The following is a 288358-nucleotide window of genomic DNA, read 5'->3' on the forward strand; positions in this document are numbered from 1 at the left end:
TCTCTGTTTCATCTTCCTCCCTCTCCCTGCTACTCACATATGTGTACATGCTTTCTGTTTTCCTGTCTTCTCTTCAAACTAGTTACATCACCATTTTGATTAGGCCGATATTGCATATATACTTTAGTATGATTATTTAAATGCTGTTGGTAGCTGGGTCATGTAATGTACTCTGATGATTTTTCCTTTCTTGTACAGCTCTTTGTGTTCCCTGGAGTTAATAATTGTCTGCCTATCTGTTTGTCTGTCTCTCTATCTATCATCTGTCTATCTATGTCTTCCATGGTGCTTATCACTAATTTATTCCTAAATTCTCTCCCAGGTGTATAACTCTGGTCTCAGTGTGGTCAGATTCAATTGGGTGTTTAGCTAAATTTATCTTCTTCAAGAAGTCTCTCCTAGGGAGTTCTTGGTGGTCCAGTGGTTAGGACTCAGTACTCTCCATGCCGGGGCCCTGGGTTCTATCCCTGGTTGGGAAACTAAGATCCCACAAGCCGTGTGGCGTGGCCAAAGAAAAAAAAAACAGAAGTCTGTCCTAGAGTCCTTCGATCTGCTCCAGGCTATCCTGTTTGGTTTCTAGGCCAGCAGCACTGCTGCTGTCTGGGGATCTCCCTGCCTCATCATCCCAGGCGTCAAGTGTCTCCTGCTCTTAAAATAACTCTCTCTCACTCCAGGAGCCTTTCCAGTGGGTGTCCTTTGCTTCTACGTGCCATTGCAGTGCCCTCTCAAAGAATCGTCTATTCTGTCTAGGCCTCTTAAAGCATGGAAGGTGAGAAATGAGAGATAATTCTCAGTCTAGGCACAGAGTAGGAACTCAATTGGCTGAAGTCCACGTAGAAGCAAAAGAAAAAGAAGAAAGAAGAAAAAAGAAAAGGGCTTTTAATTAATCATTCATTGCTTCCTGGAGAAGAAAGAATTCTCAGAACTTACTGAAACGACATTTCCGACTTTTTCTTCATTACATACTGCATGCTTCTTGTTGAAAATTTGGAAAATGAGGAAAAGTGTCAAGAGCACACATCTCTTTTTGCAGAGATTCAGCTATTAATATTTTTGTTTATTCCTGTTCTTTTTCATGCGTATATATGTTTTTAATCAAAATTGGGATTATGTTATAAGAAATTCCAAATTTAAAAAAAGGGCTCTTTAAATGAGATGCGATGAGGTGGGGAGGTAGGTTTGCTGGCTGCACAACTCCAGGGGGCACTGTTCACGTTCTGTTCTGCAGCAGGCCTGGGTCAAGGGATAAGATGCTCCAGGCACAGCTTGAGAAACTATGATAAATAGCATGTGTCTTGTTATGTCATTTTTAAACACCAACCCCCATTATGCTGTTATAAGCAGAACTGCTCACTTCCAAATTGATAAAACTGGATTCTCCACTGCTTTTGGTAAGAAACTATATCAGTTATACTAACAGATACTTTTTAACAATGTGACAACTTTCCAAGTTCATTGTCCACTAAAAACAAAACAAAAACTTGGCTGCACTATTTCCAAACAAAAATGTGAGAAAAAAATAAGTAAAGTAAGGAACCAATTAGCTAAGAAAGCCACCAAAAATTTGGAGCAAAAAGCTCTCTCCAAATGACCATGAATTAAAGCTTTCTTCGTAATAAAAATCCTCAGAAAGAAAAATGTGCAGTTTTGTTCTATTCAGCATTGACCTTGGCAGTTGTTCCCAGCTCTTAAAAGGCTTCAAACTCCTCTATAACTTTCACATATGAAGACAGCACCTTGGTTGATGATGGTTAAGAAACCATCTGGCAGAGCCACACTGACAAGGAATGGTCTGTTCTGGGAAAGAAGAGGAAGCTCTGTTCTTGGCTAAGGGCCAGTCCTCAGATACCATGATGATAAATGGAAAGCTTGTCAGTAAGCTTTGCCCGTGCCTTACATTTTTAAGCTGTTTGGTAATTAGCTCCAAATTAGGAAATTAACTGGCAATCAGAGAATTAGAGCAGGAAAACCCATTACAGTTCTTCTAACTCTTTGAAAGAAAAGGTTATAGAGCAGGATTAGAATAACTGGTTTGGGAAAGGGAGGATCAGAAGAATTGAGTCCTGGGTGGAAACATGCTAGAGACTATTGTCTGGCTTGTGGGTGTAGGAGCCTTAAAAGGCACCTACCCCACTTAGAACCTTTGTGTTGTTTTTAATGATCTCTGCTCCCTAAATAGCCCCACTGCTCCCTAAACACCAGTGGGATAGCTCAGTGGTGACACCCCATAGGTCCAAGAATAGAAACAACACAGTTTAGTTAACTAAGAAAAAAAATGTCACTTACTATCTCGCTTAGATGCTGAAGAATATTCTGCCTTTCTCCAGCTTTCCTGTATTTCCTTAGGACATCTCTTCTGTTATGTTAACTTGTCAACATACCTCACGTCATTTTCACATATGCCATCTCCCTGAACAACTTCCAGGTGCTGTGTGGCAGGAACCATGCCCTTGTATTTACTCCCCTACAGCGCCTAGCAGAATGTCTTGTACATAGTAGGTGTTCACTTAATGCTAATTGGATACATTCAAGGAAGCAGGCCAAGGGACTGTACAACTGTAGCTCAAGCCACACCTAAGAGTGTCCCATCTCTAGGACAAAGGATAGCTAACCTGCTATTCCTTTTTTTTTTTTTTTTACTTGGAGTATAGTTGATTTACAATGTTGTGTTAGTTTCAGGTGTACAGCAAAGTAAATCAGTTATACATATATCCACTCTTTTTTTTTTTTTCGGTACGCGGGCCTCTCACTGTTGTGGCCTGTCCCGTTGAGCACAGGCTCCGGACGCACAGGCTCAGCGGCCATGGCTCATGGGCCCAGCCGCTCTGCGGCATGTGGGATCTTCCCGGACTGGGGCACGGACCCGTGTCCCCTGCATCGGCAGGCGGACTCTCAACCACTGCGCCACCAGGGAAGCCCCACTCTTTTTTTTTTTAAGATTCTTTTCCTATATAGGCCATCATAGAGTATTGAGTAGAGTTCCTGTGCTATACAGCAGGTTCTTATTAGTTATCTATTTTATATCTATGTAGTAGTGTGTATATGTCAGTCCCAGTCTCCCAATTTATGCCTCCCCCTGCCTATCACCTGGTAACCATAAGTTTGTTTTCTACATCCATGACTCTACTTCTGTTTTGTAAATAAGTTCATTTTGTACCACCCCTTTTTTTTAAGATTCCACATATAAGCAATATCATATTTGTCTTTCAGTGTCTTTCTTCACTTAGTATGACAATCTCTAGGTCCAACCATGTTGCTGCAAATGGCATTATTTTGTTCTTTTTATGTCTGAGTAATATTCCATTGTGCATATGTACAACATCTTTATCCATTCCTCTGTTGATGGACATTTAGGTTGCTTCCATGTCCTGGCTATTGTAAATAGTGCTGCAATGAACACTGGGGTGCATTTATCTTTTTGAATTATCGTTTTCTTCGGGTATATGCCTAGGAGTGGGATTGCTGGGTCATATGGTAATTCTATTTTTAGTTTTTTAAGGAACCTCCATACTGTTCTCCATAGTGGCTGTACCAGTTTACATTCCCACCAACAGTGTAGGAGGGTTCCTTTTCTCCACACCCTCTCCGGCATTTATTGTTTGTAGATTTTTTGATGATGCCTATTCTAAGCGGTGTGAGGTGACACCTCACTGTAGTTTTGATTTTCATTTCTCTAATAATTAGTGATGTTGAGCATCTTTTCATGTGCTTTTTGGAATCTCGGGCCATTCTGAAATAAGTGGTCATCCTCCTAAGTATCATTGATTTCAGCTGGCATTCTCAGTGAAGATGTAGGTGTTTTATTTATCTCTGGAAATTTCCTTTGAAAGAACATTCAAGTTTCCTCATGGATAAAGTTGTTTAAAAACATCAGGCCAGGGACTTCCCTGGCGGTCCAGTGGTTAAGATTCTGCCTTTCCAATGTAGGGAATGCGGGTTCGATCCCTGGAACTAAGATCCCACATGCCGTGCGGTAAGGCCAAAAAAGGAAAAAAAAAAAAAAAAAAAAAAATCAGGCCAGAATGCATCATGTACTTAAAATGGTGATTTTTTTTTCCTGTTTCATTTTCACTGTAGTTGAAGCCATCACTGATTAATGTTGTTTTGAATACGGTTTTCCACAAGTCTTTATTTTGAATGAATGTTGCAATATAAATAGAGACTTACTATTGTAAAGTTTTTAGAGAGGAATGTTCTTATCAAGCATTTAGGGCTAAGCTTATCCTAGATCTGAAATCCTCACTTTCCAACCAAGTCCCCTTTCAAATCGGGCATTTCTGAAAGCCGGTTTGAATTTATATTAATTGATCCTGACAGCTTCAGCTGACTTTGAGTTTTGAGGTTCCAAGTTAATCTACTAGATCATATTTACAGACAACTTGGGGACCCCTTGTTAAACAGTGTGGAAATTTTAAATGGTTTCTGTGAAAAGGCTGTCAAAAAAGGGAAACTTGTTAATGAAAAGGAGAATGATATAGTCTGAGGGTCTCCTTACTGTAGAGCAAGGAAAGGGACAGGAACTGGAATAAAATGAGGTCACAACTGGCCATGAACAGCTGTGGTGGCGTAGCTATTGAGGCCAGGCTGAGCTGTTTACCACCAGATTTTGATACAAAGGGACACTGCCAGAAAGTGTCCTTTGAAAGTATGTGGAAGAGTTACAAGAAATAAATCTGCATTCATGGAAGTGGCAACCTTTGGAGTCATGTTGAGTCACACAGAAGAGGAGGGACTCTCTCTTGCAAAAGATAAATGGTTTTCAACCAACTGTATTTGGTCTTTAGAAAATTATGAGCCTATTTGCTTTGCAGAAGTGTCAAAGTTTCCAAAAAAGCTTTCTTTTACTGGGTGGGCTACCTACTAATCAAGGCCATACTGCTTGGAATTTAAAAGATGATGAAATTTAAAAGTTGCACTCAGGACTCTATTTAAATGCAATGATAATTACTGGTTTGTCCAATGTGGTGGTGTTTCCTGTATGAGTCTTTTCTCCAGTTGTTACCTGTGGCATTTTCTGAGATGGGCTGGCCTCTTAGATAGCCCAGTGGCTGGACACAGGACACAGGAGTTTCAGTTTGGGGCTTCAGCCAGACTCCCTGGGGTCAGGGCATCTCTTTTCTTCCCTTTTTCTGCCTCCCTCTTCCTTTGTCCTTCTTCTGCACCTGGCTCAGCTCCTTACCAGAAGGCTGGCTCCAGCCCAGTACCTGACTGATTCCATAGAAGAGACTCTGAAAAGTTACCAGTCAGTTGACTTTCTATTCTCTAGACTCCCTCTTGCTCTCCCTCAACCCTTGATCATCACAGGGATGGCAGCTGGAGGAAAGGGAGAAGTGAGGAGGACCTGATACCATTTTCTAGTTGCTTAGGGTGTCTTAAGCTTAAACACAATTAGAAATTTTATCTGAAACTAAAAGTATCCTAAGTAGATCCCAGCTGTGTGACTTGAGGCACTCTTGTGCCCTTTCTGAATGTTTTCTTCCTTCCTCAAAGCCCTCAGCACAGGTTCCAACCACTGGGTAGCGGTTGGATAGGATACTGATTATCTTTTCCATTTCACCAAGGAACTCCAAGATCAAAAACAAGACTATACCTGAAAGAGCATTAAAAAGAAAATCACATTGCTATGCAAACACAAAGAAGTGTTTAATCAGAATTCCCTCGTTTCCTTTCTATCATCCAGGCATTGCACTTCAAGTTGAGATGCTCACTAGGGCCTCCTAACTCCTCTCCTTGGGCCCAAGCCTTCTCTTCCCAGGTAGTCCATCTTTCAGACCATTAAATCAATATTCCTCAATCACCATTTTGAGTCCACAGAGATTTACTGAGTGCCAACTGTATGCCAGGCTCTGGGAATACAAAAGTGGATAGGATACCACTTGCATCAAAATATTCTTTTGCTTAAAAACTTTCATGGATTTCCCATTTCCTGCTTTATGTCTAGTTCCACCTTCTCATCCAAACATTTCCCACCTCTCCTAAGCCTTCCAGTCTTGCCAGCCTCCAAAGCTCTGTGTGCCAGGGCCTGGAATACCCTCTTTTCTCTCCTCTGAGTCTGTTCAAACTCTACTCAAGCCTCCCATCCTGGGGTTGGGTATCACTCCAGTGAATCTTCTTCTTTCATTCTGACTCCCAGTGAGGCAGCCCTGCTTGAGGAAGAGGCTCAGATGTCAAGCGACTTGCCCAGAGTTACCTGCTAGCAAGTGATGGATTAGGGACTAGATGTCACCCTCTAACCTCTCCTCAGAGGACAGCCCCCCTTCTCTTGTACATTCTGCAGGTGGCCTCCTGGCCCATCCACACAGCCTGGCCCTTCACTAGGCTACCCCTGTCCTCCTCCTCTTGAGTACTGATGGGCCCTGGAAGGTGGGGTTCCATCTTTACCTTTCATTTTACCCTGTGACCAGGGCTGGTCTCACCTTAGGGCAAAAGAGGAGGCACTCAACAGAGGCTTCAAAAATAATTCTTAGCCAAGATATAGAAGCAACCCAAGTGTCCATCAACAGACGAATGGATAAAGGAGATATGGGGTGTGTGTGTGTGTGTGTGTGTGTGTATATACACACAATGGAACATTACTCATCCATAAAATAGAATGAAATTCTGCCATTTGCAGCAATGTGGATGGACCTACAGAATATTATGTTTAGTGAAATAAGGCAGAGAGAAAGACAAATACTGTATGATATCACTTATATGTGGAATCTAAAAAATAATGCAAACGAATGTATATAGCAAAATAGAAACAGACTCATGAAAACAAACTAGCGGTTACCAGAGGGGAGGGGAAAATTAAAGGTGTGGGATTAAGAGATACAAACTACTATGTAAAAAACAGATAAGCAACAAGATTATACTATATAGCACAGGGACTTATAGCCATTATCTTGTAATAACTTTTTTTTTTTTTTTTTTTTTTTTTTGCGGTACGCGGGCCTCTCACTGTTGTGGCCTCTCTCATTGCGGAGCACAGGCTCCGGACGCGCAGGCTCAGCGGCCATGGCTCACGGGCCCAGCCGCTCCACGGCATGTGGGATTTTCCTGGACCGGGGCACGAACCCGTGTCCCCTGCGTCGGCAGGCGGACTCTCAACCACTGCGCCACCAGGGACGCCCTTGTAATAACTTTTAATGGGGTATAATCTGTAAAAATACTGAATCACTATGCTGTACACCTGAAACTAATATAAGATTGTAAATCAGCTATACTGTACTTCAATTTTTTAAAAAGGCAAAAAAAAAAAAATTCTTTAGTTCTAATCACAAGAGAAAGCCAAGCCCAAAAGCTCAATGAAGCAACGTGGAAACACGACCCCAAGTCGCCTCAGCCTCCCGCCGCCCCCCCCCCCCACAGCGTCCCCCGCCCAATCACCCCACCACCCAGAAAAGACAAGGTCCTAGAGGGGGAGGGTGGTTTCAGACCTGCCAAAGGCCCCAGCCGTCTGCTTCCAGGGGCATCTAAACGTAACTCCCACACCTGCCCCCACCCCGCCCCACTTCTGCTGCAGGGAGCACCCTCTCCCCCTACTTGGGGGCTGGAGACTCCGAAGGAAGACGAGGAGAGAAGAGAATGGAGAATCAGACACCAGACAAACTTTGGGGGATCCAGGGCGGGGAGGAGTGCGGAGAGAAGCGGGGACGAAGCAGTGGGTGGGGTGGGGCAAGGGCGGGAGAGCCTCTGCGGAGTGGCCACGCCCTCCCCGCCCCTCCACTCGCGTCGCTCGGGGCCCTCCCTCTCCTCCCCCTCCTCCTCCGGCTTCTCCTCCCCGGGTGGACGGCGGCGGCCAGAGTCGGAGCCCCAGCCGCGCTGCCCGTGAGTGACCGCCCCCAGGGGACAGACGGGGAGGCATGGGGAGCCCCTTCTCCGGGGTGGGTTACCCCCGGTTTGCTGGGAAAGTTTGAGAAGGGGGGCCGCAGCCGACGTCGCGGGAGGCGGGCATCTCCCGGGCAGGCTGGGTGCCCCGCGCCGTGCCCCTTCTCCCCCTCGCCACCCTCGCAGCCCCCAGAGGGCAGCGTCCGCACGGGGTGAGCCCCACCTGGCTTCTCATCTACACCCCAGCTCTGGGGCTGTTGCTGTGACCTGGGTCCCGCTCTCAAGAGAAAGAAAACTCAAGCAGGAAAGAAAAGAATCTAGACTCAGCTCCAAGGGGCGGTGGGGGGCGGGGACTCGTTCCAACCCGTGTGGCCCTGGCCTCCCGGCCCAGGGTCACGAGCCCCGGTCCTCCATCCCTCCCCTGGGAGGCTCAGCATCCCCCCACCCCCAGGACTCTCACTTTCCTTGTGTTTTCCTGGCTCCTGTTACTCATGCTGCTACCTTCTCCACCGCCGTCCCCCACCCCCACCTTTCTCCGGGAGACTCCTGCCCCACTGGCTGATATCTCCAGCCTGGTGCCCCCTCCAGCCCTAGAAGACGATGACCCAGGCCAGGGAACCATAGCCACAGGGGTCTTCACACTTGTCCAAATATTTCCTGCAGGAAGGACTTTAACTAGGAGTTGATGTTCGATCCCCTGGCCGCACAAATCATGCCTTGTGTGTCCAAGGGGAAATGAAAATATATTCCTCCTTGGGATTTTACTATTTCTGTTGGACATCTATTTTTTTTTAACCTCTCTGACTGTGCTTTCTTCCAATAATAATGATACGTCATTTAATTAGCCTTTCTAATTCTGAAAGAAACAGGAAAAAATAATAAAGAAAAAATAGAGGAAAAGAGTACTTGCTAAAAATACTGTGCAGAACCTGATCTTTGGAAAGTAAAGACTTCATTCCATACTTAATTGTTTTAGTGGGAGATGAGAGTTCACTTTAGCTTATTTTCGGACTACCCCAAACAGATTATTACAGCCTCCCCCAGGCTAGAAGTTTTCATTTGCCTGACATAAACCGCAGTGTTTGTTGGCATTCCCCAGCCTGGCTACTCACCCTGCATTTCTCTTCCCTCCTACTAGCCCTCCTCTCCATCCTCCTCCCAATGCCCCGACTCCCACTTTCTCATAAACAGGAGTTGTGAAAACAAGGCAATGGAAGAGGCAAAGCTGAGCAGGATCGCAAAGAAAAAAACAGCCTCACTTATTTTAATCCTGAGGCTTTTGCTTCAACTTGACTCCATTTGGGTAGAGGAATGTTTAGTTCACTTGTGTGGTTTTTATGTCTGTTCTCATTAGGGTTGAATCAGTGTTTCCATGACAGGCTTAGTTCTCTGGGTGTTGAGAAGGAGCTTGTTAATTCTCAGATGGGTCTGGTCAAGCCTGGAATCTGGAGGTTTTTGGATTTTTTCTTTTAAGGGGTTGATATCTGGGTTGATATTACAAACTTCTGCCCACTCACTCAGACTGGAGCAGCCGGGGGCAGCCTGAACTGGGGTTTGCTTCCACGTGACCAAGGAAGAAAAAGCTTTCCTAAGGAGTGAGCTGTATGAACAGGATTGTGGGGGAGTGTTGAACTTTTATTGTTTTTAGGGAGAATGCCCTTCTCAAGAACTTAAGCCATTCCTATTTCTATATAAACAATAAATGTGGTTGTAACATGTGTCTTAGATCAGCTTCAGAACAACCCGTCAAAACAGGTCAAGGTGTTGAACTATTCAGAAATAAAGATTTTTTAAAAAATGAATTTCATTGGAAAGAAACTTCTTTATTTTAAAAAGGATGTAATTCATTTTCCTCTGCTGATTGAGTGTGGTAGTTCCCCATTAGTATGAATTAGTAAGGTTTTACTGTGGTTTCAAAATGTCATTGGTAAGAAAGTGTTGTGACTTCCATTGAAAAAGAAAGCCCTTAAAAATTTTGAACTTGTTTGGCCCTGCCTGGTGCTTAGAAAAACAATGCACTCAGATAAAAATCTTCAGTCTCTTCCTCTTCCTGAGAATTTTTAAGTGTATTTAATGTCCCAGAAGTCAGCCTCATACTATTTGCAAAGAAATTGCCTTTCTGCCATGTTCAGCTTTTGTACCACCTCATGGAATCTTGTTAAACTGGGTGGTTTGCCATCATGCACGAGGGTTTGCTGTGCAGCCCCAAATGGCTGCTCTGGATTCTGGGGATGTAATGAAGGCTGGCTGATGGAGCAGGTGGTCTGAATGGTGAGATGAAGGCTGCATCCCCAGTTAGCCAGTAGAAAGCAGCCAACTATCATCTGACGGGTCAGATGAGTTGGAAACAGACGAACAGTGGAACCTGCAGAGGAGAAAGGAGGGAAGGGGTTATTTTTACTTCTTACTTACTTTAAGAAGTAAAATAACCTAAAGGAATATGATGTGGCCTTTTAAAATCATGTTGTACAAGGATACCAAATTATATAGACATGCTTAGGGTATTTTGTTAAAATTTAAAAGCAGGTTATGAAATAGAAAGCATTGTATCTCACTCTTTGAAAATACACCCCCAAAATACTGGAATTGTATGCATGAAAATGGATGGTGGGATTACAGGTACTTTTGATTTTCTTTGTGCTTGCCTGTATTTCTCAACCTTTTTACAATAGTAATAGCTAACATTTATTGAGTATAAAGCACATACACATAGTATTTCATTTTAAAACTCTTTGAGGTAAGTACTAGTATTATTCTCATGATAGAAGATTCAGAAACTAGAATCAGAGGGTTGCATAGCCACTATGTGCTAGAATCAAATCTTGAAATCAGGTCAGTGGCCAAAGTCTATTCATATCAATCACTGCTGTCTGCCATCTCCATGCACATGTATTATTATTATTTTTTTAATAAATTTTATTTATTTATTTATTTATTTATGGCTGTGTTGGGTCTTGGTTGCTGTGCGCGGGCTTTCTCTAGTTGCGGCGAGCGGGGGCTACTCTTTGTTGTGGTGCGTGGGTTTCTCATTGCGGTGGCTTCTCTTGTTGGGAGCACGGGCTCTAGGTGCGTGGGCTTCAGTAGTTGTGGCATGTGGGCTCAGTAGTTGTGGCTCATGGGCTCTAGAGCATAGGCTCAATAGTTGTGGCACACGGGCTTAGTTGCTCCGCGGCATGTGCGATCTCCCCAGACCAGGGCTTGAACCCGTGGCCCCTGCATTCGCAGGCAGATTCTTAACCACTGTGCCACCATGGAAGTCCAACATGTATTATTATTGTTATTTTAATTATAAGAAAAAATAGAAAAGGAAGGGAAAGTAATTTGTGGTTCAGTAAGAACTGATATTTTGATTAATTGTAAAATACCTCTATCTCCCATCTCTTCCATCTCCCACTGTCACTTCTCTTTGGGAGTCCTTGGGAATTGCTCCAGACTTAGCCAGAGGTAGCTCACCTTCCCTTGGGAGCCAGCTATACCCATGAGAAATAATCCAGAATTCCTCAGACGCTTCCTGGACAGCCTGGAATTCCAGGAACCCCATGGGATTCTGGAACAGTCCTGGTAAAAGGCAGGATTTTTAAAGATCAGCAAATTATGTCTTCAGAGCCCTACCAGTACGGGTGTTCATTTTTCTTGGCATTGTCAGGGGACTGAGATGAGTAGGAAGGCCCAGGGAAAGCTGCCAGCCTCCTATTTATCTTATCTACATGTTATATGGAATGCCAGGTAGGTAGGTCAAGAATTTACCATAGAACAGGAAAGGAAGAGAAAAGTGTATTGCTTCTCGATGTTTATTACTGTGAAAACACAATAATAAACTATTTTTTGGAAGCCTGGCTATGTGGGTGATCCCACGCATTGGCAAGATGAACCAGAGAAGGAGATACTCTGGGGAAGAAGCCCACATCCTGTACCACCATGTGTCCTCACAGGCAACCAGGCCCCTAGAGGTCACCTTATCCATCCTCTTGCTGGAATATACCTAAAGATGGGCTTTTCTAAAACACTTGGTCATTCAAATAACACACCTTAAGTAGGAGGCTTTATCTCTTTTATTCTTCAAGGAAAAGTTTTCTGAAAGGCTGATGCTTCTAAATCACCTTCTTGTTGAAAAAAAATTGTAAGAGTCAAGGATCTCTTTCCCAAATTATCACACTTGGAACAAAATCCCAGATCTTGTATCTGTTTGACCATATGAGAAATGTCTTTGTGGTCTCAGTGCCAGGAATAGTTCTTGTGAACAACTTGTCTGTTTTGTCTTGTGGGTGCTGTGAATCCTTTAATTGATGTTTCCCATTTCCTATTTGGCCAAAAGGAAGACAGGGCCAGCTTAGTGGCCTAATTCTAGCATATGCATAGGACTTTATGGCCTGTACTTTGAGTTGAGTTTTTTTGTTTTTTTTTCGGGTACGCGGGCCTCTCACTGATGTGGCCTCTCCCATTGCGGAGCACAGGCTCCGGATGCGCAGGCTCAGCGGCCATGGCTCACGAGCCCAGCCGCTCCGCAGCATGTGGGATCTTCCCGGACCGGGGCACGAACCCGTGTCCTCTGCATCGGCAGGCGGACTCTTAACCACTGCACCACCAGGGAAGCCCTATGGCCTGTACTTTGAATAACTAATAACATTATTATATACCTTCTATTTCCTCTGTATACTTGGTTCCACCTTTCTCACCTACTTTACCTTGTTTTGTTGTATTTATCCAATGCATTGTGGAGGCTGCTACTTCTGATACCCCACTCCTTCCTTCTGAGTTCATGTCAATAGAAATTTAGAAGTTCTTTCATAGAAGGAAGGCCTTTGGTAAACTTTAAAAAATTTATATTGCTGAAAATGTCTTTATTTTGCTCTTACAAATGAGAGTTTGACTGAGTGTGGAATGCTGGACTCATAATTATTTTTCTTCAGTATTTGGAACATATTACATAATTGTCTTCTTTCGTCTATTGCTACTCCTAAGAATACCAAGTAACCTTGGGCAAGTTTCCTAATTTCTCTTAGTCTCCTTGTCTGTAAAATAGATAATAGTATCCACTTTAAGGATAATGTATGCAGAATGTTAGAATAGTGCCTGCCATATAAGGAAGCACACAATAATTGTTAGCTATTACAATTACTTTTATATTTTTTCAGAATTTCTTGGCTTTCTTGGATTTTACTAGTTCATATAAATGTTAGTTTGTCTAGTTACACACAGGCAAAAAATCATGTTTGTATTTTTATTGATTTCATTCAATTTATATTCTAGAGAGCTGACACTTTTACAATATCAGGTCTTCCCATCTTTTCCTTTTATTCAGGTGAAAGATGACTGGTGATTTCCCCCATAACTGTTTTACACAGCTCTTGCTATATTTTCTTGTATAGGTTTTGTTGATATTATAAATATCTTTTTTTCTTATTATAATTTCAAATTGGTTATTTACTGGCCCATAGAAACGTTCCTGATTTTTGAATTTTGATCTTGTATCAAGCACCCCAGTTGACTTCTCTTATTAGTTCTAAGAGTCTGTATGTAGATATTCTTGAATTCGCTAGGTAGACAATCACAAAATAATATTTGTCTTTTCTTTTTAATTCCTTATGACCATATCTTTTTCTTATCTTATTGCACTGGGTAGACCCTCAGTACAGTATTTAATAGTAACAGTGATGGCAAACATCCTTGTCTCTGTACTGTTTTTAACAAGTGCTCTTAAAATTTCTCCATTAATCGTGAAGTTTGCTTAAGGTTTCAGTAGATATTCTTTATTAAATTAAGGATGTTCCCTCTATTAATATTTTTTAATAACTTAAACATTTTATCATGACTGAGTATTGATGTAATGCCTTAATGTTTTTATGTAAATGATATGAGGTGATATAATTTTCTTTCTTAATATTATAAAGTGATAATATGAGTATATGTAATTACTTTGAGACATACTCACATATATATATGCACACATATACAGATATGTTCTTTTATTCTATGGAATATCATTTGCTAGTATTTTGTTTAGGATTTTTGCAAATGTTCATAAGTGAAACAATTGGTCTATAAGTTTCTTTTTTTAAAAAATATTGTTCTTATATTGTTTGGTATCAAGTTTATATTAGTTCCATGAAATAAGTTGGGAAACTTTTTCTCTTTCATATATATTTTTCTTAAGCAGTTTGTGAGAGATAAAGACTAAGTTTGGTAAAATTCATTGTAAAATCCTCTGTACTGCTTAGTCAGGGTATGTGTGTCAAGTTTTTGACAATTCAATTTCATAAATGATTATTGATAAATTTGATCTATTTCTTTTTGATCCAGTTTTAATAATTTGTTTGTTTAGATGATCCATTTCATGTGTTCTCAAATTTATTAGCATAAATTTATTCATAGTTTTCTTTTATGGTTTTTATAAATATTGACTATGTTTTAAGATATGTTCCCTTTTTAGTTCTTAATATTGTTTTTCTGTTGTTGTTTTAATTAATTTATTTTAGTTATTTTATTTTTGGCTGTGTTGGTTCTTCGTTGCTGTGCGCGGGCTTTCTCTAGTTGAGGTGAGTGGGGGCTACTCTTTGTTGCGGTGCGTGGGTTTCTCATTGCAGTGGCTTCTCTTGTTGCTGAGCATGGGCTGTAGGTGCACAACCTTCAGTAGTTGCAGCATGCGGGCTCAGTAGTGGTGGTGCACAGGCTTAGTTGCTCAGCGGCATGTGGGATCTTCCTGGACCAGGGCTCGAACCCGTGTCCCCTGCATTGGCAGGAGGATTCTTAACCATTGTGCCACCAGGGAAGCCCCTTAATATTGTTTATTTGTGCCATCTCTTTTTAAAAATTAATATAGAAGTCTACTTAATTAGTCTTTTGATAGAACCAGCTTCTTTCTTATCTATACTTTTTGCTCTTCATTTCTTTTTTTTCCTCTTATTTTATTATTTTTTCTTTCCATTTCTAGCTACTTGAGTTAACTTCTAGCTCATTTATTTTTTGTTTTTCAATAAATGCAGTTTAGAGAATTCACTGGCGGGCCAATGGTTAGCACTTGGCACTTTCACTGCCATGGCCTGGGTTCAATCCCTGGTCAGGGAACTAAGATCCCGCAAGATGTGTGGCACGGCCAAAAAAATAAATGCATTTCAAAGCTATAAAGTTAGCTCTACATATTGCTTTAGCCACATCATACAAGTTTTGATATGTGTACTTTCATAACCACTTGGCTCTAGACTTTTTTTCTCTATAATAACTTTTTTTTAAATTGGGGTATAGTTGTTTTGCAATGTTGTGTTAGTTTCTACTGTACAGTGAAGTGGAGTTCCCTGTGCTGTGCAGCAGGTTCTCATTAGTTATCTATTTTATACATATTAGCATATATGTCAATCCCATTTTCATATTTCTTTTATTTTCTTTTTAACCCATGGATTTAATTTTCCATTTTCAACTTAAAAAAAACCTTTTTCTTAACTTTGTTTAAATTATTGTTGATTTCTAATTTAGTTGCATTATGAAAAGACAGCATGGTTTGTATAATAGCAATCCTCTGTGTCCGATTACATAAACAATTTTTCCAAATATTTCATGTGTGGTTTAAAAGAAAAATATATTCCCTGCTTGGTGGCTGCAGCATTCTATATCAATCTAACAGGTGAAACTTATTAACTGTGTTTTTCAAGTTTCTCATGTTCTTCCTGATTTTCTTTTGCCTGCTTTCTGAGTTCTCTTCAGTTTCTTGAGAAAGGAATGTTAAAATCTTCCACTCTGTGAATTTGTCAATTTCTCCTTGTAATCCATCAATGTTTACGCAAGTTCATGATTGTTATTTCTCTGGGGTGAATTTATTATGTTATGTACTGTCCTCTGTTACTTCTGTTGATGCTTTTGGCATAAATTCTATTTTGCCTGATATTAATGTTGCTGTACCTGCTTCCTCTTGGTTATTATTTTTTGTATGTCTTTTTATATCCTTTTATATTAACTTCTCTCTATAATTTTGCCTTAATTGTTAATCTTAGGAACAGTTTTTATGTGTAGCTTCATTTTCATTTTTATTATAACCTGAAAATCTGTCTTTTTAATAATTGAGTTTAAACTTTTACATTCTTTGTAATTTATATGCATTTGACCTCTTTCTGCCATCTTAAGTTTTTGTTTTTCCTATTTAATATTTTTTGTTTGCTTCTTTTATACTTCTTTGCATAGTTTTCTTTGGATTGATCAAGTTTTACATATTCCTACTTCTGTCAACTGTTTTGAAAGACAAAATTCTATTTGTATTACCTTTTAGTATGCTTAAATTTTTTTTTTTTTTTTTTGCGGTACACGGCCCTCTCACTGTTGTGGCCTCTCCCATTGTGGAGCACAGGCTCCGGACGCACAGGCTCCGTGGCCATGGCTCACGGGCCCAGCTGCTCCGCAGCATGTGGGATCTTCCCAGACCGGGGCACGAACCCGTGTCCGCTGCACTGGCAGGCGGACTCTCAACCACTGCGCCACCAGGGAAGCCCCGAGTATTCTTAAATTGTTAACATGTGCATCCATTTAATCTAAAGTTAATTTCTCTTTCCTGTCAATAATACAGTGGCCTTAGATGGCTTTAAATCTAATCTGCCCCTCTTCCCATCTTCCTGGTTACTGTGGTCTAGTGGTTTAATCCCACATTGTGTATAGTCCTCTCCCCACCCCTGCAATTAGTCATCGTTGTTATTTCCACTTTTTTTTCTTTTTTACAGTCAAAATTTATTTAACTTTACCAATTTCTTATCTCAACATTGCCTCTTGCATACCATTCTATACTTCTGTGTTCATTTTCTTCGTACTGGTAATTTTTTTACTGAAGGTCTAGAGTTGTAATACTCCAATCTTGTGGGTAATTTTGTTTTTGTTTTGAAAGTGTCTTTATTCATGTCCCACTTGAGAGATAATTTATCAAGGTATAGAATTCTAAGTCGATATTTTCCCCTCAGTGTTTTGTAAATTATTACTTCACTGTCTTTTCATCTCAGTTGTTCCTTATGGGAAATCTCTTTTCGGTCTGCCATTCTTTTGCAGGTAATTTATTTTCTCTCTTGGAGACTTTCAGTCTGATCTTTTTGTCTTTCATGTTGTGCCTTTTCATTATAATGTGTCCAGGGATAGTCTGTTTTTATATATCCTACTTGGAATTCAGTGTTCTCGTTAATCTGAAGACTCATCTCTGTTTTCATATCTAAAGGTTTCTCAGTTGTTTTCTCCACAAATCTATTTTAAAGTAATTATTAAGCACTTATTGTGTATCTGGAATGCTTCCAGGTGCTAGAGACATAGAAATGAGCATAAGAGATAAAAGCCCCTACCCTGATATTGAGTCCCTCATACTCTGTGTTCTCTCCTTTTGAAATACCCATTAGGCAAATGTTGAACCTTCTCATTTTATCTTCTATGTCTTCTTCGTCTGAGATTTCTCTTTCATACTACAATTGACGCTTGAACAATGCGCGAGTTAGGAGTGATGACCCTCTGTGCAACTGAAAATCTGTGTATAACTTATAGTTGGCCCTTCATATATGCAGTTCTTTTGTATCTGCAGTTCCTCCAAGTCCGTGGTTCCACATCTCCCAGATTCAACCAACTGAGGACCGTGTAGTACTGTAGTATTTACTGTTGAAAAAAATCTGCGTATAAGTGGACCCTCATGGTTCAAACCCATATTGTTCAAGGGTCAACTATATATATCTCTTTATCTCTCAGCTATATTCTGAGTGATGTTTTTAGTTCTATTTTCCAGTTTATTAATTTTTTTCAACTGCATTTGGTCTACTGTTCAACCCATCCATTGTTGTTTTTTTTGTTTGTTTTTTTTTTTAGTACTTGGGCCTCTCACTGTTGTGGCCTCTCCCGTTGCGGAGCACAGGCTCTAGATGCACAGGCTCAGTGGCCATGGCTCACGGGCCCAGCTGCTCCGCGGCATGTGGGATCTTCCAGGACCGGGGCATGAACCCATGTCCCCTGCATTGGCAGGCGGCCTCTCAACCACTGTGCCACCAGGGAAGCCCAATTGTTTTTTTTTTTAATTTACTGTCTATGTATTTTTATTTCTAGAATTTCTGTTTGGTACTTGATATCTAACTGTTCTTTTTCTTTTTTTAATATTATCTTTGCCTTTTAATTTCTAGTCCTTTTTATGTCTCAGTATTTTAAACATATTGTAGTTTTAGATTATTTGTTATTTCTGCTTTTGAATTTTTTAATTACGATTCATTTTCTCTTGTGTCTTGTGTCTTCATTAGGAGTTGTGTTCCATAGAAATCCTATCTACCTCAGGTTTGCTAGCATAGCACTATAAAGTGATTTCACATTTGCTCCTGCTGATCCTCTCTGGGTTTTACCCATTCCAAATTAGCCTTTTTGTTAATGTCTTGGCATATAGGCCCTGTATAACCTGAAAGTATGCATTTAAACCTTGTTCCTGCATTGTAATGTAAGCCTGGATTTCGATTTTTTTTAGGTCACTCATTTTCTACTCTTTGCTCAAGCAGATGACAAGCTTTCTTACAGTTTCCTCAGATTGGCAAGTGATGTTCCTCTAGAACTCTTTCACTTATGAAGTAGGGCTTTATGACCTCCAGCTTTATGTAATTGCTTCACTGACAGCTCCTGGCATCAGGTGGCCATTACTGGACTCCCCTCACTGCATGCATGTCATTAAAGTCTCAGCCCCCAGCCATTTAGGCCTCTAACTGGTCTGGATGGTTCCATGAGGCCCTTAGCTTCAGCTTCCACTGACTGATCTGCTTTGACTTCCCTCCTTATTTCTGGTATCTGGAGATTTCTGTTTTAACTATGTTTTGTGTGGTAATATTTGTTGTTATAGTTTTGTTCAGTGTTTTGAAGTGTTTGGATTGGAAGGGGTAATTTCTTATGTCAACTCAACCTGTCATATTGACTGAAGTTTTTAACTACTGATTTTAAAGTTTCTACGTAAAGTAGAATACAAGTAAGTAAATGCATCTACATTAGCCCCTGGATGTGAAATCCGCTGCTACTGAATGAATACAGCGGAGAAGAGGCCCTAACAGTACAGTGTGCTAACGCCAGCATCACGGGGGACTCTGCACTGTGGTATGGTGTCTCGCTCAACATCTGGCCACATGTTCTTAGTCCAGAAGAGATCTGGATTTCCTAAACACCGTTCCAGTCCCCAAATGCTGTCCTTTGCATTCTTTATAGTAGATTAAAACCTTCTCACAATCAACCAGCATCCTAACTCATACCGATGTTGAGAAGAAAAGCCTTTATGGAGAGGTTCCTGTTCCCTTTGGTCATGGAGACGATGTTCTCTCTCCCCTGGCATGTGTGTTTACTTGTGTCTCTAACAGTGCAGAGAGGTTTACATTGAACAATTGATTCTTTACTTGTGGCTGATAGCATCTCTGGGAATGTTGATTGAGATCAGCAGAGCCTGTTTATAATGTTTAAAGAAATCTATATAGACATATCTTTCCCATACCCTCCCAACAAATTCTATTATTTTAAGGAAACCAAACCAGCAGTCATCTTTGGCCTTCTTCTCTGACCCTCACATCTATGTGATAATGGAAAAGAAATGGACTTAGGAGTCAAGCAGATCTGGGGTTGAATCCAAGCTTTGCCACTAACTTAGATGTGTGGCTCACTGTGTTCAGGCTGCTATAACAAAATACCGCAGACCAGGTGGCTTATTAACAATAGAGATTTATTTCTCACAGTTCTAGAGACTGGAAGTCCAAGATCAGGGTGCTGGCATGGTTCTGGTGAGAACCCTCTTCCAGGTTGCAGATCGCCAACTTCTGTCTGTGTGATTGCATGGTAGAAGGGGTGAGCTAGCTCTCTGAGGCTTCATTTATAAGAATCCCCATCATAAGGGCTCCACTTTCATGACCTAATCACCTCCCAAAGGCCCCACCTCCTAATACCATCACCTTGGAGGTTAGGATTTTGACACATGAATTTTGGGGAGACACAAACATTCAGACCATAGCAGTGGCTTTGGGCAAGTTACTTAACATCTCTGGGGCCAAGTTTCCTTTTCCATAAAACAATGATAATAAAACCTACCTCAGAAGGTTGTTCTGAAGATTAAGTGAGATAACAGGGAATAACATGGGCCACGTGCTTGGCATATGTTAATGCTCACAAATGTTAGTTTCCTCCCATCATCTCCCTTCCCCTGCATTGGTTCTTCTGAACCAGGATTGTGCTTCAGAAATTCTAATCAGAGAGACCTCTGGGGAGAGGCCATGGGTACGTCTCCCAATATATTATGTTTTCTCGGTAATCAGTTTAGATTTCTCTTGGATGAATTGCCACCATTTTAATTTTGCATCTGTACCACTTCTTCATAGCCCTCCCAGCCTACAGATCAACCTTTCTATAGAATAACTATGTTATTACTTAAGAATCATGCCTCTCTTAACCAGAAATCTCTTTGCTTTATTTGTTGGTGCTTCTGTTCTTTAAGGAGTTAAAAACCTTTCATTTCATTTTTGAATATAACCTTTTAAATGCAAAGACCTCAGAGAGCGTACGTAAATAACAGAACTACTTCTGGGACTAGGTTTTCCCAAGAGAGATCATGAAGGCCCTGAGTGATTGAGGGGTAGGTGGGGTTAGGGAATTGACAAAGAAGAGGCAGCCATAGTGGATAGAAGAACTGAAGGTATTTCTTAAGGATTTCACAAGACGTAAAATCTGCCTATTTTACAACAATCATTTATCCAGGCCTGTGGAATCTGTACTTGGCCCAGAGCTTTTTTATGTGCCTTATCAGAAATAATAATAATGATAGTTATGACTGTTCTTAAGTAGAGGAAAAGGACATGATGAAAACAGAACATAATTGGAATTATGGATATGCTTCCATATAAATGTCTGTGGCTCAGAGCACAAAAATAACTTTTCTTGCAGAGCTAAGCCAAGAGTTTCATGGAAGCGGCATTGAGAATCTAATTTAAAACAGCCGTGGCCCAGAAATTCAGAGTTGGGGCTGACACATTGGCCTCTGTTCATCCCTTTGAATGTTTTTTGGTTATTTTTCCCCCTAGCTCATGATAACTCATATTCAGACCAATTTGGAGGCCCTAGAAAATGGTAATTGATACCATCAACCTTGCTTTTGTTGGCCTCAGTTTACCATTAATACAAACATAGAGAAATGTTTTAATCTCAGATCTTTACAACTGAGAACCCCGCCCCACTCCTCCCCCTGTGCAGCTCCAGGCCTGTTGCTAGCTTGTGGCTTGAAGCAGAACCTTGTAAACTTTGTGAAAGTCCCTGGTGTCGCTGCTAGTCGTGGCTGCAGTGGAAGGTGCCTAGTTGAGGTCATTCTAGGTAGCACACGGGTGGTCAGGTGTTCCTGATTCTCAGAAAAATTATCGCGGGGGAGGGTGGGGAATAGCAGTCAGGCTTTCCTAGGAACTGGGTGATAATCTGAGAATCTTCCAATTCCAAGAAGGCTCAGACCTGCCTAGATGAACATTTTTCCCTCATAAGGAAGGAAATTATTTTAGGGTTTCCACCTCATCCTCCCTTCTTTCGTCTTTGCCTCTAAACTCCCAGTGAGAATGGCCCTATACCGCACCTGATAGGGTACCCGGCTTGAGACAGCCCCCTGCTTGTCGAGATGTGCCTCATCCCCACCCACACGTCCCCCTCTCCAGCCAGATGCTCCTACTTAGCCACTCACACGTGCCCATCCGCATGCACACATAGGCTCTCACCAGCTGAGAAAGGGGACGCCTTTCCCAGATCCTCACAAGGGCACTGTGTGGGCCCCACAACTGCATCGTGCCTACAGAGACCCGCAGAACCTCACCACCTGAGACAGGTGCTGGCTCTTTCATTGGTTCCTAGTCTGTCTGTGCTCTTCATCCTCTGTTCCTGTGGAGAACTGGTTCCTTTAATCCCATCCCTCCTGGAACTTTCCTGTTTGTCCTATTTCTGACTTGTTACCTTGCTCCGACCTGACTTATTCATGCTTCTGGGACCCGACCTTACTTTGTTTAGGGCTTGTCCATCCCCATCCCCTTTTGGTAGATGTGGCTCATGCAAGCAGCCATCACTTATGGAGCAGCTGCTCTCTTTGAGGCTCCTGCACCACGACTGGTGGTGATGCTAAGGCCAACATCACTTTTCTGGTGCCACCACGTCACTGAGGAGAATGATGAAGGTGATGTGGTTCTGCACAGTTTTGCGGAAATTGCCCCAGGCCACGAGAGATGTATGGGAAAACAATCTCTTCTCTCTTCTAATATTTCAGCCTTTAAAACTACATGTGTGTAGGCAGGTTGAACCACCAGGTTCCTGCCAGAGCTTCCTGTCTGGTTTCCCTGCCTCTGGCCTCACCCCTTCCACTCCATCCTCCGCCGTCAGAACTTTCTAAAATTCTTATCTGATCCTGTTTATTCTTTCTCTAAATTCTTTCACTGAATCCTATTGCCTTTAGGATAAAATCAAACTCCTCAGCATGCTACGGCAGGGCTTCTGCACCTTACTCACCTATCTGCCTCTTTTGCTGCGTCACCGGCACGAACTCCTGGCCGCAGCCACGCCCATCTACCTGCAGCAACAGCTTCTCTGCCGCCTCCCTGGGTTTACACACACACTCGCCTCTCTCCACTCCGTTCTGCCTGATCAACTTATATCATCCTTCAAGATTCATCTCAGAAGCCCACTCTTCCTGAGGCCTCTTCAAACCACCAGAACCAGCAGCTTTATTCCTATCAAAATTATGGACATTACCACCATCTCTGGCACCAATCTTAATGAAGCATCTGGCTTAATTAAGTACTGCAATACCCTGCATTGGGCTTAATTGCATTAACATAACGTTTGAGAATTGTCCCTGCTAGACAGAGACTGCCCTGGGGTAAAAGACTGACTTTTTCACTTGCACCAGTGCACAGCATAGTGTTAAGGGTGCTCAGTTATCATATTGTTGAGTGAATGTGAGCATGCATGAAAGAATTAACTAATTCACATACACACCACTGTGTGTGCACACACACAGCAGGATGTAGATCCGTATGGAAACTTACTTCAGCTCTTACTGGGATATTTACAAAGCACATAGTAGGTGCTCAGTGAATATCTGTTGAATCAAAGAAAGAATGAATGCACGTACACACAGACTACGGAAAATTTACTCCAAAATGTACCCTGAACTGCAGTGTAGCCTCGCTTCCTCTCAACTGCAGTAGAGAGAATGTGGGACTGGAAAACCAGAGATTAGAGTTCATGTTCATCTTCTTGACTACGTTAGCTGTGTGCATCACTTTACCTAGTTGGACCTCTGTTTCCTCATCTGTCAAATGAAATGTTAGAAAAGATATTTAATGCTTATTGAACATTCTAGATTCAGTATTTATCAGAAGGCTTAAAATCAAATGACCAGCTGCTTTCCATTAAGTGGCATGAATTTGGGACATATTTTTTGACCTCATCGTGGAGCACGTTCATGAGAAGCCCTGGGAACCGGGCAGAGCAGCAAAACCGAGACCACGAGATGGACGAGAGTTTGCCCAAACTATGGCAGAAGGCCAAGACCTAGTTATAAAGCAAACAGAGCTAGGGGTTGTGGCTGGGATGGGACGCCCTGAGCAAGGCAGGGGCAGCCGTCAGCGTCTGATGGCAGTCTGAGGTCAGAGCTGGCTGGAGATAACCAGGAAAGAAGCACTGACAGGGAATGGATAGCGTGCTTTCAGGGGTGTGCTGAAAATGTGCCCCTCACTGGAGAGTCAGGAAAACCCAGTATAAGTCAAGACCAGCTGTCTTAAGTTGTCTGAAGAATGAGTAGGTGAAAAAGTGTTTAGACTTAGTCTGTGTCCCTGCCAGAGCATGGATGGAAGCCAGGAGGAGGTTCATTTGGGGTTAATAGGAGGGAGAAAAGTTTAATTCTGTCCAAGTGGTAATGAGATGAACTCACTTATAAAGTAATAAACTCACTGCAAGAGTTTCCACAGCAGCTGCATAATTCCTCAGCCGAGATGTGGTATTAAAGATTCCCCGTTGGGCTTCCCTGGTGGCGCAGTGGTTGAAAGTCCGCCTGCCGATGCAGGGGACGCGGGTTCGTGCCCCGGTCTGGGAAGATCCCACATGCCGCGGAGCGGCTGGGCCCGTGAGCCATGGCCGCTGAGCCTGCGCGTCCGGAGCCTGTGCTCCGCAACGGGAGAGGCCACAACAGTGAGAGGCCCGCATACCGCACACACAAAAAAAGATTGCCTGTTTGTGAAGATTGGACTGGAGGATGTTTAAAGTTTTTCTTTTTCTGATTCTAAGAGAGGCTTTGCTTCTCATGTCTTCCCCAAATCTTGTTTAGGGAAACACTCTGGATTTCATAGCCCTTCCTTTTGTGATGTGATCTCAGCACGCCCCACTGTGATCAGCTTGTGACCAGCCTTTTCTGGGAACTCTTTGGTGTTTGAATGTCCCCTTTAAAGTGGAGCACCCTGGATGGGACCTCCTGGGTCAGGACGTGGCTTGGCCAGGGCCTCTCCAGGGACATTCCACAATTCTGACGGGTAGTGGACCTCTTAATTTCTCATCTACCTTCTCGCTCTGTGCTGAGCTGTAAGAGTGAACAGCAGTGAGCCTCGGCTTCTGGTGTGTCCTGCGCCACCTCAGGTGATGCACAGACTTCATTTCCTCCCACCTCAGAGGTGGATTTCAGATGTCTCTGTGGTAAATCTGCTCATCTGGACACTGACTCTTAGGCTTGGGGGAAACTTTCTGTACTGGGATCTTCCATGGCATTCCATTCCTACCTTCTCAAGAGCCTCACATTTCACCCCAAATGCTTTCTCTCTTTGGTGTTTGTTTCTTTTCCCCTTTCTTCTTTCTTCTTCATTTCTTCTTTCCCACAGAGTACTATGACATTTCTACTTGCGCAATGTTTTTCTTTCAAATTCTTTGCCTTCCTTGTATCCTGGTGAATAAGAATGTGGGTGGCTTGTCAGCTCCATTGTGCATATGAAGAAAAATGCCCAGACAAGTTAAGTGATGTGCTTAATTTACTGGCAGAGCCAAAGAGGCTGGAACCGGGTTTCCTGACTTCCGTCCCAGCAGTGTCCTGTCCCAGAGATCACACTGATTTGCTAATAGCACTGCAGTCACAAAGAGCATCAAGTATTTCTCTGTGTGTGTGCTCACTGTACCAAAAGAATTTACCCAGGGGCCAATCCCAGGCTTTAGAGACTCAGTCTGTGAGCTCCCTGAAATAAACTAACAAGAATGACAAGAGGTAAAGAACTTATGGAGTGCTTCATATTTTTCAAAGAAGCTTTCAGTTCTGTCACCTTAGGTGATGCTCCCCAAAGCCCCTTGAGGTGGAAGACCCCAGGTGAGCCTCATTTTGCAGGCCAAGGTCACAGGTAGAGTCCAGGCGTGAGCTGTGGGGAGGAGCCCCTGAGCAGACACCCTGGCTCCTGGTCCACAAATCTTCCATGTGTTTGTGCTTCTGGAAAATCAGGGAAAGGGGATGAGTTGTTTCCATCTGGCGCCAAAGGCAGTGGAGACCCTGGGGGCAACCTAGGGTTCTGGGTTTGGCAGTTGGCCCAAGAAATGGCCTCATGCTATGTTTGGAGGTGGGATCTGGGCCAGGGGGCTAGGGCAGGGGCAGGGGGTCAGGCCGTGGCCCTGGTGGTCAGGCCAACTCCATCCAAGTGGGTTGGGAGAATATAAGGCCAGGTGGGAGGAAGCGTGCAGGTTGGGGTGTCGGTAGTTAAGATGTGGAGAAAGGCGTGGCTTTCTAGGATCTGGTAGATATGCTAGCTGGGGGTGCCAGAGTGTGAAGAGCGACTCGCTTGCACCAAATGTGAGTCTTGTTGCAATCTTGTGTTATTCGGCCATTTATTCAGCAGTATCAGCAAGCACCTACTGAACATAAGTAAATCTCTTACATAGTTATGGCTTTTCTTATGAAGACCTCATATATGTGTGCGTTTGTATCTGTATCTGTATTTATAGCTATCTACATATCTCTCTAGATCTCACATATACTTATTCTTATTAATGCACATAAACAAACCATGGGGATACACAGTATTTTCCTCCATTCATGGATTAGGAAACTAAGGCCCAAACAGGGTAATTGGTTTGTCCAAATTCCTATAGTTACTTAGAAACTGAACCAAGTCCCAAATCCATGTTTTCTGAGTTCTTTTACTGGTACTTATAACTGCTTTCCACGTGGTAAGCAGTTCCTAACCTTCAAGGTGTAAGTATGCTTTGAAGAGAAATAGAGAAAAACACCTTCGTGGTTATTACCCGGGGTTTCACTTTATCTTTAGAGGCTGGAAAACCTAAATGCAGAGTTGAAATGCAATCTGAGCCCTTTTTATTAAACCCTCAAATGGGCATTTGTAGAGGTGGCATTCACTCTTTAAGTCAACCAGGTACAAGTCCTCTTTGATTTGGAGTTAATGTCTGTGCTCTGGCGCATCCTGACCTGTGTCGGGCTCCCTAGTTGAATGGCCAGATGGAGCAGTGCAGCAGGAAGAACGGACTGGTTTCCTTGGTGAAGTGGTTATGGGTGAGAGGGCTAGGGTCATCGTGCCACCAATCTGGGTCCTCCTGCAGTGAAGGAAGTTCCCTATCCCAAAGCTCCCAGGGCTGGAATATGCAACTCGGCTCACAGCTCAGGTCTCCTTCCCTACCCCCATGGCCTGCTCCATGACCATGGGCTGAGCCCCTCTAAGCCCTGCGCCTGCCCCTGTAAAGGGCACATGAAGTTCTACTGCCCTGAGCCCTGGGATTTGGGCCCAACAAGCTGAGCACAGCTGACTCCAGATGGTGAAGCCCCTGCTAAGGCTGCCTAGGTCAGGTGGGTGCTTCACTGGAGACTGAGCTTCCTGGGAGGCCTGGGCCTGGCCATGACTTTTCTTTCCCCTGTCAGAATGTTCTTCTGCCCCACCTCCCCACCCCTTTTCCTTTCCAGCCAGAAGCAGCTGTTCTCCTGTGCTTTCACTGGCACAGTTCTTGCCCTACAGGTAGCCTATAAGAAACTCTGGGATGAGTCAGAACCTGGCTTCAGCATCAGGTACATTCTTCACTCATTCACCGCACATTTATTGGACCTACCAGTCTGTGCCAGGGCAAGGCACCCAGCCCTGAATAAGACCTGCCAGTCTCTGCCCTGGGGTTGCTCCAGCCTAGAATGGAGACCCCAGGAGATACCCAGCCCGCTGTGACAAGTGCTATTGCGAAGTCCTGGCCAGTCACCTACTCTGGGAGGTTAGTGTCCTGGTGCTCTGTGTTTCTGTCACACTCTCCGGACCCTGACATCTACCTTGGGAGCCTTGCTCTGCTACTCTAGAGCCACCTTGTCCTTGCTCCAGTTGTCTATAGCTGCAGAAAATCACTTCAAAGCGTAGAGGTTTTCATCGATGGATGAATGGATAAACAGAATTTGGTATACACATGCAGTGGAATATTTTTCAGCCCGAAAAAGGAAGGAAGTTCTGGCACATGCTTCAACATGGATAAACCTTGAAGGCATAATGCTAAGTGAAATAAGCCTTTTGTGACAAGAGGACAAATGTATGATTCCACTTATATGAGGTACTTAGAGTCATCAGATCTATAGAAGCAGAAAGTAGAATGGTGGTTGCCAGGGGCTGGGGTGGGGGGCATGGGAAGTTAGTGTTTAATGGGTACAGAGTTTCAGTTTGGGAAGATGAAAACATTCTGGACGTGGATGGTGGTTGCACAACAATGTCAGTGTACTTAGTGTCACAGAACTGTACACTTAGAAGTGGTTAAAAGGGTAAATTTTATGTTTATGTATATTTTACCACAAAAAAATGTAGAGGCTTAAAACCACAATTTCGTATTCTCTCTCCTGGTTTGTGGGTTCCCTGGGCTCAGCTGGGTGGTTTTTGGTTAGGGTCTGTCATGTTGTTGTGGTCAGATGGTGATGGGGGCTGGAATCACTGAAAGCCCAGGGGGCTGGATGTCCAAGATGGCGCCTCAGTGTGGCTCCTCCATGGCCTGGGCTTCTTATGTGGTGGCTCAGGGCTCCAACAAGCAGGAAATGGCAGCTTCTGGGTCAGCTCAGGCCCAGAGTTGTCACAATGTCACTTCTGCCATGTTGTATTGGTTAGAGGAGCAAAAGGCCCACCCAGGTTCAAGGGGAGGGGAAAGAGAGCCCCCTCTCAGTGGGGGAGGGGCAAGGTGACCTTTCAGAAGGGCATTAGATGGGCGATATTGCTGTGGCCATCTTTGGAAAACTTGCAGCCTGGGCATGGTTGCAGGAGTCCTAAGGTATTTAGCTAGGAAGGGGTCTTCAGGGAGGCACATACTTCTCTGCAGACTCCTTTTTAGGAGAATTCATCTTCATAAATTGTTAGAGTTTGAAGGGCCCTTGAAACCACTTGCTAGCAGGGACTTGTTTTAAATTACAGAGCAGAGGGAAGCAAAGCTGGAACCAAACCTCCCAAACACTGGCCTCCTGGCTCCCAGGCTGGGCAAGCAGCTGTGGGGACTGTTAGCAGTAATACAAAGACCTGGTGGAGAGGTGGGTGTGGCGGGAGAGCAGAGCCCTGGGTGGTGTCCACTGGAGACCCAACGTCTTAGAGTCTGGGTGAGCCCCTTGCTGTGCTGGCTGGTTCTCGCAGGAGCACATGGGCCTCGCTGGGCAGGGCTGTGCAGATGGATCTGGGGCGCTTTGTGAGGACGCTGGAAGTTACTCATTTACATCAAGACTCTGAGTCAGGATGAAGGATGTCACGCTGCTATAGGCTCAAATGCCCAGGTTGAGACTTAGAGACCCTTAAGTTTAAATATAAGCCAACACCCGTGGCTGAGAGTGTCATATGGCAATTCCATTCATTCATATCCACTTACACATTTCTGATCAGACTTTGCTCTACGTGCAAAATGCTTTGTAAAGCCTTTAATGGCCTTCAAAATGTGATAAAGTTAACAAATATTTTGCACGCACTCCCTTTGGACTTAGAGACACAAGTATTAGTTTTGTGTGTGATATCTGCATTTGAAACTAAGAGCCCAAGTAAATGTTGATCTATACTTGGTTTGTAAATAGGACCTTACTAAATGATTTTTAAAAATCTTTCCCTATTCTTGGAATTGCTCAAGTTTTGCATATTTGTACACACGTACATTCATGGAATTCCCGACAGTGGTGAGAATGGAAACAAACATGCCGTGCCCTCTGTACGCCAGTGCTTCCTGCCTCTGTATTCCCACTGATGTGGACATTGCCAGGTGAGCTTGGTGGTCAGCAGTAGCCTCGGACTAGCCATGGGTAAACCAAAATGCATTTGATTTGGAGAACGCAAACAGCCCTGATCACCTCTGAGGTCATCTCCGTGGCTTGTGGCCCAGTTTGGGCAGCCAGAGAGGAGACCTGCCAAAGCGACGTGCAGGGTGTGTGTGACTGGATTTTGTATCTGCGTAGTGGAGTGAATGCAATCAGCCGGGAGAAATTCCCTTATGCTGGTGTCAACTGGCATATGATGCAAATGTACAGACACATGATCACTGTTGCCTGATCTGCTGCCCCTTGTCTCTGCCCAAGCAGATGCCCCCTCCCCAGGAAGCCTCTTGCCCTTGAGCCAGGACTTTCCTCTCCAAATGTCCCAGTGCACATTAGTGCAGGAGAGCGGGCACATTCTGCCTGTCATTTGTGGATTTCTCTGGTCTTTCCTTCCAGGTTTTAAGTACCTTAGTGTTGTTGAACACAAGTTCATGTGCCCAACACACAGTGAAGCCAAACAAACCAAAACATTGGAGTTTGGAGGGGAGAAAGGTTTATTGCAAGGGCCATACAAGGAGAACGGGGCGGCTCATGCTCAGAAGACCTGAACTCCCCGATGGGTTTCAGGGAAACTCTTTTTTTTTTTTTTTTTTTTTTTTTTTTTTTTTGCGGTACGCGGGCCTCTCACTGTTGTGGCCTCTCCCGTTACGGAGCACAGGCTCCGGACGCGCAGGCTCAGCGGCCATGGCTCATGGGCCCAGCTGCTCCGCGGCATATGGGATCTTCCCGGACCGGGGCACGAACCCGTGTCCCCTGCATCGGCAGGCGGACTCTCAACCACTGCGCCACCAGGGAAGCCCAGGGAAACATTTTTAAAGGCGAGGTGAGGGAAGGGAGTCACAGGGTGTGTGATCAGCTCCTGCACAGTTCTCTCTTTGGTTGTTGGTGAAGTAACAGGACAGTGTCATAGGGGTTAACATTATCAATCCTCAAGCTCTAGTAGGTCTGGGGACCATGTGCTCATGGTCATTAAGTAGTTAACTTCTTCCATTTGGTGGGGGTTTTAGCAACTGTAAAACAACTCAGGAAATGTGCATTAGATACAGTTATCTAGGTACTTCAGGGAGGAACTAGAGATTCTGTGACTGCCGTATGACTGACTTACTGTTTTAAATTGTTACCAGTTCTTCTGGCCCAACTGCTACTTTTGTCACTACCTGTTCACATCCTTTCAATCATTAATTCTTTTTTTTTTTTTTTTTTTTTTGCTGTATGCGGGCCTCTCACTGCTGTGGCCTCTCCCGTTGCGGAGCACAGGCTCCGGACACACAGGCTCCGCGGCCATGGCTCGCGGGCCCAGCCGCTCCGCGGCATGTGGGATCTTCCGGGATCGGGGCACGAACCCGTGTCCCCTGCATCGGCAGGCGGACTCTCAACCACTGCGCCACCAGGGAAGCCCCAATCATTAATTCTTGAACCAGGCTTCTGTGACCCTGAGGAGGCCTGGGAGACTACAGCTTTTCTACAAACAAGAGGCAGGCAGAGGACATGGCAGGAGGGGTCAGTTGCAGGAAGGCCCCATAGGTTACATTAGGAGCAGGAATCCATAGTAATAACAGCCTCTACTTATGATCTCCCCCACACACCTACCATTTTTTTTTTTTTTTTTTTTTTTTTTTTTGCGGTATGCGGGCCTCTTACTGTTGTGGCCTCTCCCGTTACGGAGCACAGGCTCCGGATGCGCAGGCTCAGCGGCCATGGCTCACGGGCCCAGCCGCTCCGCGGCATATGGGATCCTCCCGGACCGGGGCACGAACCCGTATCCCCTGCATCGGCAGGCAGACTCTCAACCACTGCGCCACCAGGGAGGCCCACACCTACCATTTTATAGATGCACATACTGAGTTTGTTCTGGCCGCCATAACAGGACACTACACTACACACTGGGTGGCTTCAACAACAGAAGTGTATTTCTTACAGTTCTGGAGGCTGGAAGTCCAAGATCAAGGTGTCGGCAGGTTGGGTTTCCTCTGAGGCCTTTCTCCTTGGCTTGTGGACAGCTGCCTTCTCTCTGTGTCCTCATATGGCTTTTTCTTTGTGTGTTCGAATCCCTGATGTCTGTGTGTCCTGATCACTTCCTGTAAGGACACCATTCAGATTGCCTCAGGGCTTACCCCAATGGCCTCACTTTAACTTAATTACCTCTGTAAAAACCGTGTCTCCAAATACAGTCACATTGGGAGGTACTGGGGGTTAGGAATGACTTTGCGGGGGGATATAGTTCAGCCCCGAACAAATCCTAAAAGTTAACTATTATCATCCCTGTTTCAAGCCTGGGGAAACTGAGGCTCAGGGAATTAAAGTAACGTGCCCCAGGTCACACCGGTAGTCAGTGGCAGGACTGGGATTCACAGTCTAAACCCTTCGTTCCCCCCCACCCAGGACCCAGCACTCAGAAGACAGAGTAACTTATTCACTGAATGAATGAGCAGGGTGTGTGGGACAAGAATTTGTACCAGAATGTTTGGCAGACATTCCCCAAAGTCCAGCATCCAAGGGTCGAGATCCTGCATCTCTTTTGGCATATGATGGTCCTTAACTTCTCATACGTGCTATTCCAATCTGAACGTGGTGTGATTAGTGTGTGGGGAGGAATCACGTTTTAAAGTGTTAAATAGCCTTTCTGGGCCATTTAGCTACTGCCTCCTCTCAAAACACTAAAAGCAATTACATGGTAATTAAGAAAAATTACTTGACCAATTTTCATAGCAAAGTGGTTGACTTTGGTTTTCCCCCCACTAAATACTGAAGTCCAGAGAGAGACTCTCTTTATAGTTCTTTAAACTACCAGGACTTTCTGCTTATCTTCAGGAGGTCCCGTGGGCCTGGGGGGTGGGGGGAGAGAAGAAGGAGGAGATTTGCATATTTAAGGTGTGTGATCTGAGCCAACCCCCCTGCAGCTACAGCTAACTATATCCCACGTCTTTTTCATGGTTTCCTTTGAGAACTCAGAATCCAAATCCAGGAGCTGCCCTCTAGTAACCACAGGGCCCCCCACCCAGCCCTGCCCTGGGGGCCCCTATGGAGATAATGCCCTCGCTCCTGAGCAGCCCACGGGATATATATACCAGAAGGCAGTCCTGAAAGCGGGCCTTATTTGCGCAGGCCCTTGCCTGCACGGCTGTCCCTGGCCCCGGGTGGGCTGGATTTTTCAGAGAGTGGGAGGCCCTGGGGCCCTTTTGTGCTCCAGTGACCGGAGGTAGGTAAGGTGTGAAGAGGCGGGCAGTTATAAGGCTGCCAGAAATCAGTCCACCCAGGAAACAACACAGCCCCAGAGCTGCAGAAACCCAGGAACTGGAGGGGCGGGGCAGGGGAGGTGGCCAAGATATAGCCCAGACTCTGCCCATGGACCCCCAGGACCCGTGCTCCCTTTGCTTCCAGACTGGCCTCACTCCCACCCCTGTCACCGTTGACCTAATCACCAAACCTGAAGGTCGTCTGTCTGTCTCTATTTTCCTGCCCCTTGCAGCTCTTCAAGGTCCCATGAGGACACGCTTTCTGCCTTTTGGGTCCCTGCACCTCCTACTTTTACCTTGGCCTCTTGAGCGTGTCTTCCTTTCTCCTTTTCTTTTCCTCCTCCTGTAAAGCCACCCAGTCCTCAGCTTTGGGCACCCTGTGGCCTCTCCCTTTCTCTCCTGCGTTCAACTCTCACTTACCCAAAAAAGACCCCCAATTCTACATGTACTGCCGCCTGTTTTCTTTCCACGTACCATCCCGTGTTTCAAGCTCCTTGCTGGGTGTTTCCACTTGGATGTACTTCAGAATTGACTGACGTGTGTAAACGCGGCTCCTCTTCCTGCCTCTCCTATGTATCTACTTTTCTAAGTGCCAGACTTCCCCTTTCCCGTGTTTTCTAGATCCCATTTGGTGTCCGAGTCCTGTCAAGTCTTCTTTTAAAATATTCCCTTATTGCCCTTTCTCCTATTCTTTTTTATTTATTTATTTTTGAGTTAGATCTATATTTATCAAACTGGAGGGATATCCATAATATATTATTAAGCAGATATTTTAAAAAGCAAGCATCTGCCCTGGTCCAGGAAGATCCCACATGCCGCGGAGCGGCTAGGCCCGTGAGCCATGGCCGCTGAACCTGCGCGTCTGGAGCCTGTGCTCCGCAACGGGAGAGGCCACAACAGTGAGAGGCCTGCATACCACAAAAAAAAAAAAAAAAAGGAGGCATCATGTATAGTATGATCCTAAAGCAAAACTTCCATATGTGTACATATATTTGTATTTATATGAACATGGAAACAGTGTGGGAAAATGCATACCGTGCTTTTAAAAGAATTACCGTAGTGGGATGAAAATAAACAGAAAAGGATTAACTTTTCTTTATGCATTTTTGGATTGTTTTATTTGTTGAAATGAAACAAATGTATAACTTCTATTTATATTTTTTCTTTTCCATTATAGTTTATTACAAGGTATTGAAAGTAGTTCCCTGTGCTATACAGTACAACCTTGTTGTTTATCTATTTTACAATAGTAGCTTGTATCTGCTAATCCCATACTCCGAATTTATCCCTTTCCCTCCCCCCTTTCCCCTTTGGTAAACGTAAGTTTGTTTGCTATGTCTGTACATCTGTTTCTGTTTTGTAAATAAGTTCATTTGTATCATTTTTTTAGATTCCACATATAAAGTGATAACATTGGATATTTGTCTGACTTACTTCACTTAATATGATAATCCCTAGGTCCATCCATGTTGCCGCAAATGGCATTATTTCACTCTTTTTTATGGCTGAGTAGTATTCCATTGTGTATGTATACCACATCTTCTTTATCCATTCATCTGTTGATGGACACTTAGGTTGCTTCCATGTCTTGGCTATTGTGAATCTCTCTCTCCTATTCTGATTCCTGCTCTGGTAGACCGTGTGATGTAGTGGAAAGAGCAGGAGATTTGCAGACCGACACAGGGTTCAATTCTGACCATTTTCTGGTTGTGCAACTTCAGGCAAATCGCCAAATTGAAGCTTCCTATTCACTGTCCACAAAGTAGACACATGCAGAGGGGTGGACACCCGCTCACCACACTCAGCTCACTGACGTCAATATAGGGCAGGATTTCTCAGCCTTGGCACTACGGATACGTTGGGCTGGATAATTCTTTGCTGTGGGGCCATCCTGTGCAATATAGGATCCGTTCAGCAGCATCTACTCACTAGATGACGGTAGCACCTGCCCACCGCTCGTTGTAATGACCAAAAATGTCTCCAGGCTCTGCCACACGTGCGCTGGGAAATTAAATCTCTTGAGACCAAGAGTGATGCTGAGTCTTGGGTTGTGGGTCCCAGGTTTTCAGGTTTTAAGCTTACAGCCACCAGCCACATGTAGGAAGGGAACCAGCAAGGATAATATTGGAAGGCACGGATAGGTTTTGCTGTGGTTTAATATTTTACCAATGGTATTTCCTGTCACAGAGCTGAACTAAATGCCACATGTGTTTGTGATGAAATATTATGGGCTGCAGAACGTATGTTTTAATAATACATGCAGTACACGCAGTGGACACCTCTCCTACGACTTAGGTTGAGAGTGTGCTCTGCAAGGGTTTTCCCTCCACTTAGGGTTTTGTGTTATCTGTTTCAAACTTTCAGTTTCCCCTTTAGAGGGAAAAATTCTAGAGGAATATTTTAAACACTTTCATAGCAAACCTTTAAGAAAATTCTTCATGGATGCATTTTGCACACTGGGCTATCCCTGACTTTGGCTTTGTTTCGGGGATATCTCAATATATCCCGGAATGCAAAGAGGGTATTACAGACTCCCAACCACACAAAATGAGAGGGGGGTTGTTTTTTTCAAATGCAGCTGCAGCCTGGTTCCACTATTGCAGTTGAGGAGTCAGGCATTGGGGAGAGTCAGAGAATTCCTTCTTTGGGGGGCAGTCAATGAAACCACACAGAAACTGACATGAAGACATTCTTTCTCTAGATTATGCAGCGTTGCTGTAGAGCAATAAAGTCACAGGCATAAAGGACTAAATTCAGCCCTCTTTAGAGGCGAGGGCGTTGCTCAGGGTCCAGATGTGTTCATGGAGCTTGAGTAGGAGTCAGCCCGACAGTGACAGTTTGGGCGGGGCTGAGAGCTAGAAGCTGCTGTTAGGTGTCGGTGGCGCTTCCCTGAGCTCTGCTGGATACCTCTTCAGCATCAGTCCTCCCCCAGCACCTGGCAGAGACAGAGAAGCAAGAGCCTAGAGATCATCCTAGAGGGTGGGGGCCTCCACAGGTGACTCACTGAAGTGGGGAAAGAGTCTACAGCTGCAGACCACCTGGAATGCTGATTTAACAACCAAATGCCTCTAATCTGATTTTGTTGGACGATCTACGGGGAAAGGTAGAACTTCATATCTACACTTTATTTGCATGGTTTCTCCAGAGAAGCAAAGGAAAACTGCCAAGAACAGCAGAAGTAGACCCTGGAGAATAGAGGCGGGAGGGGGATGGTATGGGAGGAAGGACGGATGCAGGGAGTTATGCACTTAGACAGTGTACAAAGATGGTCACCAGAAGAGAGGGTGGACCTAAATGTATGTGTTGGGCAGCAAGTCTGAATAATTGTTCATCACTAAGGGTGGGATGGCCAGTTGATGCAGTCGAAAAGGGATGGGAGGTAGGGCAGGCTGAGATGTGAAAGCTACTCTCAGAATTGACCCAAATTGCTCCTGAGTTGTTGTTCTTGAGAACAGCTGTCTCAGAGTTTGTCTTACCCACAGCCTGATGTCCCAAGGCAGACGCTTGGTCTGGGCTTTGTGGAGAAACAGGCTCTTCTCAGGTGAGAACAGCATCCTTCAGTTTAGAGAGTTCCTGGCTCCGGGAAGTGGTGGCTCCTGCCCTGGAGCTTTCCCCTTAGTGAAAGGTGGCATGGTGACACCGGCAGGTCCTGGGATCTGTCGGTACCTCTGGGGTGGTGGATGCTGTCAGTCATGGACTTTGGGATCAGACGGACCAGGTCATAGTCCAGGTCTGCCTCTTACTGGCTGGGTGACTTTAGGCAAGTAGATAAACCTCTCTGAGCCTTATTTTCCTTTTCTAAAAAAATGATAATAATATATAATTTTATATTATATCATATTATTATATCAACCCCACATAGGGTTGTAAGGATTAAAGGCGATTATGCACGTACAGTCCTCAGCAGACTGTGAGCACCTAGTGCTTGATAAATGTTTGTTGTTGTGTTAGGTTAACACAACAACAAACTCTAAATTCAATGATTCCTTGAACTGGGGAGGGCAGTATAGAGCTTTACTTTATGGAAAACTGAAAAGACCGTTTAAAATTATTCAATCAAAAATTTATTGAGGTGCATATTTATGTCAGACATTTGCAGGCAATGTGGAAAATGCCCTAACGGATGAGACATGACCCCTCCTTCTGACTCTCAAAGAATATATGAATATTTCCTACAATAACTTGAAAACTTGTATCCAAAAATTCTTTTTGATGAGGTCATATTTCCATACCAGTGCTCCTTATTCATAAGGCTTATTGTAAATAATTTGCAATATTATTAATAATATTTAAGGTCTTTCTATTGGTGAAAGGTTTACTTTTTAAAATAATTTGAATAAATTTATGACCATCTCCATAATACTTTTATAAGAATTCCAGTATGATTTATTTTTATTTTTTTAATTGAAGTGTAGTTGATTTACAATATTGTGGTAGTTTCAGGTGTATAGCAAAGTAATTCGTTTATACATATAAATGTATATATCTATATATATTTTGTCGATTCTTTCCCATTATGGTTTATTACAAAATATTGAATATAGTTCCCTGTGCTATTCAGCAAATCCGTGTTGTTTATCTATTTTATATGTGTTAGTGTCCATCTGTTAATCCCATACTCCCAATTTATCCTTCCCCCACCCCTCCCCTTTGGTAACCATAAGTTTGTTTTCTATGTCTGTGAGTCTGTTTCTGTTTTGCAAATAAGTTCATTTGTACTACTTTCTTAGATATGTGGTATCATATAATATTTGTCTTTCTCCTGGTATGATTTCTTCCGTGGAAGAAGGGGGTCAGGTGCAGGAATTGTGTGTAAGTACAGCCTTTCTCACGTTTGTCGTGACCTGGGGCCCTCCTTTGCTGACCCAACACTTAGAATGGTGGTGGTAATTAATTATTTTAGGGTTTCCCTAAATATTTTGAGAGGTTGTTAAATGCTTCTGAATGCCACTGTCACAGGTGTTGAGGTAAAAGGTTGAAAAACCACTGTCTGCCTACAACCTTGTTATTCCTAGTGTAAGCATGTGCACTGACTTTTAATTTGTTCTTAAGTTTACTGGACCCTGATGCCTCTTTGAAAATAGGCAGCTGAAAAGAATGTCTAACAGTCTTAAGGGAAAGCAAACATGCTCCCCTAGAAACCTTCAAACCTCAGAGATTGACTTCTAGAAATTTCCACCATAATACATTTTACTTTTCTCTCTGTGCCTCATTTGGAGTCTTGGTGTCTTGCCCTGTCTGTGAAGTTTGTCTGGAATTGTCTTCTAGGAGTTTCAGGATAATCCAGATTGACTGAAAACAGACCTCTGAAAGGATTAGGGTATGTAAGATAAGATAGAATCCACAGCTGAGGAGAAAGCCAGGGAGTAGAACCAGGGGAATCTTTGCTTCAGAGGAAGGCAGCTGGGGACATGGTCCCAGGAGTCCTGGGTTCCCAGCTCTCCACTAACCGGATCCTGACTTTGGAGATGGCATTCCATTGCTCTCGTCACCTCTGGATTGTTGTAAAGTTTAAATGACATGTTGCCTTGAAAGGGCTCTGGAATGGTAGAATTCAGGGCCCTCTGGGAGGCATAGATTGAAATCCTATTCCATTTGCAATGCAGAAAAAAAAAATACTGAGGTTAAATAGGTGTTATTTCTTGAATACTTTTGGATTCCAATGTCCTGAAGTAGATGGCGTGACGTTGCAGATGATTAAAAGAAGACACATTCTAGGGCCTCCCTGGTGGCGCAGTGGTTGAGAGTCCGCCTGCCGATGCAGGGGATACGGGTTCGTGCCCCGGTCTGGGAGGATCCCATATGCCGCGGAGCGGCTGGGCCCGTGAGCCATGGCCGCTGGGCCTGCGCATCTGGAGCCTGTGCTCCGCAACGGGGGAGGCCACAACAGTGAGAGGCCCGCATACCGCAAAAAAAAAAAAAAAAAAAAAAAGAAGACACATTCTAGATCCCTTGACTCTGAGCTTTCTCATCCCTCCCTGAGACCCAGTGGGCCTTGGACAGACCAATGCTCTGGAGAGGATGTGGCCCCCCCTTTCCCTGCTTGGGGTGGGTATGGGTCAGGAGGGAAGGAAAGTGCTGGTTGGAATTGATTCTAGTTGTTGACTTCGGGAGAACTGCTTGGGGTTGGGGGTGCTTTGAGACTAAAATAGAAAGATGAGGTCATATAGAGAGGGAAGGGGCAAAAGAGGTAAGAGAGAAATGGAAATACGTGTATAAAGGATTGATAAGGGCACAAGAGGGGTACAGAAGAGGAGAAAGAGGAGCACAGTGGGAAGCAAACCTGTCCCTGACCACAGAACGCTGGAGTCTTAGCCGCTCACCTCAGAGCAACATCTAAGTGCTGCCTTTTCAACAAGGACAAAGGTTTGGGTTCCTGTTGGGCACAATTCTGTTTGGTTGGATTAAACTTATGTTATATTTGCTGAGTGCCTCCCTGTGGAAGAGTCTTACACAGGGCAAAGGGTGTGCTTTGCATAGATTTTGCCTTCAAGGTAGATTTTTTTGCAAGGTGTGCTTTTAAAAGGTTCAAGGGTCACTTAAAAAGTAGTGAGATTGATTTCTTTATTTGGCTTATGGAAGTCACTTTTTTTCTCATAATAAGCAAAAACTCTGAAGAAACCAGTATCACTTCCAAATTTTGAAGCTCCCAATGGAAAATGGATGAAGTGAAATGTTTGGTGTAGATCAGAACAGAATTCAGTCTGAAGCTGAATTATTTCTTCTCTTGGTCTTCTCTTTTTCTTTCCTTTTTATAAACCCAACTAAAGCAAATATTTACACAATCTCTCACCCTATACGAAGAATTATTTTGGCTGAATTCCTTCTGAAGATGGTGGGATGGGATGGATCAAGAAATATTGTTGCTGATCTCCTGCCTCTGAGCCTCCTGGCTGTGTCCCATGGAAACACTGCTCTTCCTGCTTCAAAGGGAAAGTGCTTTATGGCAACTCTAAACCAAGGGCAGTGACAGTGAAATGCCCTCCAGAGAGAGCCAGCTGGCCTGGGCTGCTGCTCCACTGTGTGTTTTTGTGCCCTCAGGAATGTGTGGATTTAGCAAATGACAACACTGAGCGTGCCCAGTCCCCAGTGGAGCCCCAGGCCCTCTCTTTCTTTGTGTTGGCTCTTTTCCAAACTTGAATGACAGCACTGGTTGAGCCTTCATTATCCACAAGGGGAGGTGAGCAAGCGGGTCAGAGGGAGAAAAACATGCCTTTCTCATGGGCTTTATTCCAACAGATTTTGAATTTTCACATCAGTAGATCTTACGGAGTTTTACTTTCTGTCAGTTAGGTTAAAAATCCCAGTGGTAGGGGTTCCCTGGTGGCGCAGTGGTTGAGAATCCGCCTGCTGATGCAGGGGACACGGGTTCGTGCCCCGGTCCGGGAAGATCCCACATGCCGCGGAGCGGCTAGTCCCGTGAGCCATGGACGCTGCGCGTCCGGAGCCTGTGCTCAGCAACGGGAGAGGCCACAACAGTGAGAGGCCCGCGTACCGCAAAAAAAAAAAAAAAAAAAAAAAAAAAATCCCAGTGGTAACACAATTTCTGCTTTGGAAAAAAAAGTCAGTTGGATGTCAACCACAATAGAATTATTTTAGAGTTGGAAATGACCTCAGAGATTATTCTACTCTAATCAGTGAATGTCTGGAGGGGCTTAGCACACAGCTTGTAAGTGGCAGAACAGTGACCAGCATTCGGGTACCCAGCCCCTAGGTCAGTGCTGGGGCCTGTACAGCTCATTGCCTCTGATATCATTAGAATACTTCCAATAATATACGTTGTACTACATCAGGATGAAGTGACCTGTGTTCAAAATCTGGTTCTTTCCTAGCCTAGGTATATACCCAAGAGAAATGATCACACTGAGACTTCTGCACAAATGCTCATAGAAGGATTATTCATAATGGCCAAAAAATAGAAGCAAACCAAATGTCCCTCAACTGATGAGTGGGTAAACAAAATGTGAGATATTCTCACGATGAAATATTACTCAGCCACAAAGAGGAATGCAGTTCTGATACGTGCCTCAACATGGATGAACTTTGAAGACATCATGCTAAGTGAAGGAAGCCAGGCACAAAAGGCCATATGTTTTAGATTCTATTTAAATGAAATGCCCAGACTAAGCAAATTCATAGGAAAAGAAAGGAGATTGTCAGGGCCTGGGGGAGGAGGAAAATCGGAAGTGACTGCTAATAGGTACAAAGTTTATTTTTAAATTGTTAAGAATGTTCTGGAATTAGATAGTAGTGATGGTTGCACAACTCTGAATATCACTGAATGAAACATTGGTGAATTTTTCAATTTATTTATTTATTTATTTATTTATTTAGGCTGCACTGGGTCTTAGTTGCAGCACTGGGGATCTTCATTGTGGCATGCAGGATCTTTAGTTGCGGCATGTGAACTCTTAGTTGCGGCATGCATGCAGGATCTAGCTCCCTGACCAGGGATTGAACCCGAGCCCCCTGCATTGGGAGCGTGGAGTCTTACCCATTGGACCACCAGGGAAGTCCCTATATATGTGAATTGTATATCAATAAACCTATTATAAAAAAAAATCCTAGTTCTGCCTCTTACCAGTTGGGTGACTTTAGGTAATGACTCTAAATCCAAGTCATCTCAGCCATAAACTGGGAATAATGATATATACCTCCCAGGGTTGTTTTGATAAGTGAGATCATGAATTTGAAAATGCTTCTAAACTGTAAACCTTTGGGGCTGTCAATGGGTTATAAGTTCATTATAAATTGGGTTTTTATCTTCTCCTCCTGTATTTTCTATAGCACTAACAAGGTCTAACTACATAAAAGTCATTCAAATAAAGACTTTTTGAATTGATTCAAAAGCACTGCAATTAAAAAAAAATTTAAAAATTGGGGTATAGTTGTTTTACAATGTTGTGTTAGTTTCTACTGTACAGCGAAGTGGAGTTCCCTGTGCTGTACAGCGAAGTGGAGTTCCCTGTGCTATACAGCAGGCTTTCATTAGTTATCTATTTTATACATATTGGTGTATATATATCAATCCCAGTCTCCCAATTCATCCCACTGCTCCTTCCCTCCTTTGTGTCCCTACATTAGTCCTCTACATCTGTCTGTCTATTTCTGCCTTGCAAACCGGTTCATCTGTACCATTTTTCTAGATTCCACATATATGCGTTAATATACGATATTTGTTTTTCTCTTTCTGACTTGTTTCACTCTGTATGACAGTCTCTAGGTCCATCCACGTCTCTACAAATGACCCAATTTCGTTCTGTTTTATGTCTGAGTAATATTCCATTGTATATATGTACCACATCTTCTTTATCCATTCATCTGTTGATGGGCATTTAGGTTGCTTCCATGACCTGGCTATTGTGAACAGTGCTGCAATGAACATTGGGGTGCAAGTGTCTTTTTTGAATTATGGTTTTCTCTGGGTATATGCCCAGTAGTGGGGTTGCTGGGTCATATGGTAATTGTATTTTTAGATTTTTAAGGAACCTCCGTACTGTTCTCCATAGTGGCTGTATCAATTTACATTCCCACCAACAGTGCAAGAGGGTTCCCTTTTCTCCACACCCTCTCCAGCATTTGTTTTTTGTAGATTTTCTGATGATGCCCATTCTAACCAGTGTGAGGTGACACCTCATTGTAGTTTTGATTTGCATTTCTCTAATGATTAGTGATGTTGAGCAGCTTTTCATGTGCTTCTTGGCTGTCTGTATGTCTTCATTGGAGAAATGTCTATTTAGGTCTTCTGCCCATTTTTTGATTGCGTTGTTTTTGTAATATTGAGTTGCATGAGCTCTTTATATATTTTGTAGAGTAATCCTTTGTCCATTGATTCGTTTGCAAATATTTTCTCCCATTCTGAGGGTTGTCTTTTTGTCTTGTTTATAGTTTCCTTTGCTGTGCAAAAGCTTTGAAGTTTCATTAGGTCCCTTTTTTTTTTTCCCATTGCTCTAGGAGGTGGGTCAAAAAAGATCTTGCTGTGATTTATGTCAAAGAGTGTTCTTCCTATGTTTCCCTCTAAGAGTTTTATAGTGTCCGGTCTTACATTTAGGTCTCTAATCCATTTTGAGTTTTTTTTGTTTTTTTAAAAATTTTTTTGCGGTACGCGGGCTTCTCACTGTTGTGGCCTCTCCTGTTGCAGAGCACAGGCTCCGGACGCACAGGCTCAGCGGCCATGGCTCACGGGCCCAGCCGTTCCGCGGCATATGGGATCCTCCCAGACCGGGGCATGAACCCGTGTCCCCTGCCTCAGCAGGCGGACTCTCAACCACTGCGCCACCAGGGAAGCCCTGAGTTTATTTTTATATATGGTGTTCGGGAGTGTTCTAATTTCATTTTTTCTCATGTAGCTGTCCAGTTTTCCCAGCACCACTTATTGAAGAGACTGTCTTTTCTTCATTGTATATCCTTGCCTCCTTTGTGATAGATTAGTTGACCATAGGTGTGTGGATTCATCTCTGGGCTTTCTATCCTGTTCCATTGATCTATATTTCTGTTTTTGTGCCAGTACCATATTGTCTTGATTACTGTAGCTTTGTAGTATAGTGTGAAGTAAGGCAGTCTGATTCTTCCAGCTCCATTTTTTTCCCTCAAGATTGCTTTGGCTATTTGAGGTCTTTTGTGTTTCCATACAAATTGGGCAATTTTTTGTTCTAGTTCTTTAAAAAATGCAATTGGTAATTTGATAGGGATTGCATTGAATCTGTAGATTGCTTTGGGTAGTGTAGTCATTTTCACAATATTGATTCTTCCAATCCAAGAACATGGATTGTTGCTATCTCTCCATCTGTTGGTATCATCTTTAATTTCTTTCATCAGTGTCTTATAGTTTTCTGCATACAGGTCTTTTGTCTCTCTAGGTAGGTTTATTCCTAGGTATTTTATTCTTTTTGTTGCAATGGTAAATGAGAGTGTTTCCTTAATTTCTCTTTCAGATTTTTCATCATTAGTGTATAGGAATGCAAGGGCTTTCTGTGCATTAATTTTGTATCCTGCAACTTTACCAAATTCATTGATTAGCTCTAGTAGTTTTCTGGTAGCATCTTTAGGATTCTCTATGTATAGTATCATGTCATCTGCAAACAGTGACAGCTTTACTTCTTCTTTTCCGATTTGGATTCTTTTTATTTCTTTTTCTTCTCTGATTGCTGTGGCTAAAACTTCCAAATGGTTTCTGTTTTTCACCACTGAGAACGATGTTGGCTGTGGGTTTGTCATATATGGCCTTTATTATGTTGAGGTAAGTTCCCTTTAGGCCTACTTTCTGGAGGGTTTTTATCATAAATGGGTGTTGAACTTCGTCGAAAGCTTTTTCTGCATCTATTGAGATGATCATATGGTTTTTCTCCTTCAGTTTGTTAATATGGTGTATCACATTGATTGATTTGCATATATTGAAGAATCCTTGCATTCCTGGGATAAACCCCACTTGATCATGGTGTATGATCCTTTTAATGTGCTGTTGGATACTGTTTGCTAGTATTTTGTTGAGGATGTTTGCATCTATGTTCATCAGTGATATTGGCCTGTAGTTTTCTTTGTTTGTGACATCTTTGTCTGGTTTTGGTATCAGGGTGATGGTGGCCTTGTAGAATGGCTTTGGGAGTGTTCCTCCCTCTGCTATATTTTGGAAGACTTTGAGAAGGATAGGTGTTAGCTCTTCTCTAAATGTTTGGTAGAATTCGCCTGTGAAGCCATTTGGTCCTGGGCTTTTGTTTGTTGGCAGATTTTTAATCACAGTCTCAATTTCAGTTCTTGTGATTGGTCTGTTTATATTTTCTATTTCTTTCTCGTTCAGTCTTGGAAGATTGTGCTTTTCTAAGAATTTGCCCATTTCTTCCAGGTTATCCATTTTATTGACATATAGTTGCTTGTAGTAATCTCTCACGATCCTTTATATTTCTGCAGTGTAAGTTGTTACTTCTGTTTTCATTTCTAATTCTATTGATTTGGGTCTTCTCCCTTTCTTTCTTGATGAGTCTGGCTAAAGGTTTATCGATTTTATCTTCTCAAAGAACCAGCTTTTAGTTTTATTGATCTTTGCTATTGTTTCCTTCAATTCTTTTTCCTTTATTTCTGATCTTATCTTTATGATTTCTTTCCTTCTGCTAACTTTTGGATTGTTTTGTTCTTCTTTCTCTAATTGCTTTAGGTGTAAGGTTAGGTTGTTTATTTGAGTTGTTTTTTGTTTCTTGAGGTAGGATTGTATTGCTCTAAACTTCCCTCTTAGAACTGCTTTTTCCTCATCCCATAGGTTTTGGGTTGTCTTGTTTTCATTGCCATTTGTTTCTAGGTATTTTTTGATTTCCTCTTTGATTTCTTCAGTGATCTCTTGGTTATTTAGTAGTGTATTGTTTAGCCTCTATGTGTTTTTGTGTGTTTTTTTGTGGTATGCGGGCCTCTTACTGTTGGGGCCTCTCCTGTTGTGGAGCACAGGCTCTGGACACACAGGCTCAGCGGCCATGGCTCACGGGCCCAGCCGCTCCGCGGCACTTGGGATCTTCCCAGACTGGGGCACGAACCCGTGTCCCCTGGCAGGCGGACTCTCAACCACTGTGCCACCAGGGAAGCCCCATGTGTTTGTATTTTTAACAGATTTTTCTTGTAATTGATATCTAGTCTCATAGCATTGTGGTCGGAAAGGATACTTGATACGATTTCAGTTTTCTTAAATTTACCAGGGCTTGATTTGTGACCCAGGATATGATCTATCCTGAAGAATGTTCCATGAGCAGTTGAGAAGAAACTGTATTCTGTTGTTTTTGGATGGAAGGTCCTATTAATATCAATTAAGTCCATCTTGTATAATGTATCATTTAAAGCTTGTGTTTTCTTATTTATTTTCATTTTGGATGATCTGTCCATTGGTGAAAGTGGGGTGTTAAAGTCCCCTACTATGATTGTGTTACTGTCGATTTCCCCTTTTATGGCTGTTAGCATTTGCTTTATATATTGAGGTGCTCCTATGTTGGGTGCATAAATATTTACAATTGTTATATCTTCTTCTTGGATCGATCCCTTGATCATTATGTAGTGTCCTTCTTTGTCCCTTATAATAGTCTTTATTTTAAATTCAATTTTTTTGATATGAGAATTGCTACTCCATCTTTCTTTTGATTTCCATTTGCATGGACTATCTTTTTCCATCCCCTCACTTTCAGTCTGTATGTGTCCCTAGGCCTCAAGTGGGTCTCTTGTGGACAGCATATATACGGGTCTTGTTTTTGTATCCATTCAGCCAGTCTATATCTTTTGGTGGGAGCATTTAATCCATTTACATTTAAGGTAATTATTGATATGTATGTTCCTATTACCATTTTCTTAACTGTTTTGGGTTTGTTATTGTAAGTCTTTTGCTTCTCTTGTGTTTTCTGCCTAGAGAAGTTCCTTTAGCATTTGTTGTAAAGATGGCTTGGTGGTGCTGAATTCTCTTAGCTTTTGCTTGTCTCTAAAGGTTTTAATTTCTCCATCAAATCTGAATGAGATCCTTGCTGGGTAGAGTGATCTTGGTTGTAGCTTTTCCCCTTTCATCACTTTATGTCCTGCCACTCCTTTCTGGCTTGCAGAGTTTCTGCTGAAAGATCTGCTGTTAACCTTATGGAGATTTCCTTGTATGTTATTTGTTGCTTTTCCCTTGCTGCTTTTATTTTTTCTTTGTATTTAATTTTTCGTAGTTTGAGTAATATGTGTCTTGGCATGTTTCTCCATGGATTTATCCTGTATGGGACTCTCTGCGCTTCCTGGACTTGATTGACTATCTCCTTCCCCATATTAGGGAAGTTTTCAACTATAATCTCTTGAAATATTTTCTCAGTCCCTTTCTTTTTCTCTTCTTCTTCTGGGACCTCTATAATTGGCATGTTGTTGCATTTAATGTTGTTCCAGAGGTCACTGACCCTGTTCTCAATTCTTTTCTTTCTTTTTTCTTTATTCTGCTCTGTGGTAGTTATTTCCACTATATTATCTTCCCTGTCACTTATCCGTTCTTCTGCCTCAGTCATTCTGCTATTGATTCCTTCTAGAGAATTTTTAATTTCATTTATTGTGTTGTTCATCGTTGTTTGTTTGCTTTTTAATTCTTCTAGTTCCTTGTTAAACGTTTCTCGTATTTTCTCCATTCTATTTCCAAGATCTTGGATCATCTTTACTATCATTATTCTGAATTCTTTTTCAGGTAGACTGCCTATTTCCTCTTCATTTGTTTGGTCTGGTGGGTTTTTACCTTGCTCCTTCATCTGCTGTGTGTTTCTCTGTCTTCTCATTTTTCTTAACTTACTGTGTTTGGGGTCTCCTTTTTGCAGGCCGCCAGTTTGTAGTTCCCGTTGTTTTTGGTGTCTGCCCCCAGTGCCTAAGGTTTGGTTGAATGGGTTGTGGAGGCTTCCTGATGGGGGGGACTGGTACCTGTGTTCTGGGGGATGAGGCTGGATCTTGTCTTCCTGGTAGGCAGGACCACATCCGGTGGTGTGTTTTGGGGTGTCTGTGACCTTATTATGATTTTAGGCAGTCTCTCTTCTAATGGGTGGGATTGTGTTCCTGTCTTGCTAGTTGTTTGGCATAGGGTGTCCAGCATTGTAGCTTGCTGGTTGTTGAGTGGAGCTGGGTCTTAACGTTGAGATGGAGATCTCTGGGAGAGCTTTTGCTGTTTCATATTATGTGGAGCCGGGAGGTCTCTGGTGGACCAATGTCCTGAACTCGGCTCTCCTACCTCTGAGGCACAGTCCTCACACATGGCTGGAGCCCCAAGACCCTATCAGCCACACGGCTCAGAAGAAAAGAGAGAAAATAAGAAAGGAAGAGAGAAAAAAATAATAAATAAAATAAAGTTATTAAAATAAAAAATAAAAGAATTATTAAAAATTAAAAAATTAAAATATAATAAAAAGTAAAAAAGAAGAGAGCAGCCAAACCAAAAAACAAGTCCGCCAATGATAACAAGCACTAAAAACTATACAAAAAAAACAAAAACAAACAAAGAAAATGGACAGACAGAACCCTAGGACAAATGGTAAAAGCGAAGCTATACAGACAAAATCACACAAAGAAGCATACACATACACACTCACAAAAAAGAAAAAGGAAAAAAATATATCTATTTATAAAAAAAAGGGAGAGAGCAACCAAATCAATAAACGAATCTACCAATGATAATAACTCTAAATACTAAACTACAATAAACATAAAACCAGAAACAAATTAGATGCAGATAGCAAATTCCAAGTCTACAGTTGCTCCCGAAGTTCACTGCCTCAATTTTGGGATGATTCGTTGTCTATTCAGGTATTCCACAGATGCAGGGTACATCAAGTTGATTGTGGAGATTTAATCTGCTGCTCCTGCTGCTGCTGGGGAAAATTTCCCTTTCTCTTCTTTGTTCACACAGCTCCTGGGGTTCAGCTTTGGATTTGGCCCTGCCTCTGCATTTGGGTCGCCTGAGGGCATCTGTTCTTCCCTCAGACAGGATGGAGTTAAAATAGCAGCTGATTAGGGAGCTCTGGCTCACTCAGGCTGGGGGGAGGGAGGGGTAGAGAATGCGGAGCGAGCCTTTGGTGGCAGAAGCCTGCGTGACATTGCAATAGCCTGAGATGCGCTGTGTGTTCTCTTAGGGAAGTTGTCCCTGGATCACAGGCCCCTGGCAGTGGTGGGCTGCACAGGTTCCCGGGAGGGGAGGAGTGGATAGTGACCTGTGCTTGCACACAGGCTTCTTGGTGGCTGCAGCAGCAGCCTTAGCGTTTCATGCCCATCTCTGGTGTCCGCACTGGTAGCTGGCTTGCACCCATCTCTAAAGCTTGTTAAGGTGGTGCTCTGAATCCCCTCTCCTCGCACACCCCAAAAACAATGGTCTCTTGCCTCTTACGCAGTTCCATAGTTTTTCCCAGACTCCCTCCTGGCTAGCTGTGGCACACCAGCCCCCTTCAGGCTGTGTTCATGCAGCCAACCCCAGTTCTCTCCCTGGGATCTGACCTCCGAAGCCAGAGCCTCAGCTCCCAGCCCCCACCTGCCCCTGCAAGTGAGCAGACAAGCCTGTCAGACTGGTGAGTGCTGGTTGGCATGGATCCTCTGTGCAGGAATCTCTCTGCTTTGCCCTCTGCACCCCTGTTGCTGCGCTCTCCTCTGTGGCTCTGAAGCTTCCTCCCCCACCCCCCTGTCTCCACTAGTGAAAGAGCTTCCTAGTGTGTGGAAACTTTTCCTCCTTCACAGCTCCCTCCCAGAGGTGCAGGTCCTGTCCCTATTCTTTTGTCTCAGTTTTTCCTTTTTTCTTTTGCCCTACCCAGGTACGTGGGGAGTTTCTTGCCTTTTGGGAAGTCTGAGGTCTTCTGCCAGTGTTCAGTAGGTGTTCTATAGGAGTTCTTCCACATGTAGATGTATTTCTGATGTATTTGTGGGGAAGAAGGTGATCTCCACGTCTTACTCCTCCACCATCTTGAAGGCCTCCCGACAAAAGTTTTCTCTGCATCTACTGAGATGATCATATGGTTTTTATTCTTCAGTTTGTTAATATGGTGTATCACATTGATTGATTTGCATATATTGAAGAATCCTTGCATCCCTGGGATAAATCCCACTTGATCATGGTGTATGATCCTTTTAATGTGTTGTTGGGTTCTGTTTGCTAGTATTTTGTTGAGGATTTTTGCATCTATATTCATCAGTGACATTGGTCTGTAATTTTCTTTTTTTGTAGAATTGGTCTGTAATTTTCCTTTTTTTTGGTAGTATCTTTGGTTTTGGTTTCAGGGTGATGGTGACCCTTTTCTTTTTCTTTTTTTGTAGAATTGGTCTGTAATTTTCCTTTTTTTTGGTAGCATCTTTGGTTTTGGTTTCAGGGTGATGGTGACCTCATAGAATGAGTTTGGGAGTGTTCCTTCCTTTGCAATTTTTTGGAAGAGTTTGAGAAGGATGGGTGTTTGCTCTTCTCTAAATGTTTGATAAAATTCACCTGTGAAGCCATCCGGTCATGGACTTTTGTTTGTTGGAAGATTTTTAATCACAGTTTCAATTTCATTACTTGTGATTGGTCTGTTCATATTTTCTATTTCTTCCTGGTTCAGTCTTGGAAGGTTATACCTTTCTAAGAATTTGTCCATTTCTTCCAGGTTGCCCATTTGATTGGCATATAGTTGCTTGTAGTAGTCTCTAAGGCTGCTTTGTATTTCTGCGGTGTCTGTTGTAACTTCTCCTTTTTCATTTCTCATTTTATTGATTTGAGTCCTCTCCCTCTTTTTCTTGATGAGGCCGGCTAAAGGTTTATCAACTTTGTTTATCTACTCAAAGAACCTGCTTTTAGTTTTATTGATCTTTGCTACTGTTTTCTTTGTTTCTATTTCATTTATTTCTGCTCTGATCTTGATGATTTCTTTCCTTCTACTAACTTTGGGTTTTGTTCTTCTTTCTCTACTTCCTTTAGGTGTAAGTTGAGATTGTTTATTTGGGATTTTTCTTGTGTCTCAAGGTAGGATTTATTGCTATAAACTTCCCTCTTAGAACTGCTTTTGCTGCATCCCATAGGTTTTGGATCATTGTGTTTTCGTTGCCCTTTGTCTCTAGGTATTTTTTGATTTCCTCTTTGATTTCTTCAGTGATCTCTTGGTTATTTAGTAACGTATTGTTTAGCCTCCATGTGTTTGTGTTTTTTTACGTTTTTTTCCCTGTAATTGATTTCTAATCTCATAGCATTGTGGTTGGAAAAGATGCTTGATATGATTTCAATTTTCTTAAATTTACCGAGGCTTGATTTGTGACCCAAGATGTGATCTATCCTGAAGAATGTTCCTTGTGCACTTGAGAAGAAAGTGTAATCTACTGTTTTCAGATGGAATGTCCTATAAATATCAATTAAATCTATCTGGTTTATTGTATCTTTTTTTTTTTTTTTTTTTTTTTTTTTCCTTCCTTTTGCGGCACGCGGGCCTCTCACTGCTGTGGCCTCTCCCGTCGCGGAGCACAGGCTCCGGATGCGCAGGCCCAGCGGCCATGGCTCACGGGCCCAGCCGCTCCGCGGCATATGGGATCCTCCCAGACCGGGGCACGAACCCGTATCCCCTGCATCGGCAGGCGGACTCCCAACCACTGCGCCACCAGGGAGGCCCATGGTTTATTGTATCTTTTAAATCAATTAAGTATCAATTAAATCTGTCTAGTCTATTGTGTTTCCTTATTAATTTTCTGTCTGGATGGTCTGTCCATTGGTGTAAGTGAGGTGTTAAAGTCCCCCACTATTATTATAAAAGATTTCCTCTTTTATAGCTGTTAGCATTTGCCTCATGTATTGAGGTGCTCCTATGTTTGGTACACATATATTTATTTATTTATTTATTTATTTTATTTATTTTATTTTTTGCTGTACGTAGGCCTCTCACTGTTGTGGCCTCTCCTGTTGTGGAGCACAGGCTCTGGATGCGCAGGCCCAGCGGCCATGGCTCATGGGCCTAGCCGCTCCACGGCATGTGGGATCTTCCCAGACCGGGGCACGAACCTGTGTCCCCTGCATCGGCAGGCGGACTCTCAACCACTGCGCCACCAGGGAAGCCCCATGTACACATATATTTATAATTGTTATATCTTCTTCTTGGATTGATCCCTTGATCATTATGTAGTGTCCTTCCTTGTCTCTTGTAACATTCTTTATTTTAAAGTCTATTTCATCCGACATGAATATTGCTATTCCATCTTTCGATTTTCATTTGCATGGAAAATCTTTTTACATCCCCTCACTTTCAGTCTGTATGTGTCTCTAGGTTTGAAGTGAGCCTCTTGTAGACAGCATATATATGGGTCTTGTTTTTGTATCCCTTCAGCAAGGCTGTGTCTTTTGGTTGGAGCATTTAATCCATTCACATTTACAGTAATTATTGATATGTATGTTCCTATTACCATTGTCTTAATTGTTTTGGATTTGTTTTTGTAGGTCCTTTTCTTCTCTTGTGTTTCCCACTTAGAGAAGTTCCTTTAGCATTTGTTGTAAAATTGGTTTGGTGGTGCTGAATTCTCTTAGCTTTTGCTTGTCTGTAAAACTTTTGATTTCTCCATCAAGTCTGAATGAGATCATTTCTGGGTAGAGTAATCTTAGTTGTAAGTTCTTCCCTTTCATCACTTTAAATATATCGTGCCACTCCATTCTGGCTTGTAGAGTTTCTGCTGAGAAATCAGCTGTTAACCTTTTGGGAGTTACCTTTTATGTTATTTGTCATTTTTCCCATGTTGCTTTTAATAATTTTTCTTTGTCTTTAATTTTTGTCACTTTGATTACTATGTGTCTCAGCATGTTTCTCCTTGAGTTTATCCTGCCTGGGATTGTCTGCGCTTCCTGGACTTGGGTGACTATTTCCTTTCTCATGTTAGGGAAGTTTTTGACTCTAATCTCTTCAGATATTTTCTTGGGCCCTTTCTCTCTCTCTTCTCCTTCTGGGACCCCTATAATGTGAATGTTGGTGCATTTACTGTTGTCCCAGAGGTCTCTTAGGCTGTCTTTATTTCTTTTCATTGTTTTTTCTTTATTCTGTTCCATGTCAGTGAATTCCACCATTCTGTCTTCCAGGTCACTTATCCATTCTTCTGCCTCAGTTATTTTGCTACTGATTGCTTCTAGTGTATTTTTCATTTCAGTTATTGTATTGTTCATCTCTGTTTGTTTGTTCTTTAATTCTTCTAGGTGTTTGTTCTTTAATTCTTCTAGGTCTTTGTTAAACATTTCTTGCATCTTCTTGATCTTTGCCTCCATTCTTTTTCTGAGGTCCTGGATCATCTTCACTATCATTATTCTGAATTCTTTTTCTGGAGGGTTGCCTATCTCCACTTCATTTAATTGCTTTTCTCGGGTTTTATCTTGTTCCTTCATTTGGTACATAGCCCTCTGCCTTTTCATTTTGTCTGTCTTTCTGTGATTGTGGTTCTTGTTCCACAGGCTGCAGTATTCTGTTGTCTCCCCTCTCTGTCTTAAGATATTTTCTAATTTCCTTTTTGGTTTCTTCTTTGACCCATTGGTTGTTGAAGAGTGTAGTGCTTAATTTCCACATGCTTGTGAATTTTTCAGTTTTTTTCTGCTCTTGATTTTCAGTTTCATTCTATTGTGGTTGAAAAAGATACTTGATATGATTTCAGTCTTCTTAAATTTTTGAGCCTTTTTTTTTTTTGCGGTATGCAGGCCTCTCACTTTTGTGGCCTCTCCCGTTGCGGAGCACAGGCTCCGGACGCACAGGCTCAGTGACCATGGCTCACGGGCCCAGCTGCTCCGCAGCATGTGGGATGTTCCCGGACCAGGGCACGAACCCGTGTCCCCTGCATCGGCAGGCAGACTCTCAACCACTGTGCCACCAGGGAAGCCCTTGAGACTTTTTTTTGTAAACTAACATGCGATCTATCCTGAAGAATGTTATGCATGTGCTTGAGAAGAATGTATTCTGATGCTGTTGTGTGGAATATTTTGTATATGTCTGGTAGGTTCATTTGATCTATACTGTTGTTCAAGTCCTCTCTTTCCTTATTGATCTTCTATCTGGATGTCCTATCCATTATTGAAATTGGGGTGTTGAAATCTCCTACTACTATTGTGTTGGTATCTTTTTCTCCCTTCAGTTTTTTAATGTTTGCTTCATATATTTGGGTGCTCTGATACTCATAATTGTTATATCTTCCTGGTGAGTTGACCCTTTTTTCATTATATAATGCCCTTTTTTGTCTCTTGTGACAGTTTTTGACTTAAAGTCTATTTTGTCCTGTATTATCATAGCTACCCCTCCTCTCTTTTGGTTTCTATTTGTATAGAATATCTTTTTCCATCTTTTCACTTTCAGTCTATGTGTATCCTTAAGTCTAAAATGGGTCTCTTATAAACAGCGTACAGTTAGATCTTGTTTTTTTAAATCCATTCAGCCATCAAAAGTGTTACAGTTTTTAAGCATTTCTTTAAACTCAGTTAATTTATAAATCTGGATACTTTTAAATCCAAGTGTTTCTCAGAACAAATGACCTCTAGTAACTTGAATTTTTCCCCCTCATTTTATATTCTTATTTTCTCTTTCTCCTTTAACAGAGACAACATATCTGATTCATTGGCAAGACCACAATCTGATCCCAAAGATGTGCTCCACAAACCCAGGCAATTGGGTCACATTTGATGATGACCCTGCTTTTCAGTCTTCTCAAAAGTCAAAGAATTTCCCTCTGGAGAATCAAGGCATTTGTAGGCCAAATGGACTTAAACTGAACCTTTCTGGTACTAAGGAATTTCCCAGTGGATATTCCTCCACCAGCAGTACCCCTCTCTCCTCTCCCATCATAGACTTTTATTTCAGTCCAGGACCTCCAAGTAACTCTCCTCTTTCTACACCTACCAAAGACTTCCCAGGTTTTCCTGGCATCCCCAAAGCAGGGACTCATGTGCTTTATCCTATTCCAGAATCATCTTCAAACAGTCCATTTATACCTGGAGCAGGTTCTTCCTTATTGCCTACTAAACCAACCTGTTTATCCCATGCTTCCTTACTCAGTGACCACTCATGTATACATCCAGCTCCCAAAGTGGGTCTTCCAGATGAAATGAGCCCTCACCAGGCTGACAGCCTAGGGTTCCAAAGTGATACTCCCCAGTTTCAGTGTTTTCAGGAGGACTGTGCCTTTTCAAGTCCATTTTGGAAAGATGAAGGCAGTGCTTCCCAGCTCACCTTTGACCCTCCAGGAAGCAGGAAGATGGTCCCATCAAGAGACAAAGAGATGCCTATTGATCAAAAAGGCTTAAATCAATGTTCACTCAACTACATCTGTGAGAAACTTGAACATCTCCAATCAGCTGAGAACCAAGACTCATTTGGAAATTTGTCTACGCAATATCTGTATGCTGAAGGTGCTGCCTCTTCCTTTGTCCCCCACATGCTCTTCAGGAGTCAGCCAAAAGCCGGATGGTCTTTCATGTTGAGAATTCCTGAGAAGAAGAACATGATGTCTTCCCGTCAGTGGGGGCCAATTTTTCTAAAAGTCTTACCTGGAGGAATTTTGCAAATGTATTATGAGAAGGGGTTAGAAAAACCATTTAAAGAGTTACAGCTCAATCCATATTGCAGGCTTTCTGAACCCAAAGTTGAGAACTTTAGTGTGACAGGAAAAATCCATACTGTGAAGATTGAACATGTGTCTTACACAGAAAAAAGGAAATACCATTCTAAGACAGAAGTAGTTCACGAACCAGATATAGAACAAATGCTGAAGTTGGGATCCACAGAGTACCAGGACTTCCTTGACTTTCTGACCAGTGTGGAGGAGGAGCTGATAAAGCTGCCAGCTGTTTCAAAACCAAAGAAGAACTATGAGGAACAAGAAATTTTCCTTGAAATTGTGGACAACTTTTGGGGTAAAATCACTAAAGAAGAAGGCAAATTGGTTGAAAGTGCTGTGATAACTCAAATCTGTTGCCTCTGCTTTGTGAATGGGAACACAGAATGCTTTTTAACTTTGAATGACCTTGAGCTGCAGAAGCGAAATGAATGCTATTTTGAAAAAGACCCAGAAAAGAAGGGGATTGATATTCTTGACTATCATTTTCATAAGTGTGTGAAAGCACAAGAATTTGAGCAATCAAGAATCATTAAGTTTGTACCTCTGGATGCCTGCCGGTTTGAGCTGATGCGTTTCAAGACTTTGTATAGCGGGGAAGATCTTCCCTTTTCCCTGAAGTCTGTAGTGGTTGTCCAGGGGGCATATGTGGAGCTTCAGGCCTTTGTCAACATGGCCCCGTTGGTCCAGAGACCATCCTTGAGGTCCTGTGACAACATAATGATACACTTTCCTGTTCCATCGCAGTGGATCAAGGCCCTCTGGACCATGAACCTCCAGAGGCAGAAGTCCCTGAAAGCCAAAATGAACCGCCGGGCATGTCTGGGGAGTTTACATGAACCTGAATCTGAACCTGTCATACAGGTCACTGTGGGGTCAGCAAAATATGAGAGTGCCTACCGGGCCGTTGTATGGAAGATAGACCGGCTTCCTGATAAAAATTCAAGTAAATATTCAACACTCCAAGCTGATTTTCACGTGAAATCACTTAAATGTTTTCACCCTCCTCCTTGGGTTGAAACCAGGCTGAGGCAGATGGGGTAACGTCAGTCAGCTGAGGCCATGCTTACATCGCTGGGTGGGAGATGGAGCATTTAGTCAAACAGCTGGTTTATTTTGTCCCCTTATGCCTATTTCTACCAGATAAGTTTAGCCTAAAATTTTTTTAAGATATCATAAGAAATACCATCCGAGGCTAGGATTTTATTATGGATGGTGGTACCGAGGGAAAATTTCTAGTTGGACCTCTTGACATCAACCATCAGCCTCAGATATTAAAATTATTGTTCATATAGCTTAGATTCCCTAACTGACCTTTTAAGATCTGTCATCCTTGAATATACCTGAACTTTTTTGTATTCTCAGCCAGTACCACTTCCTCCTGAGGTTTTGTTCCCTGCTTCTTGAAATAAGACTACCTTTCATTTTTACCCAAGTTAATTTCTTTTGCTGAACTGACCAATTTGACCATCTTGACAAGTTGTTTTAATTTTAATTAAGCATTAAAATTCAGTTACTTTTTTTTTTATTTTGTAAAGCAAACAATGAATCTAGAAGCTTAGAACTTTGAAGAGACAGCCCTAGCACTGCATTTATTTTAAAGTAGTAAGTTAGTAGTGGGTGTAACATAATAAAGCAAAAAAGCAAAATTTGAAATTAGGGCTGCTGCCTGTTTTAGTTCAGTTATTTCTGGCAGAACACTGGGCTATGGAGCTAAGTTGGGGGCAGATTTGGGGCATCTGAGTTGATGCATTCATCATTTAGGCAAACCTTTATTGAGCACTTACTGTATTCCAAGTGCCACATCAGGTGCTGGGGCTAAAGAGAAGATTGATCCCTGTTTCCAAATAACTCACAGCTGGTCTAATCCTTCAGGGGAATTTAATTACATCCTAGGGCCCTCCACGCTGTGGACTGCAGAGGAAGCATTTTTGTTCAGGGTGGGCCTACAGCAGTGTTTCTCAAAACTGGCCATCAGAATAGCCTGAGAGCTTTTAAATAACCTTGATGGTTAAGCTCTCCTCTATGCCAATTAAATCAGAATCTCTGGGGGAGGGCCCCAGGCACCCATATGTTTTGAGAGCTCCCCAGGTGAACCTAATGTATGACCCAGGTTGAGGGAAACTGCTCTGCCGGTCTCGTGATGTTTTGGGGCCGGAAGAGCTAGCCCCAGACTACAGTGGACCTAAGGGGCAGCATGCCACCTTGTCTGTGCCCTGCAGTTTTCTGGCTTAACATCTGTCGACTGATTGTATCTTGAGCTACAGACAGGGCCCAGCAGGTGAGAGACACAGCTGGCAGCTGAGGAGCCCTAGGCCCCTGTGCTGAAGGGAAGCCCCCATTCAGTAGCCTTTCCTGACACTCCCTGCTTTTCTCCATTCGTGTCAAATTCCCCTCCACAGTGTCCTCCTGACTCACGGTAGTTGGTGGTTACCTTCTAGTTCCAAGGAACAGCCAGGAGAGCCCAGGCCCAGGGCAGGGAGAGGCAGTGATAGGATAGCGTGGTCACAGGTGTGGCCTCTAACGGCACCTCTTGGTCAACTCCAGCATGATGGGAATATCTTCCAGGATATCATCCACAGCGGTAATGCTTCCTGCCTTCTTTTTTTTTTTTTTTTTTAATTAATTAATTAATTAATTTATGGCTGTGTTGGGTCCCCGTTGCTGCACACGGGCTTTCCCTAGTTGTGGCTCACGGGCTCTAGAGCGCAGGCTCAGTAGTTGTGGCGCACGGGCTTAGTTGCTCCGCGGCATGTGGGATCCTCCTGGACCAGGGCCTGAACCCATCCGTGTCCCCTGCATTGGCAGGCGGATTCCCAACCACTGCACCACCAGGGAATTCCCAACTTCCTGCCTTCTTGATAACGTTGCTGGAGGAGCAAGTTCAAACCATTCTCAGATTATCTTCCCCCCAGGGAAACAGGTTTTGAGTGTGTGGTTCCAAGGGATCTATTCTCAAAGTTATTTGTGCTACTTTTAGGTGAGAGATGTTATAAAAATCAGAATATCATCGCCTTTTATTTTGCTGAACACAAAGGGAAAGGGAGAGGCAGGCTGGAACGTGAACTGTAACCTCCTTGGTCCACAGATGTCCTCTGAGGTTTGGGGGATAACCTGACTCCTGTTGTTCTCCTTTGGTCCTAGGGACGGTCACTGGGCCCAGAACAAAAGGTCAGGTGCACCTTTTGCATGGATTTGCAGCAAAGCTTATGCCTCTGAGAGAGGAGCACAGAGGGCTCAGCCTGCTGGCTTGTCCAGCTCGAGTCAGAGGGCCAGGGGGACAGGTTCGCAATGGGCCCGCTCCAGCTGCTCTGCCTTGGAGCAGGCACTCCAGCTAGACCCTCTGGGGCAACCACGCTTTTTTTTTTTCAAACTGAGAACCCGTACCAATCATTCTTTTCTAATTTTGGAAGGAGAACAACATACAAAGCTTCTTGTGAAAATGATCCTGTTCATAACAGTGCATTTTCTCAGAATTAATGGTAGAGTTAATTGATCCAGTCCACAAGAATTTAGTAAGAGGGCTCACTCATTCACACGTCCATTCCACAAACACCCACTGAATTTCCTCTAGGTACAGGCTCTGTGCTGGGTGCTTGGGGGATACAGATGCAAACATGATCCCTGCTGTCTGGAAACATAAGTCTAGCAGGCGAGGCAGATGCGGAAGCAACTATCCAAATGAGCTGTGGAAATCTGCTCTCTTCTCTTCTGGAACATGTACAGACGTTATCTAATAGGGATCCCAGAGAAAGGAGTCATCAACTGCAGGGGGCAGTGGGGAAGGCTCTGCTGGAGAGGCGATGCTTCAGCTTGGCCTGTGAGAACCAGTGGGACTCCATCAAGGATAGAAACAGCAGAAACACAGGCATGTCAATGGGGGATCTTACCTGATTTATGGGACCGAGGGGATAGCTGGAGAAGAAACCAGCCTGCCAAGAGGGTCGTGAGCCATGCTGTGGGGTGTGGAGTTTGTCAGCAGGGCCTCAGGAATGTTTTCAGGCATGACTGTGACAGAATCCTACCTTGTTTTAGAAAGTCAGGCGTATGTTGCAGAGGAAAGATTCAGGAGTAGATTATAGTACAGGGAGGCTGGTAGGAGGGGAGAGAGGCTGAGCAAGGTGGAGGGCCGTGGGAGCGCTGAGACAGGTGAGCGGTGGGTGAGCGAATTCAGAAGAGGTGACCCCGAGACAGTGACAGATGGTCTGTGGGCCTGGGGGAAAGGGAGCGGCTGGGAGGAGGTCCTGGTGGGCGATGGTGCCATTAGCTGAGATAGCCTCTCCTCTCTCCTTTTAAAATCTGTTTCCCAGCCCTGGCTGCATGTTAGAGTCCTTAAAATCATTAGAGCTTTAATATTTAAAATACCCATATTTAGGCCTCATCCCTACCAATCAGACTCCCAGGGTGAGGCCCAGCTATTGGTGCTTGTAAGAGGCTCTCCCATGCAGCTGGCCTCGTGCCTCTCCTGGGAGACCTGTCATGGCCTCCTAGGCATCAATCCTCCCTGCTTTGTGTACCCCTGTGTCTTCTAGAGCCCTTTTATTGCCCTCCCATCCATATTTACCACAGCTGAGCTCACTGAGAACAATTCGAAGAGTGTGAATTCCCAGAGAGGCTGGCTGGACTTGGCCTTGGCCTTTGGGAATTCTTGTGGAAGACTGTCATAGCACCAGGCTCACACAGACTGTGAGCATTCCAGACAATTACATGGTGAGAATTCACTGACCAAATTCTTTGGGATCAAAGCTGCTTTGTTCAAATCAGGTCTGTGCGGAGCCTGGGGGAGGGGGCAGGGGGCAGCTCTGAGCCAGGCTGGGGCCCAGACACTTCTGGGATCACGTGGCCCTGTCGCTGAAGCTTCTCCACGATAGGGCTGGGGGGAGGATAATGCAAAGAGTAAGAGGCTGCCTTGCATTTTGCTTCTTGAGAAGAAGCATAGAAAGAGTAAGGTTGGGGCAGAGAGGAAATCTTTATCCTAAGGCAGTGCTTCTCAAACTTCTGTGTGCATATGAATCACCTTGTTAAAATGTGGACTCTGAATCAGCAGGTGGGGCTCCCCCATACTGTGTCACCCACACGTGCTCCGGTGATGCCAGCACGGCTGGCCACGGACCTCACGTAGAGGAGCAAGGACTTAGAGTATCTCAATGTTTCTATATGATTTTAAAATCACTTGGGTATTTAGAGAACAGAGGATTTTAAAAGAGGGTCTTTAAAACGTTACCCTTTCAAGCTAGTTTCTGAAAAACCTGTTAGAAAAAATTTTTTTTAAAAGGAAATGAAAAAAATATATGAAGTATACGTACTAATTAAAAAAATTTTATGCCCCTTTCCTGGGGATTTTTGAGATCGGAATTGAATTTTCCTATTGGTGAAATAACTTATATGTGATTTCAGGGGAGGTGGGAAGGGATGCTGGCTCCTTAAATGTCTCTTCTACCAGCACATCAATGCTTAATATTCCTTTAACAGTGGGTGAGCCTTTCGTTTTACAACAAAGGTTGGCCCCAGATAGTTCATTCAGGCTAAGGTGTGAATGACAACAGAGGACAGTTTCTTGTGCACAGATTTTGCTGGGGGTGGGACAGAGGAGGAGGGTGGGGAGGAGGAGGAAGAGAAGGTGGTGGAAAAGGAGGGGGAGGGAGAGAGAGGAAAAGGGAGGAAGGAGAGGGAGAAGAGAATGAGGTCATTTGAAAACACCGATTAGCCATAGAGGGTACATATGGGAGCGTAGAATTAGAAAGAGAAGTGAGCATGGTGGAGGGTCAATTAACAAATGTATCTATCTCCACTTTCCCAGTTTTACCAATTTTTAAATATGACTCGCCTTTACTTTTTTCTTTGCTTTCTCTTCAGCACATTGGTTGTTCTCTCCTCCTCCACTACTTGTGTCATCCTTCTACCATTCATTCCCTCCAGCTCTCACCAATTCAGTTTCAGATGTGAAATATTTTGGTTCAAGAGGGACCTGGTATCTACTAGACCTAAATAGATTTCGTGATTTGCATTCCTGGTCCTTAGAAAGTGATGAGGGACTAATTACCGAAGCCCGAGAGTGCCCCCTGGTGGTCAGTACTGAGATAAAGAACATGATTTTCCTCTATCTTTTATTCATTCACTAGTAAATTCCACAAATATCGTTTGAGCCCCAAATGTGCCAGGCTTGTGCTAAGGACGGACATGATACTTCTCTTCATGGATATCAAAATCCAAAGGGAGTGTGAGTTATTAAACATTGTAGAGTATTTAGAGTTTTAAAAGCCAGGAAAAATATGCCAGAAAACTTGAAAGGAAAAACGTTCTCCTTTTACCAGTTTTTTAAAAAAGTGGGTAGAAAGGTTTTGTTTCTAAACCTATTTTTGGAGTACTAGGTCTTCAGCTTGGGTGATTTTTATTGCAAAAGTTCCAAAAGAGTTTTTCTTTAAAATATGAATATCAATATTCACATCTAATATCAATTAGATCATCTCCAATATAATTTTCAGCTCTAAAAGTGTAGAATTCATGGTGCTTTCATTAGCAAAATTATGGTAATTAAATAACAATACTGAATTTATAATAGAATAGCACTGTGCACTTCTATCTATACCACTATAGTATACCACGTCCCTAGAGCTCTTATGTGTGCCAACTAGCTTGTTTAATCCTCACAGCAATCCCATAAGGTTCGTGTTGTTATCTTTATCATCACCCCCATTTTCAAATGGGGAAACTGAGGCCCACAGAGATCAAATAACTTGCCAAGGGTCATCCACCTTTTTTTTTTTTTATGCGGTACGCGGGCCTCTCACTGTTGTGGCCTCTCCCGGTGCGGAGCACAGGCTCCAGACACGCAGGTTCAGCGGCCATGGCTCACGGGCCCAGCCGCTCCTCAGCATGGGGGATCTTCCCAGACAGGGGCACGAACCCGTGTCCCCTGCATTGGCAGGCAGACTCTCAACCACTGCGCCACCAGGGAAGCCTCATCCACTGTTTAAGTAGCAGAGCTGGGATCTGACCCTGGGCCATCTGAGTCCAGTGTTTATGTGCTTAACCACTATGCCATAAAGGACTGAAGACTGCCTGAATTAAGTTTAAATAAACATGTATTCTGCAGACAGAAGGCCAGAAAGGCTAATGGATTGTGGAATCTCCCCTGGCTTTGTGTGTGTGTGTGAATAAAGTTATCACTTGCCTGCAGTGATCTGGGTAGCTTAGAGCATCTCTGAGGTCGCTGTTGTCCTCCCCTACAAGTGAGAGGAAATGCTAATGAGCATCTGTTGGTTAATTGATGGATGACTTCTCAAGGCCTTTTACAGCCTTAGAATTCTATTAGTCTCTCTACAAGAAACAGGTTGTAAGGCATGAAAGGCAATTTATCTTTCTGTACTGTTCTAGGGTGTGATGGCTTAGGAATGAATATGATTTGAACCTAATACATTTTTAGAGCGTGTCAAATTCAGAACCAGGCAGATCCATCTCCTGACCCTAAACATGGTCCTAAAGTAAATGGCTTGAGGAAATTGGATCCCAAAGATTACAGGTGGGGAATTTTGAAGTGTGTCCATATTTCATTGGAGATCAAAGAAGCCCAACTAAAAGAATTGTGGGCTGACTCACATGATAACTTCTTTTTGAAAGGACTATTTTATCTTGAAGATTATGAGTTTGGAGGAACTAAGGTGATTGGCAGTGGAAAGAATCAGCACGTGTGAAATTCCTTAAAAATTTATTGACTTAAATAACTTTGTGTTACACATAATAATAAAAAAAAAACCCTTTACACTTTGTGCGAAAAAAAAAAGAATTAAGTGAAATCCTTTAAACTCTTGTTTTTGTGCCTAAAACTATATTCTGATGGAAATGTTCTTGTGCCATGTCAGTGGTATAGTAATTTAATCTGGCTTTTGAAATTATTGTCATCTCATACATTTAATTTAAGTAAAGATAGCTGCATGGGATATGTAGATGCTGTGGACTAAGGCAACAGAATCATGGAACATTTATAGAGTTACTATAGTGATTACACTGAAAATATTTTTTACTCCGTTGTAACACACACACAGTACCTGACCCCTCTTAAAGCTTTTGTGTATATCTGATATCCCTAGGTCTGGCACAGAGCCTGGCTTGGCATAGAGTAGATGCTCAATATATGGCAAAGTAAAGTGAAAACAGATATTGTATTGAAACACTGAAAGTCAGCATGCCCATATTTACACAGTACATTAGTTCCAGTCAAAGCTTTAAGGAGGGTGAGTGGGAATTAGTGTACTAAAAAATAATCCATTCTACTAAAAAAAGAATTCTTGGCCTAGAATATTTTCTGAAATGTAAAAAAATTCATTAAGTTTAACTTTAAAAAAATCATCTTTATAATGTGACCTAATTTAGGCTGAAATTTACCTTTGCATTATCTATCAATAAATAGAGTGGTAAGAAAATGAATAAATTAAGAATTACTATAAGATCTTATTCAGTCTACTTAAGAGAAAGTTTTCTTTCTTTACAGATCTTATGCACATTATAGCCAAATAATGATGCTTAACATAAATATTACTCACCTTTTAATTTAAAAAACTTAGCATACTTTTATTATTCTGAATTAGAATCACCCAATAGAAGGCACTCACATATGAACTTGATATAATTCTAAATTTTTCTGATCGCTCTATTGTTGGTCATTGTTTTATTTGAATAATTAAATGAAATATTAAACTTTCTTTTTAAAAAAAGAAGCAGCATACTTCTCATTGAAAACATTTTGGGAGTTAACATATATAACTATATAATGATAAAGTTGTACTTATTTTAAAGCTAGTACTTGAAAAATGCAGGTAGACTTCCCTCCAGTTAGTGCAAAATTGTGAATTTTGATAGTATGTCGTTTAATGAAATTCACACAACCATAGTGCTAATGGAAATGCTTATTAAAGAGAGGGATGCATGCCTCTTATGCTCAAGAGAAATGTTCAATGGCCATTGAAATACTTTGACTGACCATTTGATTTTTTTCTTCAAGGTCCTGATCATCCCCATTGTTTGTCATACAAACTAGAACTTGGATCAGACCAAGAAATTCCCTCTGATTGGTATCCGTTTGCTACTGTTCAGTTTGGGATTCTTGACACCTGTGCCTCAAGGACAGAGGTCAGGTCTCTGGGGGTGGAGAGTGATGTCCAGCCACAGAAACATGTTCATCAGCGAGCCTGCTACAACATCCAGGTACATCCTGAAGCCCTTGAGTTCAAGTTGGGGCTTCTGAAGCTTTGACCTGATTTGGCTTTAGATATTGGCTTTGCCCTCTTAAGTGACTGTGTGTGTGTATGTGTGTATTTGACCTAGAAAAGAGTGATGGTCACCAGTGAGCCGAGTTCTTGCCCTCAGTTCTAGAGAACACTGGGAGCCTGAGGACACAGTGCTGTGTACTTAACTCAGCTCTCAATGAAAAACAGGGCATTAAAAATAAGTTCACATTTCAGAAGCATATTTATAATAAAGATTTTGTCAGAACAGCATTTCCCAAGATGTGTTCTATGGAACATATGTCCCATATAATGATCCAAGAAAAAAATAAGTTGGGGAACGTTGTACACTAAATTAATGTCGAACAAAGGCTCTGAGAAGTTCTGCAGTAAAGAAACTTGTTAAACTTAACTCAGTTTCTCCCAACTCATCACTTATGGAATCTTGTCTCCTGTAAAACACCTATCAATATCTTCTGGAATAGTATTCTGTGGAGCACTCTTTGGGAAATACTGAGTTACTCTATCACCACAATTTTAAATGTTCACCATCAGCTCATCTGCATTCTTGTGCCAGGTGAATTAAAGAGTGACATACACTTGCACAAGTTTGTTCCTAAACTTGCTTTTCCTTCTCATCTTCAGACTTAGATATAGAGACAACCTCTGTCACACATTTCCAATAGTATCTTTTTTAAAAAAATTTATTTATTTTTGGCTGCGTTGGGTCTTCGGTGCTGTGTGCTGGCTTTCTCGAGTTGTGGCGAGCGGGGGCTACTCTTCGTTGCAGTGCACAGGCTTCTCACTGTGGTGGCTTCTCTTGTTGTGGAGCACGGCCTCTAGGCCCGCGGGCTCAGTAGTTGTGGCTCGTGGGCTCTAGAGCGCAGGCTCAGTAGTTGTGGTGCATGGGCTTAGTTGCTCCGTGGCATGTGGGATCTTCCCGGACCAGGGCTCAAACCCATGTCCCCTTCATGGGCAGGCAGATTCTTAACTACTGCGCCACAAGGGAAGTCTCCCTTAGTATCTTGAAATGGTGTGATTATATAACACATCATTAGCACCAACTGGTCGTTCTATAATATAGTAACCAAGTCTGGATTTTTCTTTATTTTGGACTATCTGTTCGGAAGCCTGTATGTTTGGGTCCAGTGATTTTTATTCTATTGGTAAAATGGAGGATGAATGGGTGCTGTTCTGTGCAGCCCCTTCAGGATTGAAGGACTTATTCCCTCGGCAGCTGGGAATTGCCCTGGATGAAGAAGGATGCCATGCTCCAGGTCACGCCCCCTTCCTGGGGAAGCCTGTGTCCAGTAACTGGTGGATCAGGGGTCTAAAGACCCTTTTACCTCAAGTTGGAATAACCCTGCGGGGCCTTCGTAGCTTCAGCCCTCCCTGGGGATCGGCTGAAGCCTTTACTGTGACTGCTTTGCGGCCCGACTTCTCCCTCTTCCTGTTCTGCTCCCTTCCCTCCCCTCCTCATCAGGTGTCCTCCCCAGTAAACGTTCTGCACATCAGTCTCCATCTCAGCATCTGCTTCTTGGGGAACCTGACCTGTAACACTAGGCATCTAAGTATTATGTGTGACTGAAATGTGTGTCAGGTGCTCATGGAGATGTCATTTATACCATTTGCTGTTCGTGGGATATGCCAGTTTCATCTAGTTGTAGAGGACCGCTCAAAATTATATACCAAAGTCTCTTTAGCTTTAATAGCATTGGTGGCAGTCAGTTTCAAAATGTTATCTTCCATTTAATAAGTATTTATTGAGCAATTTCAAAGTGCCAGCTGCTGCCGTAGATGCTGGGAACACAAAGGTGAACAAGAGACAACTCCCTGTCCTCATAAAGCCTACCTTCTAGTGGTGGAACAAAAAATAATTAGTAAACAAGCAAATAACATAATTTTAAGTAGTGACAAATTCTAAGAAGAGAGTAAAAGAGGGTCACAGGATAGAGAGGGATGGAGGGCTTCCTTATCTAGAGTGGTCCTGGAGGGCCTCTGTGTGGAGGTACTGTTTGAGGTGAGATGAAAAAGATGAGGGGCAGGCAGATGGTTTGGCCCAGCTGTTTACTGTTGTAAACTAGTTTTAGTTAGAGAGATGATTGGGGGGTGTGCTCTAAATCTCAGGTGGGCTAGAGGCTGGATATATGATACTCCAGGGGGATCTTTGATCACATGTCTAGCCAGATTTGTAAATGTCTTATCAGTATATGTAGTCTGTATACATTTTATAAAACTCATGTCTGACTTAGAAGAAAGTTTGTCCTCTTCAAGATTTGACCCTAGAAGGGAAGGATTTAGGAGACTCTGTTGTCCCAAAGGAGAGCAGTGTGCTTCACTTGGGAACGGGCGTGACAGGGTAGACGGGCTGTGTTTGTGTCCAAAGGATGAGGTGGCTAGAGTCCTTGCCTCATTTACAAACGAGGATTGAAGAGATGTTATGCTGTGTTGCATTTATTAATGCTGCCCCTGTTTTGCTTTTGCATGACAGGTTGAAATAGAAAAGAAGTGGATTAAAATCGCTGGAGAAGACCCAGATAAAGCTGGTGACTGCGTAACTCAGTAGGAGTAGCAAGAGTCAGTGATGACGACCCACTTTCCAAAAACGTAATTCACAGAAACCACACAAAGTTCTGCTACTGTAGAGTGGAAATGACAGGTCCAGTGGTTACGTTTAGACCTGCAACCGAACTGTCTGTACTTTATGCTTTTGATATGTTTGTGCCCTGGGGGTGTGATCTAAACTGTGTCCATAATTTTCATGATGTTTTTGTTTTCTAGTGAAACTCAAAGGCGCTATTATTGTGACCTGACAGCCACTTGGCCAAAGCATTTTTGATTTTTTTTTTTTTTTTCTTATCCGGTACGCGGGCCTCTCACTGTGTGGCCTCTCCCGTTGCGGAGCACAGGCTCCGGACGCGCAGGCTCAGCGGCCATGGCTCACGGGCCCAGCTGCTCCGCGGCATGTGGGATCTTCCCGGACCGGGGCACGAACCCGTGTCCCCTGCATCGGCAGGCGGACTCTCAACCACTGCGCCACCACGGAAGCCCATGTTTGATTTCTGATTACTTGGTGGCTGATTGTTTTGCCTTCTGGGTTACCTGGGGCCGTATTTATTATCCTCCAGCCCCTGCCTCTTCTTATTGAGCCAGCAGTAGTACTAGAGGACGAGGCAATCAAAGGAGACATAAACCAATGTACTTAGTTTTCCCTCTTGCTCTTCTCTGAAGCGTGGCTAGTTGTAGGATGATGTTGAAACCACAGGCTAACATGGAGATGCGGGACTATCTCTGACTCTGAATTATTTATCTTCCTGTCCTATTACCACACTGGTGAGTAACCATCAGCTGTATTTGGTACCTGTCTTTCACCCACGGTATCATTATTTTCAAAATACATTTGTATTCTGGTGTGTGCTGCAAAGAAGCTAGTTCTGTTGATATACATATTTTAGTACAAGTCACTAAGACATATTGCCCTTTGCTTGGAGAGATTCCTTTCAAAATGGAATCCCAGTATTGGACACTAGTTAAAATATTTATGTATGTTAAAAATGAACTTTTAAAGTTCATGAATATTGTTTCCCAGAAGTGCAGACTCTAAGAATGTGTTTTGATAAAGTTTTTTTTTTGTAATTAACACAAGCTTCTCTTGAGTAGAAGTCTAAATCATATTATGATTATTTTATGTTAATTCTGCTATCATGCTATTTATGCTAATTCTGCTTAATTTAGAGTAATTTTCTTTAAAAGATGAGCGAAGTGAAAGACACTAGATTGTTTTATCTACGTTTCTAAGAAGTGATATTTCTATTCTTCAAAGTCAGGTAAATGTTTGTTTTTTATGAAACGCCAACGGCATTAGCAGTTATAATTCTGTTTATAATTTCCTTTCAGTGTTTATAGTGAAAGGTCAGACTTTTAAATTTAGGAAATCTATATTCTAGGTATTTTTTTAGTCAGAAAAACATGTGGAAAAAACATGTGGTATTAATGTACCTTCAATTTATGTTGATCCTTAAATATGATTAGGGGGTATTTTTCTTTATTTACTAGATTTGTTTTGAGTCAAAACTGATATAATAGCGTTCTTCCAAACAACATCATTTGTTGGCCCACAGTTTGTGTCATACATTTTATTTAATGTTACATTACATTCATTTTAATCTGTTAAAAAATGCAGATTTTATAAAACAAACATGATCTGTATCAATCAGCAGATTTAATGCTTTTCATTATTTTACTGTAAAGGCAAAGAATGCAAAAGTTGACTGTTAAAATGAATTGGTATTGCTCTTTTTAACTTCAGCTGATGTATTGCTCATAATATCATATGCTTGAGACTCACTGTTGATGTATAGGAGGGCAAATCTATGTGCGTGTCATTTAAAAAAAAATTCCACCATCCTGCCTCATCATCTGGTGTGGCACATTCTGGAGTGACTTCAATCTGCTCAGAACAAATATGGAGGCGGGCGGAACCTGATGCTGCTCCATGATACCAGGGACGGTAGCTGGGTTAATTACTGCTGGTCCTTTCAGATCTGTTTTATGGCATCCTGCCCATAAAGAACTCAGAATCTGATTCAGATGAACTTGATGAATATTTACACCTCAAAGTAATTTCAGCACAGGGTTCAATTAATCACCCCCTAGGCTTCACAGGTTGCCAGTATGTGTGGGTACCTCACTGCTGGGGTCATTTATTCATCAGCCCTCCTGCCTTCAGGAACATCTCAAGATTCAGTGCTGGAAATGTAACAAAAGGCTGACTGAAGCCCAAGTGAGTTTCTGCAGCAATGCAAAGGTTGATGGCAGGAACAGCGGGGTGCTGCAGCATAATTGTTCATTTGCACATCTATTAGGATCCTTAAATATTCATTACTTAAAGTTAAATTAACATTCTGTGTCAGGTGGAGAGGCTTTTTAATACAATTCTTCTGACCTCAGAAATGGCAGAAGGTCAAACGTGATCCTGATGCTCTAAGTGAAAAATCATGTAGGGTCCACATAGACTTACAAATTAAGAAGTAGAATCTCCTTTGCCAGAAAGTAAATGATGATCTTCAAAACAACAACAATAAAAACTCCTGCTTTTAAGGTAGGGAATGGAGGAAGGAAGTGAATGAAGGAGGAATTACTCCTTTCTAGCATTTTAATTTAGGTAATTTAGATCAATGCTTTATGAGTTTGACCCCCTTGGGGGTCATTTGTTTAATTGACACAATGGCAGACTTCCAAGGAGTTGGCCAGTTTGGTATGAATTGTTCTGCTCTAATTGGTTTGGTCTGGTTGCCTTACCAGTCAACGGATCATATTAACTGCGTAAATGAATTCATGGCTTGATGGTTACCTGATCAATTTACAGATCTGAATTTAAGGACATTTCCTTTTTTTATGGGGATAGAAATAGTTTAAACATTAAAAAAAGTATGGGAAAAAAACCCTTCCTAGCATAAATAAAGGCTGGCATTTTTTGACCTGATTTATATATTAAACAGTTCTAGGGTTTTAGTTCCCTTCATTCTGGGTCTGTGCTTTCGATATAGCCCTTCTTCTCTTATAAATTAGGTCAGAAGGCCTTCCTTAATAATGACTAAGTATTATTATATCTTATTAAAAATATGATTTTATGTCATCAATACAAATATAAAACAGATTGAGCCTTAATAATCATGTAACAAAGTATTTTGTAGATTGCATATTGATTTTTTAAAATTAAAGATGTATTTCAAATGATTCTTGCTGTTCAGTGGACTTATATCTTCTTTTGCAAGGTCTGGGGCAATTTTTTTTTAAGGTTTGAAATCAATTTCAATAATGTTAAACAATTGACTCTGTCGGGCAAATGTATACCTGCTTCACTATTAAGGACTCAGTGTACATGGCGTCTTGGCACATCCTGGAAAAATAACACAATCAAACTACAATGATGTTAAAAGATGATTTTTAAAAGAGGATATAATCATTACTCTCATAAATGGTATGAGTATGTGCCCAAGATCTTACTTAACTCATTAACTAACGAGGGAACTGGTAAGATGTTACAAGTGGTTCTAAGAAGAATTCAAAGAGCAGAGACATGTACAGGAAATAAGGAATTCTGAAAAGAATTTACAATAGATGCAAAATGGATCTATCCATAGGCCAGTGTCAATAATCAATTTCCCCTAATTAATTTGCATTTGTATGGACAAAGATCATGTATGTTATTATCAGTTTTCTAAAATTTACAGAGTTGTAAAATAACTCAAAGACAATGGAGGTGTTGATAACCTGGATAAATGAACTAGTTAGTCTTTCACAATTCTTCCCAATGGGACGAAATTTATCACCAGGAGAATTCTAAGGAACTTTCAAACTTTGGCAACTAGAAATGATGTGCATGTAAAGAAATTTTTTTAAGTTTAGAAAATTATTTTTTTGCAATTTTACAGAATCTATTTCAGATGAAGGGTGTGTGTTTTGGGGGGGAGCATTAAAGATATGAAGATAAATGAGCTCTAATAAACCAACCTAACAACCGCTCCACCCGCCCTTTGCATGAGGAAGCTGCCATGTGTTGAAATTCAATTCTTATCTAGCTATATTAAAGTTAAATTTCAAAACTGCATCAGGAAATGAAACTTCATAGAGGCCAGATCATTTGGAACTGTTTTAGCCACTACTGAAATTAACAGGGCTTGATTCTCATTGGGCAGGAATAACAAAAAGATTAAGTAACATAAACCAATCCTATTTATAACAAAATTTCTCAAATTCCATCAATCATTTCTTTCCTGTTTTGTCTCAGCTGCACTTAGACTCACCGCCCCCCTTTGTGTAGACACAGGGTGATTTCACTACATTTTGCGTGGTCTCTTCCAGCCCCGCCCCATTCTCAGCAGCTACTCTTCTCCCAGGACCTTTTGTGCTCTTACCCAGGGTCCTAAGGGACAAGGCTGGGTGTATTTAATTGAACCATCTGAAATTGACAATATTTAACCATTCTTGATGGCAATTTCATGGCGCTCAACCTAATTGCCTGCAAATTTCCCCAGTTTATACTGAAACAAAAGATTTTTGCTATAATTGTTAACAAGATCCTGCTTAGACCTGGCATCTAAACACGAATTTGTCAATTTTTAAAGCAAGACAGAATTGCTAGCCAGAAAGCAAATAGTTGAGTTCCAAAAACTACCTTAGATAAAAGCTCCAGGTGATTTTATGCCTTTAAATCATGTCCTGTCTGTAAGGAGAACAGATTAGACGAGCTGCCCCATGTTTTAAAAGATTAAAGTTCATTTCTATGAGACTGCCTAGGGAAGAAATGCAAATCACCACTATACTTCGGGGACTGCAACATTTCCCTCATCTTCGCCTCATCTATCTGCTCCAGAAGAGCCGTACAAACCTCAGGTGGGAGGATAGCATATTTAAATAATATGATTGTGTGTGTTGACATTTTCCTGAAAAGCCCATTTTTGTACTATCCAGAATTGCTGTGAATTCCCTGTAATACAATTTGCGGTATTATCTTGAAACAGAAGAGGGCGCTCTCAGGCAAGCTGCTGCTGCCCAGAATGAGAAACAGCATTTGAATTTGATGGTGCTTGTATTATGATTAATAAAAGATCTTGGGGGCATTTTGTAAAGCATTTTCAAAGCATTGTGAATCCAGTGGAGTATAATTAAAATTAATGCAATAGACAAACACTTTAAAGTATTCCTAATGCCTTGTCTAAAAAGGCTGTTAAATACAATTTTACACATCCCGAAGATTTAAATACCATACTTATCTCTAAACATTTGTAAGTACTAAAGAGAGAGAAAAATAGTGCCTTTCTTCTCAACACATTTCAAACAAACTTTTTCTAATGAGAATTAATGAACTCTAAATCTGCTTACTTTGAAAGATGTATAACATATTCATACAATGAATCCATCACATTCAGCTTCTGAGCTTTCAGGTACATATATCAAGATCGATGTGGTCTCTAAAGAGCTCCAGCCCAGGATTGTACTTTCAGCTTCTGAGGTAAGAACAAGCAAATATATGCTTTCAGGAGAATATTCCATGCCACCTTGACTCAGGGATAAGACTTTACCCTGTTTAGTTCTCTGAAATCAATAATGAGCATTGTCTTTTCAAGATGGGCTCTATCTTTCTCTCAGAAATCTTTCTGGGTAGATGATGTCATTCCCTTATAAAGCCTGTTAGAACAATGTGTTTCCAAAAACCTTAGAGCATGAGTAAGTCTATGAATGTGGCTGAACATTTGAGGCATTCCTGAAGCTGTCTTCCACACTCTGAAGTACTGAAGGCTTGTTTAAGACATTGGGTGCCTTAAGTGGTGACTTTGAATCACCTCAAAATGTTATGTGACCATTGCTCCAATTAATTGTCTTGCTAATTCTAATGTTTACTGCGTGTCTACTAAGTACCTGCATTTTTCTAGGCACTGGGGATAAACAATCACAGAAGGAGTAAGTTCCTGTTCTTGTAAAGTATATGTAATAGTGGGGGAAGTGAGACAATAAACAGGAATCAGGCTGTGATCATTGCTATGTAGGAAAAAAAAAAGCAACAGAGTGGCAGAGAATGCCCTTTTAGATAGGTTGGTCAGGAAGGTCCTGTCTGATGAGATGACATTCTAGCAGAGACCTGAAAGAAATGAGAAGAGTGTGTCCAGCAGAGGGAACTCCTAGTGCAAAGGCACTGCAGTCAAGGTGTGCTTAGCCTGTCAGAGGAACACCAAGGAGGCAGGTGGCTATAAGGTGGCCAGGGCAGAGTGAGCAAGGAGGATGGTTGGGGGAGGAGTCAGAGAGGTTGTGGGTAGGTGAGGGAAGCAGATCCGTAGGCCTCAGTGGGCTGTGGGAAGGACTTCGTGTGAGACGCAAACCACTAGAAGGGTTTGTGCGGAGGAGTGACATAAACTGAATGACATGTTAAGATGGTTCCATGGACACAGAAGCGGGGCAATGAGAGAAGCAGAGAGAGCAGTTAGGAGGCTACTGCAATAAACCAGGTGAGAGGTGATGGCGACTAGGGTGGGAGATGAAAAATGGTTGGAGTCAGAACACGTTTGAAATAGAGCTAGTTGTGTGTGCTGATGGATTGGATTGGATTCCCGGAGTGAGGGAAAGAAGGGAACCAAAAATGACTCCCGGAGTTTTGGCTGAGCAGCTACAAAATGGAGCTGTCTTTTACGGAGAAGGGGAAGACTGTTAGGAGAAAGTTTGAGGAGAGAGATCAGAAATTCAGGTTTGGATGTGTTAACTCTGGGATGCCTATTAGATATCCAATTGGAGACAGTAAGTTACAACTGGCTATATAAGGAGGGACAGAGGTCTGGGCTAGGGTCGTGACTTTTAGAGATATCAGTACTTAAAGCTGTGAGACTGGATGAGATCACCTAGCAGTGAATATAAAGAGTAGAAGTGGTCTGAGAACTGACCCTTTGGATTCTCTAAAGTTCAGAGGTCAGGAAAGTGAGGATGATCCCATAAAAGAGACTTGGGAAGAGTAGCGCACTAGAGTAAGTGTAATCAGCTGCTTCAAATTCTGCTTATAGGATAAGATGAGGACTAAGAATTGACCACTGAATTTAGCAACATGGAGAACATCGGTGAACTTGACAGACAACTCAAGTGCATGTGGAGACCGTGAGTAGATGGCTTTTGGGGGGAGCTTTGCTGCAAATATGAACTTTGGGACAGTAGCTGGTGAGGATGAGATCTTTTTTAACATCCCTTCAACCCTTGAGACCTAAGTCTTGGCTTTGGTCTTTACTAGTGTCTCTCCATTATTATTACTTTTTAACCTTACTGATGTTGACTCTTGCTAAAAATGTCCTCCTCTTTCTCACTGTCAGCACTTATAGAAAATGATTCCTTGTCATCTTTCAATCCCATGTCATCTGAATCTTGTGTCATTTATATCTTCAGATGTGCCTATTTCTTCAGTTTTCATTAACTGTATGTGTGGTGTTGAAGGTATTATATACTTCAATATAAATTCAGCCATAGCTTCAATTGTCTCTTGTTTTGCTTTTAAATATTTTCTTGATTGAACTCTACTGGTCAATGTCATTTCATGTGGAGGTGGTGAACACCTGCAAATTCCTCCGAGTTCCTAGAGGACAAAATATACATAACTATTTTTTGTTTGTTTGTTTTTGGCTGCGTCAGGCCTTTGTTGCGGCATGTGGGTTCTTAGGTTGCGACGTGCTGACATCTCTCTAGTTGTGCTGCGTGGGCTCTGTAGTTTGTGGCATGCAGGCTCTCTAGTTGAGGAGCACGGACTCAGTAGTTGTGGCGCATGGGCTTAGTTGCCCCGTGGCATGTGGGATCTTAGTTCCCCGACGAGAGATCGAATCTGCGTCCCCTGCATTGGAAGGTGGTTTCTTTACCACTGGACCACCAGGAAAGTCCCATGCACAACTATTTATTTAGTAGTTTTTATATTTACCTAAGAGTTTATAATTTGATTCTTTGTTATAGTCTGGTATAATAATACTCTATGTCAATAGTTTTCTAGTAACTAACAAATGAACTTTAGTAAAATGAAAACATTTGGAAAAAGTACAATTTAAGTAGCTGCTGATGTAATGTTTTATTTTCTTGATTCCTTCTTTAGTTTTAAAACAATTAATGATTAAAATAGAAGAATAAATGTCAATTTTAAATATATTATTATTCAAATACAGTATTTCATGTGTAAAGTAACCAATCAAAACTATTACATCTTGCCATTCGTACTCTGCTATACTCTTTTAAAGACACAAATAGCAACTCCAAGTGGTCACATAGAATGACAAAACTGAAGTAACTCAAGTTCTATTTCTTCATATTTATGATCATTGTTTATTTTGAATCTATGGTTCAAACCCAGGAATACGTAGTACCAAAGGGGATGGAGACAAGAATTGTGCCTGAAGCAAGTTTGAACAATTCTGGGCCATTATGTATTCCCACAACAAATATGTGTATCTAAGTCCACATGTGTCCCGGTCCAACTGTGTAACTGGGAGTTTTCCAAATTAACTTCTATGTAGAACACAGTGTTTATTAAATGTTAAGTTTATTAAATGTGTTTATTAAATGTTAAGAAATTAAAATGTGCCAATGAAAAAAAAGTGCCAATTTGAAGCTTACGTATGCATTATTAAAACAACAGTAATTGTAGCAACTGTTTAGAACACTATGCCAATAAAAAAGTTGGGGAGGGGGGCATTTTAGCTCAGACGTTGCTTAGAACTGTCAGCACATGGTGATAATAGAAAGCAGATTTTTGTGGGAATTCCCTGGCAGTCCAGTGGTTAGGGCTCTGCACTTCCACTGCAGGGAGTATGGGTTCAATCCCTCATTGGGGAACTGAGATCCTGCAAGTGGCATGGTCAAAAAAAAAAAAAGAGAGAGACTTTTAGTCAATTTCCTTATGTATTTAAACTCTCTACAGACAGTGTGTACCATTACTGCCTGCACCCAGGACTGACTGCCCTCTCCCCCGTCCTTGGTATACCTCAGGTGGTGGATATCTCTGCAGGCTAGCAGTGATCAGTTGTGAAAGGAAAACTGATATTGCAGAAGACAGAGAGGGAGAAAATTGCTAGGGCCTTATCTCTGAGTAGATCAGAGGGGATGAGATCAGCCAGTGGAGGGCTGATTTAGATAAGGGCGTAAACAGTTCACACATTGCAGTTGGAGGCAAGGCAGAGTTTACAGGAATAGATGCAGGCAGGCCTATATATCCAAGGTATTATTTCTTAGTTTCTTTTACAGAAATGGAATTGGATTCAGAGACCTTCCACCCTCCCATAGAGGGTGGGTGTCTATGAATTTCCTTTAAGGACCCTTTATGACCAACTTTGATTTTATTTTCTTGAGTACTTTGGTCATGTCCTTCCATTTATTTGCTCTTTACTGGTATTAATGCTTGAATATCAACTATGCTGACCCAACGGGCACATTGTTGTGATTTTTGGAACTGAGACTATGAATTCCCTCTAACAGAGAATAAATGTTCTGATTGGGGAAACCCAATTGTGATCAGTGTAGAATTTAGTCTCTTTCTGCTTCTTCATCTCTGAGAAAGATGCTGCAGATCTGAGAGTGGCTGCATGGGGGTGGGAGACGGCACCCAGTTGCAGCGCTTGTCCTTTTCTGTAGGGTTTTGTTTTGATATTTTCACACTGCTCAGAGAGAATTCCACCCAAAGGTCCTCAAGTGCCATGAAAAGGACAAGGAAAGAGCATCTTTGAACCGTGGCATTGTTAAATGCCAAGAGCCTGCCTCTCCAGTGGATTATTTTGAGACATTGAAATACTTTTCAAAGGCTTTGCTAAGTACTCATTGTGGAAAAGGACAAATTCTATATTAAACTTACACTGGAACCAGAAGTGGCCTTGGGTAAAATTGTGAACTAGATGATGTTTGTCACCTTTTTATTACCTTTTCCCCCATCAGTGGATGCTCCATCCCCTTCCCCTAAAGGCTCTTGGAGTCTTCCCCCTCTCTTCCTCTTTGCCTTATATGATTGACTGCCAGAAAAGGCTATACGTTGGTAACTTAGATCTTGTTCTTCTCCGGGGAAATTGCTTCTGCTGCAGGCTTTTCAAACAGAGCTGCTCATTCTTCCTTACCCCACAGACTTCTAACTGCTTCTCTGCTTCCTGTGTGGTCATCCTCCAATCTACCTCCACGCTGTAGTTAGTGGAGAACATGCAATCTGGCCCTTATTTACCAGCCAGCCTTAGCTTTGCCAAGATTTCCCTGTTCTCTATCCTCTGGCCAAACCAAACTGCTGTCATTTCCTCAAACCCACTGCGTTCCCTAGAGGTGTAGACACCCCAAGCTTTGGCTTGTACAGTGTCATCTCCCTGGAACACCCTCCCTTGCCTCCTTCCTTTGTCCCTTACTCATTCCACAGATCGAAGTTTAGGCATCCTACTCCAGGAAGCCTTCCCTGACTACCCCCATTCAGGTTAGTTGCTCCTCATAAATAATTTTTAGTACTAATCCCATTATATTGTAGATGCTTGTGTATTTCTCTTCTCCCTCCTCCCCAACTAGGATTTCAATTGGGGTGGCTCTGTCCACAGTGATTTCCCATTTTGGGGGAAGAGGCCCAAATACAGGGGTGGTGGTAGGTGACGGTGGCATCAATGTCAATTAATCATAAGCTTAGCCAGAGCTTATGATCGATATGTTGGATAAAAAATTTTGAATGAATGAATGATAGGATGAATTTAGATCTATACACCACTTCTCCTAAACATAATTGCAATTTAGTCCCTAATTTTCCCCAACAAACAGGCTAGAAATTCCATTTTACAGTAGTTTAACAGTATATTCAAATCAATAACATTTTTTAACATCTTTATTGGAGTATAATTGCTTTACAGTGGTGTTAGTTTCTGCTTTATAACAAAGTGAGTCAGCTATACATATACATACATCCCCATATCCCCTCCCTCTTACCTCTCCCTCCCACCCTCCCTATCTCACTCCTCTAGGTGGTCACAAAGCACCGAGCTGATCTCCCTGTGCGATGCAGCTGCTTCCCACTAGCTATCTATTTTACATTTGGTAGTGTATATAAGTCCATGCCACTCTCTCCCTTCATCTCAGCTTTACCCTTCCAAATCAGTAACATTTAATGAATGCTTTCCATAGTGGAGGTACTATGCTAGGAACTCAGGGGGCATATAATGATGAATAATAGCCTCAGTCCTCAAGAAATTTAAAATCTATCACACTTATAATTACAAATACACTTTTTCTTAATAAACACACACATATATCTTCAAGGGGTTGAAAAGATTAAAATGTCTATTTTAAAATTTGGTTTAAATTTGTTTTGTGAAAGCTACTGAAAGTGAAGAAGAACCTTTAGGCTTTTAGCTCCTATGGTGTGCTAGGGATCGAGTTTTTTCATTTAATACTCAAAATCCAATAAAGTGTTATTTCTGGTTGTGGAATGAGAGTATCTGTCTTTTGTTAAAAGTATTTTGGAACCATTTTGTAACTGCAGAAGGTTTTTTCCTGCACTTGAAATGAGACCAGACACTTAATTTCCTTGACCTGTCCAGATAAGGATAAAATGTAACCTTAAATTAAAAAGGGGGAGTTATTGTTTTATGGGTACAGAGTTTCACTTTGGCAAGATGAAAACATTTATGGAGATGGATGGTGGTGATGGCTGCACAGCAATGTGAATGTACTTAATGCCACTGAACTGTACACCTAAAAATGTTAAGATGGCAAATTTTATGTTATGTGTATTTTACCACAATTAAAAAGAAATTAGTTCCAACCTAAAGAAGAGAGCCTCCCCTGATACCTTTCAACAACTTTGTTGAGGATTAATTTATATATCATAAAATTCACCTGTTTTAAGTGTACAATTTAATGTTTTTTGGTATAGTCACAGAATCGTACTGCCATCACCACAATCAATTTTAGAACATTTCCGTCTCCCCCAAAAGCTCCTGCAAGCCTATTTTCAGTCACTCCTTGTTCTCATCCCAGCCCCAGGAAACCAGTAATCTAATTTCTGTCTATGTATATTTGCCTTTTCTGGACATTTCATAAAAATAGAATTTTATAATATAGGCATTTTTATCTCTGGCTTCTTTCACTTAGTATGTTTTTGAGGTTCATCCATGTTGCTCATCCAGGTTCATGCATGTATCAATACTTCATTCCTTTTTATTGTCAAATAGTATTCCATTGTATGACTATATCACATTAAAAAATAAATTTATTTATTTATTTTTGACTGCTTTGGGTCTTCGTTGCTGCATGCGGGCTTTCTCTAGTTGTGGCGAGCGGGGGCTACTCTTCCTTGCGGTGCGTGGGCTTCTCATTGCGGTGGCTTCTCTTGTTGCGGAACACGGGCTCTAGGCGTGTGGGCTTCAGTAGCTGTGGCACATGGGCTCAGTTGCTCTGCGGCATGTGGGATCTTCCCAGACCAGGGCTCGAACCCGTGTCCCCTGCATTGGCAGGCAGATTCTTAACCACTGTGCCACCAGGGAAGTCCCTATACCTCATTTTATTTACCCATTCATCCCTTGGTGGACATTTAGGTTTTCCCCACTTTTTCACTATCATCAATAGCTCTGCTATAAACATTCATGTTCAGGTATTTGTGTCAACATATATTTTCATTTCTCTTGGGTTAAGAGTGGAATAGCTGGGTCATATGGTAAATTTATACTTAACTTTTCAAGAAACTGCCAAACTGTTTTCCAAAGTAGCTGCACCATTTTACTCTTTCTTCACATTCTTGCCAACACTGGTTTGTGCCTTTTTGATTTCTGTTTGTTCCCTCTGTTCTTTATTTCTCTTTTCTTTTTATTTTCTTCTGCCTTCCTGTTGGTTACTTATACATTTTTTTAGAATGCCATTTTGATTTATCTATAGTATTTTTGAGTATATTTCTTTGTGTAGCATTTTTTTAGTGGTTGCTCTAGGTATTACATTATACATGCATAACTTATCATAGTCAACATTTTTACCAGTTCCAGTGAATTGAAGAAACTGTGTTTTCCTTTATCCTCTCCCACTGATAATAGAATTTGAGAACCACATGAGGCAATATTACAATTTTTGCTTCAACTGTCATACACACTAGCAAACTCAAAAGAAGAAAATCTACTATATTTACATATATTTTTACTTTTCATTCTTCTTTCTTCCTGCTATTCCTCCTTTTTATTATTTCCTTTCTATTTCAAAACTTCCTTTAGCCATCCTTTTGGGGTAGTTTTGCTGGTGATAAGTTATCTTAGTTTTCTTTCATCTGAGAATGTTTTGATTTTCCCTTTATTTCCTGAATAATATTGCCACTGCATATGGTATTCTGAGTTGATGGTTCTTTTCTTTTTTTTTTTCCGTACGCGGGCCTCTCACTGTTGTGGCCTCTCCCGTTGCGGAGCACAGGCTCCGGATGCGCAGGCTCAGCGGCCATGGCTCACGGGCCCAGCCGCTCCGCGGCATATGGGATCCTCCCAGACCGGGGCACGAACCCGTATCCCCTGCATCGGCAGGCGGACTCTCAACCACTGCGCCACCAGGGAGGCCCAGATGGTTCTTTTCTTTTAGCACTTTTCTTTCAGGCCTCTTCCTTCTGGCCTCCATGGTTTCTGACAAGAAATCCACTTACATTTGAATTGACTGTTTTCTCTCTGTTGTTCAAATTGGGTTATTTCTATGGTTCTATCTTCAAGTTCACTGATTCTTTCCTTTCTCATTTTCATTCTACTGTTGAGCCCTGCACTAGTGTCCTAGGGCTGCCATAACAAACTACCATAAACTGGGTAGTTTAAAATAACAGAAATTTATTGTCCTAAGTTTGAAGTGTGGCTAGAAGTTTGAAATCAAGTTGTTGATAGAGCCATACTACCTCTGAAACTTGTAGGGGAGAATTTCTTCCTTGTCTCTTCTAGCTTCTGGTGTTTTCCAATAATCCTTGGTGTTCTTTGGCTTGTAGATGCATCAGTCCAGTCTCTGCCTCTGTTCTCACATGGCTGTCTTTCTATCTTTGTCCTTTGCTTATAAGTACATCAGTCATATTGGATTAGGGGCCCATCCTACTGTGGTATGATCTCATCTTAACTAATTATATCTGCAATGACTCTATTTCCAAATAAGGTCACATTCTGAAGTGCTGGGAGTTAGGACTTCAAAATACCTTTTTTAGGGGAGACATAATTCAATCCATAACAAGCCTATCCATTGAACTTTTTATTTTGGTTATTGTATTTTCAGTTATAAAATATCCATTTGGTTCTTCTTTATATCTTCTGTTTCTTTGCTGAGACTTTTTATTTTTTCATTTGTTTAAAGCGCCCATTAAATTGCTTGCTTAATTGCTCATTAAAGCAGTTTTATGAAGGCTAGATTCTTGTCAGATAATTCCAGATAATTCCAACCTCTTAGTCATCTCTGTGTTGGTGTCAATTGTCTTTTCTCATTCAAGTAGAGATTTTCCTGGTTCTTGGTATAACAAATGATTTTCAATTGCATCCTGGACATTTTGGTTATTATGAGACTCTGGATCTTGTTTAAATCTTCTATTTTAGTAGGTCTCCTCTGACACAGGGCCAGTAGGGGAAAGTGAAAGTACCCACTTGCTATTGCCAAGGTTTCCAGGCCTTATTTCTGGCTCAGCCTCTGTTGATAGCCCAGGAGAGGAGGGTCTCCTTGTGACAGTTGGGTAGGGTAGGGGTTCAGGCCCCCCACCTGGCTTCCACTGACATCGCGCTGGTTGACGCAGGGAAGGGGACCTTGTAACTCCTTCTCACATGGCCCCCACGGACACTGCAAGGGGAGGTCTCAATATCACCCAGCAGGGATGAAGGTCTTGGTCTTCTCTGAACAACCCTAGTGGCTGGTGGGGATGCCTCATCATAGCTGGGTTGGGGGGACGAGTCCAGGCATCCCAGGTGGCCTCCAGTGACATTGTGGGGATGGCTGCACCTCGTTAGAGCTGGGCAAGAGTGGAAGTTTAAACTCCCTACTCTGCCTTTGCTGACGGCTCTGGGGTGGGGCTGCTTTTTTTCTGTGGCGTTTGAAGTAGAGCAGATATTGTCTAAAAGTTTTCTGTCTTGCTGCCCCTTTTCTGGTCCTTAGCTTGAGAAAAAAGGCTTTTGTTCTTTTTGGTCTGTGACCTTTGATGTTTCCGGGTTGCAAGCTTCACCTGTACCCAGGCTGGTATAGGCGAGGCAAAAAGAAAACAAGGGGATTTACTGCTGTGTCATTCTTTGAGTTGTGAGGTCCCTAACTGTCTATGCTCTTCTCTCCACCTTTCAGAGTCTTCTTATCTTTGTTTTATGTATAATATCCAGAGTTTTTTTTAGCTGTGCTTAGCAGAAGGAATAGGAAGGAGTGTGTCTTCTCCATGTTGTCCCTGCCTCTCCTGATATTTGAAGCACCTAGAATAATATAGAATATTCAAGATGCTACCTTTACACCTTACAAAATGAGACCAATTAGGAAAGAAGATAAGACAGTTACTGTGGGAAAAAAGCTGATTGGTTCTTTCCAGGTCATAGCCTTAAGTTCAATTTATTGGTCTTTACCTCCATCTTCTCTAAGTTGAAATTTGGGTTGGAAAATTCACTGGAGACAACAGACATTATTCTTGCTAATATTTCATGTTCACATTTGATTATACACATTGTGATTAAAGAAATGAAAATGGAATAATTTGTTAGCTTGGAAATTACTGAATCCTTATCAAGACCCTGTTGAGAATGTTGAAAAGTAGCCATAGGGAAAACTGTGTTTGAAGTCATCCTTCACACTTTCCTTGAGTTAATTATAGTCACTCATTTTCATATGCACACAATGCATACATCTCTTTAATATTAAAACATTTAAAAATAGGTAGTAATGTGAACATTAACAGTGTTCCACTGTGTGATAAGGTCACCAGTTGGCCATCGCACTGTGTCACATGGTCATTTTAACTGAAATCCTGTTGGGGTAGGGGGGAGGGATTCATCGTGGTGGAATTGTATCTGATGTTCAAATAATATAAGTTGATTTTAGAGTTGTATTAGAAAATGGAAAATGTTATAAAAGTGCAGAGTATAAACAAGTCAGAACTACTAACATTGCAGCCATTTCAAACTTACAAGGTGAGGCAGAGATTATGTGGATTTTCATTTCCTGAATGATGTGAAGGATGAAACAGAGGCAGAGAAACACAATACTGCTGGGTTTAGTGCATTGGGTGAAAAATGTTCAGAAACGAATTGTGAATATTTGCTGCCTTAAGGCATATGCTCATAGCCTAACTTGTATTTTTCATTACTGATAAATATATTATTTAGAGTCTAGAGTTACTGAAATGCCCTGCATTTGACTGTAAAATTTAATATGTAAATGGGCTGTCTCTAAATAACATTTTAAAAAACATTCTTATTCAGAGAAAGGACTTCAAAGATACGGCCTTTTCTCACAATAAACAAGGAGAAGTTTTTTCTTTACTTTTATAATATCACTGAAACCTCTAGGCAAAAGTAATATGAACTTACAGAATACAGAGAAATTAATCTGATTATTAAGATTTGCTTAAATGTTACAAAACTAGTGTTGATTACAAATGATATGTTAAATAGATATTATAGCCTCTAAACAAAAAAGGAGAAAATGAAAATCTGATGCTCTGAACTGTGGTGGGCAGTTGGGGAAGAGCTTTATATTTTGCCACAGGTGTAATTTCAAAAACTATATACTCAAAGACAGACCAAAGCTCAGCATTCCTTTTTTATTCTCTAATTACTAACATAAAAAAAAAAGTTACTGTAAAATTGCCTCACTGAGGCTTTGGGATCTTGAAATTTCAATTTAGCATCAAAAGTCTTTTGTGTATGCAACACACTTCCCCTCTGAGTTTGAAAAATTGACAAAAGAAATGTGACCATTACATGACTACAACAGTCTGCTTGTTTGATGATAACCTGGGGTCAACACTATCAAATATCAGCCTATAAAGATTCCTTTACATACTTTTCAAATGCTCTTGTGACTGATGAAGGCACTCAAGAAAGTTTAAATGCTGAGATTACAATGAGGAAAAACCAAGCCTTCACTAGGCACAGTCCAATCAGAGAATGGGTCCTGTATTAGTTACCCCATTTTGTGTAACAAGTTATCCCCAAACTTAACTGTTTAAAATGACAAATATTTATTATCTCACACAGTTTCCGGTTCAAAGTCTCTCAAAGGGATGCAGACAAGTCAGGGCTGCAATCATCTGACAGCCCAGATGGGGAGGCATCAATTTCCAACAGGGATCCCTGTTGGCTATGGGCTGGAGTCTTCGTTCCTTGCCGCATGGGCCTCTCCATAGGCGGAGTGCTTGACTGTCCTCACAACATGCATAGCTGTCTTCTCCCAAGTGAGTGATCTGAAGGAATCCCAAGGAAGGAAGCCACAGTCATTTATAACCTAATCTTAGAAGTGATACATCATTACTTCTCCTTTTCTGTTGGTCACCCAGACAAACCATGCTAAAATGTGGGAGGGGCGAACACAAGGTCACGAATACCAGGAGGTAAGGATCTTTGGGGGCCATCTTGGAAGCTGGCTATCTCAGGTCCAGAGCAGATTTGTAACTTGGATTCACCTGGAATGTAGGTTAAAGTATACCTCCTCTAAAAGCCATTGTCTATTACTGGGAAGAAACTACATCTTAGTCTACTAGTGACCATGCAGACAGACCACCAAGGACAAATGGAAAGTTACTGACATTTCTCTTCCAGTTACATAACCTCTTGGCAACCTGAGTCTACTAAGTATACTAAGAAACAACAGTTCAACTTAGTCACACTTTTTATGGGTACCAAGGTCCAAATTTAATTTCAAAAGTATGTATGATCTATAGTATAGCCCTGAGAAGGGTAAAATATATAATGAAGTAATATAAAACAGTATGCTATCACAAAAAGTTAGGTGATTACTAATCCTATGCATTTAGGAATAAAGTTTTAAAACTTGACTATGAAAAAGATGAAAAATGAGATTTTTTGGCAATAAGCTGAATAATTGAATAATTTAATTGAATTTTTATGATATCAGTAGGACTCAATGACTGCTTTTTGTTTTGGGTGTAAGTTAAGTCACTTTGAATACTTCTGGTAGTAAATTGCCAGGTAAAGATACAATCATTAAAAATTACTATGTAACATTCTTGGCTTTTTGTAAAAGAAATTTCAGATAGTTTTCAATTTAGGAAAGTCTTCTAAAGGGCTTCATATAAATTAGCTTCTTGAAACTCACAAACTATAAGGTACCTGACCCAGGCAAAGCAAATACAGATTGGTTGGACATAAATAGCTCTACTGAACTTACATGCACAAATAAATAAATAAACAGCCAATTTTAAACCTGATAGGATTTTTAATCATTCAGTAACTTAGCTATCTGGTTAGGTCAGGATCTATCTGCAGGCTAGAAAGGCTGTTTTAAAAGGCAGAGTAGTGGCAATAAATGACTTGTTCCCTTATTTAACCCTCCAGGTTATCTGTGCTTACATCTACCCTCAGCCCTAGGCAAGGTATGCCCCTAGATGCTCTAACTTTCAGGGTCAAGGGTGTGATTTCTGCCTGAGGAGGAAAAGGAGCCTGGGCGGTATTGGGGTGCTGACTTTATTTTAGCAGTGGTTCTCCAACTTGGCTGCATAATATAATCAGATTCTCTGGGGTGAGACTCAGGTGCCAAACCTTTATTAAGCTCCCCAGGTGATTTCAGTGTGCAGCCAAAGCTGAAAATCTTTGCTTTGGGACAAAGAGTCTCATTTAAGTGCCCATCAGAATCACCTGGAGAGCATGTTAAAGTTACAGAAGGCTAGGTCCCAGCCTCAGAGTTTCTGATTCAGTAGGTCTGGGGAGGGACCCAATAATTTGCATTTTTAACAGGTTTTCAGATGAAGCTGATGTTGCTGTCTTACACTTTGAGAACCAATCTTAGAAGAGTTTGACTCTTATTATATACTGGAGTTCAGCTGTGACTGGGGCGTAAGGGGAGGAATGAAAATTGGCAAAAGGAGAGGACGGATACCACTAGCTCCCCTCTTCTCAAAGGTAAAGTGAACTGGGATCTACCGCTGCATTGCTCATCCCCTATTTTCTTAGCCTTTATTTTATAGATTGAGAAAATAAAGGCTCTTCAAGGGTCATGTGAACGGCCCAAAGTTGGTTACACCTGACTTCACCACCCCGTTTTATCTGGTCTCTTTGCACGTGCAGGTCAACCTCTTAACTGGCTCTGCAGCGCGACTCCACTTAACCCTCTCATAAACCTTTCTCTCCTCCCCTGCCCCACCCGCAGCGTCCTGACGTAGTTGCCCGGACAACGTGCACCTGCGTTCAAAGCACGCAAGGAGCGGTCCTCGGAGGCGCACTGCGTGCTGCGCAGGCACAAAGAGTGAGGTCCCCGGAGCCTCGGGCATGGACCGCGTCAACCCGGTGGTAGGTACCCCCGGCCTGGCCTCTCGGCCTGCGCTCCGTGCAGAGGGAGCGCGGTCCTGGGCTCATGGCAGCGGAGCTCCGCACACCCTTTTTTTTCCCATCCTGGCTCTTTACAGACTTTCAGGAGCCCTCTCCCGTAGGGGCTCCTCTGTTCTCCTCCGGGTTGGAGGAAGCGGAAGTTGGACCTGGCCCCCTGCCAGAAGAACAAGTGCCCCTCTTCTTCTCCTTCTTACTCCTCATCGAACTGAGGTCCTCTAGAGTGAGGATTTGAGAAGGTGGTTAGAGATGGAACGCACCTTAAGCCTCCCAGTTTAGTGTGTTTAGAATTACTGAGTTCAGTTGTACTCTAATTGTAGTTCTTAATTTTGGTATGACCACTGTTGAGTCTAAGCTATATTATTTACCCGAAATAACAGGTAATGTGATACTTTAGGTTACCCCACCACATATTTTTAAAGTTCTCCCCCACCCCTCCATTTCCCCATCCTTAAGCATCTTAATGTTTAAGTGTACAGTTGGAATTGATAAACCCAGACGTTGCTTTGTTACTGTTAAGGAGTACGTAAACCGAGAACTGACAGGCTAAATGGTCTTGTGAGACCCTCTATCAATCTTAAAAATTGATTTAAAGAAAAAAAGTCAAGAAATCACGTTTATTTTCAGTTCATTTCAAAAGACTTTACATTTGGTGAAAGGCAATGTGCTTGTCCAGATCTGTGTTGTTTTATGGGTTCCATCTATACATACGAGGGATAAAATGGTTCATTTCTGAAGACAAGTTATTATTTTAATGTGTATCCTTTTTCTGATAATGTGTTTTAATATATGTGAAATAATTATGCTTGAATAGAAGCTTACCGTGTATACCATTTTATTTGATGGTGAAACTCCAAGGAGTGTGTGTGTGTTTTCTTTTAAATAGGGAAGAGGTTAAGATGGATTTCCTGGGCTATGCATAGTGGACTGTACATATACCAATGAAGATAACAGGGAAAGAATATAAAGTCTAACTGTAGTCCTAGAAGAGAAAGTATGTTCAATTCCTACTTTGCTTTTGAAAAATTGTGTTCTAATGGGTTATTTTTTGATGGCTGCTGTTACATTCTGAGGGTAGATCTTAAAAGATGTTTTTATCCCTAGGAGTTTTTACCTCTAGCTTTAAGTGTGATCACAGTAGCTGGGCCTAACACTGAAACATCAATTAAGCACGGCTTTATCAGGGTAGGATGTTTTAGAAGAAGGAACTAATCTAGGGCACTTAATCTTATTGACTATGCTTGTGAATAACGTATTATTTAAATATTACTGATTGGCTTTTTCATAGGCTCACTCTGGGTCTTTAGAAGGAATAAGTTTAATACCTAACTACTCTTCACATGAATAGGAGTACTTAGAATATTTACTGAGTAGTATGAAAAAGCAGTCCTAGAATGACAGGATTTTCAATTTGGCCTGATTAAGCAATTTGAAATAAGAGCAATTCAACTAAATTCCTATTTTGTTATTGTCAGTAGAACTTCCACTAGGTCAGTATTGTCAGTACACTTAGCATTGCCATTCTTTTTCTGCATTTTTTAATTTTTAATTTTATTTATTTATTTATTTATTTATTTATTTTGCGGTTCGCGGGCCTCTCACTGTTGTGGCCTCTCCCGTTGCGGAGCACAGGCTCCGGACGCGCAGGCTCAGCGGCCATGGCTCACGGGCCCAGCCGCTCCGCTGCACGTGGGATCCTCCCGGACCGGGGCACGAACCCGCGTCCCCTGCATCGGCAGGCGGACTCCCAACCACTGCGCCACCAGGGAGGCCCATAATTTTATTTATTTTTATTTGGTCTTTTTTGGCAGTGCCGCGTGGCTTGCGGGTTCTTAGTCCCCACACCAGGGATTGAACCCAGGCAGTGAAAGCGCCGAGTCCTAACCACTGGACTGCCAGGGAATTTCCCAGCATTGCCATTTTGGACTAGGGTGGGAGTGGAGCACAGTTTACATAGATTTGAAGGACTGAGTTTATTTCACAGGGCTATTTTTCTATTGATATTGACCAGTTTTTAATCTGGTAAAGATCTGCTTTTAGGATGTTACTTAGTCTCTGCAGTATGCAGATTGTGGAAGGGTAAGGTTTGTTTATGTCCTCCTTAGTTTCTCTTAGGAAATCCTTTTTGGTGCAGTTGTACTTTTACTTGACCATGGTTCAGAATATCTTTTTGGACTCTATATGTTGGAAGTGGGATGGGACAGACTTTGGTGACTCTATTGTAGATACTTGCCCCAAATTTATGGCTTGGAATTTATTTACATTTATGGAAGTGATATAGTAAACTCTAAAAAAGCTCTCTGGGTCCCTCTGAGAAAAAGGTAAATTGAAAACAAAAGGTTCATTTCCACCTGTCTTAAATTAATTTCCTTTTTAAAAAGGAGTGTGGAGGTTAAATACTGACCCAAAAGCCAAGGATCCTAAAAGTAACCATACATCTTGATGAGATTATTATCTCATATTTTCTTGTAGTATTGTGATTCAGCCTTATAGATAAGCTGAGACTATGGGTCTGAAGTTAACCAATTTATGGAAAGCTAAGACTATTGGGAATAGGATGCACAGAGTGAAAATCCTTGTGGTGGCTTTTCTTCAAATATAAGATTAGAAAGTGTATACTGCATGTTTTTTAAGGCTGGATACACTCAAACTTGAGAATGTAAAACTTTAACAATTGCTTTTACGTAGCCTAAACTCTACAGATCTGTAATTGAAGATGTAATTGAAGGAGTGCGGGATCTGTTTGCTGAAGAAGGTATAGAGGAACAAGTCTTAAAAGTCTTGAAGCAGGTTTGTAGACAGAAGTTTCTCTCCTGTTTTTTTAGCTTAAAAAATGGATAAATTAAAGTCAACCCCCTTAATTATAGTTTAATACTTACCCATTTATTGTGCCTTCAGCTGATAATTTAATTTAAAAGTAAAAAATATAGGAGTAAATATCCTAATTTTTTTTTTTTTAGAGCAAACATTTTGTTTTTCTCTGCAGCTCTGGGAAACAAAGGTTTTGCAGTCTAAAGCAACAGAAGACTTCTTCAGAAATCGTGTCCAATCGCCTCTGTTTACCCTTCAGTTGCCACACAGCTTGCATCAAACACTGGAATCATCAACAGGTTGGATATAGTTAGTAAATTAGTACTATATGCAGAACAAATTCTCATTTGGTGGTGGTTTGGAATTAGGGTAATGTTCTTAGGGGAGAGGGCTTGGACTTCAAAATCATTGCTATTAAAAGAACACAAGATAAGTCATCACTGCCATGTAATTATTGACAAAAAAATTAGGTTATTTAAACTAGTTTTAAAACTATTATGGTCCACAAAGGTGACAAAACCTTACTTCATGGGAACAAATTATATAGTTTGTGGGCTATTGGAAATACCCTTTGTTTATCTCAGAGGATTTGATTGGCTCTAGTAAAGGAGTAATCCAGCCACTTGGTGAAGAAGCAGAGGGAAAGATGGGTGCTTGCAAGCTTGTGCATTCTTTCTCTTCCTCTTGCTATGTGTATGTATTGTAAATCTGGAATTGAAATGGAAGCAAAATGGAGTATAAACAGGAGTATGGAGGTTATTCAGGCTACTTCACAGTTTTGGATGTAAAATGATGGCTAGGGATGGACCATATGCGTATTGTCTTTAATCTTGGACTTAAATCTAGACCTCTGCTTTTAAGGGAAATATTTGTCCATATTATGTCTATCCATTTAAACTGGAAAAGACTAACTGCTAAAAGATAAAACAATACTATTATATCTTTCTAGCCTTTATTTCTTTTTTTCTCCTCTGATTCTTATAATCCTTATGCTATCCTGATGTGCGTATGTATATACATCTACATGTTGATGCACAGAGACGCAGGCACATAGGGATGCACTGACAGACACAGAGGCACACACCAACAGACATATCCAGACTCAGGGAGACACACCCAGATACAGTCATGCGCAGACACAGACAGACACACACAAGTAGGTTTTATTGGATTTAGCTGAAATTCAATAGATGAATGTCTGCAAGAGGTAAGGGTAGATTTTGGATTAGATTGTCAGTAAAAACTAGATTGTTCATGGCATACTTGGGAAAATTCACATGAAAATCTTGTGGGTCAAGGTGAGGGGAAAAGAGGCTAGTACCTCCTCTATTACAAAATGAGAGAATTTAAGTGTGGCAGCAATTATAACGTATAAAAATGAAATTAACAATGAGTGTTGAGGTAACCAAACACAACTTTTATCTAATGCTGTGCTTAAAATGTGTAACATTGCTCTTTAAGAGTTAGCCATGGCTGTTTTAATTATTAAGTTGACACATTGAATTACATCAATTGTTCGGTTTTTGGCTATGCTTTCATTTTTAACTTTACTGTTTTATTAGGGCATCCCTTTTATTTCTCTATTTAAATAACATTCTTTTAATTTTTTTCTTCATTAAAGAACTTTAAAGATTTTTTCCTTAGGAGTGGCTTGGAGGGTGGTGAATGTGGAGTAGTAAAATACTTGATTGTCTTTTATGAAAAGCATGGTTCTTAAGAAAAGACTAGCTGGAACACTTCTCAGGTTCTTTGTCATTCAAAATTGTAATACTTGATTTTGCCTCAAGATGGTAATATTACCAGTGATTTAAATCACAAAATAGTCTTGCAACTAATATATCTAGCTGACTTTCACTCAGCACTTCTTTCTTTCTAATTCTGTCTTAGAGGTAGAATAATAGGAATAATTACATTTAAACAAGACAATTTTTCTTCTTCTTCTTTTCTACATCATTCGTGATGAAGTGAAGAGGAAGCACATGTATCCTGTAAAACTGCATTATAGGCCTTTTTCCTATCCCTCTTCATTTCTAGGTACTCTGCAATAAGATTCTTGAAGTAAACAGCCTCATAAAATTGAAGTACTTTTAAATTATATCATCTCGTTGTATGCTTCTAAAAGCCTGATTAAGATAGCCTAAACATACTCTACAACCTTTTTATCTCTTGATAACAAGTTCACATTAAATCTACAATGGAATAAGTCCTTTGCCTTTGTCTTTTCCACTGTTAAAATTTGTTTGCCCTGTTGTATTTTCTTTGACTCTATTATCCATTTGTTTACTCATTTGCTATATCTTCAGTTGTCAACTTTTTTTTTTTTGGTCTCAAGACCCCTTTACACTTAAAAGTTGAGAACCTCAAAGTGCTTCCTTTTATGTGAGTTGTTAGTATCTATTTACCATATTAGAAATTAAAGCCGAGAATTTTTTTAAATGTTGATTTATTAATTTAAAAAATGATTGTATGTTAATATGTATTTGTTAAAAATAACTCTTCTAGAACAAAAAAATACTTAGTGAGAAGACTAGTATTGTTTTACTTTTCTGCAATTCTTGTTAATGTCTGGCTCAATACAAGATAGCTGGATTCTCATATCTATTTCTAAATTTAATCTGTTGTGATATGTAGTTTTGGCAGAAGAAAATCTTCCACAGATAGATAATTGGAAAAGGAAGAGTGTTTTAATAGCTTTTTCAGGTAATTTGGTACTATGCTAAAACTCAACACGTGGTAGTTTCTGAGAGGTTAGCTGCAAAGTGGAATCTGAAGCCATATCGATGGACTTTTTTTTTTTTTTTTTTTTTCTTTTTGCGGTATGCGGGCCTCTCACTGTTGTGGCCTCTCCCGTTGCGGAGCACAGGCTCCGGATGCGCAGGCCCAGCGGCCATGGCTCACGGGCCCAGCCGCTCCGCGGCATATGGGATCCTCCCAGACTGGGGCACGAACCCGTATCCCCTGCATCGGCAGGCGGACTCTCAACCACTGCGCCACCAGGGAGGCCCTCGATGGACTTTTTGTGATGTTAAAGTTCATTGGTATATCTTGCATTTTGAGTGACTGTCTAACCCCTGTGTAATTTTGTAACATACACGGGTGACGTGGAAGATATTGGTTCACTGAGTTATACATTTGACACATTGTTCATTGTACAGGATAAAAAATCATATTAATATCTCCACATATCTCACAGAAAAGTGTTTAAGTATTGGAAAGCGATGAAGCTTACTGTAGTGGATATAGTTTTCAAAATTCTAACTTTTGCTTGCAAGCTTGAATTTTAATCATTGCCAAACCAATACTGTCAGTTTGTTTTCCTTGAGGTGATAGGCACACTTAGTTCATTTTCAAAAAATTGCCAAATACCCAAGTCTGAGGAACCATAGTTTCTGTCAGTTTTTCTTTCAGGTAAAATAGTGTTTCTTGAAAAAAGAAATTAGCTGGGTCAGCTCCCAACTTAAACAATAGCACCATTGGATTTCCTCATACTTCCTTGTACTTCTGTATGCTACAGAGATGCTTTATATGTTCTTCCTGTTTCCTCACACAGAATACTAAAAGCAAGTATACTTGAGGGTTGAAATTTAGTAAAAATAATTCTTTATGGTTACATTAAGGAATTTCTTAAGTGAACCAGTTTTGTTGTTGCTGGTTTTATTTGCTTATTTTTAAACTGTGAGTAAATAGCAATGGAGAATAAACACAGTGAGCACTAGTAGGGTTTGGTGCTTACAGGCTTAATTCACGCGAAGGTGCCTTCAGAGTGATTATCACGGCTTTGTGCTACCGGTGCAGATGTCAGCACCACCCCCCGCCTTAAAACATTTAGCGAGAAATTAAAAAGGCATATATTGTTTTGATATTATAAAAATAATGTTGACCTTATGAACACCCTGAAAGTATCTTAGGGACCCCCAGGGGTTTGTACACTACACTTTGAGAACTGCTGTCCTATTCTTATATTCTATTATATATAATTTATAATCCACTTTAAAAAAATACTTAATTTTTTAGAACATCTTTAGGTTCACAGCAAATTTGAGAGCGGGTACAGAGATTTCCCATATACTCCTTGCTCCCACGCATGCATCGCCTCTCCAGTTATCAACATACCCCACCAGAGTGGTACATTTGTTACAGTCGATGAACCTGCGTTGACACATCGTAGACACCCAAAGTCCATAGTTTACGTTGTCACTTTTGGTGTTGTACATTCTGTGGGGTTGGGCAAGTTTATAATGACTTGAATCCACTGTACTAGTTTCATACAGAGTATTTCCATTGCCCAAGATATCTTCTGTGCTCCTCTGCATCCGTTCCCCTCACACCAGTCTCTGGCAACCACTGATCTTTTTACTGTCTCCATAGTTTTGCCTTTTCTAGAATGTCATGTAGTTGTAACACTATAGTATACAGCCTTCTCAGATTGGCTTCTTTCAGTTAGTAATATGATTTTTTAAAAATTTTATTTATTTTTTTATATTTGGCTGCATTGGGTCTTCGTTGCTGCACCCGGGTTTTCTCTAGTTGCGGTGAGTGGGGGCTGCTCTTCGTTGCGGTGCACAGGCTTCTCATTGCGGTGGCTTCTCCCGCTTCAGAGCACAGGCTCTAGGCACACAGGCTTCAGCAGTTGTGGCATGTGGGCTCAGCAGTTGTGGCTTGTGGGCTCCAGAGCGCAGACTCAGTAGTTGTGGCGCACGGGACCAGTTGCTGTGCGGCATGTGGGAACCTCCCGGACCAGGGCTTGAGCTCGTGTCCCCTGCATTGGCAGACGGATTCTTAACCATTGCGCCACCAGGGAAGTTCAGTAATACGATTTTAAGGTTCCTCCATGTCTTTTCATGGCTTGATAGCTCCTTTCTTTTCAGCACTGAATAATATTCCATTGTCCGGAGGTACCACAGTTTATATACCCATTCACCTACTGAAGGATGACATCTTGGTTGCTGCCAGGTTTTGGCAATTATAAATAAAAATGCCGTTAACATTTGTGTGCAGGTTTTTGTGAAGAAATAAGTTTTCAACTCCTTTGGGCAAATGCCAAGAAGTGTGATTTCTGGATCATATGGTAAGAGTATGTTTAGCTTGGTAAGAAACTGTCAACCTATCTTCCAAAGCGGCCGAACCATTTTACATTCCCCAGCAATGAATGAGAGTTTGTTGCTCCGCATACTTGCCAGCATATTGCTGTTATCAGTGTTCTGAATTTTGTCCATTCCAATAGGGGTGTAGTGGTATTTCGTTGTTTTAATTTACATTTCCCCAATGACATATGATATGGAGCATCTTTTATATTTTTCATATGCTTATTTGCCATTTATATATCTTCTTTGGTGAAGTGTCTATTTAGGTCTTTGGCCCATTTCTAATTGGTTTGTTTGCTTTCTTATTGTTAAGTTTTTTTTTTTATTAGTTTCTGCTTTATAACAAAGTGAATCAGTCATACATATACATCTGTTCCCACATCCCTTCCCTCATGCATCTCCCTCCCTCCCACCCTCCCCACCCCTCCAGGCAGTCACAAAGCACCGAGCTGATCTCCCTGTGCTCTGCGGCTGCTTCCCACTATCTATCTACCTTATGTTTGGTAGTGTATATATGTCCATGCCTCTCTTTCGCTTTGCCACAGCTTAGCCTTTCCCCTCCCCATATCCTCAAGTCCATTCTCAAGTAGGTCTGTGTCTTTATTCCCGTTTTACCCCTAAGTTTTTCATGACATTTTTTTTAAATTCCATATATATGTGTTAGCATACGGTATTTGTCTTTCTCTTTCTGACTTACTTAACTCTGTATGACAGACTCTAGGTCTATCCACCTCATTACAAATAGCTCAGTTTCGTTTCTTTTTATGGCTGAGTAATATTCCATTGTATATATGTGCCACATCTTCTTTATCCATTCATCCGATGATGGACACTTAGGTTGTTTCCAGCTCCGGGCTATTGTGAATAGAGCTGCAATGAACATTTTGGTACATGTCTCTTTTTGAATTATGGTTTTCTCAGGGTATATGCCTAGTAGTGGGATTGCTGGGTCATATGGTAGTTCTATTTTTAGTTTTTTAAGGAACCTCCATACTGTTCTCCATAGTGGCTGTACCAAGTTTTGAGAGTTCTTTGTGTATTTTTTTTTTTTTTAGTAAATTTGCCTTTTATTTATCTTTTTTTTTTTTTTTTACTATTTTTTTAACATCTTTATTGGAGTATAATTGCTTTACAATGGTGTGTTAGTCTCTGCTGTAGAACAAAGTGAATCAGCTATACGTACACATATATCCCCATATACCCTCCCTCTTGAGTCTCCCTCGCACCCTCCCTATCCCACCCCTCTAGGTGGACACAAAGCACCGAGCTGATCCCCCTGTGCTATGCGGCTGCTTCCCACTAGCTAGCTATTTTACGTTTGGTAAATAGTGTATATATGTCCATGCCACTCTCTCACTTCGTCCCAGCTTACCATTCCCCCTCCCCATGTCCTCAAGTCCATTCTTTGCATCTGCGTCTTTATTCCTGTCCTGCCCCTAGGTTCTTCAGAGCCATTGTTTTTTAGATTCCATATATATGTGTTAGCATATGGTACTTGTTCTTCTCTTTCTGACTTACTTCACTCTGTATGACAGACTCTATGTCCATCCACCTCACTACAAATAAGTGTTTCATTTCTTTTGATGGCTGAATAATATTCCATTGTATATATGTGCCACATCTTCTTTGTCCATTCATCTGTCGATGGACACGTAGGTTGCTTCCATGTGCTGGATATTGTAAATAGTGCTGCAGTGAACATTGTGGTACATGACTCTTTTTGAATTATGGTTTTCTCAGGGTATATGCACAGTAGCGGGATTGCTGGGTCATATGGTAGTTCTATTTTTAGTTTTTTAAGGAACCTCCATACTGTTCTCCATAGTGGCTGTACCAATTCACATTCCCACCAACAGTGCAAGAGTGTCCCCTTTTCTCCACATCCTCTCCAGCATTTCTTGTTTGTACACTTTTTTATGATGGCCATTTGGACTAGTGTGAGGTGATACCTCATTGTAGTTTTGATTTGTATTTCTCTAATGATTAGTGATGTTGAGCATCCTTTCATGTGTTTGTTGGCAATCTGTATGTCTTTGTTGGAGAAATGTCTATTTAGGTCTTCTGCCCATTTTTGGATTGGGTTGATTTTGATATTGAGCTGCATGAGCTGCTTGTATATTTTGGAGATTAATCCTTTGTCAGTTGCTTTGTTTGCAAATATTTTCTCCCATTCTGAGGGTTGTCTTTTCATCTTGTTTATGGTTTCCTTTGCTGTGCAAAAGCTTTTAAGTTTCATTAGGTCCCATTGTTTATTTTTGTTTTTATTTCCATTTCTCTAGCAGGTAGGTCAAAAAGGATCTTGCTGTGATTTATGTCATAGGGTGTTCTGCCTGTTTTTCTTTAAGAGTTTTATAGTGTCTGGCTGTACATTTAGGTCTTTAATCCATTTTGAGTTTATTTTTGTGTATGGTGTTAGGAAGTGTTCTAATTTCATTCTTTTACATGTAGCTGTCCAGTTTTCCCAGCACCACTTACTGAAGAGGCTGTCTTTTCTCCATTTTACATTCTTGCCTCCTTTATCAAAGATAAGGTGGCCATATGTATGTGGGTTTATCTCTGGGCTTTCTATCCTGTTCCATTGATCTATATTTCTGTTTTTGTACCAGCACCATACTGTCTTGATTACTGTAGCTTTGTAATATAGTCTGAAGTCAGGGAGCCTGATTCCTTCAGCTCCATTTCTCTTTCTCATGATTGCTTTGGCTATTCGGGGTCTTTTGTGTTTCCATACAAATTGTAAAATTTTTTGTTCTAGTTCTGTGAAAAATGCCATTCGTAATTTGATAGGGATTGCATTGAATCTGCAGATTGCTTTGAGTAGTATAGTCATTTTCACAATGTTGATTCTTCCAATTTAGGAGCGTGGTATATGTCTCCATCTGCTTGTGTCATCTTTAATTTCTTTCATCAGTGTCTTATAGTTTTCTGCATACAGGTCTTTTGTCTTCTTAGGTAGGTTTATTCCTAGGTATTTTACTTTTTTGTTGCAATGGTAAATGGGAGTGTTTCCTTAATTTCCCTTTCTGATTTTTCATCATTAGTGTATAGGAATGCAAGAGATTTCTGTGCATTAATTTTGTATCCTGCTGCTTTACCAAATTCATTGATTAGCTCTAATAGTTTTCTCATAGCATCTTCAGGATTCTCTATGTATAGTATCATGTCATCGGCAAACAGTGACAGTTTAACTTCTTTTCTATTTGGATTCCTTTTATTTCCTTTTCTCCTCTGATTGCTGTGGCTAAAACTTCCAAAATTATGTTGAATAAGAGTGTTGAGAGTGGGCAACCTTGTCTTGTTCCTTATTTTAGTGGAAATGGTTTCAGTTTTTCACCATTGAGAATGATGTTGGCTGCGGGTTTGTCATATATGGCCTTTATTATGTTGAGGTAAGTTCCCTCTATGCCTACTTTCTGGAGAGGTTTTATCATAAATCGGTGTTGAATTTTGTAAAAAGTTTTTTCTCCATCTGTTGAGGTGATCATATGGGTTTTCTCCTTCAGTTTGTTAATATGGTGTATCACATTGATTGATTTATGTATATTGAAGAATCCTTGCATTCCTGGGATAAACCCCACTTAATCATCGTGTATGATCCATTTAAAGTGCTGTTGGATACTGTTTGCTAGTGTTTTGTTGAGGATTTTTGCATCTGTGTTCATCAGTGTTACTGGCCTGTAGTTTTCTTTGTGACAGCTTTGTCTGGTTTTGGTGTCACGGTGATGGTGGCCTTGTAGAATGAGTTTGGGAGTATTCCTCCCTCTCCTATATTTTGGAAGAGTTTGAGAAGGATAGGTGTTAGCCCCTCTCTAAATGTTTGATAGCATTTGCCTGTGAAGCCATGTGGTCCTGGGCTTTTGTTTGTTGGAAGATTTTTAATCACAGTTTCAATTTCAGTGCTTGTGATTGGTCTGTTTATATTTTCTGTTTCTTCCTGGTTCTGTCTCGGAAGGTTTTGCTTTTCTAAGAATTTGTCCATTTCTTCCAGGCTGTCCATTTTATTGGCATAGAGTTGCTTGTAGTAACCTCTCATGATCCTTTATATTTCTGCAGTGTCTGTTTAACTTCTCCTTGTTCATTTCTGATTTTATTGATTTGAGTCTTCTCCCTCTTTTTCTTGATGAGTCTGGCTAATGGTTTATCAATTTTGTTTATCTTCTCAGAGAACCAGCTTTTAGTTTTATTGATCTTTGCTATTGTTTCCTTCATTTCTTTTTCATTTATTATCTGATCTGATCTTTATGGTATCTTTCCTTCTGCTAACTTTGGGGGTTTTTTTTGGTTCCTCTTTCTCTAGTTGCTTTAGGTGTAAGGTTAGGTTGTTTATTTGATATTTTTCTTGTTTCTTTAGGTAAGAATATATTGCTATAAACTTCTGTCTTAGAACTGGATTTGCAGCATCCCATAGGCTTTGGGTCCTCGTGGTTTCATTGTCATTTGTTTCTAGACATTTTTTGATTTCCTCTTTGATTTTTCAGTGATCTCTTGGTTATTTAGTAGTGTATTGTTTAGCCTCCATGTGTTTGTACATTTTACAGATTTTTCCCTGTAATTGATATCTAGTCTCATAGTGTTGTGGTTGGAAAAGATACTTGATATGATTTCAGTTTTCTTAAATTTACCAAGGCTTGATTTGTGACCCAAGATATGATCTATCCTGGAGAATGTTCCATGAGCACTTGAGAAGAAAGTGTGTTCTGTTGTTTTTGGATGGAATGTCCTATAATTATCAATTAAGCCCATCTTGTTTAATATGTCATTTAAAGCTTCTGTTTCCTTATTTATTTTCATTTTGGATGATCTGTCCATTGATGTAAGTGAGGTGTTAAAGTCTCCCTCTATTATTGTGTTACTGTCGATTTCCTCTTTTAGAGCTGTTAGCAATTACCTTATGTATTGAGGTGCTCCTATGTTTGATGCATATATATTTATAATTGTTATATCTTCTTCTTGGATTGATCCCTTGATCATTATGTAGTGTCCTTCCTTGTCTCTTGTAACATTCTTTATTTTAAAGTCTATTTTATCTGAGTATGCTTCTCTAGCTTTCTTCTGATTTTCATTTGCATGGAATATCTTTTTCCATCCCCTCACTTTCAGTCTGTATGTGTCCCTAGCTCTGAAGTGGGTCTCTTGTAGACAGCATATATACCAGTCTTGTTTTTGTATCCATTCAGATGGTCTGTGTCTTTTGGTTGGAGCATTTAATCCATTTACATTTAAGGTATCTATCGATATGTATGTTCCTATGACCATTTTCTTAATTGTTTTGGGTTTGTTATTTTAAGTGTTTTCCTCTTCTTGTGTCTCCTGCCTAGAGAAGTTCCTTTAGCATTTGTTGTAAAGGTGGCTTGGTGGTGCTGAATTCTCTTAGCTTTTGCTTGTCTCTAAAGGTTGTAATTTCTCCATCGAACCTGAATGAGATCCTTGGTTTTAGGTTTTTCCCTTTCATCACTTAAGTATGTCCTGCCACTCCCTTCTGGCTTGCAGAGTTTCTGCTGAAAGATCAGCTGTTAACCTTATGGGGATTCCCTTGTATGTTATTTGTTGCTCTTCCCTTGCTGCTTTTAATATTTTTCTTTGTATTTAACTTTTGATAGTTCGATTAATATGTGTCTTGGTGTGTTTCTCCTTGGATTTATCCTGCTTGGGACTCTGTGCTTCATGAACTTGATTGACTGTTTCCTTTCCCATATTAGGGAAGTTTTCAACTGTATTCTCTTGAAATATTTTCTCAGTCCCTTTCTTTTTCTCTTCTCCTTCTGGAACCCCTGTAATTTAAATGTTGGTGTGTTTAATGTTGTCCCAGGGGTCTCTGAGACTGTCTTTTCGTTCCTTTTTCTTTATTCTACTCTGAGGTAATTATTTCCACTATTTTATCTTCCAGGTCACTTGTCCATTCTTCTGCCTCAGTTATTCTGCTATTGATTCCTTCTAGAGAATTTTAATTTCATTTTTTGTATTGTTCATCATTGTTTGTTTGCTCTTTAGTTCTTCTATTTCCTTGTTCAGTGTTTCTTATATTTTCTCCATTCTATTTCCAAGATTTTGGATCGTCTTTACTATCATTACTCTGAATTCTTTTTCAGGTAGACTGCCTATTTCCTCTTCATTTGTTTGGTCTGGTGGGTTTTTACCTTGCTTCTTCATCTGCTGTATATTTCTCTGTCTTCCCGTTTTGCTTAACTTAGTGTATTTGGGGTCTCCAGGCTGCAGGTTCGTAGTTCCCATTGTTGTTTTTTTTTTTTTTTTTTTGCAATTCGCGGGCCTCTCACTGCTGTGGCCCCTCCCGCCGCGGAGCACAGGCTCCAGACGCATAGGCCCAGCGGCCATGGCTCACGGGCCCAGCCGCTCCGCGGCATGTGGGATCCTCCTGGACCGGGGCACAAACCCGTGTCCCCTGCATCGGCAGGCAGACTCTCAACCACTGCGCCACCAGGGAAGCCCAATTCCCATTGTTTTTGGTGTCTGCCCCCAGTGGGTAAGGTTGGTTCAGTGGGTTGTGTCGGCTTCTTGGTGGAGGGGACTGGTGCCTGTGTTCTGGTGGGTGAAGCTGGATCTTGTCTTTCTGTTGGTCAAGACCATGTCTGGTGTGTGTTTTGGGGATGTCTGTGAACTCAATATGATTTTAGGCAGCCTCTATTCTAATGGTTGGGGTTGTGTTCCTATTTGTTTGGCATGGGATGTCTAGTACTGGAGCTTGCTGGTCGTTGAGTGGAGCTGGGTGTAAGCATTGAGACAGAGGTCTCTGGGAGAGCTCTTGCCAATTGATATTATGTGGGGCTGGGATGTCTCTGGTGGTCCAGTGTCCTGAACTTGGCTCTCTCACTTCAGAGACTCAAGCCTGACCCCTGGCACCAAGACCCTGTGAGCCACATGGCTCTTTTGGGAAGTCTGAGGTCTTCTGCCAGCATTCAGTAGGTATTCTGTAGAAGTTGTTCCACATGTAGATGTATTTTTCCGAGATCAAACGAGATCAGGCGCATTCAGGATGGTATGGCCGTAGACTGTAGATGTATTTTTGATGTATTTGTGGGGAGGAAAGTGATCTCCATGTCTTACTACTCCACCACCTGAAGGTCCTCTGTCTCTTTTTTTATTTTGGATAACAGTCCCTTATTAGGTATGTTTTTTGCAAATATTTTCTCCCAAACTGTGGCTTGTCTCCTCATTCTCCTGACATTGTCTTTCGCAAAGCAGTTTTTAATTTTAATGAAGTTCAGCTTATCAGTTATGTCTTTCATGGATTGTTCCTTCAGTGTTGTATCAAAAAAGTCATTGCTATACTCAAGTCATGTAGATTTTCTCATATGTTATTTTCCAGGAGTTTTATAGTTTTGCATTTTACATTTAGCTCTGTGATCCATTTTGAATTAACTTTTGTGAAGCGTGTAAGGTCTGTATCTAGGTTCATTTTTTTTTGCATTTGATGTTCAGTTGTTCCAGCACTATTTGTTGAAGAGGCTATCTTTGCTCCATTGTATTGTTTATGCTCCTTTGTCAAAGATCAATTGATTATATTTATGGGGATCTATTTCTGGGCTGTCTGTTCTGTTCCACTGATCTATTTGTATATTTTTTTGCCATCTATTTGTCTACACTGTCTTGGTTACTGTAGCTTTACAGTAAGTCTTGAAGTTGGGTAATGTTAGTAGTCATCATTTTTCCTTGAATATCATATTGGCTGTTCTGGGTCTTTTGCTTATAATCCACTTTTTTCTTTTCTTTTTTCTTTTTTTTTGTGGTACGCAGGCTTCTTACCGCTGTGGCCCCTCCCGCTGCAGAGCACAGGCTCCAGACGCGCAGGCCCAGTGGCCATGGCCCACGGGCCCAGCCGGCCCACGGGCCCAGCCGCCCCGCGGCATGTGGTATCCTCCCAGACCGAGGCACGGACCCACGTCCCCTGCATCAGCAGGTGGACTCCCAACCACTGCGCCACCAGGGAAACCCTATAATCCACTTTTGAGAGAGAAACGGGACTCTGTTAATAATAACCTCAGGATTTCCCTGGTGGTACAGTGGTTAAGAATCTGTCTGCCAATGCATGGGACATGGGTTTGATCCCTGGTCTGGGAAGATCCCACGTGCAGTGGAGCAACTAAGCCCATGCACCGCAACTACTGAGCCTGCACTCTAGAGCCCACATGCCACAACTACCGAAGCCCATGTGCCTAGAGCCCGAGCTCCGCAGCAAGAGAAGCCACTGCAGTGAGAAGCCCGCACACTGCAACGAAGAGTAGCCCCCACTTGCCGCAAGTAGAGGAAGCCCGCGCGCAACAACAAAGACCCAATGCAGTCATAAATAAATAAATAGTAATAATAATAACCTCAGAATAACAGGAGTAAACTAGGACTGTCCTGAGCACACTGGGACATGTAGTCACTGTGTCTATAATTGCCTTATTTCTAGGGCAATTCAAATCATCTTCTGCTATTTGGTTTTCATGTCACATAGTCTTTTTGATGAAACCATCAATCATTGTGGGAGGAAGACAGGGCAGAACCAGGAACATTGAGAGGTTTGTTAGCTTTCATCTTTGAGCATTAAAACTCCTAAACTTCAGGTACAAACTGTATGTCCTGTTGTTTTTGAATTTGGATCTGTTAAAAATTTCAGCAATGTTGTTGTTTCTTGAGGTGATTTGAGTTAGAATATTCAGTTTGGTCATCAGGAGACAGCCATATACTAAAGAGTAGTCACAAAAAAGAAATTTACCAGTTTTTGCACCTCTTGAATAATGTGACTTGGATATTAAAATTTGGTATGGTTCAAAGTGGGACCAAATATTGTTAAATGATTAACTGCCTTAATGTGTCAAAGACTTTTTGGTATGTAGGGAAAAGTACAGTTATAAATGTGAATGTTGTTGTGCTATATTATTTTTTTGCAAAACTCCTTAAACTATATTTGTCAGATTAAATTTTTCCTTTATTCTAAAGCTTATTGTTTGTGAAATTTACTATTTCTAGAATATATACATGAAGACCAAAATTCTGACACTTTAAGTAAAAACATGTATTCAATTAAAACTTAATTGGTTATTGACACTATCTTGAGTATTTTAAAAAGTATGTTTCAGGCACATATAATGGTGTACATAATTAGTGAATGTATATGAATGATGAATATAACTTGTGAATTTAGTATCAAAATTAAGTAGAAGCTACATGAATCTTTACTCTAAAATTTTGTTAGTTCAATTTTTTGATGGCTCTAAAGAAACTCTTAAAACTCTCTTTTAGCTCTGTTTGATTTGTATGAGTAGAGAGAATTATCCTTTGGGATTTATTGCAGAGTATTTAACAGGGGAGAATTGTTGCTATTTTTCCTCAAGAAATTCATTTAATTGCTTCAGACAGTATGTTAACAGATTTTTGTTTCCTCTCAGGCTATGGCTTATGCTGTACCAGCCTAAGCTTTTCTCACTTCAGCTAATTAAGACTAATACCATTGTGTTCCTGCCACTCCAGTTCTAATTTAGCCTTTCCAAAAAGAATGCTGGTTAAGAAGCAAAGCTATAGATGACAGAGGATAAAAATAATTTGGTACTTCATTAACCGTCAATCTTTGTAGCTTCACTTCTGTTGTCTTAATGTGAGAAGAATCAGTAGTTAAAAAAATTTTGCTCTTCTGAGCTGTTTGTTGTATATGATGGAGCCATTCTAGTGTCAGAAATGGATCTTTAGGACAGTTTTCCTTAATACAGTATGTGAAAAAATACCATTAAAAAACATTACATTCAGTATATACGTGCTGCATAAACATGCTAAAATGTTTTTGTTTTTATTAAGAAAAGGCAAAATGGTCTTCTAACAGTCAGGTTCAAGTAGATAAAATGAACCTTGAGGTAAGGTTTAAGGTTACATTGGTCAACTGAGATCCTTCTAGTAACTCTTTGTTCTTTAGACTTATTTTTAAAAAAATTTTTATTGGAGTATAGTTGATTTAAAATACTGTGTTAGTTTTAGCTGTACAGCAAAGTGAATCAGTTATACATATACATCTATCCACTCTTTTTTAGAATCTTTTCCCATTTAGGTCATTACAGGGTACTGAGAAGAGTTCCCTGTGCTATGCAGTAGGTCCCTATTAGTTACCTATTTTATATATAGTAGTGTGTATATATCAATCCCAATCTCCCAATTTATCCCTCCTCCTTTCCCCACCTGGTAACCATAAGTTTATTTTGTACATCTGTGACTCTCTTTCTGTTTTATAAATAAGTTCATTTGTACCATTTTTCTTGGATTCCACATATAAGTGTTATCATATGATGTTTGTCTTTCTCTGTCTGACTTACTTCACTCAGTATGACAATCTCTAGGTTCATCCATGTTGCTGCAAATGACATTATTTTGTTCTTTTTATGGCTGAGTAGTATTAAGACTTATTTTTAAATGATTACATTTACAACCATTTGGCCAACCTTTTATTTTTTTGAATGTCTGAATTTTATTTATTTTCTTATACAGCAGGTTCTTATTAGTCATCAATTTTATAAACATCAGTGTATACATGTCAATCCCAATCGCCCAATTCAGCACATCACCATCCCCATCCCCCTGCGGCTTTCCCCCCTTGGTGTCCATATGTTTGTTCTCTACATCTGTGTCTCAACTTCTGACCTGCATACCGGTTCATCTGTACCATTTTTCTAGGTTCCACGTACATGCGTTCATATATGATATTTGTTTTTCTCTTTCTGGCTTACTTCAGTCTGTATGACAGTCTCTAGATCCATCCACGTCTCAACAAATGACCCAATTTTGTTCCTTTTTATGGCTGAGTAATATTCCATTGTTATATGTACCACAACTTCTTTATCCATGCGTCTTGTCAATGGGCATTTAGGTTGCTTCCATAATCTGGCAATTGTAAATAGTGCTGCAGTGAACATTGGGGTGCATGTGTCTTTTTGAATTATAGTTTTCTCTGGGTATATGCCCAGTAGTGGAATTGCGGGATCATATGGTAATTCTATTTTTAGTTTTTTAAGGAACCTCCATACTGTTCTCCATAGTGGCTGTATCAGTTTACATTCCCACCAACAGTGCAAGAGTGTTCCCTTTTCTCTATACCCTCTCCAGCATTTGTTGTTTGTAGGTTTTCTGATGATGCCCATTCTAACTGGTGTGAGGTGATACCTCATTGTAGTTTTGATTTGCATTTCTCTAATCATTAGTGATGTTGAGCAGCTTTTCATGTTCTTCTTGGCCATCTGTGTGTCTTCTTTGGAGAAATGTCGATTTAGGTCTTCTGCCCATTTTTGGATTGGATTGTTTGTTTCTTTAATATTGAGCTGCATGAGCTGTTTATATATTTTGCAGATTAATCCTTTGTCTGTGGATTAGTTTGCAAATATTTTCTCCCATTCTGAGGGTTGTCTTTTCATCTTGTTTATGGTTTCCTTTGCTGTGCAAAAGCTTTGAAGTTTCATTAGGTCCCCTTTGTTTATTTTTGTTTTTATTTCCATTGCTCTAGGAGGTGGATCAAAAAATATCTTGCTGAGATTTATGTCAAAGAGTGTTCTTCCTAAGTTTTCCTCTAAGAGATTTATAGTGTCCGGTCTTACATTTAGGTCTCGAATCCATTTTTAGTTTATTTTTGTGTATGGTGTTAGGGAGTGTTCTAATTTCATTCTTTTACATGTAGCTGTCCAGTTTTCCCAGCACCACTTACTGAAGAGACTGTCTGTTCTCCATTGTATATCCTTGCCTCCTTTGTCATAGATTAGTTGACCATAGGTGCATGGGTTTATCTCTGAGCTTTCTATCTCGTTCCATTGATCTTTGTGTTTTTATGCCAGTACCATATTGTCTGGATTACTGTAGCTTTGTAGTGTAGTCTGAAGTCAGGGAGTCTGATTCCTCCAGCTCCATTTTTTTCCCTCAAGACTGCTTTTGCTATTCGGGGTCTTTTGTGTCTCCATACAAAATTTAAGATTATTTGTTTTAATTATGGAAAAAATGCTGTTGGTAATTTGATAGAGATTGCATTGAATCTGTAGATTGCTTTGGGTAGTATAGTCATTTTCACAATATTGACTCTTCCAATCCAAGAACATGGTATATCTCTCCATCTGTTGGTATCATCTTTACTTTCTTTCATCAGTGTCTTATAGTTTTCTGCATATAGGTCGTTTGTTTCCCTAGGTAGATTTATTGGTAGGTATTTTATTCTTTTTGTTCCTATGGTAAATGGGAGTGTTCCCTTAATTTCTCTTTCAGATTTTTCATCATTAGTGTATAGGAATGCAAGAGATTTCTGTGCATTAATTTTGTATCCTGCTACTTTACCAAATTCATTGATTATCTCTACTAGTTTTCTGGTGGCATTTTTAGGATTCTCTATGTATAGTATCATGTCATCTGCAAACAGTGACAGTTTAACTTCTTCTTTTCCAATTTCTATTCCTTTTATTTCTTTTTCTTCTCTGATTGCCATGGCTAGGACTTCCAAAACTATGTTGAATAATAGTGGTGAGAGTGGACATCCTTCTCTTGTTCCTGATCTTAGAGGAAATGCTTTCAGTTTTTCACCATTGAGAATGAGGTTTGCTGTGCGTTTGTCTTTTATGGCCTTTATTATGTCCACTTTCTGGAGAGTGTTTATCTTAAATGGGTGTTGAATTTTGTCAAAAGCGTTTTCTGCATCTATTGAGATGATCATATGGTTTTTCTTCTTCAATTTGTTAATATGGTGTATCACATTCATTGATTTGCCTATATTGAAGAATCCTTGCCTCCCTGGGATAAATCCTACTTGATCATGGTGTATGATCCTTTTAATGTGTTGTTGGAGTCTGTTGGCTAGTATTTTGTTGAGGATTTTTTGCATCTATATTCATCAGTGATATTGGTCTGTAATTTTCTTTTTTTGTAGTATCTTTGTCTGGTTTTGGTATCAGGGTGATGGTAGCTTCATAGAATGAGTTTGGGAGTGTTCCTCCCTCTGCAATTTTTTGGAAGAGTTTGAGGAGGATGGATGTTAGCTCTTCTTTAAATGTTTGATAGAATTCACCTGTGAAACCATCTGGTTCTGGACTTTTGTTTTTTGGAAGATTTTTACTCACAGTTTCAACTTCATTACTTGTGATTGGTCTGTTCATATTTTCTATTTCTTCCTGGTTCAGTCTTGGAAGGTTATACCTTTGTAAGAATTTGTTCATTTCTTCCAGGTTGTCCATTTTATTTGCATAGAGTTGCTTGTAGTAGTCTCTTAGGATGCTTTGTATTTTTGTGGTTTCTGTTGTATCTTCTCCTTGTTCATTTCTAATTTTAGTGATTTGAGCCCTCTCCCTCTTTTTCTTGATGAGTCTGGCTAATGGTTTATCATTTTTGTTTATCTTCTCAATGAACCAGCTTTTAGTTTTATTGATCTTTGCTCTTGTTTTCTTTGTTTCTATTTTATTTATTTCTGCTCTGATACTGATGATTTCTTTCCTTCTGCTAACTTTGGGTTTTGTTTGTTCTGCTTTCTCTAGTTCCCTTAGGTTTAACGTTAGATTGTTTGAGATTTTTCTTGTTTCTTGAGGTACCCTTGTATTTCTATAAACTTCCCTCTTAGAACTGCTTTTGCTGCATCCCATAGGTTTTGGATTGTCGTGTTTTCATTGTCATTTGTCTCTAGGTATTTTTTTATTTCCTCTTTGATTTCTTCAGTGATCTCTTGGTTATTTAGTAGCATATTGTTTAGGCTCCATGTGTTTGTGTTTTTATGTTTTCTTTCCCTGTAATTGATTTCTAATCTAATAGTGTGGTCAGAAAAGATACGTGATATGATTTCAATTATCTTAAATTTACTGAGGCTTGATTTGTGACCCAAGATGTGATCTATCCTGGAGAATGTTCTGTCTGCACTTGAGACGAAAGTGTAATCTGCTGTTTTTGGATGGAATGTCCTATAAATATCAATTAAATCTATCTGGTCTATTGTGTCTTTTAAAGCTTGTGTTTCCTTATTAATTTTGTGTTTGGATGATCTGTCCATTGGTGTAAGTGAGGTGTTAAAGTCCCCCACTATTATTGTGTTACTGTCGATTTTCTCTTTTATAGCTGTTAGCAGTGGCCTTATGTGTTGAGGTGCTTCTATGTCGGGTGCATATATATTTATAATTGTCATATCTTCTTTTTGGATTGATCCCTTGATCATTATGTAATGTCCTTCCTTGTCTCTTGTAACATTCTTTGTTTTAAAGTCTATTTTATCTGATATGAGTATAGCTACTCCAGCTTTCTTTTGATTTCCATTTGCACGGAATATCTTTTTCCATCCCCTCACTTTCAGTCTGTATGTGTCCCTAGGTCTGAAGTGGGTCTCTTGTAGACAGCATATATATGGGTCTCTTTTTGTATCCATTCAGCAAGCCTGTGTCTTTTGGTTGGAGCATTTAATCCATTCACGTTTAAGGTAATTATTGATATGTATGTTCCTATGACCATTTTCTTAATTGTTTTGGGTTTGTTTTTGTAGGTCCTTTTCTTCTCTTGTGTTTCCCACTTAGAGAAGTTCCTTAGCATTTGTTGTAGAGCTGGTTTGGTGGTGTTGAATTCTCTTAGCTTTTGCTTGTCTGTAAAGCTTTTGATTTCTCCATTGAATCTGAATGAGATCCTTGCCAGGCAGAGTAATCTTGTCTGTAGGTTCTTCTCTTTCATCACTTTAAGTATATCATGCCACTCCCTTCTGGCTTGTAGAGTTTCTGCTGAGAAATCAGCTGTTAACCTTATGGGAGTTCACTTGTATGTTTTTTTGTTGTTTTTCCCTTGCTGCTTTCAGTAATTTTTATTTCTTTAATTTTTGCCAATTTGATTACTGTGTGTCTTGGCGTGTTTCTCCTTGCATTTATCCTGTATGGGACTCTCTGCATTTACTGGACCTGGGTGGCTATTTCCTTTCCCATGTTAGGGAAGTTTTCAACTGTAATCTCTTCACATATTTTCTCTGGTCCTTTCTCTCTCTCTTCTCCTTCTGGGATCCCTGTAATGCGAATGTTGTTGTGTTTAATGTTGTCCCAGAGGTCTCTTAGGCTGTCTTCATTTCTTTTCAATCTTTTTTCTTTATTCTGTTCCGAGGCAGTGAATTCCACCATTCTGTCTTCCAGGTCACTTACCCGTTCTTCTGCCTCAGTTATTCTGCTATTGATTCCTTCCTGTGTAGTTTTCATTTCAGTTATTGTATTGTTCATCTCTGTGTGTTTGTTCTTTAATTCTTCTAGGTCTTTGTTAAACATTTCTTGCATCTTCTGAATCTTTGCCTCCATTCTTTTTCCGAGGTCCTGGATCATCTTCACTATCATTATTCTGAATTCTTTTTCTGGACGGTTGCTTGTCTCTACTTCCTTTAGTTGTTTTTCTGGGGTTTTATCTTGTTCCTTCATCTGGTACATAGCCCTCTGCCTTTTTGTCTTGTCTATCTTTCTGTGAATGTGGTTTTTGTTCTATAGGCTGTAGGATTACAGTTCTTCTTGCTTCAGTTGTCTGCCCTCTGATGGATGAGGCTGTCTAAGAGGCTTTTGTAAGTTTCCTGATGGGAGAGACTGGTGGTGGGGTAGAGCTGACTGTTGCTCTGGTGGGCAGAGCTCAGTAAAAGTTTAATCTGCTTGACTGTTGGTGAGTGGGGCTGGGTTCCCTCCCTGTTGGCTGTTTGGCCTGAAGCAACCCAACACTGGAGCCTACCTGGGCTCTTTGGTGGGGCTAATGACAGACTCTTGGAGGGCTCACGCCAAGGAGTACGTCCCAGAACTTCTGCTACCAGTGTCCTTGTCCCCTCGGTGAGCCACAGCCGCCCCCCTCCTCTGCAGGAGACCCTCCAACATTAGCAGGTAGGTCTGGTTCAGTATCCCCTGGGGTCACTGCTCCTTCCTCTGGGTCCCAATGTGCACACTGCTTTGTGTGTGCCCTGCTAGAGTGGGGTCTCTGTTTCCCCTGGTCCTGTCCAAGTCCTGCAATCAATTCCCACTAGGCTTCAAAGTCTGATTCTCTAGGAATCCACCTCCCGTTGCCAGACCCCCAGGTTGGGAAGCCTGACGTGGGGCTCAGAACCTTCACTCCAGTGGGTGGACTTCTGTGCTATAAGCGTTCTCCAGTTTGTGAGTCACCCGCCCAGCAGTTATGGGATTTGATTTTATTGTGATTGCGCCCCTCCTACTGTCTCATGGTGGCTTCTCCTTAATCTGTGGATGTGGGGTATCTTTTTTGGTGAGTTCCAGTCTCTTCTTGTCGATGATTGTCCAGTAGCTAGTTGTGATTCTGGTGTTCTCGCAAGAGGGAGTGAGAGCACGTCCTTCTACTCTGCCATCTTGGTTCCTCTCAGGTCAATCTTTTAGATGTATGATAAGTGAAGGGATAGTTAGCATAGAAAATTGGTGATAATAAAGGAAAGATAAATGAAATTGTAGGTTTAATGCAGGTTGAATTGGTGTTCTCCTAAGAATTTATTCTCTTAGGTTTTTCTCTGCAGTTTACTGAAGTCCTGCAAAGACTTCAGGAGGCATGTTCTTATTCATTTATTCCTAAAACTGTGTAGCTGTGCTTGCTTACTTTGTCAAAGTAGTATAAATAACTTTTCATGAAATGAATGAATTGAAATTTCTTTTGAACCTATATGATTTAGAATGGTTTATGTTGTGTTACATTTTTTTGCTCAAAGTATAGTTGGTTGGAAGCATGCCACTTTAACAAATACTACTTTTTCTCCTGTATAAAAAGTTGTAATGGAGGTTTAGTGCTACATTGGCTTCCTAAAGACAACCTTTTAGGTATTTTGTTATGGATTTCTATAATACAGTATACTTGATTACAATGAAATTTCCTTTTGGAAATCTGTATTATAATCTGTAACCTCTACGTAAAGACTTACAACAAACCTATACTTTATCTAAAATTGTTGGGGAAAGATGTAATTAAATACTTTTACCTCATGTGGAATCAGAAAGTTTAGAATTCGTCATGGTTGAATATGTTAGTGATGGAAAACATGTTTAAAAAATAAGGTATACTTAGCAATTTTATTCAGTTGGTAAATTCTAACAAATGTATAATGTTTGTTTTGTTTTCTATACAGCATCATTACTTATTCCTGCTGGTAAAACTCTTCCCACTTTTACCACAGCAGAACTGGTATGTATCTTATTTAAGATATATATATATATATATTTAAAAAATTTTTCTTTTCAACTTTAAAACAGTTTGTCATTCTACAATGCAAAGACTGAATAAGGACAAAATATAATCAGAGAGTATATAGTATTAAATAGCATTTTCAGTATGGTATGGCATTAATTGTGTTGCATCATTTCTGTTCCTACCAACTTTGTGATATTATGTGCATTTTAAAATCTATTCTTTTTTTTAAATTTAATTTTATTTATTTTTTTATACAGCACGTTCTTATTAGTCATCCATTTTATGCACATCAGTGTATACATGTCAATCCCAATCTCCCAATTCATCACACACCCCCCACCCCCCACTGCTTTCCCCCTTGGTGTTCATATGTTTGTTCTCTACATCTGTGTGTCAATTTCTGCCCTGCAAACCAGTTCATCTGTACCATTTTTCTAGGTTACACATATATGCGTTAATATACGATATTTGTTTTTCTCTTTCTGACTTACTTCACACTGTCTCACAGTTTCTAGATTCATCAACGTCTCTATAAATGACCCAATTTCGTTCCTTTTTATGGCTGAGTAATATTCCATTGTATATATGTACCACATCTTCTTTATCCACTCGTCTGTCGATGGGCATTTAGGTTGCTTCCATGACCTGGCTATTGTAAATAGTACTGCAATGAATATTGGGGTGCATGTGTCTTTTTGAATTATGGTTTTCTCTGGGCATATGCCCAGTAGTGGGATTGTTGGGTCATATGGTAATACTATTTTTATTTTTTAAGGAACCTCCATACTGTTCTCCATAGTGGCTGTATCAATTTACATTCCCACCAATGGAGCAAGAGGGTTCCCTTTTCTCCACACCCTCTCCAGCATTTGTTGTTTGTAGGTTTTCTTTTTATTTATTTAATTTTTTGCGGTACGCGGGCCTCTCACTGCTGTGGCCTCTCCCATTGTGGAGCACAGGCTTCGGACGCACAGGCTCAGTGGCCATGGCTCACGGACCCAGCCACTCCGTGGCACGCAGGATCCTCCCGGACCGGGGCACGAACCCGCGTCCCCTGCATTGGCAGGCAGACTCTCAACCACTGTGCCACCAGGGAAGCCCGTTTGTAGGTTTTCTGATGATGCCCATTCTAACTGGTGTGAGGTGTAGTTTTGATTTGCATTTCTCTAATAATTAGTGATGTTAAGCAGCTTTTCATGTGCTTTGTGGCCATCTGTATGTCCTCTTTGGAGAAATGTCTGTTTAGGTCTTCTGCCCATTTTTTTTTTTTTTTTTTTTTGCGGTACACAGGCCTCTCACTGTTGTGGCCTCCCCCGTTGCGGAGCACAGGCTCCGGATGCGCAGGCCCAGCGGCCATGGCTCACGGGCCCAGCTGCTCCGCGGCATATGGGATCCTCCCAGACTGGGGCACGAACCCGTATCCCCTGCATCGGCAGGCGGACTCTCAACCACTGCGCCACCAGGGAGGCCCTTCTGCCCATTTTTTGATTGGGTTGTTTGTTTTTTTAATATTGAGCTGCATGGGCTGTTTATATATTTTGGAGATTAATCCTTTGTCCATTGATTCATTTGCAAATATTTTTTCCCATTCTGAGTGTTGTCTTTTTGTCTTGTTTGTAGTTTGCTTTGAAAAACCTTTTAAGTTTCATTAGGTCCCATTTGTTTTTATTTCCTTTACTCTAGGAGGTGGATCAAAAAAGATCTTGCTTTGATTTTTGTCAAAGAGTGTTCTTCCTATGTTCTACTCTAAGAGTTTTATAGTGTCTGGTCTTACATTTAGGTCTCGAATCCATTTTGAGTTTATGTTTGTGTATGGTGTTAGGGAGTGTTCTAATTTCATTCTTTTACATGTAGCTGTCCAGTTTTCCCAGCACCACTTATTGAAGAGACTGTTTTTTCTCCATTGTATATCCTTGCCTCCTTTGTCATAGATTAGTTGACCATAGGTGCGTGGGTTTATCTCTTGGCTTTCTGTCCTGTTCCCTTGATCTGTATTTCTGTTTTTGGGCCAGTACCATATTGTCTTCATTACTGTAGCTTTGTAGTATAGTCTGAAGTCAGGGAGTCTGATTTCTCCAGCTCCGTTTTTTTCCCTCAAGACTGCTTTGGCTATTCGGGGTCTTTCGTGTCTCCATACAAATTTTAAGATTTTTTGTTCTAGTTCTGTAAAAAAAATGCCATTGGTAATTTGATAGGGATTTCATTGATCTGTAGATTGCTTTGGGTAGTATACTCATTTTCACAATGTTGATTCTTCCAATCCAAGAACATGGTATATCTCTCCATCTGTTTGTTTCATCTTTAATTTCTTTCATAACTGTCTTATAGTATTCTGCATACAGGTCTTTTGTCTCCTTAGGTAGATTTATTGGTAGGTATTTTATTCTTTTTGTTGCTATGGTAAATGAGAGTGTTCCCTTAATTTCTCTTTCAGATTTTTCATCATTAGTGTATAGGAATGCAAGAGATTTCTGTGCATTAATCTTGTATCCTGCTACTTTACCAAATTCATTGATTATCTCTGGTCGTTTTCTGGTAGCATCCTTAGGATTCTTTATGTCTATCATGTCATCTGCAAACAGTGACAGCTTTACTTCTTCTTTTCTGATTTGGATTCCTTTTATTTCTTTTTCTTCCCTGATTGCTGTGGCTAAAAATTCCAAAACTATGTTGAATAATAGTGGTGAGAGTGGATAGCCTTGTCTTGTTCCTGATCTTAGAGGAAATGGTTTCACTTTTTCACCATTGAGAACAATGTTGGCTGTGGGTTTGTCATATATGGCCTTTATTATGTTCAGGTAGGTTCCCTCTATGCCTACTTTCTGGATGGTTTTTATCATAAATGGGTGTTGAATTTTGTCAAAAGCTTTTTGTGCATCTGTTGAGATGATCATATGGTTTTTATTCTTTAATTTGTTAATATGGTGTATCGCATTCATTGATTTGCGTATATTGAAGTATCCTTGCTTCCCTGGTATAAATTCCACTTGATCATGGTGTATGATCCTTTTAAAGTGTTGTTGGATTCTGTTGGCTAGTATTTTGTTGAGGATTTTTGCATCTATATTCATCAGTGATATTGGTCTGTAGTTTTCTTTTATTGTAGTATCTTTGTCTGGTTTTGGTATCAGGGTGATGGTGGCCTCGTAGAATGAGTTTGGGAGTGTTCCTTCCTCTGCAATTTTTTGGAAGAGTTTGAGGAGGATGGATGTTAGCTCTCCTCTAAATGTTTGATAGAATTCACCTGTGAAACCATCTGGTTCTGGACTTTTGTTTTTTGGAAGATTTTTACTCACAGTTTCAACTTCATTACTTGTGATTGGTCTGTTCATATTTTCTATTTCTTCCTGGTTCAGTCTTTGAAGGTTATACTTTTCTAAGAATTTGTCCATTTTTTCCAGGTTGTTCATTTTATTGGCATAGAGTTGCTTGTAGTAGTCTCTTAGGATGCTCTGTATTTCTGCAGTGTCTGTTGTATCTTCTCCTTGTTCATTTCTAATTTTAGTGATATGAGTCCTCTCCCTCTTTTTCTTGATCGAGTCTGGCTAATGGTTTATCAATTTTGTTTATCTTCTCAAAGAAACAGGTTTTCATTTTATTGCTTTGCTATTGTTTTCTTTGTTTCTATTTCATTTATTTCTGTTCTGCTCTTGATGATTTCTTTCCTTCTGCTAACTTTGGGTTTTGTTTGTTCTGCTTTCTCTAGTTCCTTTAGCTGTAAGGTTAGATTGTTTATTTGAGATTTTTCTTTTTCTTGAGGTAGGCTTGTATAGCATAAACTTCCCTCTTAGAACTGCTTTTGCTGCATTCCATAGGTTTTAGATCGTCGTGTTTTCATTATCATTTGTCTCTAGTTATTTTTTTATTTCCTCTTTGATTTCTTCAGTGATCTCTTGGTTATTTAGTAATGTATTGTGTAGCCTCCATGTGTTTGTGTTTTTATGTTTGTTTTCCTTGTAATTGATTTCTAATCTCATAGCATTGTGGTCAGAAAAGATACATGATATGATTTCAATTTTCTTAAATTTACTGAGGCTTGATTTGTGACCCAAGATGTGATCTATCCTGGAGAATGTTCCTTCCACACTTGAGAGGAAAGTGTAATCTGCTGTTTTTGGATGGAATGTACTATAAATATCAATTAAATCTATCAGGTCTATTGTGTCATTTAAAGCTTGTGTTTCCTTATTAATTTTGTGTTTGGATGATCTGTCCATTGGCGTAACTGAAATGTTGAAGTCCCCCACTATTATTGTGTTACTGTTGATTTCCTCTTTTATAGCTGTTAGCCGTTGCTTTATGTATTGAGGTGCTCCTATGTTGGGTGTATATATATTTACAATTGTTATATCTTCTTTTTGGATTGATCCCTTGATCATTATGTAGCGTCCTTCCTTGTCTCTTGTAACATTCTTTATTTTAAAGTCTATTTTATCTGCTGTGAGTATAGCCACTCCAGCTTTCTTTTTATTTCCATTTGTGTGGAATATTTTTCCATCCCCTCACTTTCAGTCTGTATGTGTCCCTAGGTCTGAAGTGGGTCTCTTGTAGACAGCATATATATGGGTCTCGGTTTTATATCCATTCAGCAAGCCTGTGTCTTTTGGGTGGAGTATTTAATCCATTCACATTTAATTATCGATATGTATGTTCCTATGACCATTTTCTTAATTGTTTTGGGTTTGTTTTTGTAGGTCTTTTACTTCTTTTGTGTTTCCCACTTAGAAAATTTCCTTTAGCATTTGTTTTAGAGCTGGTTTGGTGGTGCTGAATTCTCTTAGCTTTTTCTTGTCTGTAAAGCTTTTGATTTCTCCATCGAATCTGAATGAGACTCTTGCCAGGGAGAGTAATCTTGGTTGTAGGTTTTCTCTTTCATCACTTTAAGTATATCATGCCACTCCCTTCTGGCTTGTAGAGTTTCTGCTGAGAAATCAGCTGTTAACCTTATGGGAGTTCACTTGTATGTTATTTGTTGTTTTTCCCTTGCTGCTTTCAATAATTTTTATTTGTCTTTAATTTTTGCCAATTTGATTACTGTGTGTCTTGGCATGTTTCTCCTTGCATTTTTGCTGTATGGGACTCTCTGCATTTACTGGACCTGGGTGGCTATTTCCTTTCCCATGTTAGGGAAGTTTTCGACTATAATCTCTTCAAATATTTTCTCAGGTCCTTTCTCTCTCTCTTCTCCTTCTGTGACCCCTGTAATGCGAATGTTGTTGTGTTTAATGTTGTCCCAGAGGTCTCTTAGGCTGTCTTCATTTGTTTTCATTCTTTTTTCTTTATTCTGTTCTGAGGCAGTGAATTCCACCATTCAGTCTTCCAGGTCACTTACCCGTTCTTCTGACTCAGTTTTTCTGCTATTGATTCCTTCTAGTGTATTTTCCATTTAGTTATTGTGTTTTTCATCTCTGTTTGTTTGTTTATTCTTTAATTCTTCTAGATCTTTGTTAGATTTCTTGCATCTTTTCAATCTTTGCCTCCATTCTTTTTCCGAGGTCCTGGATCATCTTCACTATCATTATTCTGAATTCTTTTTCTGGAGGGTTGCCTGTCTCCACTTCCTTTAGTTGTTTTTCTGGGGTTTTATCTTGTTCCTTCATCTGGTACATAGCCCTCTGCCTTTTTGTCTTGTCTATCTTTCTGTGAATGTGGTTTTTGTTCTATAGGCTGTAGGATTACAGTTCTTCTTGCTTCAGTTGTCTGCCCTCTGGTGGATGAGGCTATCTAAGAGGCTTGTGCATGCTTCCTGATGGGAGGGACTGGTGGTGGGTAGAGCTTGGTGTTGCTCTGGTGTGCAGAGCTCAGTAAAACTTTAGTCTGCTTGTCTCCTGATGGGTGGGGCTGTGTTCCCTCCCTCTTGGTTGTTTGGCCTGAGGCAACCCAACACTGGAGCCTACCTGGGCTCTTTGATGGGGCTAATGGCGGACTCTGGGAGGGTTCACGCCAAGGAATACTTCCCAAAACTTCTGCTGCCAGTGTCCTTGTCCCCATGGTGAGCCACAGCCACCACCTGTCTGTGCAGGAGACCCTCCAACACTAACAGGTAGGTCTGGTTCAGTCTCCTATGGGGTGACTGCTCCTTCCCCTGGCTCCCAACACGCACACTACTTTGTGTGTGCCCTCCAAGAGTGGGGTCTCTGTTTCCCCCAGTCCTGTCGAAGTCCTGCAATCAATTCCCACTAGACTTCAAAGTGTGATTCTCTAGGAATTCCTCCTCCCTTTGCCGGACCCCCAGGTTGGGAAGCCTGACGTGGGGCTCAGAACCTTCACTCCAGTGGGTGGACTTCTGTGGTATAAGTGTTCTCCAGTCTGTGAGTCACCCACCCAGCAGTTATGGGATTTGATTTTATTGTGATTGCGCCCCTCCTACTGTCTCATGGTGGCTTCTCCTTTGTCTTTGGATGTGGGGTATCTTTTTTGGTGAGTTCCAGTGTCTTCCTGTCGATGATTGTTCAGCAGTTAGTTGTGTTTCTGGTGTTCTTGCAAGAGGGACTGAGAGCATGTCCTTCTACTCCGCCATCTTGAACCAATATCTAAGATATATTTTAACAGAGATGCCCCAGTTTTAGTGAATGGTGCCAGAAGGCTGTGCAGAGATGTAATTTGTAATCCTCCAGTTGAATGAGAAAAGATGTGGTAAGGGATGAGGAGATAGAAATAGCTTCTATAACATAGGTGTTGCAAAAATTCAGGAGTTCCAGAATTAATATTTTCTTACCAACTTTTCCTATCTTCCAGAGCAGTTGTTAGCATCTGCCAAGACTGTACCTACAAAGTTAGGAAATTTCTTAACTTACATTGTATGGAGTTTTAATACAATGTCATATACTTGGTGGATCCTAAATAGATGATTTTGATACGAATGTTTTTCTGATTTTTTTCCCCCTAGGGTTGAGGCACATCATAATTCTTCCTTTTATTTAAGTGGAATATTTTGGTTATTTTTTTACCATTGTATAATAGAGGTTAGATTCCGCCCCCCCCCCCAGGATTTGGGGGCAGAAGATAAAATTAAAACTTATATATAGAAAATTGAGTAGTTTTCAGGTGGGGCAAAATAGAACTTTTTCTCTGTTACCTTTCTTTGAAGATAAAACATGATTATATAACTTTATTATATAAAGTTTTTCATTTTCTTTCAGCCCATGAGCTTCCTTTCTAGGGTACAGGATTTTAGTAGGCCATATATTTCTATTTCTTCATTAAGAACAAACAAAAAGCATAGCCCTTATCAGGATTTTTGGGAAGAATGGTGCTGGTTTTGATATGAAACCAATGAAGAAATATCTCTGCCTTTGAAATTCTTGGAAATACCTTTTCTCCTCATTAAAGAAATAATATACTTCTAAAGAGTAAAACCAAACAAATTTATAAAGTAAAAAGTGATAGAGCCCTGTAGGATTATAACCCAAAGATAAACTGTTTTATCTGTATGATGTATATCCATTTAGACTTCTTTCATTAAAGAAAGTTACATTAATTTTCAGGGTAAAAGCAGAATCATTCTCTGTACTGTTTCTGTAATTTTTTTTTTAACTTAGTAATATAGATGGACTGTTTTCAATGCTAGTTAAATATTGATTAGCCTTAGTGGATGTATCAAGTTTAATTAACCAGCCTTTTGTTTATGGACATTTAAATTCTTGCTAGTGTTTTTCTAATATAGCATTCCAGTGATTACACTTGTAGATATGTCTTTGTATTTGTGTGATAATCAGGTAATCAGGATAAATTCCTAGAAGTAGAATTTCTGGGTCAAAGATTATGCATGTTTTCAATTTTGGTATATGTTACAAAATTGGGCTCTGAAAGGATTATACCATATACACTCATAAGCAGTGGTCTGAGAGAACTGATTTTTATCATATCCTTACCAGCATTGGCTATTATTAATCAATCTTTTAAATTTTTGCAGGTCTAGTAAAAAACTAAAAAACTTTTTTTGTTTTTTCATTTAGTATTAAAAATGTAAAACCCTAAGGTTTAATTATTCCAAAATAAAAATTACACACTATTGTGTTATCTGCTTTAAAATAACATTATTAGTCATCAACTTACAGACTAGAGGACTCCTATAAACAACTGTGGTTCTTATATTTGATATCTGGGTATCAGTGGCCCACACAAAGCTGTGTTGTGGGCGAGTTTTATGAGTCAATGTTCATGTTATTTATGAAGCCTTACTGACTTCATTGCTAATAGCCATAGAACAGAATTTCTTTTATTTTTAATGAGATGATCTAAATCGAATATTAAAAAGTTGTTTTATTCAGAGAACTCAGCCCTAATGTTAAGTGCTACTATTGTCCTGTTGACCTTAATCAGATTTTTTTTATCCTCCGTAAGATCAGGAAAAAAAGGTTCAAGTAAAGCCTTTTTCTAACTTTCTAATATGAAATTTTCATATCTAGGGCACCTCAAACTCCAGTGTAAACTTTACTTTTCCTGGTTATCCTGTTTATGTACCAGCAGGTGTGACATTACGGACGGCATCTGGTAAGAGTATAGTTTAAAAATATTTTGTTTTTAGCTTTGGTACTAACTTCTGGGTATTAACTTTCATGATTTTAAATAAACTGTATACCACAAGTTATTGAAGTTATAGGAACCTTTAATAAAACTTATTTAAAAGTAGTAATAAATGGTAGTTTTTATTGTTATGGAAGCAATCTACCACGAAATACACTAAGGCTGTCTACTAAGGCAGGTACTAAGCTTGTCCTATATTTTGCTTCCAATTCTCATCCCAACATTGTGTAAGATGCTTTATATAGGTTTTCTCTAATTCAAGTCAGTTACCTGAATTTTGACACACATGTGTCCCAGCTAGCTTTAATCAAGAAAAACTAAAGATTAGATTTATCAACCTTTGCCTCTTTTCTTATTGGAGATTGTATAAGAATATTTGAAAAATTTGGAGATTAACCTCTGCTTTTCAAAGAACTGTTTCTTGATTTGAAAGAGAATCATACCTATTTTTTGGGTTGTTACAGAGTTTAAGCAAGCACCTGACTCAATGCTCAAAAAATAAATTTCTTCTTTCTTCTTGTTAGTATTATTTTAAAGGAAAGAGGGGGGGAAATTTGATAACTTTTGAACTTATTAAACCCTTTTTGGATATCCTTGTCTTATAGTTGTTATATGGTATCTTACATCTTAACTATATGAAATACATTCTCCATGATTAGGTTTCTTAAAATCCCAATTTGGGTTGTTAACACTGTAATTTATTAAACAATGAGAGAGGTTCATGGAATAAATATTGGTGGCCTATATGTGTCTCAAAATGTGCCATATAAGCAATAGTGGGAAAAGGCTAGAGTTAAAGCAGGATATATTTAATTTTTAAAAATAAGAGTAATGCATATTTATTATAGGAAACACAAAAAATCTGAAAAATAGAAGAAAAACTCCTAGAGGTAACCACTGTTAACATATTGATGTATTTCCTCCCAGCCTCCTGTGCATGAGATTTTTTTTTTAGGAAATTTAAAGGAAATTAGGATTCTGTTATACTTACAGTTTTCTTCTTTTTAAGGTCACCTTTATAAAGTTAATGTGCCAATTATGGTGACACAGACTTCTGGAAGAGCAAGTATTCTTCAGCATCCATTTCAGCAAGTATTTCAGCAGCTTGGGCAGCCTTCAATAATACAGACCAGTATTCCACAATTAAACCCATGCTGTCTTCAAGCAACTACTAAAAAATCACAGACAGTGGAAAATGTGCTCCAACAACCTGTGGTTCTTCATTCTGGGACAGTGGATAGGAAACATTTAGAATATACTACTGGTGATACTCTAATACATCCTGGAAATGAGCATAAAATCATGTCTGAAGCTTTATTGAGTCAGCCAGAAAACTCTCAGTATATCAGCCTTTCAGGTGTTGTATTTCCTCCACAGGTCTCTCAAATGGATTCTAAGGTGGAGTCAGTGCTCAATGTTTCAGCTAGCGTGACTCAAAATCTGCATGGTGGGCCCCTGTCCACAGGCCCTCAGGGGGCTCAGCACCAGCACATGCCTGATGTTCAGCTTCGTGTTCTTAAAAATAGGATGTGTGGATGTGATTCTGTAAAGCAGCCAAGAAATACAGAGGAGCCCAGCAGCCTACCTGTCTCAGAGAAGGTAGTTCTATGTTCAATTTTAATGGAATTAGGAGATAAACAGTAGCTAGTGATTAGATGTCCTGAGTGTTTTTTTTTAAACTGTAAGGTTACTCAAAAGCATGTTTTGTTTTTTCCTTTAGAAGATTGTTTCTTTATTATTTTTAGTATAACTATCAGTTTTTAAAAGTATTCATGCTCAGCATTTCTAAACTTTTAGTTTCAATTAATGAATTAGAATATTTCTTTATAGAAAATGCATTTGTTTTAAGGTAATCCATTTACCTCTCCCTTACATAGTGAGAATTGTTTTTTGTCTGCAGATAAAATTTAAGATTCAGAAATGCATCCTAGTAATTAAATGAGTGTTTTGAGGTAATTCATTGTCATACTTAATATACAAAAGAGGTTCAAAGTATTTTTTTTCTTGCTCTACCTTATTTTCCTAAACTCCCATATTAAAGTTTTCTCTACATGAGGAATTACCTTGCTAGTAGATACTTTGTTTCTCCGTTTGCTAAAATACTAGTTAACTTAATTTCTTTTGGAATTCAAACTACTAAAAAATAGCTCCTAATTAGCCTTCCATATTAAAAATAGGTTTACATTATTAATTTCCAAGGAATTCATAGTGATGGCAGAAAGATTCATGGAGAATTTCACATGGTAAAATTTAAAAATCTTGCATTATCTTTTTACAAATGTAAAATTATGTCTTACAGCTAACTCCATTTATACAATTTAGTGACATATGACAAATAAAGGTTTGTGTCTCCAGCCAATGGTTTAGTGGTCCTTTAGAACCACTGTACAAATCGGCAGCAATGTAGTAGTTAAGTGTCACCTTCACATTGTTCTAGATAGAAGGGGAAGGTATAGGGTACAGTGAAGGATAATGAACAAATAATATGTCTATCAGAAACCATTTGACTTGTTTTAGAATATTTCAGATGTTTGATGAAGCCTGTTCAAAATCTTTTAACAAGTCCGTTTTTGGTTTAGTTTGGTATAATGTATTAAGATTAAAATGTTTTTTGAGTGTTTTTTCATTATATTTTTCACATAATGTATAAAATTAAGAAATGGAGGATAAACTCATAATTATGAAACATTTGGTTTTGAGGGAAAATAACTGTAAAATAAGCATTTGTTTTTATCACTTGTAATATAACTTTTAGAGGCGTTTTTCTCCTGGACTCTATATGAACTTTGAAGATTTCTGGTGTGATGATTCAAGGACTTATTCTACTGTTACTTATTAGGTGTCACATTGTACTTTGTTCTGATATGGGGAATTAGATTAGTTAAGGGAGATTAAGGATTGTTTAGGGGGTAGTGGTTAAGAGTTTAAGCTTTAAAGCCACAGTAGGTTCCAATTCTAGATTTACCACTTACAAGCAAGCTAGGTAATGTTGCTCTCTGAAATTCAGTCATAAGTCTGTAAACTGGGCATAAAACCAAGCTCATAATTTTTAGAATTATCAGAGATGTATATAGAGTTTTTAATAGCTTCTGTCACCATAATAAGCTTTAGATTAGTGCTATTATGCTTTATGGGGATGTGATATATTGGATAACTTTTCATATAACTTGTTGCTTGGTTTGTTTTTTTTTTTTTTTGCGGTACGTGGGCCTCTCACTGTTGTGGCCTCTCCCATTGTGGAGCACAGGCTCCGGTCGTGCAGGCTCAGCGGCCATGGCTCACAGGCCTAGCCGCTCCACAGCATGTGGGATCTTCCCGGACCGGGGCACGAACCCATGTCCCCTGCATCAGCAGGTGGACTCTCAACCACTGTGCCACCAGGGAAGCCCTTTTGCTTGGTTTTAAAATCTATATTTAAAACACAAACATCCAAACATTCAAAAGAATTTAATTTATAATATTTTTAAAAACTTACTGTAGGTTATCTTAAAATAGTAATCTGGTAAAGTTTATGCTGATTTAATTTTCAGAAAATTTTATAAATAGCTCTTTATAAATAGCTTTTCAGAAATTCTTATTGCTTAAAGCAAGTTACAATTAGCCCTACTTATTCACTTTTCCTGTGTAGACTGCCAGAGATCTTAAGTTTTTATGTAGGTTTAGCATTATTACTGTTTCATAAAATATATTCCTGACAAGTTTTGATGTGTTCCTATTTTAAAGTGCATATTACTATGTTAAGTTTTTCCTCAGTGTAGGAATTTTGTTTGCTAATCTTATAATGCTGTAGAAAATTAGAAACTCAGGTCTTCATTGGGACTCCAAAAAGAAGGAGTAGAAAGAGAGAAATGGGTATGGTGGTGTATCTTCTCCAGCTCCTTTTTTTTTTTTTTTTTTTTTTTTTTTTTTGCGGTACGTGGGCCTCTCACTGTCGTGGCCTCTCCCGTTGTGGAGCACAGGCTCCGGACGCGCAGGCTCAGCGGCCATGGCGCACGGACCCAGCCGCTCCGCGGTATGTGGGATCTTCCCAGACCGGAGAACGAACCCGTGTCCCCTGCATCGGCAGGCGGACTCTCAACCACTGCGCCACCAGGGAAGCCCTCCAGCTCCTTTTTATTTCTTGCCGGCTCTCCCCACCATCTTCATTGCCCTCTCTCCCAAATATTATCATTTTTGCTACCTTCTCTTTTAATTATTTACCTTTCTGACTGCTTCCTCTTACCTCCTTTGTGAGCGAGCTCCTCTTTATCTGCCCTTGCTGTTTCCTAAGGTTCTATTCTCAGCCCATTTCTCTTCACTTCATGTTTTCCCTGGGCAATCTCATGCATTATCATGGTTTTTAACTATGACCTGCTTGTTGATGACTGCATTTTCAGCCCAGTTATTCCCTTAAGCTTCATTCTCATGTCTGTTTCCTTTCTAGACAGCTCTCCCTGAATGTTATAATAAGTTGTTTCCTCATCAGAAATACTGCATAGTACCACTGCCCACCTGGTCTCCCAAGCCAAGGACTACAGTGACTTTTTGGCCCCCTCTCCCCCTCATCCTCCTTATATCATGTGGTTTTTAGAATTATTTTTATTTATTTATTTTAGGCCATGCCATGTGGCATGTGGGATCCCAGTTCCCTAACCAGGGATCGAACCTGTGCCTCCTACACTGGGAGTGCAGAGTCTTAACCACTGGACTGCCAGGGAAGTCCTTTAAAAATTATTTTTAAAATTGTAAAAAAAAAAAATTTTTGTGAAGTATATACTGTGGACCCTTGAGCAGTGCAAGGGTTAGGGACACTGAGCTCTGTGCCATCAAAAATCTGTATCTAACTTTATGGTTAACCCTCTGTATCCGTGATTCCGCATCCACGGATTCAACCAGTCACAGACCTTGTAGTATGTATTTATTGAAAACAATCCACGTATAAGTGGACCTGCGCATTTCGAAAACCCATGTTCAAGGGTCCTCGGTATAACATAAAATTTACCATTTTAATCATTTTTAGGTGTACAGTTCAGTGGCATTAAGCATGTTCACATTATTGTGCAACCACCTCTAGAACTTTCTAATCATCCCAAACTGAAATTCTGTACCCATTAAACAATAACTCCCCATTACCCCTCCATTCAGCTCCTGGTAACTTCTACTTTCTGTTTCTATGAATTTGACTACTACTAGGTACCACATGAGTGGTATCATACAATATTTGTACTTTTGTGACTGGCTTATTTTGCTTAGCACATTTTCAAGGGTCATACATGTAGCATATATGGGAATTTCATTCCTTTTAAAGGCTGAATCATGTAATTTTTGACAACGTTTAAAACCAAATATTTCTGGAATCTTTTCCCTCTTCTCCATCCCTACTGCCATTGCCCTAATTGTCTCTCAATTGGGATAATGTAGTTTCTAACTAATTTATTAGCCTGTAGTCTCTGCTGGTTCTTACTCCACTCCTTCCAATCCATACATCCTAGAGGTTAAAGGCTTCAGGGGTCAGAAATGTTTTGAATTCCTTCTCTATCCCTTAATAACTACGTGACTTGGGCAAGCTACTATTTCCTCATTTGTAAAATAAAGATAATAGTAGCAACCATGGAATTGTGGTGGTGGGAGGATTATGTGAGATAATCAGTGTGAAGGGCTCAGCAGCATACTGCCTAGCATATGGTAAGAGCTCAGTGAGTATTAGCTATGACCTCTGCTCCTCATGGCTACCATAGATTTACTCAGCATGCAGCCTGTTTAACATGTCACTGACTGCCCATCAGCTACAGGATAAAATTTAAGCTCCTTGTAAAAAAAAATTAATAAACAGAAATCTCAATTAAGTAGAGTGGGGAGACCTGAGGGGGGCGCTCTCACGCCCTGTGACAATAGCAGAGCCCAACTAGAAGACCCCGCTTCTATCCTGACAACAACTTAGTCAATGAAGAGCTGTGGACTCTGTTTACTGTAGCCCTCCCAACCTCCTTTTCTTCTCTATATAAGCCTTCTTCCTTCGAGGGGACTTGCATGTGGCTCGCCATGGTTGCACACCCCAAATTTCTGCTGATCCTGAATAAACCTATCTTTGCCTGAGAAATATCTGGCAGTCTGGGTTTTTTTAGGTCAACATTCTTAATGTGGCATACGAGGACCTCCATGTTCTTTTTCAGCCAGAGTTTCTTACTTACTCTTTTTTTTTTTTTTTTTTTTTTTTTTTTTTTTTTTTTTTTTTTTTATTTTTAATTTATTTTATTTTTTTGCTTTATAACAAATTTAATCAGTTATACATATACATATGTTTCCATATCCCCTCCCTTTTGCGTCTCCCTCCCACCCTCCCTATCCCACCCCTCCAGGCAGTCACAAAGTACCGAGCTGATCTCCCTGTGCTATGCGGCTGCTTCCCACTAGCTATCTACCTCACGTTTGGTAGTGTATATATGTCCATGCCGCTCTTTCACTTTGTCACAGCTTACCCTTCCCCCTCCCCATATCCTCAAGTCCATTCTCTAGTAGGTCTGTGTCTTTATTCCTGTCTTACCCCTATGTTCTTCATGACATTTTTTTTTCTTAAATTCCATATATATGTGTTAGCATACAGTATTTGTCTTTCTCTTTCTGACTTACTTCACTCTGTATGACAGACTCTAGGTCTATCCACCTCATTACAAATTCTTACTTACTCTTTATTTCATGCCTACTACTATACTGGTAACAACAAACTGTGAGCAATGATCTGCGTTAACCGGAAGAAAGGATGGCAGCAGAAAAGCCAGGCACAAAGCAGAGGGGATAACAAAAGCAGAGAAAGGCAGGAAACAGCAGAGTTAATTCCTGCTTGCTCATTTATTACTTCCTCCAGAAATCTTACTTAATACCTTTCTATCTACCCTCTCCCCTTTCATTATTAGGTTGGATGTATCTCTTTTGTGTTATCATAGCACCTTACGTATGTATCTATCATAATGTAGTTAAGAGATGCATTAAAATGTCCTGTGTGCATTGAGAGGTACATTTTATTAATCCTTGTATACTCAACACCTAAGAATACACACACACACACACACACACACATTCATGTGTACTAGAATATAAGCTTTAAAAGAAGAGGATCTATGACTAGTTTACTTGGCTCAATAGTTCTCAACTCTGGCTAAATATTAGAATTATTGGGGCATTAAAAAAATGTTCAAGTCTGCCCCAAGGGATATGGATCTAATTGGTCTGGAGTGGGGTCCCCTTACTATTGTTGGAGTTTTCTAATGTGATTATAATACATAGTTAAGATGAAGAACCACTGATGTAGCTCAATATCAATTTATGAATGAAAAATGGATGGAGTGTGGGGATTAGAGAATATATAACTTTAAGAGCTTTTATTTTTCTTCCAATCCATTCTGATACTCCTCTAAAAGATAAAATATCATACCAATAGTTATTTGAATTCATGATTCAGTTAATTGAGCACATATTTTTTTGAGTCACTATATGCTACTTCTAAATGAATATCTCTAAATCAGATTTTTAAACCAGGTATGTGACATTTTTATTTCTTTAGAGGAAAAAAGCCGATTTAACAAGATACGTGACATTTTTATTTCTTTAGAGGAAAAAAGCCAATTTAACAAGATACTTTTTTTTTGTATTTGTCAAAATATGTTGAGGTATATTTCATCCAAAATAAGAGTAGAGTGACATGGGATGCTACTGTACATGGTTAGGTAATATATAATCATTATTGCCATTATGTTGTGGGAGATAGCTGGATTAAATTTCTGTTAAGAATTAAAGATGTACCCTTCCATTATGATTATAGGCAACTGAATTTCACATAGTTTAGTTTGAAAATGTGAAGAGAAAGTATGTTATAGCTTAGGCTTCTCCTGTTTTATCTTTATTCCCACATATGTGTATGAGGTTCTATCGGTCCTTACCAACCATTAGAAAAATATGGTCCTTTCATTAGGGGAAAGCTTAAGTCGAAAAGGTTGGAAGCTGTATTTGGCAAATAAAGCTTTATCTTGAAGCGTCCTATGCATTTGCTCATTGTACTGCCCAGCCACAGAAGCTGTATGCAATTGAAAAGACCTTGGTGAAGCTGAGAATCTTGGAAAGAAATCATTGAGCTGGTTTGTTTAGAGCAGAGAAAGAAAACTAAAGCAGTGCTTCTGTCGGATGACGTCATCTGCACTAGAACTGTTGACATTTCTTCACGTTCAGCCAGAACTCATAGAAGAATCAGCAGTGACTTTTCTTTAACATTCAGCAGGATAAAAATACTAGTACTTCACAGGGCAGCCGATATCTGATTTTAATCATATTTGCACATTGGCACAGTAAAAAATTCCTATGTTGTGAGACCTTTTTTTGAAACTGGAAACTGACATCTTTGTAATAATGAAGTTTTTATAGATTATCAGAATTTGGTACTCTCTGTACTGATGGAGCCCCTGAGATGCTTGGCAACACATGCTTTTGCTGCTTCAGTGGAGAGAGCATTTCAATGTCTGTTTCAGCACATGGCATACCTTAGTGTTGAGACCCAGCCAATAATTCTAAAAGAAGTTTTGTTGGCTGCCGTGACACTCAAATGCATTAGAATTTAATTGAATTATTAAATTTTCCAATTTAATGATTTAAATTGATTTAATGATTTCCAATTTAATTTCCAATCATTATCTTTTCCAAGACATTTGTCAGAAAGTGTGGGGAAAATGTTATATTCTTCTTTATGCAAATTTTTTATGGCTTTTCAAAGGACAGTACTTGAAGCCCTTGATTGATCCTTGGGGAGACATAAACTATTTTTGAGAGACGGTGGAAACCTTCTAATAACAATTTGACTTGGGGAGTTCATTGATCTATGTAGTGGATGTTTGCCATACGAAAGGCTTAAATCTTTCTATTCATGGGCCTGCAGTATCAATTATGGATGTTGCTGCAAAACTGCCTGCTATTTTGGTTAAACTACCACCTTGGAAAAGGAGATTGGAGTCAGATAATCATATGAACTTTCTTATGCTTGGTGGACGTGCTTCTGAAGAAAGAAGTTGAGAATGACGAAACTCTTTTGCAGTTATTGATATTGAATTTGGATTTGTAATCTTACTCCTTTCCCAGAATAAAGAGGACCTCACTGATACAGGTAAAATAAGATGATGCTACGTGAATTCAATTACAAGAGTCCTGGAATCTTTAATATTCCTTAATAAGCTTATACTAATCTGGTAAAGTGCCATGGGAGCGCTGATTCATTTTGTAACAGAAGATCTTGTGGTTTAAGGTTTTCAGTACTATAACGTGAAAAGCCAATTCCAACACGTGATTTAGGCCCAGGACTAGCCTTACCATAATTTGCTTTTCACACAGTCAGATTTATTGGGGTAGTATCTACATACAATAAAGTTCACCTTTATCTAGGTATACAGTGTTTAGATGTACATATGAATTTTGACAAAACACTTGGAGTTATATAACCAGTATCACAGTTGAGATACAGAACATTTCCATCACCCCAAAGAGGTCCCTTAGGCTCCTGTGTAGCCAATACCCTCCCTCCACATCTGGTCCCTGGCACTCACTGATGTGTTTTCTTTTGGTATAGGCTTGCCTTTTTCAGAATGTCAAACAAATGGAATCATGCAATATGTAACTTTAATATGATATATTCACAATTCATTCATGTTTTTGCATATATTAGTATATTCCATTGTGCCACAATTTGTTTATCCATTCACCATTTGGACATTTGGATGTTTCCAGTTTGGGCATTTGTGAATGAATCCCCTAAAAACATTCATGTGTGGGTTTGTGGGTCTCCTCCCTTCCTTTCTCTCTCCCTCCCTCCCTTCCTTCCTTTTTGGTGTGGACTTAGGTTTTCTTTACTTTTGAGTAAATACCTAGGAGTGGGATTTCTAGGTCATATGATACCTGTATGCTTATAAGAAACTGCCAAACTCATTTCCAAAGTGGCTGTATTCCCACCAGCAATGTATGGTGGAATGCAAATTTCTGCTACCAATGGGTAAGAGTTGTAGTTGCTTCATGTCCTTGCTATTTAACGCTCTCTTTAGGAGAGGAGAAGTTTGTGATTTTGATGAAGTCTAATTTATTCTTTTTTCCTTTTGATTTCTGCTAATGTGTCTTATCTAACCAAAGGTTGTGAAGATCATCGAATGCTTCTAAAAACTTTATGGATTTTATGTTTAGGACTGTGATCCGTTTTTGAGTTAATTTTTGTGTATAGTGCAAGGTTAGGGTTTAGGGTTTTTTTTTTTTAATATATGGATGTTCAGTTGTTTTAGCATTATTTGTTTAAAAGACTACCCTGTCTCCATTGAGTTGCCTAAATCACATTGAGTGTTTAAAGCACGTTCACCTTTAATGGAAATCAGTTATCATATGTGTATTGGTTTATTTCTGGACTTCCACTCTGTTTCATTAATTCATGTGTCTACTTCTCACTAGCACCACACTGTCTTGATTATGTCAGCTTTGTAGTAAGTCTGGACATCAGAGAGTATGAGTTTCTTAACTATTCTTTTTCAAAGTTATTTTGGTTATTCTCATTCTTTGCTTTTCCATATAAATGTTAGAATGAGCTTGTCATTTTTTACAAAAAAAGCTGCTGGGATTCTGATATGGGTTTTGTTGTATCTATAGATCAACAAGGGGAGAATTGACATCTTCACAATGAGTGTTCCAATTTATTGATACATTTTTTATTTAGGTCTTTGACTTTTATTAAAATTTTATAGTTCTCAACATACATATATTGCACATATTCTGTTTTTATCTAAGTGTTTCATGGTTTTGGGTGCTGTCATAAATAATAATACACACCATAAAGCACAACATTATTTATATTTTAAGCTTCATTTGCATTAATTTTAAAAATATTATTTTCAAAGATAAGATTATTGAGGAAAAAAGCTAAAAATTTCCGTGGTTCTTCAAGTACATTGCCACAATAGTTTCAAGAGGTTGTGCAATTTTTCCTGCCACCAGCACTCTGTATCAGTTTTACCACATACTTGACAGTTTACTAGCACCATTGATTTTGTCTATTGTAAAAATTTACCTTTTAACCATTTTTTACTGTACAGTTCAGTGGCATTAGGTGCAGTCACATTCTTGTGCAACTGTCCTCACCATCCATCTCTGGAACACTTTTTATTTTCCCAAATTGAAATTCTATACCCATTGAACAATAACTCCCCATTTGTATCTTCCCCCAGCCCCTGGCAGCTACCATTCTACTTTCTGTCTCTATGAATTTGACTATAGGTATCTCAAAGCAAGAGGTCAAATAGTATTTGTCCTTTTGTGTCCCTTTTCACTTAGCATAATGTCTCATGTTCATCCATGTTGTAGCATATATTAGAATTTTTTTCCTTTTTATGCGTAAATAACATTCCATTGTGTATATATACCATATTTTGTTAATTCATTCATCCATCCGTGAACACTTGGATTGCTTATACCTTTTGACAGTTGTGTCTAATGCTACTATAAACTTGGGTATACAAATGTCTCCTTGAGTCCCTGCTTTCAATTATATAGCCAGATATGGTGCTGGGTCATATGACAATTCTGTTTATAATTTTTTTAAGGAACTACTGTAGTGTTCCATAGCAGCTGCACCATTTTACATTCCCACCAGCAGTGCACAATTTCTCCACATTCTCACCAACACTTATTTTCTGTTTTTTTTCTTTGATAATAGCCACCCTAATGGGTATGAGGTGGTATCTTATTGTGGTTTGGATTTGCATTTCCCTAATGATTAGTGATACTGAACATCTTTTCATGTGCTTATTGCCATTTGTATATTTTCTTTGGAGAAATGTCTAAGTTCTTTGCACATTTTTAAATCAAGTTTTTCGTTTTGTTGTTGAGTGTAGGCATTTAAAAATATATTCTGGATATTAACTCATCAGATATATGATATGCAAATATTTTCTCCCATTTTGTGGGTTACCTTTTCACTTTGTTGATAGTGTCCTTTGATGCACAAAGGTTTTAATTTTGATGAAGTCCATTTTATCTTTCTTTTTTTTGCCTATGCTTTTGGTATCATATCTAAGAAATTATTCCCAAATTCAGTGTCATGAAGATTCTCCTCTATGATATTTTTCCTAAGAGTTTTGTAGTTTTAGCTCTTACATTTAACTTTTTAATCCATTTTGAGTTAATTTTTGTATATGGTGTAAGGTAGGGGACCAACTTCGTTCTTTTGCATGTGGATATCTAGTTTTCTTAGCATTTGTTGAAAAGATTGTCTTTTCCCTGTAGACTGGTCTTGTCACTTTTGTAGAAGATCATGAGACCATATATGTGAGAGTTTATTTCTGGTCTCTCTGTTCCATTGGTCTTTTGTCTGTCTTTATGCAAATACGCTGTTTTGACTACTCTAGTTTTGTAGCAAGCCTTGAAATCAGGATGAATGGGACCTCCAACTTGTATTTTCTTTTTCAAGATTGTTTTGGTTATTCAGGGTCCCTTTGGATTCCATATGAATTTCAAGATGCTTTACTATTCCATTCGCACCAAAAATGTCATTTGGATTTTGAAAGGGATTGCACTGAATCTTAGTTGTCTTTGGGTAGTATCAACATTTTAATAATATTAACTCTTCTAATCCATAAACATGGAATGTCTTCCCATTTATTTGTATCATTTTTAACTCCTTTTGGCAATGTTTTGTAGTTTTTAGTGAACAAGTCTTTTTCCTCCTTGGTTACGTTTACTCCTAAGTATTCTATTTGGTGGTTTTGTAAATGGAATTGCTTTCTTTCTTTTTTTTTTTTTTTGCGGTACGCGGGCCTCTCACTGTTGTGGCCTCTCCTGTTGCGGAGCACAGGCTCCGGACGCACAGGCTCAGCGACCATGGCTCACGGGCCTAGCCGCTCCGCAGCATGTGGGATCCTCCCGGACCAGGGCACAAACTCGTGTCCCCTGCATAGGCAGGCGGACTCTGAACCACTGTGCCACCAGGGAGGCCTGGAATTGCTTTCTTAACTTTGTTTTCAGGTTGTTAATTGTTAGGGTATAGAAATGCAACTGATTTTTGAATGTTGTTTTGTATTTTGTACATTTTGCTGAATTCATTAGTTCTAACATTTTTGTGTGTGTGTGGAATTTTGGGGGTTTTGTGCGTAGAACATTATGTCATCTGCAAACAGAGCCAGTTTTACTTCTTCCTTTTTAATTCGATGCCTTTTATTTCTTTATCTTGCTTAATTGCCCTAGCTAGGACATCTAGTACTATGTTGAGTAGAAGTGACAAGAGTGGGCATCCATGCCTTGTTCCCGATTTTAGAGGAAAAGCTTTCAGTTTTCACCATTGAATATGCTGTTAGCTGAGAGTTTCTTATAGGTCAATTTTATTATGTTGAGGCAATTTCTTTCTATTCCTAGTTTGAGTGTTTGTTTTTATTTTTATTTTTAAATCATGAAAGGGTGTTGAATTTTGTCAAATGCTTTTTTTCCATTAGTTTAGGTGATTGTGTCATTTTTTCCCCCTCTTCAGTATGTTAATGTGTTGTATTACGTTGATTATTCATATGTTGACCCACGTTTGCATTTCAGGAATAAATCTCATTTGGTCATGGTGTATGATCCTTTTAATGTGCTGTTGAATTCTGTTAGCATTTTGTTGAGGATTTTTTTTTTTTTTTGGCCATGTTGTGTGGCTTGTGGGATCTTAGTTCCCTGACCAGGAACTGAACCTGGGCCCTCGCAGTGAGAGTGCAAAGTCCTAGCCACTGGACTGCCAGAGAATTTCCTTGTTGAGGATTTTTGAGGATTGGTGTTAATTCTTCTTTGAATGTTTGGTAGAATTCTTTAGTGAAGCCATCTGGTCCTGGGCATTTCTTTGTTGAGAGGTTTTTGATGACTAATTGAATCTCATTACTGGTTATAAGTCTGTTAATATTTTCTCTTTCTTCATGGTTCAGTCTTGGTAGGTTTTGTGTTTTTAGGAATTAGTTCATTTCATCTAGGTTATCCAATTTGTTGGCATACAGTTAGTCTTATAATTCTTTTTATTCCTGTAAAATCACTAGTAAAGTTTCTTTATTTCTGATTTTAGTTATTTGAGTCTTCTCTCTTCTTTTCTTCATCAATCTAGCCAAAGGTTTATAAATTTTATTGATCTTTTTGAAGAATCAATTCTTGGTTTTGTTTAGTTTCTCTGTTGTTTTTCTATTCTTTACTTTATCTCTGCCCTAATTGCTATTATTTCCTTCCTTCTACTAGCTTTGGCTTTATTTGTTCTTCTTCTAGTTCCTTAAGGTTGTTAATTTGAGATCTTTCTCCTTTTTTAATATGAGCATTTACAGCTATAAATTTCTCTCTTAGCACTTCTTTTGCAGAATCCCATATGTTTTGGCATGCTGTGTTTTCCTTTTCATTTGTCTCGAGATATTTTTTTACCTTTTGACAAAAGATTTTGGTTTTTTAAATTTCTTCTTTGACCCATTCCATTGTGATCAGAAAAGATACTTTGTATGATTTCAGTCCTTTTAAATACTAAGATTTGTTTTGTGGCCTAATTTATGGCCTCTCCTGGAGAATGTTCTGTGAGTACTTGAGAAAAACATGTATCCTGCTATTTTGCATGTTTTGTATATGTTTGTTAGGTACAGTTAGTCTGTCATGCTCAAGTTCTTTATTTCCTTATTGATATTGTGTCTGATGGTTTATTCATTATTGAAAGTGGAGTATTAAAGTTTCTTACTATTACTGCAGAGCTGTTTCTCCCTTTTTGTTGCATATATTTAGGAGCTCTGATGTTTGGTGCATATATGTTTGTAATTGTTATATCTTCTTGGTGAATTAATTCTTTTATCATTATGTAATGTTTTATTGTTTCTTGTAACAGTGTTTGAATTAAAGTCTATTTTGTCTGTTATTAGCATAGTTTCCCCAACTCTTGTGGTTACTATTTGCATGGAATATCTTTTTCCATCATTTTACTTTCAACCTTGTGTGTCCTTAGACCTAAGGTGAGTCTCTGGTAGACAGCATGTAACTGGATACTGTTTATCCATTTTGCCAATCTGTCTCTTTTGGTTGGGGAGTTTAATCCATTTACATTGAAAGTAATTACTAATAGGGGAGAGGTTACTCTTGCTATTTTGTTTTCTGTGTGTCTTTTAGCTTTTTTCTCCCTTATTTCCTTCCTTATTACACCTTATTTCCTCCCTTATTACATTCTTTTGTGTGTAGTTTTTTTGTAATGACACATTTTGATTGTTTTCTCATTTCCTTTTGTGTGTTCTCTATAGGTATTTTCTTTGTGGTTATCATGGAGATTACTTATAGCATCTTAAAGTTGTAACAATCTATTTTGAACTGATACCAACTCACCTTTTTTTTTTTTTTTTTTTTTTTGCGTTATGTGGGCCTCTCACTGTTGTGGCCTCTCCCGTTGCGGAGCACAGGCTCCGGACGCACAGGCCCAGCGGCCATGGCTCACGGGCCCAGCCGCTCCGCGGCACATGGGATCCTCCCAGACCGGGGCACGAACCCGCGTCCCCTGCATCAGCAGGCGGACTCTCAACCACTACACCACCAGGGAAGCCCCCAACTCACCTTTAATTTTATATAAAAACTCTGCTTCTTTTCAGCTCTACCCTCCCCCACTTTATATTACTGATGTCCCAAATTATGTCTTTATATATTATGTACTTCTTGATATAGATTTATATTTATAGTTTTTTAATGCTCTTATCTCTTAAATCTCATAGAGGAATAAAAAGTAGAGTTAACAAACCAAAATTATGATAATACTGGTTTTTATATTTGTCATTGTATTTATCTTTACCAGAGAACTTTATATTTTTGTGTGGCTTCAGATTACTGTCTAGCTTCCTTTCATGCCGACTTAAAGGACTCCCTTTAGTATTTATTGTAGGGTAGACCTAGTAGTAATAAACTCCTTCAGCTTTTATCTGGAAATGCTTTATTTGCAGGACAGTTTCCCAGATATAGAATTCCTAGTTCAGTCTTTTCTTTCAGCACTTTATTATTTTTAATTTTGGCCACACCACACGGCATGTGAGATCCTAGTTCCCTGACCAGGGATCGAACCCATGCCCCCTGCATTGGAAGCATGGAATCTTAACCACTGGACCACCAGGGAAGCCCCTCAGCACTTTAAATATATGTCATACCACTGCCTTTTTGTTTTCAAAGTTTCTGGTGAGAAATCTGCTTGTTATCTTACAGAGGATCCCTTGTATGTGATGAGTTGCTTTTCTCTTGCTGCTTTAAATAGTGCTGTTATTAAATTTCAGTTTCCAATTGTTTATTGCTACTATACAGCCATACAATTTTTGTAAATTGCCTTACATCAGTCTGAATGTTTATATAACCCCCAAATTAATATGTTGAAATCCTAACCCCCAAAAGGTGATGGTAATTAGGAGGTGGGGCCTTTGGGAGGCGATTTGGTCATAAGGATGGAGTCTTCAATTAATGGGATTAGTTACCTTATAAGAGACCCCACAGGGCTCCCTAGCCCCTCTGCCATATGAGGACACAGTGAGAAGCCATCATCTGTGAACCAGAAAGTGGGCTCTACCAGATATCAAATCTGCTGGTGCCTTGATCTCGTGCTTCTCAGCCTCCAGGATTGTGAAAAATAAATTTCCATTGTTAATAAGCTACCTAGTTTATGGTATTTTGTTATAGCAGCCCAAATGATCTAAAACAGTTTCCTTATCCTTTTAATGTTTTTGGGATCTATGGTGACACCCTATCCTTAATTAGTAATATCATTTACTTGTTTCCTTTCTCTTTTTGTCAGTCTGGCTATGTTTTTTAATTTTTATTCATCTTTTCAAGGAATGGACTTTTGGTCTAATTGACTTTTTCTGTTCTCAGTTTCATGTATTTTTCTTTTTATCTTTATTATTTCCTTATTTGCTATGAGCTTAATTTGGTCTTCTCTTTTTTAGTTTCTTAAGGTGGAATTTTAGGCCATTGATTGAGACTTGCTTCTTTTCTTATATAGTCATGTAATGCTATAAATTCCCTCTAGGCACTGTTTTAGCTACATCTCAGGTTTTGAAATGTAATGTTTTTGTTTGCATTCAATTAAAATTATGTTTTAATTTCCCTTGTGATTTCTTCTTTGACCCATGCATATTTAAAAATATGTTGTTTAATTTGTAAATATTTGAGGATTTTCCAGATTTTTGTGTTACTGATTTCTGGTTTAATTCCTTTGTGCTAAGAGAACATACTTTGTATGTGTTAAATTTGCCAAGATTTGTTTTATGATCCAGAATATGGTCCATCTTGGTGAACATTCTGTGTGCTCTTGAAAAGAATGTGCATTTGGCTATTTGGGGGTGGAGTATTCTATAAATGCCAATTAGGTTATGTTGGTTGATTGTGTTGTTCAGTTCTTCTACATTCTTACTGAATTTCAGTCTGCTTTTTTTTTATTAATTAGTAAGAAGAAGAATGTTGAATTCTCCAACTATGTTTGTGGATTTGTCTGTTAATCTTTTTAGTTCTGTCAGTTTTGATTTATATTTGTCCTTTTGTATTTGGCTTATTCTAGTTAGTACAGTCCTTTATATTTTTTATTTATCCATTGAGCATGATGTCACTTGTCCCTTCTACTTCATTGAATTATTGTTTAAAATAAAATAGTTAAAACCTAAAAGGTATATAAATTTAAGATAGTATGTATAAAAACTGGTAAATATTATCTGAAAACAGTCAACTGATTTGCTGTCTATATATGACCATAAGTGGGTTTACTTTATTTACAATTTAAAAGTTATTCCCATCTTATATAGAATTACTAGGGGTGTTCTAAAATTCAAACTTAGGGAATATCATCTGACAGGGAAGAAATATGTTTTCAGAGGCCACTTGTGAACTGTTTAAGTAATTTTATATTTTGTGTGATCCAATGTTTTATACACCTTGTTTGACAGGAAAAATCTTTATTGCATTTATTTCTCTTTTTAGGATTCTAATTCTCAGACGGATTTAAGCCTTCAGGTAACTGATGATGATATTGATGAGATAATTCAAATAGATGGAACTGGAGATACATCTTCCAGTGATGAAATAGGAAGTACAAGAGATGTAGATGAGAACAAATTTCTAGGGATTACTGATGCAGGAGACCTGAAGGTACTTGAAGAAGCCAGCAGTATATCAAATGAAGATTCAACGGCCAACAGTAGTGATAATGAAGACCCTCAAGCAGACCTTGTGGAAGAGGTAAGGATTATTTTTGAGCTGAAACTTTTAAAAATTTATAGCATTTGTACTTTAATATACTTTGGAACCAAGAGGAATAACAGTTAAGGTTAATCCTGTCTTTTGTCTTTAAAATGAGACTTATTTGTATCTAGTATTTAAACTTTTAGTCTTAAACTGTAATTTAACTCAGTATTAAGTATTACGGAATCAGCTACTATATTTGTTGGTCTTAACTAGGGGTAGTGAGAGGTTTAAGGGATGGGAGTGGAGGTAAAGAAGGCAGCCAGGGTAGAAGCATATCATATCTGCTCTAATCCTAATAAATGCCGTGAAATCTTTGTGGAATGTGATAATTAAGAAGCATGTAAGTGGTATTAACTATCCTTTATGGTGCCGTACATATGTGCCAGGTACCATACTAAATCTTACTGCCTTTTGTTATTTAACATTACCGCTGCCTTATGGGTTTTATGGGTCTTACTACTGTCCTCATTTTGCAAATGAGAAAACTGAGATACAAGGAATTTTAGTAACTTGCCAAAGGTCAGTCTTGTGGTTATTGAGTAACTAAGTTGGGATTCAAACTCAGGCTGTTTGACTTTTAAATACAGTACTATTCTGTGTCCTTGGAGGGAGAGAATATGTCCCTCTGTCTTTAAAAAATTCAAAGCATCATGAAATTCATTAATGTGAGTATCTTTCATCTTTAGGACCCTTTAAATTCTGAGGATGATGTTAGTGAGCAGGATGTGCCGGACCTGTTTGACACAGATAATGTAATTGTCTGTCAGTATGAAAAGGTACTGTATTCACCTTTTAGATTTTGGGTTTATTAATTGCATTTATAGTAGAAAATAAGCAAAATAATGGGAAATATGATGATCAGTTACTGTTCAGTTAAATTAATCTCAAAATAGCTAATTAATTCTATGAATTTGGGAGGGTATTTTGGGTCTAACACTGTGCTGTGTGGTCTTGGTGATACCAAAAAAGTGATAGGCCTTGTCTTATGGAGGTGACAGTCTTATTGAAGCAAGGTGTTTCTGTATGGAATAATAGAATGGCATACAGTAAGATAGTAGGTAAATCAAAAGCTAAAATACATGACAGGTGAATCAAATACTAAAATACATGGCATATAAATCAAATGCTAAGATGAGTGGCATGTAAATCAAATGCTATGATAAGTGGCACAGACAGTAAGTCCTAAAAGGGGCTAGGAAATGCAAGGAATCGTTTGTAGTTGGAGTTCTCCACAAATCCTTCATGGGTGATGTGGGGCTTTGAAATAGGTCTTGAATGATTTGTAGGATATAGATAAGTGTGGAGAGTAGGCATTCAGAGTAGAGTAGCCTGATAAAAGGCAGAGAAATGAATGCATGTAGAATTTATAAGGTACGGTGAAGAGACAGCTCTGCCTTGAATGAGGTGTTTTCCTTTTGAATGTGTTAGGAAATGAGGCTGGGTGATGGACAGAGGTGGGAGCAGATTGGAAAATCCAGAATCCTGGTAGGGGAAGTTCAAACTTGATTTGATGGGCATTAACCTTATGAGGATGATATTGAGAAAATTGTAATTGGGTTTAAAAACTGGCATTGTTTGCTAATTTGGAAGAGGCAAATAGTAAGAAGAACAGGGATAGTACATAAAGTAACAGAGCCCAGACTAAGGATGGCAGCATAGAACATGGAAGAGTTTAGAGATTATGGTGGAAGAATCATTGGACTTCAATACTATGTTGTAGAGAAGTGGTGAGAGTGGGCATTCTTGTCTTGTTCCAGATTTTAGTGGGAAGGCTTTTAGCTTTTCACCTTTGAATATTATATTGGCTGTGTGTTTGTCATAAATTGCTTTTATTATGTTGAGATATGTTCCCTCTATACCACTTTCCTAAGGGTTTTTATCATGAATGGGTGTTGAATTTTACCAGATGCTTTTTCTGCATCTATTGAGGTAATCATGTGGTTTTTGTCCTTTTTTTTGTTGATGGGGTGTATCACATTGATTGATTTGTGAATGTTGAACCATTCTTGTGACCCTGGCATGAATCCAGCTTGGTCATGACCTTTTTTATGTGTTGTTGGATTCAGTTTGCTAATATTTTGTTGAGAATTTTTGCATCTATATTCATCAAAGATATTGGCCTGTAATTTTCTTCTTTGGTAGTTGTCTTTGTCTGGTTTTGGTATCAGGGTGGTGGTGGCTTCATGAAATGTTTTTGGGAGAGTTCCTTCCTCTTTAATCTTTTGGAAGAGTTTGAGAAGGATTGGTATAAGTTCTTCTTTGTATGTTTGGTAGAATATACACTGAGGAAAAGACAGCCTCTTCAGCAGGTGGCATTGGGAAAGTTGGAGAGCCACATGTAAGTCAATGAAGTTAGAACACACCCTCACACCATACACAAAAATAAACTCAGAATGGCTCAAAGGCCTAAATATAAGACAAGACACCATAAAACTCCTAGAAGAGAACATAGGCAAAACAGTCTCTGACATAAATTGTACCAATGTTTTCTTAGGTCAGTCTCCCAAGGCAATAGAAATAAAAGCAAAAATAAACACGTGAGGGCTTCCCTGGTGGCGCAGTGGTTGAGAGTCCGCCTGCCGATGCAGGGGACACGGGTTCGTGCCCCGATCCCGGAAGATCCCACATGCCGCGGAGCGGCTGGGCCCGCGAGCCATGGCCGCGGAGCCTGTGTGTCCGGAGCCTGTGCTCCGCAACGGGAGAGGCCACAGCAGTGAGAGGCCCGCGTACAGCAAAAAAAAAAAAATAAAAAAAAATAAACACGTGGGACCTAATCAAACTTACAAGCTTTTGCACAGCGAAGGAAACCATAAATAAAATGAAAAGGTAAACAAAAAGGTCCTACTGTATAGCACAGGGAACTATATTCAATATCCTGTGATAAACCATAATGGAAAAGAATGAAAAAAAAAGAATGTCTATATGTGTATAACTGAGTCACTTTGCTGTACAGCAGAGACTGGCACAACATTGTAAGTCAACTATACGTCAATTGAAAAAAATAAAATTAAGTAAAAAAAAAATAAATGGAAAGACAACCTACAGACTGGGAGAAGATATTTGCAAATGATGTGACTGATGAGGGCTTAATTTCCAAAATATACAAACAGTTCATACAACTCAACAACAAAAAAACAAGCCAATCCAAAAGTGGGCAGAAGACCTAAATAGACACTTCTCCAAAGAAGATATGCAGGTGGCCAATAGACATGTGAAAAGATGCTCAACGTTGCTAATTATTAGAGAAATGCAAATCAAAACTACAGTGAGGTACCACCTCACACCAATCAGAATAGCCATCATTAAAAAGTCTACAAATAACAAATGCTGGAGAAGGTGGGGAGAAAAGGGAACGCTCCTACACTGTTGGTGGGAATGTAAATTGGGTACAGCCACTATGGAAAACAGTATGGAAGTTCCTCAAAAAACTACAAATAAAGTTGCCATATGATCCAGCAATCCCACTACTGGGCATATACCCAAACAAAACTATAATTCAAAAAGATAAATGCACCCCCCTATGTTCATAGCAGCACTATTTACCATTGCCAAGACATGGAAACAACCTAAATGTCCATCAACAGATGAATGGATAAAGAAGATGTGGTATATATATATATATATACAGTGGAATATTACTAGGCCATAAAAAAGAATGAAATAATGCCATTTGCAGCAACATGGATGGACCTAGAGATTATCATACTAAGTGAAGTAAGTCAGAAAGAGAAAGAAATACCATATGATATCACTTATATGTGGAATCTAAAATATGACACAAATCAATATATCTATGAAACGAAAATAGACTCACAGTTACAGAGAACAGACTTGTGGTTGACAAGGGGGAGGGGGAGTAGGGGAGGGAAGGATTGGGAGTTTGCCGTTACACATATAATGTAATATATATATTATAATAATATTATACAACAAGATCCTACTGTATAGCACAGGGAACCATATTCAATATCCTGTGACAAACCATAATGGAAAAGAATATGAAAAAGAATATATATGTGTGTGTGTGTGTGTGTATAACTGAGTCACTTTGCTGTACAGAAGAAATGAACACAACATTGTAAATCAACTATACTTCAGTAAAATTAAAAAAGTTTCATTGGTACTTGGTGATTAGTTGTTCATGAGAAGAATGACAAGGGAGAGTTAAAGGTGTCTATCATGTTTCAAGCCTAAAAATTAGGTTAGTAGCAATTGAACTTTAGCAACTAAAATATAATACAGCTTAAATTTGTTTTCAAACACTATAACTGTGATTATGTAGTAGAATGGTCAGCTTTGCGTTCTTAACTTATGCATATTCACATTTTTTAGCAGCTTTGAGATATAATTCACATACTATACACTTCACCTATTTAAAGTGTACAATTCAGTGGTTTTAGTATATTTATGGATATGTGTAACCATTAACACAGTCAATTTTAGAAAATTTTTATCACCTCAGAAAGAAAGCCCATACCCTTTAGTTCTTACTCCCATATTGCCCCCTTTCTCCCATCCCCAGTAGTAAGGAACTACTAATTACATTAGTAGTTCCATCATTGTAGATTTCCGTATTCTGGAGTTTCATATGAAAGGAATCACATAATATGTGGTCTTTTATGACTGGTTTCATTTATTTCACACAGTGTTTCAAGATTCATCCATATTATAGCTTGTAACAGTTCTTCACTCCTTTTTATTGATGAATACTAGTCCGTTGAATGGATATACCACATTTTGTTTATCCATTCATCTGTTGAGTGATATTTGAGTTGTTTCCACCTTTTGGCTATTATGAAGAATTCTGCTATAAGTATTCATGTACAAGTTTTTTTGTGAATATATATTTCATTTCTCTTGGTAAATACCTAGGAGTGGAATTCCTGGGTCATATGGTAATAATTTGAGGCACTACCAGACGGTTTTCCAAGGTGGCTGTACCATTTTTCATTCCCATCAGCAGTGTATGATGGTTTAGATTGCTTTACATTCTCACTAACACTTGTTATCTGACTTTTTGATTCTAGCCATCCTAGTGGGTGTGAAGTGGTATCTCGTGGTTTTGATTCGCATTTCCCTGATGATTAATGCATATTTATATCTTTGACTTGTTTTCAGTAACAATTTCAATATACTCAGGGGAGATGGAGGATGGTACTTTGAATTGCTGTAAAAAATGAATTCTTTTCTCTAAAAATAAAATAATTTTCTCTCCTATAACATTTTGTGTAGATAGAAAATGGCAATTTAGATGCTGGTAAACATAAGCATAAGAAGGAATAGGTAATAGAAAAGGGACTGGTCTTGGTTTGAAAGTTCTTTTTTTTTATTTTTTATTTATTTTTTGCTTTATAACAAATTTAATCAGTTATACATATGCATATGTTCCCATATCCCCTCCCTTTTGCGTCTCCCTCCCACCCTCCCTATCCCACCCCTCCAGGCGGTCACAAAGCACCGAGCTGATCTCCCTGTGCTATGCGGCTGCTTCCCACTAGCTATCTACCTCACGTTTGGTAGTGTATATATGTCCATGCCGCTCTCTCGCTTTGTCACAGCTTACCCTTCCCCCTCCCCATATCCTCAAGTCCATTCTCTAGTAGGTCTGTGTCTTTTTTTTTTTTTTTTTTTTTTAATTGTGGTGGATATCTAACTTTATTTTTTTTTTTTTTATTTTTTTTTTTTATTTTTTATTTTTTATTTTTTATTTTTTTTTTTACACAATTTTTTTTATTAGTTTCTGCTTTATAACAAAGTGAATCAGTCATACACATACATCTGTTCCCACATCCCTTCCCTCATGCATCTCCCTCCCTCCCACCCTCCCCATCCCACCCCTCCAGGCGGTCACAAAGCACCGAGCTGATCTCCCTGTGCCATGCGGCCGCTTCCCACCATCTATCTACCCCACGTTTGGTAGTGTATATATGTCCATGCCTCTCTTTCGCTTTGTCACAGCTTACCCTTCCCCCTCCCCATATCCTCAAGTCCATTCTCAAGTAGGTCTGTGTCTTTATTCCTGTCTTACCCCTATGTTCTTCATGACATTTTTTTTTCTTAAATTCCATATATATGTGTCAGCATACAGTATTTGTCTTTCTCTTTCTGACTTACTTCACTCTGTATGACAGACTCTAGGTCCATCCACCTCATTACAAATAGCTCAATTTCATTTCTTTTTATGGCTGAGTAATATTCCATTGTATATATGTGCCACATCTTCTTTACCCATTCATCCGATGATGGACACTTAGGTTGTTTCCATCTCCGGGCTATTGTAAATAGGGCTGCTATGAACATTTTGGTACTGAAAGTTCTTTTAGATTCTTATAAACAGTGTATTGTGTTCTATAAACAGTGTATTGCACTGTATAGACACTAGATTATATATACATTTCATAGAGTCACAAATAATTTTCTAGACTATTATGGATATAGTATTCTTTGTGGTACTGCATTGTGGGAAGTAGCTTGTAATTAATTAACATTGAATTAATAGAATTTAGTATTTTAGTGATGTTAAGGAGGAGTAGGTTGCAGTTTTGGATGTGTTGTCCAGGGGAGGCCTTACTGAGAATGTGATTGGGTAAAGATCAAAAGGAGGTAAGAGAGGGGACTTTCTTGGTGGTGCAGTGGTTAAGACTCCGTGCTCCCAGTGCAGGGGGCCTGGGTTTGATCCCTGGTCAGGGAACTAGATCCCACGTGCATGCTGCAACTAAGAGTTCATGTGCCACAACTAAGGAGCTGGCAAGCTGCAACTAATGAGCCCGCCTGCCACAACTAAGACCTGGTGCAACCAAATAAATAAATTTTAAAAATCTTTTTTAAAACAGGAGGTAAGAGAATGAACCATGAGGATATTTGAATGTAATCATTTCAGACAGAGGGAACAGTAAATAATACATAAGTCCTGAGGTAGAAGAATACCTGTGTGTTCAGGGAACAATGAGGAGAGCAGAGCAGTAAGTGAGGGGAAGAGCAGGATCTTATAGTCCATTTTAAGGACTTTATTTTTTGGATGAGAAGTCATTGGAGAGTTTTGAGCATAGAAATGATATCTGGTTTATGTTTTTAGTAGGGCCATAGTACAAGTAGACTGGCTACCATGTTTAGAGTAGACTAACAGGGAGACAAGGGTGAAAATAGGGAAACTAGTCATGAGACATATTAATCCAGGTGAGAGAGGATGGTGGCTTAGACAAGAGTAATAGTAGTGGAGGTGGTAGAAATGGTTGGAATATGCTTTGTAGGTAGAACTAACATTTACTGATGGATCTGGATATGAGGTGTGAGTAGGAGGTGTAAGGATTGTGTCCAAGATTTCTGGCCTGAATGAAAAGAATGAGTGGCCATTCATCACTGAGATGGGGAAGACTGTGAGGTTTGGGGGAGAGTATATTAGCGTCCTTGTTTTAAACTTGCTTGAGATGTTTATTGGATATTTATGAAGAGGTGCTGAAGCAGTTGAATGAGAATCTGGGGTTTAAGGGAGAGGTGTGAGCTAGAGATATAATTTTGGAGAGTCATTAGCATATAGATGATGTTTAAAGCCATGAGATTAGATAAGATCACCAAGAGAGTGAATATAAACAGAAAGAAGAGTCCTGGTACACTCTAAAATTGAGAGGTAAGAGAGAGAGAAGGAGGAATCAAAGGAGTGGCCGAAGAGTCATGTGGAAAGCCAGGAATGTTCTAGAAGCCAAGTAAGGAAAATATTTCAAAGAGGATATATTGAATGGTGCCAGTAGATCAAGTATTTAAAAATTTTTTTCCTTATTATGTTATCTCTTTTGTTGCTGTGGTAAACGGGCTCTTCTTTTATATCTTCTAACTGTTGCTTATATATCAGTATTTGAAGGCAATGAATTTCTGTTTATTAATTTTGTATCAATACTGAATTCTTATTTAGTCATTTTAAATTGATTATCTTAGGTTTTCAGACATCCAGTCATTGCATCTGCAAATTTATTTCATCTCTTCCAATTTTTCTCTCTCTAGTTCTTTCTTCTTGTCTAATTGTATTGGCTAGTACCTCTAGAGTGAAAAGTTGGTTAAGAGTGGGTATTATTGTCTATGTCCTGACTTGAGTGGGAGTACTTTTAGGGTTTCCGCACTAAGCACTAAGTCACGGCTTTTGGGTTGAGGTAGGGGTGTGTGTGTGTGTGTATGTTTGTAGGACATAGTCTTTCTTATTTTAGTTTAAAAAAAAATCTATAATGCATGAGTTTTATCAAAAGCTTTTTCAACATCATTGAAGATGATTATATTATTTGTCTCCTTAGGTCTAGTAATATAGTTTTTATACTAGTAAATTCCTAATTTTGAACCATTGTTGCATTTCTAGAATAATGTAGTCACTAGATAAAGCTACTGGGAAGAGTTGTTGCCGCTGTTCTACTGTTGTTCTTTTCCTAATTCTGGCCAGATTTTATCATCTTTGTTAAGGATTCTGTTGTCACTGTTGTGTTCCCCGAGACTTAAGATAAGTGCAAGTGAAAATTTGGAAGTCAAACTCAGAAAAGAAATTTTCCGTCGCCGGGCCATTTCCCCCACACACAAATAGAGGGTTTATCCTTTGTATTTTCTTATGCTTCACAAAATGCATCCAAATACTAGTCACAGGCTTTTCTTCCTTGATTTAACTATTTGCAATCAACAACTAGGTTTAATTTTTACCCTTGATTTCAGATCATATATTTCTAAGTTTTTAAAATAGTCACTTGTGGTTCACCCAGAAGTAACAATGATTGTATGATTTCTTACCTCTTAAGGTAGTAGGATTTTCTGGTTTTAATTTTGTATCAGGCTGACTTACTGAATCCAAAGAATAGCTAATAGAATCTGATAGATTGTAAGTTGTATTTTCAGACCTTGCTCAGTGCATTATTGTGACTTTCTTCTTCGAAATGAAACACCACTATTTTTTCATTCCGGATAATATTAACTACATCCTCTCTTGTCTATTCCTTTGCAGACATAGTGAACTTTTTGCTGTTCTTGAGCAATCCAGGCATGCCCCTCCTCAGGATTTCTGTTCCCTTTGTCTGGAATGCTCTCTAGTCAATATCTTCTTTTTAAGTCTTTGCTCAAATGTTACTTCACAAGTCCGGCCCACCCTGACTCTTCGATTTAAAATTGTAACCCCACCTCTGTGTTTGTGATATTCCTTTTCCAGATCTATTTTTCATAACACTTACCACCTTTTAATATTCTGTATAATTTACGTGTTTATTAGGTTTGTTTCTCCCATCCTTACTAAAATGTAACCTCTTCAAAGATAGGAATTTTTTTCCTGTTCTAAAAAATTATATCTATATTTTCCTTTTTAAAAAGCTAATAGATCTCCAGTGCCTAAAACAATACCTGACACATAGGAACTCAACAAATATTTGCTGAATGAATGAATAAACTATCTTGAGGAGGGTCTTATTTATAAAGAACTCCCATTTAGGGTCAGAAAAATCCCATGGGATATGCAAAGAAATGTAAATGATCCTTTAACTTCTAAATTTAATTAATTTAGGCTGTTTTTCTCCCTCCAGATTCATCGAAGCAAGAACAAATGGAAATTCTATTTGAAAGATGGTGTTATGTGTTTTGGAGGGAGAGACTATGTATTTGCAAAAGCCATTGGTGATGCAGAGTGGTAAAACTGATGAGCTCAGTACATCATTAAGATCAGTGGGACTATATCACATGTTGTTCACTGCATGGAATTTAATAAAATTATAATTCAGATGCAAATACAAATATACAGTTTTACATTTCTTTCATTTTACATTTCAAACTGTTTTAATAGGTTTTTATTTTTTAACCCCCATTGTCTATACCATTACAAAGCATAGATGTATCAGGTGTGATGTAGCATGAAAAAATGTCATATTTCTTTACTTTTGAAGTAAAATTTAAATCAGACTCCACTTCCCCTTCATGGTGAAGTCAGTATCAATTATTAGATTGGGGCTGGTGTTCTTCCCACCTCTCACCAAACCATGTTACAAAAGACCCTGGAGACTAACACAATATTGTAAAGCAGCTATACTCTAATTAAAAAAAAATCATATTTGAAAAAAAAAAAGGATCCTGGAGAGTCTTATAAGTAGCAGGATATTTAAGTAGGCTTCTCTGGATCTTCAGTCTACGTTTATCACCAGCAGTATGCTGATTGTGCAAGCTCAGATGGTTCCTCGGAGGCAGATGCCTCAGTTGAGCCCATACTATACTCAACATGAAAATCGTTGCTGAGGCCAGGATCCCTAGAGCCAAGGATCAGCCTTTCTGGGTTTATCATGTGGCCAGGCCATTCTTCTTTGTACCTGCTTATTTCCCTGGGGAACTGTAGGGAGTGGGTTAGGTTCCCATTCTAATTCTTGTTACTTCATACTTCTGTCCTCTTCCCTCTTTCCCTATTTTTTTTTCTTCTATTTTTCTTACCGTGGAAGACCGCTTTGCAGAGTTTTTACCCCTCAAAGATACTGTCTCTCTTCTTTTTTCCTAACAGGGAATTCCCTCATTGAGTTTAGGTTTTCTAACACAAAAGTCAAGAAGAGATGTTCTGTTTAGGAACCTTCTGCTTTGGTGAGACAATCTCATTTGAAGAGAGAAGACCTGGATAACTCTTAAAACCAGGGAGAGAAAACAAAATGTAAAACGCAAATAGCACCGTTTTCCTACACCAATGAAAATAAAGCATATTAATATATCAGTAACCTATTCTGTAATATTTTCTTCCTTAGTAGACTCAAATTCCTCAAAGGAACGTTTTCCCCATCATTCTGCTTCTTTTAGTGGGTGGAGTACACATGGTATCCAAGTCTAGGATCCCTGTTTTGGCCCTGAATGGTGTTCGCCAGGGTAGTAATTCTCTCACAAAAAGCAGTTCTGGGATTGAGTGGGTTATGGTCTGTGAAAGCTCCTTGAGGATTAGGTACCTGGATCTGGCTGGTCACAGGGTGAATTCCCCATTTCTTTTTCAGAGGCAACCCCACTTGGTTTAACTTATTCCAACACTTGTTTTGTTCTACCCAAGAGACTCAGCTACTGTTAGGTCTTCTCAAAATCTGGATGAATCTTATCTGGGTCATGGACAATATGAGTGGGACACTGTCTTTGGCCTAAAGTTGGCAACTGCATGAGGATTCAGTGAGTACTAGTGAGTGAGCTGGTCTCCTCTCCAGATTCTCCAGCTATGCCTTCTTCATCCTCAGAGTGATTGTCCACCACCACCACTGCTATTCCAAATCCTTTTCTGGCTCTTGAGAACTTCCAGGAACTATGGGTTCCCTTCATGGATGTTGCCTACCATGAAATGTTCATCTTTTCTACATGGGAGGCAAAAGAGGGCACTTATTCTTTGTGTCATTCCTGAAATGTACCCCCTCCAGTGTTGAGGAGGGGGTACACTTTCTATTCTTCTTCCTGCTTTTTTTTTTCCCAGGCTCACCCGGTCACCCTGTATTAACTGCTGAATTTGTCGACAAGGTGCATTCACTTGGAAATTGGGGTTTAATGTGTTGGTTTAAGTGTTTGGGAGAGGCAATAATAGTTGTAAAATTCCTTTCCTCTTCTCCACTGTGAATTTTAAATTCTCACTTTGCTTCAGTGATTTAAAAAAAATTATATCACAAATACTACTATATTGCCCTCTTTATTTATGTGGTACATTTTATCAGAGAAAAAAAGTCACTGTCCCATTTGTGTGTCCCTCCTATATTTGATTCTATTCTGTTACATTACAGAAAACTTTTTGATGGTATTGGCCCACTAAGTTCACTAACTACTGATGGGTCATGACTCACAGGTAAAAATATTTTTAGCCCATGTGCCGAAGATAAAGTGAGACAAATCTTAATCCATTTTAAGAGTAAATTGTACTTCAAGTCCTGCAAGTTGGTGGAGTTTACCTGAGACTTGGCTTTAATATGGTATTACTTTTACTTTCAGGAACCTCTTTATCATGTCCAAGCTTAACATTTCTTGTTGCATATTTTAACAAAATATCATAAAGTAAGTTACATGTTCTTATAAATACAATAACTTGGCAAATGTCATCCTACACCCTATTATAGGTGGTGAATGTCTCTGTGAAAGAAGTTACAGTTTGTTGTGTTAAATGAAATTTATGTAAGTATCGTGTATAGTGATTCCTAACGCGAACTATTTCTCATGCGTGCATCCTGCAGTGCTTTTTTTTTTTAACATACTTTCCACCTCTGCCTGTAGGCTAAGAAGATCTTGAGTTTGCACAGTCTCTTAGGGACTGACCAACTGACCTTGCCTGGATTACCTTCTTTACCTGTTTTATTCAGTGTGCTATAATATGTGTAAAAAATCATCTGTTACAGCTCAGACTTCATAGGACAATGAGACTCCAGTTCTGCCTGAGGCACTCAGTTGAAGTCATTTAAGTTGTGTAGCAAAACTAATAGCTTTAGAATGAATAGCAAAGGTTAATTGGGTGGTGAGCAGGGGAATTTAGTGGGGGAATTTCTTTTGACTCTTGTTAGTAGGTTAATGCTGTGCTGTTTTTCATGTAAATATACTCTGAGCTAGGTGGAAATTTTACTATTTGTAACTAGAAAGCTAAATTATAAATAGGTAGCTCATGGTAATAACTCTTAGGAAGTGACTTCATATTAATAAAAATATTGCACATTTTGAAGAAAAGATTCTTTCCAATTGTGAACACATTTATTGAAATCTTAGTGACATAAAGATTCTTAATTTACACGTGGGCTTAATACATTTTTGAGGCCCTTTATAGCAAATGTTATAACATTTGGACAAAATGGCTTTTAAAAATATTTTGTAAGTTTAGATGAGCTATTCCAAATTAACTCTTTTTGTCATTTTGCAACCTACAAGTGATAACATCAAATGTGGTAAAAAAAAATACATGATAGAAATATAAATTTCTTGAGCATTTGATGTTTTTATGATTTATGTATGAGATTATACAGATTTAGGAACATACACCCTTTCTATGAGACCATCTCATAAGGAAAATGCTTCTTAACAAGGATTGTTTTATATTTCAGTTATAAAAGTGAATCAGCTAAAAATATTAATCACCTCATGTGCAAGAGTAGGATGGGTATAGTGGGAGAAATGAAGAAGTAGGAGATGAGTATATCACTAAAGGAATTTATAAGGTAGGTGAAATAAGAGATGCACATGTAAAGATAATAATACCAGCAGTGTAGAACAAAAAATACGTGATACAGATGATAGGTACTAAAGAAGTCTATAAAGAGATAAACCATTGTGGGTTACATATTTATTATTTATGCCCTGCTTTATTTGAAGTAAAGGCAGTGTCTTGACTAGTGGATTAGGGAGGGAGTGGATTAAGAAGAATTTGATAAGATAAACCTATAGCTGGGGTCTTAAAGAATGCAGGAGGAGGACAGGTAGGGAAGAAGGTGCGCCATATGGTAAGAGTGGCACAGGCACCAGCATGGAGATGCATAGCTAGGGAAAAGTAATTGGAACAACTTGTTTCATGTAGAAAAACAGGAGATAAAGTGAGCAAACTTGAGGGTGGATTCTGGAGCTCTTTGAATGTTAGGCTAGGAGCTAAAATTTATAGGTAATGATGAGCTGCTCAGAATTTTTGGCAGGTGTGTAATGAGATAGGACTTTAGGATGATTAATCAGTGGTGGTGGGTATGAGAGTGTGGACATGGGAAAGGTTGGATGTGAATAAAAATGAAGGAGGTATAGTAATACTCCAGAGGTAAGAGGAAATGGCCTGAGATGTGCACATGGTGATAGGGAAGCAAAATAAAGAACTGATGTGGAAGACAATTGAAAGGAATAATTAGTGAATGAAAGGATGTGAGAATGAGGAAGACAGTACACTATGACTCTATATGTTAAAACTTAAATTATAATGTAGAAAATAAAGATCAGTATTTGTGGAAAAGGCTGTAAAAGTTGTTTTCAGAGTATGGGTACAAGTACCTTAGGCTCAAACAATAATTAAGAGTTCATAATTTAAAGTTTCTCCACAAGGTTATATTTTATTTTTTCTTTTGTTTTACGTTCTGTTTTCCTTGCTTAGTTGTTTTGGTTCTGTGATTGTGAATCAAAAAGTTTATTGTGTGTGTATACAGCAACATGACTAATTAGCATTCTCTCATATCATTGAGAAAAATTCTAGAACGCTTGCTTACAAGAGAGAGGACTGCATCTGAGTAAAGACAAGTAACTAGTTGTGGAGTAGAAAAGTCAGAAATATAAAAAACACATTACAGAGAAGAGATATTTTATAAAGTTTATAGTTTTTTATAATCTATTTTGAATTATTTTGCAAAATGGCATAATGATTGAAAGCATGACTACACGTTTATTTCATAAATGCCAAAGAAGAGCTAAAAACTGGAAATAGGCCAGATATCGATTGGTAAGGAAATGGAAAACAGTGTTACATTCATACAGTGGGATACTATTCATCCATGAAAAAGGAATGAACTACTAATTCAAGCAGCAGCAGTGATGAATAGCAAAAACATTGTATTGAGTCAAAGAGCCTTACACAAAAGAGTATAAACTGTATGATTCTATTTATATGAAGTTCTAGAGCAGACAAGAATTAATCTATGGGGAAAAAAATCATAACCTTTATTACCCCTATAGGGCAGGGGTGAGGGGTTATTGAGAGGCATGAGGAAACTTTCTGGGGTGAGTGTTCTATATCCTGGTGGAGGTTTTGAGTGTCTGCATTTCTCAAAATGCATTAAATGGTATGCTTAGGATTTGTCCATTACACCGTATGTAAATTTTACCTTAAAAATGTAGACAAATACTAAACCTTGGTTAATGATAAGCATGCTGAAGCATGTAAGGGCTGACAATTACTGAGGTCTGCAACTTAAAATGCATCAGGAATGATGGATGGATAAATACTGGTAGATAATTATATACGTATGTTATGAAACCAATATAGTAAAATGTTGAATGTAAGTGTACGGGTGTGCACACACAATTATTTCAACTTTTCATATGTTTGAAAATGTTGGGGGAAAGTGAAAGAACTTTGAACACATATTAAACCTTTGGATGACTATGATTTACCAGTATGGGAGGCAGTGGAACACAGTGGTTAAGAGGCCAGGGTCCTGGATCAGAACTTTGAGTTTGAATCCCATTAGTTGAGTCTTTTATTAGTTTTGAGAACTTGGGAAAATTGTAATAGGTTTTCCTCTATTATAAAATGTGAATAATGTCTTCATCATAGAGTTTTATGAAGATTAAATGGGTTAAATTATATAAAATACTTATCAACGTGTTTGGCATATAATAAACTTTCAGTAACTTTAAAGTGTCAAAGGAACTTACAAAAAACACTGCAATTAAAACCATAATTTCATTGCCCTATAAGAGTCAATTCTGATAAATAAAAATACCTCTAGCAAATATTGGATATATTTTTCTATACCCTCAAAGATAGAAATGATGAAAGTTAAGCATTTTAAAATATTTAAATATTTTCTTTTACTTCCATAAAAGGACCCTAGAAAGAAGAAAAAAAATTTTTTCTTTATTGATTTCATAACTTCAGTGTAATTCAGCACATTTGTTGGATACTATTGCTGAGATCCTGAGCTAGGAGACAGGGAAACAAAATTGAGACAGGGTTCCTACCTACAGGGAGTTTACAGTATACTGTTTAATGCTTCATTTCTCTTTATAGAGACTAAACACCAAACCAACAGGCTAAAATGTGCCTTTAGGTGCTTACTTTACTTTAAATAGTAGAACCTAGATGGGATGGATAAACGTCTTTAGGACAGCACTATCCAATAGAACTTTCTGTGATGATGAAACTGTTCTGTGTATGTGCTGTCTGATAGGGTAACCACTGATCATGTGTGGCTATTGAGCATTTGACATGTGGCTAGTGCAACTGAGAAACTACATTTTTAATTTCATTTTAATTTAGCTACGTGTGTCTGGTGGGTACCAGATTGAACAGTGCATCTCTAGAGTGTATTTCTCAAGCTATCTGATGAAAAGGACAAGTTATTTTAAACTTCAAATGTTATGGACTAACGTTTTTATAAAATGCAATAAAAATTATTGCAAGGACAAAATGAGAAAAAATTAAAGACATGCAAAAATACCACCTCATTTTTAAAATATTAGATTCAACAGACATAAAATTACTCTGCCAAAATTGCTGTAAAAGTTTCTGAACACTCTCAACTTCTGTATCATTATCATGTGCCAGTGACACATAGTTTTTAGACTGGCAATGGTCATAGACCACACTTTGAGCTAGGAAGAGGTCTTTTTTTGCCTAATGTGCCTAACACATAATTTCCTGAAATCAGCTCTTTGTTAAAATTACTGGTACAGATAATTTTTTTACATATTTAAGTATAATTCAGTAATATGGTTACTGATATAACAGTTAACACTCCTTACAGCAAGTCTTGTCCAGGACAGCTGAATATTGACATTGTAATGTGGTCACCTTCAAGGTAGACCGGGAAGGCTTATTTGATCCATTGAAGCCATTTTTGCAGTTGGAGGTATAAGCTGAAAAATCCTTCCTCCTATAAAGTTCAGCTCGATATTTACAGCAGCCAAATTTGCTCAGCAACAGAAAGAAATCCCTTCGGAATGCCTTTGTGAAAATTGCATACAGAAACGGATTGGCACACGAATTGACAGGATAAAAAAGAACCAGTAAAACCTTAGAGTTGGTTACTGTAATAAGGGGCACTTTGAAGGCAGCTGAGATGGCAAAGAAAGAGATTGGTGCCATGCAGGTGAAATCGGTGAAGATGAGGACTGCCATTTTCTTAGCAATCTTTGTATCTTTGTTAGTAGCCATCAGCTCTGGATTTTGAACTGCAAAATAAATTTTAATGTAGCAAGCACAAATGATGATGAAGGCCACCACATTGAGCATCAGGATGGTTAATATGTAGACCTGTGAGAGAGTGGTTTCCACATCCATGGGGAGGCAAATGCTGACCTTCATGTAATTGCTGACACCCACAAGAGGCAACATGGCGATTAGAGTAGAAAAGAGCCATCCTCCAAGCATAATCGGAATGGCATGTTTTAATCGCAGCTTTTGGTCCAGCTGAATAGCATAGGTGATGGTGTGCCATCTTTCTAGTGTGATGACTGTGAGGGTGTAGACAGAAAGTTCACTTGAAAATACAGTGAAGAAGCCAGCAGCGCTACATCCACTCCCTGTCTGCCAATCTATGGCATGGTTATAATACTGGCCTTTGGTTTGGGCATCAACTGAGGCAATGAGTAGCAGGTAGAGCCCCATGCAGAAGTCTGCAAAGGAGAGGTTGCACATGAGAAAGCGGGGCACTGTCAGTTTATAACGACTGGTCAGGAGAACAAAGAGGACAGTCACATTTCCCGTGATGGCGAAAATATTAATCAGCCAAATCAGTACTCTAAGGAAGTCATAGCCCATAATATCTTCACAGGGATTAAAAGCATCTGGTTCAGGAGCACATTGGAGTGTCTTGGGTAAGCAGAAACCATAGTCATAATCCCAGCTACTCAGTTCACTCTCAGCAAAGATGGCAGAATAACTGTAAGAAGAATAGTTTGGCTCAATGTAAACTTAGAATTTTTTATGATTCTGGGTATTGAAAATATTCAGAAATCATCCGTAGTGTTTTTTTTTTAAGGAAAACAAACAAAAAGGAAACAAAGTCACAACAGCCTTAGTCTTAGATTTATTTATCTGAGAACTCTGAATTGATGGAGGATTTCCTTAAGAAGGGAATGAAAAGCCATTTAGGCTTTTTTTTTTAATATGTAGATTTTACACGATGCAAAGACTTAATGAAGCTGTTTACAAAGGATGATTTTCTTTGGAAAACAAATTTAGAGACATAATCTTGCTTGCTCAATGTAAAAGAACCCTTTCTTGACATTTCCTTAACTATTTATCTCCTTTAGTTGTCAACCAAACTGTTATCAAGCTGTCTGTCTGTAGTAGAACGCGAATGGGATTGGAAGGCTCACATTGTTAAAGATCATCAGCTACTGAAGGACATGCTTGCATTTGAGTCCCTGGCTAATCAGATAGCTCAGCTGAGAAATAGAAACCAAAGATAGGTTACTCGATAGAAATTTAGGAGCAGAGGAAGAATAGAGTCATGAACAATAGGAAGAAATAGTTTTAAATAGATATTACTTACAGTATGAGTCAAATTCAGAGAGTGGATTGAAGAGGGGCTCTGTCCCTAGAGAAGGAATGGTCCCACCTCCACCACTCCCTTACTCCCAACCACACTGCTACTGCTTGAGTTCAGATTTTCATTTTCTCTTAAGGGACAATTACATTAGTTTTCTTCCTGGCATCCTTCCTCTAGTTTTAGCCCTCTTCTAGTCCATCTGTATATTCCTTCTGTATGGCCTTTCTTACGCACAAATATATTAATTCAAACATTTCCTAGTTTCTCACTGGCTAGGGGATAAACTCCAGACTCCTTGTGATGACCTCTAAGTCTCTCCTTGATCTTCGTTCTGTCTCCTTCTCCAGTCTCATCTCTAAGAAGCAGTTGTGCTGCACGGTGCAGGACATGGGCTCTAAAGCAAGATTGCCTGGGTTCCAGCTTTTACTGGCTGTGTAAACCTGGGAGAGTTATTTTAACATCTCTGTACCTCAGATTCTTCATTTGCCAAATAGGGATAATAATCATACCTCCCTCATTAGGGTTGTGCTAAGGATTAAATGTATTAACACATGTAGATTGTTCAGGATAATGCCTGACACCTATTAAGTGCTCAGTGACTGTTAGAGATTCTCATAATTATCTCTTGCAAATCCCCTGTGCAACCAGCCCTTTGGTCACATGAAATGACATGTGGCTCTCAGAATAAGTTCTACGGTTTCATCCCTTTGTATTTGAATGTGCTGTTTCTTCTTCCCTTTCTTTTCTCATTTCTCTGGAGAATTCCTCCTGATCTTTAAAGATAAGCATCTCTATGAAGCCTTTCCTGATTCTGCACCTCTAAGGAGTTTATCATCCCTTCTCTCAGCCATGGCTGCACTTAAGTACTATTGTAGTTCTCAAACTAGATTGCCATTATATGATGATGCATGTCTTCTTTCATAGTCTGTGAGGCTATTCTTTAATAGCCTTGAAGTCAGGGGATTAGGTCTTATTTATGTCTAAAATCTCAGCGCCTCACATAGTTTTAGCTCAGAGTATCCATTCGATAAATGTTTGTGGAATGAATAAGCCAGGGTGATGCTGGCTTAGAAAGGAATTGAGAGGATACAGAGACAATGAATGATACAGTATGATGCATGTAGTCTTAACAAATTTTCTCTTTGCCCACAGTCAGCTAATACAATCTTGGGAGGTGAAGAAAGGGGCATAATTTTTCTGTCAGGGCCATTACAAATGTGTATTTCACCTTAGAGTTTCTCACACATTAAAAGAGCATTTTTCTCTAGTCTTAAAACTTAGCTTCTCATTTTCTGTAGAAGGAAGTGTGTACCTAATACAGTGAGTGGATAAAATGATATATTTGAGTAATACAATTACCCAAGGGAAGAAACACAGATTTTTTAAAAAAAAAATGGAAAAGAAATCTATGACCGGGGACTCCAGAAACGTGCTAGCGTATCATAGAAACCACACTGGGACTGGAGAAGTACTGCGGCCACACACAGGAGACTGCATAGGAACCTCACTTGTTTTGTTATTAAATACAAGTAGCACATTTGTTTGTCCTCATGCACATCAGTATAATTACCTAATTTTTAAATCTTTAAAGAGATATGGTGGTTATAAGGATGATGAGAGAAAATAGGTTTTTTCTTACCATTGGCAAGGTCCTTAAAGACCAGCTCATTGAACCCTTCATTTTATTGGTAAGGAGAGCAAGATTAAAGGAGGTACGTGACTTGCCTCAGGTCCCTCAGCACTAGGGACTAGTGGCAATGCTAGGTCTTCATATGCGTAGTCCAGGGGCCTTTCTTCTCTACTTCACTATCTCTCAGTATTTTTCAAGGTGTGGTCCTTGGACCACTTGCATCACAATCACCAGAGTCTTTGTTACAGTGAAGATTCCTGGCTTTACTTCAGACCCTGAATCTAACTCTCTAGGGACAGAGCCCAGGAATCTGCATTTTAAGCAAGTTCCCTGGATGATTACTACAAAATAATAGCCTCTATTTAATCAGATGAAAACTTTCCAACTATTGCCGCTTTAGTTTCCCTTACTACTTTCCCCTTATTAAAACTACTTCAGCTGCTATTGGAAGCACTAGTTCAAAGCCACTAAAAATTCTGCCATGAATTCTGAATAAACTTATATCACTGAGAGGTCAAACATGTTCCCTTGGATTTCCCTGGTGGCGCAGTGGTTAAGAATCCGCCTGCCAATGCAGGGGACACGGGTTTGAGCCCCGGTCCGGGAAGATCCCACATGCTTCAGAGCAACTAAGCCTGTGGGCCACAACTACCGAGCTTGCACTCTAGAGCCTGTGAGCCACAACTACTGAGCCCGCATGCCACAACTACTGACGTCTGCGTGCCTAGAGCCCGTGCTCCGTGACAAGAGAAGCCACCACAATGAGAAGCCCGCACACTGCAATGAAGAGTAGCCCCCGCTCGCTGCAACTAGAGAAAACCTGTGTATAGCAACGAAGACCCAACACAGCCAAAAATAGATTAAAAAAAAAAAGTTCCCTTTCCCATTCCCCTGGTCCCTTGGTCTTTCTTTTTTTTGCCCTACTGGGCACATGTCTAGCAGTTCTTCTCCTTGGTGATTTGTCTTCAGACCAAAAACGTACCTGCTGCTACTTACATGTGTCCTGGGATGGCTCCTGAGGGCAGGAACATGACTGTTGACAAAACCCAGCATGGAGCTGTCTTTAGTACTGAAGGCTGTGCAGGGAGTGTGAATGGGCTTGGGTGGGCTTAGCAATATTGAGTCAGAGGAAGGAGAAGCAGTAGCACCATTGCTCCAGTTACAATCAACAGGCAGGAGAAAAGACAGGGATTTTAGGAGGACAGTGGGGCCAACCATAGCAGTAAGGGCACCATAATATCTTGGGGAGAGCAGATAAGACTTAGTGGCTGGCTCTAGAATTTCTAAACTCCAGGGACTTGGGAATAGCAATCTGGTGGGAAGGGAAGGAAGGGGACTTATCACGCAAGATGCTTTCACAGGGAACACACTCTTTTTACTTAGATTATGTGTTAATTTCAGGTAGTTTTGGGGATGCTGAAGATAAGAGGACTTGTTTTAAAAAACAGTGTTAGCATAGACTCAAGATTGGATGCTCATTTTGAAAGGTGTGCAGTGGTAGGGGCTGATGGTTACTGAGACTGAAGTAAGTCTCCCCTTCCCCCATAACACCCCTTGATGGTACCATTGACTCTACCCAGAAGTGGTTTCCCATTAATGAGAAAAAAAAAAGCCATATGGTTGCAGAAGAGTTATGTGGAAGGTGATGATAGAGTATTGAGAGAGAAGAGTGGGAATGGTGAGGAAAAGGAACGGTGGAGGATAGTTGGTGTCAGACCTAAATGAAGGAAAAAAGAAAAGAAGAATACAGGCTATAATATAAGGTACCCTCGATGCTGTCACAATCTGTAAAAACTCCCTTCACTCTCTTGGTTCTGAAAGCCAAATGATATTTCTGCTGCCCCTTACAGTTAAAGAAAAAAGTCTCAAAAAAGATAAGTACTGCCCAGGGATACCTAGTGTTATAGGAACATTAATGCCAAGAATTCATATCCATGGGACTTCCCTGGTGGTCCAATGGTTAAGACTTTGCTTTCCAATGCAGGGGGTATGGGGTTGATCCCTGGTCGAGGAGCTAAGATCCCACATGCCTCGTGGCCAAAAACCAAAACATAAAACGGAAGCGATATTGTAACAAATTCAATAAAGACTTTAAAAATGGTCCACATCAAAAAAAAAAATCTTAAAAAAAAATTCATATCCAACTCTGAGGAGCTCCAAAGCCCAGGATCTTTCTATCATATTACCCTGCTGATTCTATATATCTTACAGATTGATAGGAAAAAAGAGAAAAGAAAAAAAAAAAAGATGTAGAGGAGGGAATGGAGATTGGCAAGGTATCTTAGAAGGGCATCTGGTTTTGTAGCCTAAAGGACATAGGGGAGGGGATGGGAGTGGAAGGGAAATAATAAAACTTCTAAATCACAGTAAATGTGGCATAGGGACACTGGGATTATCTTTTGATGCATGCTCTTTTACATTTTAAGGTATATGAAGTGCCAAAGCAGCTGAAAAATGTTTAAAAAAAAATCAGAATAGAAATGGAGCTCCTGTCTAGTGTATGTCAGTGATAGCGTTAAGTCTGAATAATTTTAAGCTCCAGAGCATAATGGTCAAGGTGGCCAAAGTCTCCTTGAAGGGAAGTGGCTACTTGTAGAAGCTGTGCCTGCAATCAGTTAATCTTTGTGGAATGCTGACCGCGTGACTAGTGAAAATCCTTACAAATGAGGCTATCATTAAACAAGCTGTTAGTGACATCAAAATACCTGCAAATAAAATTTTAATTCCTGAAGAGAATTTAATGTAACTGTAGAATGAATATGTAGGTATGTTTTTTTTTGTTTTTTGTGTGGTACACGGGCCTCTCACTGTTGTGGCCTCTCCCGTTGCGGAGCACAGGCTCTGGACGCGCAGGCTCAGTGTCCATGGCTCACGGGCCTAGCTGCTCTGCAGCATGTGGGATCTTCCCAGACCGGGGCACGAACCCGTATCCCCTGCATCGGCAGGCGGACTCTCAACCACTGCGCCACCAGGGAAGCCCTGTAGGTATGTTTTTTGAAAGTATTTATTTTTAACCAGTTGAAAGAGATAATTGATCAACTGGGTGCCGCTTGCAAAAACACACACAAAAGAACCCCCATTTTAAAACTATAAAAAAATGCTTTGCAAACATGCCCCCCAACCAAGATTTTTATCAAAAGAAAATCCTTGGGCGGAGACCTTCAAGATGGCAGAGGAGTAAGACATGGAGATCACCTTCCTCCCCACAAATACATCAGAAATACATCTACATGTGGAACAACTCCTACAGAACACCTACTGAATGCTGGCAGAAGACCTCAGGCTTCCCAAAAGGCAAGAAACTCCCCACGTACCTGGGTAGGGAGAAAGAAAAAAGAAAAAACAGAGACAAAGAATAGGGATGGGACCTGCACATCTGGGAGGGAGCCGTGAAGGAGGAAAGGTTTCCACACACTAGGAAGCCCCTTCGCAGGCACAGAGGGGTGGTGGTGGAGGGGGGAAGCTTCAGAGCCACGGAGGAATGCATAGCAACAGGGGTACAGAGGGCAAAGCAGAGAGATTCCCACACAGAGGATTGGTGCCGACCAGCACTCACCAGCCTGAAAGGCTTGTCTGCTCACCCGCTGGGGCGGGTGTGGGCTGGGGGCTGAGGCTCGGGCTTCTGAGGTCAGATCCCAGGGAGAGGACTGGGGTTGGCTGTGTGAACACAGCCTGAAGGGGACTAGCGTGCCACAGCTAGCCGGGAGGGAGTCCAGGAAAAAGCCTGGAACTGCCTAAGAGGCAAGAGACCATTGTTTCGGAGTGTGCAAGGAGAGTGGATTCAGAGTACCACCTAAAGGAGCTCCAGAGACCGGCGTGAGCCGCAGCTATCAGCATGGACACCAGAGACGGGCATGAGACGCTAAGGCTGCTTCTGCAGCCACCAAGAAGCCTGTGTGCAAACACAGGTCACTATCCACACCACCGCTTCTGGTAGCCTGTGCAGCCCACCACTGCCAGGGTCCCGTGATCCAGGGACAACTTCCCCGGGAGAACACACGGTGCACCTCAGGCTGTTGCAACATCACCTCGGCCTCTGCCACCACAGGCTCACCCCGCATTCCATACCCCTCCCTCCCACTGGCCTGAGTGAGCCAGAGCCCCCTAATCAGCCGCTCCTTTAACCCCCTCCTGTCTGGGTGAAGAACAGACACCAGAGGGTGACCTACATGCAGAGGCAGGGCAAAATCCAAAGCTGAACCCCAGGAGCTGTGCAAACAAAGAAGAGAAAGGGAAATTTCTCTGGGCAGCCTCAGGAGCTTTGGATTAAATCTCCATAATCAACTTGATGTACCCTGCATCTCTGGAATACCTGAATAGACAACGAATCATCCCAAAATTGAGGCGGTGGACTTTGGGAGCAACTGAAGACTTGGGGTTTGCTTTCTGCATCTAATTTGTTTCTGGTTTTATGTTTATCTCAGTCTGGTACTTAGAGCTTATTATCATTGATAGATTTGTTTATGGATTTGGTTGCTCTCTTCCTTTATTTTTTTATATGTATATATATATATATTTTTCCCTCCTTTTTCTCTTTTTCTGAGTGTTTATATGTATGCTTCTTTGTGTGATTTTGTCTGTATAGGTTTGCTTTTACCATTTGTCCTAGTGTTCCATCTGTCCTATTTTTTTAAGTATAGTTTTTAGTGCTTGTTATCATTGGTGGATTTGTTTACTGGTTTGGTTGCTCACTTCTTTCTTTTCTTTTTTTATTTTAATAATATTTTTTATTTTAATAACTTTATTTATTTTTTCTTTTTCTTTCTTTCTTTCTTTTTCCTCCCTTTTATCTGAGCCGTGTGGCTGACAGGGTCTTGGGGCTCCGGCTGGGTGTCAGGCCTGAGCCTCTGAGGTGGGAGAGCCGAGTTCAGGACATTGGTCCACCAGAGACCTCCCAGCCCCACGTAATATCAGTCGATGAGAGCACGCCCAGAGATCTCTGTCTCAATGCTAAGACCCAGCTCCACTCAACAACCAGCAAGCTCCAGTGCTGGACATCCTATGCCAAACAGCTAGCAAGACAGGGACACAACACCACCCATTAGCAGAGAAGCTGCCTAAAAGCATGCTAAGTTCACAGACACCCCAAAACACACCACCGGACACTGTCTTGCCCACCAGAAAGACAAGATCCAGCCTCATCCACCAGAACACAGGCACCAGTCCCCTCCACCAGGAAGCCTACACAACCTACAGAACCAAACTAACCCACTGGGGGCAGACACCAAAAACAACGGGAACTGCAAACCTGCAGCCTGTGAAAAAGAGACCCCAAACACAGTAAGTTAAGCAAAATAGGAAGACAGAGAAATATACAGCAGATGAAGAAGCAAGGTAAAAACCCACCAGATCAAACGAAGAGGAAATAGGCAGTCCACCTGAAAAAGAATTCCAAGTAATGATAGTAAAGATGGAAAAATCTTGGAAATAGAATGGAGAAAATACAAGAAACATTTAAGAAGGACCTAGAAGAACTAAAGAGCAAACAAACAATGATGAACAATACAATAAATGAAATTAAAAATTCTCTAGAAGGAATCAATAGCAGAATAACTGAGGCAGAAAAACGGATAAGTGACCGGGAAGATAAAATAGTGGAAATAACTACCACAGCGCAGAATAAAGAAAAAAGAAACAAAAGAATTGAGGACAGTCTCAGAGACCTCTGGGACAACATTATATGCACCAACATTTGTATTATAGGGGTCCCAGAAGAAGAAGAGAAAAAGAAAGGGACAGAGAAAATATTTGAAGAGATTATAGTTGAAAACTTCCCTAATATGGGAAAGGAAACAGTCAATCAAGTCCAGGAAGCACAGAGAGTAACAGGCAGGATAAATCCAAGGAGAAACACACGAAGACACATATTAATCAAACTATCAAAATTTAAATACAAAGAAACAATATTAAAAGCAGCAAGGGAGGGGGCTTCCCTGGTGGCGCAGTGGTTGAGAGTCCGCCTGCCGATGCAGGGGACATGGGTTCGTACCCCGGTCCGGGAGGATCCCACATGCTGCGGAGCGGCTGGGCCCGTGAGCCATGGCCGCTGGGCCTGCGCGTCCGGAGCCTGTGCTCTGCAACGGGAGAGGCCACAACAGTGAGAGGCCCACGTACTGAAAAAAAAAAAAAAAAAAAAGCAGCAAGGGAAAACCAACAAATAATATACAAGGGAATCCCCATAAGGTTAACAGCTGATCTTTCAGCAGAAACACTGCAAGCCAGAAGGGTGTGGCAGGACATATTTAAAGTGATGAAAGGGAAAAACCTACAACCAAGATTACCCAGCAAGGATCTCATTCAGATTCGACAGAGAAATTAAAATCTTTACAGACAAGGAAAAGCTAAGAGAATTCAGCACCACCAAGCCAGCTTTACAGCAAATGCTAAAGGAACTTCTCTAGGCAGGAAACACAAGAGAAGGAAAAGACCTACAATAACAAACCCAAAACAATTAAGAAAATGGTCATAGGAACATACATATTGATAACTACCTTAAATGTAAATGGATTAAATGTTCCAACCAAACGACATGGACTGGCTGAATGGATACAAAAACAAGACCTGTATTTACGCTGTCTACAAGAGACCCACTTCAGACCTAGGGACACATACAGACTGAAAGTGAGGGGATGGAAAAAGATATTCCATGCAAATGGAAATCAAAAGAAAGCTGGAGTAGCAATTCTCCTATCAAACGAAGTAGACTTTAAAACAAAGACTATTACAAGAGACAAAGAAGGACACTACATCATGATTAAGGGATCAATCCAAAAGAAGATATAACAATTGTAAATATTTGTGCACCCAACATAGGAGCACCTCAATACATAAGGCAAATGCTAACAGTCATAAAAGCGGAAATCGACAGTAACACCATCATAGTAGGGGACTTTAACACACCACTTTCACCAATGGACAGATCATCCAAATGAAAATAAATAAGGAAACACAAGCTTTAAATGATACATTAAACAAGATGGACTTCATTGATATTTATAGGACATTCTATCCAAAAACAACAGAAAAGAGTCCCTTCTCAAGTGCTCATGGAACAGTCTCCAGAATAGATCATATCTTGGGTCACAAAGCAAGCCTTGGTAAATTTAAGGAAATTGAAATCATATCAAGTATCTTTCCCAACCACAATGCTAGGAGACTAGATATCAATTACAGGAAAAAAATCTGTAAAAAATACAAACACATGGAGGCTAAACAATATGCTACTAAATAACCAAGAGATCACTGAAGAAATCAAAGAGGAAATAAAAAAATACCTAGAAACAAATGACAATGAAAACATGATGACCCAAAGTCTATGGGATGCAGCAAAAGCAATTCTAAGAGGGAAGTTTATAGCAATACAATCCTACCTCAAGAAAGAAGAAACATCTCAAATAAACAACCTAACTTTACACCTAAAGCAATTAGAGAAAGAAGAACAAAAACACCCCCAAAGTTAGCAGAAGGAAAGAAATCATAAAGATCAGATCAGAAATAAAAAGAAATGAAGGAAATGATAGCAAAGATCAATAAAAGTAAAATCTGCTTCCTTGAGAAGATAAACAAAATTTGTAAACCATTAGCCAGACTCAGGAAGAAAAAAAGGGAGAAGACTCAGATCAATAGAATTAGAAGTGAAAAAGGAGAAGTAGCAACTGACACTGCAGAAATACAAAGGATCATGAGAGATTACTACAAGCAACTATATGCCAATAAAATGGACAGCCTGGAAGAAATGGACAAATTCTTAGGAAAGCACAACCTTCCGAGACTGAACCAAGAAGAAATAGAAAATATAAACAGACCAATCACAAGCAGCGGAATTGATACTGTGATTAATAATTTTCAAACAAACAAAAGCCCAGGACCAGATAGCTTCACAGGAAAATTCTGTCAAACATTTAAAGAAGAGCTAACACCTATCCTTCTCAAACTCTTCCAAAATGCAGCAGAGGGAGGAACACTCCCAAACTCATTGTACTAGGCCACCATCACCCTGATACCAAAACCAGACAAAGATGTCATAAATAAAGAAAACTACAGGCCAATATCACTGATGAACATAGATGCAAAAATCCTCAACAAAATACTAGCACACAGAATCCAACAGCACATTAAAAGCATCATACACCATGATCAAGTGGGGTTTATCCCAGGAATGCAGGAATTCTTTAATATACACAAATCAATCAATGTGATAAACCATATTAACAAATTGAAGGAGAAAAAACATATGATCAAACTGAAGGAGCAAAACCATATGATCATCTCAATAGATACAGAAAAAGTTTTTGACAAAATTCAACACCCATTTATGATAAAAACTCTCCAGAAAGTAGGCATAGAGGGAACTTATCTCAATATAATAAAGGCCATATATGACAAACCCACAGCCAACATCGTTCTCAATGGTGAAAAACTGAAACTATTTCCACTAAGATCAGGAACACGATACGGTTGCCCAGTCTCACCACTAGTATCAACATAGTTTTGGAAGTTTTAGCCACAACAATCGGAGAAGAAAATGAAATAAAAGGAATCCAAATAGGAAAAAAAGAGGTAAAACTGTCCAAATAGGAAAAGAAGAAGTAAAACTTTTCCAGTTAGGAAAAGAAGAAGTAAAACTGTCATTGCAGATGACATGATACTATACATAGAGAATCCTGAAGATGCTACCAGAAAACTACTAGAGCTAATCAATGAATTTGGTAATGTAGCAGGATACAAAATTAATGCACAGAAATCTCTTGCATTCCTATACACTAATGATGAAAAATGTGAAAGGGAAATTAAGGAAACACTGCCAATTACCATTGCAACAAAAGGAATAAAAGACCTAGGAATAAACCTACCTAGGGATACAAAAGACCTGTATGCAGAAAACTATAAAACACTGTTGAAAGAAATTAAGGATGATACAAACAGATGGAAAGATATACCACATTCTTGGATTGGAAGAATCAACATTGTGAAAATGACTATACTACCCAAAGCAATCTGCAGATTCAATGCAATCCCTATCAAACTACGAATGGCATTTTTCACAGAACTAGAACAAAAAATTTTACAATTTGTATGGAAACACAAAAGACCCCGAATAGCCAAAGCAATCATGAGAAAGAGAAATGGAGCTGGAGGAATCAGGCTCCCTGACTTCAGACTATACTACAAAGCTACAGTAATCAAGACAGTATGGTGCTGGTGCAAAAACAGAAATATAGATCAATGGAACAGGATAGAAAGCCCAGAGATAAACCCACATGCATATGGTCACCTTATCTTTGATAAAGGAGGCAAGAATGTAAAATGGAGAAAAGACAGCCTCTTCAATAAGTGGTGCTGGGGAAACTGGACAGCTACATGTAAAAGAATGAAATTAGAACACTTCCTAACACCATACACAAAAATAAACTCAAAATGGATTAAAGACCTAAATGTACAGCCAGACACTATAAAACTCTTAAAGAAAAACATAGGCAGAACACCCTATGACATAAATCACAGCAAGATCCTTTTTGACCTACCTGCTAGAGAAATGGAAATAAAAACAAAAATGAACAAACGGGACCTAATGAAACTTAAAAGCTTTTGCACAGCAAAGGAAACCATAAGCAAGATGAAAAAACAACCCTCAGAATGGGAGAAAATATTTGCAAACGAAGCAACTGACAAAGGATTAATCTCCAAGATATACAAGCAGCTCATGCAGCTCAATATCAAAAAAAAAAAAAAAACAAAACTACCCAATCCAAAAATAAGCAGGAGACCTAAATAGACATTTCTCCCAAGAAGATATACAGATTGCCAACAAACACATGAAAGGATGCTCAACATCACTAATCATTAGAGAAATGAAAATCAAAACTACAGTGAGGTATATCACCTCACACCAGTCAGCATGGCCATCATCAAAAAATCTACAAACAATAAATGCTGAAGAGGGTGTGGAGAAAAGGGAACCCTCTTGCACTGTTGGTGGGAATGTAAATTGATACAGCCACTATGCAGAACGTTATGGAGGTTCCTTAACAAACTAAAAATAGGACTATCATATGACTCTGCAATCCCACTACTGGGCATATACCCTGAGAAAACCATAATTCAATAAGAGTCATGTACCACAATGTTCATTGCAGCTCTATTTACAATAGCCAGGACATGGAAGCACCCTAAGTGTCCATCGACAGATGAATGGATAAAGAAGATGTGGCACTTATGTACAATGGAATATTACTCAGCCATAAAAGGAAACGATATTGAGTTATTTCTAGTGAGGTGGATGGACCTAGAGACTGTCATACAGAGTGAAGTAAGTTGGAAAGAGAAAAACAAATACCATATGGTAACACATATATATATGGAATCTAAAAAAAAAAAGGTTCTGAAGAACATAAGGGCAGGACAGGAATACAGACACAGAGGTAGAGAATGGACTTGAGGACACGGGGAGGGGGAAGGGTAAGCTGGGTCGAAGTGAGAGAGTGTCAGGGACATATATACACTACCAAATGTATAATAGATAGCTAGTGGGAAGCAGCCACATAGCACAGGGAGATCAGCTCGGTGCTTTGTGACCACCTAGAGGGGTGGGATAGGGAGGGTGGGAGGGAGATGCAAGAGGGAGAGGTTATGGAGATATATGTATACGCATAGCTGATTCACTTTGTTATACAGCAGAAACTAACACACCATTGTAAAGCAATTATCCTCCAAAAAAGATGTTATATATAAAAAAGAAATCGTTGGCACTGATAATAATAAGATGCACGCAGAATGAGACATGGCTTCCCGAGTTTCTTTGCATGCAAATACTTACAGTGTTTCATTATTTGGTCTCCTTGCTGTGCTTTCACATTGTTTGGAAAAGTTTTTAAAAATGGAAAATGAAAAATTCTGCCTGAAAGAGGTAAAAACAAACAACCACAGTTGAGCTTTTGGTTTTTAAACTACACCTGATCGTGTCTATTTATGCTTTGTTCATCCAAATTCTCTACCTGTTACACCAGCCTCGTGTTCTGCACCATTGTCCTATCGGAAATGCTTCCTGGGAGAGAGTAAAGGCTTCTGAATTATCATTAGCGTGCTTCCAGCTTAGATAAAATGCTTCTGAATGCTAAGTCTTTTGTGTGGGCTCTAGAGATGAAAAAAACTTAAATGTATCACATTGAATCATGGATTTTTCAATGCTCATTAAAAGCTATCTTCGTGGTGTATTAAGGTTTGCTCCTCACCGCTCCCCTCACCACACCAGCCTCGATGAACAAATAACCATTCAGAATTCATGGCTTTGAATTATAACTGGGGATCTCTTTTGTAAAGATTTGAAGATTCTGGACGTGACATTATGATGTGAATTTTCTGCTCTTTTGGATTATGTGCAGAAATATAATGTGGTTGCTCCCTCTTCCTTCATGTTTCCCTCTAAGAAATTTCGCCTATGGAAAGGGGCAAATGTCAAGAAATTAAAAGAAGGCTGTACTTATATTATTCCTAAGATGAAACCAAAGGGAGGCACAAAGGAAAAGTGGGTGAAGAAATAGCGGAAAGGAGAGCAGGCTGTGCGAACCTCAACCTTTTCCTGAGGAGGAAGGAGAAATGAGGCAATCCAGAATGCATATTTCTATGTATTATTCTTCTCCAGTATTAACAAGACAGTTCCTTGTAGGAATGACTTTGTGTAAAAGCAGGAAGGTGGAGAATATATAAGAACTATCTGAGCTTCTGGACTCACTTTCAAAAATTAATCAGCTTGTTATTTTGCCTGAGAGATAGAGAGAGGGAGTGAGAGAGAGAGACTGTGTGTGTGTTTGATGTTGGCTCTGTATCTGATACTTAGAGACACTCTGTGTGAACCAATCTACAGTTAACAGGAAATGTGGTTGTTCTTGGCCTTCAGATAATAGCACTGGGTTCTGTCTACTGTATCTTTTTTGAAATTTTAATCATAGATACCAAGGAGAGTTTGGGGGCCATCTGCCTAGGCAGCTGTGTGCGTTATCCACACAGCAGCTGCAGGGCAGAGGGGTGACCCAGAGTTTGCATAAACAGTCCACTGACCCAGCTTCAGGCTCTCCGTCCTCACTAACATCCAAGGTTTCTAGCTTTAGAGATAGAGAGGGAGTCAGTTGAAGCTTGTAATTCCAATCAGGACAACCTCTGTGTAAGGTTGCATTCCCATCTCACTTTGATACTGGCCCACAATTGCGTAATGCTGTTTTTTTTTTTTTTTTTAAACCCGGAGGTTGTAGTCTCTTTCATCTACTGAAATAAAAAACCCCTGAACTAAAGTTTTAACGTGTCAGTAATTTCAGAAGTGATGTGACCTCTTTGCCACAAAAGTGGAGGTGTCCAGAATCAGCTTTATGATAAACCAGCATCTGTATCCTCTGTTTTAGTTGTTCTCTCACCAGCTTTGCTCCCTTCCAGACCATCCTCCACCTTGCTGCCAGAGTAATACTTTACAAAAGCAAATCTGAGTAATTCTGTTTTGAATTCTTCAGTGGTTCCCCATCCTCTAAACAACTTGGCCTGGTACTCAGAGCCCATCATAGACCACTTCTCCCTGGTCTCCTCTCCTCACTCATCCTCCTCCATGTAACCATAAGTCTTCTTGTTTTAGTTTTTCTGAATGACTTTCATCCCATGTCTCTTGCCTTTGTGCCTTCACACAAGCTATTCCATCTTCTTGGTATGCTTTTCCCCACACGTGTCTAGCTAACTCCTATCTGTTCTTCAAGGCTCAGCAGAAGTCACTTCCTCAGGAAGCCTTCCATAATAAGCCCTGCTGCCATTTAGAAATTCTCCCTCTGTTCTCCCAGAGTACTCTGTTCTGTTCTCAGCTCTATCATAACATTTGCTTTATTGGACCTAAATATTGGCTGTCATGTGTGTTGTCCACAAACAGCTGCCTGTGACTCTGATGGTTGGGATGAGCTCTTACTCATCTTTGTATCTTCAGACTTTTGCATAGCGTTTGGAACACGGTGAGTGCTCAGTTAATATTCTTTGAAGTTCAGTTAATAGTGCATAGCTCTCTGAGTACAGTGAGTGGTCTGTCTTCTTGGTTACCTCAAAAGCTTCAGGTAGAACTGCACCTACCTGTGCAAGGCACAAAGTAGGTGTGTGATGATAACACGTGCTGGTTGATTAATTATAAATAGGTTGATTCTAAGACAGTGGCATTCTAGTGTCACTCTCTTAGTGCCTCATCTAATTAATTGATTGAGAATATCTGCTTAGGCTGTATAATAATATCCTTTTAGGGTGACGTTTTTCCAACTGTGAGTTGTGACCCATTAGTGGGTCATGAAAACAATAAGTAAATCAAGACTAGCATTAAAAGCAAAAAACATGAAATAAATAGACAAGAGAATATCAGTGTATCACATGTAAGACAGTTAAGTAGTGCTTTGTTTTATTTCAGTTACATGTGTCGTGTTTACTGGGTTGCAATGTAAGAAAAGTATTTCTTGGTATGCATTTCAGTGAGAAAGAAAAAAAGTCTGGAGAACTGTGCTTTAAGGAAAGAATGAAATCCTTCACACCCTGCCATTCCATTCTGGATTGAAGTGAACTAGTTGAATCAGTAAGAAGTCCCCCACTGATCGCAAACCAGCCAGGAGCTTGTGCCTTTTCTGTCCCCACACTAAGCTAATCCTTAGGGGGCTAAGAATCTGTTCTGTAATAGAAGATAGTCTTCTGTTGGGAGAGAAATAGCTTGGAAAAAAAAAAAAACAAAACCAAACACTGGAAACCTTCTATAGTGTTTTCTTTTCTTTTTTTTAACTAAGGACTAAGACGTTAGGTAAAATTCACCCTACTGAGCCTACTTCCTCCACTTCTTTAGAATGATGCTCTCTGATAAGGATTAGGGCTACTTGATCTTTGAGATACCAGTTTTGTACTCCATTTTGAAACTGCAGTTATCGTCTGATTTAAGGCTATAGTTTTGAACTAGCTAAGAATAAGCTATGAAGGTCTTCTAGCTGCAGGGTGAATCGACTATTTGGAGTCAGTTTTCAGGAGGAAATAGGACAGTTCATTTTCTTCTGGTCTATCTGAAAGTGACCCCGTGACTATGGAGCTGGTCTAGAAGGCAGGGAGTGAAGGGGCGGGGAGCCATCGACCAGTTGACTATTTTCAAATCTGAGTTTCTGCCACAGCTTGGCAGGCTTTACCTTTTGTTTTTTACTCACTCTTTTGTTGGCAAGTTTCTAAAAGCACAGCAGTGGCTGGGGTAAGTCAATGTGGCATCCAGGAGATTGGTAAATTTTTCTCTTGATGGCAGTTTTTTCAGAGAATAGGATGATGTGGCAATTAGTGTCTGAATGGACTCCAGCCCATAGCTAGGCAGGGCCTGCAGTTTAGTGGAAGAAATATCCCTGAAAAGTAAAAGGGAGAAAGGTTTATTTATTTATTTACTTAACATGTATGATTCATAGAATGAAACTTCCTCTCAACAATAGTATCCTTCTAGGTTCTGAGGAATCTTTTCTCCATCTCGCTTTCTCCCTAATTCTCCATTTCAGTTAGTCTCATTAAGATCTGAATTCAAAAAAGCTATGTGGTCTTTCTTCTGATGTGTACCCCATTATTCTTTTCAAGGCTGAGTATGACTCCTTGTACCTGTCACACATTCATTAGCATTCTCTCTCCCCCCTCTGCTTCCTTTCTCCCTCTCTCTCCCTCCCTCTACCTCTCTCCACTTAGCAGAAGTGAAATAACTACTTGCTTTAAGAGAGAACAGGCACGTGCAGTGACATCAGCTTTTGTGCTCAACTCCAGGGGGAAATATTTAGGGCTTCAGATGCCTCAGTCTTTGATTGATCAAGCTCTGCAGGGTAGGTTTTTCATGAGGCACAGGCTAGTTACGCTATTCAGAGCCACTGTGTGTCATTAGCCACCCTCTAACTTCTCTAAAGGCAAGCTGGATTCATCAGTCCAAAGCAAGCAAACGCTCGGCCACGCAAGCAAAACTGTGTGGAAAGCTCAGGTTTTTCACACAAGGTCCCGAATGCCTCAGCTTTTCTAGACTTGAGGCAATGCCCAAGAAAACTCCAAACGAATTAAATGTGAGGAGGAAGAGTCAGTGGGAATTTAAAAATTCTGCCCATCTTCTAAGTGGCTGCTGCTGATACCCCATGAAAGTTTTCCAGGAGCGTAGCCCCCTGCAGCAAACTGACCCAATACTTAGTGCCCATCTCATGGGAGGGACTCAGTAGGGGATTGATGGACAGATGAACTTGACAACGTGGCATGATGACTAGTGTAGGCCCTTGGTGGAATAATCAAGGTGGCAGAATTTGCCTCGGGGGCTGCAGACTCATTGCTTTTGTGTCCTTATTGATTTAGGTAACCAGTGTTCTCATTCTGCTTTACAGAGTTATTATTTTAGGGGTATTAGGGATTGACCACATGATTCTTTGCAGGCCTGGTGATTTTTTTTTTTTTGGTGGGGGTAAAATATTTTAAATTAAGATTCTAGAAATGGCAAGGTCTCATTACAGAGGAGTGAATCCCTGATGATTGATTTTCAGTTTCAGTGAGAGACTCATGGGAGGAATATTTTGGGGGTGTGGAAGGAAGGCCCACTTCTAGATATCACTTAAACCCTGAGGGTATAATGAGAATAGTTATTTGGAGAGTGAGAGACCTAGGTCTGGTCCCACTGTTCTGGAAAAGTCAGTGTGGATGCCTACCGGGCTCACAGTCATTTCTAAGCAGGCAGACCAAGCAGGTTTTCAAGCAAAAACTGTCATGCAGGGTGTCTTATGATCATACTCACTCATTCTTGTGCCTGACCAAAGGCAACTCTCCTTAGCTTTTCAGTGCCCAAGTAGGTGACCAGTTTGCTGTAAGAACTCTGCCTCTAGGGTGTGCTAGGCTGCAGAGTATTCAAGCAATGTGTAAGATTCTGAGTCTGGTGTACTTTGAATATGAGACACAACAGACAGGGACCCCTAGGGTAGTATGGCAGAAGCTGAGAGCAGAAAAAACAGTGGGCAGGAAGCACGAGGAGGTGGAAGCCATGAGTAAGGAGAAATCATGACGTCGCGTGGAGAAGAGAGAAGAGTTAGGATTGATGATGGCAGAAGTCAGGAAGTGGAGAAGGTCAGGAGTTTTACTGGTGGGAATTAGGATGTAGAGAGAATCAGGGGTTGACAGCTGCAGGAAATAAGTAGACAGAGTCAGAATGGGTAGTGACAGGAGTTGATGGTGGCAAGAGCTCGGAGCTAGATGAAGTCAGGAGTTGATAGCGGCAGAAGTAGGCGGCAGACAGAGTCGGGAGTTGATAGGAGGTAGGAAGTAGATGCTCAGGAGATGAGAGTGGCGGGGGCTGAGTAGAGTTGGGGGTTTATAATGGTGGGCTATAGAAAGTAGATAGAATCATGACTGGATACTGGCAGGAGCTAGGGTATAAAGAATACCTGGGTCAGTTCATTCCTCCCCCTGATCAAAACCCTAAAGCCCCCTCACCTCACTCAGAGAACAGGCAAAGTCCTTATAAAAGCCACGAGCCTCGAAGATGGCGGAAGAGTAAGACGCGGAGATCACCTTCCTCCCCACGGATACACCAGAAATACAGCTACACGTGGAACAACTCCTACAGAACACCTACTGAACGCTGGCAGAAGACCCCAGACCTCCCAAAAGGCAAGAAACTCCCCACATACCTGGGTAGGGCAAAGCGGAGAGATCCGCACACAGAGGATCGGTGCCGAGCGGCACTCACCAGCCCGAGAGGCTTGTCTGCTCGCCCGCCGGGGCGCGCAGCGCTGGAAGCTGAGGCTCGGGCTTCGGTCAGAGCGCAGGGAGAGGACTGGGGCTGGCGGCGAGAACTCAGCCTGAAGGGGGCTAATGTGCCACAGCTAGCCGGGAGGGAGTCCGTGAAAACTCTGGAGCTGCCGAAGAGGCAAGAGACTTTTTCTTCCCTCTTGGTTTCCTGGTGCGCGAGGAGAGGGGATTAAGAGCGCTGCTTAAAGGGGCTCCACAGACGGGCGCGAGTCGCGACTGAAAGCGCGGAGCCCAGTGACGGGCGTGGGACGCTGGGGCTGCTGCTGCCGCCGCCAAGAAGCCTGTGTGCGAGCGCAGGTCACTGCCCACACCGCCCTTCCGGGAGCCTGTGCAGCCCGCCACTGCCGGGGTCCCGGGATCCAGGGGCGGCTTCCCTGGGAGAACGCACGGCGCGCCTTGGGCTGGTGCAACGTCACGCCGACCTCTGCCGCTGCAGGCTCGCCCCGCACTCCGTGCCCCTCCCTCCCTCCCGGCCTGAGTGAGCCAGAGTCCCCGAAGAGGCTGCTCCTTTAACCCTGTCCTATCTGAGCGAAGAGCAGACGCCCTCCGGCTACCTACACGCAGAGGCGGGGCCAAATCCAAAGCTGAGACCCAGGAGCTGTGAGAACAAAGAAGAGAAAGGGAAACCTCTCCCAGCAGCCTCAGAAGCAGCGGATTAAAGCTCCACAATCAACTTGATGTATCCTGCATCTGTGGAATACATGAATAGACAACACATCATCCCAAATTGAGGAGCCCGGAGTCAGTGCTGTGCCTCTGAGGTGGGAGAGCCAACTTCAGGACACTGGTCCACAAGAGACCTCCCAGCTCCACATAATATCAAACGGCGAAAATCTTCCAGAGATCTCCATCTCAACACCAGCACCCAGCTTCACTCAACGACCAGCAGGCTACAGTGCTGGACACCCTGAGCCAAACAACTAGCAAGACAGGAACACAACGCCACCCATTAGTAGAGAGGTGGCCTAAAATCATAAAAAGTCCACAGACACCCCAAAACACACCACCAGACGTGGACCTGCCCACCAGAAAGACAAGATCCAGCCTCATCCACCAGAACACAGGCACTAGTCCCCTCCACCAGGAAGCCTACACAACCCACTAAACCAACCTTAGCCACTGGGGACAGACACCAAAAACAACAGGAACTACGAACCTGCAGCCTGCAAAAAGGAGACCCCAAACACAGTAACATAAGCAAAATGAGAAGACAGAAAAACACACAGCAGGAGAAGGAGCAAGATAAAAACCCACCAGACCTAACAAATGAAGAGGTAATAGGCACTCTACCTGAAAAAGAATTCAGAATAATGATGGTAAAGATGATCCAAGATTCTATTTCCCAGATCCAAAATCTTGGAAATAGAATAGACAAAATGCAAGAAACAGTTAACAAGGACCTAGAAGAACTAAAGATGAATCAAGCATCGATTAAAAACACAATAAATGAAATAAAAAATACTCTAGATGGGATCAATAGCAGAATAACTGAGGCAGAGGAACGGATAAGTGAGGTGGAAGATAAAATAGTGGAAATAACTGCTGCAGAGCAAAATAAAGAAAAAAGAATGAAAAGAACAGAGGACAGTCTCAGAGACCTCTGGGACAACATTAAACGCACCAACATTCGAATTATAGGGGTTCCAGAAGAAGAAGAGAAAAAGAAAGGGACTGAGAAAATATTTGAAGAGATTATAGTTGAAAACTTCCCTAATATGGGAAAGGAAATAGTTAATCAAGTCCAGGAGGCACAGAGAGTCCCATACAGAATAAATCCAAGGAGAAATACGCCAAGACACATATTAATCAAACTGTCAAAAATTAAACACAAAGAAATCATATTAAAAGCAGCAAGGCAAAAACAACAAATAACACACAAGGGAATCCCCATCAGGATAACAGCTGATCTCTCAGCAGAAACTCCACAAGCCAGAAGGGAGTGGCAGGACATACTTAAAGTGATGAAGGAGAAAAACCTGCAACCAAGATTACTCTACCCAGCAAGGATCTCATTCAGATTTGATGGAGAATTTAAAACGTTTACAGACAAGCAAAAGCTGAGAGAGTTCAGCACCACCAAACCAGCTTTACAACAAATGCTAAAGGAACTTCTCTAGGCAAGAAACACAACAGAAGGAATATACCTACAATAATGAACCCAAAACAATTAAGAAAATGGGAATAGGAACATACATATCGATAATTACCTTAAATGTAAATGGACTAAATGCTCCCACCAAAAGACACAGAGTGGCTGAATGGATACAAAAACAAGACCCATCTATATGCTGTCTACAAGAGACCCACTTCAGACCTAGAGACACATACAGACTGAAAGTAAGGGGATGGAAAAAGATATTCCATGCAAATGGAAACCAAAAGAAAGCTGGAGTAGCAATTCTCATATCAGACAAAATAGACTTTAAAATAAGGACTACTAGAAGAGACAAAGAAGGACACTACATAATGATCAAGGGATCGATCCAAGAAGAAGATATAACAATTGTAAATATTTATGCACCAAACATAGGAGCACCTCAATACATAAGGCAAATACTAACAGCCATAAAAGGAGAAATCGACAGTAACACAATCATAGTAGGGGACTTTAACACCCCACTTTCACCAATGGACAGATCATCCAAAATGAAAATAAATAAGGAAACACAAGCTTTAAATGATACATTAAACAAGATGGACTTAATTGATATTTATAGGACATTCCATCCAAAAACAACAGAATACACATTTTTCTCAAGTGCTCATGGAACATTCTCCAGGATAGATCATATCTTGGGTCACAAATCAAGCCTTGGTAAATTTAAGAAAATTGAAATTGTATCAAGCATCTTTTCCGACCACAATGCTATGAGACTAGATATCAATTACAGGAAAAGAGCTGTAAAAAATACAAACACATGGAGGCTAAACAATACACTACTTAATAACGAAGTGATCACTGAAGAAATCAAAGAGGAAATTAAAAAATACCTAGAAACAAATGACAATGGAGACACGACGACCCAAAACCTATGGGATGCAGCAAAAGCAGTTCTAAGAGGGAAGTTTATAGCAATACAATCCCACCTTAAGAAACAGGAAACATCTCGAATAAACAACCTAACCTTGCACCTAAAGCAATTAGAGAAAGAAGAACAAGAAAACCACAAAATTAGCAGAAGGAAAGAAATCATAAAGATCAGATCAGAAATAAATGAAAAAGAAATGAAGGAAACGATAGCAAAGATCAATAAAACTAAAAGCTGGTTCTTTGAGAAGATAAACAAAATTGATAAACCATTAGCCAGACTCATCAAGAAAAAAAGGGAGAAGACTCAAATCAATAGAATTAGAAATGAAAAAGGAGAAGTAACAACTGACACTGCAGAAATACAAAAGATCATGAGAGATTACTATAAGCAACTCTATGCCAATAAAATGGACAACCTGGAGGAAATGGACAAATTCTTAGAAATGCACAACCTGCCAAGACTGAATCAGGACGAAATAGAAAATATGAACAGACCAATCACAAGCACTGAAATTGAAACTGTGATAAAAAATCTTCCAACAAACAAAAGCCCAGGACCAGATGGCTTCACAGGCGAATTCTATCAAGCATTTAGAGAAGAGCTAACACCTATCCTTCTCAAACTCTTCCAAAATATAGCAGAGGGAGGAACACTCCCAAACTCATTCTACGAGGCCACCATCACCTTGATACCAAAACCAGGCAAGGATGTCACAAAGAAAGAAAACTACAGGCCAATATCACTGATGAACATAGATGCCAAAATCCTCAACAAAATACTAGCAAACAGAATCCAACAGCACATTAAAAGGATCATACACCATGATCAAGTGGGGTTTATTCCAGGAATGCAAGGATTCTTCAATATACGCAAATCAATCAACGTGATACACCATATTAACAAATTGAAGGAGAAAAACCATATGATCATCTCAATAGATGCAGAGAAAGCTTTCGACAAAATTCAACACCCATTTATGATAAAAACCCTGCAGAAAGTAGGCATAGAGGGAACTTTCCTCAACATAATAAAGGCCATATATGACAAACCCACAGCCAGCATCGTCCTCAATGGTGAAAAACTGAAACCATTTCCACTAAGATCAGGAACTAGACAAGGTTGCCCACTTTCACCACTCTTATTCAACCTAGTTTTGGAAGTTTTAGCCACAGCAATCAGAGAAGAAAAGGAAATAAAAGGAATCCAAATTGGAAAAGAAGAAGTAAAGCTGTCACTGTTTGCAGATGACATGATACTATACATAGAGAATCCTAAAGATGCTACCAGAAAACTACTAGAGTTAATCAATGAATTTGGTAAAGTTGCAGGATACAAAATTAATGCACAGAAATCTCTGGCATTCCTATATACTGATGATGAAAAATCTGAAAGTGAAATCAAGGAAACACTCCCATTTACCATTGCAACAAAAAGAATAAAATATCTAGGAATAAACCTACCTAAGGAGACAAAAGACCTGTATGCAGAAAACTATAAGACACTGATGAAAGAAATTAAAGATGATACAAATAGATGGAGAGATGTACCATGTTCTTGGATTGGAAGAATCAACATTGTGAAAATGACTCTACTACCCAAAGCAATCTACAGGTTCAATGCAATCCCTATCAAACTACCACTGGCATTTTTCACAGAACTAGAACAAAAAATTTCACAATTTGTATGGAAACACAAAAGACCCCGAATAGCCAAAGCAATCTTGAGAACGAAAAATGGAGCTGGAGGAATCAGGCTCCCTGACTTCAGACTATACTACAAAGCTACAGTAATCAAGACAGTATGGTACTGGCACAAAAACAGAAAGATAGATCAATGGAACAGGATAGAAAGCCCAGAGTTAAACCCACGGACATATGGTCACCTTATCTTTGATAAAGGAGGCAGGAATGTACAGTGGAGAAAGGACAGTCTCTTCAATAAGTGGTGCTGGGAAAACTGGATAGGGACATGTAAAAGTATGAGATTAGATCACTCCCTAACACCATACACAAAAATAAGCTCAAAATGGATTAAAGACCTAAATATAAGGCCAGACACTATCAAACTCTTAGAGGAACACATAGGCAGAACACTCTATGACATAAATCACAGCAAGATCCTTTTTGACCCACCTCCTAGAGAAATGGAAATAAAGACAAAAATAAACACATGGGACCTAATGAAACTTAAAAGCTTTTGCACAGCAAAGGAAACCATAAACAAGACCAAAAGACAACCCTCAGAATGGGAGAAAATATTTGCAAATGAAGCAACTGACAAAGGATTAATCTCCAAAATTTATAAGCAGCTCATGCAGCTCAATAACAAAAAAACAAACAACCCAATCCAAAAATGGGCAGAAGACCTAAATAGACATTTCTCCACAGAAGATATACAGACTGCCAACAAACACATGAAAGGATGCTCAACATCTTTACTCATTAGAGAAATGCAAATCAAAACTACAATGAGATATCATCTCACACCAGTCAGAATGGCCATCATCAAAAAATCTAGAAACAATAAATGCTGGAGAGGGTGTGGAAAAAAGGGAACACTCTTGCACTGCTGGTGGGAATGTGAATTGGTACAGCCGCTATGGAGAACGGTATGGAGGTTCCTTAAAAAACTACAAATAGAACTACCATATGACCCAGCAATCCCACTACTGGGCATATACCCCGAGAAAACCATAATTCAAAAAGAGACATGTACCAAAATGTTCATAGCAGCCCTATTTACAATAGCCCGAAGATGGAAACAACCTAAGTGTCCATCATCGGATGAATGGATAAAGAAGATGTGGCACATATATACAATGGAATATTACTCAGCCATAAAAAGAAATGAAATTGAGCTATTTGTAATGAGGTGGATAGACCTAGAGTCTGTCATACAGAGTGAAGTAAGTCAGAAAGAGAAAGACAAATACTGTATGCTAACACATATATATGGAATTTAAGAAAAAAAAAATGTCATGAAGAACATATGGGTAAGACAGGAATAAAGACACAGACCTACTAGAGAATGGACTTGAGGATATGGGGAGGGGGAAGGGTAAGCTGTGACAAAGTGAAAGAGCGGCATGGACATATATACACTACCAAACGTGAGGTAGATAGCTAGTGGGAAGCAGCCGCATAGCACAGGGAGGTCAGCTCGGTACTTTGTGACCGCCTGGAGGGGTGGGATAGGGAGGGTAGGAGGGAGACGCAAAAGGGAGGGGTTATGGAAACATATGTATATGTATAACTGATTAAATTTGTTATTAAAAAATAAATAAATAAATAAAAAAAAAAAAAAAAAAAAAAAAAAAAGCCACGAGCCTCATAACCTGGCTTTCGCCACCTCTCGGTCCTTCTGTTCTAGGCCCCTCCTCTTGGCTTACTCTGCCACACTGGCCTCCTGCCTAGTTCCCTGCACCTGGAGTGCTCTTCCTACCGATACCCACACAACTTGCTCCCTCACTTCTTTCAGGTATTTGCTTAAATGTCACTTGTTCAGGACCGTCTTACCTGACCATCCTCCTTAAAATGCTAGCTCCCTCTCTAGAGCTCCTTTTGCCCAGCCACCTGAATTTTTCTCCTCCACAGCCATCTGGAATACTCCATATTTTCTTTACTCATTTGATCCTTGTCTGTCTTCCCCACTCTATGAAGGCAGAGACATTTGCCTTTTCTTATTCTCTGCTGTTTCCCTGTTGTCTAATCCGGTGCCTGGCACATAGTATGGACTTACAGTTATTGGATAAATCAATGAATGAATGAATAAACAAACAAATGAACTGGGTTACGCTGTTCACTATCTTTCTAGGACTGTCCTCATTTTAAAGTCACGCGCCTGTTTATCACTTTGCCTGTTTATTGTTCTTTCCCCTCCATGGCTGTAATCTCTTTATGAACAGGGCCCAGAGCTCGCCACTGTCCCTGCAGCTTGGTGCCTGGTACACAGGACGTGTCCAACCCATGCTTGTTGAAGGCATTAGTGATAGCGTGCCAGGGTAGGGACTAATGGGCCGGCATCTCTGTGGCGAAGGTGACGAGGCCACTGCCGTTATTGCTGCAGAGTTTCTGGAGCCCTGTTGCGTCGCTCCCTGAAGCCTGACCGCAGCTGCATTTGTTTCCTACAGGATGTTTCCGGCTTCCTAAGGCATTGTCAGGAGACTAAAGGTTCAATTTCCTGCTCCTCTTAATTTTCCCATGTGTCCTTATGCTCAGCTCCCACTAACTGAGGGCACTTGCCTCTGCTCCGTGCATCCTCAGGGAGCCTGACGCATAGCAGCTCACACAGCCTTAATTCCCACGAGGGGATGCCAGGGATCACCACGCCCCCCTGCCAGCACATTAGGAGGCCCTCCGTATTTGATGTTGGTTGAACCATGTCTCCACCAAATTCATATGTTGAAGTCCTAACCCCCAGTACTGCAGAATGTGACCTTAATTGGAAATAGGGTCTTTACAGAGGTGATCAAGTTCAAATGAGATCATTAGGATGGACCCTAATCCAGTATGACTGGTATCCTTGCAAAAAGGTGGAAATTTGGAGACAGACAGACAGACAGACACACAGAGCACCCTGTGAAGACTGGACTTATGCTGCCACCACCAGAAGGAACTACAGGAACAAGGAGAGAGGCCTGGAACAGGTCCTGCCCTCGCAGCCCTCAGGAGGAGCCAGCCTTGCCGATACCCTCATTTCAGACTTCTAGCCTCTAGAACTGCAAGACAAGACATTTCTATTGTTTCAACCCCCAGCTGGTGGTGCTTTGTTGCGGTAACCCTCGCACGCGCAGTGCAGAGACTGGTTCCCCACAAAGCAGGCTGGGAACCATGTGGCTGGACACCCTGAGCGGGCCTGCTGGGCTGCAGCGGGCGGGGAGGGAGGGCAGCAGCGCTGTACTCACAAGATGCTAGGCCCGGTGGCCCCCCGGAAGGCGCCATTGTGTATCTTCTCCAGGTGCACGTTTTCCTTTAGCTCCCTGTGGGGAAGGACAGTGTCCTCAGTGGAGTTTGCAGCTCATGTGTAAACAGTCATAGCTGTGCGCATGCGCGGTGAGAGCAGCCTGTGGGCATGGTGCTCAGGGGTCGAGGGGACAAGGCGGGGCTGTAGGTAAAATGAGAAAAAGACGTTCTTGTCCGGGGAGAAACTGTGAAATCGCTGGTGTGCTTGGCTCCGCCTTTCCTCTGCGATTTCCCCCTCGCTCAGTGGAACCCTTTGTCCTGCAACTTAAAGTACTCCCTACTTCTGTCCTGGAGTTGTGCACATTTACTACCAGGCAGCTGGGCAGGGAAGAAAATGCTGCTCCAGTGTTCAAGGCCGAAGGGTGGAAGTGCAGCCCACTCTGCATCAGGCCGTCATGACCTTGGAGGGCTCAAGGTTTGTTCATAGTAATATACTGAGGTTTGCAAATTGTTTACTTAAAAGAAAAGTAGGGTCCATTCAAAGCTACCCCCTTTCATCATGTTAACTCTTTTTCTTTCAGCTGTGCATTGCTCAGTGGGTTAGAAAGCGGAGGAAGGACAGCCCGTATAGAAAACTCCCCTACCCCGGGTGCCCCGCGGGTCTGTGCCGTGTGCCTGATCGTTGCCAGGTGTGTGTATTGTAGAAACAAAAGGGTTGAAGGCCACCGCTCTTCAGGAAGCCAAAAGCTGCAATGGGAGTAACTACCTGAGGGCTTCTGTTCCCTAAGCTCAAGACCGCTCAGGGTGAACTGCTCAGGACCAGCTGAGCCTAGCCCCGCTGAGCAGCTCCCGTCTGGGCCCTGACACTGGTGTCTCCAAGGACAGGCCCCTCTCTGGGTGGACAAGGAAGCCGGGAGAGGAGTCCCTGGGCTCAGACTTGTCACCTTACTTTTGATTGCTTTCTTCCTACAAGAGAAGCGTGGCGTCTCAAAGAGCATTCTGGAAAACGCTGGACAGTGGGCACAGTGTACATCCATTGCTGGCGTGATGATTTTGAGCATAGGACATGATTCTTCTGCACCACTGTTACAGTGGCAAAACAAATACACCAACACCCACTGCCCCCTCCCTTGCAGGATCCTCAGTAATTACCTGGTTCATCTCATAGCTTTACATCTTCTTCCTCGTCTTTCTGCAAGTCTCCACATCACCCCTGCCATTTAAAAACCGTAAAAGCCCCTGCATCTCACTCCCTCGGTGGCTCTCTTCCCCATGCTTCCACTAAGCGTTTTCCTCGGAAAGCCTCGGCCCTTTCATCACAATGCACCCGTCAGTCTCACATCGTCCCATCCCCTGGGTGTATTTCCACTTTCAAAGAGATGAGGTTGTCAGAGTCAATTGCTGTTTAAAATCTAAATCAAAAGAAAAATTCCTTCCCAAACCTCCATGGCTCTTCTTCCTGATTTGATTTGTTTTAATTATGTTCAGTTATGGTCATAAATCATTGAAACCGGGCTCTGTGAGCAAATAATCCTCATGTCAGCCAGGTCAAATTAATTGTTCAAATTTCAGGACAGCATTTCTCATGTTTTATTAAAACTCAAGATCTTTTTGTATAATGATAACTCTGTATTATGTAAGTTGGTCAAAAATAAATCCAAAAGTTATCTACCACAGTTTCCTGGGGGTCGCTTTTGGGAACTCTCCCGAGTGGCATGGCCTTCTAGGTGTGAGAAGGTTAGGAAGGATGGCCTTTTGAAGTACAGTGGGAGAACTCCCCAGCTCCAGCCAAGGCTTCCCTGATGGGGGTGCTCTGGGAGTGGTAGGGCTGGGCTCTCGGATCCCTGGAGGTGTCTGAGGGTAACCTTCTGAAGCTGCTCGTCTCCACCCTGTCTGTCTTAGTAAGTAACGTATTTGAGAACTTTGTAGGGCTATGGTGTCATTGTTCTGAACAACTTTGGACAGGCCTTTATATGAGGAAGGTGTCAGAAATGGGGCTGGACACGCCCATAGTTGGAAACTTTTGCTTGACGGTTTTGAAAACTACTCCCTCTGCCCTGCTCAACCCTTCGATGAGTCTGCTCGCTCTTGGAAGAGAATTCAGACTCCTTCTCATGGCCCCTCAGTCCTGATGACTTGCTCCTGCTCCATCTCCAGCTAAATCTCATCCAGTGTTCCCTTTGCTGATGACCCTTAAGTCGCATTGGCCTCCTCTCAATTCTTGGAGTTTATCAACTTCTTTTCTTGCCCACCTCAGGACCTTTGCACATGCTGCTCCCTCTTTCTGTAATGCGCTTCGTCTGATGATTGCCAGTGCGGACTCCTTGTCATCCTTTAGGGTCAGCCTAAATATCACACCCTTGGTGAGGCTGTCCCTGAGCACCTAACCTAGAGTCAGTCTGCCCCTGGTACTCTCTCAGCTCTCAGGGATAGGTTATTTCCTTCACAGTATGTATCACTACCTGCAATAATTTCATTTATTTACTTGCCTTTTTCCTGTCTCTTCTGCTAGTACAGAAACTTCATTAGGGCAGGGACTGTCTCCACTGTTCCATTGTAGACACAGCACTTAACATAGTGCCTAATATATTGGTGATGCTTAATAAGTGTGTGTTGAACGAATAAATGAATGGAATTGGCTTGTGTTCTTGGCAAACTGATGTGTGTTCTCGGCTTCCTCTTTCTGGCAACAGTGTGGTATGGGGAATACATACTAATGGGACTTTGGGACTTTTCTAAGTCCACACCCATTCTGGCATCTCTAAAGCGGTTGAGACACTGCTGACCAAGGACCTCCCACCTTACGCTCTGCTTTCCCTGACCTCCCAAAGATGTACTCTGCTGATTAGCCTCTCACCTCTGCTTTTGCTCTGGCTTCTTTTCCTTATCTCTTGTTTCCCCCCAACTTTGTATTCAGTCCTCTTATTTTTCCTCCTTGTGCAGGTGACCTCAACCACAAAGGACTTCACCCGTCCCCTCTCCTCAGGTAATTCTGACTTCTGTGTCCCTAGCCCTGGCCTGCCCCTTCCAGCCCTCTGGCCTCCCTGCTAACCCATGAGCCAACCTTCTTTAAGCACCCCTCTCACACTTCCTATCCCAGGACTTTCAACGGCTTATTTTCTACAGAAGAGAGTCCAAATTGTTTACTCTAGCATCTAAGGCCCTTCCTGCTTTGTCTCTAACCCACATCTAGGACTTTCTAAAAGGTACTGTTTTCTGGTCTTTGAGCACATCCCATGCATCCTCCTCTGGGCTGTTCTTCTTGTCCTCTGACCGGAGTGCATTTTCCTTCCATCTTTGCCTGTCCAAGTTAGGCTCAGCTCAAAATCTACGTCTCTCATGAGGCTTTCTCTAATTTCCTTCTCTTCTGCCTTTGAAATCTCAGAGGACTTTACCTCTCTCAGGCCAGGCACCATATTTTGCCTTCTGTTTTAGTAACTACTTAGTGTACAGTTTATATACCATTTGGAGATGTTTCTTCCTAGGCTGTAAGCTCCTGCAGGGCAAACACCAGGGCTTCTTCATCTTCATTTCCCCTCAAAATATAGCATGTTCCTTCAAACACAGCTGATGCTTGGCAAACACTTGTTGAGTGAATAACAGAATGAGGCATCTGAGAGTACTGTGCCAGGAGAGGATAAGCCTCTGATTTTAATTTGGCAGAAACAGATTCGATTGGCCAGAGTGAACCCTGCGTTGAATTCAAGTCAACAAGAAAATGAGGGAAAATCCACTCCATGGTAGGAAGGACAACTGTTTAAAAAGCTACCATTCCTGGAGCACTTAGTATGTGCCAGACCTGTGCTAACTGCATAAAAATACAATCTTATTGAATTATCATTCATTCATAATTAACTATATAATGTAACAAATAATAAATGAGCACGTACTCTATGCCAGGCACTGTGCTAAGTACTGAGGATGCAAAACAGACCTTTTCATTTTGGTGGTGGTATCCTCAAAAGAAGCCTATTAGCAGCTCCATTTTATGGATGAAAACACTATGGTTTAGATTGGTTGAGTAACTTGCTCAAGGTCAAGGTGATAAATAATGGGATTGGAGTTTGAGTCCCAGTTACTGACTGTTAGATCCATTCTCTTCTCCACCAAGCTATATAACATGGTATCCATATAATAGGGTCTTTGGTTAATATTTGTAGTTAAAATAAATACTATATTGGGGCTTCCCTGGTGGCGCAGTGGTTGAGAGTCTGCCTGCCGATGCAGGGCACACGGGTTCGTGCCCCGGTCCGGGAAGATCCCACTTGCCGCGGAGCGGCTGGGCCCGTGAGCCATGGCCGCTGAGCCTGCGCGTCCGGAGCCTGTGCTCCGCAACGGGAGAGGCCACAGCAGTGAGAGGCCCGCGTACCGCAAAAAGAAAAAAAAAAAATACTATATTGTATAGACTTATGCTACTTCAGACTGGCAGCATCAGCATCTCCTGGGAGTTTGTTAAAATTTCAAATTCTCGGGCCCTACCCTAGACCCAGTGAATTAAAATGTCTGGGGGTGGGGCTCAGGAACCTGTGTTTTAGCAGTCTCCATGTGGTTCCTATGTGTGTTAAAGTTTGAGAAGCACTGGTGTAGACCATGGTTTATACATATGGCTTGTTTATTATTAAAAGCCTTTTCATTTGTTTGTTTTCCTTAACTCTGGCTTTAGTTGAGCCTTTCATGTGCTATTAGGCTTTACTGTACACAGGTGTATGGTGATTGTCACCTTACCCGGTACCTGTCATGGTTCAAGCAGCCTCTGCTCTGGCCCTGCGAGCTTTGTGAATGAGCCCCTTTTTTAGAAAAGGAGCCATAGAAAGAAAGACAGGTTGAGAACAGTGAAGGGAGCAGTAGGGATGCTTCTCTAAAGTTGAAGGCTGTTAACACTGGGGACTGGGGTAGGATGTGGTGAAAACACAGGGCTCCCTCACCTTGTGGAACATGAGCTCCTTACTCCCCCCTGTATCCCCCCGCCCCCCAGCCCGCAGCAGTAAGGAGATGGGCTTCTGTGTGGGCCTGTTGTGGCTGAATCGGCTGGTAAATGGCATTATCTGATTTCTCTGCAGTGAGGCCGGGAGGAAGAATTTCTTTACTGAAATCACACTGCCTCTAACACACCATTGACCTGAGCGAGGGGACTAGAGAGGGAGGCTGTGAGGTGGGGGAGCCTAAAGTAGGGTGTTGAATATTTCAGCAAACTGTCAACTTCAATGTATGCAGGCTGCATCCATCTTCGATATCAGGGTGCTCTGTGGTTTCCAGCCAGCCAGTTGCCTAGTAACATGTGTGCCACACTGAGGACCAGCCACTTGAAAGTTTATTTTTGTCCTGAGTTAGTTGCTGAAGATTGAATGTGATCTGGTAGCCAGAGTAATATCTCATTGTTATTCATGAGCTGGGGAAATAAGCACATACTTACAGGGAAATCAGCGTTGTCCCATTGAATGCATGACTTTGTATTTCTTCAAATCCATTTCCATATAGTTTTCTAAGGAGGGAGGAGAGAGGTTTTAGGAGCGAAAGAAACAGTTTGGAATCACACATTCTTCCTTCTGTGACATTTATTACTAAGATAATTACTGGCACGTACAATATCTAGCTCTGTTTCTCTAACATTTTAGATCCTCGGGGCCTGCTGAGATGAGACTGTTTTCTCGCTCTAGTTGGCTTCCACCTCTACCGCCAGCACCAGCACTAATTTGTTAAGTGTTTATTAAGTGCCAGATATTGATCAACCATGCTACATATTTATGATATAATCCTCATCGTCACTTCCATTGCTCTGGTCAGAAACCTAAGCCTTCATGTTGTTGTGTAGCTTGCTTACGGTCAGAGAAAACAGTGGCAGAACTGGAATGTGAGGCTAGAGCTGCCTAACACTTAAGTCTCGTGTCTGGTTCTACAGGCCTATCTGGGCATATGGGCTTTCTGGGTCACCGAAAGCTGAGGGTAGGAGAAGGCTCCAGTACTGAGTGTTTCTTTTTCTTGGATGAGTCTGTGGTTTTGCTGATGCCACATTTTGTTCCACAACCAAGATTTCAATGTCTGTAAACAGTTCTTTAAGACTCATTAGTGGATAGTGAAATCAATTTAGTTGGGTACAATCAGCCTTAAAAAAAATGAAATAGAACAGAATGGAACAAAACGGAAAATGTTAGAGTATGTTGCATGTAATCGGGGTAGTACTCTTTCTGAAGTTTCGTTCCACCATTTTTGAATGTTATGTACATGTAAGTATATGTATACATATATACATATAAGTCTGCCCAGAACAAGACATAGGAGACTGCTTAGAACACAGATGCTGGGAAACGTTAGAGGCAGAAAAGAGCTTGGAGAGGAGCGAGCGGCAACCCTTCATTTGACAGAGAAGGAAAGAGGCTCAGAGAAGAAAGTGATTTGTCTAAAGTTCACAATAGGTGGAAATGAGACCAGAACACACTGTGCCTGGGGCTACTTCCAGCACAGCAGTTTTGCTGGGTGATTTGACTCTTCTTCTCTGAGATAGCCACACGGCCCCTCTTCCTCCTCCTGTAGAGCTATGTTTGATGTCATGTTCTCCGTGTGGGCTTTCCTGGCCACCCTATTTAAACTGCCCCCCCAGCATTCCAGAATTCTCTGTCTCCCTTCTCTGATTTGCTTTATTAGCATCTGACCCATGATTATATTACTGTCTGCCTCCCCAGCAGAATGTAACCTTTATGAGAGCAAGGATTCAAACTGTTCTGTTCATTGCAGGATCCCCTGCATGTAGAACAGTGCCTGGCGCCTGGGAGGATTGCAGTAAATATATGTTAAGTGAATTGGATGAACAAATGGTTATATATAAGATGAATTTCTCACTGTAAATCATGGCCAAGCAAGTTTGAAAGCCACAGTCTCAAATAGAAATATTTGTGTAAGTTCTTTATGAACAATGCTATGAGACTCAAGTGAGAAAGGGCTGTGGTGTGATATAAAATTAAGCCGCCGCATCTGGCCAGGTGCTAGCTTCCCTTTACAGGGTTGCTGGCAGCTGCACGCCCATGTCAGGGACAGATTGGGGGTGACATGAGAAACAGTTTAGACACAGTCTCCACCTACTCCTCCAGGTGGCTTCTGTCCACAGGGTTTCTCTAGCCTTTGTTAAATAAAACAAGCGTGGGATTTAATTTCATTGTATGTGTATGTGTGTAGTGTGGATGTGTGTAATATGTATGTATATAGTGTGTGTTTGTGTGTGTGTGTGTTTGGGGGGCGTCTCTTTCCATCAACACACCTGAGACAAACCAGCATATAAATAAGTATAGTTGGGACTCAGTGTTGAAGCTTGATACTTGAACACTGAAATTCAGAAAATATAGAGATTACAAAATAATGGAGTTCAAAGAGAGCAGGGGAGCCTATTTAATTCGTTTTGTTAAACCCCCAAATCTCTCATAATGCTTGCTACCTAACATGAGTTCAGTCAACAGGCTGGGTGGAGCGGTGGCCTTGCCCTTCCACGGGAGGAAGAGCTTTGTCTGGCTTCCCCTGCTCTCATGGGCTTCCTTCTGGAATTCTTCTGAGTTTACAGCTTCACACATGAGCTCTTAACTATATTCTGTAATGGATTATTGGATGCCATTTTTCAATAGTTTTCTGTCCCCATTTATATTGTAGAATCCGAGGGGATTGGTATTTGGTTTATCTCTGTTGCCTTGTGGAATGACACACAACTTTCACACAATCCCACTAGAATTCTCTTTTTATTTTACACTTAGAATATTGTTCTTTGGCAGTCTCTTGTCATTTTGGGGATTGAATTCCTTTACAGTAATCTCTTTTAGATGAAGAAATCATACCTGTCTTTTCTCTGGACTTCTTTGAAACTGGATTTCTTAGAGTCTAGGCCAGTGTTTGTCAAATCATTCTCCTCCATCCACTGAATAGGAATCATCTGGAGCTGCTGGCCACAAATGCAGATGCAGACCTACTGACCAGGTGCACTGCAGACCTACGGAATCAGAACCTGGCCGTGGTATCCAGGAAAATGCACTTTTATAACAAGCTCTCCCAGTAAGCTTTGGGCATGCCACTTTGGGACCTTGCCCTAGGGTATAACATAGGATGGTGCAGCTCTCATTATTTCCATAGTGCAAATCAGATGGTCTGCTGGACAGAATGGAGTCCAGAGTCTGGTCCCCTTACTGCTTTCTCTACCTTCTTAGTTGTGGAACTACACGTGTAGAAAAAGTAGCCCCTACCGTGCTTTTAGCAAAGCAAAGCTGCCAGCACTTGTCTGGATGCCCATTCCTCATCACTGGTATGTGATACCCTGATCCTACTTTTGATACATATTAGGATTTTATACTTAGCTTTTTTTTTTTTTTATACTTGGCTTTTTTGGTGGGGCTTACAATGCCATTGCTCTAAGTGCAGCCTCGCAGTTAAGTCTGCAAGCCCTGAACCCAACTGCCTGGGCTTGGATCCCAGCTCTACTACCTATGAACTGAGTTACTTTGGGCAATTTACTTAACCTATCTGTGTCTCAATTTGGTAATCTGAAAACAGAGATGATAATAATAGTCTTGACCTCAAAAGGCTGTTGTAAGGATTAAAACAGTAAACATACATTGAGTACTTAGAAATAGGTTCTGGAACAAAGTAAATGCTTAATGTGTTGCTCCTATGATTCTTCTTCTTCTTATACTTAACAGTGGCTTCCAGCTGTCTGGCCAGAACAGAGAGAAAGATCTCCCTTTCCATGCTCTGGACAGCATGTCATGAAATGCAGTGACCTGTTTAATTGAACTGTCATTCTCCTCTATTGAGGTAGGGGCCTTTCTTCTCCTGGGTAGAGCAGGTCAGTTCAGTGGCCTGGGCTGCCCCGAATGTACTCATTCTCCGGGGGCCCTCAGCTACCTTTGGTCTATGCTGGCACCATTGACATTTTTGTATTTGGACATTTTTTATGTCTTAAAAAAATTTTTTTTTATAGCCTGTGTTCTGCTTCTTTCAACTTTCCAAAGAAAATGGCTCACCATTTCCTTTTCAGCTACTGCTCTTCGGCTCTGTTCTTAACGTTTGCAGACAATAGAATGTGCTGCCTTGTTTTGATTGAAAGAGTGGCTTCCTTACTTTGGAGAAATTACAGATGTGAGTGGGAAACCTCATGCTGTCAGGGCTGCACAATGCTTTAAATGCCCTTTAAAACATCTGGAGAGTCACTTCACAGAGCTTTTTTCTAAAACATCGTGGTGTCAGAATTAAATGAGGCGGGCTTCCTTTGCTTTGAGGATGCTGTCACGGGCATAGAAATGAATTTTTCTCTCTCCTCTATTATAATAGCTGCACCTTACTTTAAAGCATTGTCTACATTCTCTATTCAAATGTCAGAAATTTTGACTCAAACAGAGAGAATGGCACCTTTTTATTCAAAATAAGATTCGGGCTTTAGAACTTAATCACAGATGACACTCTAATTCTGAATACTGCCTTATAGCAAACTCCAAATATTCCTGGGGCTTTAAAGGCATTTCTGGGGTTATATTAGCAGTCTTAGACATTCTGCCATAGTTCCCACTTGATCATGTAGCCACTTAGTTTTTGGATGATTTCAAAGAAGAAAGCCTAATATAGGTTTACAGATCCTTGGGGTCTCAAAAAGTGACCCCATTGAATGGGGAGGTACCTCACACCTTAGGATCTGGGGTCTTCCCATGTCTTTACTGAGGACACAGAAGACATATAAGATCCATGTCCTTGAGAGGCTTATAATCTCAATGGGTGAAAACATGAAGTAATGAAAGAATAATACAAGCCAGTAGACATTCCTTGTGAGCATGTGTGGTACACAGAAATGAGAAGTCCTCTTGGGTTGGGGAAGTCAGAGAGGCTGCATGGTGGAGCTGAGACTTGAGTCAGACCTTGCAGAATTAGGAATATTTGTTACTGAAGGGGAAAGCATACTATTTTAGAAAATATGCCTTGTGGTAGTATATCTATAAGCAAATTTTTATCAAATGACTATATAAACACCATCCTAAAGAAGAGGGATCCTATTCTATCCATCACCACTTTCTTCATGCAGTACTTGCTGAAGTCCTTTTATATCTGAATGATTCCTCATGTACGAACACACTTCTTTAGTGGATACCCTGGCAGTCATTGTATGGATAACTGTCTCTGGTCACTACTATATGCTGCCATGACCCTACTTTTGGATGTTATCAGAATTTCCCCATTTCTGTGGAGCTCACAGTCTCTATAGTAAGGGATTCCTCTCTCTGATATGAGCATGCCTCTTGCTTTTCAGCAGTACTGAGTTTTTATGTTTCCCTCCACCACAGCCAAGTTCATGTCAACTTACAACATGCAACAATAAAAAGGTGACAGGTATCTAAAATAATGATGACAGCAATGCAGTATAATATATTGAATAAAATTTTAGAAAAATCCATGTTTCATAGTGATGCTTAAAAAGAGAGCAAGTCACTATGGAGAACAGTATGGAGGTTCCTTAAAAAACTAAAAATAGAACTACCATACGACCCAGCAATCCCACTACTGGGCATATACCCTGAGAAAACCATAATTCAAAAAGAGTCATGTACCACAATGTTCACTGCAGCACTATTTACAATAGCCAAGACATGGAAGCAACCTAGGTGTCCATAGACAGATGAATGGATAAAGAAGATGTGGCACATATATACAATGGAATATTACTCAGCCATAAAAAGAAAAGAAGTTGATGTATTTGCAGTGAGGTGGATGGACCTAGAGTCTGTCATACAGAGTGAAGTAAGCCAGAAAGAGAAAAACAAATACCATATGCTAACACATATATATGGAGGCTAAAAAAAAAAAAAAGTTATGAAGGACCTAGGGGCAAGACAGGACTAAAGACACAGATGTAGAGAATGGATTTGAGGACACGGGGAGGGGGAAGGGTAAGCTGGGATGAAGTGAGAGAGTGGCATGGACTTATATATACTACCAAATATTAAATAGCTAGTGGGAAGCAGCCACATAGCACAGGGAGATCAGCTCAGTGCTTTGTGACCACCTAGAGGGGTGGGATAGGAAGGGTGGGAGAGAGAAGCAAGAGGGAATAGATATGGGGATATATGTATATGTATAGCTGATTCACTTTGTTATAAAGCAGAAACTAACACACCATTGTAAAGCAATTATACTCCAATAAAGATGTTAAAAAAAAAAGAGCAAGAGGGAAAGAGAGGAAAAGGAAAAAGAAGGAAACCTTTTATACAGAAGAGGGCTGGCTGATAAATGTAGAGGAGTGATAACTTTAAAACTATTATTTTGTAGCTCTCTATATAATAACTGAATAATGAACAGATGCTGAAACCACTGGGTGAAAGGTTGTTGGCCAACTTGATAGTCACATGAACTCAGAGTATCCCACAATGGTTTACTTATTTATGACAAAGGGAAAAATATGCCCTTACAATGAAGAGGTCTGGCAATCACCACCTTAACCAGATGGCCAAGGAGTGGCACAACATGACACAATGGGCCTCCTGGTTTGATGCAGTGGGAGACGTATAACCTCCCCTTTGCAGTGTTCTTGCAGAAATGTTGACCGGAATCTAATCAGGACAATGCAGTCAGATGAGTCCAGACAACTGGCCTGGGCCCTCAAAGGAATTAGTGTCATATAGAACAGAGGAAGGCAGGGGAGCAGTTCTCAGGAGGGGGGGGAATGGGAGGTAAGGTTGGGAGGACAAAGGGGCATAACAGTAAAAATGCAATGTATAAACTTTGAATTCTGACTTTAAAAAAATCTATAAAAGACATTTGCATTTGAATATAGACTGTAGGTTGGATGATGTCATTAAATCCATGCTGATTTTCTTAGGTGTAACGGTGTTGTAATGTAGAATGTTTCTGTTTAAGGAGATACATGCTGAAGAATTTAGGTGGGAAGTGTCATGATGCCTATAGACTTCTTTTGGATGGTTTGGCAAGAGGGAAATGTGTTGTATATACTTAGCTATCTAGAGATGGAGTGGGTGTGGTAAGCTGTTAATAGTACGTGAAACTAGGTAAGGTGTACAGGGCTACTCATAGTGCAGTTTTTTCCACTTGTCAGTGGAAAGACGAATGGATTCCATTTGTCAGTTAAAATTTCCAAAATAAAAAATGTTTAAAAAGAGATGATGACACACGATGTTTTCATGATGGTCTGAAATAACTGGCTTGCTGAATATGAGCTTTTAAGTGGTGGTACAGTGTAGCTGACACAATGTAATCGAATTTGCACAAGGAGGTATTAATAATCCCACTGGAGAGACAGAGTCAGAGGCATGTTGCCGTGGTGTGACTTGACTAAGGCTGGTTAGACTCAGAGCCAGGACTGGAAGCCAGGCTTTCTACTTTAGCGCCCAATAGTCTCTCCACTGCGGCTTGTCACAGGTGTAGCTTGGAGTCTTGTCATCCTTTGCCAGGTCACCCTTCTCCAAAGGGTCTTAGAGAATTAATTGCTGTGATCTTTCCTTCTCTGTGTAGAGTTCAGACATGAATCAAGGTTGACTCCTTTTTGAGACTGGTGTGATAAGTCATCTAGAATATTTGAAAGGTGGTGCAGCCAAACCCTGCTCATTCAGGGGGGAACATTTCAAGGTAGCCCCCTGAGGCGATTTAATGAAAAGCCAAATTGGCTATGAAGGGACATAAAAGCATAATGCATAACTTTAGCATTAGCCCCACTGAGCTTCTTGAGCATCAAGTGAAGTGTTTTGTTTTCATTAAATGAGCTCACACTTGGTAAAGATCTGGGTGGGGGGAGGACAGGAAAGGTTCCATGAAAACCAAAATCTCAAATACTACTAATAATGAAAAGAGAAGGCTTGCTTTCATTATTTTCTAATTAGAGAGTTGAACTTTATAGCTGAGGAAATAAGGCTTTCCTCTTTGAACGTAATACCCTTTTCCAACGGGGTGCTGCACATGGTCCTTCACTTATGGAAGGGCCCATTCAGCTGAGAACAAGTGCCAAGCAAATGACTAATCACTTCCTTCCAGATGAAGGGCCGAGAGTGAGGAGGGGGTGGAAGCACAATGCCAATGCGCGCTCCCAATGCACGCTCTCTGGGAGGGATGGAGCTGCAGTCCTCATTAACTTCAGAGGTGGGGCAGTTATGCCCTGCTGGTAGGCACTGTTCTTCTTAAACTCATAATGGAAATAAGTTAATGGCCCCTAATAAAACCACTGTGCAGCTCTTGTGTACCAATGCTGAAATGTGATGTGTGAGAAGAAATCTTTAGTTGTCCCTTGGCTTCGGTGGGGTGGCCCCATCTTGTGAGTTATAGACCCCTATGGGTTATCTCAACATTCATTTTCTTATTGGTCTTCTTCCACATCTTCTGCTCTTTTATTCTTATTCCACTCCACCCCCATTGCTGTGCATGTATCTGGGAGGAGTACCTATTGGTTCCTGCTTATTTTTAGATTTAGGTGAAAATCAAAGGGAGTATTGGATATTTGTGATCTTTGAATTAAAGTCTACTCTACTGAGCGGTTTCTTCTTAATACTTTTTTCAGGGTTATTTCTAAGCCTTTAGCCCCTTATCACTGCATTTAAAACCCTTTGCAATCCAGTGACTCCTCCACCCCTGCCATTTATCTAAATGTATTTTCCATTTCTTAAGCAGGATGTTTACTCCCAATAAGTATGCCTCATCCCATTTTCCTCCTTCCCACAGCCATGCTTTTGCTCATGTCCACTTGGAATATTCATTCCCCTTTTCTTGGTATGTGGTATCACAAAATGGGTAAGACCATGACTCTGGAGCCAAGACTGTCTGAGTCTAAAGCTTGACCTTGGCCAAATTAGTTAGATTCTCAGTGCCTTGGTTTCCTCATCTAAAAGTGGGGCTGATAGTTCCTACCTCATAGGGTGGCTGCGAGACTAAAATGAGTTTAAAAAAGTACTTTAAAACAGTGTCAGTGCTATATAAATATTAGCTGCTTTTATCACTTTTACTCATACAAATGTTACTGATTCTACAAGGTCTAACACAAGTCTGCAGCCTCTCTGATTCTCCAGCCCAAGAGGGCTTCTCCAATACTTCTCATTTCTGTGTACCACACACTCACAGTGAATGTCTAGTGGCTTATATTATTCTTTCCTTCTTTCATGTGTTCCCCCATTGAGATTATGAGCTTCTCAAAGACATGGATCTTATATGTCTTTTGTGTCCTCAATAAAGACATGGAAAGACCCCAAATCCTAAAGCGTGAGGTACCTCCCCACTCAGTGTTTGCTCTGTAAATGCCCTGTTTCTGACAGGGGATATGATGAATGAGTAGTTCCAGATCTGTATACAATGGTGAGTCAGAAACACTTTCTAAACAGCTGGAAGAGCTACAGTACATGAGGGAAATGGAGGAGTAGAAAGACTGTAGAGAAGTTTTTCTAGGGTCTAGTCTCGTTTCTGGTGTTCAAGAGTTTTAAGTTAAGAATTTGAGTTATTTTGAAACTATTTTTGGTTGCTGCTCTGTATTCTTTTGATTGCAACACTCTGAGTCAATGCTGTATTGGCCACAGCTTTGTAACATGACACTTGCGTGTGTTGAACTACACCTACACAAAGTAAAAGTACTATTCAAATGCAGTGTACCGTTGATAGCAATTTCTAGAATCCACTGTATAGAAGAGAGTCCTCTGAGATGGTCACTTCTCTTGTTTCGCAACTACCTCCTCATCTCAGGGTCACCCAATGCACGCTCTCTCTTTCTTTAAGGACATTTAAGCTCATTTATGGCCTCATCACAGATCCTGCCATGGACTGTAACCAAAGCAGAATGAGTGAGAGGATATGGATGTGGGGAGCAGGGTTGAACACTTGTCACTGGGCTTTGGACATAAATGAGGTGTGGTACCCAGGATACTGCCTCTGAATGGTGGGGCAAAGGAAGGTGCTCCATGTAAAGATGGCATGGATCCCAGGGCAAGGAAGCCAGACAGGTGTACAGTGAAGAGAATGAGTTGGGTTATCTTAGTATGATGCCCCTTGAACTTTAACGTGCATGTGAATCACTTGGAATCTTATGAAAATGCAGATTCTGAGTCAGTAGGTCTGGGATGGGCCTGAGAGTCTGCATTTCTAACCAGCTCTCAGAAGATGCTGTAGATGCTTGTCCATGGACCATACCTTTAGTAGCAAGGCCTTAGGAAAGAGCATGAAAGGGATAGGCCTGTGAGCCTGATAACCTGATAAGTGACTGCCAGATAAAAAGACACTATTTTCAGGTATTCAAGGATTTAGGGAATAGGCATCGATGGTGTCCCTTCAGAAGCAAAGTGAGCAGGTTCTAAGGGGAGGGTGAAAAATGAGAGAGAGAGAGAGAGAGAGAGAGAGAGAGAGAGCGAGCGAGCAGGGTCCATTGATCAACTACTCTACCTACTTGGAGAATATCCTTTCAAACTCTTCTCAGTTGAAACATGAAATTTCTGTGCTCTCTTTTAACCAGGGCAGCGACTCCCCTCCAGGCTGTCTCTTCTTAGCTTCAAAGCAGTCCACTGATGCAGTGAACAATTTCATCAGTTGGAAATTTGGTTACTGTAAATCCTCAGGGCCCATTTGATTAATTTTGAACTTAACGGGTTGGTTGATTGTCATGTGAACATGTGACCTAGCTGCCACCCCACACAACTCCTCTCACTCTTGGCACTTTAGGTCAAAAAGAATGTCACCAGAGAGTTAAGAACATGGTAAAAGATGAGAAAGAGCCCACCTCAAGCTACAAGTGGGAATGGCAGGAACTGTATGGCAGAGCGTGAATCTGCGAGTTTACTCACAGTGTTATGGATTCGTTATTCATCCCTTGAAAAGCGTTTCCTGGTACGGTGGTTATGTGTAAGTTATCACAAATTTCCCTTGAGGAATGAAATGAGAAATATTTACTTTCCAAATTTCGGATGCAAATAGGAAACTGTTATGCATAGCAATCAGCCTGGTACTTACAGAATGAAATTAAATTCAGAGGAGAAGATCTTCGTAACATCTGGAAGCTTTCGGATGCCTGTGTTACAGATGCTCCTGTGGTTTGGGGCAGGGTGGGAATGTGGGCAGAGTGAGTAAAAGTGATTGTTATTAAGGAATAAAGATAAAAACGGTAGGAAGGCACTTTGTAATACTGTTTTCACATTAAATTTAAACATATGGAGTTTGGCTTTATCAGTAACGCTTCTAGCTGCTGAAGATCATCAGAATTTAACAGCCCCGAACACTGTGGGCGTAGTTACTCTAATGACTCCTATTTAGAGATCTAGGGGATGGGACTAAACTTCTAAGTCTTTTTCATTTACGTCTGTAAAGATTTCCAGCCTGTCTTTTTACTATTGCATCAATTGCATTTTTGTATTGTATTGCATTCCATTTCCTTTTGCTAACTAGTTTATTCCGTGCTCTTGATGGTTCCAGAAAGCATCTCACTACTTTAGAACAGGTTTTAACTCAAACACTTCAGGAGGATTAATCTCCATGTGAGAAATCCATTTCCTCATTATTAAAAATCTCCCTTTATTTAGCTACCTTGCGATTCAGGGAGTTCTTCCTTGTATCTCACTGAGATCATTAAACATTCTTTGGGTTATTGGAGCTACTCAGGACTCCTCTTCTTTTCCTCCCACCTTTTATTTAGCCTTCAAAGAGGAGAGAGGCTTCAGTGATAGGTTAAATTGAAGGATATTTTATTACACAGAATGGGACTGAAGTCCAGGCATCTGGATCTCCCCCCAATCGCGTTTTAAATTCACCAGTCATGGACACTGGACAACTGAAGTGAACTGCCCGGCACTCTGGTGACAATGAAAGGAAGCCATCTTTCTCTTTTGGATCACTCTGGTTCTCTTCCTTACCTGTTACCCCAGATCACACAGAATCCTTGCCCTGTCTGTGGCTGGTGAAGGCAGTGTGGGCTTGGACTGCAGTGTGTACCGGGGTTGGGGGAATATTGCTTTTTAGGGGTGAAATGCTATTTAATAAAGACAATGATTCTTCGATAACAAGGGGCTGCAGTGGTCAAATTTGGTTCTGGGATTTTCTTATGTTTTTCCAAAGTAGTTGATGCTGCGGATACTTATGGGTCCCATAGACCCCTTGGAGGTCTGGAAAAGCAGAACACTTGGGTTAGGAATCATCATCCAGTGTTAGAGCTGCCGAAGGAGCTACACTCGTGCCCATCCCCCAGGACAGGACTGCTTGGATGTTGTGGAACACTAGAGAGGTGTCTGCCCCTCCTCCTTTTTTTTTTTTTTTTTTTTTTTTTCAGCTGGTAGGGGTTTTGGACTTTGCATCCTCTAGAGATTTTATGAAATGTAATTCATCAGGAAGAAGAGAGAATGGACATCTGTGTTAGATGGTTAAATGTTCATTTTTTTCTGTGTGAATAAGTGATTACTTGATATATGAGAAGATCCATGGTGATTAATTTATAGGTTTGTATCAAGTTTCAGGAATTCTGGTTTTGCTGGCAAGGCAATGAATCTGCTGGGCTACAGTGGTACTTAACTTATAGTTCTAACTAGTGGACTTAATAAGTTTTAATGGGAAATAGAAAATAATGATTTCTCTAATATGGCACAGTACCTACCTCAAAGTAATGCTTTAAAAGTTTTCACTTAACGAATGAATGAACACATGAGAGAAAGGAGATCAATAATTTTCAACCAGGGATGGGGATCAAATCAGAATTGCCTCTTCCACTTTCACCTATGCTCTCTCTGCCTCACCACCTCACCTTAGAGATTCCGATTTACCCTTTTTAAAGTGTCCTGACCTCCCTGTTCCACGCCCACCATCACTTTGAAAATCATTGCAAAGGGGTGATATTCTTCTTGGATGTTTGGGATGGAGAAAATGTTGGGAACCACTTACGTGTATTTGAAAGCACCCAGCATGGTAGCTGATAAGAAATGCTGATTAAATTTTAATCAGAGGGCTGAAGACAGACATGCAGATAATGCTAAGTATGTGGTTTAAAAATTCTCTCCAACCTTTTAATTGTTTAGGTTTTCATCAGATGCCCATGTTCCCCTCCCCAGTTGCTTAAAAAGGAAAATTCCTCACAGGTATTTTAACCGGGGGAGATTTGTAAATGCTCCAGGCTCAATGTACACCAGATTTTTAGTGTTCTGGATCAGTCTGTAAAGAGAAATGGAAAAACAGGCAGCAGTTTAATAGATGTGTTTCGTTTGGAATGCACAAGGTCATGGTCACCAGAGGATGCTGGCTGAAAGTGGCATCAACAAAATCAAGTGACTTTCCTGTGCTTGAGGGGAGCTCCAGGGACCCTGGGGATAGAAACAGAATGGTGAGAGCTAGTTGGCTATTGCCAGGAAGTTCTGCTTTCAACCTCTTGCTGAGATAGGTGTAAGCATCATAGCTGGCAGTCTGTTCCATTCTCCCTTGCACCCCCTGAGGAAGCACCAACATCCAGGGCTCCTGGCCAGCTAGGTCATGCCCCACCATGGAGCCAGCACACTGAGGGTGATGGGAGATTCCATTCCCAGGAGAAATGAACAAATTGGCTACTTGTCCTTGTAGGCAAACTGGTCTTCTTTGTAGTGTGCTGGCAGTCACACTAACCAGTTATCCAGATGGGCACTCAGTCTTTGTAAAAGCCCAGGGCAGAGGCCGGGGCCTTGGATTGGGTTTTTTTTTTGTCCATTCTATAGATAATTTGTTGTGTGATGATGCCAAACCTCCTAACTTCCCAGAGCTAATGCTCCCTTCTGTAAAATTAGAATAATAATAGCACTCTTCCTACCTCACAGGTTGGCAGGTAGTGAGTAACATAATAGGTAGAGATAATGTACAAGACAGGGCTTTGCAAAATATAAAAGTACAGCCATAATACCACAGTGGTGTTATTGCTCTTCTCCCTAGTTCCCCAGTGACTTTGGGAAGCAGCCACATTTACTGGGTTCTGTCTACTTTGGATTCAATAAAAGGTAGTACATGCATTTGGCTTTTTTTAACCCATGCAGCAACCACCTAAGGAAATGATAATTACTCTTGTTCTGTAGAGAAAATCTAGTGTATTGGTTAGGTGGACGGACTCTGGAGTCAGCTTGGTTTTACATGCTGGTTTTACTAACTGTATGGCCTTGGATACATCACTTAAAGCTTGGTTTCCTCATAGTGTGGTTTCTGAGCAGTAAATGTGTGTGTCGCGATCGCAGTAAGGCCTCCACCAGTGTTAACAATGACTATTCTAGTTGATGAAATCAGGAAGTTGAATGATTTGTCTCTAGTCACAGAGCTGAGAAGTAGCAGCACTTGGAGGTGAAGTCAGTTTTTCTGACTCTGAGTCTAGTGTGCATTCTACCTTCTAAAGTTACCCACTATCGGTGCCTATTTCTGTCCTTTCTGTCTCTTTGATTCTTAAGAGGTGAGTGACGTTTTGTTGTAATTATTTTTACAACAACTGAGTCAAGCAATCATGGGCCACATAAGACATTATGTGGGTAGGATGGAAAGCACTTTTATTTCTGAAGACTCTTTTGGGGTCTGACCACTCATCCATACATGCATTCAGTCAACAAACATTTATTGAGCACTTACATGTGCCAGGCATTGTTCTAGGTGCTGGAGATACAGCTGTGAACAAGACAAAGAGGGCTTGTGGGGAGCTAACATCCTAGTCTTAGGGCCTTCTTTGGGAAAAGTCCATAAACTTTCCCTTAGAGCACTTTATTTTCCTTTCTGTATTTATAAATTGATACTTTATCTATTAATAAATGTCGCTGTGCATCACAAACAGCTTTATTTATCTCAAGCTGCTCTGCTTCAACATTGCTTGGGAAGTCTGTTAAAACTGCAGAATTTCAGGTTTCCAGGTCTGGGATAGGACTGTCACCTGTAATGGAAATGACCTTCCCCCCTCCCCACTCCCCTCTTGAAATTCTACCTCACAGCGAAGTCCAGACTATACCTTTTGCACTTAAACACCCATTATTTCGGATTTCCCCATAACTGTTTGGTGAGTTAGTCTTACCTCTCTGGTTACACCATCATTTCCTGGGGGAGATTTATACTTTACCTCCTCTGTATTCCAGCAGCATTTGACCTTTGGTTGGACATGTGTACCCACATACTTATTAATTAATTAGTCTCTTTAGATAATTGCTATTTGGACCATTCATAGGGAGGCCTTGTGGTATAGTGGAGAATACACAAGCTTTGAAGATAGGCTGGGGTTGAATTCCAGCCCTGCCATTGTCTAAGGTACCACATTGGTCAAGTTACTGACCATTCTGAGCCCCCATTCCTTCCCGTGAACAAAAGAGATAATTACCCCACTTTGCAGGGCAGCTGTGAGAATTAAATGACACAACCTAGAGGAAATAAAGGCCAAGCACAAGTGCTCAAAATATGTTTGTTGCTAACATCTTTCTCACTTCCTTAACTTTTGAAACTCTTCTGCAGATGCAGTTTGTAGAAGGTCAGGTTTGGGCCAAATAAGGCAGAAGTAAGAAGTCTGGTTTAGGAGTCACATGACCTGATTTCTAGTTCCAACTCTGGCACTAACTTGCTGTGTGACATCAGGCAAGTCAGTTAACCTCTTTGGGCCACAGGTTTATCATCTGAAAACTGAATAGAGCCAGTCTTCTCCCATCCCCTCTTTTTTGTAAATTGGAGGAAAACGATAATTTGGAAAGGATTGTTTTTAAGACTCAGTTCAAAAACATCACAATAATAACAACAAATCCAACATACACATGCCAACCACTTTTACATGGTAGGTTTCCAAGAACCATTTACTAAACAAACGAATATGCCCAAACAGTCCCCAGGGAACTAATTCATGATCTCTAAGCTCCTTTCCAAATTTTCCCACCACCCCAAGAACTCCATACCCTCCCTTCCATAAGGTAAGAGCTACTTGGCAGGACTCCACAATGTCAATTTTAATTTCCAACTTTGTGTTGTGATGTTTCAGAGTTTATACAGCTCCCAGGGAGAAGCAGTTGTCACCATGGCAACCTTCAGGCCGCTGCAGTGAGAGAAATTAGTGCCTGCCCAGACCTAGTAATTGCTGTGGTCTTTTCCTCTTGGATTCCTAACAGTGGATGCTTGAATACAAATACTGAGTGGGCTCCAGCAAGCGAGGGTAATGGTGTACAGCAATAAACTATCTGTTAGCTGATGCTTACATTTCAGACAAATTGAGGAGGTTGTCAAAGGCATTAGCTTCTATCTTTTCCAGGGAATCACTCTGAGAGATTTCACTAGGGGAGAGAGAAAAAAAAAAAAGAAGAAGAAGAAACATGAAAGAAATGACTGTGTCTGCATAATAATAAGCTGTGTGTACAACCCAACAACTGGGGGCTCCAGTGTGTCCTTTTAAAAAAGAACAGGGAAGCCTTAAGTTGTCCTCACATCATAAAGTGCTAACACATGCATACCCCCGCCCTCCCACCCCCCACTCCCCCACCTTTAGGAACACTAATTGGCATCTGCAACCCAGATGCAGTTGAAATGCAAGTTTCAGTATTCCCTGTTGATGTGACAGGTTCTTTTTCTTATTTATCTATGACTCAGAGTCACAGATTGTTAGAAGTGGACACGTCCTTTGGGAAAATCCAGTCAGCTTCCCTTGTTTTACAGCTTTTGGAATTAAAGCTCTGAGAGGAGAGGCAAATAATGCTCATGGGAAGATTCAGGGCCAGGATCAGAATGTCTGGGTTCTCAACTCCATCACTCTAGTGAGGTTTTAATTTGGGTTAGGATTCATTGTTTCTTTCTTTGTTTGTTTTTGTTTTTGTTTTTGTGGTATGTGGGCCTCTCACTGCTGTGGCCTCTCCCCTTGCGGAGCACAGGCTCTGGACGCGCAGGCTCAGCGGCCATGGCTCACGGGCCCAGCCGCTCTGCGGCACGTGAGATCTTCCCGGACCGGGGCACGAACCCGTGTCCCCTGCATCGGCAGGCGGACTCTCAACCACTGCGCCACCAGGGAAGCCCAGGATTCATTGTTTCTTAACTCTTTACCCCTTTCCCCAAATCCTGTTCTGATGCAATTGCAAAGTGGTCAACTCCTACACGAAGTGTCCTTCTTGTGTTGTAACCGTCTGTTTATTTGACCATTTCCTTCACTTCATTAGCAAATTGAGGACAAGGAGTATGTCCTATTCACTTCTAAATCCCTGGTGGCTTCATGTAGCCTGGCACATAGGGTATAAATGAATGAATAGATAAGTGAATGAACTGATTTTTTTAAAAAAAAAAAGACACAAAAGTAAAGGAACAAACTTTGCCATATATTTACCACCGCCAAGCATGTAGGTAACGTCAGTGTTACCCTAAAATCCCAGCATAAGCTACCATTTGCAGCCAGCTGAGAAAGAAGTCGCAAAATCTAATGTTTACATTCACTGAAGGCTTCAGACTCGATGAGAGCTTTAGCCTACAGGAAGGCTGAGCCTAAGGCAGTTAAGGTCTTTTATGAACAACACAGTGATGGATAGTTCCTAGGCTGATTCATCTTATTCCTACCTAATGTTTCACTTATTTAACTGTGGCTGCTTTTCTTACTAGGAGGTCTTAATATATTAAAAGCTATCAAAACTCAACATTTAAACTTGAGAGCAGAAGAGTAAGGGTTAGCCTCAAGCAAACTGACCTTTACGTAACCTGCAGTGTTATTTCCTATAATATGCACTAATTCTTAATGAATTATTTTTAATACCCTCATTCCTTGCTTATACCCTAAAGAGCAATCAGAGGTTCCCCAAGGAACTAGGACTGATGATGCAGCATCTTCTTTAGAGATGCAAATCTGCTTCCAAAGCCTAGAGGATTGTTAAGATGCTCTCTGGGAACTAAATGGCCTCTGAGGTCCTTTGACTCAGACTAACATTAAGGAGGATGCTGGAATACTGGACTCCTTTGAAAGTTCTCTTTCCATATATGGGATCTTGTGTCCTAGAAGCTGACACAGGGATATAGGATTGAAATTCACATGTAACACAAATATGTGATCACATTGAATTATCAGGCTGCTTTACAATTTTGATAAATGCCTTTTATCAGTATGGCTATAGATACTGTGTTTTTGTGATACACTTATATTTTAGATACAAAGATAATCTGATGCACAATAAACTTTCAACACATTTTCTTCTATGTAGGTGTTATCTAAAAATGTGACATGAGGGAATAGCTGCTGTAGCAGGGGGAGAGTTTTTATGACTGAAATCTATCTTCTTTTCTACTTGAGTAATTTATCATCACTTATCAAAAGACATTCAGTTCACTGAAGCAAGGTTAGTTATCTGGATTTTAATAACTCTTGAAAATCATACCTTTTCTTCAAAGGTCCCTGGGCATTATTTGTACTTTAAAGATAAAAATAGTAGGGTTTCCTAAACACAATTTCTCTCCTAGAAAAATTATCCCCTTTCAACTATGTGTTCTCTGAGGGAAAAATTTATTCCAATTATAAATGTCTTTTGATATGCAGTATCTTACTTACATTTTTATGACTTCATTAAGTCCTCTGAAAGCTTGAGATGGGATTACTTTGATAGGGAGATAGGTGAGTGATCTAGAAAAGAAAAAAGGAGAGCCAAGAGCTTAAGATTTAAGATTGGGTGCCTTTTAAATTCATGCATAAAATGTGTGTGTGTGACTACAGAGTTCCAAATAGCTAGATTCAGGTTGAAAGTTCTAACATATCAATAAAGAGAGGTGCCATGACTCATTCTTGGTGTTTATCAAAAGTGTGTAATTTTGTTTTTAAGATAGTGAACTTTGGGATCAGACCCACCCAGGTTCAAGTCCCCACTCTCCTACTACCTGGCTGTAGGACCCTGAGCATATTATTTAAGTCCTCTGTTTCAATTTCTTCATCTATAAAATTGAAATAATAATTTCTATTTCACCGGGTTGTTATGATGATTAATCAAGATAACGTGTATGAAGGAGAGGGCTTGGCACCAAGTAAATGGTTCACACACAGTTTTAGAGTGGACTTATAGGCTTGTCGGGAGGATGGAAAAGAAGCTATCTTGGGTAGAGTGGAGAAATAGATGGGGAAAATACAATTGAAAACCAGGCAGGCAAGAGAAGGGAAGATTCACTAAGAACATGTTCCTATTTTGATCTTTACCACTTTCCCCAGGCAGCCTATTTTAATATTATCCCAACCAGACCACTTTGCTCCTATGGTTAAATCGAACGGGCACCTCATGCCGTTTGCGGGGAGTATCTATAGAGATTCCTTCAGGCACTTACTTATATCCAGAAGAACAATCTGAGCGTTCTTGAACTGAGATAAAAGTTATGCGTTACATAAAAGTTGAGCAAAGAGTGACTTCTCAGCAAGAGCAAAACCAGAATAGGATGATAAAGGAAACTGGGGTCAAGATAACTCAGGAGAAAGCAGCTGCAAGGCATAGATGAATGTTCAACCGGTATTTATCAAGCATGTACAGTGATTCAAGGATTTGGCTCAAGGACTGGAAGAGAAGAGGGGAGTGGACCAGGACATTTCAGGAGGGACATGAATATCAAGAATATGGAGAATAGAAGTGGGAGATGCTGCCTTGTTTTTCGTGTGTCTATGCAGCAGAGACTGGCTTATTAGCTGCTGCACCTCCACCGTGATGAGCATATTCAAATCAGTGAGATGTCTTACAGTCCCAGAAGAGACTTGTAACGTGCTTGTAACATGCTGTGTGAACTATGCACTCCCACCTGTAACCTTATTTTATCCACTCAACAATGGTGTGAGGCGGGTATTTCCCTTCGATAGCAGAAGAAACTTGATCACAAGAGATTAAGTAATCTGGACAAGGTAACATGACCAAGCAGAGAGTCTCCAAATGTTCTTTACTGTGCAATACTGGCCTGAAGTATATGATTCCTAACCCACTCTGTCTCCTTTTAAATTTTTTTCCCAACTTTATTGAGGGATAATTGACAAATATAATTGTATATATTTAAAATGTACAATGTGATGATTAGGTGTATACCTACATTGTGGAATGATTGTCAATATCAAGATAATTGACACATCTGTCACCTCAAGTAGTTAACTTTTTTTTGTGGTAAGGATGCTCAAGATCTACTCAGCAACTTTCAAATATACAATGACATATTCTTAACTATGCCACCATGCTGTACATTAGATCCTCAGAACCTATTCTTCTTATAAGTGAAGGTTTGCACCCTTTGACCTGTATCTCCCCATTTTCCCTTACCCCCAGCCACTGGCAACCACCATTCTATTCTCTATTTCTGTGAAATTGGCTTTTTTTCGAGGTTCCACAGAGAAATGATACCATATAGTATTTGTCTTTCTCTGGCTTATTTCACTTAGCATAATGCCCTCCACTTTCATCCAGGTTATTGCAAATGGCAAATTTTCTTCTTTTTATGTCTGAAAAATATTCTGTCATATATATACATACCAAATTTTCTCCATCCATTCATCTGTCAAGTGACTTTAGGTTGTTTCCTTATCTTGGCTATTATGAGTAATGCTGCAGTGAACATGGGATGGAGATGTTTCTTAGAGATAGTGCTTTCGTTTCCTTCGGATATATACCAGGTCACTCACTCTCTCTCAGTGAGCAAGGTGAAGGGACATGAATTGGAACCTTGTTTCTCTTGAGAAGAGGCATGTCACACTCTTGCTATTCCTCCTACAAAGCAGCTTACCAGCAGTTCCTCTCTAGGGCTAATGCAAAGAAATTTCATTGCAGAAAAATGCTTTCACTCAACTGTCTCTTAGAGATGCTACAACCTAGAACAAGTAATCCAAACTTGCTCCTCTGATTTTATTCCTGAAGACAGTCCCACCAAGTACATCCTTCAATACCCAAACTTATTTAACAGGGCATCCGAGAAGAACAGGGACTGTAGGGGGAGAAATCTTCTTATGATGGCATGTTTCCTTCCTATATTTCTTCTGCAATCATGTCTGCTTGGCTTACTGATTAAAAACACAGTTTTATTGCTGTCTGCACTGCCAAGTCAATAAATTTCCAGAAGAGAAAGCTGTATTCTACTGTACCCCATGCAACATCAATAAAACTGACAGCCAAATTCTGATTCCAGAATCTTTATTGCTGGGGATAATACAGTGCAGAACATATTTTGGAGAGTGTTCACATAAAAGCTTCAACTGAACCTTTCAGAGCTGTTTATTCATGTAAATGGAGCCCAGAAGCTGGAGCCTCTCAGCAGGCACCCTCCTCCTCCAAAAAAGGAACACTGTGTGGCTCCCCGGAGAACAGTGTGGCTCAGATTTGACCAGGGAGGGTGCCTGAGTTTTTGATCGATGTGGGGATGAGGGATGAGGAGCAAAGGTTGGACAGAAGGGAGAGAAGCTGTAGATCATGCACTGGCTGTTCCCGGTGACTACAGATCAGCCCTGGTGCAAGAAAAAATTTTGTAGAGTTGTTGTTGATGCTTCAGAGCAGGAAAGGCAGCAGTGATGAGAGTGAAAATAGAGTTCCTACCATAAAAGAGGCACTGAGCGAACAGGAGGTAGCTTTATGAGTGTGGCTGGGACAAGAAAGAGGCCTGGGGGTCAGAGAATGGGGAGCGAGGTGGGGTGAGACAGGTGCACCAAGCTTTTCACAACAGAAGTGTTCTCATGAAGTGATGTGGAGAACGTGCTTCTGTGAATCCCAAACTGTTTTCCCCACAGACTTATATTTTTATTTTAGAGATATTGTGTATTCCTTTCTGATTCATCACAGTGGGCAGCAGTTACTAAGCATTCAAGTTGCTGTCTCCTGTATTTAAATGTTCATGTGGCCCATGATTTGTTAATAACCATTTGAATGTACTCCCTTTGAAGGTGATCCCTTCTCTGATGGATGCTTCTGTGATTCTTTCCATGAAGCCAGAAGCTCTTAGCAATGTGAACAATTGTCTCAATAACGCTGCAGTTCTACTCCTATATATATATCCCAGAGAAATCTGCACACTGATACTCATGGAAACTTGCACAAGGATTTTCTTCACAGCCTTGTGGCATCAAGGGGTATTGAAGGCAGCCTGAGTGTCCACTGCTGAGGGAGGGGGGCTAAAATGTACACCTATGAATGGGTCGCCAGTTAGGAGCAAGAGTGTAAAGGGGCACAGAGCAGCATGTGTGGATCTTAGAATCATGGTGTTAAGAGAAACAACTAAGAAATTAATGATATGTATACACGACACTACTTGCAGAATTAAAATACAGACACACCAAACATTAGCCATTGGAAAACATATAAACATACATCAGCATGGTTGCCTATGGTGAGTTGAGAGAAAGTGGGAGGAGGGTATAAAATGAATAACTAAAATGAGGGGACTTTGAATGACCCACTGATTATGCTATTTGAAGGAAAAAGTATGGTTAACTTAACCCTCTGTACCTGAGAGACAAATGGAGAAGATAAAATTTTCATTTTGATGTATTGAGTTCCCCCCTCCTCCTCTTCCCTTCCTCTTTCCTTCTTCCTTTTTTTTTTTGAAAGTTAGGTCTACATGTATTCTAAGAATTTGTGAACTTCAGGAACTATTATGGAAAGGTCTAGTTAATATCATTTGATAAAGAGCAGAAGCCAAGGAGAACTGAGGAAAAAGGGGCCAAAAGCAAGGACAGTCCAGCAGCTCTGTTGTCCAGTGTCAACAAAGGGAATGAAAGCTATGAATGGAGCAAAGAAACGTAAGAGATCGACACTCCCAAACTATGCATCTCAGATGGGTGGTAGAGAACCAAGGTTACTGGGCAAATGTGAAGTTGAACTTGCAGAGTGGAGAGTTCTCTCTGCCTCTTGAATAGTGAGTGAGATGGCTGTGGAAGTATATGGTGTGGAATCATGCAGTTACTTATATTTATTATAGTTCATAGTCCTTTTTATAGTTTTAAACTTTGATTTTTAAATTAATTGATGATATAACACAGGTGATAGCTGAACTATGGCCAAATTCTACCTTGCTCAAGAGCCTTTACCAGAGATGTTGAAGCAAATACTTAGATTGGATGACAAAGGCTGCCTTAGTTTCATCAGTTCTGGAAATTCCATCGACTCATGAATCCCACATGCAAGTCTCCCACACCTTCCAGTTATGTGTTAAAGTTGACGTAGAAGCAGTCTCTGCTCCTTAGGATTGGAAGTAAGGACTCACCCTAGTTCTGGGATCTTGTGATTGGTCATGACCCTGGTGAAGTCCTGTGTCTTTCTGCCTTGTCTACACTAAACCCAACGCTATTTGGAGGGCAGGAGTGTGCCTGCAGTACCTTGAATTACACGGCCCCCGCCCCATATTGGTACTTGTTTTGGCCTTGATTGCTTATCCTGTAGCCTGCTTGGTCTCCCCAGAGTCCATCCAGGTGTGGAGCCTTTGCCTTCTCTTCTTGTCAATCACCAGATGCTGATCCCTGTATTCTTCCCTCTTAGAAGACACTGCTGACCCAGAACAGTTCCTAGTTGCTATCTGGTTAGGATCAATGTAATATCTCTCACTACTTGGTTTTGACTTTCAAACTGGGCCCCCTGGAACGGATGGGGACCCTGTGCTGGGGCTACCCAGTGCAGCTGGGTTAGTTCCTCCAGTGGATGCTGGTGGGCTGCCAAAATCACCATTTAGGACTGAGGTACTCATTCCGCCAGCTATTGGGAGAGTGGGCAACTGAAGCGCTCAGCGGAGTTGCTCTCCTGGAATTACCTTCAGCCTAAGATTGCCACCTCACCCAATATCAGGTCTTCTCTCCTCTGCAGCCCGCATCCAGTGACTGGTCAATGCATAGAATAAAGGCCCAGCCCTTTTGTTTTGCCTCATGGTGGGACTGCTCAGGAGGGCCATCCCACTTTCAGAGCTCTTTCCCATCGACTCTTTCTCCTGGGCCCTGACTCAATCCCCTTCCTAGCCAGCCCCAGCTGTCAAGGCACCAGCTCACCTTCCGTCAGAGCCCAGCAACAGATAAACAAATAGCATTCAGATAAACCTAATCTCCTTGAAGAAGATGATGCCCCATTATCAGGTCTCTTGAGTACTCAAGGGTGGGGCTTGGGCCTCTCTTATTTTTTTTCTTCTAAGTTTAATAACACAGATGACCTTGGACAAAGCCAGTTTGTCCAGTTCACTGGCTTATTCATGAACCCTCAAAATAATGTTAGCTGGAGAGTTTCAGGGTCAGGAGTTTCTTTGTCCCCCTTCAAGGGAACCCAAGATTTAGAAATCCTTGCTTTTAAAAACCTATCCACTGGGAGATATTTGCATTATCAAAGAGTTCTTTGCTCTACAGGAGGATTGATGAAAGGTTCCTTAAATAGCAAACTCCTTAGGTAAATGGAAAATATGGTTCAATTGACACTTTTAAACATGGGTGTTGCCTAAAGCCAATTACAACTGTAGGTTCCCCCACCTCACTTTGGTTCTTAAGAGCTTGGATTTCCAGGGCAGGACCACCTTCTGAAGCCCACAGGCTGAGCAGGGGCAGAGGAAGACAACAGCCAGGGAAGAAATCCGAGCACTAATCTGGAGTCCTCAAAGCCTGGGTGGGGTCTTTGCTCGCCTTGCAGGAGCCTTTACCTCTTCTGCCCAGAATGGCAGAAATGAATTATTTTTTTCACTTCCCTCTAATGGTTTAGAAAAGCCATCTATATTATCGATTTAAGAAAGCTACAAACATCCATCCATCTTTCACAGATGATTAGTTTATTGCTAGAGCTACACACCCTGAGTTTTAAAACACTACAAAATCAGGGGGAGACAAAAAGACAGAAACCAGGGATGGTCAAAGATTTTTTGCCTAATGAACTCATAGAAATGGGGTGGAGGGAAACATTACCTTATTTAAGTTCAAAAGAATGTTAATGTTTTTGTATTTATTACATGAGACCTTGTTCTACATTGAACAGGGGCTTAAGAATTCCTGTGTTCTTTTCAAAGTCACTCAGTAATTATAATAAACTTGCTTTCATCTTGGAGTGAAATACAAATGGTTTTCCCCTTTACAAACGATTTTAAATCTTTGTGCTTTCAAATGCATTGATCTATTTGGTAACTTCATTATTGGGTATGTCTTCATTTATTGGCCTCTTGTCTTCAGCATTTACCTAGAGGGAGCTCAGACGTCAATGTTAACTGAAATATGAAGTCAGTATAGATGGACATCCAAGATGTTAAGTTCTACATCAGAAAATTTTAGAACACTCCTTTAAGCATTTACTGTATTAGACTCAGGCAATCAGACTAAAAGGGCTGCTTGCAAGTGGTTTGGTCCAACCCCTCACTTTCGATGAAGAATCTTAAGTGAGGAAAAGTAAAATGACTTCCCTGAAACCACATGGCAATTCAGCAGCAGATCTGGACTTGAACATAGGTCACTTCATTCCTGGTCCAGTGCTGTGTCCTACATTAGTCAAATCACATCAGTACTGTTCCTTTGGGGGTTTGTTGATACACCCCATTATGCAATCCTCTGGTTCTTCTGCGAAAACCTCACCTTCTGATAGAGCCACCAGCTTCTTAGGGCATGTGCTCATGGTCTTTAACTTCAAAGGTGCAGCTCAAATTCCTGTTCTCCCATGAAGCTTCAGAGCCTACCAGAGTGTTTTTCTTCCTCTCCTGTCCTCCTCAGCACTAATGACTACCCAGTTTTTTTCTTCTTTTTCCTGAACTATTTTTTGAGAATTTATCAGGTGCCTTGTATGAATGTTTCCTCTGTTCCACCATTGAACTCCCAGACTCTGGTAGATTCTGCCTTCAGACTGTCTCTTGCTTCCAGCCCCTTTATTCCTTTTCCACTGCCACTCTCCTTGGTCATTCTTTTCTTCACCTCGACTGCTCTATAGTCCCCAAACTGGTTTCCCTGTACTCCATCCCGGGTCTCCTCTGCCCAGTCTAGATTAGTCTTCCTGATAACTCCCACCATGTCACTCTTACAGGCAGATTCTTCTGTGCCACCCCTTGGCCAGTCTACTTATCTACAAATGTCTCAGCTTTGCATTCAAGGCCCCTGAAATAAAGGCTTGAACTTTATTTGACAGTCCTATCACCCACTCTTCCCCTCCTATAACCAATACACTAAACTTGCACTGTCCAAAAAAGGCAGCCACTAGCCACATATGGCCATTGAGCACTTGGAGTATGTCCAGTCCAAATTGAAATGCACTGTAAGTTTAAAATACATTCCAGATGTCAAAGACTTGGTAAGAAAAAATAATGTAAATGATCTCATTAACAATTATTATATTGATTACGTGTTGAGATGGGTGTGGCTAAACCACACTGACTATTTTTTTCAGCTCTCTCTTAGGCCCACAGTCCTACTCCCTCCCCTTTCTGCATGACTGAGCTTTAGCCTACTCATGGGGAATGCACCCAAACCAGATGAGTTCCCTATCAACTTTTACCCTTGTCTTCATCTGAAATGAAAACTGGAAGAATGCCTTTTGCTGATGCAGATGGTTAATGGTCATGAGACCCCCAGAGGAAGGAAAAACTCCTGGTTTCCATCCAGTGTGGGTGTGCTTCCCTCTAGCAGTCAGGTTTTATTTTTAGCTCTGGCCCCTTTAAAGCCCCCTATCCCCTTTTCCATACCCTGTGGTATGGAGTACAACTTCGAATGTGGAATGTCGCGTCAGCCTGATCCCACCTGTATGTAAGTTACCCTCAATAAGCTTCATAATTGCACTTCACGGAGTTGCCTGCTTTGTTTTTCGGTCTCAAGTTTGGAGGATGTTATTCAATATTTCTGTCTTCCAACAAAATGATAATAGTTTGTACATTTGGATTACATAAAATATTTTATTAAACTTAATTTCACCTTTTAAAACCTTTTAAAATGTGGCTATTAAAAATTAAAATTAAACTTGTGACTAACATTATATTTCTCCTGGACAGTGCCTCCCTAGACAAATCACTGTATCTCCTGAATTTACCTCACATTTTCCTGCCTTCATTCACACTGTTTCTACCATCTGGCACATCCACCCTTCTCTGCCGGTCAGATTCTATTCTACCCTTGGTTAAAGGTCTGTCTCAGGTGCTATATACTTTATGGAATGTGTCTTCATCACCACTTGCATGTGCTTTCTCTCTGGAAGCAGCATAGTGGGCTAGTGAAGAGTAGAGACTCTGGAGCCAGGTTACCTGGGTTCATTTCACATGTATGAAGTGATGATGATACTAACTACTGCAGAAATTTTTTAGATTAAATAAGAAAATGTTTATGTAATATTCATACAGCATCTAGTACAAGGTTAGAGCTCAATTAGTACTTTAAATTCACAGCTGCTTACTATGAAGGAGTCAAGCTACCCCAGCTATGCCTGATGACAGCTCTGCTTCCTTGCTGGGGATGGGGTGGATTCAGCACTTTGGACTCTTCTATTTGTCACACCCTTACATCTACAAAATGCCTGTGGCTTGTCTCAAGCTCTTTATTGTCTGCTGATTATACACAGGACAACTGAGAGAGAGGGTAGACATTCCCCCTTGGTACCTTTCTGTTGGGCTCAAGTATCTCTTATAGACCTTGTCTGATAGCCTTTTAAAGAAATGACAAGGAAGCGATAAAGAACAACCTTCCATTAAATATTTCAACTCTAGGGAGCCACTCTGCAGAATTCTCATTTGCTCATTGATTTTAAAAAGTTCAGTCAGGGCTTGCCTGGTGGCGCAGTGGTTGAGAGTCCACCTGCCTATGCAGGGAACACGGGTTCGTGCCCCGGTCCGGGAAGATCCCGCATGCCGCGGAGCGTCTGGGCCCGTGAGCCATGGCCGCTGAGCCTGCGTGTCCGGAGCCTGTGCTCCGCAATGGGAGAGGCCACAACAGTGAGAGGCCCGCGTACCACAAAAAAAAAAAAAAAAAAAAAAAAAAGTTCAGTCAGTTGGAACTCTCCCATTGGAAAGTGCAATTTGCATGACTCTTCTCCAAGAAGCTTGGGGAGTTTACGCATTATTGATATAATGTAAACCAAGATTTTTCAAGAAGATTCCCTGGATGATGGATTTTCCAAGTCATTTGTGCAACAACTAAATTAAAAATATAAAGCCTCAGAGGAGAATGGTAAACATGTCTTAGCACTTACTCAAAACCCATTTAAAGTTTTCTAAAGACACAAAGCAAACTAACCCAATCTGTACCCCCAAACTAGAATTCTTCTAGCAATAATATAACATGACAAAAATAACTCTGGTAAATAAAACTACGTGTTGAATTCTCCCCAGGGAAGGTCTGCATTTTGTGTAATGATTTCTCAAAAATATTTTTTAGAAGTAGAGAATACTATGTTGTCAGGGCAGTGATATTGCAGATATGCTCCAGGAAACTCTTTCATTACAAGCTTCTGTTTGCAGACACATTTTTTGGTGAGCCTGTAAAAGCTGGTTGCAACTGATATACTACATACTTTTTTTTTTTTTTTTTTTTTCAGTACGCGGGCCTCTCACTGTTGTGGCCTCTCCGGTTGCGGAGCACAGGCTCCGGACACGCAGGCTCAGCGGCCATGGCTCACGGGCCCAGACGCTCCGCGGCATGCGGGATCTTCCCGGACCGGGGCACGAACCCGTGTTCCCTGCATAGGCAGGCGGACTCTCAATCACTGTGCCAGCAGGGAAGCCCTACTACATACTTTTAATTAATTTGATGGAATGGGTCTGAATTGCCTGAAATTACTGGCATGTGTACCTTCACTTTTCACTAAGTCCTCAGCTCTGGTAGACACTGATTTGTGTGGGTGCCTGGTTCAAAAATGCCCCTTCTCTGGAAGCATCTCACTGCTGGTTGCAATAGGGTGGAAGCATCTCATTGACTGTGCTTCTGTCTCAGGAGTAGGGTGTGGAGCCATCAGATTCTCTCTCTCAGGAATTTAAACTTGTAGTAGACAGGAGGAATCTTTGGAGCTGATTCCTTGGAAAGGTGGAATCTACAGAAAAGTTCCCTGACCTCTTGCTGCTAAAACGCCATATTCTCTCTGGATCTTGCTCACATCCTTCTACCTCTTTATTCTTCCGTTAAGTTAATCTCTTATGATTAAATTTGTCAGAGATGATTTCTGGTGCTTGCAAATGAGAAAAGCCTTAATCAGAGACCCACCCAAGGTTTCCAGGGGGAAGTCATCCACTCTTCCATTGATGATCCTTAACACAGACAGGGCACGTGCCTGGTGGTCAGTGAGAGAGCAGAAGGCTTTGAATAGTGCTTCCCTGGTGGCCTCTCTAAGCTGGTGTCAAAGGCCAGGATGGAGCTTATGGGATAACCGTGTTAGCCCAATTGCCCCTGTAGAGAGTGAGGCTTAAAGAACTACAGCTCACATAATACCTCCACGAAGGTATCTTTGTTACTCTGGCTAGAAGGGATAGCTCCCTCCTCTAAACTCTCACCAGCCTTTGTTTATAGCCATCATCTGGCTTTTATCACCTTCTGCATTTTCCTGCAGTCATCTGAGAACTAGTCCTCTCTCTCCTATGGCTGGAAGACTGTAAACTCTTGGAGGGCACGGGTGGTGTCTATGAATCCTGCACATTGTCCTGTACATTTCAGTATGTATTTCCTGAGTGGTCAACAAGTCTGACCTGAAGGTTTTCTATGTGTCCAGCTGGAGGTTTAGGGATGGGGAATGGGGAAAGGACCCAGAATAGGCTTGGATGCTCTAGCTGGACAGATAGGACTGACCCAATTGAATGATAGAAAACAGGGTATAATCAGGTATTAGGTGGCATGTTTGAGAGGCAGCTCAGCCTGGGCTGAAAAAACTAGCATATCAGACTCCAGGCAGTAATGAGCTCTGCTATTTCGGGATTCTAACATTCACCTTCCAGGTTGAGAAGACCTAGTGGGTCATTTTCTCTAATTAACACCCCACAGGAACAAAACTATTCCATCAGGCTTCCCCCTTGGATGATAGATAGTTACTGTTCAACCTCATATATGGGCTGCGGGTTTTTCAGGTCTTCTCTGCATCATCAGATTGTTACAATAATACTTTGTAGTTATGGGAAACCTTTATTTCCGAGTATTTTTGGCCCTGCTGTCTTGTTTATCTTCACCACAGTCAGCCCCACTCAGGGGCAAGAATCATCACGCCCCTTTTACAGACAGCACAGAGGTTTTAACACTGTCCTGAGCCCACAGTGCAAATTAGGGAAAGAGGGACCTGGTGCTAGAACTCGCGTCTGCTGGTCTTTGTCCTGTTGATCAATTCAGATAATCTGGGGACTGTGTTGGACCCTGCCCTGTCATACCAGGGCATCTCCACCCCTGTGGGCTCAGAAATGCTGTCTGCTGATGCTTGTGAGGTAGGATTATGAACCTAGGAGTCACCTCATTTTATCAGCATCAAGGACAAATTTAACAGCAGCAAAGGATAAAGCCTTCATTCTGAAAGTTGAGTTTTACTTGTAAATTGGACTTTTCTGAATTTGGCTCAGGTGGCATTAAAGAGCTGTGGTTCAGGGCCACACAGAGAGCAGCTGTGAGTGGTTTGCTGGCTGGGACGGGGTGGCATCTCCCTGGGAGGCAGAAGCTGAGAGTAAATGAGGACCATGTGGAGAAGCTGCTAGAAGCTGCCCACTGAGTTAGGAAGCCCACCTGACTGGTGGGTGGGATTATTTTAATTGCCTTCTTAAAAAAAGAGCTAGTGCAAAATTTGCTAAAATCTGCATTAAATGTGATTTTTCACACACCAAGGGGAGCTGCCAGAACAGAACACATATGCTCCCGTGGAGCCAGCCCTCTTGGGTCTGGGAGTGAGCAGCAGGGCCTCTCTCCACCACCATGACTCAACTGGCTTTAAAATTCCATGTGTAAGATCAAAATTACACAAGGCCAAGACACCGTCTGGTGCAGCCAACCTGGGAGATTGTATTTTGGAAAGAAAACTTTTCTGCCTCATTTCAAGATATGAAAAGAAGCCACATTGAGGAGCTCGGGAAGAAGATAGAGGTGGGTAAAGGAGCAGAACCGGAGCCCTGAATTAATCTTGACATACTGCCTTTTTTTTTTTTTTTTTTTTTTTTTTGCTGTATTGGGTCTTCATTGCTGCGCGTGGACTTTCTCTAGTTGCGGCGAGCAGGGGCTACTCTTCATTGCGGTGTACGTGTTTCTCATTGTGGTGGCCTCTCTTGTTGCGGAGCACAGGCTGTAGACATGCAGGCTTCAGCAGTTGTGGCGCATGGGCCCAGAAGTTGTGGCTCGTGGCCTCTAGAGCACAGGCTCAGTAGTTGTGGTGCATGGGCTTAGCTGCTCCGCGGCATGTGGGATCTTCCTGGACCAGGGCTCGAACCCGTGTCCCCTGCACTGGCAGGTGGATTCTTAACCATTGCACCACCAGGGAAGTCCCTGACATACTGCTTTTGAAATAATAAAAAATAGAATAATGTAGAAAAAATCCAAGGAATTATTGCTCTCCAAAGGGAGAGGTGGGTCCAATGTCAAAGGGATCCGTGTGTGATTTGTGGCTCTACACTTCCACTGAGATTTTGGGAACTCTGTTGCTTGCTTTTTAGTGTTCTGCTAGGGGTCATCATTCACTTTCCCCAAAAGGATGATTTTTAAACTAATAAAATCTGGCCCTTGCAAAGCTTCCCCCAGGGAGTCTGTTTATAGGCACAGCTAGGTTTAAGTATTGTCTTGAAGGTAATAGCTGGGAGAGCTGAGTCAGAACTGAGGTTCAAGATCAACCTCTACCTTGGGTCTTTGTTTTTTTTGTTTGTTTTTTGTTGTTGTTGGTTATTTTTGGTTTGTTTTTGTGGGAGTAGGGTAGGAAGGTGGGACATGAGCTTTCAGAATTCCAAGGGTTTTTTTGTTTTTGTTTTGTCTGGTTCAGCTGCAGGGAAGCTGTAGGTAGGGCCAAGCTGTCCTACTTGTAAGAGTTTGGTAGGCTTCCCTCTATCCTGTGGACTCTTACCTGGTGTCCTGGACGGGAACCAATAGATCTCAATTCAGGCTGCCTTGGTGGATGTTTTGTTTTGTTTTAATGGACCCTGGGCTGAGGATTGATTTTTCTCTAATAAGTAAGTTAAAATAAATTAACAACAAACAGTAGAACAATCTGTGGAATTGTTGGGCTTTACTAATGTAGGTAAGCTTCTAGTCTTGCTTCTCTGGATGGCCCTTTCAAAGGAGAGATTGGGAGGTCTGCAAATCTGGGACCTGGATGCTGACTCCCTCTGCTACTCATAGCACCTCATCTCCTCCCCATTTTCCAGGATGGAGATTTTTAAGTGACATTTAGGTGTGGTACATGCTAACTAACATACATACTTCCTTTTTGCATTGGTTCATTGTTCCTATTCAGCTCTCTACTCAGTTTGATCATCATGTAGTTCAATAGACACTTTAATCATACTACCTGTGCAATTTTGGGAATCCTGAGTTGAATAAGACCTCTTCAAGTGCTTCTCACTTTGGCACAATGATTAAAAACCATGGTGGGGTGAGGTGGGGACTCCCCCACCCCTTGCCCCAACACACACGCACGCCAGGGGCATTTGGCAAATGTCTAAAGACATTTTTGGTTGTCATCATTTGGGAGGGCAGTGCTACTGGCATATAGTGGGTGGAGGCCAGGGATGCTGCTAAACATCCTACAGTATATGAAACAGCCCCCAACAGCAAATGATTATCTGGCCCCAAATGACAATTGTGTTGAGGCTGAGAAACCCTGCTGTTGCAGAGGAGGTACACATGGAGTAAATAGTTATGTTATGTGGGGTGTATGCAAAAGTAGATGTAAGTACAAGATATCAAAGCAAGTATGTGTGTGTGGGAGAGAGGGGACATTGGGGAAAGCTTGTTGGAAGTGACTCCAAATCATGATTTTTACTTAATGCCTTTGTAATCAACTGTCCAAGAATGACTTTGAAAGTTTATTAGTTAAGATTAGTTTATTAGTTAAGATTAGTTTATTAGTTCCTACATATTAGGAATTTTTTTTCTTTTTGTACAACTCGCTGGGTAATTTAATCAAATATTTCTGATGACTTTATATCTTCCCTTACCAAAAAATTTCCCCAAAAAACCAGGAAGAGGTATAAAAAGGGAAGGATCCATTCAACCTTATTCTTTGCTTCTCAGTAGGGAAATGTCTAGCCTACTCTCACCTGTGTTTTTCTTCCACCTGGACTCTCCTTCCCTTCTCTCCTTCAAGGTTTAGCCTCATAACCCTTGGTCCATGACACCTTTGCTTGGAGATTTCAGTCCATAGTGACTGATCTATTCCCTGAATTCCTTAGAGCCTCATTGCCTCTCTCTTCCTACCTACACGTTTCTTGGGTGTGGGTGTGTTTCCACCTAGATTGTGGGCTCCTCAAGGACAGGGACCATGCCCTCCATTGGTACATCCTTCTACAGCATAGAACACCATTCTGGATCCTGATTTATACTCAAGGTAGGAGAAGGAGAAAGACATTCAGGAAAGATGTCAGAAAATTAACATCTTCCTGTGACACTGGACTGACGGATACAGCACATTTTATCCTTCCAAAGTCTCTGGATTGTGTCTTATAATAAAGTCTAAAAGTTTAATCTCTGTTTAGTAGGCACAGCATGCAAAAAATAAATTGCTATTATTATTATTAGCATTTTCTTACTAACAAATTTTTCAGAAGCTGTTTCCATATCAAGCAGATCAACCTTTCTGTTGTCATAGAGACAAAGATCTTTATATAACCATGGGCAAGGTGAGATTCTTTTTTCTCTCTCCCTCCTTCGACTTGTCTGGAACTAATAACAAAAGGAAAAGGACATTTTTAAAATTAATTCTTTTCTTTTCTTTTACTTTTTTTTCCTCCAATTAAAATGAGTGAATACATGGGAGGCTTTTTTTTTCTTTTTTTGTATCACATTTTAGATTTTAAATACCTAAGTTTTTAATAAAATATTATTGGGCTGGAAAGATCTGAACAATTGAACAATGCCATTTTCAAAAGTTGCAAGCAGTGGCTTATCAATGATAAGCAGTTATGATCCATTTTCCTTTTTTCTTTTTTTTTAACCAAATAGTGGACTTTAGATGGAAATCTTATAAGGCAGGACTACCAAGGCCTGAAATGATTAAAACATGAACTAGCATCTACTGAGGGGCCAGTGATGAATTTTAAGGTGCTTTGTGGTACTCACCTCCTCCAACCCCCAGAATTGAGAAAGCTACCCTTCTCTCTGCAGAATCAGACCCTGTGGATAACAGTGCAAGACCACATCCCTCTTATCCCTTATCTCATAATTTCAGCTCTCTTCTTTTTATGAACTCCCAATAACTTGTTATTCATGGCATTTTCTATCTTGTAATTACTGTTTACCACTTCATTCATCATCGTCAGGAAAAGAGGATTTAAGCACAACCCATTCACTTTTTCTTTCCTTTGCCTCAGTGTTAAGTTAGACCTTCATCCATCTGTCTTCCTCTGCCAGAGCTCAGAAGTATCCCTCTCTTTTAAGATTAACCCTTCCCCTCTGATCTGACACTGATGCCTTCCTCCCACTCCCGTGGGCATCTTATACCATCATCCCTGTGTCTTCAGTCTGTCCTCCTCCATGGATTCCTTCCTCTAGTCCTTTTTGAAGACAAAACAAAACAAACAAAACAAAACATTTTTTCTTAATCTTGTTTATTTTTCCATATCTCAGACTTTAAAGTTTTAATCTGATCACAGCTGCCTTTTGCAATAAATAGGTACTATCTGTGTGTGTGTGTGTGTGTGTGTGTGTGTGTGTGTGTGTCAGGGGTGTTGGAGGGGATGGAGAAGAGAAGTGTATGGCACAAAGAAGTTTAAAACATGCTTCCTGCTTTCCAGAAGATTATATCCTCCATGGAGGAATACCTTGATTCTCAAACTGTAACATGCATCAGAATCACCTGGGGAGCTTGTTAAAATACAGATTGCTGGACTACACCTTCAGAGTTTCTGATGCAGAAACTGGGGCCTGAGAGTATGCATTTCTGACATTTCCCAGGTGGTACTTATGCTGCTGGTATGAGGAACATGGCCTTAAAGAAACTACCCTCCTATTCATTCTATGCATCCTCTTGTCATATGGATGTTGAAGTCACCTTATCATGCTGAAAAACGTATCCCCTTTTGGCTTTTATAGGCTCCACCTCCATAGGGTTCTCCCTTGAAGGATGAGGTTATCTCTCAATTATCTGATCCTTGGGAAGCCTGACTTTGTGCGGGTCAGAGTGCGTGCTGACCTAAGGGGTTTAAATGTCGAGGAGGAGATGCTGCTGGTGTGCATGCCAAGAAAATGCATGTGAAGGGAGAGAGTCAAGGATTCTCTAGAATCCCACAGGAGTGTTCAGAGCCTGGACAACTGGCTCCTTTTAGGGAGCGGGACTAGCCAGCCTCAGCATGCCAGCGGTACTTATATTGTACCTGTTTCCCACTTCCATCCCCAAACCTAGTCAACCCTATAAAATCTTTCTGAGGTGTTCGAGGCTTCTTTAAACTGTGCTGTGGGGCAGTGAGAGAATTTGTTTAGTTTTAGTCTTTTCACTTCAGCCTACTCCAGGGAAGAGGTACTACTCTCCTGAGGCCAGTGTGGGTGTGGCAGCAGGAACTGTTGAGAGACCTCAGTGAAAAGCTGAACCTGAAAGCAGCTGGGACTTGCCTCACCCATGCCTGCCTCACCCGTGCCTGCCTCACCCATGCCTGTCTCCTGGTAGAAACCAGGAGGTTTTCTAACTCAGTGCCAATTTGGAGAAGCTGAGAATTTTTTTTTCTTTTTTTTAAGGAAGGGGTAATTTTCTTACAAAAACTAGCAAATATAGAAAGATAGCAGGTGAAGTCCTGTCTTTGCGACTCAATAGCTGTGGGACCTTGGGCAGATTTTTCCAACTCTTTGGATCTCAGGTTCTTATAATCTGTATGATAAGGACCAGGTGAGTGAGAAAGGCACAGTGTTAGTGGCACAATCATCCATAAGAGCAAGATGGGAGGCTTGTCAGGGAGGGACAAGGGCTGGGACTTGGAAGGCAGCTTCTATGGATTTACTTATTGATCGAAACAAATTCTATTAGCATGGTCCTCACCTTCAGGGAATTGAGCTGACAAGATAATTAATGCAAACCAATTAATATAAGCCCCTCAACCTTTAAACTGTATCTCTCAGCCACAAATATTCCCCAAAGACCACTAACTCTCCCAGAGGAGAATCTCAGCCCTTCAGGAGGGTGGAGGAATTCCCTCCATGAAGCAAGCTCCTGACAGACTGCTGGGAGCCCAAGGACATGGGGCGGGAGGATCTCTTTCCTCCCCCAGCATGGAATTCCATCACCTCTAACTGTTAGAACATAACCAACACCTCTACCAGCCTGGTGCCTTTTGGATACTTTTATAGTCTTCTTTTTTTTCTTTCCTTTTCTCTTTTAACAACTTTATCAAGATGTAATTTATATACCGTAAAATTCACCCATTTTAATTGTACATTGCGATGGTTTTTAGTATGTTCATGGAGTTGTGCAACCATTACCACCATCTAATTTTAGACAATTTTCATCACCACAAAAAGCAACAGCCATTAGCAGTCACTGGGCCTTCACTCCAACCTGATGGCTACTAATCTCCTTTCTGTCTATCTGGACATTTCATATAAATAGAACCATATAATATGTGGTACCTTTATTTCATATAAATAGAACCATATAATATGTGGTAACTTTTTCCAAAAAAGTGTCTGGTGACACTCTGATACGCTAGTATCAAAGGCCCCCCTCTCCTCTTCACCCCATCACTACAGCAGCCAGCTTCCTCCACCTGCCTGCCAATGTATACAGCTCCCTAAGGGGTGGTGGTGTGCCAGAGCTGGAACTCAAGGCCTCACATCGATTCGGCAACCAGATTGAAGTGCAAATACATCTGATCAGACAAGCAGGCTGAAATGCAAGTACATCTGGGGCTGGGGTGGAGCGATGACTTGTATGCTCACTAAGGTGTAGGTGAGCACTGGTTGGGGGGTGCGCCGGCCAGCAGTCCCCATTGAGTGACCAGGTCACGCCTGGACACTGGGCCCGAGCACCCCATTCCTAGAGGAACATAGGGTACCAGAGCGCACAGTAACCTTCACCATCCTGGCTGGCCCAAGGCTCAAAGGACACGCAAGACTTCTCCGGGCAGAGATAGCTGCTGACTGAGGAGCATGACACCCCGTCCGCTTCCAGCAGCTGCAGGGAGCGAGGCCATCCCGTGTGGCTTCTGGGCAGTTCCACGACCCTGGCCGTGGCCCCAACCAGGGTGAAAGAGCGGGCCTGGGGCCATCTGGGGCTGGAGGGTGCGCGGGACCCCGACCCCAGGTGTGGTGGGGCGTGGCAAAGACGCCAAGCTTGGGCTTGTCACCCTGAGAGGTGGTGCAGTTCGGCAGGGCGAAGCGTCTTTCTCCTAGCATCCAGGGGACCAAAGAGCAGGGAGGCAAGGCGGCCGGAGCGAGCGAGGGTGCCGGGGCAGGGGCGCCGCGTACTCACAGTCGGCTGAGGCCGGCCCGCGGGCCGGGGCAGCGCAGGGCGCCGTCGGGCGGGCAGCTGCAGGGCTCGGGGCAGGGCTCCCCGCGCAGCGCCCGGGGCAGCGGCGGCGGCGGTGGCAGCAGCAGGAGCAGCAGCAGCGGCCGCAGCGCGGGGGACCGCCGCCCCATGGCTGGGAGCCTGAGCGCGGGCTCCTGCGGCTGGGCCTGTGCCCCGGACAGCCAGGGAGCGCGGCCCGCGCCCCTGTCCCCGCCCACTGGCCTGCCCCCCGGCTCCTCCCGCGCCGGCCCGCCCCTGCCCCCCGTCCCTCGCCCCCCCATCCCCGACGGCGCCCCCGCTGCTGAGTCTCCGCCCTGCCTCGACCCAGGACGGTGGCCTGAGGGACCCCATCACCTCCTCTCTGCTGCGTTCCCCAGCCTGGCCTCTGCATCTCCAAATGGCCCTAGTTACAGGAGGTAGCGTGTGGAAGTGGTGAATGCTTTGGATACGGGAAGAGGTGGGGAGTTCTGAATTCTCGTCCTGGCTCTGCTGTAACTATGAGTGTGAAGTTGAGCGAGTTGTGTTCCTTTCCCGAATCTCTCTTATTTCATCTGTGAGAGGGACGGACTGATGATACTCGATACCAGCCCTGGCCGCTTCAGAAGGGGTGAAAGTGCCCAGCTCAGACGCTCCTCCTCCTCTCTTTCATTCTCAGTCCCCAAATCCTTTCCCATTCTCTCCCAGCAACTCCTTCAGGCTATGGGTAATCTCTGTCTTCCCAACATCCCTGGTAATTTTTCTCTTGGTAGTAACCACTTTCCTCCTAACAGTAGTGATTTGAACGTGTTCTCTACCTTCAGTATAGACTGTGAGGTCCTAGAAACCAAAGTCCAGTTCAGATTTATTTTTATATTTCTGGCTTCTACACGGTAAGTCCTCAATAAAGATGTGTTGAATGAATGAAACTGCTATAATAATGTACAGCGGCTGCTGCAATGGGAGGCCCAGGATAGGCTAGACCCTGCGACAGGTTCTCTCCCTCACATCATGTCTAAGTTTCACCATAAACTAGAAGGGTGTTTGCAACGAGAAAAATGATGTCCTGAGAGGTTACGTGACTTCTGCGAAATCACAGAGCTCTTAAGTCACTAGTGGAAACCTGTTTGAACTCATGTCTCTCACTCACTTTGTCTTACCTATGAAAAAAATTAATGTATGATTTGCATACCAGGGACTTGAAAAGGAGACAAATTTTATGGTTAACCATGGGGATGCAAAATTTCCCCTATTTAATTTCATCATTAAAACACTTTTCCTTTCCTCCTTCCAAGGACTCTGTTTGGATTCTGGAAAGAGGTGGACTTTGAGAGCTGGGAAGGTGTCTAAGACTCTACAGACAGGAAATAAAAGAACAGAGTTCCTTCTTTCTGTTTTGAAGCTAACTCTCAAGGTCAGACCAGCTAAGTTACCAGTCTGTAGTGTCTTGTGAGTCTCTTGCCTGAGGAAGGTAGATTTTTTTTTTTTTTTTCCGACACGCAGGCCTCTCATTGTTGTGGCCTCTCCCGTTGCGGAGCACAGGCTCCAGACGCGCAGGCTCAGCGGCCATGGCTCATGGGCCCAGCCGCTCCGCGGCATGTGGGATCTTCCCAGGCCGGGGCACGAACCCGTTTCCCCTGCATCGGCAGGTGGACTCTCAACCACTGCGCCACCAGGGAAGCCCAGATTTTTTTTTCTTTTAGTTAAAAAAAAAGAATCATTTGGCTTTGGCCACATTGTGCTAGATGGCATTAAACAAAAAACAAAGCTTTTGTCTATAATATTGTCTTTCTTCTCTGGATCCCTCTCTTCTACTGTTTACCTGATCTCCTCACCCTTTCATACCACTGTATATGCTATTCACTCACCTGGAATGATTTTCTCTTCCTTTCCCATATTCCATTAGGTAAACTCCTGTTTGTCCTTCAAAACTCAGCCCAAAGTCATTTCCACTGTAATGCCTTCCTGGACCCAACCTAGCTGAGTAATTGTGCCCATAGCACTTGATTTTATGGCCTGTAATATAACACTCTGTAATTATTGCTTTAGTTTTGCTTCCCCCTGACTATTCATCTTAGTATTGCTAGGACATGTTTCTAGCTCCTAATAGGTGCTCAGTGTATAACTGTTGAATAACAAGATGAATAAATGAAACTCAAGCACAGATCTATATATAGATGCTTGGTAAATCATCTGAGAGGAGCTTAACAGACTTGCTTGATTAATTCTCAACGACTATGGATCTATCTGGATAAGTATCAAGTAATTACTCATGACTACTTTGAGGTCACATTTTCTTTCCCCTTTTAATTTGTCAGATTTTGGTAAGGGAGTTGGGATAGCACTGGCTTTTCAAACGTTTCCACCATGTAGCATGAAGTGCAGGAGGGAAGGAATGAATAACTCAAGGTGGCCGAGTGGCATTTATTCCAAGTCTTATGTTTTATGTGGCTTTTTCTTTTTACTTCATAGCATTTCTGTTATATAAAATGAACCATTGTTCTCACTCATCCCTGAAAAACCATTTGATTCTGTGCTTGGATATCCTTGGGGGCTACTTACACTCCAGTAGGAGAAGTTTTGGGCAGTCAGGATATCTTGACCATCATGAATAGTGTGACTTGGTCTTCAGTTTCCTCATCTGTAGGAGGAGGGGTTGGAGTCCACAATCCCTAAGGCTCTCTAGCTCTAAAATGCAAGGACTTTGTGGCCAGCACTTATTGTATTGGAAGTAGAAGGAGTTGGATTGTGTACATTGATTTCTTATTGCTTGTCTTGGATTGGAAATCAAATCCTGTTTATGAAGAGGTGAAATTGTTTATTTGGAAGAAATCTCACAACTGTAATGAGTTTTCATAAAAATTTTCTATCTATGATTAATTTCAGTTGGATCTTAATCATCACGTCAGTTCTTGCAATGTACCTATTATAACAAAATCACATGGAATTGTTTGCTATAATCACAAAAGTTTGTTACAATGGAATTTACCTATCCTACTCATTAATATGTGACCTATTTAGAGTGAATATTTTTAAATCTGAAGGACTTCTGAGTCATATAAATATGCTCATAGTTGCTTTTGTCACAGAACTGCAAAAGAGCATGAACCACAAGGATTGCTAATTATATTTTGCTGACAAACTAAAGTTCACGGAATTCATAAGAAGTTTAGTCTACCTTAGAGATATAAAAATATCTGACACCACAACTCAGAAATCCTAGTAAAGCTCTCCAGAATTCTAGAACAGAGCTTCTCATATTGTAGGGTACAGAAGTATCATTTGGGAAGCTTTAAAAACAAAGATTCCTGGGACACTCTCTCTAAAGAGATTCTGAATTAATTGGTATGGAGTGGGGTCCAGGAGTCTGCATTTTAACAAGCACCCCATGGAATTTTGATGCATGGGGTTGCCAGAGCACAATTGGCAAAACACTAAAATGGAAATTCTAGAATTAATTTTGCCTTGGGAAGACAAAGTTCAAGAATCTTTACGAAGGACTCTGAGTGAAGCCTAAGAATTGTGATGCACTGTCAAAGAAACCTGGTGTATACAAGCACATGCATACAAATAGCATTGTGTGTGTGTGTGTGTGTGTGTGTGTGTGAGTATATGTACAAAATTGCTCAATTGGTTGTAATGCTGAAGCTTTTCCTTTTAAGTAGCAATCAGTTTACTTATTTTAAGTTTTTTCTTTTTTGGCGGGAGTGAGCAATTTTACAAGATCATGGGTCCTATTTTTCTTCGTCTTACTAGATCAAAACTCAACAGCACTAGATGTCACACTAAGACATTGGAGTTGGAAGAAGTCAACAAAGTAATAAAAAAATACCCTCAAGTACAATAAGCAAGATTCTGTGATTCTGAACACATACCCTATTAGTACCATAACTGATACATCTTCCTCTTAAAAGCAGTGGTTTTACCTTTTCCTCAGAAGAAATGTGAATGTAAGTGCAGAGGAAGAAAAAAATGTGTAAGAAAAGAAAAAAAAATTAGAGTTATGCCTGTCAGTTGTCCACTTTTGCCACTTGGAACAAAAAACAAAACAAAGAAAATTAAAAAAAGATGATCCCTGAAAGTTACATTCTGATATTTCATGCAACTTCTCTGTTGCTTGCTTGGAAATTTCATCCATGGTGTGGAAACAGAGATGTGGTCAGCTGTGTGCCACCTCCAATGTGGCCCTGGGGTTCCTGTGGGCCTTGAGGAACTCAATGCTACAGGCTGATGGGCATCTGGGCCCTGGTCCTAGGAGTGGGTCTGGAAATGGAGGGTGAAGGCTGGTCTGGGGCATGAGATTCCTTCTGCAACGCTGACAGAGAGAGCTGGTTATGTTGCCGGAAGGCTGTGAATGAATTGGGGGCTGCTGTCCTCCTTGTCTCCTGGAAAAAGCCTGTCTGTTCTGGCAGTGACTAAAGCTACTGAGAGAAAAACAGAGATGAGAGACGCATGGGGAGACAGACCAGAGGCCAGCTCCCTTGGACTTGCCAATGTAATGAGCCAATACATTACCTTTTTTGCTTAAAAGCAAATTGAAATTGAGTCTCACTCATTTGCAACCAGAATTCCTAATCTCCACTATCAGCCTTGCTGTGACCTTTATTCTGTCTACTTCCTTCACCCCTTCTCAGCTGGGAAAGAAACAGGACTTTTCTATTCTTATATCTGTCATAGGACTCATCACAAACACAGTGAATTTTTCCCCTTTACACTGGCAGCGTTTATCACAGTGTTTCTGGGAATAAAGGAGTGGAGTGAGTGAATGAACAAATGAACGAATGATAAATGAGTGAACAAAGAGGTAGTGACATAGAACCATATTATTCTTTCTAGAGAAGCTGCATTTTGCTAAAGAATTCACAAAACATTCTTTGCATTTGAGGCAAGGCCTCCTAGCAAAGTAAGACCTTGGTTTAGAAATAAAATCTCAAGCTAAAATATTAGCTAGAGCCAATACAAGGAAAGAGAGAAAACTTTCTGAAATGGTGAAATAAATCCACAAGGAAACAGGATTTGATTTTTTTTAAACATCTTTATTGGAGTATAATTGCTTTACAATGGTGTGTTAGTTTCTGCTTTATAACAAAGTGAATCAGCTATACATATACATATATCCCTATATCTCCTCCCTCTTGCAGGATTTGATTTTTTAAAAGCAGATATAGCATTAACCAAAGTGTGTACCACAGGATACTGGTTGCCTGCCATGCTCATTGGCAATATTTAGGGAAAATGTGTCAAAGTTCAAGAAATATGGGAAAAATTGGGTTAAAAATGTTAAATAAGGTTCTTTACTAGACGATTTCTCAGAACTTTTAACATGCATTCTGAATCTCCAAGAGGGCCATAGCATATGGCCCTGTGGCTTTGGGACATGTTTTGAGAATACGGATTTGGGAAAACAGGTTGAGAAAACTGAGTTATTCATAAATGTTCAGGCACTTGACTTTTATGGCAAAGAACTCTTTCACTGAACTAGAAGCCAGAGCTGACCTTAGCATGGATATAGCCCACTAATGTGTGGCTTTGGTGGTGAAAGGCAAGGTTGCCTGGATCCCTCTTCTCCCTCCATCCTCTGCGTATTTTTAGATACTCAAGATCTAGAAATCCCAATGTTATCCATATGTTATTTTAGGTTAAGCATTGCTTTCCCAGGTCCCTTTTAAAAATGAAAATACAGCACAGGGTGAGAGCACATCGATTTGATTGTATCTTCACCTGAATTATTAATTTTTAGAATACTTTTTGAAGTCCATGTGTATGTCGAGTTTAGGAGGTAGACGCCACTTTGCCAGCACAGAGGGAAGAGCTCGCAGAAAGCTTCCTCCCGTGAGAGCTGTGTCAGGACCACGGTCTGTGATCTGCCTTCAGATGCATTTAAAACACAGAGATCAGGGCCTGGAGAGTGAAGAAAACCTCTGTTTTCCTCCTGGCTGCTTTGCATGGAGGCAGCGGCCCTCTCCCCTCACCCTACTGCTCTCATCCTGTCCTGGGCGGGCATGGTGACGGGCTGTCAGGCCTGCTGAGAGAGCCACTTGCTGGGGTGCGGCTCTATTAGAGATGCACGGAGAGCCGTACCATCTGTCTGCCTGCCGCTGATCATATCTGTCACATTGAGTTATGCTTTCCGGACATGATGTGGCATGCAGACAAACAGAAAGGCCAGTCATTACTCTAGGGTCTGCAAGGCCTTTATCAAAAGGCGAATCTCCTTCAAAGATAGTTTGGAAATAGCCGTCGGTACTGAACGGTGCACGTGGGGCCCATGGACTGGAAGAATGGTGGTCCTGTTTTCATCACAAGCTGGAAGATGAGGAGTGCTATTAGGATGTGTGGAGTTTGAGGTGACATCAGGCTGGAGAGACCCAGGAGGTGGCTGAACCTCACTGGTGCAGAGCAAGGGAAACAGTGAAACGGGAGAGACAAATTTGGTTATCCTACATCAGTGGGTGTCAAATTCTTAGAATCACTTCTGGGAAGTTGCTTAAGAGGCAGATTCAGGGAGATTCTGCTTCTATACATTTGGCATCAGGATAGCAAATGTGCGTTTTAAAAGTATCTCAAGTGACTTTTTTTGGAGAAGGGACCCCATTCTACCCTCTGAGAAACACTGCTCCAGAGTGATTAATGAAACCCTGGGAGAGATTGCTGGAAGAGAAAAGCCTTGGGCTCAGGACGGCATGGCAGGATACCTACCAGGAAGGAGGAGGAATCAAAGGAGCTATCAGGGGCTTCCCTGGTGGCGCAGTGGTTGAGAGTCCGCCTGCCGATGCAGGGGACACGGGTTCGTGTCCTGGTCCGGGAAGATCCCACATGCTGCGGAGCGGCTGGGCCTGTGAGCCATGGCCGCTGAGCCTGCACGTCCGGAGCCTGTGCTCCGCACCTGGAGAGGCCACAACAGTGAGAGGCCCGCGTACCAGAAAAAAAAAAAAAAAAAAAAAAAAAAGGAGCTATCAGAGCCGGCTGTGCAGCAGAAAATAGACTATCCATGCAGGAAACGAGACAAATGATAGACAAACACAAAGGAAATTTTCTTCTTCCTTGAATTTAAAGATACAAAAATTAAAGAAAATCCTGTGTATGACTTTACTTCTACTAACTAGCCAAGAGAAAGGTCAGTTAAAGGAAACACCAAATGGTAGAGAAATAACTGTAAAACAAATACACTCATGTGTTGAAAATGGTTTAAGCCTTTTGGAAAGCAGTATGGTAACTCCCATCTAGATCTAGGCATAAGTGTATGCTCCTCGATCCAGTGACCCTAGAACTGAGGGTTTTCCAAAGAAAATAATCGAACAGACTAAAAATGCCATGAGAATGAAGATGCTCATTATGGTCAATTCCACATGAAACATTTGAAATAAACTGAATATTCAGCAATATTACAGTGATTTAAAGGAATTGTGATTCATTTCATCAATGTAGTATGCAGTAACTTAAAATAATTTGAGAGACATAGGAAAGTTGAATGTGTTAAAAAAGTCAGAATACAAAGTAATATTTACACTGTAAATCCAATAAGGTAAACATGTTCCTTTGAGGAGAAAAGCAACAGAGAGTTATTTTCTGTCCTAATCCTACACCTCCAAGTCAGCTCAATACATCATGTACTGTATACCTGGTAATCCATAAACCAAAACACAGATACCAGTTGGTGTTATGTTTCTCACATGGCCAAGATAGCTCTGCAAACATCCTACCCTTCCCCTCTCGCTAGCTTCATTATTGGTTTGGTTTCCAACTCTTCCTTCCAACTCTTGCCTCTTTATCAAGCTTAGGATGCCACGTCTGACCCTCCTCACTTTATATTACCATCTGGCTTCCTCCACTCCTGACTTTCATCTTCCCTTCAGACCCTGCTGTGACTGGCTGTCCCAGTGTCAGACCACCTCAGGTACTAACACTCATTTCAACAGTCCTTTAATGTGTTTAAGTTTTTACTTTACAAAAATTACATCAAAGTAATGTTCTTGCTAAAACTATCCAAATGGCTTTAAACAGCTAATACGGAAACATATAATACTTTCTCATATTCCTCCCCCATCCACAGCCCTGGCATTTGCTTCCTTTCTAAATAACTGCTGTGTATTTTATTTTATTTATTTTTGCTGTGTGATTTAATCGTCTATTGTGTAACAAATTACCACAAACTAAGCAGCCTAAAATGACACATATTTGTTATGGCACAGTTGCTGTGCGTCAGGAGTTTGGGCACGGCTTAGTTTGTAGAGAGTGGGCAGGGTCCGGGAGAGGAGATGCTGGCCTAATTTCTCTGGATACAGATGTTCAATGGATAGAGCTGGGGTTTAAAATTTTTTTTTTAATTTATTATTTACTTTTGCTGTGTTGTGTCTTTGTTTCTGTGCGGGGGCTTTCTCTAGTTGTGGCAAGTGGGGGCCACTCTTCATTGCGGCGCGCGGGCCTCTCACTATCACGGCCTCTCTTGTTGCAGAGCACAGGCGCCAGACGCGCAGGCTCAGTAGTTGTGGCTCACGGGCCTAGTTGCTCCACAGCATGTGGGATCCTCCTAGACCAGGGCTCGAACTTGTGTCCCCTGCATTAGCAGGCAGATTCTCAACCACTGCGCCACCAGGGAAGCCCCTGGATAGAGCTGTTTTTAGCCCCACATTTTACCCCCTTCACCTTCTGCAATAAGCTGCAACTCCGAGTCCTGAGTCTTTCTGGATCTGCTGGTGGAATTGGCCCAATGCCTATCAGCTTTCCGTTCCACTGAGTTTTGGGTCACACGGCTTACAGTAGCTACTGCTCCTCTGTCTGCTTGTTTTCTTCCAAATATTTGTTGAAATCTTTCACCTGCAGTTATGCATTAGTCTGGGTCCTCCAAGAGGCAGATTTTAAGATAATATTAAATGTGCAAAGATTTTATTAGAGAACCGCCTTTGTGAGAAAATATGGGGAGGGAGCCAGAAAAGGCTGAGAGAGCATGAGACTGAGATGAGAATGAAGGAGAGGAGGGAAGAAGGCTGGGTGGAGCATCCCAGACCACAGTGCAGTGTAAGGCTGTTCAGCAAGGCTGGTAGGAGTCCTTGAGCCAAAGTTGGCTGTTGGAAGAGTCTTGAGTCTCCTGGGAATGGGCTTGCCTTAGTTCCTTGCCATGCTCAGTCACTGGTAGGGAGCAATCTCAGGGAAGCATGTCTTTTTTTTTTTTTTTTTTTTTTTTTTTTTGTGGTACGTGGGCCTCTCACTGTTGTGGCTTCTCCCATTGCGGAGCACAGGCTCCGGAAGCGCAGGCTCAGCGGCCATGGCTCATGGGCCCAGCCGCTGCGTGGCATGTGGGATCTTCCCGGACCAGGGCACGAACCCGTGTCCCCTGCATCGGCAGGCGGACTCTCAACCACTGCGCCACCAGGGAAGCCCCCTGGGAAGCATGTCTTGGGCCCAAACTCAGCCATGGATTAAAGGTGAGTTTCAGAGCACAGCAGCAGGGGGCCCTTAGTCAATTACACTCCAGTAGATGGAGGCCTGAGCAGTCTCATGGCTGCCACCAATTATTTCTTCTCTCATTCCCTTTATCCTTTGGATGATTCCTTTTTTGGGGGGAGTAGGGTGGCTGTGTTTGAAAAAAAATCCTTATTATATTTTAGTGGCATCTAAGGAAGGAAAGAAAATAGATGGTATAGTTCTATGTTCATCTTATCAATCAGCTGAACTAATTTTCTCTAAAACTTATTTAATATATTTGTACTTTAAAAAAAAGTTTAAAAGAAGGAGGAAAACATGGTCAGAAGTGTCATAGGCAGAAAGCTGGAGGAGGATGGAGACAGAGAAAAGGCTGTGTGATGTGTGCTAACTAGGAAGTTGCTGGTGGGTGAACTTACTGCTGGTTCCACAGCTGGGGGGTGAAAGTCAGCTTGAAAGAGATTGAGGAGTGAGTAGGTGTAGACAAGTCTGTCAAGAAGTCTGATGGTGAAGGGAAGGAGAAGAAGAGAGAGGTAACCTAGGGGTGAGCTGGGTAGAGGAAAAGGAGCTCCTAACAGGTTCATTAGTAGATATAAAGAGCCAGAATGCGGGGGAGAGATAGAGGATGCAAATAAGAAAGGACATTATGAACAGGGTCTAAGAGGAGTCAGGGGAGGGGATGGGATCAAGAATTCACGTGGAGGGCTAGTTCAGAAAGCAGGAGGGATACTTCTCCCAGAGAGATAGGAGCAAAGGAGGCAGGGAGGTGCAGACGTAAAGAAATGTTTCAGTGGTTTATCAGTTAGGATTGCTTTTAGTTGCAAGAAGCAGAAACTTGACAACTGTGGTTATGTAAGTAGGGATTTATGTGATAGGCAGTTCAGAGCAAGTATGGCAGCAATAAGATGCTGCCAAGGATTCAAGATCCTTCCATCTTCTGCTCCATCTTGCTCTGTGAATGAATGTATGAGCAAAATATTGGGAGATAACTATAATATTCCCATTAGGACTTTTCTCATTTACTGTTTAACCCATTAATTGAATCATGGAAAACATTTTCCAAGGAATAAATATTACTTACACAGATCCCTAAGAAAAAAACACTTTTCTCTTTCAGTGAAGACAGTGTGAATGATCAAACTGTGATTTGTTTAGATAATCTGATATGTTAACAAACTGAATATCACATTACTTTAAAAAATATGTAAATGAGGTAGGGACATGAAAAAAATCTAGATTCTGTGATGTTAAGTATTGAAAATAAAACCTTAAAATAATATGGGTACATTGATAACAATTATGAAAAATTGTACCTGTACAATATTAAAGCAAGGAGAGCCCATTATATCTTTTTTTTTATTTTTTAAAATTTTTTATTAGTTTCTGCTTTATAACAAAGTGAATCAGTCATACATATACATCTGTTCCCATATCCCTTCCCTCTTGCGTCTCCCTCCCTCCCACCCTCCCTATCCCACCCCTCCAGGCGGTCACAAAGCACCGAACTGATCTCCCTGTGCTATGCGGCTGCTTCCCACTATCTATCTACCTTACGTTTGGTAGTGTATATATGTCCATGCCTCTCTCTCGCTTTGTCACAGCTTACCCTTCCCCCTCCCCATATCCTCAAGTCTATTCTCAAGTAGGTCTGTGTCTTTATTCCTGTTTTACCCCTAGGTTCTTCATGACATTTTTTTTTCTTAAATTCCATATATATGTGTTAGCATACAGTATTTGTCTTTCTCTTTCTGACTTACTTCACTCTGTATGACAGACTTTAGGTCTATCCACCTCATTACAAATAGCTCAGTTTCGTTTCTTTTTATGGCTGAGTAATATTCCATTGTATATATGTGCCACTTCTTTTTTTTTTTTTTTTTTTTTGGGAGGAAGGAATACATTTTATTTTATTTTATTTTATTTTATTTATTTATTTTTTATTAGTTTCTGCTTTATAACAAAGTGAATCAGTCATACATATACATCTGTTCCCACATCCCTTCCCTCATGCATCTCCCTCCCTCCCACCCTCCCTATCCCACCCCTCCGGGCGGTCACAAAGCACCGAACTGATCTCCCTGTGCTATGCGGCTGCTTCCCACTATCTATCTACCTTACGTTTGGTAGTGTATATATGTCCATGCCTCTCTCTCGCTTTGTCACAGCTTACCCTTCCCCCTCCCCATATCCTCAAGTCTATTCTCAAGTAGGTCTGTGTCTTTATTCCTGTTTTACCCCTAGGTTCTTCATGACATTTTTTTTTCTTAAATTCCATATATATGTGTTAGCATACAGTATTTGTCTTTCTCTTTCTGACTTACTTCACTCTGTATGACAGACTTTAGGTCTATCCACCTCATTACAAATAGCTCAGTTTCGTTTCTTTTTATGGCTGAGTAATATTCCATTGTATATATGTGCCACTTCTTCTTTATCCATTCATCCGATGATGGACACTTAGGTTGTTTCCATCTCCGGGCTATTGTGAATAGAGCTGCAATGAACATTTTGGTACATGTCTCTTTTATTTATTTATTTATTTATTTATTTATTTATTTATTTATTTTTTAATTAGTTTCTGCTTTATAACAAAGTGAATCAGTCATACATATACATCTGTTCCCACATCCCTTCCCTCATTCATCTCCCTCCCTCCCACCCTCCCCATCCCACCCCTCCAGGCAGTCACAAAGCACCGAGCTGATCTCCCTGTGCTCTGCGGCTGCTTCCCACTAGCTATCTACCTTACGTTTGGTACTGTATATATGTCCATGCCTCTCTTTCGCTTTGTCAGAGCTTACCCTTCCCCCTCCCCATATCCTCAAGTCCATTCTCAAGTAAGTCTGTGTCTTTATTCCCGTTTTACCCCTAGGTTCTTCATGACATTTTTTTTTTTAATTCCGTATATATGTGTTAGCATACGGTATTTGTCTTTCTCTTTCTGACTTACTTCACTCTGTATGACAGACTCTAGGTCTATCCACCTCATTACAAATAGCTCAGTTTCATTTCTTTTTATGGCTGAGTAATATTCCATTGTATATATGTGCCACATCTTCTTTATCCATTCATCCGATGATGGACACTTAGGTTGTTTCCAGCTCCGGGCTATTGTGAATAGAGCTGCGATGAACATTTTGGTACATGTCTCTTTTTGAATTATGGTTTTCTCAGGGTATATGCCCAGTAGTGGGATTGCTGGGTCATATGGTAGTTCTATTTGTAGTTTTTTAAGGGACCTTCATACCGTTCTCCATAGTGGCTGTACCAATTCACATTCCCACCAGCAGTGCAAGAGTGTTCCCTTTTCTCCACACCCTCTCCAGCATTTATTGTTTCTAGATTTCTTGATAATGGCCATTCTGACTGGTGTGAGATGATATCTCATTGTAGTTTTGATTTGCATTTCTCTAATGATTAATGATGTTGAGCATCCTTTCATGTGTTTGTTGGCAGTCTGTATATCTTCTTTGGAGAAATGCCTATTTAAGTCTTCTGCCCATTTTTGGATTGGGTTGTTGTTTTTTTGCTATTGAGCTGCATGAGCTGTTTATAAATTTTGGAGATTAATCCTTTGTCAGTTGCTTCATTTGCAAATATTTTCTCCCATTCTGAGGGTTGTCTTTTGGTCTTGTTTATGGTTTCCTTTGCTGTGCAAAAGCTTTGAAGTTTCATTAGGTCCCATTTGTTTATCTTTGTTTTTATTTCCATTTCTCTAGGAGGTGGGTCCAAAAGGATCTTGCTGTGATTTATGTCATAGAGTGTTCTACCTATGTTTTCCTCTAAGAGTTTGATAGTTTCTGGCCTTACATTTAAGTCTTTAATCCATTTTGAGCTTATTTTTGTGTATGGTGTTAGGGAATGATCTAATCTCAAACTTTTACATGTCCCTGTCCAGTTTTCCCAGCACCACTTATTGAAGAGGCTGTCCTTTCTCCACTGTACATTCCTGCCTCCTTTATCAAAGATAAGTTGGCCATATGTGCGTGGGTTTATCTCTGGGCTTTCTATCCTGATCCACTGATCTATCTTTCTGTTTTTATGCCAGTACCACACTGTCTTGATTACTGTAGCTTTGTAGTATAGTCTGAAGTCAGGGAGCCTGATTCCTCCAGCTCCGTTTTTCGTTCTCAAGATTGCTTTGGCTATTCGGGGTCTTTTGTTTTTCCAAACAAATTTTGAAATTTTTTGTTCTAGTTCTGTGAAAAATGCCAGTGGTAGTTTGATAGGGATTGCATTGAATCTGTAGATTGCTTTGGGTAGTAGAGTCATTTTCACAATATTGATTCTTCCAATCCAGGAGCATGGTATATCTCTCCATCTATTTGTATCGTCTTTAATTTCTTTCATTAGTGTCTTATAATTTTCTGCATACAGGTCTTTTGTCTCCTTAGGTAGGTTTATTCCTAGATATTTTATTCTTTTTGTTGCAATGGTAAATGGGAGTGTTTTCTTGATTTCATTTTCAGATTTTTCATCATTAGTGTACAGGAATGCCAGAGATTTCTGTACATTAATTTTGTATCCTGCTACTTTACCAAATTCATTGATTAGCTCTAGTAGTTTTCTGGTAGCATCTTTAGGATTCTCTATGTATAGTATCATGTCATCTGCAAACAGTGACAGCTTTACTTCTTCTTTTCCAATTTGGATTCCTTTTATTTCCTTTTCTTCTCTGATTGCTGTGGCTAAAACTTGCAAAACTATGTTGAATAAGAGTGGTGAGAGTGGGCAACCTTGTCTTGTTCCTGATCTTAGTGGAAATGGTTTCAGTTTTTCACCATTGAGGACAATGTTGGCTGTGGGTTTGTCATATATGGCCTTTATTATGTTGAGGAAAGATCCCTCTATGCCTACTTTCTGCAGGGTTTTTATCATAAATGGGTGTTGAATTTTGTCGAAAGCTTTCTCTGCATCTATTGAGATGATCATATGGTTTTTCTCCTTCAACTTGTTAATATGGTGTATCACATTGATTGATTTGCGTATATTGAAGAATCCTTGCATTCCTGGAATAAACCCCACTTGATCATGGTGTATGATCCTTTTAATGTGCTGTTGGATTCTGTTTGCTAGTATTTGGTTGAGGATTTTTGCATCTATGTTCATCAGTGATATTGGCCTGTAGTTTTCTTTCTTTGTGACATCCTTGCCTGGTTTTGGTATCAAGGTGATGGTGGCCTCGTAGAATGAGTTTGGGAGTGTTCCTTCCTCTGATATTGTTTGGAAGAGTTTGAGAAGGATGGGTGTTAGCTCTTCTCTAAATGTTTGATAGAATTCGCCTGTGAAGCCATCGGGTCCTGGGCTTTTGTTTGATGGAAGATTTTTAATCACAGTTTCAATTTCAGTGCTTGTGATTGGTCTATTCATATTTTCTATTTCTTCCTGAGTCAGTCTTGGCAGGTTGTGCATTTCTAAGAATTGGTCCATTTCTTCCAGGTTGTCCATTTTATTGGCATAGAGTTGCTTATAGTAATCTCTCATGATCTTTTGTATTTCTGCAGTGTCAGTTGTTACTTCTCCTTTTTCATTTCTAATTCTATTGATTTGAGTCTTCTCCTTTCTTTTCTTGATGAGTCTGGCTAATGGTTTGTCAATTTTGTTTATCTTCTCAAAGAACCAGCTTTTAGTTTGGTTGATCTTTGCTATCGTTTCCTTCATTTCTTTTTCATTTATTTCTGATCTGATCTTTATGATTTCTTTCCTTCTGCTAGCTTTGGGGGTTTTTTGTTCTTCTTTCTCTAATTGCTTTAGGTGCAGGGTCAGGTTGTTTACTCGAAATGTTTCCTGTTTCTTAAGGTGAGATTGTATTGCTATAAACTTCCCCCTTAGAACTGCTTTTGCTGCGTCCCATAGGTTTTGGGTCGTCGTGTCTCCATTGTCATTCGTTTCTAGGTATTTTTTAATTTCCTCTTTGATTTCTTCAGTGATCACTTCGTTATTGAGTAGTGTATTGTTTAGCCTCCATGTGTTTGTATTTTTTACAGATCTTTTCCTGTAATTGATGTCTAGTCTCATAGCATTGTGGTCGGAAAAGATACTTGATACAATTTCAATTTTCTTAAATTTACCAAGGCTTGATTTGTGACCTAAGATATGATCTATCCTGGAGAATGTTCCATGACCACTTGAGAAAAATGTGTATTCTGTTGTTTTTGGATGGAATGTCCTATAAATATCAGTTAAGTCCATCTTGTTTAATGTATCATTTAAAGCTTGTGTTTCCTTATTTATTTTCATTTTGGATGATCTGTCCATTGGTGATAGTGGGGTGTTAAAGTCCCCTACTATGATTGTGTTACTGTCGATTTCCCCTTTTATGGCTGTTAGTATTTGCCTTATGTATTGAGGTGCTCCTATGTTGGGTGCATAAATATTTACAATTGTTATATCTTCTTCTTGGATCGATCCCTTGATCATTATGTAGTGTCCTTCTTTGTCTCTTCTAATAGTCTTTATTTTAAAGTCAATTTTGTCTGATATAAGAATTGCTACTCCTGCTTTCTTTTGATTTCCATTTGCATGGAATATCTTTTTCCATCCCCTTACTTTCAATCTGTATGTGTCTCTAGGTCTGAAGTGGGTCTCTTGTAGACAGCATATATATGGGTCTTGTTTTTGTATCCATTCAGCCACTCTGTGTCTTTTGGTGGGAGCATTTAGTCCATTTACATTTAAGGTAATTATTGATATGTATGTTCCTATTCCCATTTCCTTAATTGCTTTGGGTTCGTTATTGTAGGTATATTCCTTCTGTTGTGCTTCTTGCCTAGAGAAGTTCCTTTAGCATTTGTTGTAAAGCTGGTTTGGTGGTGCTGAACTCTCTCAGCTTTTGCTTGTCTGTAAAGGTTTTAATTTCTCCATCAAATCTGAATGAGATCCTTGCTGGGTAGAGTAATCTTGGTTGCAGGTTTCTCTCCTTCATCACTTTAATTATGTCCTGCCACTCCCTTCTGGATTGTAGAGTTTCTGCTGAGAGATCAGCTGTTAACCTGATGGGGATTCCCTTGTGTGTTATTTGTTGTTTTTCCCTTGCTGCTTTTAATATGATTTCTTTGTGTTTAATTTTTGACAGTTTGATTAATATGTGTCTTGGTGTATTTCTCCTTGGATTTATTCTGTATGGGACTCTCTGTGCCTCCTGGACTTGATTAACTATTTCCTTTCCCATATTGGGGAAGTTTTCAACTATAATCTCTTCAAATATTTTCTCAGTCCCTTTCTTTTTCTCTTCTTCTTCTGGAACCCCTATAATTCGAATGTTGGTGCCTTTAATGTTGTCCCAGAGGTCTCTGAGACTGTCCTCTGTTCTTTTCATTCTTTTTTCTTTATTTTGCTCTGCATCAGTCATTTCCACTATTTTATCTTCCACCTCACTTATCCGTTCTTCTGCCTCAGTTATTCTGCTATTGATCCCATCTAGAGTATTTTTCATTTCATTTATTGTGTTTTTAATTGATGCTTGATTCATCTTTAGTTCTTCTAGGTCCTTGTTAACTGTTTCTTGCATTCTGTCTATTCTATTTCCAAGATTATGGATCTTGGAAATAGAATCTTGGATCAGCTTTACTATCATTATTCTGAATTCTTTTTCAGGTAGACTGCCTATTACCTCTTCATTTGTTAGGTCTGGTAGGTTTTTATCTTGCTCCTTCACCTGCTGTGTGTTTTTCTGTCTTCTCATTTTGCTTATGTTACTGTGTTTGGGGTCTCCTTTTTGCAGGCTGCAGATTCGTAGTTCCTGTTGTTTTTGGTGTCTGACCCCAGTGGCTAAGGTTGTTTCAGTAGGTTGTGTAGGCTTCCTGGTGGGGGGGACTAATGCCTGTGTTCTGGTGGTTGAGGCTCGATCTTGTCTTTCTGGTGGACAGGTCCACGTCTGGTGGTGTGTTTTGGGGTGCCTATGGCCTTATTATGTTTTTAGGTAGCCTCTCTGCTAATGGGTGGGGTTGTGTTCCTGCCTTGCTAGTTGCTTGGCATAGGGTGACCAGCACTGTAGCTTGCTGGTCGTTGAGTGAAGCTGGGTGCTGGTGTTGAGATGGAGATCTCTGGGAGATTTTCGCTGCTTGATATTATGTGGAGCTGGGAGGTCTTTTGTGGACCCGTGTCCTGAAGTTGGCTCTCCCACTTCAGAGGCACAGCACTGGCTCCTGGCTGCAGCACCAAGAGCCTTTCATCCACCCGGCTCAGAATAACAGGGAGAAAAAGCAGAAAGAAAGAATTAGTAGAAGAAAGAAAGAGAGAGGGAAAGAAAGGAAGAAGGGGAGAAAGGAAGGAAGGAAGAAAGAAAGAAAGGAAGGAGGGAGGGAGGGAGGAAGGATGGAAAGAGAAGGAAAGAAAGGAGGGGGGAGGGAAGAATAAAAGCAAAAGGAAGAGTGAATGGAAGAAGGGAGGGAGGGAGGGAGGAAGGAAAGAAAGAAAGACAGGAGGGAGGGAGGGAGAAAGGAAAGAAAAAGAAAGTGGAAAGAAGAAGGGTGGGAGGGAGGGAGGAAAGAAAAAGAAGGAAAGGAGGAGCGGAGGGAGGGAGGGAGGAAGGGAAGGTAGGAAAAAAAGAAAGAGCAGGTAAAGTAAAATAGAATAAAGTATGAAATATAGTAGTGTTATTAAAATTAGAAAGTAATTATTGGAAATAAAAAAAAAAAACGGACCGATAGAACCCTGGGACATATGGTGGAAGCAAAGCTATACAGAGAGAATCTTACACAGAAGATTACACATACCCATTCACAAAAAGAGAGCAGGGGGAAAAATCAAAAATCTTGCTCTCCAAGTCCACCTCCTCAATTTGGGATAATTCGTTGTAAAAAGAGGAAAGGGGCGAGAAGTCTGAAATCTTGCTCTCTAAGTCCACCTCCTTAATTTGGAATAATTCGTTGTATAAAGAGGAAAAGGGGGGACAGTCTTAAATCTTGTCCTCAAAGTCCACTTCCTCAATTTGGGATGATTCGCTGTTCATTCATGCACTCCACAGACGCAGGGCACATCAAATGGACCGTGGAGCTTTACTCCGCTGCCTCCGAGGCTGCACAGAGAGATTTCCCTGTCTCTGCTCTCACAGCTCCCGGGTCTCAGCCTTGGACCTGGCCCCGCCTCTGCGCATAGGTCGGCGGAGGGCGTCCGTTCTTCGCTCAGACAGGACGGGTTTAAAGGAGCCGCTGATTCGGGGGCTCTGGCTCACTCAGGCAGAGGGGAGGGAGGGGCGCGCAGTGTGGGGCGGGCCTGCGGCGGCAGAGGCTGGCGTGACGTTGCAGCGGCCCGTGGCGCTCCGTGCGCTTTCCCGGGAAAGCCGTCCCCGGATCTCGGGACCCCGGCAGTGGCGGGGTGCACAGGCACCCCGGAAGGCGGGGCGGACAGTGACCCGCGCTCGCACACAGGCCCCGAGGCGGCGGCGGCGGGCGGCGTCGTCGGCGGTGGGCGGCGGCGGCGTCGGCGTCGGCGTTGGCGGCGGCGGGCCGCGTCGGCGGTGGGCCGCGTCGGCGGCGTCGGCGGCGTCGGCGGCGGGCCGCGGCGGCGACGGCGGCGGCGTCGGCGTCGGCGGCGGGCGACGGCGGCGCCGGTGGCCCACGCCCGTCTCCGAGGTCCGCGCCTTACCCGCGGCTCACGCCTGTCTCCGGCGCTTCCCCAAGCAGCCCTCTTAATGCCCTCTCCTCGCGCACCAGGAAACAAAAGGGAAAAAAGTCTCTTGCCTCTTCAGCAGCTCCAGACCCTTTCCCCGGACTCCCTCCGGGCTAGCCGTGGTGCACTAACCCCTTCAGGCTCTCTTCCTGCCGCCAGCCCCAGTCCTCTCCCTGCGCTCTGACTGAAAGCCGATACCCGAGCCTCAGCTCCCAGCCCCCCCCGCCACGGCGGCCGAGCAGACAAGCCTCTCGGGCTGGTGAGTGCCTGAGGGCACCGATCCTCTGTGCCGGAATCTCTCCGCTTTGCCCTCCACACCCCTGTTGCTGTGCTCTCCTCCGCTACTCCGAAGCTTTCCCCCTCCGCCACCTGCAGTCTCCGCCCGCGAAGGGGCTTGTAGTGTGTGGAAACCTTCCCTCCTTCACGGCTCCCTCCCACTGGTGCAGGTCCCGTCCCTATCCTATTGTCTCTGTTTATTCTTTTTTTTCTTTTGCCCTACCCAGGTATGTGGGGAGTTTCTTGCCTTTTGGGGGGTCTGAGGTCTTCTGTCAGCGTCCAGTAGGTGTTCTGTAGGAGTTGTTCCACGTGTAGATGAATTTCTGATGTATCTGTGGGGAGGAAGGTGATCTCCGCGTCTTACTCTTCCGCCATCTTCCTCCGGGGCCCCCATGTCTCTTTTTGAATTATGGTTTTCTCAGGGTATATGCCCAGTAGTGGGATTGCTGGGTCATATGGTAGTTCTATTTGTAGTTTTTTAAGGACCCTCCATACTGTTCTCCATAGTGGCTGTACCAATTCACATTCCCACCAGCAGTGCAAGAGGGTTCCCTTTTCTCCACACCCCCTCCAGCATTTATTGTTTCTAGATTTTTTGATGATGGCCATTCTGACTGGTGTGAGATGATATCTCATTGTAGTTTTGATTTGCATTTCTCTAATGATTAATGATGTTGAGCATTCTTTCATGTGTTTGTTGGCAATCTGTATATCTTCTTTGGAGAAATGTCTATTGAGGTCTTCTGCCCATTTTTGGATTGGGTTGTTGTTTTTTTGCTATTGAGCTGCATGAGCTGCTTATAAATTTTGGAGATTAATCCTTTGTCAGTTGCTTCATTTGCAAATATTTTCTCCCATTCTGAGGGTTGTCTTTTGGTCTTGTTTATGGTTTCCTTTGCTGTGCAAAAGCTTTGAAGTTTCATTAGGTCCCATTTGTTTATCTTTGTTTTTATTTCCATTTCTCTAGGAGGTGGGTCCAAAAGGATCTTGCTGTGATTTATGTCATAGAGTGTTCTGCCTATGTTTTCCTCTAAGAGTTTGATAGTTTCTGGCCTTACATTTAGGTCTTTAATCCATTTTGAGCTTATTTTGCTGTATGGTGTTAGGGAGTGATCTAATCTCATACTTTTACATGTCCCTGTCCAGTTTTCCCAGCACCACTTATTGAAGAGGCTGTCCTTTCTCCACTGTACATTCCTGCCTCCTTTATCAAAGATAAGGTGACCATATGTGCGTGGGCTTATCTCTGGGCTTTCTATCCTGTTCCATTGATCTATCTTTCTGTTTTTGTGCCAGTACCACACTGTCTTGATTACTGTAGATTTGTAGTATAGTCTGAAGTCAGGGAGCCTGATTCCTCCAGCTCCGATTTTCGTTCTCAAAATTGCTTTGGCTATTCGGGGTCTTTTGTTTTTCCAAACAAATTTTGAAATTTTTTGTTCTAGTTCTGTGAAAAATGCCAGTGGTAGTTTGATAGGGATTGCATTGAATCTGTAGATTGCTTTGGGTAGTAGAGTCATTTTCACAATATTGATTCTTCCAATCCAGGAGCATGGTATATCTCTCCATCTATTTGTATCGTCTTTAATTTCTTTCATCAGTGTCTTATAATTTTCTGCATACAGGTCTTTTGTCTCCTTAGGTAGGTTTATTCCTAGATATTTTATTCTTTTTGTTGCAATGGTAACTGGGAGTGTTTTCTTGATTTCACTTTAAAATTTTTCATCATTAGTGTACAGGAATGCCAGAGATTTCTGTGCATTAATTTTGTATCCTGCTACTTTACCAAATTCATTGATTAGCTCTAGTAGTTTTCTGGTAGCATCTTTAGGATTCTCTGTGTATAGTATCGTGTCATCTGCAAACAGTGACAGCTTTACTTCTTCTTTTCCAATTTGGATTCCTTTTATTTCCTTTTCTTCTCTGATTGCTGTGGCTAAAACTTGCAAAGCTATGTTGAATAAGAGTGGTGAGAGTGGGCAGCCTTGTCTTGTTCCTGATCTTAGTGGAAATGGTTTCAGTTTTTCACCATTGAGGACGATGTTGGCTGTGGGTTTGTCATATATGGCCTTTATTATGTTGAGGAAAGTTCCCTCTATGCCTACTTTCTGCAGGGTTTTTATCACAAATGGGTGTTGAATTTTGTCGAAAGCTTTCTCTGCATCTGTTGAGATGATCATATGGTTTTTCTCCTTCAGTGTGTTAATATGGTGTATCACGTTGATTGATTTGCATATATTGAAGAATCCTTGCATTCCTGGAATAAACCCCACTTGATCATGGTGTATGATCCTTTTAATGTGCTGTTGGATTCTGTTTGCTAGTATGTTGTTGAGGATTTTTGCATCTATGTTCATCAGTGATATTGGCCTGTAGTTTCCTTTCTTTGTGACATCCTTGTCTGGTTTTGGTATCAAGGTGATGGTGGCCTCGTAGAATGAGTTTGGGAGTGATCCTCCCTCTGCTATATTTTGGAAGAGTTTGAGAAGGATAGGTGTTAGCTCTTCTCTAAATGCTTGATAGAATTCACCTGTGAAGCCATCTGGTCCTGGGCTTTTGTTTGTTGGAAGATTTTTTATCACAGTTTCAATTTCAGTGCTTGTGATTGGTCTGTTCATATTTTCTATTTCTTCCTGATTCAGTCTTGGCAGGTTGTGCATTTCTAAGAATTTGTCCATTTCTTCCAGGTTGTCCATTTTATTGGCATAGAGTTGCTTGTAGTAATCTCTCATGATCTTTTGTATTTCTGCAGTGTCAGTTATTACTTCTCCTGTTTCATTTCTAATTCTATTGATTTGAGTCTTCTCCCTGTTTTTCTTGATGAGTCTGGCTAATGGTTTGTCAATTTTGTTTATCTTCTCAAAGAACCAGCTTTTAGTTTTATTGATCTTTGCTATAGTTTCCTTCATTTCTTTTTCATTTATTTCTGATCTGATCTTTATGATTTCTTTCCTTCTGCTAACTTTGGGGAGTTTTTGTTCTTCTTTCTCTAATTGCTTTAGGTGCAGGGTCAGGTTGTTTACTCGAGATGTTTCCTGTTTCTTAAGGTGGGATTGTATTGCTATAAACTTCCCCCTTAGAACTGCTTTTGCTGCGTCCCATAGGTTTTGGGTCGTCGTGTCTCCATTGTCATTTGTTTCTAGGTATTTTTTAATTTCCTCTTTGATTTCTTCAGTGATCACTTTGTTATTGAGTAGTGTATTGTTTAGCCTCCATGTGTTTGTATTTTTTACAGATCTTTTCCTGTAATTGATGTCTAGTCTCATAGCATTGTGGTCGGAAAAGATACTTGATACAATTTCAATTTTCTTAAATTTACCAAGGCTTGATTTGTGACCGAAGATATGATCTATCCTGGAGGATGTTCCATGAGCACTTGAGAAAAATGTGTATTCTGTTGTTTTTGGATGGAATGTCCTATAAATATCAATTAAGTCCATCTTGTTTAATGTATCATTTAAAGCTTGTGTTTTCTTATTTATTTTCATTTTGGATGATCTGTCCATTGGTGAAAGTGGGGTGTTGAAGTCCCCTATTATTAGTGTGTTACTGTCGATTTCCCCTTTTATGGCTGTTAGTATTTGCCTTATGTATTGAGGTGCTCCTGTGTTGGGTGCATAAATATTTACAATTGTTATATCTTCCTCTTGGATTGATCCCTTGATCATTATGTAGTGTCCTTCTTTGTCTCTTCTAATAGTCTTTATTTTAAAGTCAATTTTGTCTGATAAAAGAATTGCTACTCCAGCTTTCTTTTGATTTCCACTTGCATGGAATACCTTTTTCCATCCCCTTACTTTCAATCTGTATGTGTCCCTAGGTCTGAAGTGGGTCTCTTGTAGACAGTATATATATGGGTCTTGTTTTTGTATCCATTCAGCCAGTCTGTCTTTTGGTGGGAGCATTTAGTCCATTTACATTTAAGGTAATTATCGATATGTATGTTCCTATTCCCATTTCCTTAGTTGTTTTGGGTTCGTTATTGTAGGTATTTTCCTTCTGTTGTGTTTCTTGCCTAGAGAAGTTCCTTTAGTATTTGTTGTGAAGCTGGTTTGGTGGAGCTGAACTGTGTCAGCTTTTGCTTGTCTGTAAAGGTTTTAATTTCTCCATCAAATCTGAATGAGATCCTTGCTGGGTTGAGTAATCTTGGTTGCAGGTTTTTCTCCTTCATCACTTTAAATATGTCCTGCCACTCCCTTCTGGCTTGTAGAGTTTCTGTTGAGATCAGCTGTTAACCTGATGGGGATTCCCTTGTGTGTTATTTGTTGTTTTTCCCTTGCTGCTTTTAATATGATTTCTTTGTGTTTAATTTTTGGCAGTTTGATTAATATGTGTCTTGGCGTATTTCTCCTTGGATTTATCCTGTATGGGACTCTCTGTGCCTCCTGGACTTGACTAACTGGTTCCTTTCCCATATTAGGGAAGTTTTCAACTATAATCTCTTCAAATATTTTCTCAGTCCCTTTCTTTTTCTCTTCTTCTTCTGGAACCCCTATAATTCGAATGTTGGTGCCTTTAATGTTGTCCCAGAGGTCTCTGAGACTGTCCTCAGTTCTTTTCATTCTTTTTTCTTTATTCTGCTCTGCAGCAGTTATTTCCACTATTTTATCTTCCACATCACTTATCCATTCTTCTGCCTCAGTTATTCTGCTATTGATCCCATCTAGAGTATTTTTCATTTCATTTATTGTGTTTTTAATTGTTGCTTGACTCATCTTTAGTTCTTCTAGGTCCTTGTTAACTGTTTCTTGCATTTTGTCTATTCTATTTCCCAGATTTTGGATCATCTTTACTATCATTATTCTGAATTCTTTTTCCGGTAGACTGCCTATTTCCTCTTCATTTGTTAGGTCTGGTGGGTTTTTATCTTGCTCCTTCACCTGCTGTGTGTTTTTCTGTCTTCTCATTTTGCTTATCTTACTGTGTTTGGGGTCTCCTCTTTGCAGGCTTCAGGTTCGTAGTTCCTGTTGTTTTTGGTGTCTGTCCCCAGTGGCTAAGGTTGTTTCAGTGGATTGTGTAGGCTTCCTGGTGGAGGGGACTAGCGCCTGTGTTCTGGTGGATGAGGCTGGATCTTGTCTTTCTGGTGGGCAGGTCCATGTCTGGTGGTGTGTTTTGGGGTGTCTGTGGCCTTATTATGTTTTCAGGCAGCCTCTCTGCTAATGGGTGGGGTTGTGTTCCTGTTGTGCTAGTTGCTTGGCATAGGGTGTCCAGCACTGTAGCTTGCTGGTCGTTGAGTGAAGCTGGGTGCTGGTGTTGAGATGGAGATCTCTGGGAGATTTTCGCCGTTTGATATTACGTGGAGCTGGGAGGTCTCTTGTGGACCAGTGTCCTGAAGTTGGCTCTCCCACCTCAGAGGCACAGCACTGACTCCTGGCTGCAGCACCAAGACCCTTTCATCCATTTGGCTCAGAATAAAAGGGAGAAAAAGTAGAAAGAAAGAAAGAAAGAAAGAAAGAAAGAACGGAGGGAGGGAGGGAGGGAGGAAGGAAAGAAAGAAAGAAAGAAGTGAGGGAGGGAGGGAGGGAAGTAGGAAAGAAAAAGAAAGAAAGAAAAAGAAAGAAAGAAAGGAGGGAGGGGGAGGGAGGGAGTAAGGAGGGAAGGTAGGAAAAAGAAAGAGAGAAGAAGATAACGTAAAATAGAATAAAGTATGATAAAATATAATAGCGTTATTAAAATAAAAAGTAATTATTTAAAAAAATTAAAAGCAAAACCAAACAAACAAAGAAAAAACAAACAAACAAACAAAACGGACGGATAGAACCCTGGGACAAATGGTGGAAGCAAAGCTATATAGACAAAATCTCACACAGAAGCATATACATACACTTTCACAAAAAGAGAACAAGGGGAAAAAAATCATAAGTCTTGCTCTCAAAGTCCACCTCCTCAATTTGGGATAATTCATTGTAAAAAGAGGAAAAGGGGAAAAAAGCATAGATCTTGTTCTCAAAGTCCACCTCCTCAATTTGGGATGATTCGTTGTCTATTCATGTATTCCACAGATGCAGGGTACATCAAGTTGATTGTGGAGCTTTAATCCGCTGCTTCTGAGGCTGCTGGGAGAGATTTCCCTTTCTCTTCTTTATTCTCACAGCTCCCGGGTCTCAACTTTGGATTTGGCCCCGCCTCTGCGTGTAGGTCGCCGGAGGGTGTCTGTTCTTCGCTCAGACAGGACGGGGTTAAAGCAGCAGCTGCTTCGGGGGCTCTGGCTCACTCAGGCCGGGGGGAGGGAGGGGTACGGTGGGTGGGGTGAGCCTGCGGTGGCAGAGGCCGGCGTGACGTTGCACCAGCCCGAGGCGCTCCGTGCGCTTTCCCGGGGAAGCCGCCCCTGGATCCCGGGACCCCGGCAGTGGCGGGCTGCACAGGCTCCCTGGAAAGGGGGCGTGGACAGTGACCTGCGCTCGCACACAGGCCTCTTGGCGGCGGCAGCAGCATCTCCAGTGTCCCACGCCCGTCTCTGGGGTCCGCGCTTTTAGCCGCGTCTCGCGCCCGTCTCTGGAGCTCCTTTAAGCAGCGCTCTTAATCCCCTCTCCTCGCGCACCAGGAAACAAAGAGGGAAGAAAAAGTCTCTTGCCTCTTCGACAGCTCCAGACTTTTTCCCGGACTCTCTCCTGGCTATCCGTGGTGCACTAACCCTTCAGGCTGTCTTGACGCGGCCAACCCCAGTCCTCTCCCCGTGCTCCGACTGAAACCGGAAGCCCGAGCCTCAGCTCCCAGCCCCGCCCGCCCCGGCGGCCGAGCAGACAAGATTCTCGGGCTGGTGAGTGCTGGTTGGCACCGATCCTCTGTGCGGGAATCTCTCCGCTTTGCCCTCCGCACCCCTGTTGCTGCGCTCTCCTCCGCTACTCTGAAGCTTTCCTCCTCCGCCACCCGCAGTCTCTGCCCGCGAAGGGGCTTCATAGTGTGTGGAAACCTTTCCTCCTTCACGGCTCCCTCTCACTGGTGCAGGTCCCGTCCCTATCCTTTTGTCTCTGTTTATTCTTTTTTCTTTTGCCCTACCCAGGTACGTGGGGAGTTTCTTGCCTTTTAGGGGGTCTGAGGTCTTCTGCCAGCATTCAGTAGGTGTTCTGTAGTTGTTCCATGTGTAGATGAATCTCCGATGTATCTGTGGGGAGGAAGGTGATCTCCGCGTCTTACTCTTCCGCCATCTTCCCCCAGCTCTGAGACCATTATATCTTGACATTAGTTTAGGTTTTATGGTAAAGAAGGCTGGATTTTTTCTTTTTTCTTTTTTTTCGCCCCCAGTTTTGTTGACATACATCATTATATAAAGTTAAGGTGTACAGCTAAATAAATGGTTTCACTTACATACATAATGAAATGATTACCCCAGTAAGTTTGGTTAGTATCCATCGTCTCATATAGATACAATAAAAAGAAAAAGCAAAAAAAAAAAAGAGAGAGAAAAAAATTTTTATTATGATGAGAGCTCTTAGGATTTGCTTTTATAAACCCACTTTCCTGTATGTCATGCAGCAGTGTTAACTATAGTCATCAGGTTGTACATTACATCCTTAGTACTTATTTATCTCATAACTGGAAGTTTGTACCTTTTTTTTTTTTTTTAAATTTTACGCGGGCCTCTCACTGTTGTGGTCTCTCCCGTTGTCGGAGCATAGGCTCCGGACGTGCACGCTCAGCGGCCGTGGCTCACGGGCCTAGCCGCTCCGCGGCATGTGGGATCTTCCCGGACCGGGGCACGAACCCGCGTCCCCTGCATCGGCAGGCAGACTCTCAACCACTGCGCCACCAGGGAAGCCCTTGGAAGTTTGTACCTTTTGACCACCTTCCTCCAATCTGCCCTCCACTACCCCCGCTGCCCCTCTGGTAACCATAAATCTGATCTCTTTTTCTGAGTTTTTTTTTTTTTTTAAGATTTCATATATAAATGAGATCATACAGTATTTGTCTTTCTTTGTCTGACTTACTTCACTTAGTATAATGCCCTCAAGTTTCATCCATGTTATGGAAATGGCAGGATTTCCTTGTTTTCCTATGGCTGAATAATTTTCTATTTTATACATACATATAATAAATATAAATATATAAATGTGATTATATATGACATTTTCTTTATCCGTTCATCCATCAGTGGACGCTTAGGTTACTTCCATGTCTTGGCTATTGTAAATAATGCCACTGTGAACATGGGGGTGTAGATATCTTTTTAGGTTAGTGTTTTCATTTCATTTGGCTATACTGCCAGAAGTGGAATTGCTCGGTCATATGGTAGTTCTATTTTTAATTTTTTGAGACTCCTCCATACTCTTTTCCACAGTGGCTGTACCAGTTTACAATCCCACCAAGAGTGCACAAGATTTCTCTTTTCTCTAAATGTTTGCCAGCATTAGTTATCTCTTATCTTTTTGATGATGCCAATTCCAACAGGCATGAGGTGATACCTCATTATGGTTTTGATTTGCATTTCCTTAATGATGTGATGTTAAGTATCTTTTTATATACCAGTGGCCATTTGTATATCTTCTTTGGAAAAATATCTGTTTAAGTTGTTTGCCCATTTTAAATTGTGTTATTTGTTTTTTGCTATTGAGCTGTATGAGTTCTTCATATATTTTGAATATTAACCCCATATCAGATATATGGTTTACAAATATTTTTTCCCCATTCGTAAGTTGTCTTTTCCCTTTGTTGATTGTTTCTTTTGTTGTGTGGATTTTTCTTTTCTGATGATTCTGTATTTCACAATTAAGTTGTTAATTTATAATTAAAAAGTTAAAGAGTCCATATGGAACATTCCTTGAGATCCCCTAGGAGAAAGGCACTCCAAAAATACAAACATGGTCATCAAATTATTAACATGCAAGGATGGTCATTAAATTCTGGTAACTAGCTAGGTTCCAGTTGGAATGTTGGTGTGATTGAGTCTCTGTGGATCTTCTTGTAATGGTCAGCCTGCAGTGAGGTTTCTTGGGGCTGGGGGAGGGTGAACAAGGTGGTGTCATCTATGTGATGTCTGAAGGCCTCTTCCCCAAATATTTCTCTACCTCCCATACAGGTCTGCAGTTCTTTTTCTTGGTGGCAGCGTGTGTGTGTGTGTGTGTGTGTGTGTGTGTGTGTGTGTAAGTGTTTTCCTTTGTTGCAGTAGAGGCATTGAGACCTTTACAGTACATGTAAATGATTATGCTTTTCTAAAGGAAGCGTTTCAATATCTGTGAAGGGAAAAGTATGTGAAAGGAGAGACTGGGTTCTCTGAAATCTAGCCCATTCGTAAATGTGCTGAGGATGAAGCTAGATCCCAGTTCAAACGACTTTTGGTCTCTCCTGCCCCTAAGTTCTCTCCCCTCCTCTAACTGCTTCAGAGAACCACAGGGCTGGAAGCAGCTGGGCATAGCCCTCTAATTTATCCTCCTGCCCTGTATCAGCAACTTGAAATCATTCCAGTAAAGTAAGTTTCTCTATGTTTTAAAAAATTAATTAATTAATTAATTAATGGCTGTGTTGGGTCTTCGTTTCTGTGTGAGGGCTATCTCTAGTTGTGGCGAGCAGGGGCCACTCTTCATCACGGTGCACGGGCCTCTCACTATCGCGGCCTCTCTTGTTGCAGAGCACAGGCTCCAGATGTGCAGGCTCAGTAGTTGTGGCTCACGGGCCTAGTTGCTGTGGTATCTTCCCAGACTAGGGCTCGAACCCGTGTCCCCTGCATGGCAGGCGGATTCTCAACCACTGCGCCACCAGGGAAGCCCAGTTTCTGTATTTTTAAACACCAGAATAGGATGTTCTTCAGTATCCCTCAATCATACATTCTTTGTCTGGCAAGACTCACCCCAGAAATGCTTCCTTAAGCTAAACTTCCTAAACTGAGCTCCTCACCTGCAATTTTACAGCCTGTTTCTTGTTGGACTGCCATCAGAGATTAAGAACCCTTAATCATAGCCCTTCAGAATTCTTACCTGGAAGCCCTAATTAGGTGAGGGGTTATCTAACCCTCCTTTACTAAGGCTGTGCTCGGAGACCTAGGAACTCAGAGGCTGATGGATACTCTTTCTAGGTCTTAGTTTCTGCCTCTGAAAAACAAGGAGAGCAATATTCCCCCTTTTCCTCCTTGCATGGACCTTGTAAGGACTCAGTAAGATGAATAAAAGTACTCTGGGAAACATTAACAAATTCAGGGTATTATTTAAATACTTCTCACTTTCCCCTTGAGTCTTACTTTGCCACAGTTTAAGCCTTCTGTGTTCCTACAGCACTGGCTTTGGCATTTCATGGCATTTCTGTCAGGAGGCTCACAGCCCTCTAGCCACCCTCCCGCCCCTGCCACTAGCTCGCAGCTCTGTTCAATCCGCAGCACTGATTGTTAGGTCTGAATAGATTCCCTGGTCCACACAGACTCAGGTTAGTCTCTTCCTTTACTTCCTTTGTAACCTGCTAAATCCCTATAGACATGTGGTTCTCAATTGAGGGTGATTCTCTTCCCTTCCCCCCTCACCATGAGGAGACATTTGGCAATGTCTGGAGTCTATTTTTTTTTTTTTTGAGGTACGCAGGCCTCTCGCTGTTGTGGCCTCTCCCGTTGCGGAGCACAGGCTCCGGACGCGCAGGCTCAGCGGCCATGGCTCACGGGCCCAGCTGCTCCGCGGCATGTGGGATCTTCCCAGACCAGGGCACGAACCCACGTCCTGCATCAGCAGGCGGACTCTCAACCACTGCGCCACCAGGGAAGCCCTGGAGTCATTTTTGGTTATCGTTATTGGTGGGATGGTTAGGGATGCTGGTCACCAATTCCAATGTGTGTGTTGTTTTCTCCCACATCAATCTATTCTCTGACACCAGCTGAGTGTCCTATCATTCAACTCAATTCTGACGCTATCTACCCCAGAGGTGGTATCAGATTCCAAAGGCTAAGGGCACAGTCCCACAAGACTCCCCTCCACTTCAGATGACAATTTCAGGCCTAGGTTGTTACTCATGCTTCTGACCCACTGGCTATAAATCAGGGGTTCCCACAACCCCTTCTGTGGGTTTAATTTTCTAGAGTGGCTCACAGAACTCAGGAAACCTGTATAATCACTAGATTACCAGTTTATTACAAAGGATATTGAAGGATATGAATCAAGAGTCAGATGAAGAGATACGTAGGGTGAGGTCCTAAACAAAGGGGCTTCTGTTCTCATGGAGTTCAGGGCCTGGCAAGGTGGTGGGTGGAAGTGTTTGGGTTCGCCAACACTCTTTAGCTTCTAATGAAAATATCAGTTGCATAAAGGGAGTTCCAAGTGTCTTCTTACTTTACTCCTTCTTCAGCCCTCCACCTGTATTCTCCTCTCCCCATGAAAATTATGAAGATGTTTAGATACTTAACAGATGTTTAAGATTTGAGCTGAAAAATCCAAATTGATGGTGGACTCATCAGCAAAGAGAAACTGGGATTCATTCTCCAGTAATTTCTGGATTGGCAGTGGACAGACATGGGTTCTGGTCCAGGCTTTGCCTCTAAATAGCTGGGTTCCTTTCAACAAGTCTTAGAATTTTAGAGCCTTTGTGTTGGAATGGAATTAGGAGTCATTTAGTCCAACCTTCTTTTGACAAAGGCTTTTCATCTACAATAATCCTGCCTAATGAGTATCTAGTCTCTCTATTTTTAGGCCTCACTGTGTTCATCGTTATGATTAGGGGAGTTGATCTTCAGTTTGAATCAGGGCCCAGGGTGAGAGTGGGAGGGTTGAGAAAGAAGAGGCCAGGACTCTGAAGTCTAAATGTACTAACATTACATCTAGCAGAGGCTAAGCTCTAGATATATGGTATGAATAAGAACCCTTGGGGAATTAATCTCTATACATTCCCTCCTTCTTTACAGGTCTGGCCAATAGTGAGGGAAAGTTCTGAGACCTTGAGACACTTGGAGTTCGATCTGGAGCTGCGAGCATGTACCTCAACATTTTTAAAGGAAGATGAAGTCAGCATGTCAAGTGAGTTCTCTTCATACTTGAGCTGAGTATTATTCCATGGTTGAGCAGCCTTCTTCCTTGCTTCAGGCTTTCTCTTCTTCCTCTCCCTCCCTTCCCCTCCCCACTACCTTTTTTTTTTTTTAATAACATGCAAATTTCAAGGGTGTGCAGTTGGGTCTGGCTGAAATCAGCTGAGTGTTTACAAGGTTTATCCAAGGAAGAGCCCTTGGGTCATTGTCATGGCAATTTTGATAATCCTGGCTGTCCAGGGCAATCTAAGAGTGCCTCCCACTCTCCAGCCTCAGTCACTTCTTGGGACAAATAGGGCTTGCTTACCCCTTTTGGGGTCATATATGTGCAAAAAAAAAAAAAAAAAAAAGAGTTCTCAAAATTTCAGTTATAAAAACCCTGGACAAAAAACTTCTATCAAAAACTTCATCTGGAGTGAGAAAAAGACTGCAAACCCTGGGTGAGTCACTAATGCAACTAGACAAATAGGCCATTTCTGCACAGCTACATTGCTTCTTCATTCTCTGTCAACATGTCTATACACCCTCTCCAATCCAACCTCTCACTGCTGTACTCAGATCTGGAATATGAATTCCTTAAGGCCAGGGATCTTTTCCAATTCATCCTGATGTCTCCAGTGCCTAGCACTATGCCTAGGCACTTAATAGGAATTTAATAATGTTTGCTGGATAAATGAAGAAGTGAGCACAAGATGGCAGAGGGATGTGTAAGGCAACTCCTGCTAGACAGATATTGGATGAAGGTAGGAATGAGTGGTATGAAGAGACAGGGGCTTTCAGTCCAGTTGCCAGGACAAAATATAGAAGGGTGTGAAGCTGGTAGGGTACGATGAGGATGCCACACCTGAGTGGCAAGGCCTTAGCCAAGGCTCTTGAGCATGGAATGGAAACCATGAAGATCAATGCCAAGAAAAGTAAACCTGGTGTCAACCTGGTGGAGAACTGGAGTTGGAAAGAACTTGGAGGCAGAGAGACCAGCTAGGAGTGAATGTGAGCCTGTCTCTTTGAAAAAGTACAGAGTGGAGAAAGCCGTGCTGGGGGAGCCTGGGAGACCTGTTATTCCAGGTCCATTCATCTGGCCAGGAGCACAGCCAGGAGAGAAATTCAAATGCCTGAAGAGTTGGGCACCAACTTAAACATGAATGTTCATAGCAGCATTATTCATAATAGCTAAAAAGTGGAAACAACTGAAATATCCATCAGCCGATGGGTAGATGAACAGCCTGTGGTATATCTATATAATGGAATATCATTTGGCAGTAAAAAGGAATGAAGTGGCAGACATGCTACAGTGTGAACCTTGAACACATTGTGCTAAGTGAGAGAACCTAGTCACAAAAGGTCACATGTTGAATAATTCTGTTTATATAAAATGTACAGAATAGGCAAATCGATAGAGACAGAAAATTGGTTAGTAGGTGCCAGGGCCTGGGGGAGGGAGGAGTGGGGAGTGATTGCCAATGTATGCGAGGTTTCTTTTCGAAGTGATGAAAATGTTCTAAAATTAAATATTGGTGATGGTTGTATTTGTGAATATACTAAAGCCCATCAACTTATATACTTTAAAAGGCTGAATTGTATGGTATGTGAATTATGTCTCAATAGAGCTGTTATTAAAAAACAAAAGAGTCAACCACCTGACCCTAAAGGTTTAAGGGTCTCCTGGGCTCTGGAGGAGAGGATGCAGAGAATAAGAATTATCAATAGACCCTTAAAGCAGGTTGTTCATGTTAGTCATTAATTGTGTGTGTGCAAACCAATTCACAAGTCTGCAAATGGCCGTCTCCTTTTTCTTCCCATTTATTCCAAATGTGGGCTGGTACGGATGCAGCTTAGGTGGGGTTCACCTGTGCGGAGTGCTCAAGTCCCCCCAGCTCCTGCTAGCTGTCCCCAAGTGAAGGAGCCCCAGGGCTCCCCTGGGCTCTCCATGTAAATTTATGTGGGGCTTAAATGTAAAATGGTGCACTTCTTTTTGCATATTTTATCTAGTTCCTAGTCTTCAATCTGGTGGAGAAATCTAAACTTTAGCATGCTATCCTCAATCACTTTTCTTAGGTTTCCATCCTCAGTTTTGCATTTTTCTTAAATTAAAACCATCATCACAACCTAATTTTAGAACATTTTCAACAAGCCCCCAGAAGAAACTCCATATGCATTAATAGTCGCTCTTTATTCTTGCTCCCTCGCCACACTGTTCTGACCCATTTCCAGGCACTGATCTACTTTCTGTTTCTGTGGATTTGCTTATTCTGGACATGGCAGGTAAATGGAATCATATAATATGTGGTTTCAGTGTGTCTGGCTTCTTTCATTTAGCATAATGTTTTCAAGTTTCCTCTGGGTCATAGCATCTATCAGCACTTTATTCTCTTTAATTGCCAAATCATATTATGTTGTATGGGCATACCACATTTTGTTTATCTGTTTATAATTTGATGGACATTTGGCTTATTTCTACTTTTTGGCTACTATGAATAATGCTACTATGAACATTTGCATACAAGTTTTTGTGGGGACGTCAGTATTTCTATTGTGTATGTATCTTGTAGTGGATTTGCTGGGTTATATGGTAATTATATGCTTTAACCTTTTGAAGAATTGCCACCCTTTTTTCCATCATGGTTGCACCATTTTACAGTCCCAATTTTACCAATACTGTATAAGGGCTCCAGTTTCTCCATATCTTCACCAACACCTGTTATTATCTCTCTTTTTGATCATAGCCATCCTAGTGCATGTGAAGTGGCATCTCATTGTGGTTTTAGTTTATGTTTCACTAACGATTGATGAAGTTGAGCTCCTTTTTATGTGATTATTGATATCTTTTTTGGAGAAGTATCTGTTCACATTCTTTGCCCATTTAAAATTTGGATTGTCTTTTTATTGGTGAGTTGTAAGTGTTCTGGATATATCATATATATATTGTCAGATATATTTCTTGCAAATATTTTCTCCCATTTTCTGGGATATCTTTTCACTTTCTTGATTGTATCATTTGATTCACAAATGTTTTTAATTTTGATGAAGTCCAACTTATTTCTATATTTTTCATTGCTTTTGTTTTTGGTGCCTTATTTAAGATATTTAAGTATAACCCAAAGTCATGAAGATTTATTCCTATATTTTCTCCTGGGAGTTTTGCATTTTAAGCTCCTACATATAGGTTTATGATCCATTTTGAGTCAATTTTTGTTGATGGTGTGAAGTAGGGATCCAAGTTGGATATCCAGTTTTCCTAGCACTATTTCTTGAAGGACTATTCTTTCTCCATTGAATTGTCTTGGCATGCTTGTCTAAAATCATTTGACCATAAATTTGATAGTTTATTTTTGGATTCTCAGTTCTGTTCCACTGATCTATATATCTGTCCTTATGCCAGTACCACCCTGTCTTGATTACTTTGTAATAAGTTTTGTAATTATTTTATCATAAAAAGGCATTGGATTTTGTCAAATACTTTTTGGCATCTGTTGAAATGATCATGTGGCTTTTGATACTTTATTATATTAATAAGGAGGTTAAACCAACCCTGCAACTCCCTTTTGCTTTTAACTAAGACCATGAAACAGTTTGAAAAGCCTGGCTGCTCTCTTCTGTTGCTGTGGGAGGTTTTGCTTTTTAACTAGACTCAGCCTAAAGGTGACTATGTATAATTATCTTGCTAAGCCTAGCCCTGGGATTCATTCCCAGGAGAAACTGGGATTTGTTAGCTATGTATCCTTTGGGGATGTTATGGAATGAATGTTTGTGTCCCCCGCCATCCATATGTTGAAATCGTAACCCCAATGTGATGGTACTGGGGAGGTGACCATGTCTTGAAGGTGGAGCTCTCATTATTGGAATTAGTGCCCTTATAAAAGAAACTCCAGAGAGCCCTCTTGCCTTTTTTTCATCATTTGAGGACATAAACAGAAGATGGCCATGTATAAACCAGGAAGTGGGCCCTCACCAAACGCTGAATCTGCAGTGTCTTGATCTTGAACTTCCCAGCTTTCAGAACTGTGAGAAATAAATGTTTGTTGTTTAAGCCATCCAGTCTATAGTATTTTTTGTTATAGCAGCCCAAAGGGACTAAGACAGGGGGCAATGAGATGGATAGTTGTCTTATCCAAAGGGTAAGAAATGAGGCTAACAGGGCCAGATCCAGGGCATGGTCAAAGGTGTTAGAACTGGGAAATCATAAATGGCCTGAGGCTCATGGTTGGACATGAGTGGGATTCACAGGCAGGTGCACAGAGATGCATCTTGGGCAGGGACCAGAGTGGAAAGGAGAACAGGAAGACTGGAGTGGGGGACAGTTGATGAGGTAAGAAAAGATAGAATCTGAGGCAATGTTGTTTTACAGCTTCCACACCATCTCACCTGGGACTGATCATCTCTCTAGGCCTTCAGCCTATTGTGGTCCCAGCCTCTCATCTAGAGTGATCCTGGACTTCTCTCAATACCATGCTGCCAGCCACTGTGGCTTTCTCAATCCCTGAACACTCCCTGCCGCTTTCTTCTGGCCTCTGGACTGGTTTGTGGCTCAGTCAAGGACTGGGCGGGTAGAGGCTACTTTTTCTAAGGCCTCAGGTTGTTGATGGTCAAAGCCCTCTGGGCCCCAGGAGCTGGTCCTGCTACCTGGTGCTCAGCATGACTGTGGATAGATTTAGGGTGGCATCCACTTTATTGTGTTAATTTAGTCCAAGGTAGCTCTTGGTCTGGGACGTTTCCTTTCTGAAGGTCTTATGCCAAGGATCTTGGGACCTAGTGTGAATGTTTTATGAGAGAGTAAGGCAGTCCAGTGATTAAGAGCACTGTCTTTGGAGTCAGAGAGACAAGAGCTCTGCCATTTGCTACTTACTTAATCTCTCTAAGTCTCAGTTTCCTTATCTGCCAAATTGAAAAAGTATGTGTACCTACTTCTTAAGTTTTATCTGAGATGTATACGTAGTTTGTAAACATGAGTGTTCAACAGCAAATGTTGCTATAATTAATGATAATTATGATGGCACAAATGCTCTGGCTTCTTCACTCTCCCCTAATGATTATCTGACATAGGATCTAGTGCATTTTGGAGGGTATAGTTAGTGGCTTTTGAACCTGGAGATAAAAGTTGAAAAACAAAAAAAGAATAGAAAAATTTTTTGACAGGTTTGTGTGGACATGCATGGAAAAATGAGCTCCTGCATTTGCATTTGATTTAGTTTCTCCAGTGGAAAAAATGCTAATGAGTATCATTAAATGGCTGTGCTTAATCCTGTATTTGAAGAGAGAGAAGAAGTCATTAGCAAGTTGATTATTATTATTAATACTCAAGGTAATCAGGCTCATTGATAGAGGCTGATTAAAAGTGAATATCCAAATGAACATACTGGGTTTAAATTAATGAAAGTTGGACCCCAAGTATTTAAGACCGTAATCTGTGGTACCACATAAGATTAAAGTGATTAAGTTATTGGCAGTATTTGCACAGGAACACATGTGTATTTTTTCTTTGTCTCTCTAAATAAAAATGAAGAGTAGATATTTCCAAGTCTGATCCTTTAATTAAACCTTTTCATTTTTCTCATTCAGATATTAATAGTTTCATTCAACAACTTCTGTTCCTTCTCTGACAGTCACATGGACTTTTACAAATTCTGACAAGACCTGATAGAAAGTGCCTCAGTTGAGACTTTTTTGAATCAGCTCACCATCAGTCATTCTTTATCGACTTACACATTTACATGAGATTAAACACTCAGCACCAACTTACACATTAGATGGCAGATCCTGGCAGGATACTGGGGCTCTTGACACGAGGATATTGCCTAATTTTTGGTCATGCTGCACTTCAGTCACCTGCTAAGACATCAAACCATTTAGTGCTGGCATATATTGCTTTAGGAAAGATGTGTTTTCCAGAAAATGAAATGTTTGCAAGTTAAATTCTATTTTAAGTGTTATAAGGTAGCTCTCTCCTTAAATTATTTGGTACATCTTTTAGAAAGAGCTGTCAGGTGGCCTCTACTTCTTATGCCTTCCATCGTTCCCTTTCTCCTACTTCTCTTCTGCCTGGGAAGGTGCTCAGATGACTGCAGTATCCCTAAATCCTTCCTCTCAGCCCCTGGCAACCACCAATCAACTCTCTGTTTCTATGAGTTCAGTTTTTCTTAAATTCCATATATGTATAATACGTGCTATCATATAGTATTTATCTTTCTCTGTCTGACTTATTTCACTTAGCAGAAAGCCCTCAAGGTCCAACCATATTTTCACAATGGCAGAATTTCCTTCTTTTTATGGCTGAAAAATATTCCATATATATATGCATATATATATATATATATATATATATATATATATATATATATATGTTTCCATGTCTTGCCTGTTATAAATGATGCTGCAGTGAACGTGGGGATGCAGGTATCTCTTTGAGATAATGATTTCATTTCCTTTGGATATATTCAGAAGTGGAATTGCTGGATCAAATGTAGTTCTCTTTTTAATTTTTTGAGGAACCTCCATGCTGTTTTCCATAATGGCTGTATCAATTTACATTCCCACCAATAGTGCACAAGGGTTCCCTTTTTTTCATATCCTTGCCAGCATTTGTTATCTCCTGTCTTTTTGATTATAGCCATTTTAACAGGTATGAAATGATATCTCATTTTGGTTTTGATTTGCATTTCCCTGGTGATTAGTGATGTTGAGCACCTTTTCATGTACCTGTTGGCCTTTTGTATGTCTTCTTGGGAAAAATGTCTACTCAGTTCCTCTGCCCATATTTTATTTGGATTATTTGGTTTTTTTGCTGTAAGTTATGTGAGTTCCTTGTATATTTTAGATATTAACCCCATATCAGATATATGATTTGCAAATGTTTTCTCCCATTCAGTAGGTTGCCTTTGCATTTTGTTGATTGTTCCTTTTGCCGTGCAGAAACTTTGTACTTTGATGTTGTCCCACTTGTTTATTTTTGCTTTTGTTTCTTGTGCTTTTGGTGTCATATCCAAATATTGCCAAGACCAATATCAAGGAGCCTTTTCCCTATGTTATCTTCTAAGAGTTTTATGGTTTCAGCTCTTAGATTTAAGTTTTTAATTTATTTGGAGTTAATTTTTGTGAGTGCTGTAAGTAGGGCCCCAGGCCATTATCCTTCTCAGTGTTTCCTTGCTATACTTGACTCCAAGCATCTAATACCCTCTTTCATTTCTCATTTCTACCAACTTTGTGACTCTAGGCAAGTCATGTAAACATTCTCAGCCTCATCTCAACTGTATAATGAACATTATATTAATGTTCTCCTGGATAATTGTGAGGATTAAATATATTAGTCCTACATAAATATATGTATAACATGTCTGGCATAGCACCAAACATATAGTACACACCCAATAATTGTTATTTCCTTCCCATTTTTCTCCCTTCAAAAACTTGCTTTCAAAACAAGGCACTAAAGACTAATAAGACTGTTTACTGAATTACCATTCTTTGTGATATTTGCACTTTATTCTAGATAATTAGCTCAATCATTTACTCCTTTATTCCATATCAATGGATTTTTTTTGGGGGGGGTGCTGTATGTATTCCAGAAACTATGTTAAAGTTAGCAGTTAAAAATTAAGCAACAAAATATTAGGGGTCTGTTGTTGAAATTTTACCTAGTTGGTTTGAACCTAAACACACAGACCTGGTAAGATACTTGAGTTATCTTTGTAGTATGTTAAAGCTCACATTATCAGGGTATCTTTCCTCTCTGAAAATTTCACTGTCAGTGGGACGCCTAGAAATGGTCACCAGAGTTGAGCACTTTATCACCTCTGAAGGCAAGGGCAGAAAGAAAGAGACATAGGAAAGGCAGCAGCACACCAAACACCAATCTTCCCAAATGTTGCTGTTTTGTCTTAACATGCCTCTGTTTTTGTAGCAGACCTGTCTGACAGAGGTGCATTTGGCATCATTCTCTAAGGATCCTAGACCTCATGATAAAATGATGTAGAATATTCCGTAGTGAGAGGCGCTGTGATGAGTCAGAGATTTCCTTGGGGCTACTTTAGCCATAACAGAGATAGGACCGTATGCAGAACTAGGGGAATTTGGGAGACAAGACATCGAAGGGCTTGGGCTGTATGAAGGGTATGGATGATTAGAGCAGGGACACTGTCCTTCTGCATTTCTTAGTACTGTTTAATCCAGAGAGCTAAAGCAGCCTCTCAACTTGCCTGTGAAGAGAAGAACTGGCATAATTTCTACCCACTTTACAGGCGAGGAACTGAGAAGCACAGAGAGATTCAAGGCATCTCTTACCTGGCTCCAGCTTACCTATTCCTTTTTATCTTCAATACCTTAGTATCATCTTCTGCAGCCATCACACCACTTTTTAAAAAAATCATTCCCCAATTATACCAGGTTCCCCTCCCAACTCTGGTGTAGGAGAGAACGGTGTACTGATCCCATTTTACAGGTGAGAAAACAGAAGCTCAGAAAGCTTAAAGGACTTGCCTGCGCTCACCTGGTTAGTCATGGCACAGTTGGGACAAATTTAGGCCTCCTGACTGACAGTCCATTTCCTTGACCTCCCTGTCCTTCAAAATGTAGGGAAGCAGAGGTTCTAGGAAGCCTCCTCAGGGCATGCTGAATCTCTACTCCCGGGACCACAGAGCAGGTGGAAGAAGAAAGGAAGCACTACATAACCATCTGGCTCCATTTATTCCTTTTCTGTGGATTCTCCTTCTGGCAACTTAATCACTTTCCAGAGTCAGCCTTTAATGATGGTTGTAAAAACACAGTTTAGCACACAACACCCTGAACTGTAAACTCTGGTAAATAGGGGATCAGGGGAAGATTTAAATGGAAGGGACAACTGCTATAAAGACTTAACAGGAATTCATTAGGCTCCGCAGATAAAACAGATAAAAGATCCATAACCGCAAGCAGAAAGTGAAAGGAAAATTCCTAAATCATTAAGAGGCAATTAGGTCTTGCACAAGTCATTAATCAGATCATCCTCAGGGGCGCTGGCTCAAGTATCCAAAGGACCCCAGAGCAGGAAGGCTCCTTTGCCCACCATTTTAGATGGGAGCAGGGTCCTCCTGGCAGGCATGGTTGTGTCAGATGTTTAATGTCACCTGCGGGATACTACCATTTCTCTTTGGATCATTTCTTTCTGTCTCTATATTCCTATTATCTGCTTCTTGCTCTTCCATCCTTTGTTGCTTTGATTTCTCCTGCTTTCCCCCCAGCATCCCTGTTCGTTTTCTTCTTTCTCCACCCATCTCTGCCTTTACCAGCTCTTCTGCATCTCCTCTCCCTGTTTTTATATTTCCCACCCTCCTCAGACTGTCAGTGTACTTGCCTTTCTCTTCTTCCTCATCCTCATCTCCCACTGCATACTCTCCCTGGAGGATTCAGCAGTCTTCCCTGTCTGCTGTGTGCAGCCTAGGGGCAGAGGTGGATTCACCAGACGCTCTTCTCTGTCTTCCTCATTTACATTTCTTTCAGCACTTTTGTGTGACTGGGAGGTCCAGGGGGCTAGAGTATAACATAACCAGTTGATTTGGTCCTAAGTTGTTTGCTTTTATCACCAGATCAGATGTCCTCGGATTTCTCTGTGAAAACCAAACAAAAGTAGGCTGAACAATATCTCACCGTTTCTTTGGAAATTTAAAGGGACACAATTGAAAAGAATAGTAACTGTTATGAAATGTGCAGTGCCTCTTTCTCACCTCATGCTAAATAGACAGATTTTTCTGAAGAGAATGTTGGTATGGCTTTCCATCCTCCTATTCTCTGACCTTCCCTCAGTAGAGATATAACAGATTCTCAAGAATTGAGCAGTATTTTATTGCATTTTTTTTTTTACAGTTTTTGAAGTAATTGCTTGTAAGTGGAAATGCAGAACTAAAGAACTTTGGAGAAACACTGTGTCACTTTCAATCAATCAAAAAGGAGGGAGAGTAGGTGGTGTTAAGTGACAGGGGGAACTGCTCAGAGAACAAACTCTGTGAGTGTGTGTGTGTTTCTGCAGCATCTTGAAGATCCATTCCAGTCTCATAAGTTTTCTAAACTTGCTGGTGAGCTTGTGGGCTGACCAATATCTGTGCTCCCTTCCATACTAAGGCTCTGGATGCACCCTCACACATTCAGTCACAGTAAAAAGCAATTTTCCATACTACAGGGGGCTGTGATTTGAGTACTGTAATGATTAGTGATTTCATCCAGCTATACTTGACCCCCCTGCTCATTTTTATATATTAAATGTTAAAAAGGAAAGGGAGAAAACTTGAGAGTGCTCCTTGATTGAAATTCCAAGAACTTTCCTGTAGATAAAATATGTTGAGAAAAGCCAGGGTGCTAGGAAATTCAGGGTAAAAAAAGAGAGAAATAGAGAAAGAAAAAGAAAATAATTATAATAGAAATGTTCCCCAAAGTCTTTCTGATTGTGAATAATGTTCATAGACTTTTAAAGCTGTTTGGTGTGTTGGTTCTGTATTTAATGGGTTTTCACCTCCTCCCCAGTGCTACATGCCCTCTTCTTGCTTCTCCTCCCCTTTACTTTCCCCACCTGCTTCTCTTTCTCCTTCTCCCTTCTTCTCTCCTTGCCATCTTTTCTTTTCCTCCAGAAAGTAGTTGTAAAATGTCTTCCAAAGAGGCAGACTCTGTAATGTTGGCTGTTTGTCATGGAAACACACAGACTCCAAGACCTTGAGTCCTGGCAGAGTGATCTGGGGTCAGACCCTGCTTGGGTCAGAGGCCAAGGCTGTCCTTGAGGTTTCTGGATAAGGAAAACCAAGAGACACAAGGTCATTTGAGGTGTAGGTCAGTGTCCACAGAGAAAGGCATCTAAATAGTTATTTCTTCTGTTTCACACTATCCATAATCACATTTGCTGTTAACAATATAGGTGAATGTAACTGTGAGTGTAAGAGGCTGAAAAAATAAAGAATAATTGCAGTATTTTTCTGATGATTCCTTATTTATAAAAGGATACCGTTCATGTCTCTGAGGACAGTTTGAAGAAATTTTTGCCTATTCTCTCATATCAAACCTGACACAAAGAGTTGCTATTTCAGTAGAATAAAAAAGTTTGGTTTTCTAGATGCCAGAGTTGCCTTTGTTTCCCCAAATCAGTAACATCACATTTTACAAAGCATATCAAATTGTTTGAGATTGTTTCATTTTGATCCACTATTTTAACTTAGGCAACAGGGGTATCATCCCTGTCTCAGACCAGTTTTCCAGAATGCTCAGTTTTCCTCTCTCCTCAATGTAAACACAAATATGGGGGCCTCCTGTCCACTGTCCTGTACAGTGATGAGGGTCACACCTATCTTGGAGGTTATGTACCATTCTAATTGGGGGCAGAAGTAATGGGCTAATTAAATGGTGAAGAGTGAACAAAATTCACTATATTGTGATCACTGTTAGTTTGGGGAAAATCATCTTTCTTTCGATCTTTCTGAGAGACACTTCTCTTTCCTCTTCTTGTTCTCCCTCCAAAACCTGCAAACCAGTTCTCCTGCCATTCATTCACAATAGACTTTGATGACCCTGGAAGCCCAGAGTCCACATCCTTCAAAACTGGTTGTTTTTCTGTGATGTCAAGGGAATGTGCTCCTCAAACCATCTTAGAAGATGAAGGAAGTATTTGTATTCCAGCCTTTAGAAAAACAGCAACAACAAATGCAGTCAAGTTTGCAATTAAAGCAGATTACCAATAGTTTGACTATATAGTCTGCTTAAAAATACTCTTCCCTGCAACTCATTCACTAATTGATAAATGCATAAAGGCAAAGCGATTGGTGAACGCTCTTGTCAGTTGACATACATTACTCGGTAGGAATTTTTGAGGCAGGTATGATTTTGTAAGGAAGGGAGTCACCCATTCTAGTCTGTGTCATCTCCACAAGGGCTTACCCAACTGCCTTAAACACATCCTCAGATACCTCCCTCTTTAGCAGACTCGGCTCTCTGCCAGTTATCCTCCTCTCAGCTTTGTCAAACCCCAAATCTACACAGATTCTTTTCATTCAGCTTATAAGTATGCTCACATCTTCCCTAGTCTTAAAAAAAGGAAAGAAAAAAAGAAAGAAGTAAGGAAATCAACCAAACATCGTCTTCCTTTATCAGCCATTCAATATCTTTCTTTCCCTCTCTAGCCAAACTGCTTTCCAACAGCATTTATTTATTGTGGTAAAATGTACTTAACAGAAAATTTACCATTTTAGCCATTTTTAAGTGCACAGTTAGTGGCATTCAGTACATTTCCATGGCTGTGCAACTATCACCATGATCCATCTCTAGAACTTTTTTGTCTTCCCAAACTGAAACTCTGTACTCATTAAACAGTAATGCACTATTCTCCCCGCTACCCCAGCTCCTGGTAACTGTTATTCTACTTTTTGTCTCTAGGTACCTCCTAAGTAGAATCATGTAATATTTTTCCTTTTATATCTAGCTATTTTACTTAGCATAATGTCTTCAAAGTTAACGCATGTTGTAGCATGTGTCAGAATTTCATTCCTTTTTTTTTTTTTTTTCTTTTTGCTGTATGCGGGCCTCTCACCGCTGCGGCCTCTCCCGTTGCGGAGCACAGGCTCCGGATGCGCAGGCCCAGCGGCCATGGCTCACGAGCCCAGCCGCTCCGCGGCATATGGGATCCTCCCAGACCGGGGCACGAACCCGTATCCCCTGCATCGGCAGGCGGACTCTCAACCACTGCGCCACCAGGGAGGCCCTCATTCCTTTTTTAAGGTTGAGTAGTATTCCATTGGATGCATGTATCATATTTTCTTTATCCATTCATCTGTTGATGGACATTTGAGTTGTTTCCACCTTCGGATATTGTGAATAATGCTGCTCTGAACATTGCCGTATCTGTTTGAGACCCTGTTCTCAATTCTTTTGGTATATATCTAGACGTGGAATTGCTGGTATAGCCAAACTTTTTACTTTTGTTTCCTTTTTAAGTAGTCACATATACACAGTTTTAAAAGTCAAACACTATAGCTTATAAAAAGAAGAGCAGTTGCCTGTCCTGCCTTTCTCTATCCCTGATCCCTTCTTCAAAACCAACCCCTTTAAACTCTTCAGCTGTTTGTTCTGTTTACCATATTTCTAAATTACATGCTGATTTGCTGATTTTTCCACAGTAGACATTATATTGTTTTCCCACTACAGAAGATAAAGACAATTATTATATGCCATTGTAGAAAAGTGTTTGAAAACACTGCTGTAACACATTCTCTCATCTTGTATGCATACCTCTTTGCAATGTGCCTTTGAAGCTCTTCCTATCAAGAGGTAGGATCTGTTTCCCAACCCTATGAATCTGGGATGGCCATGTGAATTGCTTTGACCAATAGTTGTACTGGCAGTAAGGCCGTGGGACTTTTAGACCTAGGCCTCAAGAGGAGGCACCTTTGTTCTCACCCTCTGAGAACACTGCCCTGAGGCTCTTCAGTACATGAGTCTGACCTGACCTACTGGAGGGTGATAGACCACAAGAAACACAGACAGATGTCCTAGCTGAGGCCCCTAGACCTACCATCAGAAGAGAGCCTGTACCAGTCCCCAGACATGATTGTGAGGCCATCCTAGACATTGTCTTAGTTGAGTCTCCAGATAACAGCAGTCATATGAGTGAGGAACTGACCTTTGGGCCTGGTCCAAATTGCTAATCTACAAACTCATAAGCAAATAAAATTGCAGTTGTTTTAATTCACTAAGTGTTGGGGTGGTTTGCTACACAGAAATAGATGTCTGATATAATCATCCATCACTCATACATACTTCATTTCCCTGAATCCTTCCGATACAATTTTACCATAATTTGATACCATCCATATTCATTATTTTCATAATTAATAATTATGTTACATTTTTCACTTTTTGAGCCAAGAATTATCTTATGAAGACCTTTCCTTTCTTGTTCAACTTTTGGTTTTCCTACAGTCCTTGTTCTCTTAAATTTTTTTAAACTGAGGTTTCACTGAATTTTTTGCTGTCTTCCTATATCCTCCAATAGTTTTTGCGGGCCTCTCACTGTTGTGGCTTCTCTCGTTGCGGAGCACAGTCTCCGGACGCGCAGGCTCAGCGGCCATGGCTCACGGGCCCAGCCGCTCCGCGGCATGTGGGATCTTCCCGGACCGCGGCATGAACCCGTGTCCCCTGCATCAGCAGGCAGACTCTCAACCTCTGGGCCACCAGGGAAGCCCATCCTCCAATAGTTTTTTAAAGTGACTCTCAATCCAATTTTCCCCACCATAAACCTGTCAGGAGATCTGTCAGTTTTATTTTCTTCTTGAAACCTCCCTCTCAGCAGCTTTTACCCTTCTGCTTTAATCTGGACTAGTTGCCCTCTAAAATGGCTGCTCAGCTGCTGTCATGGGACTTTCCCATCATACTGGGGATTCTGTTTGCCTCTCTTGCCCTGAGACCCCAGTTACATGGCTCCCACATCTTCCTCTTTCTTGTTTTGTAGTAACTTTTTTGGTTTTCAGGAACTTATCCTCTAGAAGTTTTTTGAGAAAGCAAGCTTAGGAGGTATATGTTTAAGACCTTGCATATAAGGGAACATCTCCTATCTTTATTTTCAATTCCTAAGTTGGCTGGGTATAGAGCTGTAAGTTCAACATAATTTTTTTTTTTTTTCTTTTTGCGGTACGCGGGCCTCTCACTGTTGTGGCCTCTCCCGTTGCGGAGCACAGGCTCAGCGGCCATGGCTCACGGGCCCAGCCGCTCCGCGGCATGTGGGATCTTCCCGGACCGGGACTCGAGCCTGTGTCCCCTTTATCGGCAGGTGGACTCTCAACCACTGCGCCACCAGGGAAGCCCTCAACATTATTTTTAATGATTATGTTGAAGACATACCTCACTATCTTCTAATTTACAATGTTGCTGTTGAGAAGTCTGATGCCATTCCCAATTCTCCATGTCATTTGTTCTTTTCTTCTTAGAATCTTTTCTTTATCCTTTGGATTCTGAAGTTTCACAGTTATGTCCTTGACGTGAACCTTTTTCAACATTATATTGGGCCTTTGTGCTTTTCAATCTGGAAACTCATTTCCTTATATAATGCATATTATATATTCTTGTATTTTTTTTCTTTGACTATTTCCTCCCTTGTATTTTCTCTGTTTACTCTATTTGGAATTCCTTGTTTGGGATGTTGGACCTCTTAGATCTCTTAGTTTTCATTTATTTGTCTTTTTGATTTACTTCCTATGAATTACACTATGGGCTGAATATTTTCTCCTAAATTCATATGTTTAAATCCTACCCCCCAATATGATGGCATTTAGACGTGGGGATTTGGGGAGGTAATTAGGGTTAAATTAGGTCAGAAAGTGGGCCTTCGTGCTGGGATTAATGCCCTTTTAAAAGGAGGAAGAGACACGAGAGCTCTCTCTCTTTACATGGGTGCACCAAGGAAAGGCCATGTCAGGACATAACAAGAAGACAGCCATCTGTAAACCAATAAGTGGGACCTCATCAGACACTGAATCTGCTGGAACCTTGATCTTGGAAATCCAGAACTGTGAGAAATAAATATTTGTTGTTTAAACCACTTAGTCTATTAGAACATCCCAAACTGACTAAGACAAGATATTCTCAACTTTCTTTTCCAGCTCTTTTCTTGATTTGAACTCTAGACCCACATATCTAGCTGCTTGCTTGATGTCTGCATGTGGTTGTTTTTTATATCTACTCTCAAATTCAGCCAGTTCAGGACTGAGTTCATCTTCAGCAAAACTGCTTGCTATCTATTCTCTGTCTTGGGGAATGCTGCTACCAAATTTCAAGGAAATCCAGCTCTCAATGACACTCTTTTTCCTCATCCACCAGTCCAAGTCCTGTTTATTCTACTTCCTTGATGAATATTAAATTTATCCACTACCCTTTTTCCCCATCACTTCTGCCCTAGCTCTGGCTGTTGCCATATCTTTCCTGCACTGTGGCAGTGCCCTCTCCACTTGTATCTCTGATTTCTGGGTGATCACAAGCTAAGATTTTCCATTCCTCAACCAAACCATGAGATTAAACTCAAGTGTTGCTGCCCCTACTCTCCACTCCTGAGGCTTTCATCCTACATTTTTCTTATCTCTATCATACAACTTTTCACTCTGGGTATTATAGTTGCCTATTCCCTTGCTTGGCTTCCACTCTAGATCGTGAATGACTTAAGGGTAGGGTAATGGCTTTTATACAACAGGTTCACAATAGATTTTTAATACAAAAGTCTCTTCTTCCTGAGGTATTTAGAATATTTGGTCTTTGGATAACTCTTTCTGTTAAAATATTGGGGCTGGCCAAAAAGTTCGTTCGGGTTATTCCGTAACATCTTTTCCCTTGTACTAAGCTAGAATTTATCATCCTACAATTTGGACTCATTCACTGTAATTATATTATGTAATCACAAGCCCCAGATTTTCTAGAACACAATATCTGATTTCACATATTTACTGCCTTTATAAAACATCTCAAGGTCCTGGAAATTTTCAGCTTTCGGTATTCAAACCACATGCCCTAGGTTGTTTCTCACACTTGAAAGTGACACAAAGACTCTTCGTCATGGAATGTGTCCTGGTTTTTGGTTTGGAAAGTTTGGGAACTGCACAATCTAATGCCTTTGCTTGGTGCAACCCTTCAGATCTCTGAAGTCAACAATTACATCCCTCTTTTCCCTAGGCTGCTACTTTTCAGGCTGAGTTTCATGGATTGTTCTTATACTCACCCCTGGATCTCTATACCCCTATTTAAAGTGTGTGGTGATGCTGGGAAATGCTACCTGTGTAGACTGGATCGGACACTCCCCTCCTCGCCTCTAGACACTGACTTGCTGTTAACATAGCCTGAGCTTGCTTTTGCTCTCTTTGGGGGTAGCCACATTGTATTTGTGACTCCTAGTTTTTACCTTTAGTTATTAAGCCATATCTTCTACATCTTATACTTAAAATTTGGGTTTATTCCTACTGAAATATATATGGTTATGTTGAGGCCATCATATAATTTTATATTTTACTATGGATTCCAGTCCTGCCACCTGTGTATTCTCTGGCCATCTCAGACTTGTGGCATCAAAACAATGTTAGTTTGAGTTGTTGGCCTGTACCTAGTGTGACGGGAACTTTGAAGGACATTTGTTAAATTAGAATTCTCCTTGTAAGTGGTTTTTCCTGTGATGCCATTTGTCTTGTGAATACCTGTTTATGTGTTGGAATTTCACCCAGTATTGTATTTCACAGCAGGAACTTGGGGTCAGAAAAGTATCTTCTGAGCTAACACATAATTAAGGAATATAGTTTCTCTAAGAAGTAATTTTCCTTCATGATAGAATGACAGGATATAGTCCTATGCAAATACCTATCAAATATTTGCTCATTCTTTTTCTGCCACATAAGCACTTGCAGGTCCATTTAAGTAATAAGACAACTAGTTAGAAATCCTTTTTCTCTATCTCTAATCTGAATATTAAAAAAAAAAGACTTTGATGTCTCTAAGGGCAGGGACAATGCTTTATACTTCTCTAACACCCCAAAAAACCTTCCCCCCCCAAAACAAACAAACAAACAAACAAACAAAAAAGGGCTTCCCTGGTGGCGCAGTGGTTGAGAGTCCACCTGCCGATAAAGGGGACGTGGGTTCGTGCCCCGGTCCGGGAAGATCCCACGTGCCGTGGAGCGGCTGGGCCCGTGAGCCATGGCCACTGAGCCTGCGCATCGGAGCCTGTGCTCCGCAATGGGAGGGGCCACAACAGTGAGAGGCCCGCGTACCACAAAACAAAACAAAACAAAACAAAAAACTTCCCAAATAATCAAACAATTTCCTCTTTCCTATGTCTACACCCTCCCTTGTCCTAGCTGTCTTTCTAGACTGTCTCCCCACAACACACCCTGATGGGCTAAGATTCCTATCGTTTTTCAAAACCTAACTTAAATTTCACATCCTTTCAGAAGTCTTTCTCTAGGTTCAACTGAGCACTAACATTTCTGTATCTTGGATTCCTAAGATATTCATTATGTCATCTACTTTTTTGATACAGGATTTATATATGTTAGTATTATTTCTTTGAACTGGATTAGAAACTCCTTGAGGGTGGGGACCATATTTTCTCTTCCTATGGGTTTCCTTGTTCACCTTTGCAGAGTGCTAGGGACATCATATACCTCTAGTTGAATTGAAATTTTGCAAAATCCAAGGAAGGGAATTGTGTCTAGGAAGGCAGGGCTGGGGATCATCACTTTTCTTTAAAAACACACAAATAAGAAAGAATATGCTCTTTGAAATTGCTGGAGCAATGCTCCTCAGTGCCACTGTGGTTGCTCACAAAAGCGTTCTAAGTCTAATTTGAGCATCTGTCATGACAAGAATTTTCATATCCTTCTGTGAGATCATCAGACAGGGAGAGGACAGTGGAGGAGAGAGGTTGTGATGGCTGGCCCCGGCACAGGGCAAGGCTGGGAACTTGCAGTTTCCAAGACCTGGCAGAGCACATTTTGAATCTCTCCTTAGTATCAACTCAAGGGCACATGATTTGATTTTTTTTATATTTTACTACTATTTTTTTTTTGCCAGAAAAAAGGAGAAAATCCTTGAATATTTTAGGAGAGATTTATCAGTTTTTAGCTGAGACCAACTATGTGGTTTCAAGGTAACAGCACATGCTTCTACCACTGTCATCCCTCCCAACTAATCTAGGAGGTCAATGCTGAAGGATTAGGTTTGGCTGTCTTTAAAAAAAGATAGGCCAGTGTACAGTCAGTTAAAGCAGATCATTTCCCCTCCCAAAGCACTACTTAAGCAATCCAACCATCCGCTTTTCAATGGATGTTTGACATTTATCCTAAACTGTGCTCTGTGTTCAACTGTGTTGAACTTCCCATCTGCTATCAGTGACTTGTACATTTTTAACACATGCCAGATACTTTTTTTTTTGTAATTATATAGTGAAGAATTAAACTTACCCAAAGAGAAGTCTGGTGTTTGTCCCTGCTCCTGGGAGGTAACCTCTAAACCCTTGGAATCTCCAGAATGATAGGGGAGTCTTTGCTATTCAAGGGGGCCCCTCAGAGCACACCTGACCGTAGCTTACACTAATGAGGTGACTCATGGTGGGCCACCAGGTAGTTTGTGCTAACAAGATGACTCAGGGTAGTCTTTTGGCCACACCAAAAGACCAAGCATGTGATTAGAGGGTTGGGGTTTGAGGCAGGTAGTTTCAGCTTGACCTCCGGGGAGGGGAGGGGGGCTGGAAATTGAGTTCAATCAAGAGGGCAGTGATTCAATCAATTGTGTCTACATAATGAAACCTTAGTTCAAAACTCTGGATACTGAAGCTTGGGTGAGCTTCCCTGGTTGGCATTACTCTGTGTGAATTGCCACATATCAATGCTGGGAGGGAGGGTAACCCATCCGAGGATGACAGAAGCTTTGTGTTTGGAACCTTCCCAGACCTCACAATTCTCTTCCTTTAGCTGGTTCTAATTTATATCCGTTTGATATAATAAAACCATAATTATAAGTATAGCACCTTCCTGAGTTCTGTGAGTCATTCTAGCAGGTTATCAAACCTGAGAGTGGTTGTGGAAATCCTTGAACTCTTAGTCAGCTGGTGTGAAGTGAGAGTGGCCTTAGGGCTCCAAACTTGTGACTGGTGTCTGAAATGAGAGCAGTCTTATAAGGAATGTATCCTCAGACCCTGCAGTTTGTCTCACTCATTGTAGTTGTCTATCGAGAAACAGAAAAATGAAGGGATAACCGGAAGAAGAAAAAGGAAGGCAAAAATATTTATGTCAAACAATGAAGTCCAAGTGACTGAAAAAAAAGTTTTTTTATAAATTCTATTTCTCCTAAAACAAAGTTGAGGGAAGACAGGAAGGTATTTTTCTTCTGTGTTTTTCCTCTGTTGCATCTTAAAGCTTAGAATTTTTGAAAGAGTGCCCTTATTTTTCTAGGAGAGGGAAGTAACCCACACCCTTTAGGTATTTAGGGTCAGAGATGTGGGCGTCCTGAGTGGGTGAAGGTGGGGGTGATTGTGAAATAATTCCTCCTTGGAGCTAATTGGGCTTCTCTTTTATGCAAACGGAGCTGCCATGGGCACCACAGGATCAGCTTCTTCAAGGTAACTGTGAACGGCCATGGAGAGAGGGCAAACTGCTCATTAAAAGAGATACGGGGGGTGGGCTTCCCTGGTGGCGCAGTGGTTGGGAGTCTGCCTGCCAATGCAGGGGACGCGGGTTCATGCCCCGGTCCGGGAGGATCCCACGTGCCGCAGGGTGGCTGGGCCTGTGGGCCATGGCCGCTGGGCCTGCGCATCCGGAGCCTGTGCTCCACAATGGGAGAGACCACAGCAGTGGGAGGCCCAAGTACCGCAAAAAACCCCCCCCAAAAAACCAAAAAGAGATACGGGGGGCGGTGAGGGATGAGGGGGGTAAACTTCTCTCCTGGGTTCCCTGCTTTGTCTTCTGCCCCGTCAGCTTTTGGAGAAACTCCTCTGCCCCATTTGCATTTTCACAGGGACAAAAGTCTTAAACCTCCAGATCAAACATGAAGGGTGGGATTTCATACCTCATTTGAGGTCAAGCTGTAGATTCAGAGACCTGACAACTAGCTCTGTGGATGTCTCCTCCCCAGGCAGACTTCCACGACACTCATCCAAATGCTGCCTTTCAGCGAGGACCTCAGGCTGTGGGAGAAGGAGCAGTTATTCCCCTTTGAGCTAACCTTTAAAAGGAGAACTAATTTTGCTAGTTGTGTCAGAGGATGTTACTTGAGAGCCCCTTAGCAACCTTGAATTAAGGAAGTTAGTAAGTGATTCATGAATCACCCTGGCCCTCAGCAGCAGAATTTTGAGATGGTCCTGTAGAGTGTGACCTTGAGAAAGTTCTTCAGACAAGGTAGCTGGAGGCCACAGCTAACTAAATTGAGACTGAGTGAAATCAGGCTAAGGACAGATGGAAACCAGGCTTTAGGCAGCAGTTACTCTTGTAAGTTGACTACACAGAACTTGTCTGTGTTTTGCTGCAAACAGCTGTGGAATCTTGGACAAATCACTGCTTCTTTTTAGACTTGACTTTTTTATGTATAAAAAGATGAAGGTGAGTTAGATGTTCTTTAAAGATCCTTTAAGCTCTAATGGTGTTATAATTTCTAGCCTAGGGATAAGGTTAGGATTAGGAGAGGTGGCCACCAAAGAATGAAAAATTTGTATGGGCTCAGGCTACTTTGGAAGCTCAAGTACACTGTTGTGTCCTGGGAATCTTATTTGGGGACTGTCTATGTTGGGGACAAAAGAAGAAGAGCTCTCTGGGAGTCTCAGATCTGGTGCCTTTTGATGGTAGGGCCAGCAGAGGAAGCAGAAAGTGGAAGTGCAATGTATTTGGTGAGGAAAAGCATACACTGTGAGCCAGTCTTTAGCTTTCTTCCTGCTTGTATTGCTGCTACAGAGGTAATCTCACCTGTTAAGAGGAGAGAAGACTAGCTGGAATATTACACTTTTATTATTTTTAAGAATTCTTTAAAAATTTTTTTATTGAACTATAGTTGATTTACAATGTGTTAGTTTCAGGTGTACAGCAAAGTGATTCAATTATACATATATTGTATACATATGTACAATACGTTAACTAGAATATTAGACTTTTTTAAAAAGGACAATAACATTCTTTTTTTTAATTATTTTAAAACTTTTTTATTATTGGCTGCGTTGGGTCTTTGTTGCTGCACAGGCTTTCTCTAGTCGCGGCGAGTGGGGGCCACTCTTCGTTGCAGTGCACGGGCTTCTCATTGCGGTGGCTTCTCTTATTGCAGAGCATGGGCTCTAGGCATGTGGGCTTCAGTAGTTGTGGCTCGTGGGCTCTAGAGCACAGGCTCAATAATTGTGGCGCCTGGGCTTAGCCACTCTGCGGCATGTGGGATCTTCCTGGACCACGGCTCGAACCCGTGTCCCCTGCATTGGCAGGCAAACTCCCAACCACTGCACCACCAGGGAAGCCCAGAATATTAGACTTCTATTATTTTTAAGAATTCTTGATATGACAGCACTTTCTAACCAGTAAGTCCATGTCCAGGCAGGTCCTCTGAAAATCTGGGAACAAGATGATCTTTATTTTCAAAGGTCTCTCTCTCCTCTTGTGACTTCTCTCATCAGGGATGGCCAGTGCTCCCCACAAGGAAATAATACCTTTCAATTACTAGCAAACAGACAAACTCCAGTTCTTTGGAGATTGGCCGTAAGTAGAGGAGAATATCCTGGGGGAGGGAGGAAGCGACAAGAGTGTTGGCCTGTACATAGATTCATCTTCCTTTTGAGGTTTCTTAAATGAGACCAACATAACTGGCCCCAGGAGAATGCTGCCCCTTAGCCCTCTGTCCTAAGTGAGTTACAAGTATCCTTTCCCTTGTTTCTCAGTGGTCAAGCCAAGAGTAGACATTCAAGTAGGTCTTCTCATGAGTAGAGCTAGAGTAGACCTAACCCCACAAGAAGGATAGTAGCACTGTGCTCCTTTAATCTGATATCCTTTTGTGTTTGGGAAGCAGAAAGACTTCCGGTAGTAGAGCTTAGCCTTACAGTGATGATCCCTGAATAATTTAACCACTAACTCAAATTTTCATATCCCATCTAGCAAACCAAAAGCTTAACAATTGACTGGTTTCATCATGCATGGAAGACCTGACCTCAGGGATCTCTCCCCAACCTCCCTCCCAAGTGATTTGTTAATCAGTATGCTTTTTCCTTGAGAAGAGCTTTAGTAAATACAATCTCCTCTTTGCTGCATTTCCAGTGGTGGTGTAGCCCCTTCTAGAGGGGCACTCCAGGCAGTTGCCCAACTGACTTGATCTCAACGACAAGTTGAGCATCAAGCTGAGAGTCTTTCTACCATAGAGAGAACACTGTCAATCTAGACAATATATTTCTCTTGAGTTCAGGCTGTTCCTATCCCATTCTTGGAGACCCAGCCTGATATCTTTTATTCCCAGCTCCTGGTCTCCCCTCACAGGGGGGAAACCATCTTTATACATATTACCTAGTGATGCCGATCCAGGCATCTGGATCCTGATGTCTAGACCTTTCAGCTCTTGGTTTTTCTTCTTCAAGGACTAGCCTGTACTCCTAGAACTGGACACTAACAATGACCCTTCATGAGACCCTATCTGGTTCTAGGAGTGGCCTTCATCCTTTCTGGCCTTCATAGAATAACCATAATAGTACATACTGTCATAACCCCAATAGTCATGTCACATTCACAGTAAAGGGAGGCATTTTTCTATTCCTTTCTCTCTCACTGGCTGCCTTGAGCTTTACATTCAAGATGCCTTCACTGCTGCTGTTCAAAATCTCTTTCTTCTTATTCTTTCACTCACATATGAACCCAAACACTTTTTTCAATAAGCTGCCTGTTAGAAAAGAACTGATAAGCTAAATTGTCAGAAGGTGCTCCTGGCTAAAAACAGGTCAATGGGTAATTCAACTTTGGAGTAACAACGCTTTCAACCCAATTCAGTCACTGCTGCAGAACCCTCAGAAGATATTTTGGGTCAGTAAAGATCTCCTTGGTTCCACTGAAATCATACACAGAAGTAACAAGCTTATTTCACTTATGCCTGCATGATGCCTGTCTCATGGCTGGTTGCTTGGGCTGTTCTGTAACAGGGTGAGGAGAGAGTTAGGAAAAAGTCAGTTACTACTAGAAAACATCATGTTGCCCCATTATTGAGCTTCTTTATAGCAGGCTGTGTGTGGGTAGCGGGAAGGGAACAGTAGGTGGTGGTTTGCTACAGTATACTGTAAGGTATTCAGATCCCTAGGGTAAGCATGGCAATCTGTCTTGGGGTATGAATGTTTTCTTATATATTTTGGGGAAAATCGTAGTGGAATTATTTATTGAAGCATTAATTTATATTTGTTTTTGAGGCAATTGAAGCATTAGAGGGAACGAGAACTATTTGTATATTTTTCTGAATTTGGAGAAGGCCATTGTGTTTCCTTTTCATAGTAGTTTCTCGAAGATAATCTATTTTCCGGGATTTTTTTCAAAACCTGAAACTCTGAAATTATGCTAAGAGTATGTGTTTGTGTCTGTTTGGGTGTGGAGGGCTGTGGAGAGGAGAGTGGAAGTGGCAAGAGAAGGGAGAATCCCAGAAGCCTGGGAAGTGATGGAGGTGTGTGAGGGCCCAACTGGGAGCTTACCAGACTGCAGAAGGGAAGCTGGGCCCAGGGTGCTGGATGTTGGGCTCCAGCCTCAGCAAAAGTCCCAGTGAGGGCCAAGCTGAGGCTTAGCAGAGAAAGTGTGGAACTCCCTGACCCCTAACTCCAAGGGCCAAGTGTAGTTGGGCAATGAGTCTATTAGTGGTGACCAGTACACACCAAGAACCAGAAGCCTTTTCCCAAATATTCTGTCCTAAATGCCCTGGGACTTTGATAAGACCCTAGAGGAGTAGATGTGGGTAGAGATTTATAGGACTGAATAAGATAATTTCCTGCCAGTCTGGCAGGGGAAGGAGGAGGAGCAGACCCACATTAGATTTAACTTGTTTATTTTTTTGTTTTTTTTTTTGCGGTACGCGGGCCTCTCACTGTTGTGGCCTCTCTCATTGTGGAGCACAGGCTCCGGACGCGCAGGCTCAGTGGCCATGGCTCACGGGCCCAGCCGCTCCACGGCATGTGGGATCCTCCCGGACTGGGGCACGAACCCATGTCCCCTGCATTGGCAGGCGGACTCTCAACCACTGTGCCACCAGGGAAGCCCTAGCTTGTTTTATAGAAAAAATTTCTGCTAATTGTTGAAAAATTGTGTATTAGTTATCTATGGCTATGTAACAAATTACTCCAAATTTTAGCACCTTAGAGCAATAAACCCAATGCTTAGCTGGGCACTTCTGACTCAGGGTCTCTCACAAGGCTGCAATCAAGGCATCTGCTGGGATGGAAGTCATCTCAGGGCCTGAGAGGGGAGGATTTGCTTCTAAGTGCATTTACACGGCCGCAGGCAGGCCTCCGGTCTCCTGTGGATGTTGGCCGGGGTTGCCATTTTTTCTTGCCCTGTGGTCCCTTCCATAGGGCTGCTGTTTACAACAGGGCACCTGATTGCCTCAGAGCAAAGGGGGAGAAAGAGAGAGAGAGAGAGAGAGAGTGAGGGACTGAGAAAAGGAAAAGACAAGATAAGGTGGAGGAGAGGGAAAGAAAGAGAACCTAGACAGAAGCACAGTCTTTTCATAACCTAATCTCAGAAGTGACATTCCATGGCTGCATCAAATTTTATTAATTAGAAGTGAGTCCATAGGTCTAGCCCACACACAGGCCGAGAGGATTACGCACCATCTTAGAGGCCGCCTACCATGCCTGAATTGGGGACTGCAATTTTATTCCCTCTGCTCATAACCAAACATAGTTATGCTATGGCATAGGACATGCAGTTCTGAGATTGTTCGTTCGTGGATTTTTACTGCAAAAGTTTGGGAAGCTTTGTGTTCATACGGCTCCTAAGTTTAAGGAATTGGCCCAAGTTAGGCTTCCGCTTGTTGGACCCCGGGTACCATTTGAAGGGCTTTGAAAAGACTATAGGTAGATGAGAAGGAAAAGAAAACGTGTTTTGCTGAACACTGTGGGAGAGATACAGGAAGAATAAGGCATGTGGCATAGACGTGACATGGTTAAGTTGGAGTGACACTAGGAGAGAGAAAATAGACAGAATTGAAGCCATTGTGCACAACAAATGCTCTTTATACCAAACAGTCTTGGTAGACACAGGGGTGGGCAGGGCACAATGTTGGAAGGACCTGCCTAGTATCGGGGAAAGACACTGAAGAAGAGGGGAGACCTCGCTGCACCTGAAATTGTCGGAGTGGAGGTGGGCAGACAATGCTGGGAGAGGCTCTGAAAGGGGAAGGGGAGGGCTGCATTTGGAATCTTACTTGGCTGAAGGGTAGGTGTCTGTGGAGTTCGGGCCCTGGTTTTCTCATCATTGTCTTGCTGCTCATCTTCAGTGTGTTTTTTTTTTGGGGGGGTGTCTCCTGCCTGCATAGCTCTGTAATGTGTGGCAGTGGAGAAGCCAAGAGCCAGGAGTGACCTTGGAGAACACAGGCCTCCTTCAGGGGGCTCCTGTAGGGCCCAGGATGCCTGGGGCACCCATTCAGCCTTCCTTACCCACTTTTGAACAAGGAAGCCCTTTTCCTGGAAGGGATCATCTCTGGGGGCAAACAGGCTAATTGTCTAGTTACAAAACAAATAGATTCTTCTTTGGAAAAATGATGTTTAATCAAGGATCTCAAGGAAATAACCAGCTGTTTTAAACTAATTAAATGTAATTGGCTATCTGTTGTAAAGAGTTAATGAGCCTCAAGGAACAATTATTTTTAGGGTCCCAAGGAAGCAGGAGTTTGAAGCTTCAGATTGAAGGTAGATCTAGGGTTCTCTGAGGTGATGGGCAGAGAGACCAAATTAAAGGCTTTCTGAACTTGGAATTTGTGTGACTGGCAGGGGGAGAGGGACTGTCTTATTTCATTCATTTTATTCCTAGGCTGGCTTGTCAGACCTTAGATGTCACAGTTTGGGGATTTAATGAGGTGGCATTTTCAGGCTGACTTTTAAATTAATCTTTGCTCTCACTTGGGATGGTGTGGACTTGTCTTGTCCTTTCTTCCTGATCCAGAGCCAGGAGAGTGAGGTCTGAGTCCTGGTTGTCTAACCTTCCTGGGACCAGCCCTGGGCTTTGAAATGGGTGCCCAGAGGCTAGAGCACCAAGGTAGTGATTGAGTGAGGGGTGAGTTTAGCAGAGCTAGGTTGGCTTCATCAGACTTCAGACGTTGTAATCTTGTGTCTTTGTTTGCCCAAACAAACCTTATAGTTACTTCATTCTTTTCTCGCCTCACAGTAAAAAGTTAGTTAAATTAGAGAATTATAAAAAAAATGATGAAAATATACATTACTATTTACTTATCTACTTATTTACTTACTTACTCACTCACTTACTTAAAATAGTTGTTCTTATTTTAACCTCAACTTTTAGGTGAGTACCAGTCTATGGATGTAGGGCCAAGACTCCTCTTAGAGGGCATGTCGCTGATTAGAATTCTGTGTTGCCTTTCTTGTATAAACCAGTCCCTCCAGTGCATCAGCTCTGATTTCTAATTTTAGGTTTTTTAAACAAATGGAGTGAAAAGTTATATTCACTTACAAAGTAGAATCTTAAAATTTTACGATACCTACCCACCCCCCATCTTTTGTAGTTGTCTCACTCCCATCTAACTCAGTAACAGTTTTAATTAGCATGTGATGATTGAGATTTTTTTAAGCATCCCACTTTAGTTTTTATAGAAACAACTCTTCCTTTCCAGATTCATATTTTATCTGTATATACAATATTTCATTAAATTAGATACTTACAATTAACACGTAAATGTTACATTTAAAAGTTACATGTTCAAAACTTACATTAGCAAATGCCAAAACACATATGGGAATAATTTACTCTTAGAAAATATAAAACTCAACTGGTGGGAGGAAATAGTGTATTACTTATGACTTACTAGCTTTGAGCTCAGAGTGTTGTATATTTTAAAGGGAATAGAAGGTTTTCTGTAAAGGGCCACATGGTAAATGCTTTTGGCTTTTCAGATCACATAGTTTCTACCTCTGTGAACTCAACTCTGCCATTGTAGCATAAAAGCAGCCAGAGACAATGTGTAAATGAAATGGTGTAGTAATGTTTTAATAAAACTTTATCTACAAAACAGGCAGGGGGTGGGATTTGGCCTGAGGGCCATAGTTTACCAACCCCTTGTCTAGAATATTGGTAAATTGGTATAAATTAAGAGAGTTCCTCCTCATCATGATTCAATCCACCAGGTGTTTATTGAGTGCCAACTATGTGCCCAGCCTTTCATATATCTGTGATAGTCAAGATAAGAATGTGGCTTATTTTTCCAAGCTGTAATATGATCCATGCCTTGGTACTCACTCATCTGTGGGCTAGATGACTTTCCATGCCTCTTTTTTCACCTGGCAAATTTCTGCCTATCTTTCAAACCACATCTCAAAAATCACCTCGATAGGAGAGTGTTCCTGGGCTGAGACGGCCCTGCTTTGGGTTGCTGAGGTATCACCCAGTGCATTCCTCCATCATAGGGCTTATCATTTCGTATTGTAAAAAATGGTTTCCATCTCTCTCTTTCCTTCTAAACTGTGACCTTTTGAAGGCCAAGACTCAGTCATGTCCACAGTCCTTTTGTACACAGCAGGTATTTTCAATAAATGTCGAATGAATGACAAAAATCAATCAGGCAAAGAATGAAATAGACTGTTTGAGTAGCCTTTGCTACCATTTATGTGTGTGTATTTTGACCTTGTAACTTTTTCCCTCTGTGTGTTTATTTATTTATTTGTTTGTTTTTATTTTTTTTTTTGCTGTATGCGGGCCTCTCACTGCTGTGGCCCCTCCCGTTGCGGAGCACAGGCTCCAGACGCACAGGCTCAGCGGCCACGGCTCACGGGCCCAGCTGCTCAGCTGCACGTGGGATCCTCCCAGACCGGGGCACGAACCCGTGTCCCCTGCATCGGCAGGCGGACTCTCAACCACTGCACCAGGGAAGCCCTGTGTTTATTGACTAAGAAGGTGGAGGGAGTGGCAGTGGTTCTTAATAACTTTTCCCATAATCTTCTCATAGAAACTTAAATGTATTTATATATTATTTATATATATTAAAAATAAGAGTAATATGTGTTTGTAGCTTTTTTTTTTTTTTTTTTTGGTATGCGGGCCTCTCACTGTTGTGGCCTCTCCCGTTGCAGAGCACAGGCTCCGGTCGTGCAGGCTCAGTGGCCATGGCTCACGGGCCCAGCCACTCCGTGGCAAGTGGGATCCTCCCGGACCGGGGCACGAACCCGTGTCCCCTGCATCGGCAGGCGGACTCTCAACCACTGCGCCACCAGGGAAGCCCTGTAGCTTTTTAAGATCAAATTGTACTACATGATTTAGGAGCCTCTGTTAGTTGGTTATACCCATTTCTCCTCTGCTCACTTCCCATCACAGAACATGAAAACCCAGACCTTCCCTTTACTAGCCTCTCTCAGCTGAGAGTGGCCATGTGACCCAGTTCTGGCCAGTGAGATGTAAGAGGGACTCTGCCAGGGCTCTCTCAGGAAAGATTTTCCCTTTTTAATTGTGGTAGAAACTGGGAGACATTTGCTCTTTTGTTCTTCCCTTTTTAGAACCTTTAATTGTTTTTTTCTGTCATGTGACTATCAAGAATAAATACTACATTCTCCAGCCTCCCTGATAGCTACTTGTGACTTTGGTACTACATTCTGGCCAACAGGCTAAAGCAGAAGTGTTTTGTAGCAGCTTTCAGGAAATTTCCCTAAAAGAAAGCTCTCCTGTGCTTCCCTTTTATTCCTCCTTCCTGATGGCTGAAATGTCGACATGATGGCTGAGAGTAACATCTGGAACCATGACGTGGCCTTGGGAATGGAGACCATGTTTAGTGGAGCAACAATAGGGAAGGAGCCTTGTTCTCTGAGGAGATAATGAGCAGACCCTCCATAGCAGCCCTGGACTACCTACCTGTAAACTCTTACATGTATCAATGTTCTGTCTGTTCTAGTCACTCTTGCTTTGAATCTCTGTTCTCATTACCAAGTTAATCCTAACTGTTACATGAGGACAACTCTCCCTTGGTCATTGGCTGCTCACTTCTCCATGTCTTATCCGTGAAAACATGATGTTTGGAGCTGTGGCAGCCGTTTTGTGATTCTGAGTGGACAAAGATGAGGATTGTGCAACAGAAGGTTGGAAAGAAATGAGCCCTCAGTGATGTCACCAAGCTTCCAAATCAACCCTGGGGCCATCTACTTATGTGTATATATTTTAAAGTAAACAACAAATGTCCTTATGTGATAAGCCACTGTTAGTTTAGTTTCCTGTTACTGGTAGCCAAAAGTATCTTCATTAATTTAGCTTAAACAAAAGCAAGAGTTCTTTGCCTCCTGCCTGCTCATCCTTATTCTGCCTCTTACAGGGAACCACTTTCACCTCTTAGCTCTTTTCCTTTGCCATTCAACTAAATACCTAAAATAAAAAGCCGAGGATTTTGCTTTCTTAAATCACTCCTTTTACACGCTTCCCTACTGTCTCTTCTTCCATCTCAGTTTAGCTATCTCACTATTTTTGTTCACAACTTGGTCAATATCACTCACAGCTGTCATATAGTGCTCTATAATTTCATTTCTTTTGCAACTTCTTTTCTTGTCATTGTTAATTGACTTGCTTTTTCATTTGCTTAGTTTTCTATGTGTCTATCAATAATTCATTCCTATACATTCCACTGGAGCTGTAAAGCTCTTTTTGTTCCATTTAAACACATGAAGTAATCCAATAATTCCTTTTTCCTCTAGAAGCCATCTCTCCTGGAGCCTTCCATACAACTCCCCCATGTGGACTGGGTGTTATCTCTGATTGCTTCACACTTTGCTGTCTCCAATGTTATCCTGGGATTCTTTTGGCCTCCTTCCTGTGCTGGAGTCTCTGTTCCTGGATCCCTTGTTGTCTGTCTGCAACACATCTTCGTGAAGCTTTCTAAGAATGAATACATTTTTGGTTTTTTTTTTTTAAGATCTTCCGTGTCTGGAAATATCTTTATTTGACCTCCCCACTTGATTCATAGTTTGACTGGCCTAGAATTCTTGGCTAGAGATGATTTTTCCTCAGAATTTTGTAGTCATTGCTTTATTGGCTTCTAATTTCTTCTGTTTTTGAGAAATCGGATACGATTCTTCTTACCTGTTTTTTGTTTTGTTTGCTTTTTTAAAATAAATTTATTTATTTTTATTTTTGGCTGCCTTGGGTCTTTGTTGCTGCGCGTGGGCTTTTCTCTAGTTGCAGCGAGCGGGGGCTACTCTACCTTGCGGTGTGCGGGCTTCTCATTGGGTGGCTTCTCTTGTAACGGAGCACAGGCTCTAGGTGCGTGGGCTTCAGTAGTTGTGGCACTTGGGCTCAGTAGTTGTGGCTCGTGGGCTCTAGAGTGCAGGCTCAGTAGTTGTGGCTCATGGGCATAGTTGCTCTGTGGCATGTGGGATCTTCCCGGAGTAGGGCTCGAACCCCTGTCCCCTGCATTGGCAGGTGGATTCTTAACCACTGCGCCACCAGGGAAGCCCTTGTTTTGCTTTTTGTTTTCCTTCCCGGGTGCTTTTAGGATCTTCCCTAATTCTCACTGTTCTGAAATTTCATGAGGATGGTTTGTGTTTTTTTGTTTTTTTTTTTTGTTTGTTTATTGCATGGAATACTTGCTAGATTCTTTTAATCTGGAAAAATTTTAAGTCTAGGTATTTTTAGTTCCAGGAAATTCTATGTATTATATCTTTGATCATTTCTCTCTACTGAACTTTCTGTGCTCAATTTCTGGAACTTACATAAGTCTGATGTTGTATCTTCTTGACTGGTTCTCTGTTTTCTCATTTCTCTCCTGTTTTCCATCTCTTTGTCTTTTTTTCTTTTTTGCGGTACACGGGCCTCTCGCTGTTGTGGCCTCTCCCCTTGCGGAGCACAGGCTCCGGATGCGCAGGCCCAGCGGCCATGGCTCACGGGCCCAGCCGCTCCGCGGCATGTGGGATCCTCTCATACTGGGGCACGAACCCGCGTCCCCTGCATCGGCAGGCGGACTCTCAACCACTGCGCCACCAGGGAAGCCCTCTCTTTGTCTTTTTGTTTTACTGTAAGATGTTTTCCCAACTTTGCTTCCTAATCAATTGAATTTTTAAAATTCTGTCTTTACATTATATGGCATTTTGTTCTTTATTCATGGATACCTTATTTGGATCCTTATTTTAGCTTTAATTATCTTCCTTATTAGTTAACAGTTCAGTACAGGATACAAAAATCATATATAAAGACAACGTAAAACACATAATCTTAACACTTGCATGCATTAGCACACACACAAACATGAAGCAAATAAAGGATAAATCTCTCTTTTGATCCTACTTTTCCACTGCTGTCCCAGGCTTTGTCTTGGCACTACTGGAACGCTTGTCTCAGTATCTTCGAAATAATGCTTTCTGAGTGTTTGAGTTTTTCTTTTGTTCTCTGTTTTGTCTCTTTTCTTTTGAGTTCTTTTTCTTTTGTTTTGATCTCTCTCCTTTATGTTCAAAGATTCTCTCAAATGGCTTTCCATTTTATTTCAGAGGGAAGTGCTAAAAAGATGATTGAAAGATGTACATGAGGGAACAGGAATTGTACTAAGTGATGACTAGTCACATAGGGACTCAGCTATTTTATTGGAGGACCCCTAAGTACCACCATCTGTAGTTCTTTGTTCTTGGGTTTGTCAGTTTCTGTAGAGCAATTCTCCATATTTTCTGCCTGGAGGTATAAGCTTGGCTGCCAGAGTTCCAGGAATTGGGAGTGGGTTGGTGTCTTACCATTTAGGATGCTAGTTTCTACTTAATCTCCCCTTTTTGGTAGGGTTGTGTGTGTGTTGTCATTGTTGTTTTCTTTTTTCTTTTGTTAAATTTTTCAGTATATTTAACGGATTTATTGAAGTATAATGGACATATAACCCCTTGCATTTCATGCAGTGACTCACCTCCTCCTCTGTTGGGCAGTCCCTTCCTTTCTTCTGCCCTGTCTCCAGAGGTTCCTAGTGACTCCAAGTCAGTTTTTCTGGGGTCTGCAGCACAAACCACTTGCCTTTTAGTTTAGGTTTCAGCCTTTCTGGTCTGTTAAGTCACTTACCACTGTCCATCTACTTTCTAGCCTCCAGAATTTAAGCATTGCCCTCCGTTTTCATGTGATTTGAGGAGAAGTGGAGAAAAATGCACATGTTCATCTGTCAAGTTTAACCAGAAGCCCTATC

General features: G+C 41.1%; 3 protein-coding genes across 5 annotated transcripts; 2 read left to right on the forward strand and 1 right to left on the reverse strand.

The window, feature by feature from the left end:
* The first annotated feature begins 7753 nt into the window (after positions 1 to 7753).
* Positions 7754 to 69311, forward strand: STON1 (stonin 1). 3 transcript variants are annotated; one of them, XM_082641998.1, is made up of 4 exons: positions 7754 to 7809; positions 53333 to 55294; positions 63350 to 63552; positions 66064 to 69311. In XM_082641998.1, exons 2-4 carry the CDS (start codon positions 53380 to 53382, stop codon positions 66136 to 66138), a joined length of 2193 nt encoding a protein of 730 aa, XP_082498124.1. In that variant the 5' UTR covers positions 7754 to 7809; positions 53333 to 53379; the 3' UTR covers positions 66139 to 69311. The 3 variants fall into 3 exon arrangements, with proteins under 3 accessions (XP_082498124.1, XP_082498125.1, XP_082498126.1); XM_082641999.1 differs by lacking the exon at positions 7754 to 7809 and adding an exon at positions 33650 to 35407; XM_082642000.1 differs by lacking the exon at positions 7754 to 7809 and adding an exon at positions 48287 to 48335.
* A 2253-nt stretch (positions 69312 to 71564) lies between these two features.
* Positions 71565 to 147036, forward strand: GTF2A1L (general transcription factor IIA subunit 1 like). Its single transcript, XM_082642001.1, has 11 exons — positions 71565 to 71589; positions 73127 to 73217; positions 84983 to 85534; positions 88259 to 88360; positions 88557 to 88680; positions 110528 to 110583; positions 119001 to 119085; positions 120128 to 120717; positions 137092 to 137349; positions 138042 to 138131; positions 146898 to 147036. The coding sequence occupies exons 3-11, from the start codon at positions 85514 to 85516 to the stop codon at positions 147003 to 147005; spliced, it is 1434 nt and encodes a 477-aa protein (XP_082498127.1). The 5' UTR covers positions 71565 to 71589; positions 73127 to 73217; positions 84983 to 85513; the 3' UTR covers positions 147006 to 147036.
* A 6713-nt stretch (positions 147037 to 153749) lies between these two features.
* On the reverse strand, positions 153750 to 224456 carry LHCGR (luteinizing hormone/choriogonadotropin receptor; the record flags this gene model as incomplete). Its single annotated transcript, XM_082642537.1, has 11 exons — positions 153750 to 154922; positions 167981 to 168061; positions 171360 to 171545; positions 181894 to 181968; positions 187305 to 187373; positions 197674 to 197751; positions 197840 to 197914; positions 199946 to 200020; positions 203035 to 203109; positions 205353 to 205424; positions 224290 to 224456. 11 exons carry the CDS (start codon positions 224454 to 224456, stop codon positions 153770 to 153772), a joined length of 2106 nt encoding a protein of 701 aa, XP_082498663.1. The 3' UTR covers positions 153750 to 153769.
* Between the last annotated feature and the right edge of the window lie 63902 nt (positions 224457 to 288358).

This window comes from Mesoplodon mirus (genome assembly GCF_964341445.2).
Source record: "Mesoplodon mirus genome assembly, chromosome: 14".
Taxonomy (NCBI): domain Eukaryota; kingdom Metazoa; phylum Chordata; class Mammalia; order Artiodactyla; family Ziphiidae; genus Mesoplodon; species Mesoplodon mirus.

Excerpts from the sequence above, each read along its gene's own strand:
- GTF2A1L (XM_082642001.1), top strand. The coding sequence starts at position 85,514 with ATGGACCGCGTCAACCCGGTG. Across the intron at positions 85,535-88,258 it reads TGGACCGCGTCAACCCGGTG|CCTAAACTCTACAGATCTGT; the intron begins GTAGGTACCCCC and ends GCTTTTACGTAG. Across the intron at positions 119,086-120,127 it reads GACATTACGGACGGCATCTG|GTCACCTTTATAAAGTTAAT; the intron begins GTAAGAGTATAG and ends CTTCTTTTTAAG.
- STON1 (XM_082641998.1), top strand. The coding sequence starts at position 53,380 with ATGTGCTCCACAAACCCAGGCAATTGGGTCACATTTGATGATGACCCT. Across the intron at positions 55,295-63,349 it reads GCTTCCTGATAAAAATTCAA|GTCCTGATCATCCCCATTGT; the intron begins GTAAATATTCAA and ends TTTTTCTTCAAG. Across the intron at positions 63,553-66,063 it reads GAGCCTGCTACAACATCCAG|GTTGAAATAGAAAAGAAGTG; the intron begins GTACATCCTGAA and ends TTTGCATGACAG.